This window comes from Carya illinoinensis, chromosome 14 (assembly GCF_018687715.1).
Source record: "Carya illinoinensis cultivar Pawnee chromosome 14, C.illinoinensisPawnee_v1, whole genome shotgun sequence".
In the NCBI taxonomy this organism is placed as follows: Eukaryota; Viridiplantae; Streptophyta; class Magnoliopsida; order Fagales; family Juglandaceae; genus Carya; species Carya illinoinensis.
Window position 1 is genome coordinate 8,733,691 of NC_056765.1, and position 288,358 is coordinate 9,022,048.

General features: G+C 34.8%; 15 protein-coding genes, 3 long non-coding RNA genes, 5 other non-coding genes and 1 pseudogene across 38 annotated transcripts; 10 read left to right on the forward strand and 14 right to left on the reverse strand.

The window, feature by feature from the left end:
* Positions 1 to 30,810: 30,810 nt before the first annotated feature.
* TRNAE-UUC lies at positions 30,811 to 30,882 on the forward strand. The gene has a single exon. It is a non-coding gene; the product is annotated as a tRNA-Glu (tRNA).
* Positions 30,883 to 30,980: 98 nt separating this feature from the next.
* Positions 30,981 to 34,005, forward strand: LOC122293313 (SAGA-associated factor 11-like). 2 transcript variants are annotated; one of them, XM_043101856.1, is made up of 4 exons: positions 30,981 to 31,136; positions 32,304 to 32,381; positions 33,076 to 33,387; positions 33,526 to 34,005. In XM_043101856.1, the coding sequence occupies exons 2-4, from the start codon at positions 32,340 to 32,342 to the stop codon at positions 33,706 to 33,708; spliced, it is 537 nt and encodes a 178-aa protein (XP_042957790.1). In that variant the 5' UTR covers positions 30,981 to 31,136; positions 32,304 to 32,339; the 3' UTR covers positions 33,709 to 34,005. The 2 variants fall into 2 exon arrangements, with proteins under 2 accessions (XP_042957790.1, XP_042957791.1); XM_043101857.1 differs by having other exon boundaries at positions 31,000 to 31,136; positions 32,300 to 32,381.
* Positions 34,006 to 35,092: 1,087 nt separating this feature from the next.
* On the reverse strand, positions 35,093 to 37,270 carry LOC122293340 (BAG family molecular chaperone regulator 4-like). 2 transcript variants are annotated; one of them, XM_043101890.1, is made up of 4 exons: positions 36,930 to 37,270; positions 36,218 to 36,474; positions 35,991 to 36,050; positions 35,093 to 35,486 (listed from the first exon to the last, which is right to left on the reverse strand). In XM_043101890.1, exons 1-4 carry the CDS (start codon positions 37,120 to 37,122, stop codon positions 35,289 to 35,291), a joined length of 708 nt encoding a protein of 235 aa, XP_042957824.1. In that variant the 5' UTR covers positions 37,123 to 37,270; the 3' UTR covers positions 35,093 to 35,288. The 2 variants fall into 2 exon arrangements, with proteins under 2 accessions (XP_042957824.1, XP_042957823.1); XM_043101889.1 differs by having other exon boundaries at positions 35,991 to 36,137; positions 36,930 to 37,266.
* Positions 37,271 to 43,220: 5,950 nt separating this feature from the next.
* Positions 43,221 to 45,238, forward strand: LOC122293926 (probable N-acetyltransferase HLS1). Its single transcript, XM_043102388.1, has 2 exons — positions 43,221 to 43,560; positions 43,765 to 45,238. Exons 1-2 carry the CDS (start codon positions 43,381 to 43,383, stop codon positions 44,740 to 44,742), a joined length of 1,158 nt encoding a protein of 385 aa, XP_042958322.1. The 5' UTR covers positions 43,221 to 43,380; the 3' UTR covers positions 44,743 to 45,238.
* A 1,093-nt stretch (positions 45,239 to 46,331) lies between these two features.
* Positions 46,332 to 46,405, forward strand: TRNAI-UAU. Its single transcript has one exon. It is a non-coding gene; the product is annotated as a tRNA-Ile (tRNA).
* Positions 46,406 to 50,601: 4,196 nt separating this feature from the next.
* On the reverse strand, positions 50,602 to 52,415 carry LOC122294260 (RING-H2 finger protein ATL63-like). Its single transcript, XM_043102850.1, has one exon. It carries the CDS (start codon positions 51,552 to 51,554, stop codon positions 50,736 to 50,738), a length of 819 nt encoding a protein of 272 aa, XP_042958784.1. The 5' UTR covers positions 51,555 to 52,415; the 3' UTR covers positions 50,602 to 50,735.
* Positions 52,416 to 52,566: 151 nt separating this feature from the next.
* Positions 52,567 to 66,545, reverse strand: LOC122294259 (6-phosphofructo-2-kinase/fructose-2,6-bisphosphatase-like). Its single transcript, XM_043102849.1, has 23 exons — positions 66,160 to 66,545; positions 65,967 to 66,030; positions 65,304 to 65,599; positions 64,506 to 64,724; positions 63,977 to 64,180; positions 63,771 to 63,866; positions 63,422 to 63,520; positions 63,284 to 63,313; positions 58,607 to 58,660; positions 58,271 to 58,327; positions 58,107 to 58,184; positions 57,913 to 58,004; positions 57,785 to 57,842; positions 57,610 to 57,684; positions 57,084 to 57,131; positions 56,214 to 56,311; positions 55,209 to 55,284; positions 53,946 to 54,008; positions 53,647 to 53,738; positions 53,401 to 53,469; positions 53,243 to 53,306; positions 53,091 to 53,156; positions 52,567 to 52,800 (listed from the first exon to the last, which is right to left on the reverse strand). Exons 1-23 carry the CDS (start codon positions 66,352 to 66,354, stop codon positions 52,723 to 52,725), a joined length of 2,271 nt encoding a protein of 756 aa, XP_042958783.1. The 5' UTR covers positions 66,355 to 66,545; the 3' UTR covers positions 52,567 to 52,722.
* Positions 66,546 to 89,227: 22,682 nt separating this feature from the next.
* Positions 89,228 to 89,844, forward strand: LOC122295174. The gene is made up of 2 exons (XR_006237875.1): positions 89,228 to 89,428; positions 89,521 to 89,844. It is a non-coding gene; the product is annotated as an uncharacterized LOC122295174 (long non-coding RNA).
* Positions 89,845 to 90,653: 809 nt separating this feature from the next.
* On the reverse strand, positions 90,654 to 92,997 carry LOC122295173 (protein CHUP1, chloroplastic-like). Of its 2 annotated transcripts, none has more exons than XM_043104260.1 (5): positions 92,188 to 92,997; positions 91,777 to 92,093; positions 91,579 to 91,690; positions 90,949 to 91,080; positions 90,654 to 90,873 (listed from the first exon to the last, which is right to left on the reverse strand). In XM_043104260.1, the coding sequence occupies exons 1-5, from the start codon at positions 92,809 to 92,811 to the stop codon at positions 90,832 to 90,834; spliced, it is 1,227 nt and encodes a 408-aa protein (XP_042960194.1). In that variant the 5' UTR covers positions 92,812 to 92,997; the 3' UTR covers positions 90,654 to 90,831. The 2 variants fall into 2 exon arrangements, with proteins under 2 accessions (XP_042960194.1, XP_042960193.1); XM_043104259.1 differs by having other exon boundaries at positions 90,654 to 90,880; positions 92,188 to 92,989.
* Positions 92,998 to 96,680: 3,683 nt separating this feature from the next.
* LOC122294481 (pyruvate decarboxylase 1-like) lies at positions 96,681 to 106,284 on the reverse strand. Of its 8 annotated transcripts, none has more exons than XM_043103249.1 (8): positions 106,151 to 106,284; positions 105,829 to 105,891; positions 100,298 to 100,910; positions 99,927 to 100,090; positions 99,117 to 99,770; positions 98,903 to 99,020; positions 97,194 to 97,382; positions 96,681 to 97,087 (listed from the first exon to the last, which is right to left on the reverse strand). In XM_043103249.1, the coding sequence occupies exons 3-8, from the start codon at positions 100,832 to 100,834 to the stop codon at positions 96,920 to 96,922; spliced, it is 1,830 nt and encodes a 609-aa protein (XP_042959183.1). In that variant the 5' UTR covers positions 100,835 to 100,910; positions 105,829 to 105,891; positions 106,151 to 106,284; the 3' UTR covers positions 96,681 to 96,919. The 8 variants fall into 8 exon arrangements, with proteins under 8 accessions (XP_042959183.1, XP_042959184.1, XP_042959185.1 ...); XM_043103250.1 differs by having other exon boundaries at positions 100,298 to 100,913; positions 106,151 to 106,240; XM_043103251.1 differs by having other exon boundaries at positions 100,298 to 100,862; positions 106,151 to 106,239.
* On the forward strand, positions 104,357 to 106,410 carry LOC122294483. Its single transcript, XR_006237653.1, has 2 exons — positions 104,357 to 105,956; positions 106,087 to 106,410. It is a non-coding gene; the product is annotated as an uncharacterized LOC122294483 (long non-coding RNA).
* A 1,598-nt stretch (positions 106,411 to 108,008) lies between these two features.
* On the reverse strand, positions 108,009 to 110,790 carry LOC122294871 (ran-binding protein 1 homolog a-like). Its single transcript, XM_043103856.1, has 4 exons — positions 110,543 to 110,790; positions 110,265 to 110,416; positions 110,043 to 110,168; positions 108,009 to 108,659 (listed from the first exon to the last, which is right to left on the reverse strand). Exons 1-4 carry the CDS (start codon positions 110,695 to 110,697, stop codon positions 108,430 to 108,432), a joined length of 663 nt encoding a protein of 220 aa, XP_042959790.1. The 5' UTR covers positions 110,698 to 110,790; the 3' UTR covers positions 108,009 to 108,429.
* Positions 110,791 to 112,128: 1,338 nt separating this feature from the next.
* Positions 112,129 to 124,492, reverse strand: LOC122294050 (clathrin heavy chain 2-like). Of its 2 annotated transcripts, XM_043102512.1 has the most exons (30): positions 124,266 to 124,489; positions 123,942 to 124,146; positions 122,796 to 122,884; positions 122,593 to 122,671; positions 122,340 to 122,467; positions 121,845 to 121,943; positions 121,631 to 121,739; positions 121,345 to 121,424; positions 121,039 to 121,266; positions 120,892 to 120,957; positions 120,561 to 120,677; positions 120,216 to 120,413; positions 119,795 to 119,911; positions 119,575 to 119,634; positions 119,082 to 119,168; positions 118,778 to 118,861; positions 118,538 to 118,672; positions 118,388 to 118,450; positions 118,211 to 118,315; positions 118,017 to 118,129; positions 117,630 to 117,882; positions 117,355 to 117,491; positions 116,998 to 117,276; positions 115,901 to 116,903; positions 115,036 to 115,521; positions 114,717 to 114,887; positions 114,450 to 114,635; positions 113,885 to 114,007; positions 113,674 to 113,784; positions 112,129 to 112,671 (listed from the first exon to the last, which is right to left on the reverse strand). In XM_043102512.1, the coding sequence occupies exons 1-30, from the start codon at positions 124,320 to 124,322 to the stop codon at positions 112,522 to 112,524; spliced, it is 5,118 nt and encodes a 1,705-aa protein (XP_042958446.1). In that variant the 5' UTR covers positions 124,323 to 124,489; the 3' UTR covers positions 112,129 to 112,521. The 2 variants fall into 2 exon arrangements, with proteins under 2 accessions (XP_042958446.1, XP_042958447.1); XM_043102513.1 differs by lacking the exons at positions 112,129 to 112,671; positions 113,674 to 113,784; positions 113,885 to 114,007 and adding an exon at positions 114,014 to 114,158 and having other exon boundaries at positions 124,266 to 124,492.
* Positions 124,493 to 135,388: 10,896 nt separating this feature from the next.
* LOC122295275 lies at positions 135,389 to 135,532 on the reverse strand. Its single transcript, XR_006237934.1, has one exon. It is a non-coding gene; the product is annotated as a small nucleolar RNA snoR136 (small nucleolar RNA).
* Positions 135,533 to 135,634: 102 nt separating this feature from the next.
* Positions 135,635 to 135,720, reverse strand: LOC122295318. The gene has a single exon (XR_006237973.1). It is a non-coding gene; the product is annotated as a small nucleolar RNA SNORD25 (small nucleolar RNA).
* Positions 135,721 to 147,499: 11,779 nt separating this feature from the next.
* On the reverse strand, positions 147,500 to 176,370 carry LOC122293537 (annotated as a pseudogene).
* Positions 176,371 to 180,134: 3,764 nt separating this feature from the next.
* LOC122293284 (asparagine synthetase [glutamine-hydrolyzing] 1-like) lies at positions 180,135 to 184,435 on the forward strand. The gene is made up of 13 exons (XM_043101806.1): positions 180,135 to 180,312; positions 181,118 to 181,256; positions 181,446 to 181,541; positions 181,772 to 181,913; positions 182,018 to 182,208; positions 182,461 to 182,622; positions 182,712 to 182,792; positions 182,891 to 183,112; positions 183,212 to 183,346; positions 183,454 to 183,534; positions 183,612 to 183,698; positions 183,812 to 183,919; positions 184,027 to 184,435. Exons 1-13 carry the CDS (start codon positions 180,233 to 180,235, stop codon positions 184,264 to 184,266), a joined length of 1,764 nt encoding a protein of 587 aa, XP_042957740.1. The 5' UTR covers positions 180,135 to 180,232; the 3' UTR covers positions 184,267 to 184,435.
* Positions 184,436 to 184,753: 318 nt separating this feature from the next.
* On the reverse strand, positions 184,754 to 184,825 carry TRNAH-GUG. The gene has a single exon. It is a non-coding gene; the product is annotated as a tRNA-His (tRNA).
* Positions 184,826 to 185,454: 629 nt separating this feature from the next.
* Positions 185,455 to 188,558, reverse strand: LOC122295062 (protein PMR5-like). The gene is made up of 5 exons (XM_043104085.1): positions 187,873 to 188,558; positions 187,603 to 187,774; positions 187,046 to 187,224; positions 186,764 to 186,922; positions 185,455 to 185,954 (listed from the first exon to the last, which is right to left on the reverse strand). The coding sequence occupies exons 1-5, from the start codon at positions 188,205 to 188,207 to the stop codon at positions 185,594 to 185,596; spliced, it is 1,206 nt and encodes a 401-aa protein (XP_042960019.1). The 5' UTR covers positions 188,208 to 188,558; the 3' UTR covers positions 185,455 to 185,593.
* Positions 188,559 to 198,380: 9,822 nt separating this feature from the next.
* Positions 198,381 to 202,589, forward strand: LOC122294916 (xanthoxin dehydrogenase-like). 3 transcript variants are annotated; one of them, XM_043103905.1, is made up of 3 exons: positions 198,428 to 198,540; positions 198,834 to 198,938; positions 201,578 to 202,589. In XM_043103905.1, exons 1-3 carry the CDS (start codon positions 198,509 to 198,511, stop codon positions 202,374 to 202,376), a joined length of 936 nt encoding a protein of 311 aa, XP_042959839.1. In that variant the 5' UTR covers positions 198,428 to 198,508; the 3' UTR covers positions 202,377 to 202,589. The 3 variants fall into 3 exon arrangements, with proteins under 3 accessions (XP_042959840.1, XP_042959839.1, XP_042959841.1); XM_043103907.1 differs by having other exon boundaries at positions 198,442 to 198,540; positions 198,827 to 198,938; XM_043103906.1 differs by lacking the exon at positions 198,834 to 198,938 and having other exon boundaries at positions 198,381 to 198,540.
* On the reverse strand, positions 202,584 to 210,750 carry LOC122294914. Its single transcript, XM_043103904.1, has 11 exons — positions 210,361 to 210,750; positions 207,814 to 209,910; positions 207,555 to 207,684; positions 207,358 to 207,446; positions 206,224 to 206,453; positions 205,737 to 205,823; positions 205,566 to 205,665; positions 204,663 to 204,867; positions 204,460 to 204,586; positions 203,143 to 203,180; positions 202,584 to 203,005 (listed from the first exon to the last, which is right to left on the reverse strand). The coding sequence occupies exons 1-10, from the start codon at positions 210,454 to 210,456 to the stop codon at positions 203,165 to 203,167; spliced, it is 3,177 nt and encodes a 1,058-aa protein (XP_042959838.1). The 5' UTR covers positions 210,457 to 210,750; the 3' UTR covers positions 202,584 to 203,005; positions 203,143 to 203,164.
* Positions 210,751 to 210,956: 206 nt separating this feature from the next.
* LOC122295212 lies at positions 210,957 to 213,592 on the forward strand. Its single transcript, XR_006237885.1, has 2 exons — positions 210,957 to 211,736; positions 213,024 to 213,592. It is a non-coding gene; the product is annotated as an uncharacterized LOC122295212 (long non-coding RNA).
* A 42,881-nt stretch (positions 213,593 to 256,473) lies between these two features.
* On the reverse strand, positions 256,474 to 259,398 carry LOC122293408 (gibberellin 2-beta-dioxygenase 6-like). The gene is made up of 3 exons (XM_043101975.1): positions 258,859 to 259,398; positions 257,218 to 257,539; positions 256,474 to 256,927 (listed from the first exon to the last, which is right to left on the reverse strand). The coding sequence occupies exons 1-3, from the start codon at positions 259,338 to 259,340 to the stop codon at positions 256,697 to 256,699; spliced, it is 1,035 nt and encodes a 344-aa protein (XP_042957909.1). The 5' UTR covers positions 259,341 to 259,398; the 3' UTR covers positions 256,474 to 256,696.
* An 8,332-nt stretch (positions 259,399 to 267,730) lies between these two features.
* On the forward strand, positions 267,731 to 270,825 carry LOC122295167 (PHD finger-like domain-containing protein 5A). Of its 3 annotated transcripts, none has more exons than XM_043104245.1 (2): positions 267,731 to 267,911; positions 270,229 to 270,825. In XM_043104245.1, the coding sequence occupies exon 2, from the start codon at positions 270,246 to 270,248 to the stop codon at positions 270,576 to 270,578; it is 333 nt and encodes a 110-aa protein (XP_042960179.1). In that variant the 5' UTR covers positions 267,731 to 267,911; positions 270,229 to 270,245; the 3' UTR covers positions 270,579 to 270,825. The 3 variants fall into 3 exon arrangements, with proteins under 3 accessions (XP_042960179.1, XP_042960180.1, XP_042960178.1); XM_043104246.1 differs by having other exon boundaries at positions 270,241 to 270,825; XM_043104244.1 differs by having other exon boundaries at positions 267,732 to 267,911; positions 270,203 to 270,825.
* Positions 270,826 to 288,358: the final 17,533 nt, after the last annotated feature.

The window sequence follows — 288,358 nt, forward strand, 5'->3', positions numbered from 1 at the left end:
AGTTTTATCAAATTAAATTAAAAGTTTGGGAGAACATTGCCAAAATTGCATATTTTTCCCTAGGGGATGTTTGGAAACAATTTTCATCTCATCTCATATTATCTAATAATCACATCTCATCTCATTTCTTTCCCAAACATTATTCAAATACAAACATTTTAAAACTAATCATTACAAATTTTTCAAACTAATTATTACAACTTTCTCATATTTTTAAACAAAAACTAATTCAACTTTTTCAAATCGTAAAACAAGAATAATATTAAGAAATTATATAATATTTTAACTTTATCATATTTTTTTATATAACTTTTTCTCTTTTTCCTTTCTCAAAACCCAATAAATACTTAACTCAAACTATTTCATTACTATTTACAAACAATTTTAATACTATTCACAAGAAATTAAAATCTCAATTTGGATTAAGAGAGGCTCTCAACCTATCTCATCTCATCTCATTATTAGAACTTTCACAAATTTTTACACAAAATATAATAAACAATTCAACTTTTTCAATTCTTAAAAAAATAATATTATTAAAAACTAATATTCTAACAATATTTTATTTAATTTTCATCTCAATTCACTATTTAAACCTAACCTTAGATTTTCTAAAAAAATTAAGAATATGTACTATACGTTCTCCTAAAATGAGATTATCCCTAGAATATTATATAGAAGAACGTGTATATATAATAATTCAAGAGACAACAAAAAACTAATTATGAACCAACTATAAAAAATATAAATAAAAATTGTGACTTTTTAGACACAATGATTTAATATGATATTAAATATATAAATAAAAATTTTGAATTTTGAGTATTATATAATTAAAGAATTAAATATATTATTTTTTATTAATTTAAATTTTTGAAACACAATGATTTAGGTGCCGTTTGGATAGTGAATTGAGAGGAGATAAGTTGAGATATTGAAAGTCGAAAGTTAAATAAAATATTTTTATAATATTATTTTTTAATATTATTATTATTTTGAGATTTGAAAATGTTCAATTATTTATTATATTTTGACATTTCATGTGAAAATTTAAAAAATTGTAATGATGAGATAAAACACTTTTATTATCCAAACAGAGCCTAAATATGATATTGAAAATAATAATTTTACATTCAAAATTTATTTTTAAAATAATTATTAATTTATTACTAAAAATTAGGGTTGTGAGTTGGGCCTCAAAATTAGCATCCATTTTGGTCAAGCAAGCCTATGACCCTTTGAATTGGGGAGTTTAGGCCCTGTTTGGATTCTGAGTTGAGTTGAATATTAATGAGTTAAAATAGTGAAATAAATTTTGTGAGGTCTGCCTAAAATGAGTTTAAGGTTCAGTTTGGCCAAGCCAAAATTTTCATCTCAAATACAAAATTTTCATCTCATCATTACAGCTTTCTCAAATCCTCATACAAAATGTAATAAACAATTTAACTTTTTCAAATCCAAAAACAATAATAATATTTTAAATTTTCATCTAAAACTCAACATTCTCATCTTACTTCCCAAATCATACCTAAATGTATTTAGATGTTAAGATAAGTTTAGATGTATTTATGAAAAATTAAAAAATGTTGTGGGTTCTGTATGTAAAGATGTGTTGAGTTAAAAAAGATTGTAGGTCCCACATGTAAAGAGATTTTGACTTGAGATGAATTTAATAATTTGAAAGTTGAGTATTTGGATGTTAGACTCGTCCAAGTTTCAAATAGAGCCTTAGTGATCCAGTTTGTATTTATGACAACTATCCATTATTTTTATGCATTTATTGTAGTTGCATCCATATTTAGGGAAGCTACACTATGCCATAATTTATTGTTCTCCGAATGTCTTAGGCTCTATTTGGATATATAGTTGGTCTTATTTTATCGCATCTCATCTCATATTAACATCCAATCATTATTCAAATACAATTACTTTTCAATTTCTCTTTCATACATTTTCATCTAATAATTACAACTTTCTCAAACTTCTATATAAAATACAAAAATAATTTTACTTTTTCAAATTCCAAAATAAAAATTATATTCCAATAATATCTTAACATTATGACATTTTTATTCAAATTTTTCTAACTCAATAAAAATCTTAACTAAAACTACTTCACTACTGTTCACAAATCATCTTACTGCTATTCACAGGTTTCTCATCTTATTTGACTATCCAAGATTCCAAAGTACGAGTCTTGAATATTCCACAGTAAGATTACTATTTTCTACAATTTTGTTTTCAAAATAAAGTTTAGAATTTAAAAGAGAGAAATATAATACTTGCTTATACTACAATTTAAAAAAAAAAAATTATTTATCATCATCAACCTCTCAACATCCCTTGATGTGGTATTAAATGATATGCCTACAAATAAAATATAATAAATAATCTCTAATCATTCAATACCATATCATATAATAATCATAAGAGAACGATAGTAAAAAGGACAATGAGTAGCATTACTCTATTTTTTATGAATTATTCGCTAAAAGCATTTAGGTGGTCTATAGAATCTATCTTCCTAATAATACTAGATGTTTGCACAACTTCTTAAAAGCCTCTCTCTTAGTCAAGCTTCAAGTCAAACTCCAAACCTATTTTGTATGGAAGAAATGGGAGACGAGAGTCTTCCCTCCAACTCCCTTCCTCTCATCATGTCCATTTCCATTTTTAACGGAGATGAGAGAATAGTCTCAGAGCTTCCCACATCCTCCCCCTCCAACGTCCAAAGCTGTGCCTCACGCACATCTTTATGGTAGGTGAATGGGATCCCCATGTGCCACATCGATGACATTTGCCACACTATAAGGATAACTAGCCTCAAATCTTCAAGATCGATCACCCCACTCTTCACCACAATCAATACATAGTACATGACACGTTCTAGTACAATTTTCAAGTCTTTGGAAGTCATAAGAAATCGATCAGAACAATCCACCATCTATTCTACAACTTTCCACAAAACTAGGAGTTGACACACACTTATACTTGCACAAACAAATAGAAAACGATAGGATAAATTTCAAATATATTATTAAATGTACTCACTTATAAGTTTTATATTTTTATTTTCTTTAATAGTTAATAAAGTGATTATTAATGAATTTTTATTTATTTATTTATTTTTAATGGATAAGGATGTTTTAAAAATGTTTAAAGAAAAAAAAAATCATTTACATTGATGTGCATATATATTTGGGGCGCACATGATTTGATGTTGAAGAAACTACCAATTGTGTTCGACAAAATGGCTCAAGGAAATAAAAAAAGACTAGAGCAATTTTGGAATACCTTTTCTTCCATGCAAATATCAATATTACACAAGTATTTATAGAGTATGAAAACTAGTCTTTTATATAGAAAGATTGTTCTAGAGAATTTGAGCATTTGGAATCTTGAATATTCGGTTAGCCTTGAGTAGGTGATGTGTCTTGAGCTCTTAGCTGGAGGTATCAACAGAGTCAGTTATGGAGATATGCTCTTCTGGTTGTGCATGACCACTGTTTGTCTCAATATTTTCCCGTGATGCAAGCGGCGCTAATAGAATAGTGAGGCTTGATCATAAGGTAAAAAACCTTGCTATGGATAGGGGTTTTGTAAGTATGTCAACTAGTTGATCCTTGATAGATACAAAGGCAATCCGAAGTGTCTTGGTCGCCACACAGTTTCGCACAGAATGATAATCCAGTTCAACATGTTTAGTGTGAGATTGCAAAACAGGATTTACCGCTAAATATGTAGTTCCAATATTATCACACCATAGTGTAGGTGGATCAGCCAGAAAAAATCCAATTTCTTTCAACAAAGATTGTAACCAAAGTAACTCACAAGTAGTATTTGCCACTTCTATGTATTCAGTCTCAGTAGAGGACCATGCAACCGTGAGTTGCTTTTTAGAACCCCAAGACACAAGGTGATTATCAAGATAAACACAAAAATCACCAGTGAATTTTCTATCATTTGGGCATCCCATCTAATAGCATCAGAAAAAGCTTTTAAGTGTAAGAGATGAAGAGGCCGAAAAATGTAAACCATAAGTAAGCTAAAGATAGCGTCAAATCCTCTTGATAGCTTGCGAATGAGGAATACGAGGACAATGCATGAATTGACAAACTTTATTCACAGCGAAAGAAATATCTGGTCTAGTAAAGAAAATGTATTGAAGGCTTCCTACAATACTACGGCAAAGTTGATGACCTTAAAGGAGTTACCACTCAAGGCAGTGAGTTTAGCTGATGTGCACATGGGAGTTGAAACTGATTTGGACTGATGCATGTTTGTGCGCAACAACAGATTAGAAATATATTTGTTTTGGAACATAAATAAAATAGTAGCTATGCGAAGAACTTCAATTCCTAAAAAGTAATGCAAAGCACCAAGGTCTATAATTGGAAATGAGGATCTAAGACCATTAATAAAATCAATGATGAAAATTGAGTGATTAGCAGTAACCACAATATCATCCATATATATATGAGGAAATAAACTGAAGCATGAGTAATGGTAAAAAAAAGAACCGAAGCATGAGTAATGGTAAAAACAAATAATGAAGAATCTGACTTGGAAAATTGAAACCCTAGTGTTAGCAGCTTAGTGCTAAGTATAGAAAACTAAGCCCTAGGGGCTTGTTTCAATCCATAAATTGATTTCCTCAATTTACAAACATGAGTAGGAAAATTAGAATCAACAAACCTAATGGATTGTAGCATGTACACATCCCCCTCCAAATCCCCATGTAAGAAGTTATTTTGGATATCGAGCTAATGAAGTGGCCATTGGTTTTGTACTACAATGGAGATGAGAAGTCAAATAGTGGCCGGTTTCACCGCAGGATTGAAAGTCTTTGTATAATCGAGTTCAGCTTGTTGATGAAATCCCTTGGCAGTGAGGCAAGCCTTGCACTGCTCAAGGGACCCATTAGCATGCCTTTTGGTTTTGAGGACCCATTTGGAGCATAAAACATTGAAGTTAGGAGAGGGAAGAACAAGGTCCCAGGTTTTGTTCTGGAGAAGAGGTTGAAATTTGAGATTCATGACTTGACGCCATTCTTGTAATTTTGAGGCTTTTGTATAACAAGTGGGTTCCTCAGGAACACTAGACGAGGCTGAAATAGTGAGAGAAGTTGGGGTCATGGAACCGTGCCATCGGACCTTAAGATGGGGTAGTGTATATGGATTTTTGAATGGGTAATCATGGGATGAGAGGGTGCGGCAAGAGGACAAGATGAAGGTGATGCAGGTAAGGGAACAGAGAGTGTCGGTTCAGTGGGTGAAGAGTTAGGATTAGGACCTGAGAGAGGATTTGAGAGAGAGGAATTAGAGTTGGATGGATTGGACCATGTAACATATGAATGCGATGGGGGATGGGTCTCAGATATATTAGGTATGGACTGAGATAGATTGGGCCAAGTGACAAGTAAGGAGGGAATGTGAGGATGGACACAGGTGTAGTAGGAGGGGGCCGGGATGAGATGGGTCGTGTATTTAGAAAAGGAACAAAGAGGGGTGAGGCCTAGTGGACGAATCTAAGAGGGAGGTGGGTGTGGTAAAGAGAAAATGGGCCTCATTAAAGGTGACATCACGAGAAATATAAGTCTGAGTAGTGAGAATATGGAAATAGCTGTATCCTTTGTGATCATGAGTATAACCCATGAAAACACATAATTTTGAACGAAAATCCATTTTGTGATGATTGAAGGGAAGAAGATTAGGCCAACCTGCGAAACCAAAAGTGCCAAAAAAAACAAAAGAATAACCAGGAGGATGACCAAAAAGTGCTTGGAAGGGGGAAGTATTTTTAAGAATTGGAATAGGCATGCGATTAATGAGAAAAAAAAATAGTTTGAAAAGCCTTCGTCCAATATGTGGAGGGAACTAAAACATTTGAGAGGAGAGAGAGAGAGAGAGAGAGAGAGAGAAATCAGTCTCGACAATATGTTGATGGCGTCTTTCAACAATTCCATTTTTAGCATGTGAATATGGACATGTGATTTGATGAGTAATGCCAAAAGACTTAAGAATGGAGGGTAGGGGGCCGAATTCACCACCCCAATCTGTTTAAATGGAAATGACATTGGAAGAAAAGATGTTGCTAATGTAACGTAAAATGCTAATAAAACAATAGTGACATCAGATTTTGCATGAAGAGGAAAATACCAAATAAATTTGTAAAGTCATCGACAATAGAAAGGCAAAATTTATAACTGGAATAGGACAGTACAGGCGCTATTCCCAGACATCTAAAAACAGTAATTGAAAAGTTTTAGTGGAGTGAGAATGTGAAGATGGATGAGGAAGAGCATGTGATTTGGCTTGGGCATAGGCTAGGCATAGAGGTAATGTAGTATTTCTTGTGAGTGGAAGTTGATATTGATGAATGGTAAAGGAGGTAGTGTGCGGAGAAGGATGTCTAAGACGAGAGTGCCAATTTTGTGACAAGGTCTGTTCACCAATATATGCTGATGGAGAGATGGGCTTAAAATTGGTGAGGAGCTTATAGAGACCATTCCTAACGGGGCCTTGGAGGAGCAGCTGCTGTGTGTGCAGATCCTTCACAAGAAAACAAGAAGAGTGAAATTCAAAATAAATGAAATTATCTAAACAAAATTGGTGAACTGATAAAAAATTGTGAGTAATTAAAAGAACATGTAAAAGCTTATGGAGAAGGAATTTGCCAACAGATGTATGAAGTTGCATTGTGCCAATATTGTAAATAGGTAGAGAGGGCTCATCACCAATGTTGACATGATCTGGGTCTTGATAAGGAGATTAGAAAATTCTATAGTGAAATGATTTGTAACCGCAATATCTGGAAACCATGAAGGACTTATTGGACTAATCAAAACGATGCAGTATGACCAATTTTTTGACAGACCTGACATACGAGTCATGTTTCAAAATAATTAGAAAGAAATTGAGTGATTGAGAAGGACCTCAACTCGTGCCACGTCCACGCAGAGGGGCGTGACAATGGCCACGATAAGGAGAAAAAGGCATTCTCGTTAGAGTAAGATGTGCTTGAACAGGACGCATATAAATAGAAGAGAATTAGTCTGGTGTGCTAACCTAGACTCATGGTTAAGCAAATAGCCATAAACTTGGAAAGAAGAAAGTGGATCGGGTCTAGTGGTGATGGAGATTAAAAGTTACTTATAATCGATGCCTAAACTAGCAAGAATGTAAGTTATGAATTCTGACGATGAAAGTAGTTAATCGGCAGCACTAAGAGAGGAAGTTAGAGAAGTGGCGTGATGAAAATATTGAGAAATTGTCTCAAGACCTTTTTTTAGGGTGGCCAATTTGTACTATGCTTGCACAGTAATTTGGGCCGAAAATATAGAATATGGGGTAGACCAGATTTCTTTGATGTAGGACAATCAAGAACTTGAGAAAGGATAATATTTGTGAGGGAGGACTTTATGGTGGAGATGATAAGCATCCATTTAGTATACTCGGGATTGGGTTGGTCATTAATGATGGAAAGGGGGGTTGGAAGGAAATAAAAGAAGATTAGAGCAATTCTAGGATATCATTTCTCTTCTTCCATGCATATATCAATATTATAAAATTATTTATAAAGTATGAAAATTAGTAACTTTTTACAGAAAAAAATTGTTCTAAAGAATTCAAGTATTTGGAATATTGAATATTTGGTTAGCCTTGAGTAGGCGATCTTGAACTCTTAGCTAGAGCTATCAAGAGAGTCTTCTGTCCTAAGCACAAAAGCCACCTGTAACCTTTCAAGGAAATGGTGCGGAAGTTTTACGCGACGAAGCCTTACGCGATCGGTCTTAAACTCCCGACTGTATCTCATAGGAGTTTTATTATATATAAATATAGTCGTGTACTAATTTATATATTAATATTAATTTATTTATATTTAAAATTTAAATTAATATTATTTTTAATAAAATTTACTTTTTAACTAATTATATTATATTAATAAATAAATTAATACATAATTATATTTATAATTATATTTTTTCATCTCATAATTATATATAATTAAGTAGACTCATCCATCAAGAACGACGAGGGAAAGGAAATGAGTCCTTCAACGATTAGAACTTGTCCAAGACAATAAAGTGCAGCACCGCCCAACAGGTCATGATCACGGCCTACAGTACTCGTGACCCCACAGTTCGCACGTCGAACAATATATCTACATATATATTCGTGCCTTTAGACGAAAAAAGGAAAACAGATGTTTAATTGGGTTAGCAAATTCTAAAAAATCTTAGTCGATCCGAATCCCATAAACCGCGACAAGATCACTATGAACAAGCTACTTAATTTCAGTCCTCTAGAAAATCGTAGATCAAACGTAGTACCGTCGGACTCGATCGTAAGCGTGTCCTATCAGCAAATGATAAACGCATGAACAATTACTTCGGATAAATATAATTACAAATATAATTATATATTAATATATACTAGAGAGAAGTAACGTGTAAAGTACGTTTGTCTAATTTTATGAAATGATTATTTGTAAAAAATAATATATATTTTATAAAAATTATTGATGTCACTTAATAATTTAAGGCATATTAGAGAAAATAAAAAAATTAGTTTAAAATATCATATAATCCAATACATGTTTATAACATCTATAATTTTAACAAAGATGTATACGAAAAATTTAATAAAAGTCTAACATAAACGGTAGTTCAAAATATGTGTCGTTTGATATTTGTATTATTATTCATCAATTTATGTCATCCTATAGACGATCAATAAAGACAACATTGAAATTCTTATTTTGTTGTTGGTTGAGTCGATCAGGGACAACATAAAGTTAAAACATAATCTTTTTATAAAATTTGTGGTATAATATTTTCTATATATAGCATATATATAAATCCTAAAATATATTTTGAAATTGTTGGCCGAATTTACTCTTTCTTGATTAGCTCAAGGATCATAGCCTTTGTCACGTACCCATCATAGCAAGCCTACATGTGGAATATGACTTAGCGGAAATTACGTCCTACTACCATGGGAAAAGAAAAAATACTTTGATTAAACACACTTGTATTATATATTATATGAGATTTTTAAATTTGAAATATTCAATAATCTGAGTTAATGAAACGTATAATACACGTATATTATACTTAGAGATTTACGTCTTATGCACCTAATACACGTGTATATATTAAGGAAAATGAGAAAAATATAATAACTAATCTTTAATTACTTATTATTATATAAATTATTAAATATTATTATTATTATTGTGATTAATAAATCATATAACAACATTGAATGCTATCTCTCTTAATATTTATGTCTTCATTTTATATGTTAAACCGTTAAAACAAACGGTGTTAACTTTAACGGAAAAACAAGAAAAACTGTTAAAATAAGATTTTTCGTTTCATACACACTTTTTATATATAGAAGAGAAGAGATATTAATGTGATATGATTGATTAAAAAATAAATTTTATTAAAAATAATATTAATTTAAAATTTAAATATAAATAAATTATTAATATATAAATTAATACGTAATTATATTTATATATAGAAAAATTAGAAAGTAAAACTATTTGTACAGCTTTAAAGAAAATGGGGATCCGGGACCATAAACGTCAGTCATCATGACCCCTAGCCTTCCCTTCTTTCATAATTCTTGACACTGATGCCTTCGTATTCTAGCTACCTCACCGGACAGTCGACAACATTCTGCACAATAAATTAACTTTGCCATCACGGTCGTGTATCCTATAATATCAGAATTGGAAAGATATTAAAATAATTTATGTAATTAAGGGGTCTTGTGAAAAAAAGATGAGATCCGCTTGAAAAATAAAAATGTTATGTTAAGTAGTTATTTCTACTTATTTTTTTTAACATTTTATTAATATAATTAATTAAGTATTAAAAAAAATTGATGGAATTAATTATATCAGTAAAATATGTAGAAAATATACAAAAATGACTGTAGGTAACATTATTTCTTGAAAAATTTATATTTTTTTAGTGAATTAATCGACTAATTGTTTTAAAGGTTTTGTAGGCCTGAATTACTTGAACATCAAACTCCAGCTTTGTTCATCTGTGTCATAGGGTTGCTTATTATCGTCAACTTCCTCCATTATCGATCCGTTTACTTGCTCTTGATAATAGTTAGCTGCATATTATATATATATATATATATGCATGTTTCTTATTATCGTTAAATGTGACAAACCAACAGGCATGCACCTTAAATATTGTTCATCTGTAGATCAGCGCGCGTTGAAGAGATAAAACGAAGTACTCAAAGCTGCCTTCGATGTAACAGGTCGATCTGAAAACATCTTTAATACAAAAATTAAGCTTAATTTTGGACATAGCAATTAATGTTATATATGTTAAAACACTTATTTTGATTACATGAATTCCATCATGACACGTACGTACGTACGTGAAACTGTAGGATAAAGTTTTTGGAGGTACATGCAGCATGCATCAAGCTGGCTTCGTCTTCAAAAGCTCGGAACCATAATGATTTGATCTCCTCTCGAAATCAATCATATCTCTGTCCCCTCTAAACCAAGTTTTCTTACAGCTAGTTGCATTGCGCAATAATGAGCTCATGTTTTTAGACGTGAAATGTAGAAGCAAGTTAAGCTCTTTAGAGAGAGAGAGAGAGAGAGCTTCTAATTATTTACTGAGGGAACTGCAGTAATCCAAACAATTGCATGATGAAAACACAAGCTGATAATACACGATAACATATACAGAAATAGAGATCGAGGCTCACAACCACAAATCAGCTAGCTAGTGATACAAATTACAAATATATATGTCTACGCTGTAGACCAACTAAAACTAAATACACGCATCAGAGCTAATGATGTTTCATGATCCATCGGTTTTTCTGTTTTAGAACAGAAAAAATAAAAATAAATCTTCAAGCTAACATGGTTAAGATACCTGTTCAATAAATGGAAGAACCTCAGCTTTTTCTATGGAAATTAATTAAGCTCTTTCAAATTTATAACCAAGTAATTGCTGTGGAATTTCCTGCTAACTTCACGCTCGCCCTGCATGTCGACGCTTCTGGGTGTACCTCGATCCGTTTAATTCTCAGCCTTGACTAAGGGACATCGTCGCTCGGTACAGGGCCTGAATGTTCCGATTCATGATGGCTAACTGGCCTGAGATAAGGAAGCATGAAGAAGAATACGATGCAAAGAGCTAAGATAGAAACAAGAACAAGCATCAAGATCTCTCCATGTAACTCGTAATGCTTGTCCTGCAAGAAGGGAAACCGATTTTCCTGCGTTGAATTGCCTGGAGCCATGGCAGGCGAGATAGAGTAGTAGTACTGCTGCTGCCTGGAATCCTCCCATCTTTGTGTCATTGCTTCCTTCTTCATCATGATATCTTTTTGGTTAATATTGGTGCTCATTTCTTGCTTCATATCTAGCCGTTCCAAAGGAATGTGAAGTTTTGACTAACGCAGAACCGCCAAAATCTACGTTTCGGTATTTCCAGCCCATTTTGTCCTAGGGTGGATGTCATGTAGTGGACCTTCAAGCACAAACTTCTTTTCCATTTACTTTTTATTGGGGTCGGTTGTCGAGATTTTTCTATATATACAAGTTCTAATTTTTTTTAAAAAAAAATAAAATCAATCCGATGGCTAAAAAATATGAATATATACAGAATTTTAATTAAATCGAGAAAATTCAATACATGAACTCGTCCCGACGCCATTTGAGAAGCTCAAGATTGTTTTGTTGATTTCGATGATCTGACACAGCTTCCTTATACGTTTTAGATCAACTTGATGTGATTCCTTAATTTGTCATGCCGTGCGTTGCATGAGGGTCCTATTTACGAAACATAATGATTGTACATGAGTACATGAGGGTCCTCAGCTTAACGTTAATTTGATCATGGAGCATAAATACAGCTGGAATCTTAGCGCCTAAGATTAAAATACTGAGCCAGATATAGGGCTAGCTGGCATATATAGTTTCCGCGTGCGGTCTATATATGCCACATTATAAAATACCCAATCATTATGTGGTACGTACCATATATATATATATATGTATATGTATATGTGTGTGTATGTGTGAAACTGAAGCATGCATGAATTATTGTCATCTCATCCCTGCAGTTAGGTACGTAACCAACAAAAAAAGTTAATGCTAAGGCAGATCGATCATGTTTCTCACATGACTTCGTTACGTAGAAATCAATGGCCATGACTGTAAATTCTATATTTGGATTCATACCTTGTACGTACGTACATGCATACCAAAGAATAGCTCCGAGTGCGTTTGGCTCGGAATGCACGGAACATAATGATTTAAATAAAAATAAATAAATAAATCAACAGCTTATTTATTTGAAAAAAGAAAATACAAGATTAAAGAAAGGTAAAAAAATTAAGATAAAAAAAATTTAAACTTCAGTAAAATATGAGCATTAGTCTGCATCCATATTAGATTATCTATTTACTTTCTATATAATAATAAAATATTATTAATTTAATAATTTTTAAAATTTTTAATTTTATTACATTTTATAGTTCTACTAATTAAAATATTAATAATAATTATATTCTAATTAAATTAATAATTAATATTATATATTGAGTGTTTAAAGTATTTTATTAGTTAAATTTACTTAAAGTTGAATTTTATAATGAGAATGCTCTAAAGTATTTATATTCTAAAGAGTAAATTAGTCATTTTAATATTTTTATTTAAAAAATTGAAACAAAAAGAAAGAAAAATGAGTACACTATCAGAACAAGAAAAACATGAAAAAGAGACTTAAATTATTGAGAAATCCTTAGGACCGGTCGGGCTGTTTATACTCAAATAACAGCCCGCCAATCATCTGATGCCACGTATGACTTCCACCGCGTAACTCGTGGACCAGCATCTGATGGAAGCCCCCTGCCCTCATTTGTAACTGAGGCCTAACTCCTCGTTCACCCTGAAGCCCTTCTCCCGAACGTGGAAGTCCCCTGCCCTCGTTCACGTTGAAGCCCTCTGCCCTCCCTCACGTTGAAGCCCTAAGCTTCTCCCGAACGTGGTTGAGTCCCCTGCCCTCCCTCACGTTGAAGTCGAGGAGGTTGAACTTGCGGACGACTCGGTCAGCGAAGGGGACCCAAGACACCAAACTCGGCCATTGGTTCTGGCACACTTGCTTCTTGCCCTTGCCGGAACATGAGTTTTGAAAGCTTGCTTCTTGCCCTGGCCGGAACAGGAGTTTTGAAACACGGCTTTGCCTGTTCCGGTTCTGGTCCGGGCCCTTCGTTCATAGGCTTTTCGGTTGAAATTCCGCTAGGGAAAGGCGTGCAGAATTCCGAGAAAGAATCCTCGACGAAGTGGGACAACCATTCAAGGTTCGCTAAATTGTCTGCCTGTTCAAAAAGACCGTAACTTTGGTCAATAACTACCATGAAAATCTTCACTTTTTTCTTAGAGACAGGGGGGAGGGGGGAGAAAGAAAGTACCGGAACACTGAGTTTGGAGCCGAACTCGTCTTTGGCAGAGATAAAGATGTTGGTGGTGGAATTTTGGCGGTCTTGTCGAGGGGAAACAGAGACAAAGCCTTTATCTTCTTCCTCTTCATCTTCCGAACGTGAGTCCCCTCCCTCACGGTAGCTGAGCTGGTTTCGGACTGAGAATGGTAGTACGATTCGAAATGGTGAATGGTTTCGGACTCAAATGGTTCAGTCTCCGATTTACTTCGGCGTCGATTTCGGACTGCGATGATTGAGTCAGCGTCGGGCTGAGATACTTTAGTCGGCGACGGGCTGCGATTTTGGCCGTCCGTCGGCATCGGGCTGAGGCAAATGGCAGAAGGGAGAAAACCCATGGCTCGCGATCGTGTGAAGGGCAGACGAAAAGCTCAAGCTGAAGCCTTCTGATTCCCTGCTTCACGGTCTACTAACATTTTACAGCTTTCTCCTACGTGGCATCAGATGATTGGCGGGCTGTTATTTGAGTATAAACAGCCCGACCAGTCTGAAGCGTTTTCCTAAATTATTGTGCATCGGGGTGCTATTAAGAGCCTTTTGGTAAAATAGGATCCTTCATTAAATTCTAGAAAGGAAATACACATCAAATGATCAAAGGTCTTAAGGGCCTTTTGGTAAAACAGTACTTAATAGACTTGACGGAAAAATAACAAAAATTAACGAAAAAACAATAAAAATTACTATTCAAAGTTAAATAGCTACTTATTATAATAGAATACATATATATATATAGATATATATATATGTATGTATGTATGTGTGTGTATGAAATTATTACCTATTCCAAAAGTATTTTAAGTTAATAGGAAAAGATATATTTAATTATTTGTATTGTATTTTTAACACTCCCTTACATTGGGTCCAGAGTTTAGACCCTTTTATAATGAGTGGATCAACAATTAGAATATTTAATTAAATAAAGTAGTAAAATATAGAATTATAAATATTTGAATTCAGAATATCTATTTTAATATTATGTAAAATTATCAATTATTTTAAAATTTTAAATTAATAAAAAAATATATATTTAATTATTTATATTATATTCTTAATAATGTATATAATATGTGGATGATAAATATGATCGAACCTCTTGTAATTTTAACACAACCTTGTGCTAGCTACCACAAACGTAAAATACATTTGTTAAAAACGAATGCACATAAATGCCGTGAGGGAGGCTATTTGCAAACATAATAATTAACCCCAATTCCCGATGGGTACGTACTTACCCAATTTAGCTTTTGGATTATGTAGCATTTGTGAGGCATAAGAAAACAGTACAAGAATTTGAACTCAAGCTGGCGTGCATGGCCAAGACTTCCTCGATGGGCGCGACCTTTCTTACTTTATTGAAGCGTGAGTTGAGTTAAATTATTTATTAATAGCAATAGGTTAAATTAATAGATTGAATTATATGTAATGAGTTTAAATATATTTAAATATTAAGATTATAAGTTTAGAGATATTTATAAAAAATTTAAAAAATTATAAATTTCATATATAAATATATATTAAATTAAAAAAAAAAAGTTACAGATTCTATATAAGATTTTAAGTAAAGATCAATTTAATAATTTAAGAATTGAATATTTAGATATTAAATTTAATTAAAAATTAGACTGAAGTGAATTGCTATTAATTAAATTTAACAATCAAACTAAACCTTAATTAATTTTCATGGTTATGTTGATTATGTTGATCAAGGTACGTGGCCCTATTTTGTCCACGAGATTTTGATCAGTGTACAACTAATTCGCTGTTTTTTGTAAAATTACTCGGAATAATTAATGATTGAGCAGTTCATGGCTAGCTTGACTTTTCTTTGTATTGATAAGTAAGCAAACTCTGGGATTCTAATTCCATAAGTGATCAGTTATTAATTATGTGCAGATCTATCTCATGTAGTAATGTACGAAACAGAAATATAATAAAATTAAATTTTTTTATAAAATATAATAAATAATTTAATTTTTTTAATTATAAAATAATAATAATATTAAAAATAATATTATGACATTACTTTATTCATCTTTTAACTTATATTTAAAATTATTTTACCTCATCTCTTTGTCATGTCACATAAAAATTAATGCAGGAGTTCATCATGATCAATTTATGCAATTGCATATATATATATATATATATATATTAAAGTACCATCAATCATTATAAGTAATGTTAGGAACAAATCATAAATAAATGTCTTATATATATATATATGCAAGCTTTATATATATATATATATATAAAATAGATCCTATTAATAGAAAAATATGTACAAATCATTACTCGTTATTATATATAATATGTATGTCTATGCTTCAATGGATAAACACATGATAGCTTACAAGTGACGATCATCGCATGATAGTGATACGTAGATCGGAGAACATGATGATCATTGGATGTCCATGATCATATATATATATATAACATCAATCCATGGTCCATCGATCCTCCATTCACGTGATTTGCAGCTTGCTTATTTAAAAGAAGAAGGTTCACGGGGCAATGCAGTTGCATGCATTAAATGAGAGTAGCAATAATACTAGGTCAGGGTGTTTGGTTGAGCAATATATATAGATCATGATTCATGATTGTTTGGAGACTTTTGGACATGGATGTATCTGCACGGGATATATATATAGCAATTATATTACGATGTGATATATATTGTTTGGATTAACAAGAAATAAGACATGGGAATAATGGGCATTTCAGGTGATGCAGAAGAGACTGGCCGTGGTGTGGCAGAAGATCATGATGAACAAGCTAAGGTGACATGCAGGCGCCAGATGGATATGGCTGGCCGAGGTGGTTCGGTTAATAGGGACAAAATTAAGGTGCTCTCTGTTCAAGTTATGGTAGTAGTACTGCTACTGCATGGATCAGATTACACAGATTATTGTTGATCAATGAATTAAATAAGCAGTGAAACAGATTGCACAATTAAGATTAGATTTGTAAAATTTAAGCTTTAAAATTTATATTTCAAATCAAATTATATCTTATAAATATTTTATAATTAAGTATGATCTACATATTGACTTGACAATAAAATTTTTCCTATATATATAAAGAGTAATACTACATATAGTCGTGGATTGTGTAAACATTGTACAGTCATTTTGAAAGAAAAAATAAGATCTACTATTAAAAAATTAATTTCTTTTCATATGGGTTGAAAGAAACCAAAAGTGTTCTGGAATTAATTACCTGAAACAGAGTATGTGTTCATATATTTATAAGCAGAGTAATTACATTCAGATGAGAACAAATCTAAAATTGGTACAAGAGGAGATTTAAGACTGTTACAAGAGATAAACCTTCATATATAAATTACAAACATTCAAATATAAATTATAAGATAGAGCCATTGGAGATAAACTCGGAAACGCAGCTCACTGGTTTGACGTTGATCTTATTTGAATATTTGAATCATCATTATCCTTAACATTCCCCCGTAAACTGACGGGAAGATCGGAGATGCTCAGTTTGCCATGAAGGAAACAAAATCTATCAGCTGTATGCCCTTGGGTGAAAATATCTATAGGTTGAATACAGGTCGAAAGATGTTCCAAAATGATGTCTCGACTTGCTATTTTTTCACGCACAAAATGATAGTCTACCTCAATATGCTTAGATCATTCATGAAAAATAGGATTGGAAGCAAGGGCAAGAGCACTAATATTATCGCACCAGATCACAGGAGGAGAATCAAGAGAGATTTTCAGTTCACATAATAGCATGTGCAACCAATACACTTTAGCTGTAACTAATGCCAAACATCTATATTCTGCCTCAGTACTAGATTTAAAAACCACCCAGTTGTTTCTTCATGGACCACGAGATAAGGTTGGGACCAACAAAAACACCATAGCCACACGTTGATCGTCTATCATCGGGATCATCGGCCAAATCCGAGTCACAATATGCATTGATGGAGAATGAACCAGGTTTGTAAAAGAGGCCAAAGTCCAGAGTATTATTCAGATAACATAGAACTCTCTTGGCTGTTGTCCAATGTGTTGTAGTTGGTGCTTGCATATGTTGGCAAAGTTGATTCACGGAGTATGCGATATTTGGGTGAGTAAGAGTCACATATTGTAAAGCACCGACTGTATGACAATATTTTGAAGGATCAGACAGGAGGTCTCCATCAAATTTGGACAACTTAGTACTCGAAACACATGGGGCACAATAAGGTCGTATTCCAATGAGTTTGACACGTTCCAATAGATCAATAATATATCTTGTTTGCCAAAAGTACAAACCGGAAGAATTTTGGGTAACTTCAATAACCAGAAAATATGATAATTGCCCAAGATCCTTCATAGCAAAGTCAAGCTAAAGATTAGAGATCAGCTCATCTATAAAGGATCGTTCATTAGCTGTCACAAGAATGTCGTCCACGTAAACTAGCAGGAACACGTGTAGATTCACGGTGATAGGTGAACAAAGAAGGATCAACATGAGAACTTACAAATCCGATAGATAAAAGGGTAGTGGATAATCGATCAAACAAAGCCTGAGGGGCTTGTTTCAACCCTATATAGATTTATGCAACTTACACACAAATTGTGGATTGGTAGTATATTCAAAACCTTTAGGTTGAGCCATATAGACTGCCTCCTCCAAAATTCAATGAAGGAAGGCGTTAGACACATCGAGTTGCCAAATATCCCAATTAAATGAGATAGCAAGTGCGAGTACCATGTGAACCGTGGATGGTTTAATAATTGGGTTGAATGTGTCATGGAAATCAATACCACTACGCTAGAGATAGCCAATCGCAATTAGTCGTGCTTTAAATCTTTCAATACTCCCATCTAGCTAGCGTTTGGATTTAAAAACCCACTTACTTGGAACAACATTTTTGCCAGGTGGACAAGGACATAGGGTCCAAGTTTCATTCTTTAACAATGCTTGGAATTCACTCTTCATTGTGGCATGCCATTCATGTATAGCCGCAGCTTGAGCATAGGAACAGGGCTCAGAAATAATAACACATGCATGCAAAGCTTGAAGAGGGTGACGTGTTGAATAATAGAGATGAAAATCAAGATATGTACAGGGCTTAAGATGACCAGTTTGTGATCTAGTGACAACGTGGTAGGAAGGAACTGAACTGGTAGGAGCAATAGATGGGGACTCAAGGATGTTGTTAGGAGATGAGGGATTGGGAGGAGCGGTGTCTAGTGTAGGGCTGAGCAAAAATCCAAAAATCCGACCCCGAAAAGTTGGAGTCAGAGTTTTTTTCCGGTGGGGAGTTGGAGTCGGAGTCGGAGTTGGAGGCCAGGTGGAATCGACTCCAACTCCACTCTGATCCTCTGCCTCCGACTCCCTATTCCGACTCTGCTCCGCTAATGTACATATTTTATAAAAAAATATATGTGTTTTTCTACATAGTAATCATATAAATATAATAACATGTATTATTAATATATAAATACTAAAATGCTTAATAACATGTAACATTATAATACTAATGTATAATATAACATATAACACTAATATATAAATAATAAATTTATAATAGCATGTAATACTAATGTATAAAAATTAAAATTGATTATATAGATTTTATATAACTATATCTTATATAGTAATATCATTAGTTAAATTCAATAATATACTAGCAATTAGCACTAGTTATTAGTTATAAACTTATAGTAAATAAGTTAATAAATATTACTAATTTACTATATACTATTAGTATATAGTAAATTACTAATATATATAACAGTATACTATTAGTTATATATATATTAAATTAATATCTTTAAGTTATTATCTATTAGTACTAGTGTAACTAGTGTTATTACACATTATTAGTTACTAGTTATTACATCTAGACTATCTAGTTATTAGACTATAGTAAATAAGTTAATAAATATCACTAATTTACTATATATTAATAGACTAATAGTATTAGTATTAGTGTATTACTAATATATAATATATATAATAGTATACTATTAGTTATATATATATATTAAATTAATATCACAATATAATTACATAAGTATTAAATATATTCTCTTGGATATAAAAAACAATAAAAAAATTGTCAAATTTCTAATATATAACTAACTCTCTAAGTTAGTAATAATTAATAAAGTAACAATTAACTAGTGATTTTTTTGGTTAATTAAATAATACACATTAAATTGTTACTTAATTTTATTTTTACTAACTTAAATATATTTTTACTTACTTATTAATTTATTTTTATTGTTTAGAAGTAGAATGTAGAAGTAGAAATTAGTAAACGGCCGTTATTAGAAACTGGGTTGCGTGAAACGGCGTCGTTTCAGTGCATCGTATTAGGTTCCCGTTTCAGTGCATCGTATTAGGTTCCTCCTCCCCCCCCCCCCCCAAAATTCCCTTCCCTCCCCCTTTGCTGAATCACTCTCTCTCTCACCTCTCATCTCAATCTTCACTCTTCAGAACCCTCACCTCTCATCTGAACCCGTAAACCGTGCGCAACAAGGGGGCAAACTGTAACCCATTGTCGTGCCGTCGCCCCTCCAACCTCCGTCGCCCCTCTAAAAGCCCTTTCACAACAAAACCGAGGTGCCTCTCTCTCTCTCTCTCTATATATATATATATAATTTTTATATCTTAACTATTTTTGCATTATTTTTGGTCATTTTCTTGATAGTTGTGGATATTAGGCTTGTTTGTGTGTTGGAATAGCTGAATAATTGTAGATTTTAGGATTGTTGTGTGCTGGTTGTGTTATATGGTGAGATACGAGTCCCTTTGCATTTTAGCTTGTGGTTGGTTTCAAGCCTGCGGTTGTGTGCTGATTTGCTTCTTATGATGCTATATTAATAACCATAAATTAGGTTAAAAGTCTAAACCCAATTAAAAAAATAGTCACTTTAATAATGAATTGGTGATTGGAAATGTCACCAAATAGACAAGAGAAACACATCAAGGATGGGGTATCAAGACTTGGTCAAGTACGAATATGTTGCTATTTTCCAAAACCAATAATGATCAAACAACTTTCCCTTATATGGTACTTTTATTTTATTTATTTATTTTTATATAAACCAGAATTTGAATAATGGATAAATAAATTTGTTATAAGCTATCGATTCTAATGTCTTCTAATCTTGTGATCATTCTAATCTTTGAGAGAAATTGGGGAGAAATTGATGTAATATTCCCATTTTAAAATTTTAAATAATACTTTTCTATGTATGCACATGTAAAAGTTAGAGAGTAAAAGTAAAATTGTTGCTTGACAGAATTTAAATTAATTATGATAATAAAATTTAATAGATGATCAACATAAAAAAGATAGAGATTCATCAAAATTATATTGTAAGTTCAAGCCTATGCTAATGGGTTGAAAATGAAGTTACAATTTCTTATGGTTAAGATTGTGTGATTGGAGATTCATCATCTCCAGAATTAGTAAACGGTGCATTGCAGTGAGCATCTAAAATACGGTACAAAAAAGTAGTTGATATGTTACTTCTAACCAAAAACACAGGAAGCAAGAGTAGACAGTTTTAACACCTTCCATCTATCTAATCATTATCAATGTAATATCTCATTTATGTTAGACACTCAAATTTGAGCTATTTCATCATGAGCCTTCCTAAGCCCCATCTTCACATCTTAACTTGAACTGAAATACAACCATTGATGCCATCCTGTAACAAAAAACATACTGAGAAAATCTTCATCAGTGTCATTCTCATTAGTAATAAAAGTAAATGCTATATTAAAGCATCAAACATGAAAAAATGATCCACACGACCATCTTTTTCATTCTATTTGTTAATTAGTATACATTTTGTGAAAATAAAATGTTATGTATTGGATGCTTTGGAATATCTATAATGAAGTGAGGCTATACTAAATGGATATTTTGTTGTGTTCTACAGTTCTAGTTATTAAATCATGGATATGGAAGGCACAAATACTCCTACATCCACAGATGCATCTTGTCTTGGCATCCTAGCCCCAAAACAACCGATTGATATTCTCAGTCCAGTAGTTGATGAGTCTAGCGGACCAATAGGCTCTTCGGTAGGCACTCCTAGTGCCTTCCATTCTACCCCTCGCCCTCCACCTGGTAGTAGAAATCCTAAGAATAGGTCTGAGGTATGGTCCCACTTCACAAGAGTGCCCGATTGTGATCCCGAAGAGCCTATAGCTACGTGTAATCATTGTCATAGGCAATGCAAATGCCATCCCAAAAGGCAAGACACTTCAACCATAAAAACACACATCCAACTTTGCCCTAAAAACCGTAAGAGTAATTTGGACAAGAGTCAAACATTCTTGATCCCGGAAGTAAGAAGTGAAGGAGGGAAAGGGGAGAAGACATTAGGGATGGCCAAATATAATGAGAAAAAAATCCGAACTGCCCTTGCTAGGATGGTGATAGTGGATGAGCTACCATTTAGATATGTTGAGGGAGAAGGGTTTCGAAAATTTGTTAAAGCCCTTGATCCAAGGTTTCCTATTCCTTCTCGATTTACTGCAATGCGTGACTGTATGAGGATATTCTTGAGAGAGAAAGATAACTTGAAGAAAATGTTTTTGACCACCAAAAAAAGGTATGCCTAACCACCGACACTTGGACTTCTATCCAAAATATTAATTACATGTGTGACCGCTCACTTCATTGATAATAATTGGAAGTTGCATAAGCAGATCATTTCATTTGTTCGGATTAGCGACCACAAGGGGGAAACGATTGGGAGGGAGTTGGAGGAGTGTATGCTTGATTGGGGCATTGACAAAATCCTCACAATTACAGTTGATAATGCTACCTCTAACGACTTCGCTATTGATTGGTTGAGAACAAAAGAAATAGAAAATGCGGATTGTGTTGCAGGTCACGATTTTATTTACATGAGGTGTACGACACACATCTTAAACCTTATTATGAGTGAAGGTTTGAAAGATGTTGATGACTCAATTGTAAGGGTCCGAAATTTGATTAAGTATATGAAGTCTTCTCCCCAAAAACCTGCCACTTTCAAATCTTGTGTTGATAGATCAAAAGTTCAATACTCTAGTTTTTTTACTCTTGACGTGCCTACTAGATGGAATTCGACTTTTCTTATGTTGGACGTAGCTGAAAAGTATCAAAAAGCCTTCAAACTTTTGCTTGATGAAGATCCCTACTTGTAAGTTTATTTATCTGAGGATAGACATGGGAAAAAGGGTCTAGGAGCTCCTGGGCCGGATGATTGGGAGACTATAAGAAACTTTTCAAAATTTCTTCAAATATTTTATGGTGTTACATTGCGCATTTCTGGTACATTATATGTCACATTAAATATTTATATCCAAGAGCGTATTGCCATTTATAAACACTTGAATAATTTTTGTGACAATAGTAATCGACGTTTGAGTTTAATGGCTTTTAGAATGAAGACAAAGTATAATAAATATTTGGGAGATCTTGAAAAAATAAATCAGTTGTTGTTTATTGCTGCTATTTTTGATCCGCGATTCAAATTGGTTATTCAAGCATATTGGTTTAAGAAAACATTGGGTGAGGAGAAGGGTAAGGAATTTGTTGCACTCCTTAAAAGGGATATGGAATATTTGTATGAGGCATATGTAGAGTTTGGTAGTGGTTGCATAACTGGTGCTAACAAAACTCAGAGCGATGAAGCTAGTGCATCAATGGGAGTAGTAGTACTGTTACAGATTATGATCCCTTAGATATTTTTATAGAGTTCCATAAAGAGCATATAGCATCCTTGATGGATTGTAAGTCGGAGTTAAAATGGTATTTGTTGGAGAACATTGAGATTCCTACAGGGAGTTTCGAAATTTTAATTTAGTGGAAAGTTAACTCCACCAAGTATCTGGTTCTTGCTCTAATGGCAAGAGATATCTTGGTCATTCCTATCACCACTGTTGCATCGGAGTTAGCATTTAGCACAAGAAGCCGTGTCCTGGATCTGTTTAGGAGTTCTTTGGCTCCTAAAACTGTAGAAGCTCTTGTGTGCTCGCAAAACTAGTTGAAGTCTACTCCTATATGCTTGAGTCAAAATTATTCGGAAGTCATTGATGATGCAGAGAGCTATAAGCTAGACTCAGGTAATGTATTTAGAGATTTTTTTAAGTTGTTATATAAGTTGATTTTGACATTTTATAATACTAATTTCCTATACTTTAACATCTTAATGTAAAATTAGCCAATTTTATGGCCATCATATTTCGTGAAGAGAATTGACAATCTTATTTATGGTATCTTATTTCAATTTTACTTTCTTTATTTTTATAAATTTATATGGTATCTTACTTCCTTACTAATTTTGTTCTTTTTTTTTCAGGCACAAGTTGAAGAATGACATTTTTTGTAATTTGTATTGTTCTATTATTGCAAGTTGTAATAATTATTGACAGAATTAGAACTTGTTGATGGATGATGAGACATGAGTTGGTTGGATAATTTGGGAGAATAGATGATGGAATTTGGATGAGTTAGATGGTTGGTGTTTTTGCTCTGTATTATTTTGTTTGTCGTTATTGTTGTTGAAATGACAATAGCATGGAGATGCTAAATTTGGTTGTGTTTTTTTAACTTGTAATTTTGAATGAATAATTTTAGGTTGTAATTTTGGTTATGTATTTTTAATTTTAGGTTGTAATTTTGGTTATGTATTTTTAATATAAGTTTTAATTTTGGTTATGTAAAATTTTAATGTGTGTATTTAGTTTTAATTTTGGTTGCACATTTGAATTAAGTTTTATTTTTTATAGTGATGGATATTGAATTTAGTTTTATTTTCTAGTGTTATAATTTTGGTTAGATAAATTAGAAATCTCAAATTATATTTTTTAAAAAAATTGATATAGAAGCCCAAATCCGATTAGAGTTGCAAATTGTAAAATTGAAATGTTAATTGGGTAAAAAAAAAAAGCCCAACTCCAACTTCGCTCCGACTCCAATCTGACAAGTCAGAGTTGGAGTCAAAGCGGAGTGAGGTGCAACTGGAGTTGGAGTCGGAGGTTGGATTCGGCCTCCGACAAAGTCGGAGTCGGAGGAGGCCAAATCCAACTCCGAAAAGTCGGTGCCCAGCCCTAGTCTGGCGGAGTGTCAGTTGAAATAGGAAGGTCATGTTCAGTGGGGATTATGGAAGTAGTATGAGATGGTAAAACTAAAGAGGAAGTGGAAGGTGAAGGTGAAGGTAAAATATGTGAAAGGGGAGAAGGAAGCAAGGGTTGAGAATTACCTGACGAGGGAATGCCCGGTGTGCTACGGTAAGAGAGTTTATTGGGCATGTAAGGTCGAAGACATGGAAAGCTTTGACAACCAAATGAATGAAAATAGCTAAAGTCCAGAGGAAGATGAAATAGATATTCAAAGGGTGAAGAAAAATTAAGGACTTTTGTAGGCAACTGATTGATGATAAATATGGAAGTTAAGAAAGCATCGACCCAAAATTTTTTAGGTAATCCGGATTGTGCAAGGAGAGTAAGTCCCATCTCAACTATATGTCGATGTTTTCTCTCAACAAGGTTGTTTTGTTGAGAGGTATGTGGACAAGATAGCCAATGAAAAATTCCATTATCACTTAGAAATTGTTTAAAAATGTTGGAACAGTATTCACCACCATTGTCACTTTGTAATTGTTTAATGGGATAATTAAATTGTTTTTCCACTAAGATTTTGAATTTAACAAACGTAGCATAGAAATCGGATTTATTAGAAATGGGATATAACCAACAAAAGCAAGTAAAGTCATCAATAAAAATTACATAATAGAGGCAACCACTCAAAGATGGAATGGAAGTAGACCATACATCGGAATTAATTAACTCTAGAGGAGCAGTTGATTCTCTTGAGAAATCAAAGAATGGCAACTGCTTAGACTTACCTAGTTGACATGACACTCAAATGGACTTTTTATTGAATGAATCACTAACAGGCAGAGAATAATTATGAAGGATATTATGCAATGTAGCTAACGAAGGATGTCCCAAATGACAATGCCAAGTGGCGGCAGAAGCCTTGACCCCAACAGTCATGGTGAAAGCATGAAATTTAGATAACGATAGCTGATGAAGGTTGATCTCGTACAATCCTCTATCACTAGGCCCCGCCATGAGCGTGTCCCCTGCCTTGAGGTCCTTCACAGAAAAATTGAAAGTAGTTAGTTCAAATAATACATCATTATCCTTACAAAGTTTATTGATGGAAAGAAGATGAGAAGAAGCTTGAGGGCAATAAGCAACATCATTTAAAGTAAGAGTAGAAGGAGTTTTAATAGTGGCATTGCCAGTGCGTGAGATTATTAAACTTGCCCTATTACCTACGCCCACAGAATCATTGCCTTCATAAGGTTGAGAAGTTGCCAAATTAGCTACATCAAAAGTAACATGAATATTTGCACCACTATTGGCATTCCATTGATGTTGATTAAGGTAGGCGGTATTGGCCTTAGCAACCATAGCAGCCAACTCTATTGAAGGATGCCTCCTTTGAAAGGCATAGTTCATACAGCTGAAGCAATCTAACTCCTGGTGATTTTCTCTTTTTCAAATTTGACAAAGTGATCGAGCCCGAGAATCATTTGACACAGGTGTACATGAGGAAGCTGGCAAGTGACGTAGGGTGAGGTAGGGGCTGCTGAAATGGTGAGGAAGATGAAACTGTGCCAGGAGATTTGGACATACCTGAAGAGCAAGACCAATTATTGTTGTTATTGCGTGCTCCTGGTTTGGAACTAGATTTGTGGGAGTAAAGAGCATAGGAACCCGTCTCGGGTTGAATGGTGTGATTGTGAAATTTTTGCATGAGATCATATTTGAGCAGCTCAACATGAAAATCAAAAAAGGACATCTATTTCTCCTTTGCAAGCAGCATGTATGTTGTGACAAAAGAATGAAAGGATGAGTTGAGTCCATTGAGCACGGATAAATCAAGTCAAAATCCTCAACAGGTTTGCCAATCACTGATAATTCATCCGAGAGGGATTTGACTTCATCTAGAAAGCTTTGGCATGACATGGTGCCTTGCTGAAGAGATTGGAGTTTTCTCTTGATGAGAGAAATTCGAGAGGTGGAAGGTACAGCAAAACGAAAATTGAGAGCCTGCCAAGCAAGCTAAGATGTTTCCAAACCATTAATAGTAGAAACAATCAAAGGAGATAGAGATGAGACAATCCAACCAAGCACGGTTTGATCCTTATACTGCCAAACCACATAGGCAGCGTTAAGAAAACCTTCGAAGCAGAGCTCATCACTGGAATATTGAGGAGGGCAGGGATCGGAATCATCAACAATCCCCATTAAGCCATAGCTCTGAAAAAGTGGGAGTAATTGAGCAATCCAGGCAAGAAAGTTAGTACCATCAAGCTTGATGGAAATAACTTGTGCTGGAAGATAAAAGCCAGTAGAAGCATTAGATGAAGAACCAGAAACAACCATAGGATCGAGAAAAGCATAAGCTATAGAATTTTCTGATACCATGAAAGAAACCAAAACTGTTCTAGAATTACTTACCAAAAACAAAGTATGTGTTCATATATTTATAAGTAGAGTAATTACATTTGGATGAGAACAAATCTAAGATTGGTACAAGAGGAGATTTACGACTGTTACAAGAGATAAACTTTCAGATATAAATTACAAACATTCAAATATAAATTATAAGATAGAGATGTTGGAGATAAACTCAGAAACGCAGCTTACTGGTTTGATGTTGATCTTGTTTGAATATTTAAATCATCGTTATCCTTAACATGAGTTCCATATTTATTTATTTATTTTAAGTGATTGCATAGCACTTGCGTACTCACAACTATAACTATCATTTCTCGTATATAAATATATGTGTGTGTGTAGATATATATATAAGTCTATTTGTAAATTGATGTGTAAAATATAGCATTCATATAACTTATACGGCAAAATTTGATTTCTAAAGTTTAAATTTTAAAATTTCTCTTCCAAGTCAAATTATCCAAATAAGTGTTTTGCTAGATAGGGCTGAGCAGAAATCTGAAAATTCGACTCCGACTCCGCTTTGACTTCGACAAGTCGGAGTCGGAGTCGGAGTTTTTTTCAACTGAAAAGTTGGAGTCGGAGGTGGAGGTGTTCTGCCTCCGCTCCGATCTGACTCCGACTCCGATTCATCCTCCGATTCCGACTCCGACTCCGATTCATCCTCCGATTCCGACTCCAATATTGTGCATATTTTATAAAAATATGTGTTTTCAATGTATTAACATCTAATAAATAATAATTTATAAATATTATAATGAATAATATAAGTTAATATAGTTATTATAAGTTAATTTACATTACTAATTTACTATAAGTTACTATAAGTTAATATAGTTACACTATAAGTTATTATACCTTATATAGTTAATTTACATTACTAATGTACTATAAGTTACTATATAATAATATAGTCACCATTCAAGTTACTATAACTTATATAGTTAATTTACATTACTAATTTAATATAAGTTACTATATAAGTTACTATATAAGTTACTATAGCTTATTTTATATTTTACATTACTAGTTTACTATAAGTTAATATATAATATATAGTTATATTATATATAACTGTTATATTATATATAATTATAGATTATATATATACTATATATATTAAGGGCTTATATAATATATAGTTACTATACTATGTATTTTTTATGCATTAATCATATATATTTATATATTTTATATAACTATACCTTATTTAGTTAATTTACATTACTAATTTACTATAAGTTACTATATAAGTTACTATAGCTTATTTTATATTTTACATTACTAGTTTACTATAAGTTAATATATAATATATAGTTATATTATATATAATTATAGATTATATATATACTATATATATTAAGGGCTTATATAATATATAGTTACTATACTATGTATTTTTTATACATTAATCATATATATTTATATATTTTATATAACTATACCTTATATAGTTAATTTACATTACTAATTTACTCTAAGTTACTATATAAGTTACTATACCTTATTTTAATATCCAATATCTGGGTTTATTTTATATATTATAATATTATATATATAGTATAGTTTATATATATAATATACTATATAACTATATATATATATACTGTATAGTATTAGAGTCATTAGACTATATATATTTATACTTATATAATATATAGTTATATTATATATAATAGTATAGTTAATATATATAGTATTAAAACAAAATTAATATTTGATTTAGGGTTTACCAAAAAAAGGGGGGCTGAAAATACCAAAACAAAGTCCAAATAGCGTCGTTGGACTCTGTTTTGGTCACAAAACAGAGTTCATTATAGTAAAACGGTGCCGTTTACTTCAGTCACTTAGTCACTCTTTCGGGTTTACTTCAGTCTGGTCCCTCAACTTTGATTTAGTTAGGGTTTACTTCAGTCTTCAGTCACTCATTGAGTCATTCAGGCCATTCGGCACTCAACCCCCACGAAATGGCGCCAGCGATCTCAACCGCAGCCTAGCTCCAGCCTCTGACGGTGTCGTTGCTTCTCCGGTATCTCCTCTATCTCTCTCTCTCTCTAACGGAAATCATTCTTGGGTTTGAAATCATTCTCCAGCCCTAAATGTTGTTAGGATCTACTATGAAATACACTAAATGTTGTTAGGATCAATCTCCTTCAGTAGCACTTTAAGATCTAAAATGCTATTACTTGTTTTTTCCCATTCCTCTAGTTGCTAGATCTACCCTTTCAAAAGTTTTGAAAAATCTTCTCTTTTTGGTCAGAGCGTTCCAAATCTCCCTTGTGGATTATATGTTTAATCCATCAGATAAATGGGTTCTTTCCAGCTAAGGTTATAATCCGGAAACCATACACAAAGGAGTAGAATATTTGTCAGAACATAGATTCAAGGTATGTTTATAAGTTTCTATTTATAATCAAGAAACCATAAACAAAGTGGGGTTGTATTTCTCAGAACATAGATTCAAGGTATGTTTAGAAGTTCCTGTAGTTTTAATTCTGTGACATGATTGTTCGATTTGTGTCTTTCAATTCCTGATATTTAATTATAGCACATACCCGTAAATTTGTTTGATCTTGAATTGCTGACAGATTAATGGTGTTTACGTTTTGATTACTGTGTCAAGATCAAACAAATTCTCTGAATACCCGTATCTTCATTTGATTTACAATAGCTGCTATGCTTATGTTAGTTACATTAGGGCCCTTATTGTTATCTGGCCATAAGACACTCGATTATCTCTTTGAGGGCTGATAAATTACATCAAAACTGAGGAACATGCAGCCACCTGTCGTAGATTGTTAGTCAAAAGCTTTTTTACAATCCTGAAAAAAAGTAATAGATATAATGGTTGTCATAACTAAGCAGGTAATATTTGGCACGTAAGAAATAACTAATCAGGAACATATCCTATGTTATAATTAAAAAAAGAAGAAGTTAAAAATACTAATACTTTTTCATCGTGGTTAGGATCCACTTCAATGGCATATATTTTGTGATAATAGTTCTGTTTGTTAATTAGTATACATTTTGTGAAAATAAAATGTTATCTTGTTAATTAGTATACATTTTGTCAAATGTTTATGTTTATCTTGTTTGTTGTGTTTTACAGTTCTAGTTATTAAATCATGGATATAAAAGGCACAAACACTCATACATCCACAGGTACATCTTGTCCTGACATCACAGCTCCAGAACAACCGGTTGTGTTTTTTAAACTTGTAATTTTGAATGAATGATTTTAGGTTGTAATTTTGGTTATGTATTTTTAATTTAAGATTATAATTTTGGTTATATATTTTTAATTTTAGGTTTAAATTTTGGTTATGTATTTTTAATTTTAGGTTGTAATTTTGGTTATGTAATTTTAATGTGTGTATTTAGTTTTAATTTAGTTTTTAATTTTGGTTGCACATTTAAATTTAGTTTTATTTTTTATTGTGATGGATTTTGAATTTAGTTTTATTTTCTAGTGTGATAATTTTGGTTAGATAAATTAGAAATCTCAAATTATATATATTTTTTTAAAATGATATAGAAGTCCAAATCCGATTAGAGTTACAAATTGTAAAATTGAAATGTTAATTGGATTAAGAAAAAAAGTCTAAAAAAAAATCTAACAAAAAAGTCCGACTCCGACTCCACTCCGATAAGTAGGAGTTGAAGCGGAATAAGGTGCAACCGGAATCAGACTTGGAGGTCGGATTCAGCTTCCGACAAAGTTTGTGTACTACTTTGATGAACATTCTAATTTCTATCACACACACACACGACACACATATATATATATATATAGGTAAGCAGTTGCCGTTAGCAAGATTCCGTTGTCGTCCAGCGGTTAGGATATCTGGCTTTCACCCAGGAGACCCGGGTTCGATTCCCGGCAACGGAATTTAGTTTTGACATGTTTTTCTATTATATGTTAAGGCGATATTCTTGGCGTTACGAAAAGCATATTCTAGTCGTCCTTTCTCGCCTTCGTAAATTGACACGTAGTCCTTGTTAAGGCCACTTTCTGGGCCTCAACAATCACGTCGCCCAGCACAAATTTGATCCAAATTCCCCCAACCCGAAGTCGCCCTTCGTGTTCCGCAGTACAGACGGCAAAGTGAGCTAGCTCTCTCTCCGCGCTTCAATTGTTTCTTGGTGAGCTCTCTCTCTCTCTCTCTCTCTCTCTCTGTGACACAAAAGCAACTACTTTTCTGGATCTGTAAAATCATTTTGTAGTGTTTATGCTAGTAAATTTATTCCTACCGCTTTCCCTTTCATTCAAATTTCCCAGTCTTTTGTTTTTTCCTTTTTTCTTTTTTTTTTTTTGGGGGGGGGGGGGGGGGGGGGGGGGGTGAAAATTGATAGATTCTCCTTTTGCTTCAATAATTCCGTGCATTCTAGCAAGCTAGCTTCATGGGATCTTTTATTTTTGCTTGTGACCAATTATTTATTAAATTATCAAATGGATTTACATGGTGATTGTTACAGGAATCCCTTGAATCCTTTGAAGTGGATAAACTTTGCATATATGTGCAATGTCTGGAGAAGATTTTTATTTATATAAGGAGATCTAATATAAAAACTTGTGTATATAATGGGGCTGGACAACCCGCAGGTGGAAGGGGTGTTTGTGTTTTTTTTTGGGGGGGGGGGGTGTGGGGAAGGGGAGGGTGTTTTGGTGGGTTATCAATCATGAAAAACTATTGAAGGATGTTTCATCTTAATCATTCTGGATTGCTCCTTGGTGAGCTCTCTCTCTCTCTCTCTCTCTGTGTGACACAAAAGCAACTACTTTTCTGGATCTGCAAAATCATTTTGCAGTGTTTATTAGTATCAATATTACATGTTAACGCGTATTTGGTTTCATTAAGATTGTTACAATGCAAATGATTTTCCCTTTTTAAGGTGATAATCTTCTAAATTTATTCCTACCGCTTTCCCTTTCATTCAAATGTCCCAGCCTCTTTTTTTTTTTTGGGGGGGGGGGGGGGGGTGCAAGTTGATAGATTTTCCTTTTGCTTCAATAATTCCGTGCATTCTAGCTTCATGGGATCTTTTATTTTTGCTTGTGACCAATTATTTATTAAATTATCAAATGGGTTTATATTAAAACTTGTGCATTTAATCATTCTGGATTGCTCGAATGATTCATCATTTCCTTATAAGACAGTTGCATCTCTGCTTGACAATTGTTATTGCTTTGGTGAATTCCAAATTATCAGCTGAGAGCATTGTCACTCATTTCTGCTTTGCTTTTAATTGGTTTTATCATTATCATTGGCTACTTACATTCATGTCAAAATGATTTTTTTGGTTAGCCAGCGTCACACTGGACTTGCAATTCTGCTCTTAAGCCTCATGTCAGGGTTTAACGAGGATAATAAGGCTTCACATGCTCAGGTATCCCTTCTCATTTATCGAAACACAATTTTGTTTTGTGGCTTATCTGTTGAGCAATGGAAGATAAGATGACAACCTCCAAAATATTAGTTTCGGATCAGATTGATTCTTCTTGCTCACAATAAGATTAAAGACCCTGCGTTTTCTGAGTTAAGACCTATCTTAGGCTGAAAGATGGGCTAAACAAAACGGAAGATATTGCAATACCCCTGTATGCCAAGCATGTTGGAAGAAGGGGTGTGTTTGTGGGCCTGGGGGGTTCAGAGCCTCACTATCTCCTCCGTAGAAAGATAAATTTTCTTTTTTGTTCACGTAGTTCATCAGGTTCTTGTTGCGTTCGAGTCTTTTTGCTTATTTTCCCTTCTTTTGTTACAATCTTTTGGTTTTTCTCAAAGGAATTAAATATATCAGATGAGTCATTCTATAAACTGACATTATCTTTTCTTGGTTTGACTGTACAACAAAATGTATGACCCTAAATATTGCAGATTGGTTTGATTCAATAATCGAAAGTAAAGATAGGTCCGACTCTTGCTTGATTTCTTATTATGATAAAGTTTAGAAACCATGACCAAAAGTAAAGATAGTTCAGGCTCTTGCTTGATTTCTATATTATGATAAAATTTAGAAGCATGTTCATATCTGTAGAAATTTTTCTGCATGTTTGTCATATTTCCTTGCTTTTTGCTTGCAGCTTTCATCTCAGTTTTTTGGGGATCTCCTGGATTCCATTATTGTTGATGTAGCATCTGAGTGTCACCGAATAGCAAGGTTGGGCCTTGATCGTAATTTGGAAGAAGAGGAAGAAGAACTGAGACTGTCAGCACAAGCCCGGGTAAGGGTAGCTGATCCTAGTAATAGTGGTGAATCTAATAGCAAGTACGTGGTTGACATATTTGGACAAACCCATCCTCCTGTAGCAAATGAAATATTTGATTGCATGAATTGTGGTCGATCTATCATGGCTGGAAGATTTGCTCCTCATCTAGAGAAATGCATGGGGAAGGTGATCCTTTGTCCCCTTGATTTGGTTGTTGCAGTTGTCTCAGTTAACTGTAAACACTATTATGAAAAAAACACATGCAAGGCCTTCTTCATGAGTTGCTGTTTTCCTGAATGGTTTCTCTTCTGTAATCCACTACAGGGTAGAAAGGCTCGACTCAAGGTAACAAGAAGTAGCACAGCTGTGCAGAACCGGTATTCACAAGGCAGCCCTGTTTCCACATACTCTCCTTATTCAAATTCCACCAACACAAGCCGGTTATCAAATGGAACATCCGGTGTTGCAGGTGAGGAATATTCAAATGGCACATTTCAAGAGCCATGAAACGGATGACCTTGTCAGGCCAACTTCAGGATAAGGGCAAATGACGTGATTTTTTCTGGGCATGTCTTCATGAAGTATAGTGAGTTCATGATCATTATATGCTTGGTTCTCAACCCTCAATGGTGAATGGTTTGTGTACCAATATTCTTGATCAAGTCCCACTGGGTGATTTTTGCTTGAATGCCAGCAAGAGCAAGAAAGGCAAATGAAAATCTTAATCTGATAAGAAAAATGGTATTAAGATACGAGGGATCCCATGCTACACATTTTATATATTTTAAAATTATTTCTTATTAATTTTTATCTTTATTATATTATTGTTAAACTATTTGAGTTGTTCTACTTATCATTCATATATCACATGCTTTTATAAGAAAAATGTAAAAAATAATTAAAATATATAGTGTAGTGTGTGGAAATGATAAGGAGAATTATTCTTACTGTATTTTTTTTAATTCTTTTAACTTTTAAGTCCCTTTTCCCCTACAGCCATCTCAACCCTGAAAGAAAGCCCCTGAAAAGGTTTTTGCCGTGCACGAAGTTTTCATGGACCCCCCGGAATCTATCTTATTTAAGTTGGCAGCTATAGCTTTTGGAAGAAAGAAGCATAGAGTTGAAATTTGAAAATGCAAAGCACATTAAAACCACTGTCGGATCTTAGAATGGAATCTTGGTGCGGTTTTGGTTTGTCACAAGTGGGTTAATGGACTCTGAAGCTTTGGTAAAACGGCATAAAATTGCAATAAGAGTTTTGTCGTGTATTAATTTATGTACCAATACTAATTCTTTCATATTTAAAATTTAAATTAGCATTATTTTTAATAAAATTTACTTTTTGATCAATCACATTAAATTGATACACATAGTAGTTTGCAATTGTGTTTATAATTAGATTTTTCTTTATAGTAATCCCTGATGACAATACCAGGGTGCTCCGAATATGACACCAGTGTAAATGATTTTTTTTTTGCTTTTTTTTAAAGCATTTTTTAAACATCCTTAATCATTAAGAAAAAATATAAATACAAATTCATTACTATTCACTTCCTTAACAATTAAAAAAATATTAAAAAATTCAAATATACTAGCGGGCTCATTTGAGAGTCATACTAACATTTTCCAATCTCTAATATGACATATTTCACCAACACGAGGAACCGTTGATTTTCATTTTTATATGCATGAATACAATAATAGATATTTAGTAGGAAAAGAAAAGGCAAATATTGCTAACTGACATTAGAAACTCTTGTATCGTGTCTAGTTTTTAGCTCCCTCACAGACTCTAAAGCCGTGTTGTTTCAATATAAATGAGTAGTCAATTACACGAACTACAACAGACTTAGTCGGTGCAAGTGTTAATGCACAAGAGAAGGCAAGCACATAAGAATAGAAAAGCACCTTAATCTTTCATTTTAAACCATGCTTACACACCCAAAGTTGTACAAATATAAATGGCTTCCGGCTTCTATGAAGATGGTCTTCCAGCATTGAATACAAAAACCCATAAAACTTCATCTCAAACTTTTTTTTCAAAAAATTCCCAAACTTTTTCACACTCTCAACATTCAAACATCCATTTAGTCGAACACTACCCAGTCCTGAGTTATTTTGGTAGAGGATTGCAGTGGGGTTGGGGCATGCAGGCTTCCCAATCCCGACTCAAAAGTCTCCCATTTGGTATTCATTGACTCCACATCCTTACTGTTGCTAAAGGGGTTGGAGTTTTGTGCCTTGAGCTTGTCGAGCATGTCTACAAAGCTCTGGACTCGACGAACCTGTGCAACAAATAATCAATGTCAAGTTCGCCATCTTGTCAGACATGTTGTTTGCTATATATATCATCTTCTCTCTTATTTTTTCTCTTAATAAACTTTGATTATCACCCCACAAGAAGCTCAGGAGCTCAGACATAAAATGGCTGTCTGTTCCTCCCAAATCAGAAAACCTCAATCGTTTTACATAAATTTTATTACAGGACAGATACTTTATAGGCAATCTCCTTCTCATCTTCTGCTTTAAGCACAGAACCATAACAAGGTCTGATAAGTGTCATCCACCCAAATCGTGTTTGGCTTGAGCAGAGAAGCCATAAGACTAATTCGAAACAATCCAAATTGAAGTAGGTTTTCATAATATATCTAACTTCCATAACACTAACCAACAACAATAATCCCTTCAATCAGGACACAAGTTCAAAACCGGCATTCTGAATTTCTGACTAACCAAACAACACAAAATATTTAATGTCAAGAGTGTTGATAAGAATATTAATGGCATACCTCAATCCGTCTCTGCACTTTTGCTTCTCCATCAGCCTCAATAGAATCCAATTTAAGCAACTGCATCATGAGCAACTCCGTCAATACAACAAATTCCTTATCCATGATCTTGCCGCCACTGCGAACGGTTGCCTCCAAAGCAATAATCTAAGAAAAACATTAACAAACACTAAAATAAGTCTTTATGATGATGATGATATAGAAGTATTCAGATAATGGACGCCAACCTTCTCTGAAAGCCTCTCAACCTCTGCTCTCACTTTGGCAACTGCCTCACAGGCCTTTAGTATACATTGATTTCTCTGCATCTCCTTGAGCTTCTTCTCTTTGCTAGCCGGGTCCTCCAACAGTATAACTTTGGACGTATCTTTTACACCTGCCATTTCCAAGCATTCCTTATCCTCCTTTTCTTTCCCTCGAAACAACAATCTTTGCTCCTTAGGCTCCAGACCAGTCTCATGGGAAAGAACCATTTTCAAATCCCCTTTTCAGTGAACATAAACAGAGATTAAGCATCAGATACAGGATTGAATTATGATAAACCCGACAAACCAATTAATGAAGCAAAATTCTGAAGTCCTAATGAATATCAGATAATGGGTTTAAGAGAGAAGGGAAAATAAATGACAAATAAAGCAAACAGAAACAAGATTACTAAATCTCAAGAGGTCAACTTCGAGAAGCAATTGCCTATTGAATTATAGAGGTCAATGCTGAACTCATGGTCTTCATGGGGAAAGATCAAGTTCGAATTCCTTCTAAACTTGCTGAAATGCAGGACCAAAAATTATAAGACTTGCTTTTATGGCAATGACCCAAAGACCAAAAGGTGAAAGTGAAATGCACCAAACTAGGAAAGGGGCGCAAATCCTCACAGAATTGACACAAATAGAGTAAAACAAAAGGAACCCAGAAATTAGTCTGTATGTTGATGATTACCGAAAGTGGATTGGGCAGGGACAGTGATATCATGATGATAAGAACCATGGGAGACTTTGATCTTGATCATAGGCCCAGACGATGCATCCCCAACATCTCTCCTTTGAACAAGCATGCCACCCGGCCTGAGCTCCCAACCAATCTCTCTATTAAAGCCATCATTCACTCTACGCTTTGAAGTTGAGCTTTTCATAGTCACCAAAATTGGTTGAAATTCATGGAATTTAGAGTGGGGGAAAGGGTAAAAGGTGGAGTTGGTAGACACGGGTCAGAGAGCAAGCGGTTTGAGTAAGCAAAGAAAGAAACTTTAAGATAGGGACCTCCTAATAAGAGCTAGCGGTTGGTCGGTTACAGCTTATAATAAAAGTTGGTGCGAGGAGTCGAGGGAATTTCATAGTTCTTCTTGATATTCATTTATTTTTTATTAATTGTTAAATGATTACTTTGAATTTTGATGCTTCTACAAGTTATGAGTTTAATTTTTAAGAGAAATGTTTTAGCAACAAAATAATTATACAAAAATAAATTTACAAATTAACATAACTTAATATAATATATGAAATTATAAAATTATCTTTATTATATAAAATAGATCTAATTATCATATAAAATTATGTTAATTTAAGTTTATTTTTTTGAAATCTTTTTGTGATATAAGACTTCATGATTTTTAAATTGTAAAAAGTTGATTCCTAAACTTCAAAATGCTTGTAATTAGATGCATCTACCAATATTCTAGAATATTATAGATGATTTTCATATAACATATTAATGTCACGTGTCAATCCTTGATTGGCTAACACATGGCATCAATATGTCACATCAACAATCAAAGACTGACACGTGACAATTTCCCATTGATTTTATTTTATTTTTATTTACTTTGTTAAGTGACATTGACTAAAGTGTTAATTGAGATTTTTGGAGACCTCAGTTTGTAAAAATACAAGAAACCTAGGTACTAACTTAGCAAACATTAATTTATAAAAAAAGTTTAAGAAGTAAATATCTTACAAATTAAATTATGTCATATCAGCAATTTAGAGAGTTAGTCCTCTAAACCGGCCGCTTGTGAACACAAGTGCTTTTCTCAAGAATATGAGACTCTCATGCTTAGTTTTTATTCTTAGGCATTGTATAGAAATCATATATGCTTTCCAAATATCTTCATATTTCTCTCCTCAAATGCATCAAACCGTATGGTAATTTTTTAAGAAAAATATCTATACCTAAAATCACAAGAAACATTTTATAATGTTTTATAGAAGAAAAAACATACAGAATCTATGGTTTTTCTTTAGTGTCTGAAAATAAAAACTGTATATAATATTTCCTTTATTTTTTTTTTTTATGTATAACTAAATAAAACTTGTTTAATTCTGAGTTTTGATCTTGTGCAATACATGAAAACTTCTTCACTTTTATACAGATATTTTGTGAATGGTCATAAGTATTGATTGGTATAAAAATGGTTCGATAACAGAACTCTAATAATGATAATGATAAAAATAAATAATAATAATTATAATAATAAACAGAACAGGAGAACGAAATTAATTGTAGGCTTTAATCAAGCAATACATAATACACTAAACAATCTTAGACTGAATATCGTATCTAAGAGGAAAAATATAGAACCAGGATTAAAAGAAAGAGTAATGCTATTCAATATCGTCTATTTTCTCATCATCTTCTGATTATTTATAATATTTCACTTGTAAACCTATCGTATAATGTCACATCATTAGATGATATTGAGAAAAAAAATGATGAATAAGATTTGCCACATACAAGTAAAGTGACGTATTAATCTACTTACTAATACTGATTCCTTGATATTCCAAATTTAAATTAGTATTATTTTTAATAAAATTTCTTGTTGATTAATCATATTAGATTGATACACATATTAATACGTAGTTGTACTTGCAATTAATTTTTATTTTTTTTTTAGTTTTGGTCTTATTTTAATAAAATATTAGACGCCTATATGACTTGAGGAAAAATATTAAAAATATAATATAAATAATTAAATATATCATTTCTTTAAATTTGCAAGACAAAGCCTATAATTTAACGATTATTAATTATTTGTAAAAGCTCATGCATTTATAATAATGTTTACCCCGCGGGATTTCCCAATTTATATATATCACGAGCCATTGATGAGTACAATGCTGCATATAGAGCCGAAATGGTGTAGACCTGAGTTAGTATGGGACCCATATTAGTCAGCAATCGATCATATATGTTTGCACCTGATGAGATTGAGCGACAGCCATTGCAAGCTAGCTTTTTGGTCTTTAGCTGTTGGAAGGAGACTGCCAGGGAATTTCCAAGTTTACATAGAAAAAATAAAATAAAATCATTCTAGCTGGGAACCACAGCCATTGCATCTGTGTTTTTTCCTTCCTTTTTCATGTCAATTTCGTTGTGGTTTGCATATAGGTTTTCATGTCAATTACTTTACTACGTGTATTATTAATTATAATTTGAATCAAAAAATTCTATCTAATGATGTAATATAAGAGGAATTATCTCCCCAACCCTACTAATTAATTATCAATGTTTACAACAATAATTAATAAAATTAGATTCATGTCATGTTTAGATTTAGATTTCTTATATATTCGTTAATTATATCATGTGTCCATTAATATTTCTTCTATATTTTTGCCTACATTTTTACCATAAGTTTTTTGTGTTCTTCGTTCACGTGGATAAGGAGCTTTCACCGGCCAGGTGATCAATTCCGGCAAGAGAGTCAATGGAGAAAAAGGCACCAAGTTTAAATATAATGTTTTTTTACTTAGAGAATGTTACAGATACAAAGATATCACACAAAATTAAATCTAAAAATTAACATTATTTGTTAAATCTATTTTTTTATATAAGAAATCAACTTCATTTCATTCATAAAACTCAAAGTTACATCTGTGACTGATAAATATAAAGAAATACCTAGATTATAAGTCAAACTATTCGTCTGTGAGGAGCTTCCTAGCATACAAATTTTTTTATGACGAGTATTGTCTTAACTTTTATAAACTCTCTACTAACAAAATCTTCTGAGATATGAAACTCTATAAAAATAGAGATCTCCATTCCAGTTTATTTGATATAACAACCATCTCATAATCTCCAAAGTATCTTTATAATAAAAGTATTTTTACAATCTAACGTATCACATTAAATCACATTAATTTTATATGAATTTATTTTTATTGAATCTTTTTGGGACTAAAATAATTTTTTTATTTATGTATTTTAAAATTAAGTATTTAAATATCCTTAATTTATAATTCATCAATATCAATGTCAACATGACCAAATTAATAATTAGATGGTACGTCTTATCTAAATACTAAAAAAAAATTTAATAATCATCAATGAAAAGTAATTAACGTCGACCCTGTCGGGTCGCCACCTAAGAGCTGTCTGGGTCACAACCCTGGTAGATGCTTGGGTCTCTATGATCTATCCCTTTCCTTCTTTTGAAGTTGTTTTTTAAATGATATTTTTATAATTTTTTAATTGTTTAGATTAACATTTAATTTTGACTGAGTATTGAAGGTATTTTAATGGAATGACTGTAACAAATTCACAAACTACGAGGTTGTATTTAGATATTGAGATAATATGAAAATAGTATTATTTTGTAAGTATTATCGAAATGTGTTTAAATATATAAAATAGGTTAAGATGGGTTTCACATTTTTGACAATATGAACACATGCTCGATCGATCGCATCATGAACATTTAATACTATATCTATGTCTATGAGGTGAATTAGTTCTGTAGGGTACTTTTTCTGGTATTGTATCAAGTGAGGTCCCTGCTGCCAAATAAAACACCCGCATATATGCAATAGACGATACGTACAGCTCAAACATATATAGTTCTTAGATAAAAAAGCGAGTCCTAGCAGTAGTACTCATGAAGCATCTCTAAAAGGGCTTGAGAGAAATGGACAAAGTTTATCAATTATTAGGTACTGGTCCCTGGCCTTTATTCCAACATAGTAAACATATCTAAAAGGCTTCGAGTGACATGCATCATGGATATAGAGAGCATTGATTAGCTAGAATCGAGTACATGACACTATGAAGCAACCACACATGCACTATAGCTAGCAATAATGCTCATATATATACAGAATTACAAGAAAAACAAGCATTTGTGATGGATTATTTGGATGAAAATAGGCTTGGTTTAACAAGAAATAGTCATTTTCGTATGAATTAACTAGTTGACAAGAAATAAGTAATTTTTTTTATGCGCAGTACTAAAGAATCATTTTGGAACCTGAACAAAATCAAAATTCCGCAAAATCTGCACAAGTGCTCTCTGAGAGAATGTGGGACACATTATTATAATTAGGGGATAGCTCCAACGTATCCATCCAAAGAAAGAAAATGTAGAGTCGGAGGGACAGCATAATGAAATGCAAAGAAAAACACAGAGAAGACATGAGAGATTGTACACTTTCTTGGAGGAGCACTTGTGGAGGGCAGCAGATTCATCAATAATAATAATAATGAGTGAAGATGGCCCTTCCGTAAAGATTAAAGAAGAAGAAGAAGGGGAAAAAAAAAAAAAAATCCACAGAAACAAAGATGTCAAGTAGCAGAGATCACATCTTTTTGGTGGTAGTGGTAATGGTGGTGGGGGAGAGAAGCCTGCAGGCATGGCTTTTTGCCCACGTGTATACTTTTGCCATGGTTAATATTGGGGCATATATATATTTATCTCATTATTTCTTTCTAGTAATAATGGAAAGCCCAATGATTAAATTGGAAAGATGATCAGGTAGGTAGTTGGGAACTTATAAAGTGGGTGAAATAATATTAGCTCTCTCTCTCTCTCTCTCTCTCTCTCTCTCTCTCTCTCTCTCTCTCTCTCTCTCTCTATATATATATATATACATATACACGAATATGCGATGGCGATTATCGTTTTAGTGCTTATATATATTGATGATCTTTTGATCATTTCGCTTGCCATTCTAATCTTTTTTAGATAAATGATATTTTCAATTCTAGAATGAATAAGTTTCATGCATTTCTTTTAAAACTCACTCTTAAAAGTAAAGTCTATTACTAAAACTGTATATAATATTATTCATATTTTAAGAATACAAATCATGATCAAATCACAACGAAAAAGACTGGAAACAAATAATTATAATAGTAACGGGTGGGATTAATTGGCCGTCATGATTCGATCTAATGGATTTATTTAATACTCATAAGATCAAGAGAGTTATAGATTTAATGTAGTTTTGGACCTTTGGTAGTACTAAGTTTTTATTTTTTTGAAAACTTCTATATCAATTTTATATATATATATATATATATCAAAACTTCTACTATTATGATTGAATGCAACCTTTTTTAATATAAAATAAATATTTTAGTCAATCACATTAATAAAATACGTAAAAAATATGTAAAAGTGATTGTAAGTAACATAAGTTTATATATATACATGGTTGATGCAGTAATTGTTATGATCTCCACGCACTTAATTCAGAAACTTATTATAAAATTTACCTAACCTAATCGGCAGAAAGCAAATGAAGTTGTCGCTAGACAAGTACTACTCTTTAGTGGGGTTTCACTTTCACTACCGAATCTAAGTGTCTAAAAGGGAGATGGACCACCTAATCAAGCCACACACATCATACAAAACAACAAATCATCTTGTATAGTTTTTAAATAATCCAAAAAGTCATTAAATATCAGTGCTAGCAGAAAGGGACATCCTTCCATAAAGCTCGAACTAACAACCCCTAAACCCCATTTATTTTTTTAATCATATCCCCCACTTAAACCCACCCCAAATCATTTATTTTTGTTACATGCATGACCATATATATATAAATTTTATATAATTAAGGTTATTAATTAGCTAGAAGGTGGAAAATTTAATTTAATTTAATTTTTGTTTTTTTTTTTAAAGACATAACATGAATTTTTGTAATTTTGGTCGATGGGACAACACAACATGATCGAGACTAATGGCTAGTTAGATAGGCGTGCGGCAGTAGTACCAATGCGTGAGGCTGAGGTTATCATCCTAGCTAAGGTGGTGGTATGTGGTGGATGGACTTTTTATCATCAAGTGTTTAACAAGTGCAAAAGATAGATAGATCAGACAAAATACGCATACTATTATTGTAATCACCTTTTGTCTAGAATTATTCTCGAGGCCGAGGTTGATGTTGATCATGATCATGATAGACAACATTCCTATTGCCCCCGCTTCCCCTCCATAAATATATATATATATATATATAATATATAATATATATTATGGTCGTCGTCGTCCTCTGAGCTCTCATTCCTATATATCTTAAGCAAGCCACACTCTTTCTGTGTGGCGTGCTTTTTCGACGTATTTTGGTGGGGTGCTAAGTGTGGAATCGAAGTGTATATTGGATTTAGAATTATGGGGTTTGAGATGAGCGTTATAATTCGAAGCTATGACGGGGGGCAATCCGATAGAGCTCAAGTGGAAGATCTCGAGAGAAGATGCGAGGTAGGGCCAGCAGAACGAGTTTTTCTCTTCACAGACACTATGGGCGACCCCATCTGTAGAATTCGAAACAGTCCGATGTACAAGATGCTGGTACAACTCTATTTTTCTCCATTAATAATAATATTATTATTATTATTTCATCTTCTTCTTTCATCTTGTCTGCACCATGATCATTGATTTTCTAGACAGAGAGTTGTTAATGTTCTTAATTCTAGCCTCGATCCTGACATAGACAACGTATTAATTGATAATGTCTAATCGAAGAAAACTTACTGATGATCATGATCATGTTAGGTGGCGGAGTTGGACAAGGAACTGGTTGGTGTTATTCAGGGTTCTGTTAAGGTTGTCACGGTTCATAGGCATGATGATCATATGGATCTAGCCAGGGTTGGCTACATCTTAGGCCTAAGGGTTGCACCCGTTCATCGGCGACGAGGGATTGGCTCCAGCCTGGTGCGCCGGCTGGAGGAGTGGTTCATTGCCAACGACGTTGATTATGCGTACATGGCTACCGAGAAAGGAAACGAGGCCTCGGTTAAGCTCTTCGTGAACAAGTTTGGCTACAGCAAGTTCAGGACTCCGGCTATACTCGTTAACCCGGTTCACAATCACCCATTTCATATTTCATCCAACGTTGAGATACAGAAGATCAAGATAGAAGAAGCTGAATCTCTGTACAGAAAATTCATGGCGGCCATGGAGTTCTTCCCTCATGACATAGACAACGTGCTGAGGAACAGGCTGAGCTTGGGAACATGGGTGGCTTATCCGAGAGGGGAGTCTTTTGGGTCAAATGGGCAAGTTCCAAGTAGTTGGGCCATGCTTAGCGTATGGAACAGTGGAGAGATATTCAAGCTGAGGCTGGGGAAAGCACCTTTATCCTGCTTGATATACACAAAAAGCTCAAGATTGATGGATAAGTTTTTCCCCTGCTTGAAACTGCCTTTCCTGCCAAATTTTTTCCACCCATTTGGATTCTACTTCATGTATGGGGTGCACCGGGAAGGACCGATGTCTGGAAAGCTGGTGAGGAGCTTGTGCCAATTCGTGCACAACATGGCAACCAAGTCGAAGGACTGCAAGGTAATCGTAACAGAAGTTGCAGGTGACGACACTCTGAGACATCACATCCCGCGCTGGAGATTGCTCTCATGCCTGGAAGATTTGTGGTGCATGAAAGCCTTGAAAAATGAAGAGAGAAACACACTCCATGAATTGACAAAAACTCCACCAACAAGAGCTCTTTTTGTAGACCCTAGAGAGGTATGAACCCAAAAAAGTATCCTGATGATCACCTGTCCATATATGCCTGAGGTAGCCAAACCCCACCTCATGGTAATGTATGATATGTCCAATCCATCTCTCCTGGTGGGGGTTTTCCTCTTGTTCCTTTCACATCGGTGACACAAAATCTCACAAGATTTCCTTAAATAGGTGACACCCTTTGTTGTCCTTGTTCACAACTAGATTTTGCTCCTCACGATTCAGACTGATCAATAAGCGCGGTGGTCCAACTTTTGTCCCGTCCTCTCAGGTAAAAGTTTTAGCTGGACCATCCCCTCCCTTGTTGAGTCCCATCACACCATATATCCATCTCCCTAACATGCCACAACATACTGACAACTGAGAATTTCGTCTAAATGAAAGAGAAGATGATCATCATCATCATATGTATGAACAAAAGTGTTTTTCTAAAGGGTATTTAGACCACTCAATGTATTAACTCCTACAAAAGTAACTGATCTCAAGTTGGAAATTTTGGACCTCTTTCCTTGTTACAGCATTGTCGCCAGCCAAATGCGGAACCCCCGCATTATTCAGAGCCCTAGACGTTCATGATCGTGGCCATGATTAGATAAAGTTAGCTGCATGAGTTAGGTGCGCATTCTGTCCCGCCAAAGAAGAAACTAAGCCCCTTTACTGCTAGTACTAAAAAGATGATAAAAAAACGCATAATTGCCAGAAAAAGGACCCGGTGCCCTTTTGTTAACGATGATCATGATTAGCATGATCATGATAAGGAGGAAACTATTGATACTGATGGTGATCAGGCTATTTTTAATTGGCTAGATGAAAGGTGGGGGAGATTGGAAAAGTCCAATCACATCGCCTAGCCAGCTAATTAATTATCATACTGAAATGGGCTTTGATTATTCGAAGAACCTTTTTATCCTTCTGATAGAAAAAATCTCAGTGAGTGGAATATGCGGCGTTCGATCATTGGCAATTAAGTACTGGCACTAATAAAAGGCATGGATAATGATTTTTGTGGGTTTCAAGTTTTCATCTTTATTGTTGAATCCGGGCATTACCTTCAACCTAATACAGTATGTGTATGTGTCATGTCCCCACACACACACACATTCAGATCAGAAAGGAGATTTCCAAATCTTTTGGTCCTTCTGTAAAATCCAGGCTGAAAGATCAAGAATGAATCTTTTATATAAATAAATATATATATATATATATATATAAGGTGGAGAGTACTGCTCAATTGATCCAGAGCCAAAAATATTATTTATTGTTCAGTCATTTTCTAAAGATGGATGATCATGATCAGGACCCTTGAATGATCCGTTTTGCAGAAATTTGCATTTTCCTGGGTTGAGCTTTGTGGTTATGATGAACCATTTTTGTTCAATGATTCCAACGCGCACGAACTATTTTAAACTTTCCGTGGAAATAAAAATCAGAGAGAAGGATGGTTAAGCTTAAGGGCTCGGTTCTTATATTGTATGTACAAGCCAAAAGGCGTAAATGATTTCTATGAATAAAGGTTTGAATAATCGAGGATGATTAGAGTTATACGAGCTGTTGTCGCATGTTCTATATTTGACTCTGACGTCGTATGTCAGGAAGGTCCCGTAGCTCAGTTGGTTAGAGCGTTGGTCTTATGAGCCGAAGGTCGCGGGTTCGAGCCCCGCCGGGACCAAATGCATTGATATAAAGAAGGTTTTCAGTTTTGCTGTTGCAATGGGCTTTTTGCTTAAGTCTAGAAGAGATAAAGGGCCTTCCTTCTCAGTCTTTAGATCAGGCCTCATGATTCCGGGTCATAACGAGCCCAATCCACACAAAACCTGAAGAGTCCTCGTATAACTTTATAATGTTCATGGTAGAGAGAGAGAAAACACACATTATGATGTTCACGTGAGTGATCATTTTGTTACATCTATTATAATTTATAATTTTGGAAACCATTAATATAATTTTTACTATATAGTACTGACATTTTTATTTCATATAATTATAAATGGATATTTTTCTTCTTGTTCTAAGTTCTTTCACCTATAAGCTTGTGCAGAAAATACACCATCCACATCCTAACATTTGACATTATAGGATTTTAGAGTTTTGTTACATACAGTCACTTTTAAATATAATTTTTTATATATTTTACTAATGTAATTGATTAAAATAATTATTTTATATTAAAAAAATAATATAATTAATTATATTAATAAAAAATATAAAAAAAATATGTAAAAAATGATTGTATATATATTTTTTATAAAAAATAAATCTCACCTTTTAAGATTCCATTAAAGACTCTTTCTAAGACATGAATCTAGGTCAGGTCATGCTCTTGGAAAGGTTTGATTAGACTGTTGAAACTTATCCAGCTAGATGTCAGGCATTCTTTTATTAGAACTGTTAGATACAGTCGACACATGTAAGTAAGATATAAACGATTGTACGGAATGAATAAATAAAAATTATAAAAATATTTTTTATGTAAATTTTATATTAATTTATTTTTTTTAAAATGACTATACGTCGCTTGCACAATCACAATTCTAAATATCATTTTTCTTATTTTATAGAGCTTTGCTTCTTCAGCTAGTTCATGCATATATCACATCGGAGGCTAATTATATTTGTCGTTTGCAGCCTCCTTAAGAGGGTAATAGCAGTCCGTTTCATAAATTGGGTCTGTGACTTTGATACCATGCATGCAGCTGCTAAACGACACCTTTTGAAAGATTTTCGCACTATCTCCCGTGATTCACAATTTAGAGCACCTCTCACTTTTTTATATGCGCGTTGTAGGAAGGCATGAATACAATGAGAAGGGTTATATCTGCATACAACTTTTATATAGGAAAATTAAATTATTTTTAAAATGTGACAAATTAAATCAAGCATTTCTCCAATAATATTAAAATTGTTAAGATCACTTAGGATGTCCTTGTATGCTTGACGCTAAGAACTAAGAAGGTATTGATAACCCAAGAAAGGATGCTATTGGCCATCAAAGATAATTGACTTACAAAAATATTTTATAAAATTAAATTTACAAGTTGACGTGATTTAATATAAAGAGTCAAATATGCTTTACTATGAAAGAATTATAATATGACAGTATCACATCAAATAATATTAGTTTATAAATTTATTTTTATAAAATCATTTATATACTTTGGTCAACTTCATTTGTTATTATCTACTTTTAAGTAAAAGTGGGTTTTAATTATAATCTCTTTTTTTTTTTTCCTAATAAGCAAGTATATTATATATATTAAACAATTATAAGATACAAGAGTTAAAATGGTGGAAGGTCTCAAAAATCATCTCCAACCAGCTAATACAACATAAGGAAAAAAAAAAAGATATAGAGTCAATGACTAAGCTCTCACCTATTTCTCACACTGGGAAGTTAATTGAAGAGGTTTTGTTGCAATCAAAAAATCGAATTGCAATACTACGACCAAAACTCGCAATAAATTATTTTGTGTAGCAACTTGTTGGTCGGACTTGGTTGAAGGGAACTCTGACTTCCTCTCTCTCTCAATCTTTGGTCAGAAGAAGTAAAAATATAGAAAAATAGCAACCAGTAGATGGTCCAATATGCTAACAAACAAATGTTAGTAACTATGTAGGCATATGGGGATCGTGCTACTATTAGAGAGAGGAAGTTGGTCAGGTCTGCAAAATTCAAGACCATTGATCCCACTACTATCACCCGCAGCGGCAAAAGGCTCAACATGGCACTTGACATGTGACGATCGTAGCTAGCTAAGAAGCAATAGATCAGCCCACCAAGAAAAATAGCCAGAAAAAATCTACCATCAACTCCGAAAAGGACTAGAGAGTAGGAGGGATAGAGGAGCCAAGCTCCACCCCCATTGGACGGAGATGAGAGGATGTTTAAGAGATGTGTGGAGTTTTGGGAGGGGAGAGAGAGAGAGAGAGAGAGAGAGAGAGAGATGTTTCCTACTTCCTAATTCTAATTAAGTTATTTGAGGGTTTATCATAATCTACTTAGTAAAAACACGTCTATTTATATGTTTATGTAGAATATGTTTTATATATGACATACAAAACATAGGTAACTTATCACAACATAATCGAAACCTATTAAGGTATTTTTGCTTTCTCTTTCTTCAACTCCCAACCATCATCTCATCTCAAACTAATTCTCTTTTTTCACTCTCAATTGCTTAAAAGTGCATTTGGTTGTTGAAATCAACTCCACTCTTTTCAAACTAATCAATAATGGAATTTTCTATTTTTTAAATTCTCAAAAAAAAAGTTAAACTTATATCAAACTATTTCATAAATTTAAACACATCTCGATCTATTTACATTTAAATATATATCAATTCTAATCATATGAGATCACCTCAACATCCAAAAATTACGTCTCTCTTAGAAAATTATATATTAAATATTCTTAAAGCTAGCATGGATGATGAGGTATTCTCGACCTATCACGAAATCTTATAACAATAAAATTTACAATCACAGGACACACTATTATAGGTTAGAAGTATCATGTTACTGCAAATCTACCTAATAATTACTCCTCAGTCGCCTCCAATCCATGGTAAATCTGCATGCCATCTTGCACAACTACTCTAGCACCATGCTAAGCCTCCCACCGATAAAGCCTCTTTCTTCCCCCTATCCCTTTCGTCCGATCTCATGTCTCGATCTCTCGATATCCTTTATTTGTCTCCATCTCTCTATTATTAACCCATTTTATTTTATTTTCTGGCTCAAATGACTAAATAATAGAAAATGATAATATAATTATTAAATATTTATTAATAAAATTTATATTCATCATTCTCACAAATCACACACCATATTTTAAATTTTTTTTTTTTAATTTTATTCTTTTTAAATTAATTAAATTTTTCTACTCGATCATTATCTATATAACACATATTTGATAAGAAAATATATATATATATATAGATAACGTGTAACAAAACTCCACATTTAGCGTTAACCTACACATTGTCTGTATTAGGTTCAATAATTTGACAGATTCGTAGCTTCAACCATAAGGTAACTGTAGTCTGTCTCCTTCCTAGTCGTCCTCTTCTTCTTCAATCTAATGTATTTTGTTTTATTATATATGTTGATTGAAAGAGCTGGCAGAAGAGACAATGATCGATCTTAAATGTAGAACATCGTAGTAGATAGCAGTCGGTTTGACCATTCTCTCATTCACATATATAATAGGTGCGAGACTCAAAAACATTGGCCAGAAAGCACGGAAAGCTGAAACACTGCTTTTTGTCCTTCTCTCCAGTGTCCCCCATCTTACTCTCCAGTCAACGACATCACGTCCGACTTTTAATCATAATCACCGGAGATAACGAATTTATAAGAAAACAATTTCATGTAAGCATGTCGTTTCTGATTTGAACGGGTAGATATGTTGTGCAGGCACCTTATCACTCTTCTTCACCAATAATTGAACAAATTACTAGCTTGCTTTTGTCTCAATACTTTAGATATATAGCATGTTTTCAATCATTTTGTATTCCTGATTTTAAAAATCAAATTATTTGGTGAGAGAAATGCTTTAACTAATTCTATAAAATAAATCTGTAAAGTGATGACGTAGTTTGACGTGGTACGTTATATTGTAAAATTATTTTTATTATAAAATAGATTTAATGTATCATATAAAACCATATCAATTTTATAATTTATTTTTATAAATTTTTGATTTTTTTATGGTTATAGCATTTCTCTTCCGGCAAGATGGATTATGAAAGGTGCCAAGTTGGGGGCACAATGATTCTAAATTACCACTTCTAACTATTGACCAGATGATCATGAGTTAGTGATTAGGAACAGAGAGTACAGGGATCTTTGGATCTTACCATTAGTGAGAATTAAAACCGGAAGAACTAATGTTTCATTAACAGGTCCAATGAGAAAAATCTGGCAAAAGGTGATTACTTTCGGAGAAATCTCTAGACAGCAAAGAGCTGGGGTATTGACATTCACAGTGATCTCTCTCTCTCTCAAGCACTCACTTCATTCATATTAGACGATGGGAAAACCTTGCGTTCTGATGATCTGTTCCTGCTCAGCATCCTCTTCAGCGAACAACTCAGGGACGAAGATGATGATGAAGTTACTGATACAGAATCTCCCATCACTGCATTTTGATCACTCTGATTTTCGCAACCCGGAATATCAATCACAAACTCCATTGCAGAATCCCCATCACTGCCCACAGTTCCCAACTCAACCCCTACCCCCTCCGAAGAATCAACAGCTGAATCAGTCCCTGAATTCGCTTCCGAACCAACCGTCACGACCTTAGCCTCGCACACCACCGGAGCTCTGCAAATGGGACAATTCGTATGAGAACTCAACCACATGTCAATGCACTCCACGTGAAAACCGTGGTGGCACTTGGGCAAGTCCCTCCCCATCTCGTTTTCCTCAAACGGGCTCAAGCAAATGACGCATTCCAACCCATTCTTGTGCTCCGCTGAGCTGTATAGAAAGAGAGGGATCGTAGCAATGAGTGACGCGTCGAGACCTTTCGTTGGAGGGCTGGGAACAGAGGTGTCAAGGTTGAAGGTATGGAAATGGTGGAACCGAGAGGGTCGGAGCGCGTGTGAGACGGTCATGGAGCGTCGCCGCCGTTGCTGGGCTTGGGCTAAGAACCATTTCGCATAAATGTGGAGAAGCAAGACGAAGAGGACGACAAGGAGTAGAGATATTACGGCCGCGAGCATGATGTTTCCGTCGTAAGAGAATATGCTCCGGACTATGTGGCTGAGTGTGTTGGTGGCTTGCTCTGGCAACTCAGGAGGGCTGGAGTCGGACATTGTGATCAATAAGCAGCAAGATAGAATGGTGGGTCTCTCTGCAATCTTGCGTCTATGAGCAATCTTGTGTGCGGAGAAGGTGGGGGATATAAGTATAAAGATAACCAATGGAATCTTCTTCTTTCTTTTTCTTTAGCGTGAGAGAACGTTTACGTGAAAATAAAGTCGTTGCTATAGGTTTTATATTTTGGATATTGTGCAGAAACTCTCTCTCTCTCTCTCTCTCTCTCTCTCTCTCTCATGTGTGTGTGTGTGTGTGTGTGTGTGGGGTTACTCTGAAGTCAAAAAAGAAATCCCTTTATTCAAGGAGATAATGAGACTCATATGCATGGGAGAGGAGAGAAAGGGGCAGAAATGAAGGACTCGTGAAGGCGACGGCAGCAGAGGGTGTTGGTGGGTGGGTGGGGTTATTTGATTCATGCGGTGTTTGATATATTTGTTTAGTGGTGTGGGGGTGGAGGTACGGATCCCAATGCCAGATAGGTGGGGTTCCTTTGAGGCCCCCATCTTTTTCAACTCCTTTCTGGGTCTTTGGTTCTTTTATTAGTTTTTGTTGTTTCTTGTGTGGTACATTGGTAGTAAGGTGTGGGGTCCCCCACTCAGACTATATTGGATCAGAGGTCCCATGTGAATCTAACCAGTAACAAGACAATGTCTTCTTTTGACTCTCTGCAAACACAACCATCTGCTTCCTCTTTTTCCCCTTTTTTTTTAGCAAATAGTCATGCCCATGATCTACAACCACGATCATCTGCGACTTCTACAGTATGTCTTTTGCTAGCTTTCTTCCACCTTTTCTTGCTGCATGTTTTGGGCAAGTGATCAAACTTTAGGTGTTAATTCTAGGCTCGTGACCTGGGACCTATCTCAGGGTCAAATGTACCACCCATACATGTGACAGATTTAAGATTCAGTCGAGGCCTCGTAGGTACACAATCTAGAGGCCCAATAACCAAAAACCATATGAGATTTGGAACCATTTTGGGGGTCTGGACTTTGCAGAGAAGAAGACTGCACATTTGAACCATTTTGGATTTGATGATTATTTGAACTCAATGTTGCATTTATATGCTGATGCTTCATCTTGTTGACGAATGAGAATCAAAAGAATGGAAACTTGCCTCAGCATTTTGGGTTTATATAATTACAAAGTTCTTGTGAGCTTCATTTAGTCCATGAGTTTGTATCGTTTCTCTTGGACACCTGTAACTCCCATTTGAATCTCAATTATAGTGTGGAGTGGCACCTGAAATCCAAAATGCAGATACTATTAGGATGTAACTCCACAATGTACACCCACCAACCAAACGAAAACAAAAATCCAAGATTAATATACGCTCAACTGCTCATTTGCAGTATCACAATCCAAATTATGGTTGGCATCTGTAATTCTCAGTATTTACCATCACTCACAACAGATGGTTCTTTGAAATCCTAACACTGTCGTGGAGGAGAGAGCTTTATCCCTCTTGTCCCAACATATTTCCATGACATATGGCGGGAGCAAGCAAGAGTCAACCATAGAAAGAAAATTACCTCAATGTATGGAATTTCTTTCAAAGGCCTGTCAGCAAAATAAGCATATAATGCTCTCAAAACTGCCTGCAACAATAAAGGAATACAGAACTTAGATGGATCATAATTGCGACATCAACTATTACACAGATGCTCCATAGGATACATATAACCTGATCAGATATCACTACAACAGGTGCTCGTTGTCGTTCAAGCTCAACAATTACAGCCTCTAGCCTGCATTAAGGGTGGCCATCAATACTATTGCATTTGTTGCAGAAATATGTATTCAAAGACTAAATTCATGGGTCCTCAGACTTCAAATACAGACCTTTGGATAACATCCAAATAAGACTCCCCACGAGGATACCGATACCTAAGCTTGTCCTTCTTGCGTGCCCTGCAATTTTGTAAGTGACATAATTATCCAGCACACATCTCAAAATAACCACAGGTTATTCACACCAGGAAAAAAATGTTCTGAACAAACTGTTTGCAGAGAGATTAAGAAGTGAGTACATTCTTCATCTTTACCATATAAAAAGAGAAAAAAAGATATAACAGAATTGCAACATACTCATATTCCTCAGGCATGTTCTTGTTTATCTCTTCATAGGTCATTCCATCACAAACCCCAGCATTTATCTCATCCAGTGCACGCCATTGTATCTACCAAATATGTAACAAATTACAGACTCCTATATGTATCCTAGAATAAATTCCAACACCTATCACCCACCAAAATCAGCTAAACATATCTACATAAATGGATTTGCAAATCCGATGACGTTAATAAAAATAAAATCGGGCTCTCTGAGCTCTTTCAAAAAAAGAAAAAGAAAAAAGCCAACGACTTTCACATAGACCAACACAAACCTTAGGAAATCCAACAATGGGACTTGCTGTCAAAATTGTTCGTTGCAACGTGCTTGTCCAAATCTAGACAACAACAAATTCAAAAAGTACCTTAGTTCAAAGAAGTTCACAAACTAATAGTTGGAGTTCAAGGTTGTTCACAAATTAGCAGTTGACATTCAATCAATATATTGGTAAGTAACATATTGAATGAATGGTATTTGTGTCGGGACCTGAACCGTTTATATCCGTTGAGTGACAGCCCTTCCACTCGGCACCGTCGGATCACTAAGGACGACTTTCGTCCCTGCTAGACGGGTGGGTCTTGCAGTCAACTTATAAAAAAACTGAATCTTAAGTTGACTCCATTGATGCATTAATGAATTAATGACCCAGTAAAAGGTAAATTAATCTCCCCCCCCCCCCCCCCCAAAACAAAACAAAAAAAAAAAATGGGGTTGAAAGATCATAGACAAGTAGCAAGATCAATTCTAGAACTGTCTTATTCATTTGAACATACAAGCCCAAAACTATAGGGTCCAATATTGTCACCTATTTAACAACACTGAAGCCAAGACTTACAAGCTGGCCTAAGACCTCAACAGTATATTACTGCTTGCTTAACATCTTGAAACTACTTTCTGGCTTCTGAGGACAACGGATACCAATTTGTTTCTTAAAGCAAGAAAAGAAATTTCAAAATCTTAAACAAAGGAAGTTAGTTTCCCAAACCTATCAGCTGTAGGATTTAATCATTGTAATAGACTACTTTGTTTGCAAAGAAAAGGGGAGGAAAAGATGGTTCGTAACTCTCAAACTGAAAATCAGATGGGTATTGAATGAGATCTCGTGTTGTCTAAGAGGGAGAAGTTATTGCGGTTTATAGTGATTCCAAGGAGATCCTATTGTAACCTTGACTAGTACTTTTGAGTATAAATCTAAATGTGACTTGGGATTTTCCTTGTGTCATTTGAGAACGGCCTAATGAGAATGTCAGGGATTTTAGTGTGGGAGATTGCAACACACAAAGTTGAGTATGGGAATGGTGGTGAATCAGATCCTACAATGTCTGTGAAGGGAAAATTCTTGCTGTTTATAATGATTCCTAGAAATTCAATTGTAATATTGACTTGTTCTTTTATAGTATATATCCATTTGGCTTGCACTTTCCTTGGATCCCCACAAAGGTCCTTTATAAATCAAGAATAGACTTACATATATTGCTTCACAGTAAAAGAAACCAAAAACTTGAACATCACTATCATTCATATTGATGAAGCTTACAGAAGCAGTCCTTTCGGACTTCAGTCGCTTTTCGACAAAGTTTGCAAGTTTTTTAGCATAAACTTCTCCACGATCACTGTACATAGAAGTTGCAGTATAAATGGGTGAGTCAGTCATGATATAAAACCAGTTGTAATTGAAGAACGAAAGTTCAAAAGTATATTAAAATGCATAGAAGAACGAAAGTTCAAAATTATATTAAAATGCATAACTAGGACGACTATAAGTGGACAGGACAAAGAAAAATATCTCTGCATCAAACAAATGAATCCAGCTTTAGATGGACATGGTGTCACGACAGGAAAAAAAAAAAATCCAAAAAACTAATTATATGCTAGAAGAAGATTAGGTACAGAAAAAAGGCTACATAATTTTATATAGAATTTTGGCATGCCATTGTAAAATTCTACCACTTAATATTCACTTCAAACATCGAATAAGGAGCATATATTATGACCTTCCAATTTTTGGCACATTATGAATCTCTTATGATCGAGGGCAACAAGGTTTATTTCAGTCCTTTGTAATTTGTACTTGCAAAAATGGCATTCTAATCAATGAATACACAATCTTCAGCAAACCCAAGTTGGATGGCAGGATTTCAATGCGAAGGCTTCTGTATCCAAGTCTGCAGTGTGTCCCTAGTGGAATGGCTAGCAGTACCTCCAATAAGAGGAAAACACGGGGAGATTCTGAAGTCTTTGTCAACACCAGACTAATTCCTTGTAAACAATTTCCCCAGAAAAATAAATAAAGATAAATTATTTTCAGAACCTGCTGGCAGCGCACTGCTGTAATATGGTCAATTTAAACGAATTTGTTAATTCAGTTACTAAGAGAATACCATGTGCAAACAGATGAAAATTAACCATCAAAACATTTAGGTTATCCAAGATAGAAGACACAGATTACATAGTCAAGTGTTTTATTTCAGAAATACTTCCAATTTCTTCGAATGACAACAAAACCAGTAAACTATTCTTGAATGTTAATAAAAATATATACCTCAATCCAATGTCCCCTCCAATCCTGCCTCTAACATTGTCCTTACTCTCCCCATGCCGAGTAAGAAAAATTGGGCGGGGCGTGAGATGGGTATTAACCTGCAAAAGAATAAGAATATTATATCAATATAGTAAATGCAGAAAAAGAACTTGTATCAAACAATAAAGCTGCACCTAGTTACCTCATTCCCTACCCCCTCCCACCGGAAACCATGTTCCAGTTTGTAGAACTTTAATCATAGTGCATTCTTGTTCTATTTCTTCAGATAATGCATGGAACTTTTCTGAACAAGTTAGGTATATCTTCAAATGATGCAGTTCCTCTATTATTCATCTCATTTTACACTTTTTATTCCTCTAAATTTGCTCTTCTTCAAGCCAAGATGATCATAGAAAAATCATCTTATTCAAGTCAAATGGCCATCGCATGTTACAGATAAAACATGGAATGTATCATATAGAAATATGGTGTCCGGTACATCCTAAAGCTACCTTGGACACCAACAGGCATGCCTATTGTTTACATAGTACAGCCACAGTCACAGATGTTCATTAAGAACACAAAATATGACAGTTTGCACATGAATGAAAATATCACCCATGGCTAATTAAACATTCCTTATCCAAATGCAAAACCCCAGGCTAATCCATGCAAGATTAACATTATGGTCTCAACTTCACATAATTTGTAAATACCACTTTGCATTATATAAAATGGCTAAGATTAGAGCTTGCCATGCAGTTGGCTGAATTGCATCCTAAAGAACAAACAAGATGAAAAAACTATTACAATGATAAAAAAAAAAAAGGCCTAATCAAAGAAGCAAGATATAAAATATGCTAGGACCATATCTTTCATAGAAAAACATACCAAGAAAAAAACAATCCGCCCAGGAAGATAGCCGCTGATATTGTTCACCTGAAGAAATAAAAAGCACCCTCACTAATTTGGAATTCATAGGTCACGCTATATTACATTAGGAACACTACAGGGACGCTTGATCATCTAATGAAGGATTTTCAAAATAAAAATCTAAAAAGACATAAATAACGACATCTTACAAAAACTGTTTTAATGGACAAGTAGCATCCTATCCCAGTCACCGTACATGGCAGGGAGGTGCCAATGCTATGAACTAACTTACAATTTAATTGAAAAGTTCAAATAAAAGGTCAACAGTACCCAACAAACACTATCATACACAGCTATCTTCAAGAATATGAGGAAGTAAATGCATCAAACAATACGCAACTCTACCACATTCAAAATTTCCCAGTAAGCATCAAGCAATTTTCTTTTCAAGAGATTAATGATGTGTACAATTAAAGATAAAATGCATTTAACAGGCACACAACATTCATGAGATTCTTCTAACTAATAAATCCTGCAAACTAACTTGTATTTGTCCACCGTGTCCACTGACGGTGTCGATCATTTTGATGTACGATCCTTCTTCCACTGGCTCATAAACCTGGTAACAGAGTGCATTGCATATTGTATCATGATACTAAGCTGTCTAATAACCAAATCTCACGTAGCCCAATTCATAGAAGTGGGGTTGAGACAATTACTTTTTCATAATTGGATAGTCTATCCTTGAAGTCTCGTAATCCAGCCTCATAATCTGGCCTGCAGGAGGAAAATTTATTAGTTGCACAAATCAAAGTAAGAAGTAACTGGTTTCCAAGAGCAACCATACTCTTCTGCATAATCAGGGCTTTGTTGGATTTTAAGACGTATATTTCTTTCAATAATACGTTCATCATTGCATATTGTTTCCAGAAAAATAATCTGCATCAAAACAGAAGTAATATCTATCAACATTCTATGCTATTTATGCTACTTTTCATGCATGGGACTCCTAAACTTTCACCCATGCAATGATCAAGGTACCTTGCATTTTCCTTCAGCCATTTTCATCAACATATTCCTTCGTTTCTTGGTACTATTTGTGGCATCAAATATTCCTACCTAAAACCAAATTGGGGTTAGTGAAAAAAAAAAATGGATTGCACAGAAGCCACAGCTATATGAAAATAAATAAAGCATAAATTTACCTGGCCACCACCTTCTTGCATCCAATATATCATGTCTTCCATAGCCAAGGCTGCTACCTAGTAGCATGTGATATATTAAAACTATGTACAAGAAGAGGGTTAATATGGCATTAATATTACCAACTGCCAAAAATAAAATAAATTAGAAACAAAGTATTAGAGGCTACCACAGAGAAACTTATAACAAATTAATCATTCTGTCCAAGTAACCAATTCACTCACAGAAATGGCATCAATTTGCTTAATATACTGGCAGGTAATAAGAATAAAGAAAACACGGAAAAAATCGGTACTATGATATACTTAAAGCAAAAAATTACTCTGGTGAATATTCACCTCATTACGTGCTTCCAAGCCTTCTGGATTGTCAGCTCGGAAAAAATCTGCAGACTGAACAAGGATATTCGTCATCCATCAAGAATTATTCCAGAGAGTTAAGAAAACTAATGCAACCTTCTTCAGACAGACACTTCTGCAAGGCATTCCAAAAAGGAAACTTCTGCCTGATGAGAAACTATGAAAACCCTGACATTTGAAAGACAACACCATCCCCATAAAAACCTGGGCTCCCTCTCTCCTAAACTATAAAAGCCATAACATTTCAAAGAGATCAACACTTCCGCCAGCAAAAACTTCCAGACTAGTTTGTTTAAAAGGGCCACAAAATCAGACGCCACCACATTTATATCTCACCGCCAAAACCCAATTTCCTCTTTCTTTAAAATATAGACCCCAATGTTTTTTTTTTTTTTTTGAATAAACAAATTTTATTAATAAAAAACGGATGGAAAAAGCCAGTATTACAAATAGGCAAGATGCCCTAACTAGGTAGGCACAATAGAGACAAGGAACTCTTGAAGGGCCATGCCATTGAAGTCAACAGCAATAGCCCAACCACATAAAGTTCTAAAAAATAAAGCTTTAAGCTCCTCCAACAATCTCGCCTGGTCTTCAAAAGTCATTTCATTGCGCTCCTGCCACAAACACCATATAATGCAAAGAGGGATCATTTTCCATATAGTTTTAATAGGTTGCGACCTCTCAAGCTTGCCCAACAAGCCAAGGCTGCCTCCATGGTTTTTGGCATGACCCAAGCCATATCCAATCGTCCAAAGACTTCATTCCAGAGACTCCTTGCCGTATCACAATGCAAGAGAAGGTGCTCCACCGACTCACCGGCTCCTTTGCACATGCAACACCAGTCCGCGATAATAATCTTCATTTTCCTCAAATTGTCGGTGGTTAGTATCTTACCTAAGGAGGTTGTCCAGACAAAAAATGACACTTTGGGAGGAGCCTTGTGACGCCATATCTTTCTCCAGGGAAACTGAATAATAGGCTCTTGGGTGAGGGCCTTATAAAATGATCACACGGTAAACATACCTTTACATGCAGGGGACCACCATAGAGTATCCTCTTGTTGTCTGTTTGGTTTAATGGAGTAGATAAGGCTGTAAAAGTCTGCGAAACTGCTCATTTCCCAGTCTTGTGCCCTCCTGCTAAAATTGACGTCCCAAAGTAGTTGTCCCTCCGCTATCTCCATGACTTCCGCTACCGAGACATCCTTGGCACTTGCCAACTGGAAGAGCAAAGAGAACAAATCTTTGAAGGCCCTGTCCCCACACCAGACATCGCTCCAGAATTTTATTCTAGAACCCGTACCCAAATGGAATTTAGTGAAGCAACTAAGCGCCCCCCACCCTCTTCTTATGTGTTTACATAAACCAACTCCATATGCCCCTCTCACCTCGTTGGTACACCAATCCCCCCATAAGCCCCCATATTTCTTCTCAATCAACAATTTCCACAAAGATTCCGGTTCCCTAGAAAATCTCCATAACCATTTGCATAGCAAGGCACGATTAAAATCCCTTCATTTTCTGACTCCCAACCCTCCCCCCAAAATAGGACGGCAAACCCGCTCCCACTTAATCAGGTGAAACTTAAACTCATCCCCCAAATCCCCCCACAGGAAATCTCGCTGGAGCTTCTCAACGCGGGCCGCCACACTTGCTGGTATGGGAAAGAGAGATAAAAAATAAGTGGGTAAATTAGAGAGTGTACTCTTAATCAACGTAACTCTTCCACCTTTCGACAAATACATTCTCTTCCACCCTGCCAAACGCCGCTCGAATTTCTCGATCACTGTATCCCAAACCAAAGGGGCCCACGAGGCACTCCCCAACGGGAGTCCCAGGCAGGTCAAAGGGAATGAGGTGATCTTGCAACCCAGCATTCTTGCTAACTATCGAACATTGGGAACTGCCCCAATTGGCACCAATTCAGATTTTTCCAGATTTACCTTCAAGCCGGATACTGCCTCAAAATAGAAAAGTAAGGCCTTCAAAACTCGCATCTAGTCTTGCTCAGCTTCGCATATAATTAAGGTGTCATCTGCAAACAGTAAATGAGAGATAATTATGTTACCCCTATCTGGGATTCTAATAAAAAAACCAGCTAGGTGGCCATTATCAACCAATGCCGAGAGCATTCTGCTTAAAGCCTCCATAACAATAACAAACAACAATGGCGATAACGGGTCCCCTTGTCTTAGTCCACATGTACTCTGAAAAAAGCCCATTGAAGCTCCATTTACTAACACCGAGAACTTTGCCGAAGAAATACACCAACGGATCCACTGCCTCCATCTATCCCTGAAACTGCATCTCCTAAGCATATGAAGTAGGAAATCCCAGTTAACATGATCATAAGCTTTTTCCATGTCAAGTTTACACATGATCCTTGTGTTCCCTACTTTTAATCTACTATCAAGGCGTTCATTAGCAATTAACACCGCGTCTAGTATCTGTCTTCCCTTGACGAAAGCATTTTGGGGTTGTGTAATAATCTTCCCCATCACCTTACTTAATCTGTTCGCAAGGACTTTGGATATGATCTTGTACACCCCATTTACCAAACTAATAGGCCGAAAGTCTTTTATCTCTGTAGCCCCGGTCTTTTTAGGAATCAAAGCAAGGAAGGTGCTGTTGAGGCTTTTTTAAAATTTTCTAGCCCTAAAAAATTCCTGGAACACCTGCATGAGGTCCTCCTTTATCACTTACCAACAGTCCTGAAAAAAGCCCATAGACAATCTGTTTGGTCCAGGCATCTTTTCCTTAGCCATTTTCCGTACTACTCCATGTACCTCTAGTTCATCAGACTCCCTTTCCAACCGCTCCATGTCACCCGATCTGATGGAGTCAAAGGACATCCCATTCAGTGGCGGCCTCCATCCCACCTGCTCCGTTAGTAAGTTCTCATAGAAATCAATAACATGATTGTGAATTACCTACTCGTCTCTGCACTCCACCCCATCAACCTTTAGCATCTCAATATTATTATTTCTTCGATGTGCATTTGCAACTCTATGGAAAAAACTCGTGCTTCGATCCCCTTCCCGCAACCATAATGCCCTGGACTTTTGACACCAAGACATTTCTTCTAGTAATAAAAATCTCTCAATCTCCGCCCCCCAGCTCGGACTTCCAGACCTGTTCTTGCTGGGAAAGTGGTTGTAGCTATTGCCTCCTCTCGATCTCCTGAAGTTCCACCATCTTTATTTTTTTACTTTCCCCAACGTTGCCAAAGGACTCCATATTCCAAGCTTTTAGATCTCATTTAAGAGCTTTCAATTTACCCGCAAAAATGAAGCTAGGAGTACCTTAGAACTGATAAGAAGACCACCATTGTTTGACCTTATCCACGTAGTTGTCCGCTTTCAACCACATATTCTCAAATTTGAACGGCCACTACCCTTTCCGAATACCTCCACAATCAAGCATAATAGGCCAATGATCCGAGCCAATACGAGGCATACGCTTTTACCATACATCCGGAAAATGGCTTTCCCATTCTGGTGAAATTAGGAAACGGTCCAATCGAGACCATGACTGATTGTTGGACCAAGTTGCTGTACCCCCTGCTAATGGCAAATCCACCAAGTTTAATTCAAAAATACACTCCAAGAACTCTTCCATAGCCATCCACAATCTTCTACAACCAGAAACTTCACTTGAGAATCTTACCACATTGAAATCTCCCCCAATGCACAAGGGGATGTCCCACCAACTATGAATCCCAGCCAGTTCTTCCCGCAGCAACCTTCTATCTGTATCTAGATTCGAGCCATAAACACCTGCAAAAGCCCACAAAAATTTATCGGAAACGCATTTAAAGAAGCATGCCACCGTATATCTCCCCACAAAATCCTCCTTTTTTTCCATTACCTGCCTGTCCCACATCACTACCACCCTTCCCGACGCTCCCTTCGAAGCCAAGAAAGCCCAATCAATGTGTGATCCACTCCATAAACTTCGCACCAATCTTCTATCAATCATTTTTAGTTTTGTTTCTTGTAGGCAAACGATGTCTGCCTTCCACTCCCGCAGCAAGTTTCTAATCTGGAGCCTCTTATTAATGTCATTTAGCCCACGGACATTCCACGATATAATCTTTGGCTTCATTGAGAAACAGCCAACCCCTTCCCCTTCGTCTTGCCTCTACTGGCACTACCCTCCATGTTCATCAACCACGTCAATCTTTTAATGTGGGACTACCATATACTTGTGATTAATTTACTGAAGTGAACCAGAAGCGCAATCACAAGCTACCAATGCCTTGTAGGAAATTTCCATGCACACCAATCAGCTTTTTGAAAATTTTTTCTCAAAATAGTTCTTCTGATATCATCTATGTGTAGTGCATCATTGTTGTGAATCGTGCGAAATTAAAGATTGTGAGCCTGCGACCACTTAAATAGTATCACAAAGCAAGCAGTGAAAAATTGTAGCAAGTTCTTTTTTCCCAAAACATAATATAGATATGGGGAGGCTGGCAGAGAAGGAATATACAACTGTGTTTATCATACAGCCAGGAAACCACTCTAACAGATTATAATCAATTGTGTTGTGCAGCCAAAAATATGCATGAAATTAATGGTGCCAGACTTTAGACAACTTAAATGTTTATATTAATAAAGGAAATATCAGTATGAAAAAGTGGTTAGTGATGTACCTGATTCACCCCATGCTTAAGCCGTCGATACTGTTGCAATAAAATAGAATAAACAAATTAGAATGATCTTTACCTTCATATTTTTCACCTTTAGATCTGGAGAGCAAATGGAATAGTCATGGTAAGAATATAAATGACCTTCCCAACATTGAAATGCTTGGTATCATGACCCAACCAGCGAAGATATCTGGTAAGTTTAGCTGCAGTGAAAGTCTTGCCTCGAGCTGGCAAACCAACCTAAAGTCAAAACAACTACTTAGAATTATTCAATCTCAACACCTCTCCTTGTGAAGCAAGGGAAACTGATGATGTTGACAATTATTGTTGCCAACACCAATTTTCAGGCTATCAAGGGTCACATTTTTTATCAGTAAGAATGATGGCTATCAAGGGTCACATTTTGAATTCCAATTGATGAAGTTTACAACTGGGAGAACAGTGATTAATTTTATTAGCATTCCAGACAAACAAAATTGCAAGGAAATACCAGGACAATTGCCAAATGTCTATCCTCCTTTGGTCCAAGCATCTGATCAGCGACAGCTGCAGCTGCAACAGCTCCAGCAGCTGCTGGCATTGAATTCTAACAATTAAAAAGAAAAGAAAGATTATTACATAAAATAACGCCACCAAAGCAATAATTTAACCTGCACAATCTTCACTAATCAGAGAAAATAAAAACCTTTTACAAACCTTTGTTTCTGTGTCCATTCTGGGATCAATAGTGAAATTACTTGCACATTTATCTCGCCTAGGAGATCCAACACCCCTATCTACAAGGAGCCCCCTGTGACCATCCTGCTTTTGAAAAGGTGAAAATGTCCCAACTGACTTTGATTCAACCATTCCAGAACTTGAATAAATGCTGGATGAATCAGGGACTATTACCTCCATCGCCTATGTAAAAACTAACACATTAGCCGCAGGATAATATAGTATTAATGGAAGAGACAGATAAATTTAGGAGGCATGTGCAAGTCTGACAGGTTTATCAACCATAAGTGTCTTCTCTGACATCTTAAGCAATAATATAACATTGCTGCTGAATCAACTAGTAAGTTTAACATAAATACAATAGCTGCACGTAGTGAGTTCCATTTCCATTATGGACAACATAATACCCAAATATCAATTTAGATCATGATGGTGATACGGCTCACTATTATTCCAAAGCAATAATAAATTCAATCTACATATAGCAAGATGGGCTACCAAGAAGAACCTTTTCAGATGCAGGTCGATCAACAGAAACACTGCCATCTTTAAATGAATGCAAAACATTCCCTGAGCCATCCATGTTGTTAAAAAACCCTGCACAAGTTAATGACCTTGGAGTCTCGGTGTTGTTAGCTGCATAAACCAAACCTGAATTGGCAAAAGTTGACGGAGCTGGTATAACATAATGTTCCAGATCAAGCTCCAAACTAGCTGAAGAGCCATTCTGTGGAGCAAACGGAACCCAAAAAAATCTTATTGAGCTATAAAAGAAATTTCAAAATAAATGTCATAGCTAACATTCTCAGCAAAGAATGCCTCATTGGCACTTCAAAACCAATTGGCATAACCCAATATTAAGCCACTTTGAATATAATTAGAGACATCCATAGGTTCACAATTTTTCTTAGGAAGAAAATTAAAATTATCCCAGCTATATAAAGTTAGAGCAAGGCTTTAGCCACAAAAGAATTTCTCAAAAGTAAACCCATAAACTGACATGTCTTTATGTGGAACGTCAGATTAAACAGTTACTTTTATTGTAATGTAAATCTAACGGATAACAAGAAGCCACACCACTTTGTGAGTTTACTTTTGTCAAAATATTTTTGTTGTTGTAGCACTTCTCATAAAGTTAATCTGTTGAAAAAGGAACAAGCTCTCATCTTTATTTATTTATGGCAGTTCAACTGAATTAATGCTTCTTGCACAAGTTTACATCTCTCAAATTTTCTTCCTGTCTGAACCTCTTTAATAAATAAAACAAAGAAGAATTAATGGTAAATGGTTGCAAGTCAAAATGTACCTCAGCTTCCAACTCTGGCACTGAATTAATACTAACATCAGGAATGCCACGAACAGCTGAAGGCCGAAGGTTCTCTTGATAAGCCCTCCAACTAGCCGCAAGCTCAAATGGAGAGACCTTATCGGCATGAATGAATACCCGAAACTCAAAAACCTCGTCAGCATTAAGCCTAAACAAAGCCAGCCTTGCATCCCCTTGCAAGGTTCCCCTGGTGAGCAGTCGATTTGGACCCTCCTCAACTATACAGGGAGCATTATCGTACATAGGCTTCAAAAGGAACTTGAAGGCCAAGGTTTCTATATCCGGAAAATAAAATAAAATAAATCAGATACACCCCTAGATTTTATAGCATGGCTGTTTGCTGCAGTATTTGAAAAGTGAAACAACTAGGTTTCTTTTTTCTTTCATTTTTCAACATTTGAGACCATATGAACCAAACGAAACCAGGGGCGAGGATAATCCAATCGTCTCAATTGAGATATTTCTTTTTCTTTTCTTTTTTTCCCTTTATGTTCTATGAAAAAAAAAATCTTACAAGCACTGTTTGCTCATTTGTTGAGCAAGCATGACTACTTTTATGCTTTGAAAAGCGATAAAATAAGTAGTTCCAAAGTAATCAAAGTGATTAATTCAATAAGGACGTTGTGGCGAAAATACGGTTACCGTGATTAGGAGGAACAACAAAGCTCAATTCCCACGTTGACTCCGACTCGCGTTCCATCGGAAGCTACAAAAGCCAGAGTTGCTACGATCAAACAGAACAGAATTGAAAGGAAGAAGAAGAACCATACAAGATAACCGAGAGAAGAGAGAGAGAGAAAAAAAGTTGTATAGTCATATAGAGGAAATTAAATACCGCTTTAGAAGAATCCCAGGAGCCAACGAGAGGGATGGAGCCGTAGACGTGGGGAGTGAGGTCCCCCTTGCGCTTGTAATTCTCCATCTTCAAGGACACATAAAGCTGACCGCCGGCTTGGTCCAGGTTCTCCTCTGGCTCCTCCTCGCCCCCATGGAACGCGCCGTCAGTACTCTTCGACGCTCCGGTTCCCATTCCGATTCGAATTCCTCCAAAACAAAGTTTCTACCTTGTTGCTTTGGGTTCCTGCCGCCTGCGTTTTAAGCGAAGCAACTGTGAAGTTATATATGTGTGTGTATTGCGCGCGCTCGTGTTCGGGGTATATTCTAATTCTATTTTCTGTTTCTTTTGGTATTGGATAGGGGAAGAGAGATGGCGATGAAAACACTCATAAAGTTATGAAAGGGGAGGAAAAGAGATTTTATAAATAAATAAATAAATAAATCTTTTTTCTTTTATCTTTTTATTTTAGTTTTTCATATAATATTGTGTCTTTTTCTTACTTTATAGAAATATTTTGTTTTTAATATAATTTTTAATAGAAAGAGCGGTGCTACTCTGTCGCATGGTGCCTGACTAGCATTGCTCAACCTAACCACTAGTTTTTTTTTTTAAATATTTTTAAAAATTAAAAAAATATATACAATTACACTTAAAGTCATTTTTTAATCATTAAATTAAAAAAAACAATTGCAAAGCAGTCAAATGAAGCTGTCAATGTGGGAGGACAAAGTAGCTTTTTTTCTAATAAACAACATGAGGTTTGTTTTGGATAGTGAATTGAGATGGAATGAAAGTTGAAAGTTGAATAAAATATTGTTATAATATTATTTTTATTTTAGAATTTGAAAAAGTTAAATTGTTTATTATATTTTATTTAAAAGTTTAAAAAAATAATAATAATGAAATGAGATGAGATAGTTTTATTAAACAAACTAGACCTTAGATTTTCATATCATAGTCTATGATGATATGACATTATTCATCAATTCATGAATTAGTCATTCTAAAAATTAAGAATTGATAAAATAGTTTGTGGGTACTGCCAGATCAACATAACTGAATAAAATTAAGATAAGAGGAGTAACATTATATAGAGTCATGAAATATATAAGAACCATGTAATCATTTTGAAAAATAATAAGATTTATTATTAAAAAATTAATTTTTTTAATAAAATAAATCTTATATTTATTCACTTTTTTTAAAATAATTATATAATATTTACAGTCTCACATTTATCGTACATAACATATTCCAATTCACGAACACAGGCAATGTTTATTGGAGTTCACGACGGTGTTGATGAGGACTCCATCTACTATGGCTATCGATGTCTCTCCCCAATTCCAAAGGTTAATACCATTTATTTATGTAACAAAATTAGAAATATTTATCAATTTATAATAATTATTGATATTCTGTCATAAATTCTAACATAATAGATATTGTCAGCATTTGGGTTTTTGGCTTGTCCTAACCTAACAACACTCCCACTGATTTTTTGTATTTTATTTTTTAAAATACAATATCAAAAATTCATTTTTTATATTTTAATTAATGACTTTTACAATATATTATACATTAGTTTATTTATCCTTTTTATATATCCTTTAAATATTTTTTCTTTATTTTTTACTTTATTGATTTTAAATACTTTTCTAACTTCCGTTAAATCAATAATATTCTCATATATTAATATGAACACAATATCTTTTTGTTGCCAAAATTACATCGATAGCCCAATAATAAATTAAAAAGAAAATAAAAATGGTCATTGTATTTTTGTAAACTTTTTATCCTTTTATTATATTTTGAAATTTTTTTAAAATGACTATTTTAAATAAAATAAAATAAAATGTTCTAATAATTAGGCCTGCAACCCGATGAGGACAAGTCAGATCTACCCCCAGTTTGATCCGACCCGATTAGTAAAACGCGCAAACCCGATCCAAACCGTCCGTACATACGGGCTGTATAGACGGATTGGTTTGTTTTTGTTTTTCATCATTTATGCCAACATCTCTCTCTCTCTCTCTCTCTCTCTCTCTCTCTCTCTCTCTCTCTCTCTCTCTCTCTCTCTCTCTCTCTCTCTCTCCATGGCCTAAACCAGAGCTCGGGCTCAAAGCTCATGCTGATCTAAACCAATGGCGAGCGCCGTAACATTCTTAGCAAGTTCCTTTCCATCTTGATCTTCCTCCTCCACCTTGGTTGCTTCATTTCCAGCACCACCTCCGACCACAGACATTCGAAGAAGCGGAAAGCTTCTCACCTTTTTCTTCCCTCTGCTTCCAAACCCAGCAAAGCTCTATGTGACGCCCCCAAAATCCCCACGCCCGAACACGGGGAAATTGAGACGTCCGGATGGTGACAACCCGGGTCACCATCCCATCGTCGGGTGCCGAGTGTGTGTAAGGCAACAGATGTGTACAGAGAAACACGCAGCGGATAAAGAAAGTCATAACTAAGTACCAGAATTTTTCTTAACGTAATACAAGCTGTTTAAAACATACATAGATAAATATTACAAAACACGAATACAGTTATAAACAAATATAAAGATAGCATCAGCAACCCGGCGGAGCCGCATCCTCGGACTCAGCCTCCTCCTCTTCGTCCTCTAACTCTGCACCAAAAGCTACGGAACCACGAATGGTACCGCAGGTAAGTAAAACCCAAACACTACCAGATAAAAACACATAAAACTCATACAAGATGCATAAAACATGCCCAATGCACAAAGCCCACAAAAACCCAAGTTTTCCACACACGCCAAAAAACTCATTTGGCCCAAAAGCACATCCTTTCTGAAAAACACGCCAAAAGTCACATTTGGCCGCCAAAAGTCCATTTGGCCCAATATCTCGCCGGAAGTCCATCCGGCCCAATATCTCGCCAGAAGTCCATCTGGCCCACGCCAAAAGTCCCATTTGGCCTCATAAACCATTATCCAATTTTAACCGTATGCACCATGACCTCCCCTAGGGGTCATCCGCACACCCTGGCTCCAGTGTCACACCGTAGAGTACCACCACGCATGTGACACCTAACGAGCGATGCCCAGTTCCGCGCCTCCCATGCGTGCGTAGCCAAGCATCCTCTAGCCCTCGCCAGCGAAGGGCCACGGAGTCGGTGAGTAGGGCGATGCCCGGTTCCGCGCCTGGCACGTTCGTAGCCAAGCATCCCCTAGCCTCGCTCCCGTCATCTCTCTCGACAACTCAGGGGACATCACTCAGTTTATTCCGCTCCCGAGTGACCAGAGGAGCTCCACCGAGATAATAACCCATCCCGGCTTGGGCTCGTGATACACACGCACCCGTAAAACCACTCACGCCAATACACAGGCTTTTCACACATGAACAAAAACACACATGCATGCACCATGAAATGCCAAATCAATGCATAATAAAATAACCAACCAACATAATCAATTAAACAGACAACTCCGTCCTCCATCCATCCGACCCCCGAAACTCCTCGGACTCAGTCCGGAATCAACAACCAACAACAGTAAATAATTGAATGAGCAATATATATTAAAATCTGAAAATAGGGTTTGGAAAATACTTACAGCGCTATACGGTAATTTTAGAAAACAAGCGACGTTGCAAGCGGCGGAAAAACAGCAACGTCACAGTGAAAATTCATTGTGGCCGTGGGTCTGAAAAACCCACTTTTGAACGGGGACAAACTAGGACACGAGATTGATGGAGGATGGTCAAGGGATGGTTGTGAAGCTAATGGAAGTGACGGACGGCCGTGGGTGGCGGCGGAATGGCCGGAAATGGCCAAAAAGAGCAGATCGGAAAACAAGCTCGTGGGAGCTGCTCCGATGGTCGTTGGAGGCCGGAAATGGGTGGGTTAGGACGGCAAGGGACCGGTGATGAAGTGGTGAAGAAATGGTGGCCGGAGGTGGAGCGACGGCGGCGGATCGGAGTGAAATCCGTGGAGGCTTGTTGGGCTTTTTCCGGCCAAATGGCCGGCCGGTTGGGGGTGGTTTTCGGTGGGGAGGCGCACCGGAGGGAGGGGAAGAAAATGGGACCGGTGGGGGTCCGGTTGGTGGCCGGACGGCGCTGGGCTGGAGGAGAGAGAGGGACGACGCGGGGGAGAGGGAGGAGAGAGAGGGAGAGCACGGGGGGGGGTTCGGTCGAGCGGGAGAGGAAAGAAAGAAAAAAAGAAAAAGGAAAAAGAAGGAAAAAAGGGAAAGAAGGGAAAAGAAAAAGGAAAAAGAGAAAAAAAGGAAAAGATGTGAAAAGAGATGAGGTCCAATCCTCACTCCGGGAAAACGAAACAAACCGCCAAAAAGATTAAAACCACAAAACAACTTAAAGAAATAAAACACAACCTCAAATAAAATAAATTAAATTAAAACCCAATTTTTAAAACGCAAATAAATTAAAAATAAATAGCTAATATATTAATTAAAATAAAAACAAATATTTCAGCGAAAATACACTAAAAAACGGGTCATCACATCCTCCCCTCCTTAAAAACAATTTCGTCCTCGAAATTGCAAGATCACCACCAACTTAAACCAAGCCACACAAACGTACATAAGCCAACTGTGATAAAAAAAAAAAAAAACAAGATACATACCTTCTTCATTCAAACAAATACGGGTACTGCTCCCTCATGTCCGCTGCTCGCTCCCAAGAGAAGTCTTGAGCTAACGGATCTCCCCAAGCCACTTTAACTAAAGGTATCGTCTTGGACCTCAACTGTTGCTCCTTCCAATCCAAAATCTGCGACGGAACAACTTCGTAAGTGAGATCCGGTTGCAACTGAACACCTGCTGGGTCGACGAAACGTGGCTCTTGCTGCCCAAAGCTCTTCTTCAGGGATGATACGTGGAAGACATCATGAACATCCCCAAAATAATCCGGCAAAGCAACTCTATAGGCAATGGACCCTACTCTCTCCAGAATCTGAAAATGGCCGACATACCTCGGATCTAGCTTCCTCTTCCTACCAAAACGCTTAACACCTCTCATGGGAGAGACTTTAAGGTACACCCAATCACCAACTTCAAATGACAATTCTCTCCTCCTGGTATCAGCGTAGCTTTTCTGGCGACTCTGAGCTGCTGCCATTTTATCTCTGATGATCCGGATTTGGCTTTGCATCTCTTGAATTATTTCGGGTCCAATTACCCTACTCTCCCCAACTTCATCCCAACACAAGGGCGACCTACACTTTCTCCCATAAAGAGCTTCATAGGGAGCCATCTGAATGGTCGTATGGTAGCTGTTATTGTAGGCAAACTCAATGAGCGGCAAGTGGTTTTCCCAACTCCCTTGGAATTCCATGACACACGCTCGTAGCATGTCTTCCAGAGTCTGAATGGTGCGTTCTGACTGGCCGTCTGTCTGCGGGTGATAAGCAGTGCTGAACTTCAACTTAGTACCCAAAGCTGCCTGCAAACTCTTCCAGAACTGCGATGTGAACCTCGGGTCTCGATCCGACACTATAGTCTTTGGTATGCCATGTAGCCGCACTATCTCCTTGACATACAAACGGGTCAACTTACCCAAAGAGTCGGTGTTGTTAACAGGCAGAAAATGAGCACTCTTCGTTAACCGGTCCACGATCACCCAAACAGAATTCTTCCCACTAGGTGTTCTCGGCAAACCCACTACGAAGTCCATCGTGATGTCATCCCATTTCCACTCAGGAATAGGGAGGGGTTGGAGCATGCCTGCAGGTCTCTGATGCTCGGCCTTTACCTGACGACACGTGTGGCATTTCTCCACATATAAGGCAACGTCCTTCTTCATTCCATCCCACCAGTAATTTTTCTTCAAGTCACGATACATCTTTGTACTGCCGGGATGAACTGAATACGGGGCCGCATGAGCTTCCGCCATGATTCGTTCTTTGAAATCTGAGTCCTTCGGGACCACTCTGCGATCTCGAAACCGAAGTACCCCATCACTATCCATGCTATAGTGCAACGGCCCCCGAGATTTTCGGACTCTTTTCCTGATGTTCAGCAGCTTCTGATCCTTTCTTTGGAGAGCTTTCAATTCTTCAAAATCTATTACCCGGATGTCAAGAACTGAAGACAAAATCTCTACTTGCTGCGAACTCTCTATAAGGAGTCTTCTCATCCCATAAAGTAATGAATCCATCTCTGACGGTTCGGCTTCATCCTCCAAATGAGACTTCCGGCTCAAAGCATCAGCAACTATGTTAGCCTTCCCCGGGTGGTACTTGATCTCACACTGATAGTCACTGATTAGCTCCAGCCAACGCCTTTGCCTCATATTCAGATTTTTCTGGGAAAACAAATGCTTCAAGCTGTTATGATCAGTAAATACCTCACAAGCTTCCCCATACAAGAAATGCCGCCAGATCTTGAGTGCAAAAACAATCGCAGCCAATTCTAGATCATGCGTCGGATAATTCTTCTCATGGTCCTTAAGCTGACGAGATGCATAGGCTACAACCCGTCCTTCCTGCATAAGGACACAACCCAAACCGAACTTAGACGCATCACTGAAGACTACGAACGGCTTATGCGGTTCTGGGAGTGCTAACACTGGTGCCGTCGTCAACCTGTTCTTCAATTCTTGGAAGCTTCTCTCACATTTCTCTGACCAAACAAATTCTGTATTCTTTCGAGTCAAAGCTGTGAGAGGTCCGGATAGGCGAGCAAAACCCTCTACAAACCTTCGGTAGTAACCGGCGAGTCCCAAGAAACTCCTGATCCCGCGTACTGTAGTTGGGCGTGGCCATGACAAAATGGCTTCTACCTTACTAGGATCAACTGCCACTCCACCCTGGGAAATTACATGCCCAAGAAATTTAACTTCTTCCAACCAGAACTCACACTTGCTGAGCTTGGCGTATAACTGGTGCTCTCTCAATCTCTCTAGTACCAGGCTAAGATGATACACATGCTCTTCAACATCTCGGGAATAAATCAGTATATCATCGATAAATACTACCACAAAGGAATCCAGGTAAGGTTGAAACACCCTATTCATCAAATCCATGAACGCTGCAGGGGCATTAGCTAACCCAAACGGCATCACCTTAAATTCATAATGCCCATACCTCGACCTGAAAGCAGTTTTAGGCACATCCTGGTCTCTGATTCTCAGCTGGTAGTATCCCGACCTCAGATCAATCTTAGAGAACACGGCTGCTCCTTGAAGTTGGTCAAACAAATCATCTATCCGCGGGAGAGGATATTTATTTTTGATGGTCACCTTGTTCAACTCCCGATAGTCAATGCACATACGAATGGTTCCATCTTTCTTTTTAACAAATAAAACTGGAGCACCCCACGGCGACGTACTAGGCTGAATAAACCCCTTCTCTACTAATTCTTGCAACTGAGTCTTCAACTCTTTCAATTCAGCCGGTGCCATGCGGTAAGGAGCCTTATGCACAGGAGCCGCTCCAGGTTCCAAGTCTATAACAAACTCCATCTCTCGCACGGGGGGTAGTCCGGGCAAGTCATCCACAAACACATCGGGGAACTCTTCCACAACTGGAATGTCTGCCAAGGACTTCTTCTCAGACGGCGTGGACACCATCTGAACCAAGAATGCATCCGCTCCCCATGCAATCTCTCTTCTTGCCTGTATCGCCGATATAATCATCGGCTTTTCTTTTAATCTACTCCCCGCAAATTCCAGACAATCACCATCCGGAAGCTGAAAGCTAATTGTCCGACTTCTGCAATTAATAGTCGCAGAATATCGGTATAGCCAATCCATCCCGAGGATGATATCAAAACCCAACAGCTTGAATACCACCAGATCAGCATCCAAAAACCTTCCCTCAAAATTTAACGGGCATCCCAAAGCAACCTTGGAACACCACACCATCTCGCCATCGGGTAGCGCCACTACCATAGCCTTCGGCAACGGTTCCGTGACCAAGTTACACACCCGAGCAAACGTGGAAGACACAAACGATCGTGAAGCACCGGAATCAAACAAAGTACAAGCATAAAACTCATACAAACGGACTCTTCCTGAACCAAACACACAACCCATGAAATCCAAAAAAAAACAACGAAGAAACCAAATGTACCAAAAATTAAATCCAACTTAAAAGATTAAATTAATCCATACCTGTGATTACTCCAGCATCATGGGTCGCTGGTGCCTCATCGTCCACCTCTCCGGGCGTGACAGCATAAACCCGGGCTTGCACTGCTTGTCTCGGGTTGGTTCTTCCACCGTGTCTACCTCCACGGCTTCCTTGAGCTCTAACGGGGCAATCCCGAGCAATATGCCCCACTTGGCCGCACCGATAACACTGGGGTCCGCTACTCGTCCGACACTCGCCCTCATGAGCTCTATTACAAACTCTACAAACAGGCATACGTCCTCCCATGCGAACACTGGAGGATGCTTCAGATCGGGTTCCAGTCCGCTGAACAAACTTCTGAGGCGAACCCGAGCTGCTTCCTTCACCAGAAAAACTCCGCCTCTTTTGCCCTGAAGGGGAGCCCAAACTCAGATTATTTTCCCTCTCTATAAGGGTGGCCACATCCACTAACTCCTGAAAAGTGGTTATCCGATGGCTGACCACCATGCGGCGTATGTCCTGACGCAGCCCCTCCTGGAAACGATCTGCTCGCATCTCCTCAGTGGCGACAAGATGAGGAGCAAACCGCTCAAGTTCTATGAACCTCCGGGCGTACAGCTCCACTGTCGCGCCCCCTTGGACCAGATTAGAGAACTCTCTTGCCTTTTGCTTCCTTACCGATGCGGGAAAGAAGCGGTCATTGAACTCTTTCTTAAAACGCTGCCAGGTCACCGCAGCGAAAGATCCCAATTCAGATTCCAACAGCACCCTCTTGGTATCCCACCAATCAGAAGCAGTGCCCTGCAAGAGGTAGCTGGCGTAAAGTACTTGTTGTGCCTCAGTGCACCCACACACCTCAAAAGTCTTCTCCAGATCTTTGATCCATTTTCCAGCCTGAACTGGATCCTCATTTCCCGCGAAGTGTGGAGTCCGATGCGCTAGGAAGCGCTCATAGGTGCATCCGGCCTGCACCATGCTGCTGGACCCTCCTGGATACATCCAAGGCCCTCCCCGATATGGCCAAGGACCTCCTGGTTGTGGCCAATACCCTCCTTGTTGCGGACAAGGTTCTCCTGACGGTGGATAAGGTCCTCCTGATGGTGGACAAGGCCCTCCTGATGGTGGCCAAGGACCCCCTTGTGGTGGCCAAGGCCCTGCCTGTTGGGACCTAGCACTCTGTTGCATAAACTCCGTCATCTGCCGAATTGCTTCGGCTATGGAGTCATCTCTGGAGGTATTTTCTTGTGGTTCCTGAGTATTTTTCCTTGGTCTCCCTGGTCTCCCCATATTCCCGTCACAATACTACTCTTGACCCTCATTTAAGAAAACAAATAAAACCATCATAAAACCAACAAAAACAAAAACAGCACTACACAGCAGAAACAAAAGAAACCAGCATGCCAAAACATAACTAAATAAATAAAAACAAACAAACAAGCTCACACAAATAAAACAAATAAGACAACTATACTTAACATAATTTTCAAAACACAACTTTAAAAACATTCTGGTACTACCTACGGGATATGTGGTTTTACCCAGAGCCAAACCGCTCTGATACCACCTGTGACGCCCCCAAAATCCCCACGCCCGAACACGGGGAAATTGAGACGTCCGGATGGTGACAACCCGGGTCACCATCCCATCGTCGGGTGCCGAGTGTGTGTAAGGCAACAGATGTGTACAGAGAAACACGCAGCAGATAAAGAAAGTCATAACTAAGTACCAGAATTTTTCTTAACGTAATACAAGCTGTTTAAAACATACATAGATAAATATTACAAAACACGAATACAGTTATAAACAAATATAAAGATAGCATTAGCAACCCGGCGGAGCCGCATCCTCGGGCTCAGCCTCCTCCTCTTCGTCCTCTAACTCTGCACCAAAAGCTACGGAACCACGAATGGTACCGCAGGTAAGTAAAACCCAAACACTACCAGATAAAAACACATAAAACTCATACAAGATGCATAAAACATGCCCAATGCACAAAGCCCACAAAAACCCAAGTTTTCCACACACGCCAAAAAACCCATTTGGCCCAAAAGCACATCCTTTCTGAAAAACACGCCAAAAGTCACATTTGGCCGCCAAAAGTCCATTTGGCCGAATATCTCGCCGGAAGTCCATCCGGCCCAATATCTCGCCAGAAGTCCATCTGGCCCACGCCAAAAGTCCCATTTGGCCTCATAAACCATTATCCAATTTTAACCGTATGCACCATGACCTCCCCTAGGGGTCATCCGCACACCCTGGCTCCAGTGTCACACCGTAGAGTACCACCACGCATGTGACACCTAACGAGCGATGCCCAGTTCCGCGCCTCCCGCGCGTGCGTAGCCAAGCATCCTCTAGCCCTCGCCAGCGAAGGGCCACGGAGTCGGTGAGTAGGGCGATGCCAGGTTCCGCGCCCGGCGCGTTCGTAGCCAAGCATCCCCTAGCCCCGCTCCCGTCATCTCTCTCGACAACTCAGGGGACATCACTAAGTTTATTCCGCTCCCGAGTGACCAGAGGAGCTCCACCGAGATAATAACCCATCCCGGCTTGGGCTCGTGATACACACGCACCCGTAAAACCACTCACGCCAATACACAGGCTTTTCACACATGAACAAAAACACACATGCATGCACCATGAAATGCCAAATCAATGCATAATAAAATAACCAACCAACATAATCAATTAAACAGACAACTCCGTCCTCCATCCATCCGACCCCCGAAACTCCTCGGACTCAATCCGGAATCAACAACCAACAACAGTAAATAATTGAATGAGCAATATATATTAAAATCTGAAAATAGGGTTTGAAAAATACTTACAGCGCTATACGGCAATTTTAGAAAACAAGCGGCGTTGCAAGCGGCGGAAAAACAGCAACGTCACAGTGAAAATTCACTGTGGCCGTGGGTCTGAAAAACCCACTTTTGAACGGGGACAAACTAGGACACGAGATTGATGGAGGATGGTCAAGGGATGGTTGTGAAGCTAATGGAAGTGACGGACGGCCGTGGGTGGCGGCGGAATGGCCGGAAATGGCCAAAAAGAGCAGATCGGAAAACAAGCTCGTGGGAGCTGCTCCGGTGGTCGTTGGAGGCCGGAAATGGGTGGGTTAGGACGGCAAGGGACCGGTGATGAAGTGGTGAAGAAATGGTGGCCGGAGGTGGAGCGACGGCGGCGGATCGGAGTGAAATCCGTGGAGGCTTGTTGGGCTTTTTCCGGCCAAATGGCCGGCCGGTTGGGGGTGGTTTTCGGTGGGGAGGCGCACCGGAGGGAGGGGAAGAAAATGGGACCGGTGGGGGTCCGGTTGGTGGCCGAACGGCGCTGGGCTGGAGGAGAGAGAGGGACGACGCGGGGGAGAGGGAGGAGAGAGAGGGAGAGCACGGGGGGGGGTTCAGTCGAGCGGGAGAGGAAAGAAAGAAAAAAAGAAAAAAGAAAAAGAAGGAAAAAAGGGAAAGAAGGGAAAAGAAAAAGGAAAAAGAGAAAAAAAGGAAAAGATGTGAAAAGAGATGAGGTCCAATCCTCACTCCGGGAAAACGAAACAAACCGCCAAAAAGATTAAAACCACAAAACAACTTAAAGAAATAAAACACAACCTCAAATAAAATAAATTAAATTAAAACCCAATTTTTAAAACGCAAATAAATTAAAATAAATAGCTAATATATTAATTAAAATAAAAACAAATATTTCAGCGAAAATACACTAAAAAACGGGTCATCACACTCTATCCACCTCTTGGTCCTTCTGCAAACGAATTTCTCCTCCATATCCTACCAAAACAGTTCCACGCAAACCCGTCCGTCCACTCCCATCACCCAGCTGTCCTCCGTCAGATCTCTGCAGATAACCCATTCTTTCCTCTCCAAAACGATATACTCCCCTGCACAGCCTGCAACGAAATCTTCTCGAAACCACAGCTCCTCGAACAACACCATAATCCATCGGAATCTTCCTGACCGATAACATAAAGAGCCCCAAAATCTAATGGCTTCTAAAGATCCAGAACAGCCTAAAGATACTTTCGAGGTTTGAAGAATACAAAGAGTTCGTGAGGTTTGAAGAATATAGAGAGTCCGTGAAGGCTAAAGCTGTGAGGAACGGTGGCGTTAGGAGAAGAGACGAGAGGTGCATAGCTGACGGGAATCAGATGTTGAGGTTCTAGGGCACAAAATCCTCATTCAGTTCGGAGGAAATGCGTTTAATAAAGGGACTTACTGGCTTGAACAGTGAAGACGACGGACGGCGATTCCCGACGACGACGACGGATGTCGATTCCCAATGGAGTGGTACACTGATGGCTAGGGTTTGTGAAATGAAGGGAAGAGATCTGCCTTGGTTCAAAACTCGTAGACGATATCGGTTTCGACCGATATTAAGTTGGTTCAACCCGCTAGTGACGTGGGTCCGAATAACCCAACTTTTGTCGGTTGGGCTCAAGCCGGTCCTGGCATGCCATTCCCAAAGGACACGGGCGGTTCTTACGAAAGAACACAGGCTTTTATAAAATATTTTATAGAGATAATGTTATTTTAACATCTCTACATTATACACTGTTAACGTGATATAATTTAATTTAGAATATAAATTTTAAAATTTAAATTTTATAAATTAAATCTTATCATTTATGTGACATAAATGGTGTATTCCATACATAAAATTGAGAATAGGATAATTATTTTTTAAAGATTTGTTACTCATCAACTCACACATTATATATTACATTTATTTTTATTTTTATTTATTTTTTTATTATTTAAAAATTCTTTTACTCATCATCACTACACTATATGTTTGCTAAGAGATAAAAATAAAAAGATAAAAAAATTATATATAATGTGTGATGTAGAAATGATGTGTAAAAGTTTTCATTAAAAATGATAATAATATAAGTGAGTGTGTTAGTTAGGTATTGACTTCGTCACGAATTAAGATTTTTTTTTTGTCGATATATTTTATTTTATTTAAAAAAAGGTATACACTTTATGTCTTATAATTATTAATTATAGAGTTGATACTATCTCCGAATAATATTTAATATCAGAGTTATATATTATGCTTATCTTTTTTTAAATTAATCTTCTCTTTTATTATTATTTTTTCATTATTTTATAATGTGATTTTAAATAATTAAATATTATTTATTATATTTCACTTGTGATCATATTATTTAATAACACATCAAGGAATGCTGATAAAATAATGATAATAAATAGATTTTTCAAAAAAATTATTTCAAAAAAAATATATTTTTTTTGAGATAGAGACCCTCTGCATTTTTTCAGTTTATAAATCTTGATATATTGATGGGTGACAATTGACAAATGACTGTCAAATAAAAAACAACAGAATAATTGCATTATGAGAAATGCTAAAGCTTCGAGGTTTATTCTTACTGAATTCTTTTTTTTTTTTACTTAGTAATTAAGTAAAGTTTTTAAGTGATGTGTTGAATTTTAAAAAAAAAATTATTTAAGAATATAAAAAAATGATTAAAAAACAAAAAAAGAAAAACTGCATTCAGTAACTTTTTTCGGTAGCTGTAGTGCTACTCTTGCATTATTGGAATCAAGTTATTTGTTTGAGATTTAAGTTTAAAATACAAGAAAGACATATGAACTAGGTTCTATATTGGTTTCAATCGACGTATTAAATTTATCACATAGCATTAATTTCTCGATCTTAGACCTAAAAACCAAAGAAGATCCTGAAGTTCGAACAAAAATTGTAAAAACTTTATATATATATATATATATATATAAGAAAATTCTATGTGCAGTCATTTTTGCGGACTCTTTTGTGCACTCAAGTGATATGATTGGTTGTGTATTAAAAAAAAATTAATCCAGCCAATCATATCAGTGGAGTGCGCAGAGAGTGCGCAAAAATTACTGTATGTAGCATTACTCATATATATATAGCAGCAAAATCTTAAAAAGTTTGAATTTAAAATGAGTAATACTAGATATAGTCATAAAGTATGCAAGTCTCATATACTCTCTTTGAAAGCTATTAAAAAATAAAATTTTTCTATGTAAATTTCATATTTACCTATTTTTTTAAGAAAAATGATAAACTTACAATTATTTTACAATTTATATTTAATAGAGTGATATGATTTTATTTATTTATATTTTTGAAAGGAAACCAATTATATTATTTATAAAAGCAATCAAATACAAAGTTTGTCTATAGAAACCATCCTTAAAACAATATCAAGAACATCTTCAATCCAAACATGCTCATCTTCAAAAGAATATCCTAACTTTGCAAGCTCGTGGACTATACTATTTCCAACTCTAGGAGTAAGAACAACTCTCCCATCAGTTTAGCTCTTCAATAAAGATTTGATGTCTTCAATGACTTGGTCATACTAGTTCCAACTTTACGAATCACAATTGACATCTTTAACAATCACTTGAGCATTTTCATCAAAGATAACATTTCTTATATCAAGCTCCATGTATATTTCTATAGCTCTCCACAAGGTCATGCATTCCACCAATAGGGGTTTTGATTTGATCTTTTTATGAAGACTCACTTCAGCCATAACTTCCCATTCATTTCTGATAACTATTCACATACTAATTTTCTTACCTGCCTCATCAACTGCAGAATCCCAATTAACTTTCACTAAGCCTTCACAAGGCTTTCTCCATAGAGAATAGTTGCTAACTATCCCACTTTGAACTTGTTTTGCCTTACCACTTTGTTGAGCTTGAGAAGATTATGTCTACGTTACATCACTTGCTTGGATGAGTTGCTTAGGGTTGGATAGCTTCCCCTTAAAGATGCATTAATTCTTTTTTAGCCAAAGTCTTCTCACGGTAATCGATATCCACTCCAGATCCTCCTTTTGAAGTTTATGAATGCATTGCCCCCAAACCTACATAAAATCAACATCACAAGTAGTCCAATTTTGTATTGGCTGGCAACATCCACCCACACATCATTTGCTGCATTGCACCTCCAAATCACATGAGTGATAGACTCTTCTCTCGTATGACAAATGGAGCAAAAAAAGTTATCAACAATTTTTTTTTTAGAAAGTTGTCTTGTAGAAAGAATATTATAAGCAACATTCCAAAGAAAATTCTTAATCATACTTGGCACCTCCAACTTTTAGATTTTATTCCAAATACCATTGGCAACTGGCCCATTTAAGGATTTTTCCAGTTGTCTCTTCTTGTACTATAAGTTGTTGATTTTTGCTCATTTTTTTTGGTCCCACATGGATGAAAAGTGAATGAGAGCAAAGGTCTTGGGCCTATATAAGGAGATTAAGCCTTCTTGATTTAAATATATTAGTTGATAGCTTATCTATTAACTTTAACTTTAGTTAAATTCATCTATTAACTTTTTTGTGTAAAAAGGAAAAAGTTAAAAGTTAAAATTTTGCTAGTAGAGAAGTTTTGTGGATGTATTTGGGTGAGGAAAAATATTATGAAAAATTGTGTGATTGTAATAATTTTTTATATGGTGAATTTTTGTCCTGTGGGTCTGGTGGTTTTTTTCCTGTTTAGGAGTTTCCACGTAAAATCTTGTTGTTATTATTTCTCTATTTTTTTTCTTATTTCTGCAAAGGGTAGATCCTAGGGGAGCGAATTTTGGAGGTCTAAATTTCCAATAAGTGGTATTAGAGCCATTAGGTTTTTTTTGTGGGGTGGAACATTGATGTGGTAGTGTGAATATGTACAGTTTAATGAAGTTTTGTCTAAGAGATTGGAAATTCTAAAGTGTCCATTGTGACCCTCCAATCTTTCCTGTGAACTTATTTAGTGAGATACTATTTATTTTTATAGTAAATTCATCAAAGTAATGCCAGGAAGTAGGGTTTCAAATTCTATCAGATTTGCGGTGGAGAAATTTGATGGAAAAATTAATTTTGACTTGTGGCAAGTACAAGTCAAGGATATCTTAATTCAATTACAATTGCACAAGGCATTAAAGGGTAGACCAACCCCTAAAATCAGCAGTGATACTAGTGTAACTTGTGAAAAAAGCAGATCTGGAATAAGCAAGGAATATTGGGGGATATTAGAGCAGCTTTGGCAAGTGGCTCCAAGCAAAGTTTTGAAATCCATTCCGGAGACCATTCCTGTTGAGGCACTGGAACGGAATATTTCGGTACCGGTACGTTTCGGTGTACCATTTCGGGATTAATTATATATTATATATAAATATTTATATGTATATATAAACTAACAATTAATAAAATAAATACATATATGTAAGTGTGTGATATGTATATGTTGTATATATATAGAAGAATTAAAGATTTATAAAATGAATATATATTGAAAAAATTTACAAACTTGAGTTAAGACACAAAAATAAAGGAAAAAAATTAAAGAATAGAAAAATTATTAAAAGTAACAATACTTCTAATGCACGGAAAGGGGTATTTGAATTCTTAAAGTACAATTTTATTCATTATTTTTTAACTTATCTAAAAGTTTTTTTTTTTTTTTTTTTTTTTTTTTTTTTTTTTTTTTTTTTTTTTTTTTTCTGGACCGGAATTGACCGGAACGGCCGGAATTTGACCGGAACGGAACAGATACCTATCCCATTCCGGTCACTGTTCCGGCACGAAAAATTCCGCCCATTCCGGCCGGAACGGAACGAATTTTAAAACTTTGGCTCCAAGTCAGTAAATATAGATACTAGTAATTATGCAAATATTGTGTCTCTTTACATAGAAGATGATTTCTTGTAAAAAAAAATATATGTACATTCTAATGGCATGTTGCTAATTTCTAAAGTTGCCATAATAGAATATGTGTTAATGCTAGCAGGTGTACAAGTTTACACACAGGCATTGGTTTGGCATTGATGCAGGGTGTGTGATGTCAATTTATGTCGATGGCTGATGAATTTTCAAAAAAGCTAAATATAAAAGTTACACCATAATTTTGACTCACTCAAAAATGAGTAACACAAAGGTTATCCCAAGTGCAAGGGGATGTTATGTAATAATTAGGAATAAAATTCCTAGATCGAGATCGTCTCTTTAGAAAAAAATTGTTTAAATCTATACTAGTATAAAATAGTAAAAAGTTTCACAAATAAAAGTGATGATATGTACAATGAATGGAAGAGTGCAATGGAAATAAAAAAGACACTAGTCATATACTAGATTCATACTTTTGGATTTTTTTAATATCGAAATAGAATGTAAAAGACTAACAAATTGAAATTAACAATAAATATTCAATTACATTAAACAATTTTAATTAATATGAAAATTAAATGACAAATTAAAATTATTTAAATCCTAATTAACCTTTAATCAATTTAAAATATAATTGCAATGCATATTTAATGGAAGTTTAAATAAACAAGAAAAATAACTAACATAAAATAAAATAAACAGTAAATAAAATGCCCAAACTTTTAAATCAAAAATATCAAGAATGCACCATAAATTTCAAATTGAAATTAAATGAAAAGTAAGGAATGAAAAGAGCAAACTCAATGGATGGTGATGGAGATGAAAAGCAGTGTATTAGGCTAGACAGAAGTAAACGTTGTTTCCCTCAATTGGAGCTCTTCAACAACACTGCAATGTAGATCCAAAATACATAAAAAAAAAAAAAGGAATAAATTTCCAGCTAGCATGCGGCGTCTTCAAACCCCGAGAGAAAATATATAAGTAGCAGCGTGAAATGAATTGGCTGAAGAGCAAAAATGTTGTCTGGCTGAAAAATGGCCCAAGAGAAATATATGCGTGCAGAGTCTAGAAAAATATAATTGTGCCATCCAAGGTCAAAACTCAAAATTTTCAATATGAGTTGTTGTCTGCGTGAAAATCTTTTCTTTCCTATACAACGTGCCACAACTTTTTTCAAAACGCTAAGCATTCCATTTCTCTTTAGGTTCCGTATGCATAAGTATATTTTAAGAACCCAAAGATTCATAACCATATAAAACTTTGTTTTTATTGCACATCCATCAAACCAATAAGAAAAAAAAAATTTTTTTGAGTCCTAGCGTATAACTTTTAATAACTCCCAACTTTCATGTCTTTTTACCACCGCATATAAAAAGATAAATAAAATAAAATAAGAAGAATAAAATAAAATAAAAATATGTGTTGTGCATATAAAGAAAAATTACTCAATTAAATCATAAGTTCTAAAATTAAGTATAAACCATGCTATTAACCAATTTAAATTACAACTTAGATTTATTCATCTTAACATTTGTTTTATATAAAACCAATAATAATGTAATAAAATAAATAAAATATATTGGTTCTAAATGTATAAGATATATAATATTTCAACTCAATCAAATTTTCAGTAATGTTGTTTTCGACATGGGTCAAAGTAAAATGCTTGGAATTGGTTTATTCCGACTGTGTATGTTTTTATGGTGAAACATGATAGCATAAATTATGAAGATCTTCATTAAGGTAGAGCTTGGCTATAGGACCAGTCAAAATTTCAAGGTGGAAATTGTTGGCTTTTACTCATTTTCTTTGGTCCCTCATGGATAGAAAGTGAATGAGAGCAAAGACCTTAGGCCTATATAAGAAGGTTAAGCCTCATTGATTTAAATATACCAGTTAATAGTTTATCTAATAATTTTTTACTTTAGTTAAATTCCTTTGTTGACTTTTTTGTGTAAAAAAGAAAAATGTATTTTTCACATAGTGAATTTTTCTTCTTTGGGTCTGGTGGTTTTTTTCCTGTTTAAGAGTTTCCACGTAAAATCTTAGTGTTATTATTTCTTTATTTTTCTTGTTATTCCTGGAAATAGTAGATCTTAGGGGGGTGAATTTAGGAGGTCCAAATTTATAACATAAGTTCACATAATAGGCACTTTTAACAAAAAAGTTGCTATTGTTTGTGTAACCCTATATCCTTTTATTAACCCCTCCCATTTTACTAATAGGCATGCTGCATATCTGTTTAGTCTCATTTTCCTCAAAAATTTTATCAATAAGCTCAGTTTGCCAACTCCTTAAGTTTTTATCGATTAATTCTTTAACATTGGATCTTGCCTCCACTGTTTTAATAGGAGATTGAACAATTAAGGAGGTTGGTGACTGCAACCATTTTTATCCCCAAATGTTAATATTTTGCCCATCCCTAACTCTCTAAGGTTTTCCTTCAATAAGTCTAGTGCACAAAACCAAACTTCTCCAGACTTGTTAAGCTCCTTGACCTTGCTTTGCACCTGACTCGGTCTCAAATGTGCTTACAAGTGTAGAAGTATCAAACTGTATTAAAGATAAGTCCAGTATCGTATTCCACAAAGACAAAGGGTAATCAAAACATTTATGAAATTTTTGTTATAAAAAAATGTATTGACTATGAGAGATGAAGATAAAAAAAAAAAAAAAAAGTGAAATGCAATGTAAAAAATATTGAAGATGGGTTAAGAAAAAAAGTATAAATTCAATTTTCGCAAAAAAAAAAAAAGTTAATCAAAGCTGGAATTAGAGTTTTAAATCAAAAAGGCAAATTAACAAACACTTGGGTTGGGTATGAGACCATTTTTGTTTCGATTTTTAGATAATTTTTTCGATTAACATTCCAATCAAGGCATTAATAAACAGAAGATAAAAAATTATGCTCAAGTTTTGCAATATTTTCCTAAATGATTCTTTATTTTACTAGCTAAACATACATTTATAATCAACTGAGAGAAGTCTTAATAATTTTCAAACTTTTGTTGTGCCTTACGTCAACAACAAATTAAGAGCAAGAGCTGCAATATATTTTCAATTCGAATCCGACTAGTAATTAGTGAAATCAATATTTATCAACAAAATATTACATTAAACTAGAACCCAAAACAAATTAAGTCTCATTCCACAATCCAAGTTTTAGAAACTAGCTACACATGATATTTTTAGCAGCAAAAATTAGTCTAAATAAAGCCATCATATTATCTGAGAGTAAAAAAAATCTAAATGGGATAATATCCTATAATGCAAAAATAACTTTCAAAATATAGTCAGGAAATTGAAACATGCAAAACGCTACCCGCACGCCACAGTACAAGAAAATAAGGACCCAAGAAAATAAAACGAGCAGCAGCCCCAGTGCAGAAGAAAGAAAACTGAACAAATAAAAACCAAGGAAAAAAATGAAGACCAGACTAACAAACTGAAATGAAAAAGGAAACGCTACCCAAAATTGAGATTTAGAACCAAAAAAATTACGCCTAGATAAGAAAAGAAAACCAAGCAAAATCGAGTCGAGAGAAAAGAATTGAAACCTAACAAAACACTGTCTCCAAAATGAAAACTAAAACTAAGGATGAAAATGAAGCTGACGCCGCACCAGCCAGAGTAATGATTACTGAAAAATAAAAACCCAGCAAAAATGAAAAATAAATGAAAAGCTGCCGTGTCCCAAAGAAAGAAAACTAAAATTGAAATTAAAGTCTAAAAGAGGAAACGAAAACTCAAAGAACTAAAAATAAACCTATCTAACGAAAAGAAAAAAAGTAAAACCAAAAAAGGAAAACCAAAACTACCAAAGAAGAGCCAGCCGTAAATGAAAACTTGAATGGAAAAAAAAAAAAAAAAACCTAACTGAATGTTCAAATCGAGAAATAACTTCCCAGAAAATGACAAAACTAACAACTAAAAAGAAAAAAAAAAAAAAAAGGTCCTCGTGAAAAGATAACGGAAACTAAGCAAATGAAATTCTCTCCTTCCAAAAATAACATACAACGAGAATGACGGGAAAAAAATATGTGTCTTCCACCTATAATACTGCAAGTAAAATAAGAAAAAAAATTCTAGTAGGGGTTCAAAACTGCCCCTCTCTGTCTGTGTGTGATTTCCTCTGCACCTTGTGTCCCAGCTCCTGCATCTTGTTTTTGCGTGATATGCTATGCAGGTTTGGTGGTGATATGTTGCTTTCATTTCCACAGTGTATTTTGGTTAAGCCTCCTGCACTTTCAGCTCTCAGTTCACGTGTTTGCATCCCAGCACATGAGGCAATCATGCCCTGCCCCTTGTGTGCGCTTGGTAGTGCTCGTTTTTTTTTTTTTTTTGTCTTTGTTTTTTTTTTTTTTTTTTTTCCGTAGCTTCACGCTGTGCCTTCTCATGATTGGCTGGTTCCCACTCATATGTGCTGTAGCCTATTTGCTGTTGCTTTCCGTCCCAGCCAATGTCTCCAGACGTGCTCCTTAAGATCTCAAGCTATTTTCTTTATCTTTCATAAATGCCCTGTATCATAATTTAAATATTTACTGTTTTAAAAGTAATATGGAATTTTTGTGACCAAAATATTGATATCAATCAATTGGGAATCCAGTATTAGAATTTGCTGCATAATTAAGTGCTCAACTCTTTTATGATAAACTAAATCACTCACTTAAGCAACTTAATTATGTAATCCTAACACTTTATCAGCACCTAACACTTTATCAGCACCTAACAGATCAGTCTTCTTAAAATATTTATTCTTGAGTACTTTAGCTGCCAATAAATTAGGAAATTGGAACAGCCTACAACATTTTTTGGCAAACATAGTTTTGTTGAAACTCTCAAAGTTTCTAAAACCTAGTCCACTATCTGATTTTGATTCACCCATCTTTGTCCAGCTTTTCTAGTGTGTTTTCTTCTCCTCATCCTTATTTCCCCATCAAAATCTAGAGATCAAAAAAGAGATTTTCTGACACAAAAATTTGGGTAATCTAAATACACTCATGGTATAGGTAGGTGTGGCTTAGAGGACTGCTTTTATTAAAACTTCTTTTCCTGCATAAGATAAAAATGAAGTCTTCTAGTTATTAATCTTTTGTTATATCTGATCTTTGATGTCTCTGAAAGTATTGATCTTTGCTATTCCCACCATTGTTGGGAGTCCGAGATATTTCTCATACCTCCCACACACAACTCCTCTTACTGCTTGAACAATCTGTATTTTTAGCCTATCCTTTGTATTAGAGTTGAAAAATAGAGAGGATTTCTGTTTGTTAAGGACTTGACCTGATCCTTTCTATTCTAAAGCTTACTTTATTATGTCAAAGTTGCTCTACAAAATAGGATATAATCATTAGTAAACACCAAGTGATTAATCCTTGAACCACCCATTGCCACACACACACCTCTAATATCATTACAACATTATGTTTCATTAATCATAGAACTTAAACTTTCTACATATTGGATGAAAAGGTAGGGAGAGAGACAGGGTTACTTTGTCTCAACGCTTTAGTAGGGTATATTATATCCCTTGGCTTCCCATTCACAAGAACTGAGTATGAAACTAAGCTAACACACTCCATAATTACTTTTATCAACTTCTCCTTAAAGTCAATTTTCTTCATCACAGCCTCTAAGTGGTCCCATTCAATCCTATCATATGCTTTGGACATATCAAGCTTCAAAGCCAAGCTTCCAATGTTGCATTTCTATCTTGTTTTCACACTTTGGAGCACCTCATAAGCTATTATGATGATGTCAATAATTAATCTTCCAATAATAAGAGCACTTTGATTACAAGAAATGATCATCGATAGGAATTTTTAAAGCCTATTTGTTATGATTTTAGAAATGATCTTAAATAATACATTGCACAAACTAATAAGCATAAATGCACTCACATGCAAGGGTTTCTTGAGCATTGGAATTAAAGCAATATGGGTAAAGTTAAAGAGGAGGTCATAACCTTGCCATTTAACACTTTTAGCACTGTATTACAGACATCATCTCCAATTATACTCCAATAGTGTTGAAAGAAGTAAGCTCCATAACTATTTGGACTTGAAGATTTTAGAGGAGCCATTTGTTTGAGAGCTTCTTCAATTTCTATACTTGTAAAAGCTTGTGTCATGATTTTATTGGTTGTTTGAAAATATGTTATAAAATAGTTGTAAAATAATTATAAGTATTTATTATTCATTTTTAAAAAGAGTGTACAAAACTTGCATACAACTGATATCTTTAATAATTATAGGTGTATATTACTCGCTTTTAAAAGTAGCGTACAAAACTTGCATATAACTGTTATTTATCATTATAGGCTGATCCACATTGTGATGGGCCCAGTGACCACGCTCGAGTTTGTATCAGATTCAGGCCACGTTTTTAAATCCGGCCCAGTTAAAATTGTAGGTCTTGCATATAAATAACGCTAAGCCACGGCAATCCCACTTGTAAGGCGGTCTTCGTTTTCCTCGACTGCGCAGAGTTATCTAGGGTTTTGGCAGGCGGAGTTCAGGGTCTCTCTCTCACTGTGTCACCATGAGAGCCAAGGTAACAATCGAACTATGTAGAAATAATTTTAATTGTCAAAATAATTTCCGCTGCGCTAAATTACAACGGTGGCCGTGTATTTTTTTCTTCAGTGGAAGAAGAAGCGTATGAGGAGATTGAAGAGGAAACGCCGAAAGATGAGGCAGAGATCCAAGTAGAAGCAGATCGACGGGGATCATTTCTCACTCGAGCCCTTTACGAGCTTTAGGATCTTACTGTCTGCCTTTTCTGATTTCTTAGCTGTCATTTACGTCTGCTTGAGGAAATTTCTCGTAACGTTTTTGTTTTCTAATTTATATGTCCTGACGTAGTGGTTGACTCATTTGAGCGTTTGATTTTGCATTTATGAGATGGTTATGTGATATTGACGTTGCTAATTTATTATGGTAAAGTTTGGTAGGTATTATTTCTGTGAATGCGATTGGTTTGATGTATTATTATTTTGACTCACTAGTTAGTTATTTGTGATGGCGTAAAAGTTATAATATCTGCAATTTTGTTTTGCCGGATTTGATCCCTAGAGTCTGAGAGAGAGACACGTTTGAGAGGAGAAGAGGGGGAGGGGGGAACCCATTTCGCTCGACTCATAGGTAGTACTACTTGTATGTTAGGTTTAGGATCAATGTGAGGTTTGATGGGCTGGCATAAATTTTCATGTTTAGCGGACAAGCATTCCGGATGGCTCTCTCCTGAAAGCATTTCTGTGCACTCTTTCCGTGCAAATCTAAGCAAGGAAGATAGAATGTCATTTGCAAGGAAAATATGGTTTCCACATTTTATTTATTCATTTATTTTTGGTGGTTAAAGACTTCCTAGGCAGCCAAGGAATGGATCTCTAACATTTTTGAGCCATTAGTAAAAGATTCCATGTAAAATGAATGGTAATATTTTTGCAGATGTAATATGTGTACCAAAACAGAAAATATGGTTTCCACATTTTATTTATTCATTTATTTTTGGTGGTTAAAGACTTCCTAGGCAGCCAAGGAATGGATCTCTAACATTTTTGAGCCATTAGTAAAAGATTCCATGTAAAATGAATGGTAATATTTTTGCAGATGTAATATGTGTACCAAAACAGATAGGAAGGATTCGCTTCATCAGCTTTAAGGTTACCAATGTTTGCCACAGCATTGATCGTGTATTATCGTAGGGTTTGGTAACGAGGTTGGCAATCAACGGAACTTATGTTGGTACTCAAGTCAGTAACCAATGGAACTTACCCTTGTCTAAAATATATACCCATATATGTAATCATTGAAAAACTTACATGAAGAAACTAGCAAGGATATTTCACTTGCCAGTGGATTTGCAGTATACCACTGAACAATTATAATATTCTAACTTGTACGGGGTGTTTAGCAACGCATGCGTTCATTTTTCACTATCCAATCCGGCTTTCTTTAGTTTTTCAAATGCTTGTATGGTCTCTGCATCAAAACCACCTGCAAACTGAAGATTCTGATGGTTAGCGAGATAGATATTGAAGGTTGCCATTCATTTCTTGGAATCTGTTGTACCTGGTGTACTCGATATGCATATCGAACTCCTTGAAGCTTAAGATTCTCTTCACATGAGCATTCATCAGCCTGCAGTTCGTTAGCTATCCTTTTCATGTATTCCGTGGCGAGCTTCAATGAACTTAGTTTCATCTGCAAATAGTAAAAAGAGTTAGGGTTTGCATTTATTATGATTGTCGGTTTTTGTGGAAGTCAAGTTATTTTCCAATATGAACTGATGGCCGATCTGGAAACCCTAGTGTAGATTATTGAAATGAATACAGAGATAGACTCGATAGATTGCTGTCCATTTAAGTAATCCTGGCTTGATTACTTATCCAAAAAAAAAAAAAAAAGTAATCTTAGATTGATCATTTAGCTAAGAAGTTTTGGCTTCTTTTAACACCAAACAATTGTGTCACAGAATTTTCTGATTAATAGAACTTTGCATGATTGATTGTTGGTGAGATGGAATTGACAATTTCCATTGCAGGCGTTCCATTTCTATTTCTGATTAAAAGAAATATGAATGGATTTTTACCACTTCGAAATTTCAATTTTAGTGCTTATAAAATCTTTTTATTATTGGTAAGCCATTGTTATCAGTTGAACCTCTAAGCTTTGGGTAAAGATCGACCATGTGATGCGTACCTGACCAAGTAGACCTGTGTCCAGCATCCACACCCAAGGTATCTGGAGATCCCTATATCTCTTGATTGTGCTTTCCCTCATCCGATCGATATTGTCAATACTTTGCTCCAACCTTTTGATTGAAATAAGATGGTTGAATTAATGTATAATGTGGAACGAAGTATCAAACTTTTAACATAACAGTATATACATGCTCGCCTGTCTTGCAATGTCTGTATTCTTCTTAGAGCCTGGGTCAAAGGCTCTTTTGGGTTGTCCACAAAACGTGAAACTTCAGATTCAAGGCTCTTCAGATCTCGGTAGGTGCAAGCTGCTTCCCTTAGTGCATCTGCTTTTCGTTCTGGCCATTGTGGGAAATGCTTCAGTACAGCTCTTTCATCAACCAATGAAGATAGTTCCCCATCTAGCCATTTCACAAACGCCTCCACATCGGAAATATCTCTATAAGTTGCAAACTCTACCTCTTTAGTGAGAAACTTTATGAATTCCCCACGTCTTTCCACATCTGACTTTATCTGATCAGGAGATTGTATAATATCAGCAGGGGGGAAATTATTTAGGGGGTAGGCCGGTAGCTAAAAGGTAAGAGTAGGGTGCAACCATACTTACAGCTGAAAGATATCTTGAGCGGTTTTCGATTTCTCCAATCATGTTCTTAGTGGAGGCAACTAGCAGAGACCCTGTAGGATTGGTTCTGTTCTCCTTTTGGGGATCTCTCCTGGTTAGTGAACGGTACAACTCGATCACCTCTGGCACACGGCGCACTGCTCTTGACCCAACTAGCGGCTTGGATGGCAGTGGTGGTGGCGGTGGTGCTGGTGCTGATGGAGCTTTATTTCCTTTGACTTCCTTCGGCGAAGAGAGAGTGACTGAATTTGGCCTTGGGGGTGGAATTGGTATCCTTATTGGTTTTTCTGCAGTTGATTCTGGGAAATCTGTTCTGGTACATGATTTTTCTGCTTCTGGACTTTGTTCTGATACATTGACCAAAGTGGATGGTTTGTGCTGAGGTGCATCTGTGTAGCTGCCATCCAGGGAGCTCTGCAGCTTCTTCCATAGAATGGTCTTCCTCTCATTATTGTATGCTCTGAGGGAGCTTATTTGCACTTTTAGACGGCTTGCTTCCTGTTTTAGCTCTTGGTTTTCTTTCTCCAATGAATCAACTCTTTCCAGAGAGGCTTCAAGTTTTTTCTTAAGAAGGTTGATCTCTGAATCATCATCCACTTGTGGCATTCTCTCGAGCTCTGCTTTAACTCAAAAGGATGGCACAGGCACAGGAGTCGCACCCAACTGCTCTCTTTTCCCTTTTATCTCAATGATCTTGCTTTTGAAGCAAGGTCTTCATGTCACCTAAGACTCATGAATGATATTCAAGAAAATGCCCCTGGATATTCTAGTAATGGCACTCTGGGCATTAGTGTACATTAGTCTAGACAAGGATGCTGTCGACATTTGCAAGTTTTGGTCTCTTAATGTCGAGAATTATTGTTTTGTTGGCTGCTGCCCTTTGTTTTTTTCTCCTCTTTCAATTTGTATTTAGGTAAGAGACTACCTCCGCTTGCTAGGTATAATTTCATCGGAAGATATTGTCAAGTACAGCATTAAAATTTTGTGGAATTTACTTCAAAACTCTTTCCTTTTTGTTCCTGCCATTTGTCAATTTACGTTCGTTCAACTATCAATAATAGTCACGGTACAGACCCATAAGCCCAGCAATGGCGTATGTTAATGCGTTGATGGGATCATCCGCCGTAGGTGTATTTTTAATTTTTTGACTGAATTGCATGGTCTCATATAGGAGAAATAGTTATAACATTAATTTCCCAGGCGGGGCTCATTATCTCTATAGAATCCTACTATCTACTTTATCTACTTCAATTAGGCAATTGAAGGAATCTGTATTCATGTCCCACACCAAATGAAACAGACTCACATAATACTATCAACTTCCTCTGTTTGAAATCAGTAGCTCAATGCTGTTTTATTTATGATGTTCCCAAGGCAATCTATGTGAATTGATGCAGTGTTTCTGTGGATTTAGTTGGCTTTTGCTATTCCTTGCTTGTGAAGCAATGGGAATAAAGAAAAGAGTAAAAGAGTTACAGATGCCGACAGTGAAAAGTAAAAGAAAAAGAAAGACGAAGGTCCTGACAATTACAGCCTACCATATTCCAGAATGAGATCTTCATGACAATTGCTTCATGTTTGCTCTCAACCCTCAACCCTCAGCCCCTTCCCCATTTTTATTTATTCTATTTTCACCACTTTCAGAAACTCTGCCCGGGTTTATACTTTGGTATCATTGTTGATTAAGAATGCCTTAAATATATACATGGCTGTTACCTTTTACACTACGAGTTTAATTTATTGTCGGTGGGATTTTAGTGATAAATGTGATGAGGAGGTTAACTGTTTTGAGTGTGATGGGCAAAAATGATTTGATGGCAAAATTGTGCTTTCTGTGGTAGTTGAATCAGAGAGAGAATTCAGCAGAAAAATAATTGGGTAAAGAAGTTTAAACAACATAGAATGAGAGGTTGCTCGATGCCACTCAACTCCTTTCGCTTGAAAATACAAGTTTGAGGCACAATTACTGGGGTCTAGAGGACAGATACAACCTTAAAAGACTATATTCTTTTCGATTTTTGAAAGATGAAAAGCAGAAGTGTCTTAAATGGAGCAGGAGCTGGTGCAGGTTTGGAATTCGGCCTTTACTTTTCGGAGGGCCCTTGGTCTTGTTAGGCTCTAGCCCACTACTTCCCCATTAGCAAGGGAACCTTGTAATCATGTGATAGGCTAACAACTTGATTGCTAAATGGTCAAAATTAGTATTAAGGATGGCAGGTGCAAATATGAATATGGTCCCTTTAGAACTAATAATGTAATGAATGACTCGAAGAAATTCAAGTTACGTTTATACTGGTTTGTATTTAGAAATTAGATGAGATGTTTTTAGATAAATGTTGAATAAAATATTATTAGAATATTATTATTGTTTTAGAATTTGAAAAAATTGAATTGTTTATTATATTTTGTATGTAAATTTGAAAAAATTGTAATAATGAGATGAGATGAGATGAGATGCTTTCCGAATCCAAACAGAAATCTATACTCTGAAAGAACGAGTCTAAATTTTATGTTACGAGTAGAGTAGTTTGAAATCATTATAAAGGCCAAGAACCTCTAATATTAGTAATATTTGAATATTACAAATAATAATAGGAAAATATATAAATAGCCCAGAGGAAAAGGTGGGTGGGGGGTGTCAACGAGGAGAAAGTTCTGTAGTGGGTATTTCAGATATAGTTGTGGTCTATGCCCCAAGACAAAGGGAAACTAATCAGCCACAGTTTAATCAAAGAACAATATTGATCTTGCAGTCGTTGTTATCCTCCTGACACCACGTACAACGCAAGGCTGTGATATTTATTGAGGTGGTTGCCGTCCATTCAAATCCTAATTGCCCATTACATTATTGATTGCATGTTCTTTAACATATCAAGTGGAATTTGTTTTGACTACGTAAAACTCAGAACCTCTAGGGATATCATTATCTATCTTTAAACCTGCATATATATATATATATATATATATGTATGTATATATCTCGCTCCAGATCATCAGGGTCACATTTTGGCATGCCTGACATGTTTGCAGGCCCATATGGCTTCAAAAGGGTAGGTTTCTGGTTAGAAATGCAGGAAAAAAAATCTAGAATGTTAGAATCAAAAGCATACTCATGTAGTTGCATAGACAATCAGAGCAATCCTTGCAAGTCTGGATTAAATTGTGAGAAACATCCATGACAGATGCTTCATTGAATCCTTTGATTAGAATCATTCGAACTGCCCCCACCAAGCATTATTGTACTAGTAAGTAAATTTCTGTGGCAAGACTGTTCAATTGGAAGATAGAAACATTGAGTTCTTGCTGCCCTATCGAGTTAGGAGAGTTCATCACCCCAATCTTGACCTTAAGCCCCCATTCTGGCAGACCAGGAGGAGTAAAATTAAGGTTTACGAGGAGTTGTTATTAGCCGAAATGCAAAACATTTTTTCTTTCACCGGTTGATATGGCACGTTCCGAGTGATATCAAATAAATATGATTGAAAATGATAAAATGTAAGATACATATGGGTATCTCTCTCTCTCTCTCTCTCTCTCTCTCTCTCTCTCTCTCTCTCTCTCTCTATATATATATATATATATTTAGGTTTGGGAACTCTAGGACTTGGAAAAACATATTTAAAAGTTTTAGAAGACAGGTCAAAGTCATGGGATAGACCTAACAGGGGCTGGTGAAAAGTCAGGCTTCATTAGGCTTGAAGAAACTAGTCCAAACATGCCCCTGAGAGCTTAGCTCATGAGCTGCGTAACAGAACCCGAGCTATTCATCACATTACAATCATCAGTTAGAACTTAGTATTCATTGTCACTAGGGGTGCAAGAATAAACCGAAAAATTAAAAAATTGCCCCTAGATTGGGCCGGTTGGTTTAGTCCGATTTTTGATCGATTCAGTTTGAAATCGGTTCCTTTATTTTAAAAACCGGACAAATCTGGTCCGAAATCGATTTTATATTTTCCAACATCGGACCGGACCGGTTCACATATTATATATAATATATAATTATATATGAAATAATATATTATAATTTATAACATAATATTTTAATCTTAAACATAAATATTTATTTGATCATATGTTTTATATATAAAATATCTATATTAAATACATTTTATTTCTTGATAAATTCTCAATATATTTCTTTTGAAAAATACATTAGTAATACTAATATACTTAATATATTAAAATTGAAAAACCGGACCAGAACCGTAACCGGTAAAATCGGAAGTACTGGTTTAGAAGAATAACTGGTGCGTAATCGGTTTTTGAAAATATAAAACCGGTATACCAGTTTGGCCTTAAATTTTATCCAAAACTAGACCGAACTAGACCGGTTACATCCCTAATTGTCACGTCCCATTACAGTCTCTATTGTAACACACTCTCTATCCCATCCAAGCATTATGTGGTTGATTAGTCAACCAGTTTTGATTAAAATGAAGAAGAAAAAAAGGATCAGTTTTCCACACAAAATATAAACAAAGATCCCACATCGATTATATTGGAACATATCAAAGCATATATAGCTTAAACCAGACATTATCTCTAGGGTTCAAGAGCCTTTCAGTAAATGATCTATATATATCCTTAGCTGACCATAAAATGAAAGCTTATTACTAATTAACCTAAAGCAAACTCGTTTGAGACAAAAATAATAAGATTTATGCTCTTATTTGTAATCTCAAACCTTGGATCAGCAGGTTTGTCTAATTTCTCATTGAGGATTTGGTGGGCGACTATTGACTGCACTGATCCTGGGCCCCAATCCCAGCAACTCTTTGCTGGTATCATCTTTGTGCACAATCACTTCTATGAAGAAGAAGCAGTCTTTCTTCCGTGTAGCTGTTTCAATTGCTTCAATAAGCTCCTCTTCGCAATAAACCTGATGATCAATGAATTAATTAAGAATGTCATGGGAATTTGTTAAATTCACAACACATGCAGATCACTGTTGAAATAATCAGTAAACACATATATATACTTCTTACCTTTTTTGTACAGCACTTTCCATTCCCATTATGTATTGCATCCACCAATCCAGTGTAGTTCCAGTTCTTGATCACGTTGTAAGGCCCATCATGGATCTCGACTTCTGAGGTGTATCCACCATTGTTTATTAAGAAGATGATGCTCTTTTGGCCACATTGTATTATTGTTGAGACCTCTTGTCCAGTCATCTGAAGATCATAATTAGAGAATCTTCATTTTCTTCTTAATTTGTTTGAATTACCCAATTTCGCAAAAGGTAATACGAGATTTTAAATCAAAGGATTTTAATTAACCATATTATAGCTTAGAGTCCATCATTCAAATTCCTATTTTGGATTTATATTGGAAACATCATGATAATTAATAGGGGTGAGTATCGGCCGGTCCAGACCGGACATTTTTAGACTGGACCGAACTGGACGGAATTGGATCTAGTCCGGTCCAGTCCAATTTTGGGAGGACCGAAGGAGTTTCGGTCCTGTCCCTGTCCAGGAATTTTCCACCCCGGGCCTGACCGGACCAGACCGAATGAAAAATAAAAATATAATTTATATAAATAATTTTGTAAATTAATTAGATAATTTTTTACTAATACTAATATCTATACTAATACTAATAGTCTAATATGGTATTAAAAAAAATAATACTAATAATCTAATATTATAATATACTATAGTTATACTTATACTAATATAGACTATATAGTTATATTAAATACTATAAGTAATACTAATACTATTATATAGTCTAAGACTCTTAAGTCTAATATAGGTTATATGGCTATAACTAATACTAATATTATTAATAATAATAATGTAGAAAATAGTTATACTAACTGATTAATTCAACATAACTAATATTACTAATATAATATAGCTATATTAAATTACTAATAGTCTAATACAAATACTATTATATAGTTATACTAATCGTAAATTCATAATAACTAAATCATAAGTCTATAAATATATATATTTAGTATCAATGTATTATTATACTATTTAATGTATAGCTATTAACTATAATATATAATACTAGTATATATTAACATATTAACATATTATAAGAGTTATGGTATATATTATAATATATCATATATGTATAAATTTATAATGTATTAGTATAGTTAACTTAATATGTAATATGATAGTATTAAATCACTATAACTGCATAGAGTATTAGTAATATAGTATTTAATATAACTACATACAGTATTAGTAATAAGAGTATTACTATTATTTAATATAGTATGACATAGAGTATTAATAAATGTGTGGTGTTTGAAGAGATATAGTAATACTAGTATATTACATATAGTATTACTATTATTACATTTAATTATTAGTTATAGTATTAGTACTAGTGTATTATTAGTTATAGCAAATAAGTTAATAACTATTACTAATTTACTATATACTAATAGATTAATAGTATTAGCATTTACTAATATATATTAATATATATAATAGTATACTATATATATTAAATATATCACAATATAATTACATAAGTATTAAACAAAATGTCATAGAAATTAAAAAAAAAAAAATCAACCGTGGACCAAATGGACCGACCGGACCGGACTGGACCGTCCCGACCCTTAGAGAGTTCGGTCCGGTCTAGGGTGGGAAAACCCTGAATCGAATAAGTCTAGTCCAGTCCGTAAAACCTCCCCAGATCGGACCGAACTCACCCCTAATTAATTAACCTGGAAGCTCCCATCACCAATGCAAGCAATGACACGTTTATTTGGTACTGATTGAGCATAACCGAGCGTTGCACCAACAGACCACCCGATTGAACCATACTGCATCTGGAGTTCATACCTGCAATGAACACCAAGTACTTTTGTATTCAGATTAATGTTTATAAAACTCGATTAAAACCAAACAAACGTGCTAGAGACTTTGTTGCTTAATTACCCACATCCTTCTGGTAGTTTTAGTTTCTGGCAATTAAACCAGGAATCTCCTGTCTCAGAAATTACAGTAGTGTCGCTTGAGAGCATATTCTGTATATGCTGAAACAGAATATTAACCCTCAATGGCTCCTTAGGCTGGCTTTTAAGAGGAAGACCTTCTGGGATATAGATCCTGTGGTAGTTTTCATAAGCTGTCGTGTTGGGGTTTAGTCTATTAATTGAGAGTGCCTGAAGGAAGTCCTTCATTAGGACACACCCGAAAGTGGGGCCGTTGGCGACAATTACACGATCAGGTTGCACAATGATTGCCTTCTCCTTCTTGAGGAGGAGGGAGTAGCCACAAGAGCTGCAGTCATTGAAGATTGGCCCAGCAAACAGATATGCATCAGCAGATTCTACAATCTCAGCACAGAAGGCAGTGCTTATTGCACCCCAATATGTCCCAATAAAGTGGGGGTGGCTCTCCGGTACCAGCCCTTTTGCTGATGGCATCACGGAAAAGGCATAGCCACAAGCATCGGCCAATTCAACAAAGGCTTCACAAGCCTTTGCCACTCGGAGTTTCGGCCCACCCACCATGACTGGCTTGACTGCCTTGTTCAAGAAGGCGGCTGTCGCCTTGACGGCCGCTTCTAGCCCCATTTTGTTACTCAATCTGTGTAAATAGATCCCAACAAAACCGCAAACATTAGCTGCTATCCATATATCTCTGAACCAAAAACCAAAAAACAGCAACTTGCTATATATCAATATACTAGTTTCTCAAAACCAAAAAAGAATTTGGGAGGTAGCAGATCAAGTTTTTACGTACCTGGGTGACAAAGCAAATGGAGTAGGCTCCCCGCTAAAAGTTGGATGAGGGATGCCAGGCAAGTTGCAGCTGATGCTGATGTAGACAGGCTTGCTTTCTTTCAAAGCAGTAGAGATGGCTCCATCAATCAGTTCGTGTGCGCCTTCCAAGTCAGTCACTACAGCCTATAGCACAAAAATGGCCATATATAGCCATGACCGCATTACCAAAACACAACCGGGTAAACTTTATCATTACTCAGTATTCAGAAAAGAAAAAACTTCTCATTTTCAATTGAAATTTTAGTAAAACAGAATTAAAAGGTTCAATGGCATGGCATGCTAGAACCCTACTTCCGATGCAATGAAAAAAGATAAATTAATATTGCTTACCTGAAAGCAAGTGACAGGCTTGAAGCATTGCAGTTCTTGGCTGAAATCCGGTGACCCAATGGTATGGTGAAGAATTCTGTTTGTCCCAAAATCGTTTGAATTCGGGCCACCAACAATACAAATAACTGGAAGATTCTCACTGTACGCTCCAGCAATAGCATTGAGAACACTAAGGCCGCCCACAGTGAACGTGACAACGCATGCACCGACCCCTCGAGCCCTGGCGTAGCCATCGGCCGCATATCCAGCATTGAGTTCATTGCAGCACCCAACGTTGTTGAGACCAGGCTCGGCAAGGAGGTGGTCGAGAAGGGTGAGGTTAAAGTCACGGGGGACAGAGAACACATTGTCGACGCCGATCTGAACAAGCCGATGAGCAAGGTGGCGGCCGAGGGTCGCCTCGGAGGACGCCATAAAGGGTGGAGGATGTGTGTTTTGAATCGGGGCCGTGCCGTTCAGGCCGGGAGGGCAGGCCACGTCGTTGTCGCAGGGTTTGCATGAATCTAGCATGCCGGCCATGATCATCGTGGTGTCCATGTGAGAAAAAACCACAAAAAATAGAGAACTAAATCGAGGTTTAGGCTTCAGAAAAAAGATGTCTTAACTCTTCAAACTGCTGAATATCAAAAAAATCCAAGGAAGAAGTAATACTGGTGAGTGAGGAAGTAGTACTGAAGGGTGACCATATATATATATATAGCTCATAGCTGGTTAAGCGCGAAAGAAGGCAACCATATCTATGAGGTTTCTTGGGGAAGAATCAGTCTCCAAATAAGAAAAACTTATTGTCAATTCATAGTTCTGCGAGAAGAATTATAATTTGTTAATTTTTTTAGTCGCGAACTCGCGCAATGTGTACGAATTTCTCAATTATCTAGGGGTAGCAATTAGTGTTTTTGAGCAGTGTTCGAATTATGAACACTTGACTATATTCATTAATATGAACCTAATTCATTAAGCCAAACTTGTTAAATCCTAATTAACCAACTTATTTAGATAAATGCTAGGGTCATGTTGTATTATCTCTTTTAACTCATTTAATAATGAATTAAAAATAGGTCAACACAACATGATCTATTTAAACTCATTTATGTATATAGGTTGAACTAACACGCATAATTCATTTGATTTAATTAACATAGTTTTACATAAAAGTTAAAATCTATATTTATTAATAACTACAATATCTTAAAAAAAAAAAAGACTATCTACTAACAAAAAATATTAATATTTTTTAAATTGTAACATATAATAAAACCAATATTATAATCCCAACAATAATAAAATTGTGATTTTAAAATAAAATATAAATGAGTCAAAATGAGTTGATTTCGAATTAAACGAATTGATCCATTATTGACCCGTTTATAAATTGTGTCTTAATGAGTCAATCCGTTTGGACTTAAACTCATTAACATTGAATTCAAACCCGCTATAATTATTTCATGTCATGTTGAGTTCACGAATTGTATCACATATTATCATTCCTAATTATAACTACTGTAACATTTAAGATGACTATGAGCTTGGTCAAATTTGGTAAGAACCCGTAATAATGCATAGAGTCTAAAAATATATTGTAAAAAAAGAAAAATAAAAAGAAAAAGAACGATATTCCCATAATTTTATTTATATGTCCTTGCTTAGTACTGTGCCCGAAGGAATACCTTGATTACATTTTAGAATCTTTGGCCATTGTTAAATACAAAAAATTATCAAGAATTGTAATTACCTCTCCTATATGGATTAAAAAGGAAAATTAAAATCAAACCCAACCCCAACTCAGTAGTAGGACAAAAAAATGGACAGTATTTCCAAGATCAAACTACAAAATAACTATAAACTCAAGTCATTTTTAAACCTTTGAATAATATTGTTTTCCCAGATTTTTTAATGCGGCAGATCATCATGCATGATGCTTTGGCTTCGATTAAGCATATTCTAATTTACGCGCACTTTCTCAATGATAGATCATAACTTAATAGTTATAATACCCTCAGTCTGAAGAAGGTATACCCCATGGCTTTGTGACTTTGTCCCCTTGCCAATTATGAACACGTTGCGCGCCCAATTGAGTTGCAAACTCATGCCCATAAGTGGCATATATCCTCAATACGGATAGTCTCAAAGCCGATCCCTTTGTAGTACTTCTGCCTATTCTTGATGAATCCAACATGTCCCATATTGTTTCTTCCAACCTTTCACCATGACTAGCTAGCTACATTCCCAATTACATCGATCGAACTTGATGAAGTAGTCCGTGATCTTTTTGCTCTCTAGCTAGGTCTAGCTTAATTGTCATGTTATGGACCTAAACAAGCGGATTTGGGTAGTGAATGGTTCATCTATATACATGATATCATACTATACATGTCCGCCCAGATATATATGGGATAACATTTTGCCACAGATCGATGATCAGTCGGGAGTTTTTAGACCTTAAGCTTTAATTAATTGCCTCTTCACCCCTGATCGAGTACTGGAGTCAAAATAAGTCGACCCGGCCGCCATGGTGTCATGAAAGAGTCGGAAGTTATCGTTTGTGTTGGGGATTGATATATATATAACATCCATGCATGAAATCTGCATGCAGGATATGTTTTATCAGTCCGGCCCGTTCAATGCATGCATGCTTCGGCCATCAGGTTTTTGTTTAATTTTGATTAACATGACCCATTTGTTAGTCACCACATGCATTATGATATTAATGGCGAAAGGTCTCGATCCAGGTTTGGTTCGTCATTAAAGCATGCATGCACCATGCATATCCACTTGATCTGATCATGATTGCATCAAACCAGTACTACTCAGGTTTAGAATTAGCTGTACGTCAAACGAATTAAAGGTATAAAGTGAGCATGATTGATTAAATTGGAGTAGTTTGGATAATTAATATCATGATATGACTAAGTGGGTACGTATTTAATATTGGAATTAATGATAAAAACTTCAAAATTTGGTAAGGACTTTGGCTCGTTTAGATAGACGAGGAGATGAGGTGTGTTTGAAATAGAGAGGAGAATGAGTGAGGATTTGAAATATATATATGTTTTGAGTGGGATGTGGACATTACCTTTTGCTGCAAAATTTAGAATCCTCAAAGAGTACTAATTAATCTACGTACGAGCGATGTGAATTTTGAGAGATTGTGGGTTACAAGTACTACTACACATTTATATATATATTAGTAAGAGTAACGTGCATTGCAAATTTGCCTAGTTGACTAATTTTGTTATATTTCAAATTTTTAAGTATAAGTCGACAGAATTTTGTTTATATTTATTTAAAAAAAATATGTTTTAAAAAATATAATTATATTTATTGAGCTTAACTATATTAACATATTAAAAAAATAATAAATACAATAAATTGGAACATATTATTTACTTTGTAATAGATATATGAGTTGATTTAAATTATCAATCAACTATATTTCTATGTGTTATTAGGTTCTAAGAATATAATTAAATATATAATGTTTTAATTCTAAACGTGGACATTATATTAGTAAATTTAAACAAAGCAGCTCAGTAAGAATTTTTGAACTTCAGGAATACTATGAATAATGTTGGATAAATTATTAAAGTATAAATTAAATAGAATTAAATATTAAGAGAACTATTATTTGTTTTATTATCCATAAGCAATAATATTAGTAAGAACATTAACATTTTCATTAATTTCAAATTTTTTAATACTTTTATTTATTTAATAAAAATATATAAAAAAATTAATTCAATAAAATTTATTTATTCAATAAAAATTTATAAAAAAAAGAATGAAAAATTTAACTGAATAAATTATTAAAACAAATGAAATTTTTTATTAATGGGTTTTAGTAACTTTATTCATAATATTATGAATATTACTTTTTTTTATTGATAATATTGTGCTTAATCCTAGCCATCAGTGTGTTATTTGAAGAAAATATCTCTCTACACTCAAATCTCCACCGTCCACCTTCACTTCACAAGATGCCTAAAACTCATGCCTTTTCTCTCTCCGACAGAAAGACTCCGCTTCTCTCTCTCTCTCTCTCTCTACCCCCCCCCCCCCCCCCCCCCCCCCCCGGCCCCCCGCGCGAAACCTTCTATTTCTCAAGATCCTCTCTTTCCCTCACCCCATTTCTCCATCTTCTCTTTCTCTGTCTCTGGCCTTTTCCCTCTCTGTCTCTCTTCCTTATACTTTCACCATCACCTTACCGACGACCGCAAGCCCCGATGAAGAGGACGACCACTGCTGTGTGTGGGTTTTTTATTTCTCTCTTTGTTGGATGTAAATGTGGTTGTTGGATGTGTTCCTCAGAATCGGTTTTTTTTTGGTAAGGTTTGTGAATCGGTTGGATGCAAAATTTTTTTTTTTCTTTCTTGTGACTGCTAGAGTTTTTTGTGAAGAATTCATTTCTTTTCTCTCGGTGGGATCTAAATCTTAAGGGCAGCTTCAGAAATTCATTCCATCTTGTTGTTCTTCGATTCAAAATTCTTACGATTTTGTAAAAATCCACGGAAAGTTGGGATTTTTTATTTCTTCATTTACTTCCGTATCTTTTGGGGTTATATAGAAGATTTGGAAGTAGGGTGTAAATTGATTAGAGGATTCATCTGTTAATCTAGATCTAAGTTGAAGAAGGCCATTCAAATCTCTTCTGTTCTCTCTATGTTGACTCTGTTTGGCATTTTTTTTTTCCTGTCATGCATATTTGTGTCATGTATTTGATCATAATCTGGAAATCAAGACATCTTCAACTGAGAGCAAAAAATAAAAATAGAAAGCATACCGACTTATAGAAGACAATTAATATATTTTGTTTTCTTCTTCTGTTGGTTTTGATTTTCTGTTTTTTGAGTTGCATGTCTACATATATGTTTGGGTATATATGTTTAAACGCCCAGACATCTATTTTTGCCATTTCGTCTGTGTATTGAGGCACTCTGTTTGGGTGTATATTTTTGCCATGCATATGCGCATCTTCTATTTTATTTGATCATAGTGTAGAAATTCAAACGCCGAGAAACCAGAAAACTTCACATAAGTTGTTTGAGGGAAATCATTTCTTCTGTGTTTGGGTTTTTTTTTTTTTTTTTTTTTTACCCGTCATGTATATCCGTATGGTTTTGTTTGATTCTGACGTGGTTTTTCATGCATGCGGACGGTGTAGAGTTCTTGCCGATGGCTTTCTTCTTCACATCTTTATTTTTTGGTTTTGCTTTTTTCATTTTTCAAGTTTTTTGGTTGTCATTTGAGAAGCTGAGGAAGTTTTTTGTTATTGTTTCTCAAACCCTCTGAAAAGCAACTTTCTTATGAACCGATATATTTAACAATCCACACCATTCTTACAGATCTGTGTTTCTGTGTAATCTTATAGTCGGATTTAAGTGTGAAGATGATGATTGGATTTAGGTGTAAGATTTACGTTTTTCTTAAATTTTCATGGACTGTTTATTTTTTACATCTAACCATTGTGTCCAAAGAAAGTATTCAGTAAACAGTAACTTATTAAAACTTGCAAGAAGAAGCAGAGAGATACGTACCTAGCTGATGCCAAAATTCAGTAGCAAAGAAGCCAATTTCCACAGCTTCAAAGATCTACAAGTCTGAAGATTTGAAAACGCACAGCAAACCATAAGCTTGCGGCTTAAGCTAGAGATATTCTCAAATGGTATAGGGGCAATTTCACACATCTATTTTATTATGTTTTAAATTTTTTACCCAAGCTATTGAAGTTCAAAGATTTTTTATGTACACATCTATTTTATCATACTGTACAAATTCACACATCCCCAACCCAGATTTTAAATTAAAAAGAAGAAGAAGAAGAAGAAGAAGAAGAAGAAGAAGAAGCGAAAACCATACCCAAGAAATGCTGAGATCCTGAAGGTCGAAGACTAACTTGAAAACCACCGAAAATTTTGTGTGTAAAAGCGAGGAAGAAAGGAAGACAACAAGAAGTGGCAGTAGAAATTGTGAGAGCAGAAGATAAAACGTTTACACCAAGTGGCAAATTAAATCCTAGTATAAACACGTGCATATTCTTTTGCAATCGTGTCATCAAATCTTATTCTGCAAAGCTGTTGAAATTTAAAAATTTTACACGTCTGCTTCGTTGTTGTACCTGGAATCATGTAATGGTTTTTCAACCTAGCGGCAGAACAACCAGGAAAACCAACAGGGACATAATCGGCAAAAGAAGGGGAAAAAAACAATAGAATGCAATTTAGGAAGAGTTTTGCAAGTGGCGTATTAATATTATTTTTTTATATTTAAAATTTAAATTAATATTGATTTTGATAAAATTTATTTTATGACTAATCATATTATACTGGTACGGTAGGCAGTGTGAAGTTATATTTGTAATTAGATTTTTTCATTTAGAAATCAAAAAAATCGGAATAAAAATGTTTGAAACAAAATAAAATCCTCCCACAAAACGTTGGTCAGCCAAAAAAAAAAAAAAAAAAAAACGAACAGAATGCAATTTACGAATCAAAATAGGGGCAAAATCGGAATAAAAATATGTAAAACATAATATAATCCTCCCCGATTTTCTCCTACATTGGCACTTATAGATATAGTAGATATTTATATGTTTGAATTTTGCTACATACAAGCACAGTTGCGTACTAATCTGTGTACCAATACTAATTTATTCATACTTAAAATTTAAATTAACACTATTTTTAATAAAATCTACTTTTTGACCAATCACATCACATTGGTGCACAAATTAGTACACAATTATGCTTGTAACTATATTTTTCCTATATGTTTTGAGTGGGATTAGGTAAAATATATAATAAAAGGTGGTGTAATTTAAATTCTGGAAGTAATTCTAGAAAATTGAGAGTTTAAAGTTGAATAAAAATATCTTAAAGATAAAATATTGTTATAATATAATTTATAATATTATTTTTGTTTAGAGATCATTTGAAAAATACGTTGAATTATTTTTTATATTTTGTTTGGAAGTTTGAGAAAATTATAATCATGATTAGGTAATATGATTAGAAGAAAAAGTTTAAAATTTGTAATTAGAAAGTGTTTATATTTGTAGTGTGTATATACTTAGATGAGATGGGATAAAATATTAAAAGTATCTTAATATCCAAACTAGGTCTTAATTGTTTGAACTTTGTGCTTAATTCATGTGTTTCCTTCCAACAATATAATTTTGCTTAGAGATATGAGGGCATCGTGAGCCTAAGAAAAATACATGTATTTTCCCAGGTTGGCTTAGGAATTACAAGGACCAATGGATGCCCAACATAGCTGAGTTTTATTGAATGTTCAACTTTTGACTGTCACTAGTCTAAATTTGGTTTTCTTCTATTATTAACTCTAAAAATAAAATAGATACAAAGGAAAGATGACAAATTAAGCACGCATAGGAAAGAATACCAAGTATATACACACATACATACAAAAGATATATACTTCGTTTAAATTGTTTTTATCTGATTCAAATTGTTCGTTTAAATCTTTGACGAATCAGTTTTCTTATTGTAATCCATTCATTCTTTTAAATCTGCAACCAAGCATGTTGAGCTTTCAGTGGCAATCAATGGGTCCACTGCCGAACAAACCTGCAGTTTCTTTTGGGTTACAAGCCTTTTAGATCGTTTGTCCAAATTATAATAGACTTTCCACAATTTCTGGTAGAAATGGGTTGTAGCTTTGGTCACAAGTAAATGAACTAGAACTTTAAGAAAATTGATTGACAACAAGACAATCTTTAGTTCATAAATTGGAAAGATGACAACTTCTCCAGACTCTGCACAACACGAGGTTATACCCCAACAAAACTCTCAATGTTTATAATAGCTCTTCACTACAGCAGTTCCTGAGCTTAATGACCCAGAGCAAAATACAACGTGAATAAAAGTGTAGAAAAACCCTACGATAAACTCGGACAACACCCAAATCGCAAAAACACAACCCTCAAATAAGCAATCAAGAAACAAAGTTCGACCAAATGTTGAAAGGAACTCCAACTGAAAGACGCACAGGACGAACCACATCATGCCATTAAATCACAATTCAATAAATTGCATCGTTTAATACATGGATGGGAAAAAGGTCAGCCAACCAATCTCATCATATTGCGAGGTATTAATGTCATTAAAATCACATCCTCTTCAAGTGGAGGAAGCAGGTTCCTCATCTTTCTTCTCAGTTTTTTCTAAATCACTTTTAGTTTCCTTTTCGGCTGCAACAGGCACCTCTTCCTCAGCTTTGTCCTCCGTTTTCTTTTCTTCAACGCTCAACTTCTCAAGAAGCCCAGCAGCTGCAGATGCATCTTTGTTTTCTTCCGTCTTCTTTTGGGATTCAGCAACTTCTTGAAACTTCTCCATGAAGGATTTGCAATCTAATACAAATAAAACATTAACAGTCTAAGGTGAGAGAAAATTTTCCTCAAAACATCAAGAGAAATTAATAACAAAAATAAAAAGAGGCACAACAGACTATATACTTTATTTTTTCAACGCTATAGGAGATTAACAGTGATCACGGAAATGGAAGGCAGGGAATTTTTTGCACTAAAGTCTACTTTAGCATGAGATTGTTGCAGGAAATTATCATAAATACATGGAGTTGACTGCAGAACATAATAGTCGGCTAAAGAAGTACTCTACCGACAATTCAGAATTGATCATCTGTAAATATGTAATAATACTTTCTTGAATCTAGTACAACTAGGAATCTGCAGGAAACAAACCGTTTTCTCACACATATGGTTGTCAAGTACAAAGAGATGTCATTCTTATGCAAAAAATAAGAATAAGAATAAGAATAAGAATAATAAATAAGTTTGGGAAAATTAAAAGGTAAATAAATAAGTTTAAGGATGATTGACCTTCAGATTTTTATCTTCATTTGGAATTTCAAATCAATTTTCTGTAATTATCCTATCTAGAGCAGGATCGAAAATTCATTCCTGTATCCTTCCTTGCATCACCACAATAAAAAATGAAAAGAAATCTAATGAGTTATATTATTCATTTCAATGAGTGCCAATGTTTCTTATATTGCTGCATCTTCATAGGCTTAACAAGTTCTCCAATAAAGTCGATTTACTTTCATGCTTTACAATCTGAGTCCAGACACACCAATCACAAGCATGAATTTACAGCAGGCAGTTCTTAGCCTTGTTTAGCCAACAAAGTAATATCGAAAACATTGCTCCCCAAACTATTTTTTATCACTTCATCAGCATTACTTAAACCGCAGAATTTTCAGAAAATCAAACCATGCTAAGTGTAAAATACAATCAGAGACATTAGCAATATGTAACTTCCTTTTTATGAATACAAACCAATATGAAACTTAAGCCTTAATTTGAAACCCATCTCGAATATAATCTTAGAAATGAGGCTCCTATTTCAATAACATAACCCTCAAGCAATTTGAGATCATATTGGCTAAATCAAAGGAAAACAGGGTGTGATAGTGACAAATTACAATTCAGACACTTGAGATCATATTTTCATTCCAAGTCATTTCTTGGGGCAATCAATATCTCTAACTTCATAAAATCTTTCGATTAGTTGTGCAACACTAACATAATGAAGTGAAAGGTCACAGTGCTCAAAATCGTTTCCTGACGCCTATATAAATCATACGGCAATACGAAAACCATATGAATTCTTTCAAATTATTAGAACTAACTTATACTGACCAAAATTTTCCACACTCACAAAAGTAAAATATACTGTAGTCTTGTCGCTCAGTTAAGGAGATCAAGACTCACTCTCAATAGAAGCAAATCTAATGCAGAAAAGCTCTTCCTTCAATTCACCATCGGCAAAATCAGTGGCGTGCCAGACACATGACTTCTCGTTTCCGGCGTGTTCCTGCACCGACATTGTCGGAAGAACTGGAAGAAAAAGCACAGAAGCCCGCGTCAGACTGGAAGAGAAAAAATCTAACCCTAGCTCAAAAAATAAAGAAAATAATTACAAAGGTAACAGACCAAGATGGTTGGCGCAGATCTTGAGGGTCTTGGACTGTCTCATAACGAGGCGAACCTTTCCGCTCTCCTTATGCTTGAGGAGTTTGACGGTACCGGCGCCTCTCTCCTTCCACTGGTTACCATCTTTATCGAAACGGTAGAGCTTCGATTTCCTACAGATGATTTTAAGAAAACACATCACCGGAATCAAATCAAGAACCGAATCAAAGTATAGGAAAAAAAAAAAAAAGCCCTAGAGTTGGAAGAACAAGGGAGGATATATAAAATGAAAATCGTACAGATCCAAGATGGGGTCTTCGTTCTCCTCTCCGGTGGAGACTGCGACCTCCTCGAGCTTGACGATCGGGGCTACCTGAGCGCCGGTGTCCTCATCCTCGTTGGCATGAGCTTCCTCGTCCTCTCTGTGCTCGTGCTCGGGTTCGGTGCTCGCCATCTTCTTTCTTTCTTTCTTCTAGAAAATGAGATAGAGAGGGAGAGAGAAGGGGGCTGGGAATTCGGCCGCTGGCAAGGGAATTAGAGAGGTTTTATACCATAATGAGCATACCGACAGCGTATAAAAGCGTCAGGTTTACGCTTTATAAAAAGAGTAATAATTCAGCACACACGCATATTTTAATTCGTAATAATTAAATTTTAAAATTTATCTTGATGTGATTTAAAAAATTTTAAATAAAATTATTTAATTGATTATGATACAAATTTTATTTTTTAATAATTAATTATAATTTTATATTAATGAATGATTTATTTAATAAAAAAAACTAAACCGAATCTAAATTTTATAAATTTCAAACAATTTGTCCAATAATCTTATTAATGAAAATTACTGTTGGAAATTCGGCCAAATTCAAATTTAGAAGAATATTTGGTGAATGATACCTATTTTCTTGTACTTTTCTCATAATTGATAGAAGAAATGATGTTTTTCGTCTCGTATATGTTATCATCTTCAATTGGATTATACACGCACGATACTATACGCTAAATAGTTAGTTGGTCCATCTCTTACAATGTATCATCATTTAATACAAAGCTAGATTACAAAAATAAATTTTAAATTTGAAAGGCGAGATAAACTTTACACTCGTAAATTGTGAGTAATTCTATTCATTATGGAAAAATATAGTTACAAGCACAATTGTGTATTAATCTACACACCAATTTGATATGATTAGTCAAAAAGTAGATTTTATTAAAAATAATATTAATTTAAATTTTAAATATAAATGAATTAGAATTGATACGTAGATTAGTACGCGACTTTGTTTGTATGTAGCAAAACTCATTCATTATTTCAATTTTCATATTCTTCTCATCATCCCATGATATAGTATTAGATTATTAAAAATTATTTATTATATTTTACTTATGAATTTATTGTCTAATGCCACGTCATAAGATGATGAGAGAATGATAAAAAAATAAATGATCAATAAATTTATGTTTTTTTTTTTAACGTGTCAACGGTTTAAAAAAAATAAAAAATTTAAAAAAAATAAAAAGAAAAAAATTTAAAAAGAAGAAAAAGAAGAAGATAGACAAGCTTAAATAATTTACACGAAGGATAACGACAACTCCTTTTATTTTCCAGTCAGATCTTACTTTTTTTTGCCTAACTAGATTCCTTTATTGAGAAAATGAGCGATTAGGGTTGCGTCAGAGTTGTGATTTTAATTGGAAATTTGACTTGGGTTCTGCCCATCATGACATTAGTGGAGACAGGCAATTTTTCTCTGCCACGAGACATCCATTTTCTTTCTTTCCTCTTCTCACATATTCATATTTATTTAAAATTTTGGGAAAATTGATTATTTGAGAAAGAAAATAGATGCCTAGAATTAAAAAATGAACGGGAAATCAATAATGAAATTCAATTAAAAAAATAAGCTTTACTATGAGGAAGTAGTGCCTACAAAATTGTCTAAGCCCTAATTGGGAACCCAAAATGCATGTCTTTAAAACAAAGGTAGCGTTAAGAGAGGAAAGAAACCTATACACAAGGCACTGGGCAGGCTTGGCACACCAAAGGATTGGCTTGGTCACACCGTTACAGAAATGGAGCTTTTGTTTATGCGACCCAAAGAATCTTCAAAAGAACGAAAACCACATAAAAGATGTACTGGCAAGAGCGAGAGATTATCCAACCGGCACGACGGCTTTAAGTTTCTACTGTTCTTTAGAACCGGAAACAGTAAACAGAAAATCCCGAACTGGCTACTACAAGTGGTACTCTCATTTATCTTCAACAACACGGATATCAGTAAGTGGGGCCCATTGGTGGCATACCGAAAGCTGGCATTGGAGGCATCCCCATCCCGCCCATTGGTGGTGGTGGAGCAAAACCTCCACCCATTCCTGGCATTGGTGGTGCCGGCAAAGCAAGAGGCAGCAACTGGGCATACATGTTCTGCAGATAATGAATACAGAAAATCAGTCTTTTCATTGCTATTACCATTATTCGACTCAGGTAAGACTAAAGTACTACATCTAAGCAATGGTAGCATTTATATTATTTGTCAAATAGTAGAATGATTCAGAAGGACAAGTTAAATACCGAGTATTTAACTAATTCCTCATCAATTTCATACAATGACGAGGCCTAAAAAGTGGTCCTTCCATCAGATCAAGGCAGCCAAAGCCGACCAACCACCAGGAGGTGCTTTTACCAAAAGATATCAAACTTATAAAAACCATCAAGGTACATATAAGTCTTTTTTCTGATCAGGATGAACTCTAGGCCAAGATATTGACAGAAAAAAAGGTGCCCAACTAGATCTGAGCACCGACCCCTCAGGTCGGTAGACAGTTTTTATACTGACTTAGGGGTCGGCTATCAAAGCAAACCCCATTTGGTAAGTTGACAGTCAGGATACTGAACAGCCAAGCTGCCGAGAGAAAAACAAAATACACAATAACAACAAAAAAAACCCAAAAAGCAGCGTCTTTTCTTCCCTCTTGTATGAAAAACAGAAAAGGATACAGAACCAATAATACATCACCACCACCACCTTCAGAATTCCTAAATAACCAAAAACATGAAAGAACTCTTTGGTGGCATCCTCCAATTATGCTGGTCTATTTAACTTCCGAGGGTGCAGTGCATGGGACCAAGTTTTACTCTGCAGGGTGGGTCCGAAGGGCCCTGCCTTGGAGAGGTTCCCCAACATTAAAAAAAAAATTATGCTGGTCTGTCACATGGGATATTTCAGGTACACCAAGTTACCAACCGAGTTGAGCCGATAATGTTGGGTTCCCTTAACAACCGACCTAGGAGAGAGGAAAAGCCTTCCAACTGAGTCTGTTTGGGTCGGTCAGTTTGGGCAAACCTGATGAGCACCCCTACCCAACCACAATTTCCAGAGACGAACAGTGCCCCTTAATGATAAAAAAGTATGGTGAATAGCCATACCTGCTGAGCAACCAAGTCCTTCTCCTCCTCTTCTTTAGCCTTCACCTCATTTAAAGTTTCAAGTTTGTACTTGACAAGATCATCTACCTTGCTTGTGTACTCTCGAATAAACTTTAAAAAAATAATTATAAAAATTGGATGTTAGGAAAAGCAAACACTTATCGGAAGAAAAAAAGAAGAAAAAAAATGGTGTCAGACATAAGAAGGTTACCTGCAAGAGGTACGGAAAGGCAAAATCAATCATATTGTTCATCCATGCAAGCTCAAGAGCAACATCTGGCCGAATTAAATCATAGCAAACAAAGAGGCACGATGCAAAACACTCTTTCTTTCCCTGCATATACACATAAGGACGCATATTACAAAAGAACACAGCAGTTTTCAAAGGTGAACCTAAACTTCAAGTAAACGCATCTGGAAAAAGACATAAAACAGAAAGTAGGAGAAGATTCGCCCCCCTCACCAAGAAAAGACACCCCCCAAGCCTGCAAGCCACCCCAAAACAAAGATCTGATGTAACCAAGCGAAAAGAAAGGTAAAATGACAGCAAGAGCAAAGGGAACATCTATTCCAGATATTTTTAAAAAAAAGAGGTTGACTACAGCTCATAATTTTTCAATATTCTAATCCCAACATCAAAATCTAGAAAAAAAAAATCCAGAAGGTGGGAAGGTGAGGAGACCAAGTACGTGTCAATGGTATGTGGGCATGTAATTGACTCCTTGCTTTATTTAGAACCATGTACCATCATAAACCAATAAAGTTTTAGAACAAACCTGCTCAATGAAATATACAAGCAACTCCTCTGAAAGTTCACGGTCACCAGACTGTGAACATGTTTCCATGGCATCCTTGTAAAGATTATCTTTCTTTGACAATGCAATAGACTGCTTCCATCTTCCTGCTTTCTTATAAATATAAGCAGCAACACGCCTCATCTCAAGAAGCTCATGTTTCTCAGTCTGCACATTTTTCTCATTAAAATGGGTTAGTGTTAATTCCACCATCAAAAAGTTCCAGTAATTAAAAGATTTTAACCTCACCTTCTGTGCAAGGCTTATCTGATCAAAATTATCATGCAGATCGATTGATTCACGTAATCTGTCATAGTCCTCCTCCTCCATATAAATCTCATTCAAAGCTTCATTTACAGCAGCAACATTGTTGCTCTGAACTGCAACCATGTATGGCTTCACAAGACGAAGGTGACCAGCCTGACACCCAAAAGGATACCGAACAGAAGAAGATGTTACAGACAACATTTCCCAACAAAAAGTCACCTCCCTGAGGAGGGAGGGAGGGAGGGAGGGAGAGAAGGGGGGTGGGGTGGTTTAGTAATGACATCATAAGCAATATTCATACCTTCCGCATTATATCTACTACGCGGGTGTGGTCCACACGAAGCGCAAGCACATTGAGAAGGTCATTGATAAGATCAGGATGTTCTTGCAAGTAGAAATGCACAGCCCTATAGTAGAGCTCAACACTTGCAACTTTGACTGTCACATCCTTGAATTGCATGTGGTCCCATGCTTCTGGGGAGTGATTCATTATGGTGGTTGCAGCATTGTCAAACTCATCATACTGGATGTACAAATAAGTTAACTCCTTCCAATGCTGCTGTTCATCACAAGCTCGTATGAGCTTTGGAATGTTCAGACGGGTTGAGAACAATTTGATGTGCTCCATAAGCTTTTCGTGACGATATCTTGCATATAGAACTCCCAATTCAGTAAAGATACCCATATGTGCACGTTCCAACCCAAGTCCACTCTCCATGAGAGAAATGAGCTCATTAAAGCATCCCCGGTTCTGGTAATACTCACTTACCTCTTCCAAATCATCCACCTTAAATAACAAAACACATAATTAAGTAGTAAAACAAAAAACGGAACTCTAAAATGAGCAACCCACTAGTTATATTCTACAACAGTGGACCAAAAGTAGAGGTGCCAGCCCAGGAATGTGCACATCTTGGGGATCCATGAGGACCAAAGCTGTATTCAATCACAGAAGAGAGAGAAGGGGGGTTCTGGAATTTGCATCATGTGTTAGGATATAACTATAGTGAAATTCACTACAGATTTCCCTCAATTTTGTAAACGCCTTGTACCTGAGTTGTTCAAAGATTTGAGCCAGTGTGGCCAAACACTTGTACAAAACCATACAATGACTATTACAGGCAAGAAGACACAAACATTATATGTACTCAAAACATGAATGGCACCTGTATGATGATGTTCAGACCACATATCTGAGCCAAGCGGAATTCCTCAGCATCAACACAGGCAAAGCAAACTTCTTTCCAAGTTTTAGAGCTGTTGGCTTTCCGAGCTGCATCCACAGCACTTTGAAACTGTTTTAGCTTCACCAGAGTTACTGCCAGCTTAGCCCAGTTAGAAATAAATGCATATATGATCTTTGCTGCCTCATAGAGGGCTTCATCATATAAGCGGTCTCCAACATTCTGGAGATTGGCAACATTTGGCATGAGAATGAACTCTTCAATGTCACTGAGCCGATCAATCTTAGCATAAGCATAAATGAGTTCACTGTCCACCTTGGGCTCTTTGGTCTTTTGTCTAACCATTAAAAGGTACCTTACCAAGTCAGGGTACACATTTACATCCTCAGCAGCCCTTATGACATCCAAAAATTCAGTGGCATCATCTGCACGGATAAATGACTCAATAGCATCGCTCACTAACCCATCTCTTAGTTGAGCCTTGGCCACTTGGCTCCAAACAGCATCTTCTTCTACCCGGAATGCAAACTCTACAGCTCTTTCAATGCTACGAATATTATCTAAGAGAACATTCACAGCCTGAACATTCAAATTGAACTTTTTAAAGATGGCAAATGCTTCTTCATACAATTGAGCTTCCACAGCCACCTCCCCAACAGCGGGTCCATCGAAATTGTCCAACCTATTAATATAATCCATAACTCTTGTTGGGTCAGCTTTTATGGCAGTGAGGATAAGCAGATTCTGAAGATTAAAGTTGCCACTAAATGCAGAATTTTGGAGCACAATCTTCTCAAGAAGCTCAATTAGTTCATGTGGAAGATCTGCTGTCATAAAAGCCTTTACAGCTGCTGACACTTGCTCAGGACTATTGCTTTCAGGCAAAGCAGTAGACACCACTTGGTCAATTATCTGTCTTCTGTACTCATTTTCAGGATCAAGAACTTTCTCCCAGAGCTCACCATCCATCCTTTCCACCACATATCTAATGAAAAAAACAATAGATAAATGTAACAAGCATGCTGAATAGAAGTTCTAGGCTGTAGGTTATATCTAGAAAGAAGCAACAATGTACAAACCTGGCCTGCAGTTTAAACAAGGAATTTTTATTTGTGACGTTTATAAGTTCATCATCACATTGCCCTCTGCGGTACGCAACAACTGCAAGGGTTGGATCCCTTTTCTCACAATATTTTCCCACAACACGAGAATCATAGTATGGGTTGGTAGTAAGAAAATGCTCTGGGTTATTGTTGCTGTCTATGATGATTTTACCCAGAGCATTGTGAACGTGTACATCTTGGCTTCCCTCACTCACAAGATGCTCTAAGAACTGAGTCAGCAAGCGGAGACGGTTCCTACCAAAAAGGAAAATCAATGGTTAAACAAAATCAAGATCATTATGAAAACAGGGCATGAATGAGGAAACAGCGCACCTCTTCTCGCATTCCTCCACTAGAGGTTCAACAGGAAGAAGAGAACGAACAGAAAGAATTAGACCTTTGATGAAATCTTCAGGGCACTCGTCATCTAACAGCTGCCCTACAACTAGAGGAGCATTGCCTGGATTGACCTATCAAGCAGACCAAGGACTATAATTCCCTCCTTGATATTGACTCAGCTTTATAAGAAATAACAAAAATAGAAGTCACAGAAAATATTCGTACACGTGTGTCTTTGTATGTGTAACTTGAACTTGTCAAATATTTACCTTTTGAACATAACCTTCGATATATCGAAGCATGTTATTTGTGTACAGGTAATGGGTGAGATCCGGAACAAAACCAAAGCGATCACAGACATTGATCAGAGGACGTGCATCTGGAAGCTTGGCTTCCATCAGAAAGTTCTTGGTCTTTTCAGCATCATAAAAGTTTGATTCCCGAGTCACACGTTCTACCTCCTTAATTTGGCCAGTTTTCGCAGCAGCTTCAATGTACTTGAAGTGGATATCAGGATCCTCACTATAGCAAAAGAAATGAAAAGTAAAGAAAAAATTGCCACCCCACATATATAGGCACCTAAGGTCAGTATTTCTCTTTTCTTTCAGCATAAAGAGGTTATTACCTACCTATCAAAAAAATAAAGAGGTTATTACCTGGAGCTCAAATATGACCCTAAGAAAAAATACAATCCTTCATAAGATTTGAATTGATCAAAAAGTTTTATGCATGCCTCAACACCCAACTGCTCAGCATATTCTTTGGCTGTCTGCATAGAAAGTATTCCGGTAAGTCTCATTCTTAGAAACGTCAGTTACAGCAATACTTGCTAAAAGAAACACTAGTTCACCTGCACAATTATCTGAAGATTGCCTCTAAGATTGACCACCAGAAGATCTTTCATGCACTCAAGAGCCCATTCTTTGGAAAGAGTTCCAAAGAACTCAACAAGAGACTGTAAAGCACCAAGTGATTAAAAAATTTCAAATATTCACTTTTGACCAAGTATGAGCACTTGAGACCAAACCTGTGGTTCAATTGCATGTGTGTTCACAATGACACGTTTAATATCAGGCAACTCAGTATAGTGCTGCACAATGAAAAAAGGAAGTCAGAACATGAGAGAATTCATTATCATTGAAGAATTTGGTTATCAAAGTTTAAGAGGGGATTGTACCTGTAGAGCCCGCAAATATAAACCAGCTTTTTCACAAAGCTGCGCAATACGTGGGCGGTCATAATGACTGAACATGCCATTCGCTAATATAGCATCTGCAACGTTTGGAAATGTCACAAGATTAATTTCCAGAACCTGAAAAGAATAGAAGATAAAACTGATATGAGCAAAGACATGAAAGAAATTATAAAATAACACAATAAGCTATTAAGAAATCAATTACAATAAGGAAAACTGAACCTTTGTTTGCAGGTGTCCATGTTCAGGTAGATTGGGCTTCAGCACGTCCAACAAGAAAGCTGTTGCCTCACGGATTAAGTTCCTCTGAACAACAGAATCCTTAGTAATTAAAAGTCTAAGGTTGATAATTCCTAGTTAAAATCAACAACGATAATACAATAATTTTCTCATGGTAGAAAAACTGATCATGCCAAACTGAGGTTTAAATGAAAAATGGGAAAATAGCCTTCTATCTCTCCCTTTATATTCAATATATATTTTTATCTTGGAAAGATAAACATAGAATCATAAACCCTAATTGAACCTGAAGAAACAGATCAGTTATCGTGTTATAGTCAATTGGGCAGCCTCCCTCCATTTGAGACATCATCAATGCAAAATTAACAGCCCCCTGCAATCAAGAAAGTTGCACATCATCTAATATAAAAAAACACAAAAGATCGGCAGCTATGTGCAATGTCCCACAACTACATGTTCAACATTTTTTAAACCAGAATTGCTATTTGCTAGGAGTTGTGAGAAAAACAAACTGTGCTTTGAGTCATAAGGGAATGAGATATATTTCTACGAGAAGCAAAATATACAATTGATTTCAAATTTTTTTGTTTTCCTAATTAGGATGTTATTTTTAAGTTGGATGGAACACTTAACAAAAATATGTTGCACCCAACTTAAAAATAATGTAGGATGGAACACTCGCCAAAAAATGTTGCACCCAACTTAAAAATAATATCCATTAGGTAAACTAAAAAAAAAAAAAAAAGCCTCAGATTTTCTTTGCAAAATAATCCACATACCTGGGGGTCTGATCGCAAAATTGTTTGTAGAAGGAACAAATAATCAGGTGTGTACCCAACCTGCATTAAAAAAGAAAACTATCAGTATGATGACCATCAACATATACTGATTTACAAATTGTACTGCAATGATATGATAAAAGTCATACCATATAGGTATCGGTTTACAAATAATAACCATTCCTAAAATAATATTTGAAGATTCTGATTTCGAAATCACCTGCTTTGAATATATTAAAATCTTGTCAAACTCCCGCCTCTCAGCAAATGCAGCAACAACTTTTGGAGTTGCCCTAGCTTTTATATATATCTTCAGCGCAAGATCGTTATCCACAGTCTGCAAAATGAACCATTTAAAGATATTGAAGCTATCAAAAATATAAAATAGATGACTAAAAAGACCAAACTAAACAGGCAAACTGCAAAAGATCCAAGGAGACAACTTCCATTTATAAGTGAAAATACTAATGTGATTTTCAAAAGTTAATATGTTCCTATAAAAACCATGAATCCTAACCTGCCCTAGCCAATGAGCGAGCATACAAGCTTTGCCAGCTTGAATAATTCTGGAAAACTTGTATACAAGTTGCAACACATAGGGTGTTACAGAAAAGAGTCAGGAAAAAAAGTTTCATACAAACCTTCACAAGATCTCCAAGTTCCTCACTACATTCCAGCTTGTCCTCTGCCAACCAATTCTCCAAAAGATTCTTCTTATTCTGATTTACAACAAGGCGTGACAACTCCAACGACTCAAACGCATTGAGTTTTCCTCTCGTTAACAGGGTTCCAAAGTACTGCAACAATGGTGGTGTTTGCCCTGCTTGCACAGGAACACTCTACAGCAAATGAACACAAGCAAATTAAAATCATGCCATAAAGTCACATGAAAATCTTACAGAAGAAGAAGCATCATGCTCTCAGGAACTTATCAGGAGTGAGACTTTTGCAAAATCTGACCAAACATGCCAAACTGAAATACACACCTGAAATTTAGCAACAGTATCAGGGGTACGGAGTATTCCCTGAGGAGATTCTGCAGCAAGCTCTGCAGCCTCCTTATACTTAGTCTGAGTGAACAACTCCTGAAACCGCTGGATAACCTAAGCATAATGAACCAAACAAAAGTCAAGTAATGCAGAGCTCAGACCTCGTTAGAATCACCAATGAAAGCTCGAAAGCAAAACTGGTATCATAAAATTAAATCACAACCACCGTTAATTTACCAGCTTTTACTCCAAGCAAACTATATATGCCCCATGACAGCTCAACAGCAAACAATTATGATAAATGAAATCAAAATAAATGTTAATTTACCATCTTGTCTGCACCAGGAAGGTTTCCTCTTTTCGCAAGATTAACAGCAAGTTCCAAATTTTTCAACTGCAAATCTCAAAAACAATAGTTCAAAATACAATATTCTTTTGTTCTGGCAGCCAAAAGAGGGAAAGTTTAAAAGCATACCGATTCACTGACAAATTCTACAATGGTTTGTTCATTTACAGTGGCAAGCAACACCTGTCCTCGTCTATTGATGGCATAAAAACCCCCAACAGATGAAGCTTCTGTTGTCAAAAATATAGGATCTGGACTAATTCGATTTCTATACACTGCAGCAGCCGTCTCTAGGTCATACACGAAAAGAAGTCCAAGCTTTGTGATCACGTATATTAAACCATATTTTTGTGATATCTGCCACACAAAGGATAGCAGCTTAACTTCTGACATGCCTACATAGGACTAAGAAATTTAGGAAGAGACACTACTGACCTGCATTGACACAGGAAAGTCATCAGCGAAGTCTGGAGGAAAGAATAGATCTGCTTGTTTCTTGGTAAATGACGGTTTTCCTGAGAACAAAAATCCATAATCAGTACAGGAAGGCATGATCGACAGCACAGGGTGTAACAGAAATAACAAACGTTAGGCTTTTTTAAAATCGAGTGCATGTAGTTTTGTATGGCATGCAAAGCATGCATCTGATAAACCACTCGTAGTAGTGACAAAAAAGTTAGCATGAACTTCTATGTTTAGGTAGATGCTAATGTTCACGGACCTGACTGGGCACCGAGTTCAATAATATGCAGCTTTGATGTAACCTGTCCAGCATTCAAGGTCTTTGAGGCAAAACAAATTAGAATTGAAGGATTTTCATTCCCTGCAACCTGTATATAACATGAAAATGAAGATTTTGCAGTGCCAATCAGCACCATAACACCATAAATGAATATTAATAAGAAAGCCCATATGAAAACAAAGGAGAATCATACTTTAAATGTGGCAAATGATGCAGCATGTGCTTCTAGAGCTTGACTACGTTGCTGATCCACAGAGAAAAGCTGCATACTTCCTTTGACCAGTTGTGGCCTCTATGAACAAAATTTTGAAAATAGGAAATATATCAGTGCTGAGGATATTGCCTGAACTAGTAGTTTTCTCACAGGTACGTGCAAAATAAAACACACACAATGCCACTTGGCATAAAACGATACACTAAAGGGAAAACTGCAATATTAGCAACAAAATTTTTATCTATCATAAGAGAATAAAATGCAACATTATGACCATGTTTGACCATTCAAGCAACAACTTGAGATAAGCACAGTATGTGTGACTCCACATTTTAAAGATATATAATAAAAACAGGTAAATGGCATAACTCTTTTAAGTGAAGAGCACAGAATACAAAGATAAGAACAAGCATATAAACAAGAAAACATTGACAATACATACCATAGACTACAAATAAGGATAGGACAGCTTACCTCAGGTGAGCCAGGAGCAATTCCAATCAAAATCAACCACTTTTCAGTAGGATCACATCGATAGTTGATTATTTGATTGTTTGCCAAATTAGCAGTTCGCTCAAACATCTTCGAGGGCTCAGAATCACCTAAAATATCAAGAATGATATATGAAACAATAGCCACAACGAGAGAGCACAGCACGGAAGGGCAATCATTAAAATAAAGCCAAAAAAGGGTAAACAACGTAATTGAGAAGAGTTAAATGTCTTGCCGTCAATCGACCAATGATATACTGAGGTCTGTGTCACGAGACCTAGCATCTTGGGGGTGATCCATTTCCAAAAGACTATCTATTCATTCAAAGAGGAAAGCACATGACTTAATACTGTTTAGCAAATTAAAAGTCATAGCACAGTGCAGGTTAAAAAGTGATGTCAAACACTTGGAATAGCTTGAACAGAACAGAATCGTCACCTGCTCAGGCATCTGATGCGACTTGACCTTTGCTTTTAGTTCAATGTTGAATATTTGTAAATGATCCTGTGTAGTTCCCGCAACTTGAGCTTCAATCAAATATTGTCATTCATTAGCCTAAAATTGTTATTACAACTTCGTAGAACTGGATCCAGCACTGATTTATGGGACAAGTTTTAAACAGAAAAATATGAACCATACAGAATACACATACTGCTACCCCTTTCCAAACAAAGAACACTAAACCCCAGCAATAACATCAATCCGTACCATAATCTCAAGTTTGCACTTAGCAAAATAAAATCCAATTGTGTCAACAGCTGATTAGCAAAATGATTGTTATTTCAATGCACAATGCACGAGATATCCCTATGAAGATAAATCATATCTTTAATGAAAAAACTCAGGTTAGCTTCCAATTAACAAAAGCAGTGTTTTAATGGTAAAATAAAAAAAATATTAAGATTCATCTACCTCAAGTGCCTCATTACATATAGGCTGTTTGTATAAAATCTATTCATTTCGATGAGCCTTAATTTTTTTTTTTATATGGACGCTCATTTTGATCACAGTATTTTAATACAACTCAGAATGTCAAAAAGTCTAATAAACTTCAGTAGAATAGTAAAACTATATGTTATATTTCTAACTTTACAAGGATAAGCTCCTCTAGATTTTCTAGGATAACTACAGTTGGGGTTCTTAAAGTTCAAACAGTCTTTTCGTAAATTAAAGTCGTTCAGTTTTGTCATCACGACATTATGGTTAAAATTCTATTCTACATTATTAGCAAGTACCATTGGAGGATCCATCATTTTTTCCATTGCATTTAAAGAACAACTTTAGAACCATTTAATTTAAACTAATTAATAATATTTTAATACCCCGCCGAATAATGGCAGATCTGATCAACTAAAAAACACGAATGCAAGAGTCAATTCCGATCTGCAATCTAGAAGTTGACATATAACAAACAAGCAAACTTTACGCAAAGTCTTGCTCTACAATTTCTGCATTATCTCCATATTACAAATTCTACAGCGGGAACGTAATCTTCAGTGCCAGTACACTAAAATGACAATAAAGAAAAGGAAACTGTAACTGAGAAAAAGGAATTCACAATTCAGAGGGAACATATTTCCGCACCTTTAAGAGCGAGAATTCGGGAATTGGGGTTCATCAATGCGGAGTCGGCGGTGATGGGTCGCCTCAAGGGCTGCGTGGGCATGTTCATGTCGACGATCACCACGCTGTTCTGCGGCGCCGTCTCCCTCACGCAGATGTACTTGTCCGACTCCATGGTCACGTGCGTGAACGTAATGAACTGCGGGTTAATCCCAATGCTCGGTAACTGCAACAACCACCACGAAAATAAAAAATAAATCAAAAGTCCAGTCGAATCCCACACTCACAGACACAGTCGGAAGCACAAGAGGATCTAGAGAGAGTTGATGGCACGGGGGGATTTACCGTTAAGGTCTCTTTCATGATGATGGGGGCATTGCCGGCCGGCATGGGGGCAGCCATGGCGGCGTAGATCGGTGAGAATGACCTGAGAGAGAGAGAGAGAGAGAGAGAGAGAGAGAGAGAGAGATGCAGATCTAGGAAGGAGGAGAAGGAGAGGGAGGGTCGTGCGGTGGAAATGGCTTTTGTGCGTGATTTCTTGAAGAGAATTTGGGAAATGAAGCTGTGAAGAGGTTGTACATTTGTTATTCAAATATTGTTCAACCGTCAGTGTCAGGGGCCGATACTCTTCCTCTACATGTTACACCATAATTAAACACAATTAAGTTAAACCAAACTAACACAACACAACATGATATTTTTATTTTCTTTTTAGATATGTTATTAAATTATTAAAAATAAGATTTTATTTTAATGAAATGGTTTATAAAAATTAATGAAATAAATTTTAAAAATAAATAATAGCAATAGAATGTCGATTATGAACGGTCAATATTGACATATTGTGACATGTGGCACTCCACGTTAGCACAAAAAGAACAATATTGATATTTTAAATTTTAATTATGTTTTAAGGATAATGATACCTTACCTCTTTTTTACTATTCATTTATTTTTATTTTATTTTTACTATTTGAATCGGGATTAAAAATCTAAAAACATAATTTAAAAGAAAACTCAACTCAATTAACCAACTAATTAAAATATCAATTTTTTATAAAATTGAATTTATTTTTAATTAATTTACATGATTATATTAATTAATTGAATTTATTTTTTTAAAATTATGTAAGAATGTCATGTTTTAAAATTTTTAATCTAAATTCAAAGAGCAAAAAAAAAAAAAAAATTAACTAAATAATAAAACGATAATAAATGAAGTGCAAAGATATCGTTAGACATTATCTATGCTTTAAACTACGTGACATCAACTTATGGGTGATGAAATGCCCACAATAATTTTACAAATAATTATTATAATTGCGCTACTTAAAAAAAAAAAAAAAAGTTATTAATTTTACAAAATTACTCTCGATTTCAAATAGGGTTGTACAGTAACCATAAAATAGTTATATCTTTATCATTTATCCTTCCCCTCTAAAGATCTCCAAAGTTTGTTTTGCCTTCCGCTGGAGGGCAATGTTAGGGCGGATGGAGGAGTTTCGACTCTACTCTTCACCCTTATTTTTCAATAAGTAGATATCAGAATAGAGAAAAAGATACAATCGGACTCACTCAAAATACATCCCCTTCCCCTTAAATCCCCGCGTATTAGGATTTTTTGTTTCTCTCGTCTCTCCCTTTTTCTTTATCCCCCCTCTTTCCCTCTCTCTCAAACCAAAAAAAAAAATAATAATTCCGACCTCTCTCTCTCTCTCTCTCAACCTCCAACATTAGCCTACACTCTCTCTCCCCTCCTCAAGCCGCCTCAATCTCTTTCCCATTGAGGAGACGAAACACTCAAGCTCGAGACTTTCTCTCGGTCGATCTCTGCCAATAGGTTCATTTCTTTGTAAGTAAACTGAATATTTTATTGAATCTAGTGTATTTTAGGGTGCAACATCCCCTTTCTTAAGGTTAGAAATGTCACGTACATATATAACCGAAGTCAAATAAGAGACTTGCATAATTTAATAAAACTATTGTTCATCCCAATAGAAAACTTAATTTAAACCATAGTCTAAAATATAATTATATCCAAGTTTTCAAACCAACTAAATGAATAATAAATCCTAAATATAGTTTAAGGTTTATTAGTTCACTCATTCTAACTTTGCGTGCCTACTCATAATTCTCATTCTTTTTACTTGGGTGGTAAAATAAATGAAATAAAATTAAAATGAGTCAAAGACTCAATAAGAACTCATCACCATGTAAACATTATAAATAAAAGGCTTTCATAAAATTTTCATGCTAAAAGAATAAAATTCATGTCATATCATGTTAATGCACATGCTATGCATGATTGTCTTAATTTATTTAAATTAATTGTCTAATGTAATTGGCTCACACACTTAACTCTATGTGTAAGGTTGTGCATCGTCTTTACATCCCACAATAGCAAGGGGTGCCATTGAGTAGTATTCTAGCATTTTACGGTGGACCATGCTTAAATTTGTAGCTTATACATCCACTTTAAAATTGAACTGAAATGACATCTGATTAACTGATTTGATCTTATCTTATACTTAAATTTAAGATAACTTACATAGGTTTAATTGCGTTCAAAATTATTAAGAAATAAAATTTGAATCCTCATAAAATACTGTTGTAATATGATTTAGAAAAGGATTAATACTAAATGACATAATTTAATGCCTACGAATTTTCAGAAAAATAAGATTTCTGGGCTACTTGTTTAAAACAATGTTTCTGGGCCGACTTTAAATAAATTAACCCAACTTAAAAATAGTTCTGTGTTTTAATAACTAAATCGGCCCAACATCAGAGTGCAGCCCATCTAAAAACAAAACACTACTAATGAAACTTTTATGTGAAACTTAACAACGTGTTTAAGGGTAGAATTGAAATTACACAACAATGAGACTTCTAGGGGCTTTCTATGGAAGGTTCAATTGTATTGTTTGAAGGGAAATTTCGTGATAACCAAAACATGCAGGGGCTTTATTGTACCAACTGAAAATAAAATGAAGTTTGATGCACAATGCACAAAAGAATAAACTTCAGAAAAAAAACACTTCAATGGAGAAGAAAATATCATGCGACAGTGAGGAAATCAAGCTCACCGTGAGAGGAGGCAGATGTGATAGTTCCGGGGAAGATCAACGACAATATAGCTAAAATTGGTCTCTGAGTATAGTGGATTACAGAGAGAAAAAAGACAGTCTCGATAGTGCTTATCAAGAATCAAAAGAACACGCGCGCGCGCACACACAGAGAGAGCAAGTCGTTGAGGCTTACTACCAGAGAAAAGGAATGCTGAGCACGGACAGATCTAAGTGGCCAAATAGACTATAATGGTAGCAGAGTAAGCAAATGATTTTCTGTGACACGGTGTAGGAGATTTAAGGGGTGAGAAATTGTTTTGCTAACAGAATTAGAAAAGAGAGAAAAAGCTATGGAGATCACTAAAAAATATAAGTGTAGTATAACTTACCAAGAGAAAATTTGCTTGGTTATGTAGGATGGAAACAGAGAATCCCTACAGAACCAGAGAATCAAGGAGATGGATATTTCCTACTCTGTTCAAAACACTGATAATATGAAATATAAATTGAAAGATTCAGCTCTTACATTGTAACCATTTCAAAATCAAAGAGATCGTGTGAGGAATTGAAATGGAAGTAGCAGATGAAAATCTAAAGGTTCTTAAGGAAATATTAATCATTAAAATTAGTAATAATAAAGGTACTAATAAAATAAAATTAAAAACAATTTAAAATCCTTAATTTAAAATTGTGACACTTACTTTTAATTTTGTTGTTTTGCAAACCAGGTCATGCAACAGTGGAACTAGGAAAACTATGTAAATAATGCATGGATTTTTATTTATTTATTTGTAAATTTAGACCATATAGGTTTGTGTGTTATTAAATGTAATATTTTGGATGAGATGTTTCACTTCAGATAAATTGGTAATTGATATTCAAGACCTTGATTATGAAGTGCTAGTTAGTTTCATCTAGTCCTTGTATTATTGAAAAGATAGCACCAGTGTTTGGCATGTTCAGATGAAATATCGTTGTATCACTGCTCGTTGTAGGTATCATTGGTGAATATTGAAACTTTCTTCAATTTTAAATTCGGTTGTTAACGGATTATTTTCTTTTTATTTGCAACAATATGGATAGTAGTGGTGTAAATAACATATCTAGTTCATAGTTTATGAGGATAAAAGGTGAAGTGATCTTGGGATGAAAAACACTATGTTATTGTAGCATTCCTTCCAAACTTAGGACATTGGGTAATGCAAACAGTTTTGGTTGGTGGTTTCTCAATTATTCATATTATAAGATTAAAAAATAGTATGAATGTTTTGAATGGGTTGATCTTGAGATGAAACAAATGGAGGTTGTAAGAGAACCTCAGAACTAGCACTACAAAAAAATGAAAGAATAAACTTTGAATGTGTGAGGATTCAAGACGCAAAATTTCAAGCAATGAAGAAGAAGTACAAAGGAGCATTGATTGAGTCCTGGGTTGTATTTATTGAGTTATTGGTTAGTCTAAAATTTTATCAAGTCAATGATGATGTAACTCGTCTAATGCTACATTAAGATGTATTGGTTTATCATGACAAGTTGTATTTACTTTTTTAATCAATCTATGATATGAATGTGTTTATGTAACTTCTAAATCAGTCTATGATATGAATGTATTTCTTCTAGACATTAGCTGTAATTCTATATTTTTTTAGATTAAGATAGTTTTTCTATTTCTGGACAGCCCAACATGTACCACCAACTAGGTAAGGTTATAAAATGAGATTAAACAGCTAACAAAAATATAGGTAAATTTGCTACCAAATTCATAAGAAATCATCTTTGAATGTATTGCTTCTGGACATCAACTTTGAGAAAAAAATTCATAAGCATTGTTGATATTCAATATACAAATCCAAAATCAGCAGTGACTACACTAGTCCACAAATGTTTTTTTACAATGAACAACATATTGAATAAGACTCATTGACATCAACCCATAATTAATGATTCTGAGACGTGAAAATTCCATGAAGCACAGCCTTGAGACATGCCAAATGTAGTTGTGTTCCTTCCTGGCATATTCTTGCAAAAAAACAAAAAAAAAGGTTATGATTTAAAAAGGACGAAGTGAATAAAAAAGTCTTAATAAAATACACTCGAATTGGGTGTAGCTCAGGCATGTCAAATGTAGTTGAGAAAGTGGCCGGGTATAGAGATATGTCAAATATAATTGCTTGTATCTCCCATATTCCTACAAAAAAAAAAAGCATCCCCTTCAAATAAAGTTGAAATCTACATTTAAAAAGCCTAGATTAATTAGAATCATAATTAGGAAGTTCTAAGTACCTACGTGATGAACAATTGTTTCAACCATGCCCCTCTTTCTTATAAATATTGCATCACCACTTCTTCATTAATACATTTTCTTTTGGGTTTTGTTGTCATAGCGATTTAGGCCTTCATTTAGATGAAATCTGTAGAGGATCTTGCAATGAAAAGTTTAAGAATACTTGGCCATTCACAGTAGGTCCCTCCATATTTCTGTCATCAGCAGTCATCAAGAGAAGCTTTTGCTAGATATTCTTTGTGCCCTTATAAACATGCTGATATTTTTGGATAGACTATGAGCCCATATCGACAACTTCATCAAACTACATCATCAAACAATATTTCATGACTAATGTAGTTGTGGTCGTCTCCATCGGCACCTCATCGCCACATATCTCATATACCCTGTGACTCTTTGTATTGAACGCAGTGTTTTTAAAATCGTACCGTACCGGCCGATACGGCCGGTATATTCCGTACCGGCCATCGGACCGGTACAGAAATTCTGTAATTTCGTACCGGTTCAAATACCGGCCGTACCGACCGAGATTTCGGCCTGTACCGGCCTATGTACCGGCCGGTATTTCGGTTTCGTTTTTTTTTTTTTTTCATTTTTTCAAACTACAAATTTATTTTTTTACCCCCAATTTAGACTAAACTATTTATAATTTATATAGATATATGTATTTATGTATAATTTATTTATATATAAATTATTCTTTTGAAATATAATTAATATATATATATTTATATATATAATTTATTTATATATCGACTATCCCGAAACGGTACACGAAACGGTACCGGTACCGAAATATTTCGTTCCAGTGCCTTGACCGGTACGGCATCCGGTACGGTATTCAAAACATTGATTGAACGCCCAACTCTCTAAAACATATGATTAAAGTATGTTGTTCATTATAATCGGATTAGTAGTTTTTATCTTTGCATCTTTCTCTTTCTTATTGAGATAATAACGTCCAATTCTTTATCATATTGGTGGATGAAGTCACTAACCATCATACTTGAACAAACATAGTCTTTAAAAAACTTTTTCACATTCTCACTTTGTTGAGTTGTAGACATTCCAGTGCAAAATAACCACTCAAGTAGGCTGGCACTCACCTTTTCTGCTTGTTATGAATATTCTACAACCAACTATTTTCTTCCAATTAATACTTTACTATCATTTCAATCCATTCCAACTCAAATTCCTCAATTGTAAGTATTTCATGAATACAATGTTAAAGCAATGGCTAGACATATGCTAAATGTTTAAACACTTTTTGTAAGAGATGCCATAAGCATAATTTATGAGTTGTATTGGGCGATTCCTCATCAATAGTCTTAGCCATTACTTCTTGAGAGAGCACGACCAAGCATCGGTTCAAGCCACGTTTTCAATAACCATGTATAAGACTCGGCTATCTTATTAATGAGTAAGGCACATTCAAACTTAACAGATTGATGACAATGGTTAACTCCAGTAAACTAAACAAAAGTTATCTTGTAGTAATTTGTAAGGTACATCACATCAAAAATACAATGTCCCCAAATATTGGTATGTGGCCTATGATCTAGCATTTGCCCAAAAACAATCTCACATCAACCCATCTTCATCGACTTGGATCGAATACACAAAGCCTAGATTATTATGTTCGCTTTCCAAAAAATTGTACAAGTTTTGTGTGTCTCCCTCTCCAAGATGTTGTCCCCTTCAATTGTCCAAATAATTCTAAATGTCTTTACCAATACAACCAATATTGTAGTCATCACCAAACTCCTTACTCAAAATGGATATTATTTTCAGTGTTGCCATCCCTAATTTATTTATGACACAACCCATTTCTCTCAATCATTCCTTATTGTCATCATTGCCTTACACCCAATCTTTGTTTTTGCAGCCTCGGATCTTGCTCTTTCTTTCAATTTATAATTATGGTGACAAAACCCCTCTCTCTAACAAACATATTCTACCCCAACCGATGATCTATCTTCCTTTGCCAATCAAGTGTGGTTTGTTCAAAGGTTACATCCATTTTTCTAGAGTAGGCTTTATAGAAAGTAAGTAAATCTTCTAAATCGTCAAATTGTAGCCCCACATACAAGTCCCCATGTGAAGATGACACGACATTCGATTCCTTGGGCAAGTCACTATCTTCTTCAGCCTCAACATTCAAATTTTCAATCATCATAACTTTGTCAAAACTATAGTTATCAAAACCTAAAATTCCAACGTCATCCATAGAAATACTCATCATTCAAGCTTTTAGGTTTCATTTGGGTAACAAGGTAATCTCAGATATTCTGTGAATAATAGTGTAAAAGTAATGATAAAATATTGAATAGTAATAGAAAGTAATAAAATAATAAATAATAGTCAAGTGTTATGAGAACACTCCACTATTCAAATGGAGCCTTAATCAACTTGGTATCATGTAACAACAGTCTTTTAGAAAATTAACATACGAAAAAGTTATATTCTTTAGAAAATTACATGTTTAGTGAAGTTTCTACTACATGTGTACATGTGCAATGACCATAGTAGTAAGGTTTTAAAAACTTTAATTGTGCCAGAATTACTAAGTCATCTATTAAAAAGTAAAACACTTAATTTGTTAACAATCTTTAGAAAATTACAGTATTTTCCACTGCTACATGACCATGACCCAATTTGCACAACAAAGACATAAAAACTCATAAATGTTAAATAATAATCTCACAAAATTAAAAGTAAGTGCCATAGAAAATTTATGTCAACAAAAATAGCCAACAACCTTTAGTAACTGCAAACCTATACTCATTTTACAACCAAATTCTCCCTAACTCACATATAGACAAAAAGAACACAAATACACAACATCAACCCCTATATACATAAAATACACTAGCCCCTAAATACATAAAATACACTAGATTTATAACCACATTCACAACTTCAGCTCTTAAAATACACCAGATTCAACAAATATTAAGTTTACTTATAGAGAAGTCAACCTGCTAATGGATATTAGTTGAGAGAGGTCTTTGGGCTTGAAAGTTTTGGATTTGCTTAAGGAGAGAGAGACTGAGGCTACTTGAGGAGGGAGAGAGAGTGCAAACCAATGTTGGAGGTTCAGCTTGAGAGAGAGAGAGAGAGAGACAGAGAGAGAGAGAGAGAGAGAGAGAGAGGGAAAGAGTCCTAGTACATTGGGGGAGGGGGGTGAGGTTGGTTGCCTCTTTTTCTCTAAAGAGCTCCAACGTGGCAACTGCTTATTGGAGGGTGTAAAGAGAGTCTTTACACCATAACCAGTTCCTAGCATCTCTCTTTCCAACAACCCATCCCTTTTTACTGTTGTGGGTGCCTAGGAACTAGACCCGATGTAGAGAGCATATTTACATCTTCCAATAGAACTGTGATATGTAGCTGTGTAGGGAAGTGAAAAATAGAGCTTCATGTAGGGACTCAATTCCCGTGCTCTCTCTCTCTCTCTCTCTCTCTCTCTCTCTCTCTCTCTCTCTCTCTCTCCCCTCAAATTGAAGCTCTCACATTTGAAATACCTCTTAGTCACGCTCACTATCTCTCATGTGGTGAATCTCATGTTGTGAGAAAGACAATGGTAGCAATGTTGCCATCCATTTCTTATATTAGAATGAGAAAAGAAAAAAATCGATATAGAATGAGAATATAAGAGAATCAATAATAATAAAAAAGAACGGAATTCTATAAAATACCTCAGAGGCAATCATCTAGGAGAAAGTGAATTTCATTATGAAAAAAAAAATGCTACAACTATGATGCCAAACTAATTATAAGATAGAAACAGCAAGAGAAGGCACTCCCAACTACCCAATACTAGGGAGAAGAGATAGGCGAAGAGAAAGAGAAATGAGAGAAGAGAGAAAGGGAGAGCGATTGGTGGAAAGGGAGGGTGTGATCTCCTCAACTCACACTCACGGAAATGAAGTAAGTTGCTAAAGTGTCAGGTTCCTATTGAAGGGTGTAAAACACAAACACATATTACTCTAATTTGAAGTTGTTCTCCCTCCTCCCTCCATCATTTTTCCAAAGAAACGGCCATGTGTGATTTGCTTGCACTGATACCATCAAGTGTGGATTTCATAAGCAAGCTCTAAAAAAACAAACAAACGTTGCCACCCTACACTCAAAACATCTTTCATTGTAAAGAAGATCATAAGACAAAGAGAATGGTGGTCTATTGCTTTTGTACATAAGGAAGGAAATCTAGTGATCTATAAATTAGCAAAATTAGCAATATAGAATGAAGAACAGATATGTTGAATCGAGGATGGTCCTTCGATTATACATAGATTGATTGTACATGATAAAGAATGTAACAAATTTAGTGATGAATGAAAAGTTTTTATCTCTTAAAACAAAAACATCCTTCTAGCACCTATCCAACGGCTAGCCACCCACTGCCATTTCCAAGCATTCTACCTTCAAATCCTTTGGGCATCAAATGAATCTCTTGGGCATCAAATTTTGAGACTTTTTGTTATTCTATTTTAGATACAATGGCTCACTCTTGTAAAAAAAAAATAATAGAACTCATCATTAAAAAAAATTAATTTTTAAGTGAATCTTATTTTTACTCACTTTTTTTTAAAATATACAATATTTACACTCTCTACGACTATAAATATTATTTCTCTAGTTCCAAAAAGAAAAAAAGAAATTTCAGGAATCACAATTCCAATTAGGGCTTGTTTGAATTTTTAAATATTGAAATGAGATGAAAAATGCATGAATAATAATAAAATAATTTAAATTAAAATATTTTCTAGAATTGTGAAAAATAATATACAAAATTAAATGAAAACATTATAAAATTAAAATATTGTTAAATATAATTTTTTATATAAATTTTATTTCAAAATTTAAGAAATTAAATTATTTTATGTTTTATTTTAAAATTTTAAAAAATTATAATGATCAGATAAAACAGTTAAAGATTTACAATTAAAAAGTATTTGTGTTTGAATGTATGAATGTTGGGATGAAATGTGATTAACCTGTGCTTGAAAGATAAAATCATCTCAACCCATCTCAAATCAATAATTGATAAAACCTACTACCTTTTCAATTTCCTATTTTATACATTTAAACACATATTTTAACTTATTTACATTTAAACATATTTGATTGAATCTACAAAATATTACTATTTACAGATTAATTCAAATCATTTGAAGTCAGATCAACCTTACTTAACATCCAAATCAGCCCTTAGAGCAGTCTCATTGAATATTCTATATCTAAAATAACTTGTACTTTTTAACTATTTGATACAAAATAAACTTACAATAGATTAGCTATTAGCAAAGTTTGTAGCTTTTAGCTACAGTATTCTAGAGGAAAATACCAAATTTGATCTATACTATATAAAGAGTAAATTTTATTTTATTATTTTTTATAACGCTTTCTTTTCTCTCCATTTACATTGATAAACTTTCATCAGTTTCTTTAAATTAAATAGTAAAATATAATAAAATAAAATATAATAATAACAGATAATTAAAATATGATAAAATAAAATAAATTAATAATTAAACAAATTAAATATTTTTTAAATTATTAATTATTCATTACTATATAATCAATAAATAGATAATCTAATGTAGAGATTTGATATGAAATAGCCAAGTTAAATTTATCTTATATTATTTTATTGTTATATAATAAAGAAAAGCTATTCCAATGTGGAGACTTATGTAAATGAAATATTCAAAATCTAAATTCATCTTACATTCATTAAAATTATCCTTTACATAGGCATAATTCATTAACAGTGCTCTTACTCTTCTTTTTCTTTTATTTTCTTTTTAGTTCATATTGACAAATCATCCGTGACGATCTATGATCATAGAGCAATGCAGTGATGCAAATCAAAACAAGTAAATCACATTACCATTAATATATGTTTCAAATATTCATTCTCGTTCTATTTCAAGGGATATCTGTTCCAAAAATTGGTGCTTGATTTCTTAGGAAGATAATTCTAAGCTACTAAAAATTTTCCAATCTATTTGGAACATAAATGAACAGTTTCGATAATTTAAACCATATTCAAACCGTTTGATTACAATTCAAATCATTTCAATGGATGACGATGATTTTGAAGAGGTAAAGATGAATATAGTTCACCAACGTCCTATTGCAGCATGAATGGAGCACTGGATAGCAAGGAGAACATAATTCTGTGCTTCAGTTTCACTTGGCCAAAACACAAATAGAAAAAGTTTTCTAGTGTAAGCCAAAATCAAGAAAATTGCATGAGAATTGAAGCCCACAAGTAAGAAATTGAAATGAAAAATCAGATTACGAAGAAGAAGAAGAAAAAGAAAGACAAAATATACCATGGAGTACTGAATCTGTTATGGAACTCAGTTCCTTAGATGTTCTTTAAAGAGTTGCGATCATCACTAGAAATCATTACATGTTTGTATGGCTCATCATCGTTGAAACATACCACAGTTACCCATAAAAAAGATAAAATGAAAACTCATTTTACATTAAAAAAAAAAAAATCTAGTTGCTCCATTGTTCTCCCAAAGAAGCAAAGAACTAAGGGAGAGATTCTCAAAAAACGCAGGAACACAATCAATATTGCTTCAAGGGAACGAGTCATGAGGGAATTTGATCTAATCCGCACTATCTAGATGATGAAGCGTTTCCAAAAAGACAAAAAAGAGGAAAGGAATTCAAAAGAGAGCTAGGTAAAAAAATTCTTTTTGGAAATAGATTCGAGAAGCAGAGTGCTAGAGGCATGGCATTGAAAAAGAGATCTTACAGAACCAAAAGAAATTAAGAAACCCAAATTGCCCATCGACCAGAGGAGAGAGATAGTAGGCGAACTGATTTGCAGGCATCCATTAGGGCGGTTGCTTTTATAGAGGGAGGGCGAGGATGGATCGAGTGGTTGATATGCATGCTCTGAGTGAGCGGCTGATATTGCAAGTACTCTTGTATTTCCCTAGTTAGGCCTAATACTAACTGAATTGATGAAAGCCCACCACTGTACCAACTAACGGGCTTACCAATAGTTGAGAAAAATGGGCTACCTATATTTTTCCATGCATTTGGGGGCCCATCAAAGATGCCCATGACTAATATGCCCCTTACTTTTCTCTGGGTGAAAATAGACCATAGTGCTACACATTCAAAGCAAGATGATCCATGGATTGTTGCAAATAACAAAGTCTTTAGTGACAATAGGTGTGGTTTGGATAGTGAGATGAGATGTGATGATTTTAGATAAAAGTTAAAAGCTGAATAAAATATTTGTTAGAATATTATTTTTTAATATTATTATTATTTTGGAATTCTAAAAAGTTGAATTATTTATTATATTTTATGTAAAAATTTGTGAAAATTATAATGATTAGATGAGATTAGTTGAAAGAATTTTGAGGAAAACTCTAAAGGCAGGCATTTTCTCGCACCCTTTGTACACAAAAATGACTAGCATGCCACTATAATAAAGGAAACATTGTGTTTTATGCGTTTCTTTCTCCATAGCAAATTAAGAGAATAAAATAAACTAAGTGAGGATATCACATTTCATCCTCCTTCTCCACTCTGAATTGTAGCCACATCCAAAGCCCATGCCTTTACTTCTCTTCTCCACTCTGAACTGTAGAAGACCTTGTAAAAATAGGGGTTTCTTTGAATTTCTCTTCGTTGAGAAAATGAAGTATGGGAAACACTAATTTTCTGATCAACTTTGAATTTCTCTTTTAAGTGAAGACATGGTTGTGCAGCTAAAGAACTCGAATAAAACCGCCACAAAAGTTTAGAGCTTCATAGATAGATAGTAGGTGACCATGAAAACCCCCACATTACGTAGCGAAGAAATCCAACAACCAAAACATAAAGATTGATAGCCCACATCAGAAGGTTCTACAAAATTTATTAAGAATAGAGCTCTCTCTCTCTCTCTCTCCCTCTCTCTCTCTCTCAATCTTTCATTCGCAACTGATGCATTTGTTGAGTATTTATATAGATAGAAAGAAAGGACTAGGGATTTAGAAAAAGAATGAGAGAGAGAGAGAGAGAGGTGTGAAATGAAGAATCAAAAGGTCTTGGACAAATTGTTCTCTCTCTTTGATTTTTTTTTTTTTTACTAACGATGAAATTGATACAACAAGCAATTACAATGCTCCCAAAGTTAGGAAGATTTAAAGCAACAATTTCCCTTACACTTGAGAAAATTGGAATCTGCTCCCATTTTGAGCCATTGACCTTTTTGACATGCATCCTCAAAATATTCTTCAAGCCTTTCAAAGTTGGATCACTCAACAAGGTGTGAAGAACCAACCTTGAGTGCCACTGTAAGTAGAGCATATTTAGGGGTGTAAAAAAAATCGATAAACCTGTAAATCGGATTGGACCGGACCAAACCGGTGGAATCGGTCTGGTCCCAAGTTTGGTTCGGTTCGATACTATTTTATTTTTCTTAAAACCGGTCAAAATCAGTCTGGTTTCAATTTTTTTTTTCTAAAACCAGACCAAACCGATTTATATATATTTTAAATTTTTATATTGTATATAATATTTATATATAATATATAACTATATATAAAATAGCTTTATATTATATGATAAATTACTAATTAATATAATATGAAATTTTAAAATCTCATATCATTTTGTTTATTGTATTAATAGTTATACAAATATTATATAGCGCATATTAATAGTTATACTAATACTATATTACTATATATTATAATATAATATAATATAATATAATATTATATTATATATTATAATGTGCTACAATATATTATTACTATAGTATTATATACTATAATATACTATATTATATATATATATATTTATATGATACCAAAAAGGACGCATAAGGAAAGCATAATAAAGTAGAGTAGAAGGGAAGGATGACTGGATAACTAGAGGACCATATAATTAGAAATGAAGTGTTGTCCTAAGCAAGTGGATATTCAGGCAAAGTACGTGTCTTCATCGCAAGGAAATCCTTCAGGCTTAGGATATTTGGAGCAGTCTGAGGATAGTCTCTGGCTATAGAGGAAATAATGTCTTCTATATGGGAAAATTTATCCCACCATTTGACAAAATAATGTCTAAGTAAAATATTATCATTCTTCTCATAACTCCATTTTAAGATCCAAGGGATCTTGTACCTCTTACATAAATGGAGTAAGGAGGAAAATTTGGCATTATAGCAGTCCATATTTGGGAGGGCCGCAGAGGGAAAATATTTGATAGCGATTTAAAATCTTTCAGGAAAGATTTCAGAAATAGAACCAAGTTGATTCCACCAATGTTGAAACCAAAGCGGGAAAGTATGCTTGACTTTTTTGTCCAAATTGAAAAACCAAGAGTGTGATTGGTCTGAAGTTTGAAACATTGTGAATTTAAAGCAAGCGTCAATATAGTCAAGGTAACAGTAAACTATATCTGATTGTGGTAATTTTTTATAAGTATAGAGATGGGTTCCTCATTCTTCTTCAGTAATTACTTTTAGAATATAAGCACTATGTAAAATAATTTTGGTTTTATTAGTTTTGTCGAAAATAGGTTTAATGGTAAGATATTCTATTTGAAATAAAATCTCAAAATAAAATTGGAGATTTTTCCCTGAACTCTCATGAATCTAATGGAAATTGGGGAGAAAATAAATAGAAGCAATTTTGAATGGATTTGTATACATAAACCGGTGTGGTTCAATGTAAAATAGATTTTAAAAATATGCCTTTTTGATATAATATGTTTTTGACGCAGGAAAATATTGGGTTGGCTTAACCGTAAAAATAGGTTTAGCATACGAGTCATAAGAAATTGAAATAGCAGAGGAAAATGAAATAGGTAGGATGGTAGGAATACTACCAAGTGCAGTAAACCTATTAGTAATATCTAATGGGGAAGCACGTTCATGCTTTAGAAGTAATTCATGTGCAATTGGGGGAGGAGACTCTGGTTTTTTTCTTTGTCATTTTTCTTGCTCGTGGTTTCTACAAGAATTCACGATAAAAAAATCAGGAATGGAATTATCAGATCCCTTTATATATTCAATATTAAAATAAAAAACACTTAAAATAGCTTACCAACACGCAAAAATATGCTTGGATGCAATATTTTCAACATCTTTTTCTAAAACATACTTAGCAATTTTGCAAGCAATGCGTAATAAATTTTTTTTGTTTAAATCACTCTGAAATTTAAAAATGTATAGTACTATAGATAATATTTCTTTTTTAATAATACTATAATTAAGTTGTGCACTATTCCAGACTCCAAAATGGAATCGAACAATATGTTCAGATAAGTTTGGTGAAACTATTTGTTTAAGAATGTCACCATAACTAATATCAGAGACATCTGTTTCAACTATTTTGAAAGAATCAGAAGTAGAGATTCCGAGACACGGAAAAATTTTGACATGTGTCTTAATTTGTTTAACAAGATTAGTATGAATATTTGTCCAAGGAGGAAGATTAGAATGAAGTCTTTCAAAAAGTGGACGACATTGTTTTCACATATCATTGTAAAATTCAGTAACATAGTTGAGGGAACCAAGAAATCTTTGCAATTGGGTTTTGTCAAGAATTAAAATTTGTCAATAAATTTGATGGCTCTATTGATGGGTCGAATTTTGCTTTTAGAAATATCATAACTAAGGAACTTAATAATGGTTTGGAATAGTTTAATCTTTTTGACTGAAACAACAAGACCATTTTGTCTAATGATATTTAGAAATGAGGACAAATGTTTCTAGTGCTCATCAATAGATTTTGAAAATATAAGAACATCATTAATATGGTGAAATGGGTGTATGAATTGAAGATATCATTCATAATATTTTGGAATTTGCTAGGGGCGTTTTTTAGGTTAAAAGGTATCACGTTCCATTCATAGTGACCAAATGGAATAGTAAAGGCAGTCTTATATCTATTTGACTCACTAATCTGGATTTGGCAAAATTCAGACTTTAGGTCAAACTTGAAAAATACCATCTATGATTGTTAAAATATGACTGACAAAGTCATATTAGACATTCCTTTTATTTCCTATTTATATCCATTCTTTTCTAAAAATGATGGTATTATGACTGATCTTTTTGTCCAGAAAGTCAAGTTTAAATTTGCTTCAAAATTTGAAATTGATACTGACAAAAATGTGAAATCTTTACTTTCCACAAAAACCAAGCATTTGAATTACCTTCAGTATAAAATCAGATTCAAAACAATTTTTGAACAGTTGTCCAGTAAATTACTTTAATAAAAAAATTGATGATTTTAATAATAGATTGATTGTTGATATTTGTTCTGATCTTCCAAATGCCTTTCGGCATAGGAAGAAATACGTTGTTTCTTTAATTTATATTAAATATTTTTCTGAAAGAAATATTCTAACTAAAGTTCGTCCTATTCAAATGAATAGTGAGACTTTAAAATTTTGTAAAAATGAAATTAATGATTTACTTTCAAAAAATATTATCAGGCATAGTAAGTCTCCATGGTCTTGTGTTGTTTTTTATCTTAAGAAAAATGCATAAATTGATAGAGGAATATCCCATTTAGTTATTAATTACAAATCCTTGAACAGAGTCTTAGAGTGGATTAGGTTCCCTATTCCCAACAAAAATGACTTAATTCATAGGTTGTATGATGTAGTGGTATTTTTCAAGTTTGACCTAAAGTCTGAGTTTTGACAGATCCATATTAGTGCGTCAGACAGATATAAGATTACCTTTACTATCCCGTTAGGTCATTATGAGTGGAACGTGATGCCTTTTGGCCTAAAATATGCCCCTAGTGAATTCTAAAATATTATAAATGACATCTTCAATTCATACACCCATTACACCATTGTTTACATTGATGATGTTCTTATATTTTCAAAATCTATTGATGAGTACTGGAAACATTTGTCCTCGTTTCTAGAACTCATTAGACAAAATTGTCTTATTGTTTTGTCCAAAACGAACTGAACATGTTACACCCCTAAGCATATTAGCTTGTTTGCAATTGGACCTTGTGCAAAGTAAGGTTTTTCATTACGTAAACGGTGGAAGCCATAAGAAACTTTGGCATCCATTTTGACGTGTTACTAATTATAAAGCACTCCCTCATAGCAAGTGACTTTCTCAAGCAACTCCCCCTCAACTCCAAGCCCTCACCAAGCACACACTCTTTTGTAATCTTCAGTGAGTAGGGTGGATCAACGACTTCGTCAATTGGCATTAACAGCAGAACATGCCAACTATCCAAAAGTCGTACAAGATTTGTAATAGCCTTGTGGAATGTGGAGAGATCTTTTGACGGTGTGATTTTCATATAAAAGAAATGAACCACCCTAACCGAGACTCCTAGATAGGTCATTCCCAGGATCAAGTGAAATGATTTCTATAGGAGAAAATGGCTCCCTACCCTGTTTAATATGTTTTTCGAGACTTCCAAGCACCCAACCAATTGTATCATCACCTCCAACAACTATAACTCTCATCTTTTCACAAATCTCTTTGTTGAGGACAAACTTGCCTCTGCAACGTTTGTCAACTCACCAACCTCACAACAAAAGGAACTAAGCAGCTCTCGATAACAACCTCTGAATACATGCACTGGGTGCATGCATAGTGCTCCTTTATTTCTGTATACAATAGAATATAGCACAAGAATATTAAATTTATTTGTAGCTCAATACTGCTCATGTTTGATAAGATAATATTTGTTTTAAAATCCCTTTTGCGCTTGTTAAAATATGACTGACAAAGTCATATTAGGCATTCCTTTTATTTCCTCTTTATATCTATTTCTTTCTGAAAATGATGGTATTACCACTGATCCTTTTAGTCAAAAAGTCAAGTTTAAATTTGCTTTAAAATTTAAAATTGATACTGACAAAAGTTTGAAATATTTTCTTTATACAAAAACTAAGCATTGAATTTCCTTCCATAGGTATTCAGATTCAAAATGTTTTTTGAACAATTGTCCAGTAAATTATTTCAATAAAAAATTGATGATTTTAACAATAGATTGATTGTTGATATTTGTTCTAATCTTCCAAATGCCTTTTGGCATAGGAAGAAATATGTTGTTTCTTTATTTTATATTAAAGATTTTTCTGAAAGAAATATTTCAACTAAAGTTCGACCTATTCAAATGAATAGTGAGACTTTAAAGTTTTGAAAAAACAAAATTAATGATTTACTTTCCAAAAATATTATTAGGCATAGTAAGTCTCCATGGTCTTGTGCTGCTTTTTATGTTAAGAAAATGCAAAAATTGATAGAGAAATACCCCTTCTTTTTATTAATTACAAACTCTTGAACAAAGTCATAGAGTGAATTAGGTACCTTATTCCCAACAAAAATGACTTGATTCATAGGTTGTATGATGCAGTGGTATTTTTCAAGTTTGACCCAAAGTCCAGGTTTTGACAGATCCAGATTAGTGAGTCAGACAGATATAAGACTGCTTTTACTACCCCATTAGGTCATTATGAGTGGAACGTGATACCTTTTGGGCTAAAAAATGCCTTTAGTGAATTTCAAAATATTATGAATGACATCTTCAATTCATATACCCATTTCACCATTGTTTACATTGATGATGTTCTTATATTTTCAAAATCTATTGATGAGTACTGGAAACATTTGTCATTGTTTCTGGATATCATTAGACAAAATTGTCTTGTTGTTTTGTCCAAAACGGGACTGAACCAAGCCTGTTACACCCCTAAGCATGTTAGCTTGTTTGCAATTGGACCTTGTGCAAGGTAAGGTTTTTCATTACGTAAATGGTGGAAGCCATAAGAAACTTTGGCATCATTTCGATGCATTACTAATTATAAAGCACTTCCTCATAGAAAGTGACTTTCTCAAGCAACTCCCCCTCAACTTCCAAGCCCTCATCAAGCACACACTCTTTTGTAATCTTCAATAAGTGGGGTGGATCAACGACTTCGCTAACTGGCATTGACAGCAGAATATGCCAACTATCCAAACGGCATACAAGACTTGCGACGACCTTGTAGAATGTGGAGAGATCTTTTGACGACTTGATTTTCCTTTAAAAGAAATGAACCACACCAACCGAAACTCTAAGACAGGTCATTCCTAGTATCAAGTGGAATGATTTCTATAGAAGGAAATGGCTCCCTACCTTGTTCAATATGTTCTCTGAGACTTCCCAGCATCCAACCAACTGTACCATCACCTCCAGCAACCATAACTCTCATCTTTTTACGAATCTCTTTGTTGAGGACAAACTTGCCTCTGCAACGTTTGTCAGCTCACCAACCTCACAACAGAAGGAATTGAGTAGTTGTTGATAACAACATCTAAAATACATGCACTTGTTGCATGCGTAGTGCTCCTTTATTTCTGTACACAATAGAATGTAGCTCTAGAATATTAAATTTATTTGTAGCTTAATACTGCTCATGTTTGCTAAAATAATGTTTGTTTTAAAATTCCTTCTGTGCTTGTCAAAATATGACTAACAAAGTCATATTAGACATTTCTTTTATTTCCACTTTATATCTTTCTTTTTTTTTTTTTTGAAAATGATGGTATTACCACTGATCCGTTTGGCCAAAAAGTCAAGTTTAAATTTGCTTCAAAATTTAAAATTGATAGTGACAAAAGTTTAAAATCTTTACTTTCTACAAAATCTAAGCGTTTGAATTTCATTTAATAGGAAATCAGATTCAAAAAGATTTCTGAACAATTGTCCAGTAAATTACTTCAATAAAAAATTGATGATTTTAACAATAGATTGATTGTTGATTTTTTTTTTTTTTTTATCTTCCAAATGCCTTTTGGTATAAGAAGAAACATGTTTCTTTACCTTACATTAAGGATTTTTTTGAAAGAAAGATTCCAACTAAAGTTCGACCTATTCAAATGAATAGTGAGATTTTAAAATTTTATAAAAATGAAATTAATGATTTACTTTTCAAAAATATTATAGGCATAGTAAGTCTCCATGGTCTTGTACTGTTTTTTATGTTCAAAAAAATGTAGAAATTGAGAGAAGAATATCCCGTCTAGTTATTAATTACAAACCCTTGAACAAAATCTTAGAGTGGATTAGATACCCTATTCCCAACAAAAATAACTTGATTCATAGGTTGTATAATGCAATGGTATTTTTCAAGTTTGACCTAAAGTCCAAGTTTTGGCAGATCCAAATTAGCGAGTTAGACATATATAAGATTACCTTTACTAACCCATTTGGTCACTATGAGTAGAATGTGATGTCTTTTGGCATAAAAAACACCCCTATTGAATTCTAAAATATTATGAATGACATCTTTAATTCATACACCCATTTGACAATTGTTTACATTGATGATATTCTTATATTTTTAAAATCTATTGATGATTACTGAAACATTTGTCCTCGTTTCTAGATATCACTAGACAAAATGATCTTGTTGTTTCAGCCAAAAAGATTAAACTATTCCAAATCAAAATTAGGTTCCTTGGTTATGATATTTCTGAAAGCAAAATTCGACCCATCAATAGAGAGATTGAATTTGCTGACAAATTTTCTGATGTTATTCTTGACAAAACCCAATTGCATAGATTTCTTGATTCCCTTAACTATGTTGCTAAATTCTACAAGGATATGCAAAAGCAATGACGTTCAGTTTTTGAAAGACTTCATTCCAAACCTCCTCCTTAGATAAATATTTATACTAATCTTGTTAAACAAATTAAGACACATGTCAAAATTCTTCCGTATCTCAGAATCCATACTTCTGATTCTTTCAAAATAATTGAAACAGATGCCTCTAACATTGGTTATAGTGGTATTCTGAAACAAATAATTTCACCAGACTGGTCTGAACAAATTATTCAATTCCATTCTAAAGTCTGGAATAGTGTACAACTAAATTATATTATTATTAAAAAAGAAATATTATCTATAGTACTGTGCATTTCTAAATTTTAGAGTAATTTATTAAACAAAATTTTTTTTTATTACGCATTGATTGCAAAAGTGCAAAGTATATTTTAGAAAAAGATGTTGAAAACTTTGCATCCAAGCATATTTTTGCACATTGACAAGCTATTTTAAGTGTTTTTAATTTCAATATTAAATATATAAAGGGATCTAATAATTTCATTCTTGATTTTCTTACCCGTGAATTCCTATAGAAACCACGAGCAATAAAAATGACAGAGGAAAAAAACCAGAGTCTCCTCCCCCAATTCCACATAAATTACTTCTAAAAAATGAACATGCTTCCCTATTAGATATTGCTAATAGGCTTACTGCACTTGGTAGTATTCCTACCATCCGACCTATTTCATTTTCCTCCACTATTTCAACTTCTTATGACCCCGTATGCTAAACCTATTTCTACGATTAAGCCAACCCAATATTTTCCTGCTTCAAAAACAGATTATATCAAAAAGGCATATTTCCGAAATCTGTTTTACATTGAACCACATCGGTCCATATATACAAATCCATTTAAAATTGCTTTTACTTACTTTTCCCCCAATTTCCATTTGATTCCTGAGAGTTTAGGGAAAAATCTTCAATTTTACTCTGAGATTTTGTTTCAAGTAAAATCTCTTACCATTAAACCTGTTTTCAACAAAACTGATAAAACTAAGATTATTTTCTACAATGCTTATATTCTGAAAGTAATTACTAAAGAAGAATGGGGAACCCATCCCTATACGTTTAAAAAATTGCCACAATCAGATATTGTTTACTGTTACTTTGACTATATTGACACTTGATTTAAATTTAAAATGTTTCAAACCCCAGACCAATCACCCTCTTGGTTTTTAAATTTTGACAAGAAGGCCAACCATACTTTCCATAATTGGTTTCAACATTGGTGGAACCAATTTGGTCCTATTTATAAAATCTTTCCTGAAAGATTTCAAATAGTGGTCAAATATTTCTCCTCTGCGGCCCTCCCAAAGATGGATCGCCATAATGTCAAATTTCCCTCCTTACTCTATTTATGCAATAGGTACAAGATCTCATGGATTTTAAAATGGAGTTATAAAAAGAATGGTGATATTTTACTCAGATACTATTTTGCCAAATGGTTGGACAAATTTCCCCACACAGAAGATATTATTTCCCTTATAGGCAGAGACAATCCTCAGACTGCTCCAAATATCCTAAGCCTAAAGGATTTCTTTGCAGTGAAGACACCTAATTTCTCAGAATATCCACTTGCTCATGACACTACTTCAAATATTTCAGAGAAATCATCTTCTAAGTCTAAAAAGAAGACCATTCTTGATGGACTAAAGAAGAAATATTTATTTAAAATATTGAAGGCCTCCCTTGAAGTCGACGAAGATGAAGCCAAAGAAGATTCTGAGTCTGACTCAGATGCATCCTCCAAGGCTCCAGTTGCTGATAATGACTCATACAATAACTTCTTTGGCCATGATTCTGAAGGCATGCCAAAGCTTTCAGATGATTAATTTACCAAAGCAAACTGTCAAATATTTCACAAAGTTCCACAAGACTACTGGTCTCCTGACCTTACTTTCAGACACTTCCATTATGTTACTTTCAGAACAAGTAGACGAAATGGACTTCATATTTTTAGTTGAAAAGTCTGTCATCTGCAAGCACTGAAAGACATTTTGTCTCAATGAATAGTGAAAGTCGGTCAATTTTACTATTTACTATTCACTATTTGACTATTTTAATATTTTATAAAGGCACTCCCTTGTTCTATAAAAGGGGTACCTCACTTCAGTTCAAGGCAGAACATTTCAAAGTGGAAACCAGACTTCCTAAGAGCCATCCCTACTCTCTCCTAAAGTCTTCTCCACTCTTCTTCTCGTCTTTCATTACTTTACCTTGTAATTACTATTGTGAGTAAGATTTTTCAATAACAAAGAATTTGTTTCAATACTTGCATTATCTACTTACATTATCTACTTTTCATTTGCATTATTTACTTGCATTATCTACTTTTATCTTTACTAATTCTAGTTACCTAGTCCTCCAGTCACCTGGTCCTATTTACTTTGATCTTATTGCTTTCAACACTTCATTTCCAGTTATCTGGTCATCCTTCTCTTCTACTCTACTTCATTATGAATATATATAATATAGTATATTAAAACGCGTAAAACTGGACCGAAAATCCATAAAACTGAAGTACCAGTTTAGGAGGGTAGCAGATGTGTAATCAGTTTTGAAAATATAAAACTGGTACATACCGATTCAATTCTAAATTTTGTCTAAAATGAGACCGAACCGGACCCGTTACACCCTTAAACATATTAGCTTGTTTGCAATTGGACCTTGTGCAGGGTAAGGTTTTTCATTACGTAAATGGTGGAAGCCATAAGAAACTTTGGCATCCATTTCGAAACGTTACTAATTATAAAGCACTCCCTCATAGTAAGTGACTTTCTCAAGCAACTCCCTCTCAACTCCAAGCCCTCATCAAGCACACACTCTTCTGTAATCTTTAGCGTGTGAGGTGGATCAACAACTTTTCCAATTGGCATTGAAAGCAGAACATGCTAACTATCCCAACGACATACAAGACTTGCAATAGCCTTGTGGAATGTGAGAGATCTTTTGATGGCTTGATTTTCATATAAAAGGAAATGAACCACCTCAACCGAAACTCCTAGACAGGTCATTCCCAGTATCAAGTGGAATGATTTCTATAGGAGGAAATGGCTCCCTACCCTGTTTAATATATTCTCTGAGACTTCACAGCACCCAACCAACTAAACCATTGCCTCTAGCAACCATAACTCTCATCTTTTCACGAATCTCTTTGTCAAGGAAAAACTTGCCTTTGCAACATTTGTCAACTCACCAACCAGTGCATGTATTTCAGAGGTTGTTATCGAGAATGTAGCTTTTAGAATATTCAATTTATTTGTAGTTCATGTTTATAAAAGGCCATCGTGCAATATCATTCATTATCAATGAAATACAGTTTCTTCATCACTGTAACATGGTATCAAAAGCCTAAAAGGACTAATCGTCCATGGCTTTAGTCCCCAATTCTTCTTCTTCCTTTCCCACCCCTCCTCACCCAAACTTTTCTCACACCATTTCTGTCAAGCTAACCCTTGATAACTATCTGTTATAGAAGGTCCAACTAGTACCTTACCTTTGTGGCCAATGTCTTTACAAGTACGTTGATGGCACCTACCTCCTACCCAAACTCAAACTTGTCGATCACACCCCAAATCCTACCTAAGATCTCTGGCTCCAACAGGATCGACTAGTCATGTCAGCTCTCATTTCTTCCCTCTTCGACTCCCTCATCGCCTAAATGGTTGGTTACGATTTTGCTCAAGCCGTCTAACTTTCACTGGAGTCCTTTTATGCCTCAGTTTCTCAAGCCCATTTAATCCAAACTCAACTATAACTAGCCTCTCTCAAGAAAGGTTCTAACCCCATTTCTTCATATTTCCACAAAGCTGAAGCTCTTGGTGATACCATGGTGGCAGCTGACTGCTCCTTCCTCCTGTTGAGTTTGTTCCCTACCTTCTTGCTGGTCTTGGACCAGATTATGATGCCCTAGTTTCTTCCATTGTTACTCGGCTCGAACCCATCTCCCTTGATGAACTACTTGGTGTATGAAACTCGTTTGCTTCATCACTCAGATATGTCCACCTTTCCCACTGAAGCATCTGCCAATTTCACAGCAAAATTTTCCCCTACTACTTCACGAGGTTGAGGGCCTCGCGGTGGTTGAAATCCATCTCATGGTTGCAATGGTCGGTGTTCTCAATCAAACTGTGGTCATACCAACAATGTAGGTAACAATGGTCAACAATCTTTCTCACCTATTGATCAACGTTTGGTTTGTCAGGTTTGCAATCGCCAGGGTTACATTGCACTCACATGCCTTTACCGTTTCAACCAAGCCTACACTGCAGCCCCATCCTTTTCTGTTAATTTTTCATCAAGCTATCCCTCAAATATCACCTGGTATCCCTATATTGCTACCACAAATCATATAACCAGTGATCTGGGCAATCTCAATTTGCATGTTGCTGAGTAGCATAGAGATGAACAATTTCACGTTGGTGATGGTTCAATCGTACCTATCTCACATTCTGGTTTTATTTGTTTCTCTTCTTCTTCTTCTCAGTTTTTACTTAATAATATTTTGTGTGTCCCTTCCTTCTAAAAGAATCTAATATCAGTCTATCAATTCTGTCTTGACAACGATGTTTTCTTCAAGTTCTTTACTAACTCTTTCTATGTGAAGGACTGCAAATCAAGGAAGCTTGTACTTCACGGAACAACAAATAATGGTCTATAATCCATCTCCCATTCGGCTCCATCGCCATCAGCTCAAACTAGTCTCCTCTCAATTCCTTTATGGCACTCAAGACCTAACCATCCTTCCATCAAACTTGTCAGCTCTATCCTTTAGCAACATAATTTACCTTACCAGTATACTGTTATCCCATTTTGTAATGCTTGTGTTTAGGCAAAACACCATTGATTTCTTACTTATAAACACTTACATAAATCCAATGCTCATTTTTAGGGGTGTAACGGGTCCAATTTGGTCTGGTTTTGAAAAAAATTTAGGACAGAACTGGTATGCACTGGTTTTGTATTTTTCAAAATCGATTACACATCGATTACATCCTAAACTAGTACTCCGGTTAGATCTAGTTTTACCTGTTTTAATGTACTATATTATATATTTTATAACATCTATAATATAGTATATTATAGTATATAATACTATAGTGATAATATATTGTAGTATATTATAATATATAATATAATTGTATTATAGACTATAATGATATACTATAATATATAGTGATATAGTATTAGTATAATTATTAATATGCACTATATAATATTAGTATAACTATTAATACAATAAACAAAATGATATAAGATTTTAAAATTTAATACTATATTAGTTAGTAATTTATCATATAATACAAAACTAATTTATATATAGTTATATATTATATATAAATATTATATACAATATAAAAAATTAAAATATATATATAAACTGGTCCGGTTCGGTCGGGTCCAGTTTTAAAAAAAGAAAAATCGAAACTGGACCGATTTTGACCAGTTTTAAGAAAAATAAAACCGATACTGAACCGAAATAAACTCGGGACCGGACCAATCCCACCTGTTTGATCAAGTCGGGTCTGGTTTACCGATTTATCGATTTTTTTTACACCTCTACTCATTTTCGACTTATATTTTCTTATTTATGGGAACCTTTTCCTCATTCATCTACTAATCATTGTAAGTTTTATATTACATTTGTGGATGACTTCACACAGTACACTTGGTTGTTTCCATTAAAATCCAAATCTGAAGCCTTTGCTGTTTTTGTCAAATTTAAAAACAATGTTGAACTTCAGTGTAAGACAACAATAAAACAATTTCAATCTGATTGGGGGGAGAATTTCAGTCATTTTCTCAAAACTTAGACTCATGTGGCATCACTCATAGAATTACAAGCCCTCATACCCACACACAAAACAACATCATTGAGCGCAAGCATTGTCACATTGTGGACATTGATCTGGCTCTACTTGCTCACTCCTCGATTCCTCTCCATTTTTGGCCCAATGCCTTTCTCCATACATTATATTTAATCAACATGTTACTCCCACCCACTTTAAATAATTATGCTCCCTACCTGTTATTGCACAAAAAATCATCCCAATTACTCTACCCTACGCATTTTTGGATCTGAATGCTTGCCCTTAGCCACTACATATAACCATCACAAATTCTCGTTTCTCTCTATGTCCTGTGTGTTTTTAGGCTTAAGTCCAACCCACAAAGGTTTCATCTGACATCATAGTTCCATGGGCTGCACCTTCATTTCCAAAGATGTCAAGTTTAACAAGTCTAGCTTCCCTTACTCATCTCTTCCTAAGCCCATAACTCCCGATAAGCCCACTCACGTACCCTTCCTCATTTTCTTTCAAATTCACTAACGATAACTTCTCCCTCTTCATCTTTTATCCTTGGTCATCCTCCCTCATCACCATCTTCATCTCCTTTGCATAGCATGTCTTCAAATCAACCTCAGTAGCATGCACATTTGATGATCATCCGATCACAAACCAACTCCCTCCGTCAACGACAATTTCATGATGGTACCATAAAATGGCCTTTACCACGTGCATTTGTCACAAACCTAAGCCCTATTCCTGAAACACCAACCACTTATACCACTGCAAACCAGTACCCAGAGTGGTGTGAGGCAATGACTAGTGAATTTCATGCACTCCTAGCTAATCAAACCTAGTCCTTAGTACTAGCTTCACAAGCTCTAAATATTGCCACTTGTAAATGGGTATTTTAGACTAAGAGACTTGCCTATGGTTCAATTGAATGCCGCAAAGCATGTCTAGTTGCTAAGGGCTTCCTTCAACAGTCCAAAATTAACTTTGAAGAGACCTAGTCATGTGGTTAAGGTCACTGCAGTTTGCACTATCCTTGCTCTTGCTGTCTCTCAAAATTGGGCAATTTGGCAATTTGATGTGCAGAATGCTTTTCTGCATGGGCCATTGCATGAAACTGTTGTCATGGCTTGACCACCTGGGTTCTCACATCCCCAATATCCCTCTCACGTTTATAGGTCGAACAAGGCCATTTACTGCCTTCGGTAGTCACCATGTGCATGGTATTCTCACCTGAGCTCGCGCCTTCGTGATCTTGGGTTTGTCATCTCTACTGCAGACTCTTCCTTCTTTATATATAAATCTGTTAAGGCTACAATGTTTGTTTTGTTCTATGTTAATGACCTTTTGGTCACAGGTTCCTCCATGTCGTGCATCACTTAACTTATTTCTGCCTTACATAATGATTTTCCAATTATTGATCTTGGTAGTCTGCATTATTTCTTGGGTGTTGAGGCCACTTAATTCCAAGGGTTTATTATTTACCCAACACAAGTACATCACCGATCTTCTTCAAAGAACCAATATGCAATTGGCCAAGCTTGTCAAGACTCCCTTGTCTACTTCCGAAAAACTCAGTACCTTCATTGGACAACTTTTTGGTGACCCCGCCTTGTATTGTAGCACAGTTGGCTCTTTGCAATATTTGTCACTCACATGGCCAAACTTTGCCTTTGCCAACTATTCATGCACAACCCTTGGATTCCCCATGGGAAAGCAGTGAAGAGAATACTCAGATATCTCAAGCATACGCCAATTGTTGGCTGGCAATTATCCTCTTCATCCACCTCCAAAATCACTGCATTTTCGGACGCCGATTGGCAGGGTGTCCAAACGATCACAGGTTGACTAATGGCTACTGTATTTTTCTTGGGTGCAACCTCATATTATGGTCTTCCAAGAAACAACTAACAATTGCTCGTTCATCAAATGAGGTAGAGTTTAAAGCCGTTGCAAACACCACAGTTGAAGTCATCTGGTTGTAGCATCTTTGCTGTGACCTTGGGATTAATTTGACTTTGTGCTCCCCTTCTCTATTGTGACAATATGGGAGCAACTTACCTCTCATCCAAAACTGTATTCCATGCCCGAACTAAACATGTTGGAAAAGACTTTCATTTCATACGTGATCGTGTACTAAATAAATCCCTAAGTGTTGCCTTCATATCAGGAAAAGACCAGCTTGCGGATTTGCTTACAAAACCTCTTTCAGCACCTCGATTCACTTCACTTTGTTCAAGTCTTCATCTTCAAGCTTTGCCGCTCGACTTGAGGGGGGATATTAAGAACAAACTTGCCTTCGCAAAGTCTATCAGCTCACCAACCTCACATCAGAAGGAATTGAGCAGCTCTTGATAACAACCTTTAAAATACATGCATTGCAAGCATGCGTGCTCATTTTTTTTTTTTTTTTTTTTTCTGTATACAACAGAATGTAGCTCTAGAATATTCAATTTGTTTGTAGCTCATGTCTATAAAAGGTCATCGTGTAATATCATCCATTATCAATAAAATACAGTTTCTTCTTCACTATAACACTCTTTGGCACAAGAATCACCAAGATCAGCCAACATCTCTAGGCATTTTAACCCATATTGTACAAACTCAAGAAGCTTCACATTAGCCGGGACAAAAACCTATTCTTTGGAAATCAACTGCTGAAGCCTCTCCTTGAGCACGGGGCCAGCCATGGTGCCCACACTACAAGAAAAATGACATTTTGCGACCAATTTAAAGCAACGAAAAGACTATTAGCAACTAATTTATAGCAACGAAAGACTATTAGCAACTAATTTTGGTTGCTAATAGTCTTTTCGTTGCTATAAATTAGTCGCAAAAGGTCATTTTTCTTGTAGTGCCAGTGCTGTGGGGGTTGATGAAGACGACTATCGGCTCTTCGGGAGGCTAGACTTTCTCCTTGCCTCGATTGTGGAAATGGTTCTCACTAGTGGTAGGGGTCGTTGAATCAGATGGAGTCGAGCACAATGAATCGGAGGTACTATGGCCCATGCCTTTGAATATTAGAATTGGTAGAGGCTAAGGCTGAAATATAAGACAAATTGTTCTCTTCTACTTGGGTTTCATTTTTTTGTTAACTTCCGCTACGTCACTTGGGTGTGCAAGTGGTGCACAAAATAGATTGCACATAGAAGAACCGTAATTTTGGTATCCAAACTAAACCTAATCTCAAGTTTGGAAGAATTGGGTCGGTTGCGATTCTGGGTTGAGAACGATTCCTAGGGTCTGTCTCTAGCACTGTACTTTGTTTTATTAAGTGTTATCCTTTAGTCGTCGTACTTCACGTGGATCTCTCGTAACCACGTCTTTAGTTGCTCTCTATCCTTTCCTCGCCGACTATGCACTCGAGGTTTCTCGTTAGTCGCCTGCAGCTCTCTCTACCTACATCTGTTAGTAAACCCAATAAAAAGCATCAATATTATTTGGCCAAATAAGCATAAGGATTGACTGATAGAATATTACTGTACTTACTAAAAAATATATTTATAAAAAAAAATATAATTACAAACATAACTACATGTTAATATATATTAATTTAATGTGATTAATTAAAAAATTAATTTTATTAAAAATAATATTAATTTAAATCTTAAATATGAAAGAATCAGTGTTAATATATAAATTAATATAAAATTTTATTTATACGTAATAAAATTTTATTTATAATATTTTATTAAGTATGATAATATAATTTATTCTTTATCATATTTAATATATTATGTAAATCAATTAGTATCACTAATTTATTGTATTGCTATTATTTCTTTAACCTTGTTGATGTATAAATAGAGATCTACGTTATGTATTTAAGAAAAACTGAAAATAGCGTGGAAATTAAAGTAGCCCTGAAACTCTTTCTTCTTCATTCAGCTCCCACTTTCTTTTCTATTATATTTTATGTTCTACTTGGATAACGTTCTCAATCTGTACTTTTCTTTTCATCAGTTGGATAAGATTTAGAAAAAGCAGATTAAACGGGTGTAGTAGGTGCATTTTTTCCCGGTCAATAACCAGGGCCGGGTTGCTGCATGCAGACGCAACTTCATCGTGTCGCTGCACGCCATTGCGCGCATGAGCAACATGCAGTACTGTTATTAAAGAACAAGGTCCAGCTAGCGGCCTTGTGCTCCAATTAGTCTCGTTGCAGAGCCATTCTATTGGAGCTTTAGAAAATTGACAGTACTCTAGAAGCCAGACCGACAAACGTTGCTAGCTAACTCATCCACCAACTTCTTTATTTCTATTTCACCTTCAAAGAATTATAAAAGAAGGTTTTCATCGAAAGCAAGATGTATGGTAAATGTGATCTGGTCAACCCCAACATCACATCATTCTCCACGCCATCCATATATATATATATATTTATCCTACAATAATGGAATCTTTACTATACCTAGCTAGCTAACCATCTTTGTCCCGATCAAACATTGGGATAAGATAGATGACTGTACATGCTACTTTGAAAGTGCCATTTTCGAGTCTCAAAATAACACAACACATGAGCTTAGACATGGCTTGGATGATAAGAATTTCTCATCTCATGATCCCATTTTACCTCGAAATCTAAATATTTTGAATATAAATATTTTTTAATTTTTAATTTTTAATCTTTTTATCTAATAATTCTTTAGTCATTATAATTTTTTTAAAGTTTTAAACAAAACATAAATAATAATTCAACATTTTCAAATCTCAAAATAAAAATAATATTAAAAAATAATATATCAAAAATATTTTAATTTAATAGTATTTTTATTCATTTTTTTTTCTGATTTCGCAAAACTTAATAAAATATCTCAACTCAAATCATTTTACTATTGTTCATAAAAAATTTTACTATTATTCAAATATTATTTCATCTTATTTCACTATCTACACAAGGCCTTCATGTGTTTTTAAATCAATGATTTGTTTGGTTATAAATGTGTCAATAAAGATGCTTACAAATAACTTTGTTCGCCACTTTAACGACGACTGAGAAATATGTGATATCATGTTAGATGGTCGAGTCGGTGACAAAGAGACATAAACACATATATATGCAAGTGACATATCATGCCAATCAATTACATTTAGGAGACATTATTTGATGGCAAAGTGATGCGAGGACAAACTTTGATCTGGCACCAATTAAAAGCGAGAAACGTGTAGGGAACTTCATCTTAGTAGTTAGTTCTCTTGCTAATACCATATATATATGGTAACGTGATTTGCTATAGAGTACTTTGTGCCATGCAATCTTTTAACAATTAATTTGCTTGCTTCCTGCTATTATAGCAAATTAGAAATGAGGTTTGCCTGTTTTGTGGGAACTCTCATCACATGTCAAAGTGCCGCTCACAATTTTTTTATTTTATTAAGTTATATATTGGGTTTAGCAACATTCATATGTAGACGTTTGAAGCCGGCCATGTGTTTTTTTTTTTTTGAGATGTCAAGTCATGTGAAATGTTTATATATTAAACGTACGGACGTGCCATATACAGTAAAAAGTATTGCTCATAAAGTATTTTATAATGAAATGAGCATAACAAACATGCTGAAAATCGAGAAACATAATCTACCCATGATTTTGTCATATTCATTTCGTTGAAATTCTGAAATATGCCAAAATTTCAATGTTTAGATTTGAAAATAGCTTCAATAAATTTGTAAATAATATTAGATACAGTTTTATGGTATGTAAATCTCACTCTCTTAAAAAAAATTAAATTTATCATTAAAAAATAATTATTTTTATGTAGATTCTACATTTATCTATTTTTTTTAGAAGTACACAATACTTATACATTTTAAAATTGTAAATATTATTTTTTAAAGCTAATATATATATATATATATATATTTATAGATTATAGAAACAAATCTTTGGTTCATATATTGAAACGCGTCATATTTAAAGATTTTAGCAAACCAAATTTGTAATTAATTTGAAGGAGTGGATATTATATGTAGGACTTTATTGCTCATATATGGTCCTCATTCTCATTCACTACAACTTCATTCCATACCCTTAACTCTTATTCAATAAGCTCACTAACTCTTACGTCTGCTCCTAGTGATGTGATTGGAGACTACACATTGTATATGTAGTTTACATAATTAATATCTAGAAATATGATAATAATGAAATAAATTCTTTAATTTAGCAATCTCAATTCAGCAGCTCACTTTATTTAGTTTTTTTTTTCGCATTTACCAGCGGTAGTTTGTGTCCCTTGTATTTATATTTCTATTTTGATGTTTCCAAGCTCTTCTACATTCTCATCTTTTTCATTTTCTTCCATTTTTTATTCCACGCTATATGTTTTAAGTAGTAACTTTCATTCTCATGGTTTTGAGTAATGGTTTGTTATTATAGGATGTCATGACTTCATTAGATCCTTTCATGAATTTGGCTACATCAAAGATCAAGTACTCCTCATTTTGCTAACCATCAGTTACTCATCCAAAGAACTTGATGTGGATGGTATAGTGCGGTTTAACCTTTGTCCTTTGTTCTGTTTGTAACTTAGATTTGTATTCTATTGATTTACGTATGTTCCTAGAACTTCTCTAAACACATTTTAGAATTAGAGGGAGAAGACATAGAATCTCATGAAAATATGATAAACTAGTCCAATTTCCAATAGCCTCAAGACACTCTGTTAGTCACTAAAAAGAACTTCTTTAAACACATTCTGTTACTGAGTTTTCCTTTATTTATTTTTTAAGTAAGAAAATTTTATTAATAAGTGCAATGGTGCAACCCCTATACAGAAGTAGTATACATGAGAGACACCTAGCTAGAGTACTCATTACTATGGGGTCACTATCTACTCTTATCAAGGACTATTTTAATGATATACAGCATGCGCTAACTTATACCTACACTTTCCTTGGTTTTCTTTCCTTGTATGAAAATTATTCTACTAGCAAACAAGGCTATGAGAAGTAAAATGTATGCCATTTATCTTGTACTACAATTTATCTATGTGAGAAAACTTTGAAATCCATTTGTAGTTGTTACTTTTTGGATATTTTCACAAAAATTAGAATTTATAATTGTTACCTTCAGATCTTCACAGTTTTACAATGAAGATTGTTTATATATGTGCAAAACCTGAACATATATGTACAATGAAGATCTTCACAGTCTTACTTAGGCACTAAAGTTCGGTTTGGTAGTAAAATAAAAATTTTGAGTTTTAAGACATAATATAATAATATTATTATTTTGAGATTTGAAAAAGTTAAGAAAAAGTTAAATTATTTATTATATTTTAGATAGAGATTTGGGAAAGTTGTAATCATGAGATGAAAATTTTAAATTTGAGATGAAAAATTTGATTAGCCAAACCGAACCTTAGCATATCTAGGCATGCATTAGCATCATATACATTTATAATATTAAGCTCTCAAATAATGGCAAAGACCTATTGAAGATACTCATGACTGGAAAAAGTTTTTCCTATTGAAGATACTCATGACTGGAAAAAGTTTTGTTAAGTATTGGTTTTGTTCTTTGTTACTTGTAAGTAGGGAATTATAGTAAGGTGTTGTAGGTGTTTTTTTATTGGTCTTAAAGGGATTAATACTTTATTCAGATTTTAATGTAGAGATCTCACATTAAAAAAAAAAAGGAAAACTGACATAGAAACGTGTAATGTGACATGAGAGTTAGAAGTTTTCCATATTGTCGGATAGTGATGATAGAAGCACTAACGACATTCAGCATGTCAATATGTGTTTCAATAGTTTATTACTATAGACATTCGATGTCACATCATTTTAATCAAATCCATATTTTGTTCGCTAGTTTATCTTGCAAAATCTTAGATTCCACTGTCTTGACTTTGATTGTCAACTTGGCTCGCCCTGCTTCAGATCCTAATGGTAAGACCTTCCTCTCCATTTAGGGTTGCCAAATATTACTTACTCTTACTTTAAATTGCAGAAAAAGCATTGGCAGATTTGCATCTATTTATGTTCAATACCGAATAATATATTGGCCCCATCTTGAACACCTATTATTTTGAATAGCCTTGCTCCTTTGGTGTTATGATAAGGAAAAATGTAAAGGTAATTCTTATTCAGTTCAATAGGTACATTTCAATAGTCTATTACAATAGTGGATGGTTACAAGTGTTGTTGATTACATTTCAATATTCAAGTTTGCTTACATGCTTACGTTGTTGACAATATGTTGATTTAAACATGATATTACAACCCATTAATTTATATGACTATATATTTAATTTTCTCTCAATTGTCAACACAGCGAATGCACTGTTTCTTTATAACTGCTCTGATGGTGTGTATTGATACATTTTATGTATAATTGCCAGATTGGTGTGTCCATATGAAATATCAAATATCCAACAACTATAAGGGCTGATGCATTCTTGTGAGGAGCTATTTTGTCCACCCCTCATGCCCAGGTGCATATTGTTATATCTGACTAGATATAATTTATAAAGATAGAGGAACAACACATTTGACATATTTGAATGAATGTTAACTACATTTCCAGATCTGTTTGACTTTAGTAGTTAAGTTATAGGTTTTGGGTTACATTTGGTCCACCCTAGTGTATAGCCCATTTCTAATTAGTTTTAATTTTTTTTTTTTGGTATACTGGGTCTTGCTGGTTGCTTGGATTGTGTCTCTCAATATGGAAAAAAAGAACTACATCTCTATGACACTTGCTCTATAAACCACGTAAAATTACTACTGAATACAGTTTCAATAGTAATTTTTTTTTTTTGTAATTTCGTATTTCCGGCGACTAAAACTTGTCGCAAATAGTCATAAACTTGTTGCAATTAATATATTGCAGCGATTTCTATGTGTTGCAAAAAATTTAACTACAACGAAAAGAACAGATCGTTGCAATAGATCAGCATCATTTCCAGCGATTTCTATAACTTTTACGACGATATAAATTGTTGCAATTGACATTTCTCAACGATTTTTCCCTTAAATGGATTATCCCTTTTGTAACAGTTTTTATCATTTGCAGTGATTTTTTTGATGTTTGCAACATTACAAATACGCTGGAAAAAACATTTTGCAACAATTTTTCTACATTCATTGCAAATAAGAAGAATTAATTGCAAGGGTTTTTATAAATTTTGCATCGGTTTAAATTGCTACAATTGATCTTTCCCAACGATTTATCTTTAAATAGAAAAGACCATTTGCAACAATTTTTAGAATATTTGCAGTGGGAAAAAATTGCTGGAAATAATAGTGTTGAACTCAAGGTTTCAAGTTTCATGTGATTATAAATCTACACATGGATTTTGATGATAACAAATGAATTCAAAGAATAAAGAAGTCTCAAGCTCAAGTTGTCTACACAATGGAGTCAAGCACATCAAGGAAACAAGCATGAGCAAGAAGGGAACAAGTTCACATTAAAATTATAGAGTAATGTTGTAAATCTCTTCAAAATTTGAAATTAGGATTAATGCTCAAAATTAATATTTTATCATAAAGCATTAAAATACATTTTCCACATGTGCATGAATATTTTTGAAAATTAAATTTGAAAATTTTGAAAGATGATTGATTGTCATCTTTTGCATGTGCGTGCCTTGATTAAAGGGTTGAACTTTGAAAATATTAAAGATGATTGATTGTCATCTTTCACATGTGCATGTTTTATTTGAATATTTTCAAAAGTGATTGATGCTTTTTTAGACTTATACAAAAAGTAAAAGATTAGGTTTGAATTTTTTGAAAATGAAAGTGTGCTCATTTTGTCATATGCCAAAAGTAAAAGATTAGGTTTGATTTTTTTTGAAAAAGTGAATAATGTTGTCTTTGACAATTGAAAAAGAAGAACCTTTTATTTGAATTCTTTGAAAAAGTGAATGATGTTGTCTTTGACAATTGAAAAAGAAGAACCTTTTATTTGAATTTTTTGAAAAAGTGAATGATGTTGTCTTTGACATGTGAATCTTTTTAAATTTGAATATGAAGTCTCATATGCCTATAAATAGATCAATTGAGAGCTTCACATTCACAACATCAAGAGCATACAACATTCATTCAAAGCTTTCATTCTCTCTTCTCTAAGCATTGAGCCTTAATCCTTGTTCATTTTGAGAGATATAGTTTGCGCTGTATTGTTCTTATTTCACTCATTGAGGAGTGTTTTCTGATAATCTACCCACTATCAGCTCTTGTATCAGAAAAAGAGTGTGTATAACCCTTGTGTGTGTAGAAAGTATTCTACACGGGGAATAGTTGAATCACCACGTGTAAGGTGATTGCAAGTGTAGAGGGTGTTCTACACGGATCCTTTGTAGCGGTATTGTTCAAAGGTGTAATAGGTTTCTATCTCCACCTGAAGGAGGTTGAATAGTGAATTTGGGAATCCTCAAGGGGTTGCTTGAGGCGAGGACGTAGGCAGTGGGGCCGAACCTCGTTAACATACTGAGTTTTCTTCTCTCTTACCCTTACTCTTTATATTTATTGTTATTTCATATTTTGTTTATATTTTATATTATATATTTGATTTATAATTGTTATTTTTTTTATATAACTCAATTCACCCCCCTCTTGTGTTAGTCATCTGGGCAACAATTGGTATCAGAGCTAAGAGCTCTATTATAAGATTAACTATCTTTTGAGTTAAGATCTTATGGCTAACATTGCAGCTTCATTTGGTGAAGGTCAATTTAGCAGTCGGCCTCCACTCTTTTGTGGAGATAATTACTCATTCTGGAAAGTTAGAATGAGAATATTTCTTCAAGCTCAAGGTAGAGAAATCTGGAAATGTATTGTAAATGGACCTTATATTCCAACAAAAGTGGTTGATGGAGTAAAGGTCAAAAAGGAAGAAGAAGAGTTTGATCGTGAAGACGATAGACTTTATACTTTAAATTTAACTGCTATGAATTTATTATATAATGCTCTTAATGGAAATGAGTTTAATAGAATAATGAATTGCGCTACGGCAAAGGAAATTTGAGATAACTTGAAAGTAACTTATGAAAGAACTTCGCAAGTAAAGGAATCAAAAATTTATATTCTTACTCATGAATATGAAATGTTTAAGATGAATGATGATGAATCTATTTCTAGTATGCACACTCGTTTTACTAACATCATAAACAACTTGACAGCTCTTGGCAAAGTTTATTCCAAGGTGGAGATAGTAAGAAAAATTCTCAACTCTTTACCAAAACGTTGGGAATCAAAAGTTACAGCGATTCTTGAAGCTAGAGACCTCAAGAAGCTCGAAGTCAATGAACTCATTGGGTCACTTATCACCCATGAGTACACATTGAAAAGAGGAGAAGAAGAAGGAAAGCCAAAGAAGAGCTTAGCACTTAAAGCTGTTCCTCATGAAAGTGAAAGTGATGAAGATGAGGAAAATGACGATAAAGATGAAGAAGTTGCGATGATAACAAAAAGAATTCAGAAGTTCTTGAAGAAAAATAGAACTCCTCCGAGGAAATCTTTCAAAAAGTTTTCCAAGAAAGATTCAGGTAAAAACGACACTTTAATTTGTTATAAATGTAATAAACCTGGTCATATCAAGCCAGATTGTCCTCTGCTAAAGAAAGCTCGAAACAAGGGTAAGAAAGCAATGAAAGCTACATGGGATGATGATTCAAGTAGTTCAGATAGTGAAGCAAGTAATGAAGAATCAGCAAATCTTTGTCTTATGGTTAAAGATGACATTGAGGTAACAAATCTTGATAATATTGAAAATCCTTCATATGAAGAATTGCAAAATGTTTTAGAAGAGATTTATGAGGAATTTGAAAAATTGGGTATCAAGTATACTGTTTTGAAAAATAAAAATTCTTCTTTAACAAACGAAATTGAAATTTTAAGAAAAGAAAGTATCATTTTGAAAGATGAAAATCTTGAATTGAATAAGAAGAAAACCGATTTAGAAAATATTGTTGAAAATTTTACGAATGGAAAAAGAAATTTTGAAAAACTTCTTGGTAGTCAAAGATGTGTTTTTGACAAGGCAGGTTTGGGATATATGCCAAAACAAAAATACAAACCTTATAAAAATTTCTTTGATAATCATTCTACCTCAAAGACTAATATTCAAAATTCTTTTCATAAAAATAATTTTGTCAAAAAAGGATATTATTATAATCATTCAAGTTTTTCATATATGTCACATGCTATTTGTAATTTTTGTAATAGAAATGGTCATAATTATCATACTTGTCCTATTAGAAGAAATCATACAATGACTATTAGGGCCATATGGGTACCTAAAAATCTTGTTTCTTCTAATACTAATAAATAAAGGACCCAAAGAACTTGGGTACCAAGAAAAATCATTTTAATTGTTTTTATAGGTATGCATGAAGTCATCCACAAGCAAAAATAAGTGGTTTTTAGATAGTGGATGTTCAAGACACATGACGGGAGACAAGACTAAGTTCTTTGATCTTAGATCTAAAGAAGAAGGACACGTGACATTTGGAGACAACTCGAAAGGGAAGATCGTGGGAATAGGTAAAATTGGTAATGAATCTTCTCTCATAATTGAAGATGTTCTACTTGTTAAAGGTTTAAAACATAATCTTTTGAGCATAAGTCAATTATGTGATAAAGGATTTACAGTTACTTTTAAAATGGATAAATGCATTATTTTGAATGATCATGATTGTAATATTTGTTTTATTGCTTTTAGAAACAATAATGTTTATACAATTGATTTTGAAGAAATTACCTCACAAGATGCTATTTGCCTATCAACTCAAAATGAAACTAGTTGGTTATGGCATAGAGGATTAGGTCATGCCAACATGGAACTTATTTCCAAACTTTCAAAAAATGATCTTGTGAGAGGTTTACCAAAAACATATTTTCTTAAAGATAAAATTTGTGATGCATGTCAATTTGGTAAACAAACAAAAACTTCTTTTAAAATTAAGAAACATATTTCCACTACTAGACCATTACAATTGATACACATGGATCTTTTTGGACCAAATAGAGTTGCAAGTCTAGGAGGAAAATATTATGCATTTGTTATTGTTGATGATTTCTCTAGATATACTTGGGTCATCTTTCTTGCTCATAAAGATGAGGCACATAATGCCTTTACCAAGTTATGCAAGAGAATTCAAAATGAAAAGGGCTATACTATTTCAAGTATCCGAAGTGATAGGGGAAAAGAGTTTGTTAATAAAAATATTGAAACATTTTGTGATGAAAACGGTTTTGTACATAATTTTTCTGCTCCTCGAACTCCTCAACAAAATGGGGTAGTAGAGAGGAAAAATAGATCTCTTCAAGAAATGGCAAGAACAATGCTCAATGAGAATAACTTGCCTAGTTATTTTTGGGCCGAAATGGTAAGTACTGCATGTTATGTTATAAATAGAGTTATGTTAAGGTCTAAGTTAGATAAAACCCCATGTGAGCTTTGGAATGAGAAAAAGCCCAACATTGGTTACTTTCATGTATTTGGATGCAAATGTTTTATTTTGAATAACAGAGATAATTTAGGCAAGTTTGATGCAAAATCTGATGAAGGTATCTTTCTCGGGTATTCTACTAATAGTAAAGCTTATAGAGTATTCAATAAAAAGACTTTGACTGTACAAGAATCTATACATGTAGTATTTGATGAATCTAATTCTCCACTCTCCAAGAAATCTATTGATAAAGAAACAGAAGGTATAAATAACACAGAAAGTCTCAATCTCAACAAAGAGAAAGCAATAGAGGAAGTTCAACATAGAGCCATCAGGAAAGATCATCAAAATTTAATACAAGATGCAACCAAACAGTGGAAATTTGTGAAAGATCATCCAGTGGAACAAATTTTGGGAGAACCTTCACAAGGTGAAGAATTTGAGATGAGCATGATGGGTGAACTTACATTCTTTCTCGGATTGCAAATTAAGCAAGCAAAAAGTGGGACATTCATCAATCAATCAAAATATATTAAGGAATTACTGAAGAAGTTTGGGATGGAAAATGCTAAGGAAATTAGAAAACCAATGAGCCCATCAACTAAACTTGATGAAGATGAATCCGGTAAGCCAGTTGACTCGAAGATATATCGAGGTATGATTGGTAGCTTATTATATTTAACAGCCAGTAGACCAGATATTATTTTTAGTGTGTGCTTATGTGCACGTTTTCAATCATCTCCAAAAGAATCACATTTAATTGCAGTTAAGCGCATTCTTAGATATCTTAGTGGTACAATTAACCTAGGGTTATTGTAACAGCCCGCTAGAAATTCAATTGTGAAATTTCTATTAACTTTAAGAACCTCGTGAAAACCCCATAAGTTTTCACGAATCCATTAATCATATAGGTTTTTGTCTAACTACATAGTTAGTGTTATTATTTACTATAGTATCAGAAGTGTGTTTTTGATTATTGGAGATAGTGAGAAGTGACAAAATGTATTATGGTTTGTGCCATTAGACTCGGAGGGTTATTTAAAGTCTTATGGCGCAATAACATTTTTCATATTTTCGGTCAAAACGTCTGTTTAAAACTGTAGATATTATTGGATAAAAAGAAATATCTTGAGGTAATTTTCATGAATATTATTGGGTAAAAATATCTTGAGTTGATTTTTGTAGATATTATTAGGTAAGAGAGTCCTACACTCCACTCTCACTCCGGTAAGAGAGTCCTACACTTAACTCTCACTTCGGGTAAGAGAGTCCTACACTTAACTCTCACTCCAGCCTCATCTCTTCCATATCTTATCCACAAATATCTCCAGCCATCCCTCCCCACGAAATTATCTTCATTTATGCTTTTCATTGAAAGAATACCAAACACTCTCTCTCGGACAGCTTTTAGGAGTTCTTTTGCACACCCATTTCGAAGCTTTTGTAAGTGTTTTATCATAAAATCTCCTTCATATAAGTTGTTTCTTTTTGAGTCTAGTTTACATGGATATCTTATTTTACCCATTTGAAGATCATTTGGTCAGTCAAATATTGTGTAAACTATAGAAAGGTCATTCTGGGAGATAAACTGGAGAATATGTTATAGTTTGGAGTTTTTGACCAAGCTAATGGATAGATATTGATCCGAAATTTTTATGGAGTATTGTTAACATGTATATGTGACTATTGGTTGAGGATTTTTGCATGATTAAAGGTTTTGATGAAAGATGTTCTTAGATTTAGAAACTTAGAAACTGGAAGAGGAAAAACAGTTTCTGTTTTGAGAAAGTTTAACTCTTTGGTGGTCTAAACCTATTCTAATGACTTTGATAATTTTATTGGAGGATCCTAAACATCTTATATACATGTTATATTATTATTTTGAAGATATTTGATGTTAGTTTCAAAGATATGAAATTTTATGCAAAGAGATATTCAGATAAGCCAAAGTGTGGATATTCTTGGCTAAATTTATGTTTTGGTTAATTTCTAACCATGTGATCTTGAATTAGAAGCTTGTATATGTTTTAGGACATCTTTTTAAACCATGTAATGGTTTGGTTTGAAGATCATATATTTATAAGTCATAGATCAAGAGATTTATCAAAACTAGTTGAGGAAAAAGTTCCTGTTTTTGGACTAAGTGTAAAACCAAAAACTCCAAATGTTATTTTGTGATTTTGGTGACTTTAGTTTGATGATTTAAAGCATGGTTGATGTTAGGATGATATTATGAATATGTTAGAAGTAAGATTTGATTTTTGAAATTCTTGGAGATGTTTTGATTTAAGGTCAAAACTTGTGATTCAAATGCTTGGATCTTTTTACAAAAAAGTTTGGTGTTGATTATTAGATTTTTCTAAATGGATGTTTTAAGTATGGTTTTGAACTTAGGATTGGAAGATGTTTGTTGTAAAATTTTGGTTTAAGCATGAGTTTTGAAGTTGGAAGGAATTGCAACAAAAATAAAGGGAAATGGCCTATGGATGTTTCGACCATAGTGTGTTCTTCATGGTTGTGTTTTGTTTTAAATTTTTATGAGTTGATATTTAAGTTTAGGACAAAATTTACATGAGGAATGTAAATTTTGGAAACTTTTGAAATTAGTATGCAAAATCCTTAAGTTATGGGTAAAACGGTCAATTTCCCACATGTAGAGAGTAAAATGAAAATTTTACTCTTTAAGTTAGTATTTTCCATATTTCAAATTATTAGTGATTTAGTTCTAATTTTTAGAATCACTAATTACAGTTCCTCGTGATCGCACTTGAAGTTTTATAAGAAACGCGGAGATCGAGGTAAGTTAGCTTTTAACTTACTAGCAGTCTACTGTGTATGTGTGCTAAGTAAAAGAATTACAGTGTATGTATGTATGTTATCATATATGTCATACCATGCCAAGTTATCATGTAATTGTCTATTATACAGAATTTATTCTGTCATCAATTTTTATCTGTTACACAATATATTCTGTCATGTATTACTATACATTACAAATATGTCATGTTAAATATGTTGTCTGTTATATGTTATGCCATGTTACGAAATGTTACTATCTCAAGTTGGTTATGTATTTAACTACAATTGTGATGCGTAAAATACATGGGGCTACAACAACTGTGGAGTATGTATTTTTCATGTTAAGTCAAGTTTATGTAGAATACATGGGGCCACAACAACTGTGGAGTATGTATTTAACTGCATAGTGATGTATAGAATACATGGGGCCACAACAACTGTGGAGTATGTATTTACACATAGAATACATGGGGCCACAACAACTGTGGAGTATGTATTTTTAATGTTAAGTCAATTTTGTGTAGAATACATGGGGCCACAACAACTGTGGAGTATGTATTTACACGTAGAATACATGGGGCCACAACAACTGTGGAGTATGTATTTTTCATGTTAATTCAAGTTTCAGAGCAAGTTCATGCTAAGTCAAGTTTCAGATCAAGTTCATGTCAAGTCAAGTTCAATTCATGATTCAATTTAAGCTATGTCAATTATGCTATGTTGTACGCTAAGTTATGCTTTAATTACTTATGAATTTGATTATGCATTTATGCTTTTACTGTCATACATGCATCATTAGTCTGTATGGAAGTTTTTTGTTAACTTGCTGAGATTTGTAATCAAATCTCACTGTGGTAGTCCCAACTACCATTCCCCCCGAATGGTAGATCTTGTTACAGGACCTGAAGGAGGATCAGGAGCTGACCAACTAGACACAGTCGACTGAACGACGGTGCGTCGTTAATGTTAATATAGTAGTTAAATTACTACTTGTACGATGGAGTTGCATCTCCAGTACTTTTGGATCATAACTATTTTGGAATAGTGCTGTGATCTTAGTTATTCAATGGATCTTTATGTATGAAGTATGTTTTAAGTATTGAGATATTTTCAGTTTGGTGCATAGTATTGCTAAAAAAAAAATTATCCGCTGCGAATATTGCATAATGTTAGATGCATGTTAGGATTATTGCATCTTATATGTCATGAACGGGGGCAGGTAACCTTGTGTTACATGTCTCGACGCTTCAAATGTCCGTCCGATCCCAAACGGAATTTGGGAGCGTCACAGTTATGGTACCCTAAGCACACATCTTTCGATCTAATCAGCTACACAGATGCAGATTATGCTGGCTGTAAAATAGATCGAAAAAGCACTAGTGGAGCATGCCATTTCTTAGGTCATGCATTAGTTTCCTGGTTTAGTAAAAAACAAAATTCTGTTGCACTATCTACTGCTGAGGCAGAATATGTTGCTGCGGGTAGTTGTTGTGCTCAAGTTCTCTACATGAAGCAACAACTTGAAGATTTTAAACTCAAGTATAATCACATTCCAATCAAATGTGATAATACAAGTGCTATAAATCTTTCAAAGAACCCAATACAACATTTTAGAACTAAGCATATTGAAATAAGGTATCATTTTCTTCGAGATCATGTGCAAAAAGGCGATATAATATTAGAGTTCACAAATACACACGATCAGTTAGCAGATATTTTCACAAAACCTTTACCAGAAGATAGATTATGTATGATCAGAAGAGAAATAGGTATGATGCATGTTATGAATATCTCTTAAAAGATAGACCAGAGTTAATAAAAATAGAGATAGATTTTTTAAATACTTTTACATAAACTTGAGATTCTTAGCCTCATGTTTGAGACGCTCATTCTCTTTATACAATATCATGTCATTCTTATTCATGGGAACCGGCAAGCGGAATGAAGAATCTAATAAAGATTTTAACTGTTTATTCTTCTGCCGAATGATTCCTTCCCTTGTATGAGACTCTTGAACAATTCGTTGAAGTACAACAATTTGTTCTTTGAGCCTTTCAACTTCATGATTTTTGGCTTGTAGCCGCTGAGAAAAAGTAACAATAGAGGAAGAGTAGCGAGTCCCAAGACTCACCAAGTCATAAATAGCATCAGAATCTGACTTATTAATCAGATTATTATTTTCTTGCTGCAACATGGCACCAATGGCAGCTGCAGAAAGGACAGGAGGTTGAGATGCAGAATGCCTCATGGATGGATCTAGAGAAATGTTAGAAGAATGAGCCATTGAGAAAAAAATAGAAGGCTTAAAACGAGAATGCTGAAGGAATGCAGATGAGTTATAGAGATGAGATGAAAACTTGATGCGGATTGGATGAACTTCAGGACTGATTTTATAGAGATAGCATAAAGAATAAGACAAACTATTTTCTCTTCAAATCTTATTTAGTCAAAAGAAATACAAGATATGCTGGACACACATTGTCAAAAGTTTTCTTACTAATCCAGCGAGATTAACAGTAGATTGTCCCTATTTTTCTAGTAAACGGTGAACCTCTGATGTTATCTGTCGATGTTGACCTTGTATCTGAACCCTTTCTCGTTCCAGCTCCTCTATTCGTGGTTGCAGATTATGAGCATACCAATCTGTAAATTTTTTCAACTCTTGGTTTTCTTGCTTTAGCCTTTTATTCTCACTATCCTTATTAGCAAGCTTTTGTCGTAACTCAGATATTTGCATGTTAAGATGATCAATCTCACTCACTCTCGCCATTAACCTTCGAGACAAGATCGTAACAGAGGCAGCATATTGACTACTGAGTATTCTTGATTCTGCAATAATCTCAGAATCAGCCTTACTAGAAAAACGGTTCACTGCTCCTATCATGGTATTGACGGCCTCAGGAGAGAAGATTGATGATTGATGCGTCAAGGGTTCCTGATTCAAGTCTGGAACATTAGTGGAAGAGAATTGCTCAGCCATTCTATTGTTGTGGAAAAACAGAACTCATGTCAAGAAGTGATTATTTTTTTGGCATCCGATAGATGAAAATGATCATTTTTTTATAGAAACTCGGAGCCTTCAATCCCGTTTGTCAACAACATCAGGCGATTGTTTAAATCTTCAGCCGTATTAAATTCATAGAGTTAGGCCTCGAGGCTTTGCAGCACTTGTCGGGTCACGGACGGCTCCATTTTTCAACTATCTACAGTGACTATTAAACGCATCGTTTTCTTTAGTCCATTTATTTGCTGCCGATCCTTTTTAATGATTCCAAAAGGGGGAGAAGTTTTAGACTAGAACATTAACATTGTTTAAATTGCTAAACTTGTTATATATGCTTGGAATTATATTTATACTTTTACTTGAAAAACTAACGCATATTTTCAGGGGGAGCTTAAGTATTAATACAGGTTTCAAGTTCTATCAAATATTTGTCATCATCAAAAAGGGGGAGATTGTTGAACTCAAGGTTTCAAGTTTCATGTGATTATAAATCTACACATGGATTTTGATGATAACAAATGAATTCAAAGAATAAAGAAGTCTCAAGCTCAAGTTGTCTACACAATGGAGTCAAGCACATCAAGGAAACAAGCATGAGCAAGAAGGGAACAAGTTCACATTAAAATTATAGAGTAATGTTATAAATCTCTTCAAAATTCGAAATTAGGATTAATGCTCAAAATTAATATTTTATCATAAAGCATTAAAATACATTTTCCACATGTGCATGAATATTTTTGAAAATTAAATTTGAAAATTTTGAAAGATGATTGATTGTCATCTTTTGCATGTGCGTGTCTTGATTAAAGGGTTGAACTTTGAAAATATTAAAGATGATTGATTGTCATCTTTCATATGTGCATGTTTTATTTGAATATTTTCAAAAGTGATTGATGCTTTTTTAGACTTATACAAAAAGTAAAAGATTAGGTTTGAATTTTTTGAAAATGAAAGTGTGCTCATTTTGTCATATGCCAAAAGTAAAAGATTAGGTTTGATTTTTTTGAAAAAGTGAATTATGTTGTCTTTGACAATTGAAAAAGAAGAACCTTTTATTTGAATTCTTTGAAAAAGTGAATGATGTTGTCTTTGACAATTGAAAAAGAAGAACCTTTTATTTGAATTTTTTGAAAAAGTGAATGATGTTGTCTTTGACATGTGAATCTTTTTAAATTTGAATATGAAGTCTCATATGCCTATAAATAGATCAATTGAGAGCTTCACATTCACAACATCAAGAGCATACAACATTCATTCAAAGCTTTCATTCTCTCTTCTCTAAGCATTGAGCCTTAATCCTTGTTCATTTTGAGAGATATAGTTTGCGCTGTATTGTTCTTATTTCACTCATTGAGGAGTGTTTTCTGATAACCTACCCACTATCAGCTCTTGTATCAGAAAAAGGGTGTATATAACCCTTGTGTGTGTAGAAAGTATTCTACACGGGGAATAGTTGAATCACCGCGTGTAAGGTGATTGCAAGTGTAGAGGGTGTTCTACACGGATCCTTTGTAGCGGTATTGTTCAAAGGTGTAACAGGTTTCTATCTCCACCTGAAGGAGGTTGAATAGTGAATTTGGGAATCCTCAAGGGGTAGCTTGAAGCGAGGACGTAGGCAGTGGGGCCGAACCTCGTTAACATACTGAGTTTGCTTCTCTCTTACCCTTACTCTTTATATTTATTGTTATTTCATATTTTATTTATATTTTATATTATATATTTGATTTATAATTGTTATTTTTTTTATATAACTCAATTCACCCCCCTCTTATGTTAGTCATCTAGGCAACAAATAGTTTTTATCAGTAATTTTTTTTCTATTGCTGCAATAATTAAAAGTGGCAGGTTAATAACGGTGAACATGTAGCGAGTTTGAAATCTCTGAAAATGACTAAATACAACGATTATAATGGATTTTTACGATGATTTTAAGTACTATAATTAAAAGGCTTAATTTTTTGTAGTGAGCTAAGTATGTTATGATACTTCTATTCGTGTAAGAGTAGAACTCGACCGTGGATAGTGCCCTTCCGGCATGAGTATTTTATCTGGACTTGCATATGTGAATCTCAATTTTGGAAGGGTCGAGAACGATTCCTAGGGTCTGTCTCTAGCATTGTACTTTGTTTTATTAAGTGTTATCCTTTAGTCGTCGTACTTCACGTGGATCTCTCGTAACCACGTCTTTCGACGTTGCTCGCTATCCTTTCCTAGCTGACTATGCACTCGAGGTTTCTCATTAGTCGCCTGCAGCTCTCTCTACCTACACCTCTAAGTGAACCCAATAAAAGCATCAATATTAATTGGCCAAATAAGCATAAGAATGGACTGTTAGAATATTACTGTACTTACTAAAAGTAGGGGTGGGCAGCGGGGCCCCGTTACCCGCTGCCCCGCCCCTTTCGGCCCGCCCCCGCATAGGGCGGGGCGGGTCATCCGCACCGTCAGGGGCGGGGCGGGGCCCCCCGGCCCGGAAAGGCTAACGCCATGCGAGGCGGGGGACGGGGACGGACCCCCCCGGTCCGTTTTTCCCCCGCCCCGCATCATATATAATATATATAATATATATTATATATTATTAATATATAATAATCCTCACCGAGGTTTGGGGGAATCATCCTCACCGAGGCGGCTCCGTCTTCATCCTCGTCTTCTTCTTCGTCATTCACACTCTCCTCCGAGCTCTCCTCGCCACCATCTTCTCTGTTGTTGCCGTGCAATAATCTATCACCTCTCCTCCTTTTGCTACGGCTCAGCCGATCCCTATCACGGTTGCGGTCTCGATCCCGATCGCGATCTTTCTTTCTGCTCCCTCCTCGATCTCTTAGCCTGGCCGTCTCTTGCAGCTCCACCGGCCCATCTTCTTCTGCAACAAGTGCACCACAAGATAAGAAGAGTCGTGAAAAAATCAAAGGAAACAAAGTTGTTTCCTTCGACTCGAAGAAGTGGGTACAGGTGAGAAGCGGGAGGCCAGACGGATTGCCCCCCCACCCCGTACCCCGTCATGCGGGATGGGGTATCCCGCCCCCGCACACCGGGGACGGGGGACGGAGGGGATTTTCCCCATCCGCCCCGTGCGGGGGCGGGAGGGGGCCTACCCCGCACCGTATGGTGCGGGTAGCACCCCTAACTAAAAGATATATTTATAATATTCTATTAGATATGATAATATGATTTATTTTCTATCATATGATAATATTGTATAAATCAATCAGTATTAATTAGTATCACTAATTTATTATATTGCTATTATTTCTTTAACCACTTTCACGTATAAATAGAGACGTATGTTATGTATCTAAGAAAAACTGAGAATAGCGTGGAAATTAAAGTAGCCCTGAAACTCCTCCTTCTTCATTCAGCTCTCACTTTCTTTTTTATTATATTTTATTTTCTACTTGGATGACGTTCTCAATCTGTACTTTTCTTTTCAGTTGGATAAGATTTAGAAAAAAGCAGATTAAACGTGGTGTAGTAGGTGCATTTTTTCCCGGTCAATAACCGGGGCCGGGTTGCTGCATGCAGACGCAACTTCATCGTGTCGCCGCACGCCAATGCGCGCATGACCAATATGCAGTACTATTATTGAAGAACAAGGTCCAGCTAGCGGCCTTGTGCTCCAATTAGTCTCATTGCAGAGCCATTCTATTGGAGCTTTAGAAAATTGACAGTACTCTAGAAGCCAGACAGACAAATTAACGTTGCTAGCTGGCTACGGTCTCATCCCGGCCATCAACTTCTTTATTTCTATTTCACCTTCAAAGAATTATAAAAGAAGGTTTTCATCGAAAGCAAGATGAATGGTAAATGTGGCGTGTGGTCACCCCCAACATCACATTCTCCACGCCATCCATATATATATATATATATATATATTTATATTTATCATACAAGAATGGAATCTTTACTATACCTAGCTAACCATCTTTGTCCCGATCAAACATTGGGATAAGATAGATGACTGTAAATGCTACTTTGAAAGTGCCATTTTCGAGTCTCAAAATAACACAACAAATGAGCTTAGACATGGTTTGGAGGATAAGAATCTCTATCTCATGATCTCATTTTATCTCAATATTCAAACATTCTAAACATAAATTTTTTTAATTTTTTCATCTAATAATTCTTTAATCATTATAATTTTTTTAAATTTTTAAACAAAACATAAATAATGATTCAACCTTTTCAAATCTTAACACAAAAATAATATTAAAAAATAATATATTAAAAATATTTTAATTTAATAATATTTTTATTTATCTTTTTTTTTTCATTTCTCAAAATTTTATAAAACATCTCAACTGAAATTATTTTACTACTGTTTATGAATAACTTTATTACTATTCACGTATCATTTCATCTCATCTTATTATCTATACAAAACTTTCATGTGCTTTTAAATCAATGATTTGTTTAGTTATATATATGTCAGTAAAGATGCTTACAAATAAATTTGTTCGCCATTTTAACGACTGAGAATTATGTGAATATCATATTATAACGAGTCGGTGACAAAACATGAATGCATATGCATGCAAGTAACATATCATGCATGCCAATTAATTACATTTAGGAGACATTATTTGATGGCAAAGTGATGCGAGGACAAACTTAAAATTATGGCACCAATTAAAAGCAAGAAACGTGTAGGGAATTACTTCATCGATCTTAGTTCTCTTGCTAATACTATATTATATATATATATAGTGACGTGATTTGCTATTGAGTACTTTGTGCCATGCAATCTTTTAACAATTAATTTGCGTGCTTGCTGCTATTGTGGTAATGGGGTTTGCCTATTTTGTGGAACTCTCATCACATGTCAAAGTCATTGGGTTTAGCAAAAAGCTTGGCTACAATATTCATATACAGACGTTTGAAGCCGGCCATTTTTTTTTTTTTAATAGATGTCCGTGAAATGTTTATATATTAAACGTACGTCATGACGTGCCTTATACAGTAAAAAATATTACACATAAATATTTTATAATGACATGAGAATAACAAACGTGCTGAAAATTAAGCAACATAATCTACCCCTGATTTTGTCATATTCACATCGTTGAAATTCTGAAATATGCCTAAATCTCAATTAAATGAACATGCCAGATAGCTTGTTGATTATTGAAAATAGTTTCTACAAATTTGTGAATAATATAAAATACAGTTTTAAGATCCGTAAGTCTCACGTATTTATTTTAAAAAAATTAAATTTACCATTAAAAAATAATTTTTTCACATATATTTTTAAAGAAAATACACTATATTTATACATTTTAAAATTATAAATATTATTTTTCAAAGCTAAATATATAGATTATAGAAACAAATCTTTGGTCCATACACCGTCGGCATCAAGAGCACCTTGTCTCTGCCCAGAGGGGGGTTGGAGCTTCGGCTTCACCCTTTCTCCTACTGTCCGGGGTCAGCCGGTATAGTATATAATTTTTTTTTCTCTTTTTTTTTTTCATTTTTTTCCGTTCATAACACAAAGAAGTGCTGATCTCTTGCCTACCAGACACCTACGACTGCCATGCATCACGCCAGCAATTTCTACAACTGTCAATATGTTGGATGGTGAAAGAAATCTTTCCAAAAGAGTGGCGCGTGAATCTCACACGCGGCCTATACCGTGCGTGAACTTCATGCGCCTTCGTGCTAGCAAGCCTTAGCCAACATCACGTGTGGCTTCACTGAGGTCAACGGCCTCATTCCACCCAGGCCAGACGACCGGCTACCTTCCTAGTGTGGCGCGTGATCTACACGCACCACCACAGACAGTACTAGTGATGGTTCTTTTTCGTTGTATTGGCACGCCTTTCAATTTATATGTTCTTATATTCCCGCTTTTCATAACCGATGATCAAGATGAAATAGGCGTGAAAGTTTTTTACAGCTAGTCCAGATAAGCAAGCTGTAGCACACACTTTTATGCTATGACTAAAAGTCATAGTTTAATAGTCTATTTATTAGACTATTCAAAACTATTTCAAGTGATATTCTCCTTGATGAGAAATGTGTGTGAGTTAATTTTAGCTCTAAATACTTTTTTTTATTTTCACTGGTATTATATTTTATTTATTTTAAGATATTTGTTGAAGACTTTCACTCCACTGAAACTTATATAATGTATCTTTTAATTTTTATCAATAAAACAACTTACTTAGGAAAAAGAAAAAAAAAAAAAGTAATAATCTTTGATCCATATATTGAAACGCATCATATTTAAAGATTTTAGGAAACCAAATTTATAATTAATTTGAAGGAGTGGATATTATATGTTGGACTTATCTTGTAGATGCTGCCCACACTCATGTTGACAAAAGATAAGAAAAATCTCGATACTTGGCACGCAGTACCTGATCTAGGGTATCCGCAGAAGTTAAGTGTCCGTGCATGCTCGATTTCCCAGATTCTTTTACTCTTGATAACCATGTGCTTCTTTGCTGTATCCTTAGCCAAATTATTCACCATCCGCCAATCGAACCGTGCCATCTCTCCGGCCCTTTGCTGTGTCTAGATCATGTACGGACAGGATAAGCTCTGATCTCTCCAAGCCCTTTGCTAGCTAGTTGTTGTTGATGGTGATGGTCTAATTATCTGAATTTCTTTGAGTAAATCACATTATTTTCTTCAGCCTTTTGGTTTTTAATCTCATATATCTTCCCTACCTCAAGTGATTTTGTGGGAATCTTTTATCTGATTCACCTCCAGAAATCTTATCTTTATCTTTTTGCATCTATCTTACCGTTATTTGCCATCTTGTTAAAAATGCACTTCCGGAGATGAGATATGGAATATCATAAAACACTTGATATAATTTGTCTAAGACGATTTGGTTTGATTATACAATTTAAATAAGATAAAATAAAATATTTTGTTAAAAGTTGAATGAAATATTATTATAATATAATTTTTTAATATTAATTTTATTTTAAAATTTAAAAAAATTAAATTATTTATTATATTTTATATTAAAATTAAAAAAAATTATAATAATTATACAAAATGAGAAGAAATAGTTTGATTTGAGAGTGATAACACGCACTATCATGATCATCATAATCTGCCATGTTTGATGTGTTATCTAATTAAGGTTATTAAACATGATCGATTTTAATAATACATTAAATTAAAAATACATTAATTTTATATTTACTCAACAAATTAAACACGTAAGTTAAAAGTTTAATATTTTAATTACCCAACAAAGCACTATGGTAGGACCTCATACAGTGAATGCACCATCTCTCTATAATATCAAAACCTTGGAATGATCTCATCATCATGTCCAATCACAAGATATTAACAAATCATATATTATCAATAATGCTCTTCTTTCATCTTAAATATTATTATTCTCAGTAGATGACACGACACATTTAAATAATTGCAAATTAAATGATTAATACAAAAAATCACTAGAGATGTAACACATCACCAAGCATGATTAAATATAGAGAAATAATAACTATAATTTTTTAATATACAAGTTTTACGTATTTATTTAAAAAAAAAATACATATTAGATTTATATAAAAATAAATTATTTTTTAAAAAGAATATACCAGACTTTATATACTCAAAAACTGTATTTAATATTTATCTTACTAATAAATTAGTGCGTGTAAATTTCCATGATCGAGACAGAGAGTGAAAACTCCAAGCATGGTTTCCATTATGCCAAAAGTCGAAGCATCGAGCATAGAAGTCTAAAACCGAAGCCGCTCGTGTAAAAGAAAGCTTTGGCTTTTGGATACCTTGCGGCTGTCGTATAGCTTTTTTTGGATTTTTTTTAACAGATTACGTAATGAGATTTAGGTGATATTTGATTATATAGATGAGATGAAATGATATGAAATGAAATATTTTAAATAGGAATAAATTAAATATTATTATAATATAATTTTTTAATGTTAATTTTATATTAAAATTTAAAAAAATTAAATTATTTATTATATTTTGTATGATGATTTAAAAAAATTATAATGATAAGTTGAGATGAAATAAAATGAGGATTTTGATTTTGTATAATCAATCTGGAGATTTCGGACCTTATGATGTAGAGATATTGAGTAGTATAACTAATCTATTTATAATATTTATATTTTTGAGAATTTAATTGAGTACTTAAAAACTAAGAACACGAAGTTATAAAATCTGTGTTAATTGCAGCCTAGCTATTAATTAACGAAAACGTCCATATATATATAGAAGGGGGCTCTAATTAATTGCCTGAAACTCACGTAGAGAGACGTTAGAAAAAATGCAAAATCTTGTTTTTTGATTTTATCCTTTTTGATTTATTGTTTTTTCCATTATTTCTGTCGCAAATTGATCCCGTCGATATCATCGCCATGCACAAGGATCGTATGCATGCATGCGGCAATAATAGATCAATAATCTACACGTAACAGATACCTACGTACGTACGTGCATGATGATCTCGACTAGTGAAATTACTACCTATTTAAAAAATCTAAATTATTAAAACATATATATTTAATTATTTATATTATATTCTTAATACAGATAATAATATATAAAACTTAATTCTCTTTTAAGGTTGGCCGACCAGGTTAAAAAAATATATATATGTAGTGAGTCATGCTCACATCGTGACCCACTTTTTGGTATATATGGATTATTGATGATTAATAATTTGCCAAACCTTTTGTTTTATTGATCAAAGATTTTCTTAAATGAATTATTTATTTTTTCTTTGATTTTAATAATTCAACAATAGGGGGAAAATGTGGGATCTTGAATGGCTGGTTTGATTACATAAAATTAAATTATTTTATCTCACTTGATCTAATAAATTTTTACAAAAAATATAATAAATAATTTAAATTTTTTAAATTTTACAATAAACATAATATTAAAAAATTATATTATAATAATATTTTATTTAACTTTTAATAAAATATCTCATTTTATCTCTTTTAACCTGTATAACCAAATTAGCAAATCTTTCTTTCGTAAGAAACTAAATTATACTTCTTCAAAAAAAAAAAAAAATATTGTTGTGGACGGCCATGCAAATGTTAATCCATTATATATAATTAAGATGAGAATTGTTATAATTACAAAAAATTATATAAAGTTAAATTTATAAATTGATATAAATTTTTATATATAATATATTAAATTTATTTTATAATAAAATTAACTTTATAATTTAACATATTATATCATATAATATCAATTTATGAATTTATTTTTATGATTAAAGCATATAAATTGAAGTTATTCAAAAGGATAAGAGAGTATTGGCAGGTGTAATGGAGTTTCTTTGAAATATGCCAAAATATTTATAATAAAAGCGAGACGTCGTGTATATCTTATCTAAAACATAATTAAGAGTTTGTCGTACAGGATATGTTTTTCCAATGTTGTCAATTTGTCTTGAAAATAAAACCCTTCTCGGGTTTAGTTAGTATCGAATTGTTCCTTTTTTTTTCAAAGAAGTATCGAATTGTTAAAAGCATTGTTGTTTCAATCGGACAAATGCTTAATTATCAGAAACACATTTGGTATTTATATATATTTTTAATTTTTATTATTTTATCAACTCTTTATGCGTTGTGAAGATATTATATATCAGAAGATGACAATTAAAGAATAATAATAAATGCTATTTTTTTGTGTATATATTTACAGATACTCAATAATTGATTTGAAAACAAACCAAATGATTGTATTTATAAAAACATGTACGCAATGTTTTTATACAATTATATGTTAAATGCGATACATTTTTATAAAATAATTTATAAAAATAAAATGCTTTATATAACATCTTCAATTTAATTTATAATTATATAAAAATTATAAAAAATAATTGTAAATATACTATTACTCATGAGTCAAAAGACGCCACGTCAGAACCTGACTAAATATGAGGTCCCATCATCCTAGTAACTGACACGTATATAGTTGAAAATACAGTGTGGAAAGCCATTATATTAATAATTATAATAATATGACTTTTACAGTCTGTTTTTATTTTCAAAGAGAAAAATTGAGAAGAGAGAGAGTGATGACTCAGCAACCCAAGACTTTCAAACGGATAAACGCCACCGTGAAAGAGAAGCTTTGGAAGTTAAGAAAATTGAAAACAACAGCGAAGTGCGAACCACTGGATGACGCATTACCGACTGGAGGGAACTGATGATTGAAACGGTGTCGTTTTAGTTCCATTTTCACCAACTGGAGCTCCTTTTTAACTATAAATAGAAGTGGCAGCTTGAGAAGCGGAGAACTTGCTCCTTTCGTACCATAACACGTACGTGTTTTCTCTTCCTCCTTGCTTCCAGTTCCAGGTTCTCTTTGCCTTCAGGTTCTTTGACTCAAAATGTGTGGAATACTTGCTGTTCTTGGCTGCTCCGATGACTCTCTGGCCAAAAGAGTTCGCGTCCTCGAGCTTTCCCGCAGGCAATTTATATTCCTTAACCCTTCTCTCTCTTCTCTCTCTCTCTCTCTATCTAGTATGTTTCCTTATCCCATTAAAACGTAAGTAAGCTCAACAGAAAAAGCAGTGGGTTTTTTCCAGCAACGTCTTTTTCAGGTTCAACAATCCGGAGAAAAATGTGAACTTTGTTTGTAGGCGGAAGTGATTAATTGGTGTTTTCTTTCTTTGACGCAACTCATGTTTGAGATCAATTCATTGATCTTTCTCCGACGTTTATTTCATAGTTTGGAGAAAAAGCCATCATTATCTAATCTCTACATGCAATGATTTTACTTTGTGGGGAGTAATATTTTCCCATCAATGTCTGATTCTGACCATTTTGACGTTTGGTCCCACGTTTACGTTAACCTCAAAGAGAGTTAACTCGTTCCTCATCAGGGGAAGGAAGTACTTTATCAGCAAAGTTCATACTCCATTAATATTAACTATTGCTATACGGGAAGGGCGCCCATGTGAAAAAAAATGGCTAAAATTACGAGGACAAATGAGATTAAAATATTGGGAGAATAAGCATCTTATCATGGTACGCATGTGGGTTGTAGGTCTATGACATAATGCTACGGTTAATGGTGGTTTTCGATCAAAATTAAAAATAGAAAATTAGCCTAATCAAATTTTAATTATTGAGTGAAAGTTCGAACTTATGACTTTTGCTCTAATATTGTATAAAACCAGCTCGTTCTAAAAATTTATGTCGAGAAAAAAAGATAAATTTAATTATTTATATGATTTAAATTGGTAATTTCGTATCCATTTTGCCTTTTACAGATTGAAGCACCGTGGTCCAGATTGGAGCGGGCTGCACCAGCATGGGGATTGCTTTTTGTCCCACCAACGTTTGGCAATTGTTGATCCCGCTTCTGGTGATCAACCTCTGTTCAATGAGGATAAGTCAATTGTTGTCACGGTATGCGGTTCATTCATTCAGTTTCAGGAGCTTTTACTTTTACTTTTGTTTGCATAAGTAGTAGTGTACAGGACAAGTAGATAACTTTGGTCTTAGTCCAAGAATGTTCTCTCTCCCCCCCCCCCCCCCCCCCAAAACTTCTTGTTATATTTGCAAAATTGATGGAGAAGTTTGCGATGAAAAACACAGGTGAATGGAGAGATTTACAATCATGAAGATCTGAGGAAGCATCTGTCGAATCACAAGTTTCGAACTGGCAGTGATTGTGAAGTTATTACCCACCTGGTGGGTCACCTTAGCATTTCTTTGTCACCAATTGAAATAAAACTAGATTGATATAACCTGGAAGTTTTAGCTTATTTTATGAATGATTTTTTTCGGAAGAGGATGGCACTAATATATATACATATATATTTTACAAATGATAGATTCAAGTGGAACCATATAACATATAATAAAGAACAATTTGTTCTTGATTAATCAATGACTGACAGTATTGCTTAATCTCTGTGTAGTACGAAGAGTATGGGGAGAATTTTGTGGACATGTTGGACGGCGTGTTTACTTTCGTTTTATTGGATACCCGAGACAACAGTTTCATGGTTGCCCGTGATGCTATAGGGGTCAATTCCCTCTATATTGGTTGGGGTCTTGATGGTAATGTTATAGAGATAATCCTGTTGTTTTTTAGTGCAGTCATGGCTATATATTTTCTGAACTTGGTGTTGGTAACTTGAAAAGCTTATTCTGTTTGTACTCAGGCTCCATTTGGATATCATCAGAGCTTAAAGGTTTAAATGATGAATGTGAACATTTTGAGAGCTTTCCTCCTGGTCACTTGTACTCGAGCAAACAAGCTGGACTTAGGCAATGGTACAATCCTCCTTGGTTCTCTGAGGTTGTTCCATCAACCCCATATGATCCACTTGCGCTGAGACATGCTTTTGAAAGAGTGAGTTACTAAAACTCTTCACACCAACTAATGTGACACATTTTAAATGATTGTAGGACAAGTCGAAAAATAAAAAGACAATGCTAAAACTTAAGGCGAAGAATAATCTCTCTCTTTTCATTATTCAATGTAATCCTGTAAGCCTCATGACACAGTTCAAGACTTGGATTACAAAGCTTGAACTCAAAGAGACACTTTTAGATTACAAACCTCGAACTCATAGAGACATTTGCCATTTTTGCTCATGTGCAGGCTGTAATCAAACGGCTGATGACCGATGTGCCTTTTGGTGTTCTGCTGTCTGGGGGCCTTGACTCATCTTTGGTTGCCTCCATCACTGCCCGCCATTTGGCCAGGACCAAAGCTGCAAGGCAATGGGGAGCACAACTCCACTCATTTTGTGTGGGCTTAGAGGTGAGTTCTAAATTATCAGGAGAAAGCAATTAGACTGCAGCTGTCGGTGATGCTTCTTTTAGACTAAAACTAGTGTTTCTGATATGCAGGGTTCTCCAGATCTGAAGGCTGCAAAAGAAGTTGCAGATTATTTGGGCACAGTTCATCATGAATTTCACTTTACTGTTCAGGTGTTAAGACAAACTTAGTATTTTAAGCTCAAGAACTTGGCCTTGTTTTCATTATTATCCAAAAAAAAGTTACACTTTTCATCTTTGTCCTGTGACAGGATGGGATTGATGCCATTGAAGAGGTTATCTACCATGTTGAAACCTATGATGTTACAACAATAAGAGCAAGTACCCCCATGTTTCTCATGGCACGTAAAATTAAATCGCTAGGGGTGAAGATGGTGATTTCTGGTGAAGGTTCTGATGAGATTTTTGGGGGGTATTTGTACTTCCATAAAGCACCCAACAAGGAAGAGTTACACCGAGAAACATGCCGAAAGGTACCATAATCTTTCACTTCCTTAAAGCAAATAGATTTCTGACACATGGGCTGAGACTGTGATAGATTATATGTAACATTCTGTTCTTGTAATATGCAGATCAAGGCCCTCCACCAGTATGATTGCCTTAGAGCCAATAAATCATCATTTGCATGGGGTTTGGAAGCTCGAGTCCCCTTTCTAGACAAGGAATTCATTAATATTGCCATGGATATTGATCCTCAGTACAAGATGGTATGGAGTTCAGAAATTGGATTTTCTTGGTCTTTTCGGTTGTCACCCAAAGCCATTAAATTACCAAATCAAAAGGGTGAAATCTCACCATGTTTTTCATTCCTCAGATAAAACGAGAAGAAGGACGCATTGAGAAATGGGTTCTGAGAAAGGCCTTTGATGATGAGGAGCATCCTTATCTGCCTAAGGTATTGCATAAGTAAGTTTTAAGCGTGCTTATCAGTAATAAATGCATGGCTAACCTGTCTTGTTTGATGCCCTGCAGCACATTTTGTACAGGCAGAAAGAACAATTCAGTGACGGAGTTGGCTATAGCTGGATTGATGGTCTCAAAGCCCATACTGCTCAGCATGTAATAATACTAAATTATTTACTTTCTGTTTTAATTTCAATTGGAAGCTAAATGATGTTATATGACTGCCAAGACTGATGATGATTGGTGTTCAACTCTTACTCTCATCTCAGGTGACTGAAAAGATGATGGTTAATGCTGCACGCATTTTCCCACACAACACACCCACCACAAAAGAAGCCTACCACTACAGGACCATTTTTGAGAGGTTCTTCCCACAGGTGATCAAATCAAGTCTAATTTAACCAGCAGACATTAATCATCAATGACACTAAGATGTAAGAAATAACTTGGTTTGCTTACTTCCCACTACTATTTGGTTTTGCAGAACTCGGCCAGGCTTAGTGTCCCTGGCGGAGCAAGTGTAGCCTGCAGCACGGCTAAAGCTATTGAGTGGGATGCTTCATGGTCCAACAATCTTGATCCTTCAGGCAGGGCTGCTTTAGGAGTCCATCTTTCTGCTTATGACAGGCAGGTCTCCTCTGTTAGCCCTGGCATACCAGCGATTATCAATAATGTACCTCTGAATATGGAAGTTAACCATCCGGGAGTTGCGATCCGAAGCTAGTAGGGGCTATGGAGGAATACATAATGTTAAGAAAGAACAATTATGGTGTTCTAAAGATGATGTATCATCGATATATATATTGTACTTTTCCTTATAAATAGTTTTCAAGACTGCTATCAATGTATTTGAGTTATTTTTAAGCAGAAAAATGGAAAACCTTCCTTCTTTATTTCCACTTTCTAAGGTAGATGGTAATTTATGTTTGAGCTTTTCAGGGAGAAGGATCTCCACCTTCAAAGACTATTTGAAGTCTGATATGATGGGCAATGCTGATAACCATTTGGCAGAAACGGTTTACAGAAGGATTCTTATGTATATGCTTAGTTAATTGAAGCGTTTTTCTTTGCAATAAACAAATGGAGCATCTTTCTGAGAGAACAGCAAAACCCAGTTATACTTGTCCTTCATTACATTACTCGCTAGTAAAAATTGATCTTATTGCCCAAAGGCTTAAGATCCAAGAAAAAACCAAAAGGAAAAGCAAAACTGTGGCTGCTGGGATTCGAGCCCAGGTCTCCACGGCCACAACGTGGAATTCTTACCACTAAACTACAGCCACTATTTTGCCTATCTTTGCTATTATCTTATCAGATAAATCCACATATTCCGAGAAAAAAGATGTCCGAGCACGTTGATCATTCATTTTGGAAAAATTAGATGAATCTGAAATTTAAAAATTATTATTTTTAAAGCGAGTATGCAAAATTTATGCATTCTAAAATTGTATTTAGGATTACTGAAAAAAAAAAAAAAAACTGTTCTATAATCAGGAGCAAAGATTCTATTGGTTTAGATGATAAGTTGAGTTGAATTTAGATGAGTTGAAAGTTAAATAAAATATTATTAGAATATTATTTTTTAATATTATTATTATTTCAAAAATTGAAAAAGTTGGATTATTTATTATATTTTGTATTAAAAGTTAGAAAAATTGTAATGATTAAATGAGATAAGTTTGATTGAATTTAGTCCGGTAACCGAACACTGCCTAAATGAGGTTGGGTCTTGGCAAAAAGTTGATCCGACCCATCTAAGCATAATTTATGGAACATCGATCAAATTTTTTGATAAAACAGAGGAGTTTATAAAGTAGTGCCGGTGATTTTTAAAAATTTTAGTTTCTGTCGTAATTTATTTTTATTTTATCGTGAGATGCATTCCCTTGGCACGAGATTGTGAAGCCAATACTGGCATGCACCTTCGACTCATCGATCATAATCTTTCATAAATGAAGTCATCCATATTGTATAGCCTTAAATGCAAATTGAAGCTAAGAAAGGGGAGATTATGCCTCTCTAAATGCCATAGACTAGCAGCAAACACATACTTAGAAGAACAAAGCAGTATATAACAATTGGTTCCATGTATCAGGCAATCCAGGAAGGCACCAATGGCTACAATCTGCAGACCGGGCCGGGTTGGCTCGTTGCTGGGGGTTCAAATCGCCGCTATAGATGGAAGGGTGACCGTCTTTCCTCAGCTCCGACAGCATGGTTATGTCCAGCAAGTATGCAGGGTTTTGCATGTCCCTAAGCACACTATCCACCACCCTCATTTGTTCAGGGTATGTACCCCCGTAAGATGTTCCACTAATTGGTTCCGTTTCTCCATAACAATTCTTTGCTGTTGTTGTCGTTGCTGCTGCTGCTGCTGCTGTTGTTGCAGCACCCAAATTCCATTCACTTGTGCTGTCAAAGTCATTCACCCACAGTAGATGTCTAATTAGCCGAGGAACTACAATGGGGAACCCAACAACTTGTACTACTAGAATTTATGAAGCAAAAAGAAGTAGAACTAATTCAATATAGATAACGACTATCTTCACTTTCGTGTATCGACCCCTTAAACCTAATGTCAGTAGTTTTAGCCGAGATTTCTACTACTTACAAGTAGGGCTGTGCATCCGGATGACGGATCTGGATATTCGTATCCATACTTAGATTTTTAAAACCGGACGAATACCTGCCCAAATTCATCAGGATTTCTGAGTTTTGGATCGGACAGAAAAGAAATCCGGTCCGAATGTGCACTCCTACTTACAAGTCAACCTGTAAACAAATAACTTGACAACTACTAGATTAGAGGCCTGCTACTAATCTAGTGATTTAGATATCCCCATTACCCAATAGAACTAGCCATTATAGAAGTTTAGAAGTTGAAGTTCCTTCCCCAAGGATCGCATGGCTTCCAACACTAACGTTGTTTTTATCGTTTTTCTTAGTTCCCCGAGAAGACAGAACCTTCACAAGAAGCTTGAATTAGACGATATGATTCTAAATTTGTAAACCGGTAGTACTCAATTTGAACTGCCCTAAAGTCAGGTTGGACTCAGCGGTCAGCACATCCCAACCGCAACCTTATAAACAGCTCATACTGGAGCAAATTTTTGGTGCTCGGAGCTGTAGCTGAGCAATCCAACACACATTAATGAAGCCTAGAATTCCACTCCACACATTATGAGAGAGAGAGAGAGAGAGAGAGAGAGAGAGAGAGTTACTCGTAGTGTGTGGGAGAGATGGACTGAAAGAAGATTTGGGTTCTGGTGCTGTCAATGTTGGTGTCTACCCAATTGGCCCATGTTTTAAGTGCCTCGTCCAAAGCAACCAAGCGATCCATGTCTTGGTAATATTTTCCTCCTGATTCCATGTAATCCCACCTGCAAAGTATCACCTCATAACCTTCAATTAAACTAATTAAACCCTTGAATATATATGTCATGAGATATAGATACAATTGCAGAAATTTGTTTTAAGTTCAAACAAGGGTAAGAATTGCCAACCCTTGGAGGGATCCTGTGTGGCTCCACCAGTGACCGGTGTTGAACGACAGCACATCAACGCCCCGCCACAAGTTGCCGTTGCCGGAGATTTTCTCCAGCTTTAAAACTCTCTTTCCATGTTCTATCTCTATGTCAACCAGATATGGAGCTCGGTAAAATGATATGGACAAACTGTAGTCCTGCAATAATGTTGTAGCAAAACCAGATTATGGCAGATTCATAGACTACAATTTTGGGCCAAAAAAGTGCCGGAGGGACGGGGGCGCAAGAGGAAAGGCCTAGTATGTTGCAGTTGGCATCAAGTAGCCGAAGACAGTACTGACAGCTTTTTTGGGTCCCCCAAGAAATTTTACCACTGGGTTTTCGTCCTATACGAAAACCAAAGCGTCTCTCTCTAGCTTTAATTCAAGGATTCATGACGAAAATGACTCGTGGGCCATGGCCACCAGAAAATCAGAGGTTATTTTTTCTTCTTTGCTTTATCTCTTGAAAAGTAAATGACGATGAAGTTGAAAAATTATTGAAACAAAAAAGAGAGGATCAATACTGAGACTGACCAAGAACTTGAAGGTTGAGAGAGGGTCGCCTCTGAAGATTTGTGTTGGGGTTGTGGGAGCTGCAGCTGAAACCATGCAAATCAAAGACTCCCATTGATTCCGTCCAAGTGAGTCACCCACAAACATCACTGTCTTCCCCCTCATTTTCAGCAAAAATTCATACCCATTGAATCTACCATGAATATGCTACAACAACAGTCATAAAGAATGGACAACAATGGATACACCAATCATCCCTTCGTTACTTGAAAAAGTCAAATAGTTTTTTACCTTGGAAGCTCACAGTTGAGGGGCTGCCATCGATATTTGAGGTAATCGGAGTCCGGCCGACCGTACATTTGGCAGTTGAACTCGGGGTCTATGATTGGACAGTTAGAAGATTGGTATATTGGGTATGTGTCATCGCGAACCCAGGTGCCGGCAAACAATGCACAATTGCTTTGGTTGGCTTGGATCATGGGTCGTGTGTGGTGGTTGTGGTTATGGTGGTTTCTGAGGCTGAATAGGAGAGCTGAGAAAGCTACATGGGGTTGAACCAAAAGTAGACATAGAATGGTTAAACATGACACAAAAAGACAGCAATAATATTGACAGGAAAGAGCCATTGTGGAGGCTGTTTGGCAGGGATGGGAAAGCAAACCAAAAAGAGAGAGGGAGAGAGGTACCACTTGCTATAAAAAGGCCAGGAGAGAGGGAAAGCTCTATTCGTTTTAATAAAAATGAAATATCTTGCCCATGCACCAATGACTTAAACTCCACTGCTTTACCTTCCTAGTTGGATGTTTGAACAGATCAGAGAGACTCTGGTTCTTCCCAATCGGGGGAATGGGTTAATTTGTCTTGGAAGTGTTTCCAATTGATCAATGCATTATGGGGAACTTTTACTCATTTGTTCACTCATTCACTCTGGGCTTTGCTGTTGTAATTGTTTATATCAAATCGTAAGTTTTGGGGGTTCCCAACATACATTATTAATCTATATATACTACAAATAACAGAGGAGAATCTGGAGCACAGAACTTTTTAACCGCAGAAGTCATGGAAGCCTTAAACAATGCACACCTTTTTTGAGGCTCTTATGTCTTCTGCAATCATGCCATTAGGGAGTCCCACTTTACGGTTTGCATTCATATCAACATTAGCACAACTGACCAACTTAAAATAATGAGTAATCGTTGTATCCCTTAATGCATAGATAGGGAGAGGTTTAAATAAGATACCCCAGTTGAGTCTGGTTTTACTTTAACTTGCATCAATGTCGAAAGTTATGCTATATGTAGTCATGGAGTGCACAAGTGCCGTATAATCATTTTAAAAAAATATAAAATTTACTATTAAAATATTAATTTTTTTTAATGGGAATTCATTATTAATTTATTTGTTTTAAAGAGACTACACGTTTATATAATTATTACTATAAATATTATTTCTCACGTCGAATACTAGAGTCTAGAGGGTAGATATTTTCTTGGAAAAGTGAAACAGTGTTGAGCAGAAAGGTCAAGAAACTAGACCACGGGGGAAGCCAGTTGGAGATGGGGCCAAGGATGTTGACCCTTGTTAAAGCCATGGTTGGCTGAGGTCATGACAATTTTCTAATCTATCTTCCTTGTACAGTTAAGAAAGATTGATGCATTTTGTAGATTTCACAACATTTAAGACTGTCCGGATAGTTAAATCTCAAGATTATGCATACTCGGGTCCTTCAAATTGTATCTATATCTCTTGGAATTGTAGAAATTGTTAATAGTAAAAGAATTATTAAGGAATTGTGATCCATTGTTTAGGGCCTAAAAGTTTGATTCCCGACACTCATCAAGCACGAAAAGGAGGCAAAAGAAGGAATACTTGCATCAGCAGGTTCTTTTCTTCCCCCCTTTCTATCGGTACAGGTAATTGCTCAAAGCAAATGTTCTTTGCTTTCCTTCACCCACATACATAGAACATCATTCTCTATCCCTCTTCTTTTGAATAAACCCTGGTGGAAGTATTGCATCATCATCGTCATCAACCTCCAATGATACAAATTTGGGGTGCTCCATTTGCAGTCTCTAGATGAATCCGGGTAAATTCATGCCAGGATTGTTAAGAAATACCCAATGCTTAGATTTAAGGAAAATGCTAATATTTAAATATGTTAAAAATATTAAAAAAAAATGAAAAGGAATTTGTGCTAGCGGACCGCTGGGCGGCACATAGAACTTCCATTAGCCTTAGGATTCAAACCCCATACAGAAGTCAAAAGATACTGCTATGATTGAGTGCGCCTAAACTTGATGGGTTGGAATTCTAAGATAGCCTCTCCACGAGACAATGATGGTGGGTACACTAAAGAAAACACTACGTGGCTTTTAAAGCTTTATCATGATTTGATTGAGGGTTTTTCAATTGATAATTTTTCTGTAGAAAATAATTTTTTTTTTCTTATTCTCAATTCAGTGTATATAATATGTTTAAAAAAATTTTACATAACATAATTTGATTTAAAAATTAAATTTTAAAATTTAAATTTTAACATTTAAACGACATGTATAATATATTCTACACATCAATTTAAAAATAAACTAACTCTTATTTTACAACGGATATGAAAGAGGTTCATGTGCATGTGTAATTTTTAGTCACCATAAGTTTTTACAAAATTGGAATATTTTAATTATATTATATTTTAACATTTCTTTTCACGTGTCGGTTAGATCCACCTTAAAGTTAACATATGAGAAATTTAATTAAATTAGAAATGAAGATTTCTAATATATGAGATAATACTTTAATTCCTTTAGATTTTTCTTGAATTAAAAAATTAAAAAATAATTATAAATTAGTCGTAAATCTCTCATAAATAAAGAGAATAAGGGCATGTTTCAAGTTACATTAAGAGTTTTAAAAAGTGTTTAAATATTTTTAAAAATTTTTTAATAAAAAAATTAAGTCATTTGGGTGCTATATATTAAAGTATTTTTAATCTCAAATAAGCTAAAAAATATGAAGAATTTTGATATTTTTTCTCAAACGTATTTTTCTAGATAATGCAAAATATAATTCAAATTTTAAAAGGATTATCAATGGACGAAAATTAATATCTGTACAATTTTAAGATAATTACAACTTTTAAACTTTTAATAATATAATCATAATCTTTAAAAATTTAAATAATCTTCATTTCTACCTCAAAAAATAATTTTTTTTAATTTTTTCTAAATAAATGTAACATATTTGAAAGTGCTTTAAACATATGGTTATTAAACAGTAAATAACTTTTTAATAATTAAACTTATTACTTAAATCATAAACTATATTTCTCACCGTAATCCCAAACATGTACTAAGGTTTCTTTAGGTAGGATATCTTTAAATAGTAGTTAAATAATTGTGAATAATAATAAAATAATTTGTTAATATAGTGAAATGATTTGATTTAAGATATTTTTTTAAATTTTAGAAAATGAGAGGAAAAAATTAAAGAAAAATATTTAGAAGTTAAAAGAAATGTTTGAATATAATTTTTATTTTAAAATTTAAAAAAAGTGAATTATTTTTTATATTTTATTTTAAAGTTTTTAAAAATTATAATAATTAATTATTAAATAAAAAAATTGAAGACATATAATTAAAAAATATTTTATATTTAAGAATATTTGATGAAAAATATCTTAGATTATGTAAAAGTATATATAAATATCTTAAAATATCTAAAGATATTTAGATATTAAATACCTTAAAATATCTACAAACAAGACCTAATACCTCTTCAGTACTCTTGACTCTTGACACTTGTCTCTTGATTAATGTTATGTTTAGGTAATGATTTGATATAAAATGAATTGTAAATAATATTAAAAAAATAATAATAAAATATTAAATAATAATAAATAATAATAATAATAAATATGATAAGTAAGTAAAAAATAATTATAATATATTAAATAAGAGTAAAATAATTTTATTATCCAAACATAACTTTAGACGTTACATGTTTCCAGAGGTCGAAGCATCGGATTTTACACATCAACATTAGCTATCTCATGCATATTAGTGGACCGTAATTCATCAAATGATCCCACGTGGTCAAGAAATTAGAAAAACATTTGCCATTGGAAGTGGGACCTTCGCTATTGCAATCAATTTTATTTTTATTTTTTATTTTTGAGCGCATTCTAAATATAGAGGAGTTTTGGACGTAAAACAAACAGTAAATTATATATGGATGCTTTGACTATCTACCTTGAATGGTTTATGAGAGATTAGAAGAATATGTTTACAAGCTAGAATTTGTTAGAATATTTGATATTCAAAAGATTATACATATTATCTCTTATAAATATGAGCTTGAGATAATGGTATCCGAACACTTGAGATGGAGTTCAACTTAGAGTTGTTTATTTTTTTAATATGAACTGTCCTTATCCTTATCATGCCCATGTAAGTTCAATGGAGGAGATTTCACGTTGAGCTTGTCCAGTAGATGTGAGAAATGAACAAAACTAGTGGTTTAGTGAGCACATAAGCAATTTGATCCTTATTTGATAGGAGTTGAACATCTAGAGATTTGTTATGAACCTTCTCGTAGACAAAATGATAATCAATTTCCACGTGCTTTTTACAAGCATGAAATACTTAATAAGTTGCCAAATAGGTCGCTCCTATATTATCACACCATAAGATTGGATAAAAAGGAATAAATATGTGAAGCTCACGAAGCAAAGACAGTAACCATAAGGTCTTAGTAGTAGTATGAGCAACAACATGATATTCTACCTCGATGCTTGATCGAGACACAGTGGACTGCTTTTTGGAGCTCCAGAAAATAAAGTTTTGACCATAGTAGATGTAGTAGCTAGAGGTAGACTTACGATCTTCAGGTGAGCCAACCTAGTCTGCATTGGAATAAAACTGAGAGCTATGTAGAGGAGCCAGGCTTGATGAGTAAACCAAAATCAATAGAAAACTTAAGATACCTTAGTATCAGTTTAATAGCAGTCCAATGCATATCCGTTGGCTTGTGCATAAATTGGCACACCTTGTTCATTGCAAAAGAGATATTTGGGCGAGTGAGAGAGAGATACTAAAGAGCTCCCAAAACGCTGCGGAATAGAGTCTCATTAGGACAAGGGTTGCCATAAAAAAGAGATAACTGCTGAGAGAAAGACATGGGAGAGGATATAGGCTTAGCCTTTATCATGTTGGTGCACTTCAAGAGATTAAGAATGTACTGCCTCTGGGATAGGAGAAGACCCCTTGAAATTGATATAGCCCTCCGCGCCTAAAAAATAATGTAGTGGCCCCAACTCTTTTACTACAAAGTCACAGTTCAGTTGAGCAAGAAGATGAGAGATGGCACCTGCATTTGAACTTGTGATTAAGATGTCATTAACATACAATAGTACATACAGTGTAAGAGAGTTTGAGATATAAACAAATTAAAAGGTGTTTAACTGAGAATTAGTAAACCCAAGATTCACCAATTTGTCACTAGGGTGGGAGAACCAAGCCCAATGGGTTTGTTTTAAGCCTTATAATGCATTGTTGAGCTTGCAAATGTGAGTGGAAAATTGAGGATGGACATATCCCACATATTGCTGCATGTATACAATTTCAGAGATAAAGCCATGGATAAATGCATTCTGTATGTCAATCCGATGAACAGGCCAGTTGTGAGACACAAAATGATTGAGGACAAGCCGAATAGTTGTAGGCTTAATGACTGAACTGAAAGTATCATCATAGTCTAATTCTTGTTGTTGATGATAGCCTTTAGCAACTAGGCAGGCCTTCTGTTGTTCATGAGTGCCATCAGAGTTGGTTTTCGTTTTGTACACTCATTTGTTGCCAACCAAGTTCATGCTAGCTTCATATGGTACTAGGGACTGCATACCTTGCTTCATGAGGGGAAAATTCTGCATCCATAGCCTCATGCCATTTTGGAAACTTATGAGCTTTGGAGTAGTAGGTGGGATCAATAGGAGTGATAGATATGGCGAGGAGGGCAGTGGGCAGAGGATACCTAGTAGTGCCATCTGAATATTGCTTGGGTTTCACAATATTATTATGTGAGCGGGTGACCATCGAATGAAAACGAGATGGAGGAGGTTTAGGAGGCAAGGCAGCTGTGGATGGAGCAGGAACAATAGAGGATGTAGGCGTCGACGATGGAGTAGGTGAAACCAGGAGGGAAGACAAAGTTGACTAAGCAGGGGAAGACAATGGGCGTAACGATGATGTTTCAAGAATGGACGCATGCGACATCATAGTATTAAGTGATGGACAAGCAAAATCGGTAGGAGCAAGTCTATCATTTGGAGGAGCTAAAAAAGGCAGGACAAAATGTGTGGATGACGACACTATGGAAGTTAATTCGTCATGGGCTTGAATATGACATATAGAGAAACATAAACTTTGCCAGAGTCAAGGTCAAGGCATTTGTAACCTTTGTGGAGGTTACTGATGCCAATGAAGAGACATTTTTTTGATCTAAAATCTAGCTTATGTTCGTTAAAAGGTCAGAGATAGGAATAACAAGCACAATAGAAAATCTTAATGATAGTGAACTCGAGTGCTTTGTGAAAGATTTTTTTCAAAATGAGAGATGCCGAGAGGAGCGGTTGTAAGTTTGTTAATGAGATAGGTTGCCATTAAAAAAACATCATTTCAAAAACAATGAGGAGTGGAACTTTGAGATAATAAGGCTAAGCCCATTTCAACAACATGGCGATGTATTCTTTCAACAGAGCCAAATACATCGCCATGTTGTTGAGAGGTGCGAGGACAAGAGACACGATGTTAAATTTCCACTTTATGAAAATACTGATTAAGCGTTTAAAATTCACCACCCCAGTCTATTTGGACACACTTGATTTGACGATTAAATTGACGTTCAACCATTTTTGAACTTGGATAATAATAGTTAGAACATCAGATTTATTTGCAAGAGAATAGAGTCAAATAAATTTGCTGAAATGATCGATAAAAGAAACATAATATTTATTGCCCTTAGTAGATAAAATAGGGATGAACCCTATACATCAGAAAAAAAAAAAGTAAATCTAAAGGATGATCGGAAATGGATTGAGAGATTGGAAAAGGAAAGCGGTGGCTCTTCCCTTGCTGACATGTTGGACAAACGCCTGGTATTTTATTTGAGGAGATTGGGAGGGAGAATTTGGACACAAGATGCTTCACTATTTGATAGGTGGAATGTCCCAAACGACGGTGTCATACTTCCAAAGGAACACGCTGACATAAAAAGGATTGAGAAGAGGATGAAGCCGACATGGTGGAGGGGAAGGGATAGAGTCCATCCTTGGGCGTGCCTTGCAAAAGAACCTTCCTTGTGACCTTGTCCTTCACAAAAAAAATGAGAAGAGTGAAATTCAACAAATACATTATTGTCTTTGGTAAATTGGCTCATAGAAATAAGATTCTTCTTAATTTATGAGACATGTAAAACATTGTGAAGATGAAAAGAAGATTGTGAGGACTAAAGCTCAAATGAACCAATATGAGATATAGCCAACTTGCCCCATCTTCTACTTGAATTTGATCCAAACTGTTATGGGCCTCGGCATGGAGGTTCAAATTCTGAATATCATTGGTGAGATGGTTGGTGGAGCCGGTGTTGGGATACCAATTATTATCAATTAGAGTTTGTTGTGCTATTTGGAAGGTAGACATGTTGTTAGGCATACTTTGATAAGCCTGATTAAAACGGTGGAAACACTTGACAGCTATATGACCAACTTTGCCACAAATCTAGCACATTAGGCGACTACTACCAGAAGAAGTACCATTACAACCACCTTGGCCCCTACCATGACCACGTGAAATTGAGTAAAAGAGAGCACGATTCTAGTGTTGTATCTTACTAGGAGGATTGCAATGTTGATCAGTGTGGGTTGCAACATTTGCAGACTCGATGGTGGCTTCAAGAGCTTGAGTGTGTTGCTGTAGTCTCAACTCAAAGTTGAGAAGATGACCAAATATATCTTCAAGCTCCATGGAATCATCCATTGTTTGAACGGACGTAACAATGGGATCATTAGAAGAATCTAGGCCACCAAGGAGATACAAAATGAGCTCAGTATTAGGGAGGAGATGTCCGATGGCTGCAAGAGTCAAGGACTTCATAGTCTGGAAGTAGTCGAAAATAGACATGCCGCCCTTCTTGATAGTAGAGAGTTGACATCGAGTCGTTGGAGGCGAGCTTGAGAGTGAGAGGAATACATCTTTTCAAGAGGAGACTAGACTTCTTGAGAAGTAGTAACACCAACCACCTTGGCAAGGTTGCTTTTCGATAAAGAAGACATGAGAATACTCAAGACAATCTAGTCTTGATCAAACTAGTGAGTAAACTCAGGATTGATAATCAAGTGAGGAGCTGTAGAAGATAAAGTTGCCTCTGGGTTTGAAACATATTGGGTGGGTTGAAGAAGACTCCCATCGACGTAGCCAAATAAACGTTGGCCTTTGAGATAGGGAGTGATTTGAGCCTTCCATAGCAGGTAATTCTCACTAGTCAACTTGATAGTAACCAAGCTCTGAATGCTATGAGGGGTGATGGGTGTGTTTGTGAGAGGGGTTAAGGAGGAAGCCATTGACATTAGTCACGTTGGCTCTTGATACCATAAAACGAAGAGTGAATTATGGGGCTTTGACTCTCTACCTTGAATGGCTTATGAGAGATTACATTTATAGAAGAATCTGTTTACAAGATAGAATATGTTACAATATTTGATATTCAAAAGATGATAAATATTATCTCCTATAAATATGGGCTTGAGATGACAGTATCTGAACACTTGAAATGGAGTTCAACTTGGAGTTGTTTTCTTTTGAATATGAATTGTCCTTTATCCTTATCATGAATGTCCATTGAGAGAACTTAAAACAATCTACTAATGAGCAAAGGAAAAGTGAATGAGTAAAGTTAAATATAGTTGTAAATTTTTTTCCATTTCTTTTAAAAAGGTGGGATCTAATATTATTATTATTTTTTTAATGATGATCCTGTATTTATTTAAATTTTTTTAAAGCAAGTGCATATGACTTGCACACCATAAAAAGAAAATATCATTTCTTAAATTTAATAATAATAAAAAGAAAAATAAACCTCCTGATTTCATTCAACAACCATAAAAAATGAGAATTTTTTTTTTTTTTTGACAATGACCTGCATTTTAAAAGCAATAGCAAGCGAAATTGGCTCGCTGAAGTCATAGATAATTTGTTTTTAAATAAAAGGATTTTATATGTATTATAAAATTAAGTGAAATAGTTTTAAAGTATGCAAATTTTGTGCATTCTATTTAAAAAAGTAAGAAAAATATAAGACATACATTAAAAAAAATCTATTTTTTCATGTTTGGCCTATTCTTTTAATAAAAATACGCGAGACTTAGGTCCGGTTTGGATGCACGGTACAGATGAGATGTTTTTCATCTCATATGTACCATATAGTAGTTTTTATTATTCAAATATATTATATTTTATCTCTAAATTTAAAAAATATCTACTTAAATAAATAGTAATAAACAGTTAAAGCTGTACGTGAATAATATATGAATAGTGAAAATTTGACATTAACATTATGTGAACAGTGGCAGCTACCCTATTAAACAGTGAGATCCGCACATTTTTAAATATTAAAAATTAAAAACTATCCCATCTCATCTTACTATCCAAATACGCAACTTGTTTTTTTACAAATTATTTTCTTCTCATCTCATCTAAAATTTTTTGTCATTATTCAAAATATCTCATCTCATCTTATATGAATTGTATATTTAAATGAGGCCTTATAAACCCTAAAACTATATGTAACGTAATTCTAAAATTAAATAAGAAAAATTATATTAGGTATTCATTTTGGCTGCTATATATATCTGATAACTGTTAATAAAAGATTTTTTTTTTCACTTTTGTAAATTTTAGATTTTTATTAAATAAAAAAATAATATTAGATCAGATTTTAAAATGTGTAAATTTAGTATATTTTCCAAGGTTTTAAAAACCGTTCCGTTCCGGCCGGAATGGCTGGAATTTTTCGTGCCGGAACAGTGACCGGAACCGGATAGGTGTCTATTTCGTTTCGAGTCAAATTCCGGCAGTTCCAGTCAAATTCCGGCCGTTCCGGTCAATTCCAGCCGGAATTCCGGTATTCCGGCCGGAATAGTAATTCCGGTCCCAAAAAAAAAAAAAAAAAAAAAAAAAACTCTCTTGTTAATAAGTTGAAAAATAATGAATAAAATTGTACTTTTAGAATTCAAATACCTCTTTCCGTGCACTAGAAGTATTGTTACTTTTAATAATCTGTATATTCTTTAATTTTTTTCCTTTATTTTTGTGTCTTAACTCAAGTTTATGATTTTTTTCAATATATATTCATTTTATAAATCTTTAATTCTTCTATATATATACACATATACATATCACACACTTACATATATATGTATTTATTTTATTAATTGTTAGTTTATATATACATATAAATATTTATATATAATATATAATTAATCCCAAAACGGTACACCGAAACGTACCGGTACCGAAATATTCCGTTCCAGTGCCTCGACCGGAATGGTCTCCAGAACGGATTTCAAAACTTTGATATTTTCTTAAAAAATGTGAAATCTATTACTAAAAGTGATTTTTATGTAAATTTTAATTTTATTTTATTTTTTTTTTTGAAAAAAATGCGAAGAACTTTCACAGACCAGTAGTTGTACAATTTGGAAGAAATAACATTAATTTGGAAGAAATGTAGTCTTAGGCGTAGGTTAGGAAGAATTATTGACCGAGGAAACAAGAGAAATATATTTTCCGAAGAAAAGAAAGAAAGAGAAAGATGGAATCATGGAAGAACAACTCAGCAGACAGAGGGAGAGAGAGTTGAGTCTTGTCCACAGTCAGCTATGGCACGCGAGCCTTCACTTCTAAGCCAAAGGTAACCCACAACAACAAAGCAGCCTTTCTTAATTCTCTTCGACTTCATTCTTTAGACCAAGAAGAAACATGCCACTTTCTGGTTCTTTCTTTTCTTTCTTCCTTGTTTTGTTGTGACTGAATCATTTTTCTTTTACTACACAAACAGATTTATGGTATTATGTCTAGTTGTCTTTAGACATGGGTTTCTATTAGATCCACTGCTGGAAAATCATTCATGTAGGTTCTCCACTTTTTTATTAGTAATCTTAGCACCTTGGTTTTGATTTCATCCTGGGTTTACGAAGTTTTCAGAGTGAAAAATAAAATAGTGCTAGGATGCTGGGTAACAGCCGGATGGACATATCTCTGTCTCTGTCTCTCTCGCTCTCTCTCTATGAGATTTTCCAAATGCTTGAGGTAGGCTATCTTACATATCGAGATGCGTAATTTCGTGCATTTAGGGTACATTTGAGTAACGATACGACATAGTCAGAGTTCAAATCTCCGACGCCGACTTGGGTAGGCTCCAATCCGACTTTGACTTGTCGGAGCGTAATCGATTTTTTTTTTTTTAATAACGTTTTTTTAGTTTAATATTTAGTCCATTTTTAAAAAAGAATTATTTTTGAACTTTCAAATTTTAATTTTTCCAAAAATTAAAAACTAAAATTAAACATTCATAATTTACTTCTATACTAATTATCTAACTTATTTTTCCACTAGACTAGACTCATTTAGATTAAGAGATAAGATGAAATGGCTTTAGATAAAATTTGAGAGTTAAATAAAATATTGTTATAATATTATTTTTTAATATTATTATTATTTTGATATTTAAAAAAATTGAATTATTTATTATATTTTGTATAAAAATTTGAAAAATTTATAATGATGAGATGAAATGAGATGAAACACACTCTGAATCTAAACGAGATATACTATTGTGTCTAATTACATTTTATCGTACTATAGTATTACATATTATTTCAGTATTTAGTTACATGTTATTATATTATAGCATTATGTGTTATTAACTTTTTATATTAGATTTGTTTCTATACTAATTTCTAACTTATTTCTATATTAGACTTATATTATTGTGTCTAATTACATATTATTATACTATACTAGTATCTAACTTATTTATAACTTACTTCTACACTGACTTATTTTAGTGTCTAATTACATGTTATTATACCTTTAGTAAATAACACACGTCTAATTAATAACACATAATTGGACTTATTATGTGTTATTAATTTATTATACTACACTTATTAGTTATTTTCATACTAGTGTCTAATTTATTTCTATATAAGACTTATATTATAGTGTCTAATTATATGTTATTATACTAATATTACCTATAAAAATAAAATATGTTATTATACTAATGTCTAATTTATTTTTTATTTCTAACTTAATCATATACTAGACTTTCTAGTTTCTAATTACATGTTATTATATTTTAGTAAATTAATATTTTGTGTTATTAACTTATTAGTGTCTAACTTATTTCTATACTTGATTATGTATGGTAGGAATACTATGATGTTTACATATACTAAACTATTATTAATTTATTTACATTATAGCCTAAGTATATTATTTTTAAATAATTGGCTCATATTAGTATATTATTGAATTTAACTATATAAGTTCTAGTTATATAACTATATAAATATATAAATACTAATATTTTTATAACATCTGTACAATATCGAAGTTGGATTAAAAGTCAAAGTCGGATCGGATCAAAGTCAAAGTCGGTCCAGCGACACCTTCGACTCTGACTCTAACTGAAAAATTAAAAAAAAAAAAAATCAACTCCGACTCCATTTTTTCGGGGTCGGAGTGGAGTTGGATTTGAAGTCGGATTTTCAGGTTTTTGGATTTTTTCTCAGCCCTAGGTAATGAGATGAGATGAGAAATTCTCAAAACTTCTCACAATTTCTTTTCTAAATATCACTTAAAACACAAAACATTTTTCAATTTCAAATTTTAATTTTTACATATTTCAATACAGAACACAAAAATCACTACAACGTTTTAAAACTTCAAAACAAAAATAATATTTAAACAACTTTTTAACTTCATGATATTTTTATTGTTAATTTCCCAAAACCCAATAAAATATCTTAACTTGCTTTTGTTTGGATGTTAAGATGAGATGAGAAATCTCTCAACATCCAAACACTATGCAAAACAAACACTTTTCAATTTCAATTCCTTAACTTTTTCATTTAATCATTATAACTTTTCCAAACTTTCAAACAAAATACAAAAAACAATTCAATTTTTTTTAAATCTCAAAATAATTTTTTTTTATAAGTAATCTCAAAACAAATTGAATTTTGAATTTTTTCTGTTTGGCCACTGAGATTTCTCATATGAGAATTTTGAGTTTTAAGATTAAATATTAAAATATTATATTTTAATATTATTATTATTTTGGAATTTGAAAAAGTAGGAAAAAAGTTAAATTGTTTATTATATTTTGTATAAGGATTTGAGAAAGTTGTAATGATAAGATGAGAATTTTGTGTTTGAGATGAAAATTCTTTGTGGCCAAACAGTAATTTTTTTGAGTTACTGCCAAGCATTTCTTGCTTTCTCAAGTGGTGACTAATTTTCAGATAGAGACGTTGTCACGAATTTGTAGTATTTCAGTACTCCTAACTATATACAATTGTCTGTATTGACTGTTTGGCTTTCCAAGAGACGAGTTTTTCTTACCAGATCTTAAGCTGTAATCTTCATTTGGATTCCACAATTTCCATGGCAAGACAGTAATAATCTCCAGAATTAGCCACACAGGAGTGTCTGATAGTAAATATGAATGATCTATCATCTCAGGAATTCTTCGGGAAAGCCACAACATTTCTAGAAATCAAGTGGATTAAGTGGTTTCTCTAAAATTGCTTCATTTTTATTTGTTTTGTTATCTTTTGCACTTTACCATGTGTAAGAGAATTCTGAGGAATTCATAACGCAATAAGATTTGTTAATAAGATAATTACTCGAATCCCCCCTTCTCTACCCCTCCTCCCTTTCAGATTATTGGGGAAAGTGGCATTGGTCACTGGTGGAGCCATTGGTATTGGAGAGAGCATTGTGCAGCTATTCCACAAACATGGTGCAAAGGTTTGCATAGCTGACGTGCAGGACAACCTTGGCCAGCATGTCTGTGATGCCCTGGGTGGTGAGCCAAACACGTGTTATGTCCATTGCGATGTCACCAAAGAAGATAGTGTTTGCGATGCAGTGGACTTCACTGTCAGCAAATTTGGCACACTTGATATCATGGTCAACAATGCTGGTTTATTAGGCTCACAATGTCCTGATATCCGCAATGCAGACATGTCAGAATTCGAGAAGATATTTGATGTAAATGTGAAGGGAGTCTTCCTTGGAATGAAACATGCAGCTCGGATAATGATCCCACTAAAGAAGGGCTCAATAATCTCTCTCTGCAGTGTTTCAAGTGCCATAGGGGCTATAGGTCCACATGCCTACACAGGGTCTAAGCATGCTGTTTTGGGGCTCACCAAGAATGTTGCAGCTGAGTTGGGACAATATGGGATTCGTGTCAACTGTGTTTCGCCTCATGGGGTTCCAACAGGGTTGGCTTTAAGCTACCTGCCGGAGGAGGAGAGAACTGAGGATGCCATTGCCGGTTTTCGTGCTTTTCTCAGGATGAATGCTAACTTGCAGGGGGTGGAATTGACTACTGATGATGTGGCTAATGCCGTGCTCTTCTTAGCAAGTGAGGAAGCGAGGTATGTCAGTGGGGCTAATCTAATGGTTGATGGGGGTTTCACTTGCACAAATCACTCACTTCGGGTCTTTAGATGATCAGATATGTACTCATATACTATTCAAATGGTGAGTGCTAGTTTCTATCAAGTTTAAACAAAATAATGCCCCTGCCCCTTACAAGGAATTGATGATTTGATGTGATGAGAGGCTACCCTGAACATTTGGCATTTGGCTTATTATCTATCTTTGTGTGACAAAAGAAGAAAGAGGGAAAAAATAAATAAAGACAAGCTTTTCGAAGAGTTTTAATTTTCAAGAGTTATACTAGATAGATTTTCATGTATTTTGTGCAAGCAATGAAGCAAAATTTGAGTTCCTTGACAAAGTCTAAACAACTACCTCAACAATCTTCCAGCCTCACCCCAACACAGCTAGAATAATCTTCACTTCACTGTGCTCCGATCAAATTTAGGTCAATGACTAGCTTTCTAGGCACAAAAAAAAGAAAAAAAAAAGAAAAAAAAAAAAGAAAAAAGAAGAAGAAGAAGAAGAAGAAGAAGAAGAAGAAGAAGAAGAACTCATCTTGTAGTATTACCCTCTGCTTCTAGCATCTGAAACCAAAAGTACTCTTTTTTTTCTTTTCCCGTCTGTCTTACCAAAATTAGCACCTTCAAGCAAGCACGCACACTCGAACTGGTTTCGCCAAGACATTTTTGATCCACAACCTATGGTCAAGAAGCCAGTCAAACAATCCAATTTTTGTGGAAAAAATATAAATTCCAGAAAAGCAAAGGAAAACAGAAAAGGAAGGAATGATGGATGAAAAGATTTGTTCACAGGGTAAGATATCATGACAACCAACCATATCAACTGGCTTGTTGATATCATATCTGTTGGTGCCTGCAGTAATCACAAAAAATTAGCATGGTCAGCAACACAACCAGCACCACCACATATATAAATACAAAAGAGAATTCAACAACAATTCCTATATTTCATGTGAGAAATGCATGAAGAAAGAAACGATCAATCATATAGGAGCGAAGTTTCTGATTTCCAGAGGACAGAAATTACTGGAAATCAGAAACTACCCTGAAGGAATGAAACTATCCCCACCAACTAGATAAAAGAGAGTAGAACGAAACGAAGAGTAAAAGGAAGGAAGACAGAAAAACACATGCTCAACAACGACCTAGCTAGCATGTTGGTATGGGGTACGCACTAGGCAATATGGGTTGATGATAGTGGAAAAGAGAATCCGTTTGTTGCCCAAACAGAGGGAATGGCATTCTAAGACCTGAGAAAAGATGATTCTGCTTTCGAGTAAAGAGGAATTCAACTCTAGTGTCAATCACTGTCAATCAGACCAGCGTGTCATGCAAAGGGTGGAGCGGGTTTAGACTCAGATATGGATCTATCCATGATAACAGTAGGATGGTACCAGCTTGGCTCAAAAGGCAAAGGGTAATAAAGGGGTTCGGGGTTGAGATGGGTTTCTCCTACTCTTGGCCAAACATCCCTCAAACAGCCAACGAGCTGTATGTAAAGGGTAGGCAACCAAACATCAGGATGGACAATTAGTCCATGCCACCATGGTTAAAAAGGTTCTAAAATAATCAGTCCCAACCCCAAAACCGCCCAGTCTGTAAGATAACAGAATGTTTGATCTATGAGATACATCACGCACAAAACTTTAATAAACTACTTGCCTAAATTGTCAAATCAAACTCAACTTTTAAGTAACCCCATGAAGCCAGATGGTATATTAATTCTCACTATCTGACTTTTTACCAAATAGGACTTCCATTCAGATTTCAGAGCTGCGAGAACCAAGAGAAGGGGCTCTCACACATTCTTAGCCCTTCTTCTTCTTCTTCTTTTTAATGCAACCCGTTCTCGCAGTAAATATATATATCAGCAACCCGTTCTAAAGTTATAATAATATGGAGCAGTAAAAGCTTCATCTGTAAATCATAGTTAAAATTGTGAAACTGGTTGCAGCATCATATAATAGGTAACCAATTGGAATAATATTTTTATATTAGAGCAACTTCCAGAACAAATGTCTTTAATTAATTTTCTTAATCCAATTTGAGATGCTAGGACCGAGTGTGATTGTCCTTGAAGATAGGATCCTACAATTATTTCATTAAAAGGGGAAGTGAGAACTTAGACATACACCACCAATCCCTGGTCCACAACTCTGCTTTCATTAACTTTTTCTGATTGATATACTTCAGAGATGGCACCAGACTGATCCAAATCACTGTTATCCCTGTTTCCACAGACAAGATCATGCTGCGTTCCTGCAAAATGAAGTATTTACAGTAATCTAATAAATTGCTTCCCTTAGAATATAATATACATGAAGGTTAAAGATACCTCTAGATGGTCTTGAATCGGTCAGAAGGGTTCTTAAGAGTTTCTGGCACATAATGGTATCTGGGAAATCCAAGAAAGTAGAATCCAAAAATTGAAATCTCTCAACATCTGTCATCTTTGTAAACCCAAAAGAAGTCGTCCATGTGTTCAGCACACTAGGAATTGCAGGCAAAAGAAGCCTCTCAACTTCTAATTCCATGAGCCTCTGAAGAAGGAAATAAAAAAAAAAAAAAAAATCAAAATTACTAATTATTCTGGCCTTATTTAATTGACAGAGGAAGACAAAAAATATATATATATATATATATAGAGAGAGAGAGAGAGAGAGAGAGAGAGAGAGAGAGAGAGAGAGAGAGAGAGAGAGAGAGAGAGAGAGAGAGAGTTATCATGGTCCTTCCATCTAATCGCTTACATTCTACTTGAAAAAATTATCCAACCATCAAATGTTCAATTCATAAAAATCATAAACTGAGAAAAAACAGGTCAGAAAACAAAGATCTAAATTGTGATGAATGTACCACATGAAGGAAATCAGTAATCAACAAAGACAAACCACTAAAAGTGGACTAATACAAATGCTCAAACGATTTAAACCTTAAACTTAAAAAATAGTCAGAAAAAACAAGACTAATTATTTCCGTAAAAGTGATATGGGGCCTGATGAAAGAGAATTTTGCTTTGAATTTCAAATTGAGGAAATAAATATTTTTCAAAATAGTTCATAATGATTGGAATGAAAGAAAAAAAGATCACATGCTGAGTGCAATATGTGAGAGAGATGCAAGTCACAATATACGGAAGGGTGATAATAGTTGCAACATAATATTGATTGTAAACCCCTCAATCCTCCAGCTCCCTATCCCACCAAAAGAAAAAAAAAATACTGAGAAAAACGTAAGTTGCCTTTTCCAGTTCATTCATCAATATGCGACACATTCCACGTCGACGATATCGGAACCTTGTACCGACAAGAGGCATTTCTGCCACCTTCTCTCCATAGATCCTATAAAAGAAAAACAACCATTCAGTATACCACACTTTGACCAAGCAAAAACTAAGGGATTTTAGACTCACCGTACAGTAGCCACAGCAATCATCTCATCGTTTCTCTCCAAAAGAACTGTGTAGAACCCTCGAAAGTTCAAACGATTAAGCTCTGACCTGCAATGTTTCACATCACAAAAATCAAGCTTCTGTACTGAAAATAAATGACGGGAAGGGAGCAGCATATTGGCAGTTTCATAGAGGCAAAGCTGCCACAAAGATCCAAGTTTTAAGATTTTAGTGCCTTTTGCATTGAGCATAATTAAAGTCCAGATTCAGTAATAATTCTCTCACAAATTTGCATACATTATTTAAACAAAGGTAACATTAAATGATAGTGATGCTAGATGTGGCCATAAATTAAGTAGATAAATGTGTTACATGAAATAAAATAATTATTTGATTAGTGTGGTTGATGCATTACCAATACCCCGATGAAGCACCAGTGGTAATGGTTCTACCAGTTCCAACATAAAGGAATACCATGAACACAACAAAAGCAGAAGAAAGTTCTTACTCTCTACTGAAAATAACATCTTCAACAAGATCTCTGCGAGTGCGAGGTTCCTTCATAGGTATGAAACACTCATGCATCACACCAAGAGCAACATTCAGCTTGCTGTAATTCTCTGACAAGGCCTCTAAATCATGACTATCAGGTGTCATAGGCTTTAACAACATCCAAGTCAGATTGTCCTCACCCACTGGAATTGGTTTGCCTAAAATATTTTGGAGGCCCAAAAATATCTGCAAAAACAATACAATCCTAAAACCCGTGTATTATGTGATTTAACATGATAAAGCATTTGTTAAAATACTTTTCCTCATGAATAACACACTATCCACACCAGCTACTGAGAATAAAATGAGCATGAAATTCAAATCATGCATGATTTGCATCCCATTCCAAATAAAAGATAAGGGCCACTTATGCACACTCAATTGCTCTTTTAATATTTTTATGAACTGAGAATATCTCTGTAATGAACATTTCTACACATTCAGATCATAAACTTATTTTTTGAAAAAAAAAAAAAATAGAAATTGCAAAGATGGACAAGAAACTGCAAAGGAACCAAGATCTCTAATCTTCCATTGCTTCATAAACTCTGGCACACATATTCGAGGAACAACGAAAACTTAAAAAAACCAACTTGGATATATTCTTTAGTTCTACCTTTTACATTTGGTTTTGAACTGACTCTTCAAGCCTATCAATATAGAGTTCTAGCCGTATAATTACTTTGCAATCAGGCTTGGAATGATCCAATTCTTTAGTTTTAATTTCCTCAAGTACTACCTCCTCTGATTTGAGGCTTAAACTTCAGATTTGACATGAAAACAGAAGCCATAAGAGAAAAGATACAGACGAATAATTTCATGTTAATTTTGGCATGCAATGCCAGATTGCAATTTGAAGAAAGTTATCCTGTGAAAGCTCGTTAATTTTGGCATGCAATGCCAGGTTGCAATTTGTAGAAAGTTATCCTGTGAAAGCTTTATGAGTTTACATGAACCAATAAAAGCAATGCTATTATATTATATTTTTATATATGAATTAAAAGATGAACTGCAAAACAAAACAAGACCAATTCAAAATCAACACTTGCCAACACAAAATATTAGTATTAGAAAAAAATGGGTTTAAAACCTGCTCACACTTTTTGCAGCAAAACCATTTTTCTTCAGGACAAATTTCCATCCCATCAGCCCCTCTATTTCGTAAGCAGTAAATGTGATCTAGATCAAATTGATAAACAGGGTATTAGAAGAATGTCAGGATATGCATTTGAAAACAACCCTTAAATTATAGGCAATTGAGCTACAGATAGATTAAAGTTATCCTACATTTATGCTCACACTGATAGCATGTGAGAACAATATCATCAACTTGATGTTCACTGTTGCCTCCGAATTTCTTTTGTCCACAAATTCCACAACAACATGATGGGCAGAACCAATCACCATCTGGAACATCCTATATGCAGTCCAATACAAGAAAGACCTCAATCATGTAATTTCTAACAAATGCCATTGGGATAAAGAAGTAAAAGGAATCAGACAACAAGGTGATATTGAGTGAAGAATTCAGGAGAAAAAGATCTACCTTCAAATTGATGCAACTCTTATGGAATGCAGACGGACATTTATCACATAATATCAATTCACCTCCATAGTGACAAACAGTACAAATGCTGTCATTCTCGCCTTGATGAGAACTTCTCTTCATTCTAACATGTGGTTTTCTTGTGAAGGTTTTAAACTTCTTAGCACGTATCAATTGCATTTGGCAATCTAGCAGAGTCCTTCCATCTTCCAGAAAAATACTAGCAGCTGGTCTGTGGTTTTTGCTACCAGCATGAACTTCGAAGTTATAAAGAGTAAATACCTTCTCACAACAACTGCACTTAATCCCATCACGAGTTATCTGCCCTTCAGCCAATGAACGGTGGTTCTTTCTACTATAATAGCATACTTTTTCTCTTGGCAACACCACATTGTTGTCTATCAACCAAGATAGTACAGTTCGAGGATTGTGATGTGAGGATCTGGGAGAAACCACCTCCTGTACTCTTTTCCTTGATAGCAGCATACGAGTTGGACGAATACTTCCTAGATCATTTCTCAAATTTGGCAATGTTCTAGAAACCTTTCTTCTTTTTAATTTTTTGGAGCTCTTAACTTGTCCATGCATATCATTATCCACAACAGCTTGATGAAAAAATTTTGGTTTCTCTCCAAGTTTATCAGACTGCTTAGACACCACAGTTTGAGGACAAAAATAAGAATCCTGCTTTGCTTGAGGTTGTTCTAGGAGCAAAAATGAAGGTGTATCATCTTGAGATATATGAAAACTTCTCTGACTTTCTGAGAATGAAGAGATTGTCTCTGTGGAGGATCCCCTCATTTCTTGACAGATCTGGAGAAGTGAATAGTAACATCTCCCAATAGGTGAGGTATAGCGTAGTCTATTCTCACCCTTATATCTAACAGAGTCAATCTTCCAGCCCAAGTATGAAAGATGCTTCCGCACATCTGTGGCTAAAGAATTGCCCGGCTTTTTATGTTTCATTCTCAAAAGTGCATACTCGGCAACAGCATGCGGGCAGAATGCAGCTTCAGGAAGCACGTTGGGCCCAACAGGTAGCCAATTTCTTTTGCGTGTAAAACATTTGGGCTTCCCATTGACCTTAATGGAATTAGTACTATAGAGTTCTTCACCAATGGTCCCTAAGTTGGTGCTGGAAATTTTACCTGGTCTAGAAGGTAATGTGGACAAACTCTCAGCTATCAAAGACACTGCTTTATTGTGGCAGGGTACATCTGAGTCAGCCAAAAGATTCATATCTACCTCATCAGCATCTAAAGCAGAGAATGATTCATCCATAGGAGGCTTCTCTTGATCAATAAATGGATCACTGCACAAATCCTCAACAAGGACGATGGCATGAGAATAATCCAAATTTGATTCAGGGCTTGTATCAGTGTCAACATGAGTTCTAGCTGATTTCAATCCTCCACTGGTTTCTTGTAACAAGCTTACGGAATGATCAAAAACCTGAAACACATCGTTTAGGGTAATACTTAAGTTATCGTCAATGACCTCCAACATTAACTCTTTCCACAAGTCTTCCCTGTTACAGGTCCACTCTTCAATCTCATCAAAACCTTTTTTTCCCCGCAAGTCATACCAAATTTGCTTTATTGAAACACCAAGGTATCCTTCTTGCTCATATTCCTCGATCAACTTGAGAAAAGACCAGGTCCCACGAGGCTGCCAATTATCTGTAGCCTCACTCCAGTCCTGAGTAATTCTCAACATGTTAATTCCTGTCTTTAATTCATCACCCAAATCAGGAAAGAAAATCCTTCTCTCATCCGAACCGTTATCATGATCAAAAATCACACCTTCCCACCAAGCCTCCTTGTAATACACATCCACACACAAACCATAGGAAAAGACCCATTTATTAAACTCCACATGAGGTGGCGTCGGCCTTATACACCCACGATAGTTGCAGCTGTTCGCATCAGTAGCACCAATGCCATCCAATGAACGTGAAACATGCACGACATCCTCAAGATTATCAGACTTATCGTTGCATAGGAGATGGTCGTACTTTACACGACGACCTTGGTTATAACATGCAATGACACTCCCAGGGTGCCATGAGCCTTGAAACCCATCTTCCTCACTCCGTACCTGCAAAAGTTTACAGCTTTTTTTAACATAATACTTGGAATCCTCAACTAACCTATAGCTATAGAAATTTTTGACAAAGGGTGTGGCTCAACAGAACTAAATACAACACACACCCCACCCCCCCCAAAACAAAACAAAACAAAACAAAACAAAAAAAGGAAAAAAAAAGATCCACGCTTTCTTCCTCAAAACAGAGCCTCGACTGAAGGCTTTCATGAATGCCATGCAAGCCACAAATTGGCCACATATGGACAAGAATATTATGAGAAAAATCAAATAATCAAACTATGACTAAAATGAATCGATGTAGAATCAAATAATCAATATACCGAATGAACAACAAACTCAATTGGGTGTTTACAAAAATTATACTATGGCAGAAAATCACAACCCATGAATTGCTAACGAAGACAAGGAAGGACGCCTCAAACAAAGGCAACATTGTATCACCTCCACTCTTTCACCCACAGTGAGCTTTGTTTCTGTGGCTGATCTCTTTCGCTTTCTCTTTCTTCCGAATTTTGGAGCGTCCGCCGGTATTGCCATTGAGGTGTAAACCAAGTTTACAGAACTTTCAAGGAGAGAGTGAGAAAATCAGAAACTTCAATTATGTTTTGGTGGCAGCGCTTTGATTACACTAGAATACCTTGCTCACCAAGAAACACAAGCACTGAATCTCCTATTTTCACATGGACTTTGTGGGGGTGTGTGTTTCTGTTAGCCTTGACAAAACTTTTCTTATGGAGTTGCATGGCTCAATTTGAAGCGTTAAAGATTAAAGACCACCGATATCAAAGAAAGGGCGTAACATCTAATAAACTCAAAATAAAACATTCCTAAAACAACTCCGCAAATACAGACCAGACTTGATCGAAATTGATTTGGTTATATAAATGTGATATCAGAATGCGAAAGAAAAGGTCAAATGCATGAAAACAAAATAATTATGAATTTGGGGACTCAGAAATTTGTGGACCGCATTTCAATAATCTATAAATTGAGGACATGTCCAGGACTAGAAAAAACAAGTGATTTGGATCGTTCTAAATAATTTATTGGGAAAAAATAAAAAGATAACATACCACCAGGAGATAAACTAGGATGTGCAGGCAGATGCAAATGATTGGCCTAAAGTTTGATCCATAAAAATATTGTTTTGGCCTTTAGAAGATCTCCTGTTTCTGTTGTGATGATTAGCCGACTAAAGTCTCATCTTTTGCTCGTTTTTGGATTTCTTTTCGACTGTAGCAAATTGGAAACAAGAGTCACTAATTTTAGAAAAACTCTAAATGCAACTGTCTTATATCCCCGTTGCGCCCTTGGTGCCTATGTGGCATAAAAATAAAACGACGCCGTTCAATTTTCCCTCATCCCCTCGCACAATTTTCCCTTCCCTTCTCTTCCCCCGCATCTCTGTCTTCTCTCATCTCTCTCCTCTCATCCCTCCCATCTCACATGAACCCTAACTTTCCTTTCCTCTTCTCCCGCATCACTGCCTTCTCCATTCAATTTTCTCATCCCCTCGCATACAATTTTCCCTTCCCTTCCCCTGCATTTCTATCTTCTCTCATCCCTCTCATCTCACATGAACCCTAACTTTCCTCTTCCCCCGCATCCCTGCCTTCTTTTTCTCCTCTCATTCTTTCTATAACCCACACGAACCCTAATCCAGAGAACTCAGGAAACCCACACGAGCCCAGAGAACCCTCGAACCGTTCTGTCTTCTCCCCGTTGTCCTCCCTCTCCCCCAAACTTCCATCCCTGTCGTCTTCAACCCGGAGGCCTCGACGGGACATGAACCCACTTCTCTCTGTTCAAAAACCCAGGTTTTTTATTTGTTACTTATAGTTTTATGAATAAAATTTGTGATTGTGATTTTTGAAGTGTTGATTAGTTGATTTGGAGATTTTGTTTGATTTTGATTTGGTTTATTCATATATTTTGCAATTAGAATTTTTTGTTTATTTTATTCATCTTTGTACCTTACAATCTAATTTTGGGCTTAACTCATTTTTCTAGATTTCTTCTGCTTTTATTAGATGTGGATATTAAGTTATTTCATTTGAATCATGCCCCATTTGTAAAGTTTTGTTCTGCAAAAGAATATAAAGATTCCACCTCACAACCGTTAGAAACACATCTCAATATCTCCATATAGTTTAATCTTAACCCAGATGTAACCATAGATAATCTTTTTAAAGTTTGTGTTAAAACGTAGGAATGTGCTTTGATAAATTAAATAGCCTTAAGCCCTTACTATTTGGAAAAGGCTACCAAACGCATGCCATGCTTTTGAAAGGTTGAAACACCTGCAGAATATATAAATAGTGAAGTTGTAAATAGCAGATAGGAATTGCAGACTAAACAGCTAATTTTATTGGAATAGATGTTGAAAAATTATGGAGCATGCCCACAGGAGATTCCATTGCTGATAGTTGTAGCTCATCATCCTAAACAATAATGTAACATAAGCTATAGGCCTATTCCAAAAGCTAAGAGAAGTAAAGAAGTGTTGTTTATTTTGGTATTGAAAAATAAGCCATATATAACTGCAATATGAATCTAGTTCCATTCAATTAGATTATTGGTTATCTTTTGTGTTGGAATGTGTTCAAAATATCATTCATTCTCTGCTACCACTTCAGAAATAAATCTATGGGGTGCAATGTTGAATATCATGATATAACTGAGTGTGTCTTCTCTAAGACCAATTAATTTTAAGTAGATTCAGAGCTCAAGGTCTGACAAAATTGTATCAATGAAGACATTTGTCAAAACTTGCTGCTATTCATTAATTATTCCATCATTATTCAACTGTTAGTCAATTGTTTTATGGGGGTTTATCTTAGAATGTCATCATCATCTTCGTCAATATCTTCATCATCTTTTCCCAAACGTACTTTGGGAAAAGAAATGTGCTTCTGCGAGCTTGAAGCCACATTGAAATTGTCAACTACTACAAAAAATCCTACCCGACCATTCTTAGGGTGTTCAAAGTATAATACCCATGTAATTACATTATTTGTTGCCTAAAACATTTTTTTATATATATAATGATTAATATGATGTATAGTTCATATATATCTAATATATGCATGAAATGAAATGAGCAGGGCTTACCATACTATAAGTTTTTCAAGTGGTTGGATGCTAATGAAGTGATTGAGATACAAGTTCAATAAAGAATTAATGAATTGTTAAAGAAAGAAGAAAGAGAAAGATGTCGAGAAGATACTTAAGCTGCTCGAAAAGAGAGAGATTGAGCTCTGTAAGATAGTGGATCGCCTCAAGAGGGTGCAGATGGTGCTGTCCAATAAAAGCGACATGGTTATGCAAAAGGAATTCGTGCTTAACGCACAAGAAGCTAAAAGAAGGTGTTTAGGCACACTACTTTGGATTTATTATTGTTTCATTTGTACATGCATTTTACATAGTGTTATATAAGTAATTTGATATTGTTGTTAGTAGTTATGTGTTTAGGTATTGGACTTGTGCATTTGTATTAGCCGTTGAACAGTTTGGAGTTATTTTGGTGGTTATGCAAAGTTATTTTGTGGAATATGATCCAAGTTATGTAAATATGGCAACTCTTGTTAGAGTTTAGAGTTAAATGTATTAATTTGTTATTCCCATGTATGATCCAAGTTATGTAAATGCATTAATTTGTTATTCTTCAATTTTATACTGGATGTTTACCTATATAGAGTTTAGAAATGTATGCTAGACTAGAAACAAGAGCCAAAATTGGTTGGATTGTTGCTGTGTCTAGAGGACAAACTGGGTGATACAGTTTTAAAATCCATCCTAATTTCTCTAAATAGCAGTTTGATCTAAGTGAAATTACTGGCCGTGAATTTGGAATATATTTTTTCCTAGGATGTATTTTGAGCAATTAGGAATTTAGGATTGCATATAACCTGCACCAATATAACTTAGTTCCAACAACTTGTGTCATTTGGTCCAGGTTATGGAAACTTTTGTTCATTAGTACTCCATGTACCCATCAAAATCAGCCAACATCTCACAACCTGCACCAATATAACTTAGTTCCAACAGCACATCTCACAACCTGCATCAAGACCACAACAAAGTACAGCAAATCCAAGAACACCTGTGCCAACATAAATTCAAGAGCACAACAAAGTGCAATCCAAGAGCACCTGGTCTACAAACCCAAGAGCACAACAAAGTGCCTCAAATACACTATAGATACACAAAAAATCCACAAATCTAAGAGCACAACAAATTGCCTCAAATACATTAAAAATACACAAAAAAATCCATGAATCCAAGAGCACAACAAAGTGCCTCAAATACACAAAAAAAATCCACAAATCCAAGTGCACAACAAAGTGCCTCAAATACACAAAAAATCCACAAATCCATAACTCTAAAAAGTGCCTCAAATATATTCAATACACACAAATTTCTTGGAATACATTCAATACATAAATAAATATATTCACAATCTCATCCATCAAATAAGAAACAATTCATTGCGTGATCCATCCAACCCAATTGTGATCTGTAAATAATAAGCGCCAATATTAATCAACTAATAAATCTTCTTCGTTATAAACTCGGGGAAAAAGTTATGAACCACTTAAGGTTTCTTGACTCTGCATCACTATTTCTTGAGACTGGGTTTCAGTAATGTCTATAGCCACGCTTTCTTTTTCTGGAATAGCCTGCTGGAAATCAAATGTAAATATACAGCCAAATATTGAAAATTAGTACTAAATATAAACTTCTTATTTTACCTGCATATGTCCAACATTGGAGAGATCCATCTCAGAAGGGCCAAATAAATTCCTGCATACTTCCACGACAGGTGTATCTCCTTTATCCACGACCTGGGTCTCTCCTCCATCGCGCTAATAATTATTTAACAAAAAAATATACATTAAGTCATCTTCGTTAATAAAATATAAATAAAAAGCGGATATTAAAATATTTGCACCTCTTTATGCTTCCCCTTTGTTGGTGTTTTTTTTGTCTTTGCTTTAACTTTTTGCATGTCTATATCCATTCTGGATGTTCTCCTTAGAGATGGAGGTCTGTTTTTGCCTTGCACAACACGTGGACTTCATACCACCCCATAAGCACCGACTGTAGTGTCCTTCGCCGTAGTATCAACATTGGAACCAATTTGAGTCATCGATGTGGGTTCCTGATTGGCACGATACAACTCAACCATTGAATATAACTTGATTCTCGCATCCTCAGTATGCTCTCTCAAACCCGCTGCATAAGTAATCATCTGATAACATATATTTAAAAGACTTGAATATCTATTAGAATCTGCTCCTTGTTTCCCTACATCATAGCTACTGTGGATTAATGTGTATTTCCTTTTAATATCATTCCTCCATCGATCTAAAATATATATTTTTGGCAAAAATTTAATATCGTTACACCTGAATACGATCAAAATGTGGCGACACATTATCTCCCTCATCTCAAATAATCCACAAGAGCACTTTGCAACTGCGTTTTTCTCACTAAAGTTCACAAAATGTGTAACCAACTTAGTGAACTCTTCCAAAGAAACTTCATCCTCTATCATATATGTATTTACCGCACCATCAGTTTTATGTAACTTTGGATTCAAGTTAATGATGCCATTTACTTGCTACTGAACTTCCTTGAGCATTCATGTACAACTCTTGGAACCTCTTTTCAATCAGAGATCTAGATATGCAGGGGATTGTGACATTAAATGATTGGAAGTTCGCGAGATTTTCATTCTCAATCTTTTTTTTTTTCAATATGTTATCAAACTGGTCTACAAACTCCTTTAAGTTTGTCCTAGAATGAACATAACCGTCAAAAAATGTATTCATGCTCTCATTTCGTTGCGTTGTATTCATTCCAGCCCAAAAACACTCCTTTAAAAATGCCGGAACCTAATGTTTATGCTCAACTTATAGGCTTTGTAACCACGCATTCTCATGCAACTTGTAAGTGGTAAGCAATTGATCCCAACATTTTTCAAACTTATCAACACTTTGGGAGTCATATATACATTTCATCAATGTATTTTTCATCCCAGTTTTGTAGGAACCATATGATCCAAGCTTATCGGGGACTTTCTTCAATATATGCCAAAGATAAAATCTATGCCAGGTTTTTGGGAAAATAATTGCAATTGCATTTTTCATCGCTCTATCATGATCAGTGATAATAGCTTTCAGAGCGATACCATCCATGCATTGCAACCATGTCTCGAATAATCACACAAAGGTCTGGGTATTCTCATTGGAAATCAAGCTTGCTCCCAACAAAATTGACTGCCAATGACGGTTTACACCTACAAATGGTGCAAAGGGAATCCCATATTGATTCATTAGATATGTGGTGTCGAATGTAACCACATCACCAAAATATTGGTAGGTTGCTTTACTATGGGAATCTGCCCAGAAGACATTTTTTAACCTCCCGTCATCATCTATATCCATAATATAAAAGAACCAAGGATTTTTGTACTGCATCCATAAAAAGTACTCTCGAAGTGCTTCAGCACCACTTGCACCAAGTCGTAGATGTCTTGCCTTGTTAATATAATTATGATAATCCTTTTCTAAAAATGGAAGGTTCTCGAATCCACCCACTCCAACAACAAGAGATCCATAACTCTTAGTCTCTTGGATCCCAGCCAAATCGTTTGTATCTAGGACCCTTTTTACGGCATCACTAGCATATCTATTACAACGGAAGAAGCGAGATTTCTTTGGATTGAGGCTGTGGTTATGAATATTATATACTTTCGTCAACCGAAGCACTTCATCTTGCCTTAAGTTATTAATCTTTGCCTTACATTTCATCTTTCCTATCGGACGTGGGTTGACAACATTCAACGTCCTATTCCCGGCCTTCCCACCTCTAGCACAAGCGAGGGTGACATATCTAACAAAATCATCTACTCCTCTCTTAGTCCGTTTTGTCATCACCCCAAATCTACATTTCTTGCCATATTGTTTATAATAACTCATTAAATTTTCAATGGAATCAAATTCCATACCCGATTTTGGCTCCTTAATCGTATCATCATCATCCACTTGGATATTCAGAGATGTCCCCACACTGCCATCATCAGTTTTCGTAGGATTTGGTCTAAGTTCAGAAGTGTTTGCTTCAACTCTAGGGGATCCACATGTCATTTCAGTTTCCCCACCATTAAGTCTATTATCCTCTGAATCAACTACTCTATTTGTAGTGGAGCTTGAATTGTTGATAGGATTTGGAGGTTTCATGCCATGTTGAAATGGATAATTAGCATTCTGTAAAAAATACAAAGAGTTTGCAATTAAACTCCTGGCAAAAACGTAGTGTTCTTTTCTTTTTTTTTTTTTTTTTTTTTTTTTTTTTTTTTTTTTTTTTTTTTTTTTTTTATAGGTGCAAAGAAGCCAACTTATTAAAAATAAATCAATACATGTTATCAACACTTGTATGTTGATTGGATATTGGTTGCCAATCAAATATGGAAGAAAAGTCGGTGACCACGCAGACACTGGTCCATAGTAACCAAGAATGTAATTTGGGATGTTTAGACTAGTTGGTTGTTCTTTCTCGTTGCACATGATGAGAAGGAGATAAATGCATTGTCAATATATATTTTAAATATCTCCATTAAAGAGAGAATAATTAGTGGTAAAATAAGAGTTTCTAAACTCTATGTGACTAAGAAAGGCGAAGCCATAAAAATTTGTCTTTAATGGATTCTACAATCTTATGCACAAATTAAATACTAATCTAAAGCGTAACGTGATTTCTTATAATTAAAATTATTTATATGATCATAAATTTTTACTGATATGAGATTGTGTAATTATCATAATTTGTTTGGATTATAAAACTGCCTATACTATCATAATTTGTTTTGATTATAAAACTACCTATATTATTATCATTATTATATATATAAATAATCCATATCGCCTAGCATGCCCAACTAAATATTGTTTTTTTTTTTTTACTTTTTTTGGAAGGTAGTAAACATAAGACATAAGTAAACATAGTAGATGGGCCAAAGTGGAAAATGATAGGTTTCCTTGTGATATATATATATATATATATATTTGAAGGTAGTAAACATAGTAGATCAATACAATCAGATGGTCCCAAAGGTTATGATAGGCCAAAGTGGAAACCGACAGGAAACTTAAGTTTGGGGTCATATTTTGACATCCAAGGCAGTAGTACTTCACCCAGAGGAAGAGATGACGTGCAAGCAATTTCTACCAATTAAGTTAGTCCGATTATAAGGGAAAAAACCAATTTCAAATGTAGATATAACATTCTCAAAAGCAAAACTTGTCTTACCCAGAAGTGGTCGATGGAGATGTGGACTAGAAAAAATGCCGATGAACCAGAACTCCAGCCGATGAAGACCCAGAAAAAATGCCGATGAAGACCTAGAAAAAAATGCCGATGAAGACTTAGAAAAAATGCCGATGAAGACCCTAAACTCAGAAGATCTCCAGAGGATGGATGAAGGCACCAACCTTTCTATCCGCTGCGGTTTCCCTCCTCTTTGCTTCCAAACGAAATTTTTCTTCAAAATGAATTATCTTCACCCACGTTTTGTTTCATTTTTTTTTTATAATATCCACGTCAACAGCGAGGACTCAACGAGGATAAGGGACGGTTATCCCTAGCAATATTGCTATTTTTAATATCAAAACCTAGTTCTTAATTGTCAACTAGTGAAGATTTCCATGAACAACAGACCATTGTTACTATATTTGACCTTTCAATCATTATTGGATCATTGGCTATGGCTATTCTATATCCAATGTGGATGACCCCTTACATCTGCTACTTCGAAGATACGATATATGTCAATCCACATTAATCTTAAATAAAATTAAAAAAAAATCAAATATTTTTGAAATATGGATAACGTGATATTTTTATGGGCAATGCTAACCATACTCACAAAAATTCGTACAAAAAATTTATATATACACTGTTTTTTTTTTAATCAACAAACATCACTTTCATTTCATTAAACTCAAACAGCCAATAGAGACTTCTCATACTCAATACAATTCAACAATTGGTTAGGACCCTTTTCTAACCAAACCACTTCCTCAACATAATTTAAAGCTAATTTAGCCAAAATATGAGTAGTTTGGTTTCCTTTTCTGGAGATGAATTGAATTTCCCACATCTCTTCATCTCAGAAAAAACATTTAAGGTCTTCAATAATCTGTCCATATCATGAGTAGTTAAGCTCTTTGCACTTAATATCATTGACCACCACTTGAGCATCACCTTTGAAGACAGCTTTCTCCGCAAACCCATCTCAGCAACTAACTCAGTAGCCCTCTCCAACACTAAAATCTCAGCGTGCACGAGACCACATTGCTTCCCTTGTCCCTCCCCTCAGTAGACACAATCGAGCTTGAACCTTGAGCTTGCTGAAAACAATCTAGATCAACCCTTACACTCCACCATATAGAGAAATGCAGGAGTTTTGAAAGTTGGTTCACACTAGGGGTGAGTTCGGTCCGGTCCGGGGAGGTTTTATGGACCGAACCGGACCTATTCGGTCCAGGGTTTTCCCACCCTGGACCGGACCGAACTCCATCAGGACCGGTCCGATCCGGTCCTATTCAGTCCGGTCCGGTCCGGTCCAAGGTTGACTTTTTTTTTTTTTTTTTTTATCTATTGACATTTTTTTTAATATTTATGTAATTATATTGTAATATATTTAATATATATACATATAGTATATATATATTAGTAATATGCTAATACTATTAGTCTATTAGTAATAATACTATAACTAATAAATATATGTAATAATAACTATACTATAACTAATAACTATATGTAATAATAGTAATAGTGATAACTATATATTTATGTAATATGCTAATATTTAATGACATTTTTTTCATATTTATGTAATTATATTGTAATATATTTAATATATATACATATAGTATACTATTATATATATATTAGTAATATGCTAATACTATTAGTCTATTAGTAATAATACTATAACTAATAAATATATGTAATAATAACTATACTATAACTAATAACTATATGTAATAATAGTAATAGTGATAACTATATATGTAACTATATGTAATACTAATAACTAATACTATTAGTCTATTAGTACTAATAACTATACTAGTATTAATAACTATACTAGTATTAATAACTATACTAGTACTAATACTATAACTAATAACTATATGTAATGATAGTAATACTATATGTAATACTATATTAAATAATAGTAATACTTTTATTACTAATACTCTATGTAGTTATAGTGATTTAATACTAACATATTATATATTAAGCTAACTATACTAATACTATTATAAATTTACAAATATATGATATATTATAATTTATTCTATAACTTTTATAATATGTTAATACATTAATATATATACTAGTATTATATATATATATATATATATATTTTTGATCGGTTATACTAGTACTATATATTATAGTTAATAGTTATACATTAAAGAATATAGTAACACATTAATACTAAATATATATAGTTATAGACTTATAATGATTTAGTTATTATGAATTTATGATTAGTATAACTATATAATTGTATTAATATTAGACTATTAATAATTCAATTTGGCTATATTATATTAGTAATATTAGTTATGTTGAATCAATTAGTTAGTATAACTATACATAGTATTAATTATAGTGATTAGTATAACTATATAAATTCTATAATAGTATATTAGTATTAATAGTAAACTATTAGTATAGGTCACTATAGCTATTGTTGAAGTATTAGTTATAGTGATTTAGTATAACTATATTAGTATAACTATAGTCTATATTAGACTATTAATATTTTTTTATACCATATATAATTATATAATTAATTATATACAACTATTATATAAATAATATTTTTTTTATTTCTAGTCGGTTCGGTCCGGGGTGAAAAACTCCCAGACCGGGACCGGACCGAATCTTTTCGGTCCCTTAAAAATGGGACCCGATCGGATCGGACCGGACCGAATTGGGTCTGGTCCGGTCTGGTCCAAACAGTGCCGGTCCGGTCGGTTTTGTCGGTCCGGACCGGCCGATGCTCACCCCTAGTTCACACATTTTCGTTAGATGATGAAAATATACACACACACACACACACACAGAGATATATACACAAATTTTGAAACTAGGAAACAGTTCCTAAACTTAAGCTAATGTATAGCAATCCTGGTGCTGTATGACTTGTACAAATCAAACTAATAAAAATGCATTAAATGAGTAAATCAGTTACAATTCCTAAAGCAGATTTTATGCATGATTTGTAGCTGCCTCTATATGCCCCCTTAAGATGGAGGTGCTATCTGCAACACCAATCTTGAATTTTAATGTCTGAAATCTTTGTCGAGGTAGTGCTTTGGTGAGGAGGTCAACTAGTTGATCTAGAGTATGAATGTGATGCACACGAATTTTTCCTTTCTTGATGAGATCTCGAACAAATAGAAGATCGATTTCCATGTGTTTAATTCTTGTATGTTGGACTAGGTTTAGACTAAACTGATTGGCTCCAATATTGTCACAAAACAGTTGAGGCTCTTGTTGATGTTTGAGTCCAAGTTCCTAAATTAGTGAGCCAAATTGTTTATGATGTGGTAGTGACAAGTGCTCGGAACTTGGTTTCTATTGATAAACTTGAGACTGCTATTTTTTTTTTTTGCTGACCATGAAATTGGATTAGGACCAAGGAATGTGATGAAAGCAGTGGTGGAAACTCAATTGTTTGTGTTTGATGCCCAATCTGCATAACTATATGTCTTCATTGCAAAGTTTTCATTTTTCTGTAAAAGAAGACTATAAAACATTGTTTGTTTGAGATACTCGTGGAGCCTTTTTGCTGCTACCCAATGATTATCTGTTGGATTTTTCATGAACTGAGCTAATCTATTAACAAAAAATGCAATGTCTGGGCATGTGAGTCCTAAATATTGAAGGGAACTAATCAGTTTTCTATACTCTCCATCAACATGCTCTGAGACATCTGTATTTGTGAGCTTGGCTGAAGTTGACATTGGAGTTAGTACTTCTTTTTCCATGGATGTTCTTGATAAAAGTTCCCGAACATATTTGTGTTAAGACACAAACAACCCTTTGGGTGTGGAAATGACTTCTATTCCCAAGAAAAAGTGCAAGTTGCCCATGTCTTTTACGGAGAATGCATTGTCCAGTTTCTAGATGATCTCATTTGCAAGTTTTTTGTTGTTGTCTGTTACAATTATATTATCAACATTGCATTTTAAAAATGAACAAGGAATTGTTAGTGGCCAAGTGTATGAATCAAAGTTGAGTAGTGCATCCATTAGAGCTTTGTACCACTGTCGTGGTGCTTGCTTCAACCTATAGATACTTTTTTTTTTAACTTGCATACATGGTGAGATTTATATGAATCTTCAAATCTTGGAGGTCGAGGCATGAAAACTATTTCTTTAAGAGTACTATGCAAGAATGCATTGTTGATGTTCAATTGACGTAATGACCATCCATGCATGATAACAATGGTTAGAATGAGCCTAATTGTTGTTGGTTTCACCACTAGGCTGAATGTTTGAGAGTAGTCAACTCCTAGTTTTTAATGAAAACCTCTGGCAACAAGTCGAGCTTTGTATCAATTTATTGTGCCATCAGGATTTCTCTTTATGTGAAACACAAATTTACATCCAACCAAATTTTGTCTTAAGTAGGGGGAACTAATTCCCATGTCCCATGATGAAGAAGTGCTATGACTTCATTTGACATTACTTTGCGCCAGTTTAGATCCTTGAGAGCTTGACTAACACGTGTGGGCTCTGATGATTCATGTATTGGATGCTTAGAGGTGTGGTAAATTTGCTTTGGCCGGAAGATATTGTTCATGGATCTTGTGATGATGGTGTGTGTGGATTGTGGTAAAGAAGGAGGTGAGTTTGCATGAGTTACCAGGCTCAAATGATATGTTAATCGCCAAAACTAGATAATTGCAGGGGCAAAACGAAGAAGAAAAGCAGAAAATAATTGATTCTAGGGAATGCAATTGCTGGAACTGACGAGGTTTACTTCTCTCTCCTCTCTCTCTCTCTCTCTCTCTCCCCAATCTCTCTATCTGTCTCTTTCAAGTTCCTCTCATTTCTCTCTTTTTTTTTTTTCGTCTTTCAAAGAACTCTCTCTCAAGTCCCACTGTCTTATGGCAGTAAACGAGAGAGCTCAAAACCTTCATTTTTTTGAACATTACAGCAACACACTACTACTTTTTGTTACCTTTGAATTCAAATGCAAGGCTGCTTTTTAAAGAATATGATAAAACAACCACAGACCACTATATGGCAAGAGGCTTGCTAATGCAGCTTCATCCCCATTGTTGCTTGCTGTTGCAGCATTCTCTCGGTAGTTCACAATTTGGAAGCATATTGCTATGGAATGGAATGTGTGATAAGTGGGCTATACTTCATGGGCCTCGTAATAATGCAATAGGTCCATTCTCCTAACTACTTATTTTTTGAGTAAAAATTGTCTCTTTTCTTCTTCTTCTTCTTTTATTTTATTTTTTATTTTAATTCAAACAATTTAAGGCCCAAATATGTAATGCACCCTTTATGCCCTTCTCTCTCTCACTCTCGTGCACAACGAACAGTGGAAAAACATATTTGTAGTACTTAGTTTTAGAGAGAGTCTACCTTCTCTCTAGAAAACACCAAAACCCAACCCAACTAGGGGTGGAGTTTCGGCTCCTCCCTCCCTTCTCCTTCACTCATCCTTCCTTACTTCCTCTTCTCTTTAATTTTCTCATTTTCTTTTTTCAATTTTTAGGCTAAAGTAGGGTGAAAGGTCGATTTGTTGCTCTCCAACGCCCAGCGACCACCACGTGCCAAACCGGCGAAGAACCCAAGGCACCGATCTTTTATATAGGTGAAGAATTTAGCCGAACAACGTAGTGTGTGAGCGACACACGCCGTCTAAAGTTAGCGCGTGAATCCCACACTCCTCTATAAGGAAAGTGGAGTTGCCCCCACACACGACTTCTTTGGGTCTAGGGCCACCGGTAAATAAGTTGTTTGATTATAATAGTATATTCGAGGGGGCCTTGTTCCTTCCATCACCAGTAACAACGGAAGCAACATTATTCCATCCCCCCATCTGCATTCATCTACGTATGACATCAAGAGGATATTCAACCATTTGTCCAATAGTTTCAACAGCAGCTCCACACGCCAGCCATGTTGTCACACTCAAATCGTTGTGAATTAAAAAAAAAAAATCCTTTAGAGATTCATAAACGGAAAAGTTCAGACCTAAATATAGAATCTGCAAATATCAAATGGAAAATATAAATTTGTGTACTACACTTCAAGAACACATGTTCCCAAGATCAGTACACAAAAATTGGGTGACAAAATTTTTTATAAGGAGATCTAGTGAGTGAAACTAAAAGTGCCTAAAAAGAATATGAGCAAGTCACATTAAGCATCAGTAGAAAAGGGAACAAGAACATAAGGTGTGATGCCCCCAAATTCCGTTTGGGATCGGACGGACATTTGAAGCGTCGAGACATGCAATACAAAGTTACCTGCCCCCATTCATGACATATAAGATGCAATATTCCTAACATGCATCTAACAATATGTAATATTCGCAGCGGATAAATTTTTTCTTTAGCAATACTATGCACCAAATTGAAAATATCCCAAATGCTTAAAACATACTTCATACATAAAAATCCATTGAACAACTAAGATCACAATACTAGTCTAAAATGGTTATGATCCAAAAAGTACTAGAGATGCAACTCAATCGTACAAGTAGTAATTTATGTTAATTACTATATTAACATTTATGTCGCACCATCGCTTAGTCAACTGTGTCTAGTTGATCAGCCCCGGATTCTCTTTCAGATCCTGTAACAAGATCTACCATTTGGGGGGAATGGTAGTTGGGACTACCAAAGTGAGATTTGATTATAAATCTCAGTAAGTTAACAAAAAACTTCTACACAAGCTAATAATGCATGGATGACAGTAAAAGTATAAATGCATAATCAAATTCATAAGTAATTAAAGCATAACTTGGCATACAACATAGCATAATTGACATAACTTAAATTGAAACATGAACTGAACTTGACTTGACATGAACTTGATCTGAAACTTGACTTAGTATGAACTTACTCTGAAACTTGAATTAACATGAAAAATACATACTCCACAGTTGTTGTAGCCCCATATATTCTACGTGTAAATACATACTCCACAGTTGTTGTGGCCCCATGTATTCTACGTAAACTTGACTTAACATGAAAAATATATACTCCACAGTTGCTGTGGCCCCATGTATTCTACGTGTAAATACATACTCCACAGTTGTTGTGACCCCATGTATTCTACACATCACAATGCAGTTAAATACATACTCCACAGTTATTGTGGCCCCATGTATTCTACACAAACTGAATGTACTCAAGATGAAACGTGACTGGAATACGAAAGGACTGGAGCCCTGACCTAACATAACGTGATTTGAACATAACTTGAAATACATGACCAATTTGAGATAGAAACATTTCGTAACATGGCATAACATATAATAGACAACATATTTAACATGACATACTTGCAACAGTGAATATTACATGACTTGACATACATGTAATAGATGACATACTTAGCATGACGTACTTGTAAGGTACAGTAATACATGACAGAATATATTATGTAATAGATAAAAAATTGATGACAGAATAAATTCTGTATAATAGACAATTACGTGATAACTTGGCATGGCATGACATATATGATAACACACATACATACACTGTAGTTCCTTTACTTAGCACACATACACAGTAGACTGCTAGTAAGTTAAAAGCTAACTTACTTCGATCTCCACGTTTCTTATAAAACTTCAAGTGCGATCACGAGGAACTGTAATTAGTGATTCTAAAAGTTAGAACTAAATCACTAATAATTTGAAATATGGAAAATACTAACTTAAAGAGTTTCATTTTACTCTCTACATGTGGGAAAATGACCGTTTTACCCATAACTTAAGAATTTTGCATACTAACTCCAAAAGTTTTCAAAATTTACATTCCTCATGTAAAATTTGTCCTAAACTTAAATATCAACTCAGAAAAATTTAAAACAAAACACAACTATGAAGAACACACTATGCCCGAAACATCCATAAGTCATTTCCCTTGATTTTTGTTGCAATTCCTTCCAACTTCAAAACTCATGCTTAAACCAAAATTTTGCAACAAACATCTTCCAATCCTGAGTTCAAAGCCATACTTAAAAAATCCATTTATAAAAAGCTAATAATTAACACAAAACTTTTTTGTAAAAAGATTCAAGCACTTGAATCACAAGTTTTGACCTTAAATCAAAACATCTCCAAGAATTTCAAAAATCAAATCTTACTTCTAACATATTTATAATATCATCCTAACATCAACCATGCTTTAAATCATCAAACTAAAGTCACCAAAATCACAAAATAACATTTGGAGTTTTTGGTTTTACACTTAGTCCAAAAACAGAAACTTTTTCATCAACTAGTTTTGATAAATCTCTTGATCTATGACTTATAAATATATGATCTTCAAACCAAACCATCACATGGTTTAAAAAGATGTCCTAAAACATATATAAGTTTCTAATTCAATATCACATGGTTAGAAATTAACCAAAACATAAATTTAGCCAAGAATATCCACACTTTGGCTTATCTGAATATCTCTTTGCATAAAATTTCATATCTTTGAAACTAACATCAAATATCTTCAAAATAATAATATAACATGTATATAAGATGCTTAGGATCCTCCAATAAAATTATTAAAGTCATTAGAATAGGTTTAGACCACCAAAGAGTTAAACTTTCTCAAAACAGAAACTGTTTTTCTTCTTCCAATTTCTAAGTTTCTAAATCTAAGAAAATCTTTCATCAAAACCTTTAATCATGCAAAAATCCTCAACCAATAGTCACATATACATGTTAACAATACTCCATAAAAATTTCAGACCAATATCTATCCATTAGCTTGGTCAAAAACTCCAAACTATAACATATTCTCCAGTTTATCTCCCAGAATGACCTTTCTATAGTTTATATAATATTTGATTAATCAAATAATCTTCAAATGGGGTAAATAATATATCCATGTAAATTAGACTAAAAAAGGAACAACTTATATGAAGGAGACTTTATGATAAAACACTTAAAAAAGTTTCGAAATGGGCGTGTAAAAAAACTCCTAAAAGCTGTCCGAGAAAAAGTATTTGATATTCTTTTAAGGGAACGTGTAAATGAAGATACGTTTGTAGGTGATGGCTGGAGCTACTTATGGACGAGATAAGGAGGATGATAAGGCTGGAGTTGAGAGTTGAGAGTTGAGTGTAGTTTTCTCCTACCCAAAATATCTATAAAAGATTATCTCATAATATTCTATCCAATAATATCTACAAAAAATCAACTTAAGATATTTTTATCTAATAATATCTATAAAAATCAACTCAAAATATTTTTACCCAATAATATTCACGAAAATTACCTCAAGATATTTCTTTTTATCCAATAATATCTACAGTTTTGAACAGACATTTTGTCCGAAAATATGAAAAAATGTTATTGCGCCATAAGACTTTAAATAACCCTCCGAGTCTAATGGCACAAACCATAATACATTTTGACACTTCTAACTATCTCCAATAATCAAAAACACACTTCTGATACCATAGTAAATAATAACACTAACTCTGTAGTTAGACAAAAACCTATACGATTAATGGATTCGTGAAAACTTATGGGGTTTTCACGAAGTTCCTAAAGTTAATAGAAATTTCACAATTGAATTTCTAGCGGGCTGTTACATAAGGTATCTAATAATTTAATTTCTCCGTCCTTAATTCATTAAATTCTTCTTTCCCAACTACCTCTAAACAGCAGAAGAAAATCTAGACCAACATTAAGTTTTGAAATTTATCACCAATAAATGTACAGATATTTGTGTGTGTGTTTGTGTTTATGCATGTAAGTGTTTGTGTGCACAGAGGTTATACAGTATCAAAAATAGGAAACAACTGAAGCGCGGGCCTATTAGAGTGCAAAATTATTACAGGTTATCTAGCCCTCTCTTTCCTCCATCTACATTCCTCTTTTTTTTTTAGTGTTACAATAGAAACATTTCTCAAAATTTTCCATCAATTCTTAATACCATATTAGAACAAGAAGCACTCAAACTCATAGATCAAGAATTCAACTTGGGGCTTACTGCTACATATGGCATGGTGTAAGAAAGATTATACAACTAGTATGTTAATCTGGCAATGATCTACTCCAATAATTCTAATAGGAGCCACAGGCAGATAAGAGTCATGAGCTTAAGCCATGTATTCCTTCTAAAAGAACACATCAAGCATCCTTGCAAACCAAATTATAACTTGATAACTTAATACAAAGGTCCATACTGTTAACAATGTGTTTCACACACCGGGGTACTAAGCTAGATTACCTGCAATGTAAGGTAGATGTGGGCTCAAGGTTGTTGAAACTCCTCCGATGTGTAAGTTAGTTTTTTATTCCTTAGAGAGATTTTCGATGTGTGTTTAAACGTAAGAACATAATTCTAACTTAATGCTTGGCTTTTATACTACCTAATGAGGTGATCCTATCTCATACCCTAAAGGAAGGGTACCACGTTGTCATCTTTAATGTGGCGTGGCCTCCTCATGCTATGTGCTTGTGGCAGGTTGGTGACTGAGGCCACCTTTCTTACGCTTTGTCAGGGATAGGAGTTTGCCCCTTGCATTCTATCATGGATAGGAGGCTTTACCGAGATCCTTGTTCGCGTGCTGTATCTATCCTTGAGAGTGGTGTGGCCTTTCCAATATGTGCGTGTGCAAGGTGGTGTTAGAAAGGTCAGCGTCGCATCATTCCACATCTAATTTCTTCCCTTGCAAGCCCTGGGCCTCTTTACCCTTTTGTTGACTTGTGGGCCGACTACACTTTGGTTGCTAGGGCTCCATGGATAAAAGGGTTCCTAGGATAAGTTAAGCCCAACTCGATAAGGGATGCAAACATCCCTTCCAGTTACCCCATAAATTCCTAACGTACGTGTACAATGGGAATTATTCTTTTTCTTTTTCTTTTCTTTTTTTTAATGATGCATGGCAGTTTGTAATGTCTGACGAATAGGTTGCCTGTTGTGCATGCATATTCCTTTCCCCATGCCTGGGGTTGGGTCTGATGACCTGATCCCACTCTCCCTTGTGTAGCGAAAATTATGGGATCTATCGCCCTGTCTCCTGATCCCACTCTCCTATCTTGGAAGTCTAATCACCGCAGTCGCCTATTTAAACCCAAGTCCCATCCTGCTTTGCGTTCCTTCTTTCTCAGTTCTCTCATTCTTATTGCAACCTTCGAGTGCTCCCAGCCTTCTTGCTTTTGTTCTTCTCTGTTCCCTTCCTTTTCGACCACCTTTGAACTCCTTACTTCCCTTCATCCTTTAATGGCCCCCCATTTCTCATTTTGCTTCTCGGGGCTCACGTTCATCCTATCCAGAGGAATCTTCTATGATCCCTGGGGGGTTTGAATCCCTCTAAGATCTGTGAAGATTCTCAATTATTTTAAGGGTATCACTGGATCTTGATTGTTACCTCTGCTGAGTTAAGGTCATTAAAATCTTCCTTTGGAGTGCCTGACTCTACCAACTTAGAGACTATGGCAACTCGTCAAGGGGCTGTCAAATCAGAGGGCTTTGTCATAAACGTGGCATAGTACTCTTCGATGTTTTCCAATAGACTAAAGCTTTCTTTTTTCCACCCTATCCGATAAGTTCTGGACTTCCTCCGTCTGGCTCCTTGGCAAGTCCACCCTAACATGTGGAGGATCTTGATATCTTGCTACATCATTTAGCGTATACTCTTGGGATCATGGGCAATATTACCCAGTCCTGACTGCCAAAGTGTTCCTATCCATGCATAGGGTGCGACAGCTCAACGACACCTGTCCAATTTACGTTCTTGCCTGTGATATAGGGTTGCCTACTCGAAAACTCGCTTTTCTCGCAATAGAGAACATCCACCATGGGTTTCCCATCAGTACTATTTTGGGAGTGGTATTGGAGGACAAGGAGATCTGCTTGGATTTGACTGGGTAGGAGCAAGCTCAATTGGAGGCAATCTACACTTGGGTGGGGACACATCAAGAGGAAGTCCATTTCGACGCCCTACTAACTAGAATCAACATAGATCGAAATCTAGTGTCTCCAGATCGGTCCTGTTTCAGTTGGCAATGCCTCTCGAGGGGGTCATATGCTTCTCAAGGCTAGGAAAGGCCACCTAGTCCTTTACTAGAATGGAAGGGGAAGAAGCCTCTCATTGAGGTCGTGGAGGCCTAGGAGTCGTTTGGATCTAGTAGTAGCAGTAGCATCTTCAAATACCCAAGAATGCCTCCCCTGGGCTGATCTACCTAGGCCCCATCTAGGTTTAAGGTCGTGGAGCCAACTCGAGATTAGCAACTTTCCTCGAGTAGTGCAGGGGCTTCCTAGCCGAACTGTGACGCCCCCAAATTCCGTTTGGGATCGGACGGACATTTGAAGCGTCGAGACATGCAACACAAGGTTACCTGCCCCCGTTCATGACATATAAGATGCAATAATCCTAACATGTATCTAACATTATGCAATATTCGCAGCGGATAATTTTTTTCTTTAGCAATACTATGCACCAAACTGAAAATATCCCAATACTGAAAACATACTTCATACATAAAGATCCATTGAATAACTAAGATCACAGCACTATTCCAAAATAGTTATGATCCAATAGTACTGGAGATGCAACTCCATCGTACAAGTAGTAATTTAACTACTATATTAACATTAACGACGCACCGTCGTTCAGTAGACTGTGTCTAGTTGGTCAGCTCCTGATCCTCCTTCAGGTCCTGTAACAAGATCTACCATTCGGGGGGAATGGTAGTTGGGACTACCACAGTGAGATTTGATTACAAATCTCAGCAAGTTAACAAAAAACTTCCATACAGACTAATGATGCATGTATGACAGTAAAAGCATAAATGCATAATCAAATTCATAAGTAATTAAAGCATAACTTAGCGTACAACATAGCATAATTGACATAGCTTAAATTGAATCATGAACTGAACTTGACTTGACATGAACTTGATCTGAAACTTGACTTAGCATGAACTTGCTCTGAAACTTGAATTAACATGAAAAATACATACTCCACAGTTGTTGTGGCCCCATGTATTCTACGTGTAAATACATACTCCACAGTTGTTGTGGCCTCATGTATTCTTCACAAACTTGACTTAACATTAAAAATACATACTCCACAGTTGTTGTGGCCCCATGTATTCTACACAAACTTGACTTAACATGAAAAATACATACTCCACAGTTGTTGTGGCCCCATGTATTTTACGCATCACATTTGTAGTTAAATACATACTCCACAGTTGTTGTGGCCCCATGTATTCTACACAAACTTGACTTAACATTTAAAAATACATACTCCACAGTTGTTGTGACCCCATGTATTTTACACAAACTTGACTTAACATGAAAAATACATACACCACAGTTGTTGTGGCCCCATGTATTTTACGCATCACAATTATAGTTAAATACATACTCCACAGTTGTTGTGGCCCCATGTATTCTACACATCATAATGTACTCAAGATGAAATGTGACTGGAATACGAAAGGACTGAAACCCTGACGTAACATAACGTGACTTGAACATAACTTGAAATACATGACTATCTTGAGATAGAAACATTTCGTAACATGGCATAACATATAATAGACAACATATTTAACATGACATATTTGCAACAGTGAATATTACATGACTTGACATACATGTAATAGATAGCATACTTAGCATGACGTACTTGTAATGTACAGTAATACATAACAGAATATATTATGTAACAGATAAAAATTGATGACAGAATAAATTCTGTATAATAGACAATTACGTGATAACTTGAGATGGCATGACATATATGATAACACACATACATACACTGTAGTTCTTTTACTTAGCACACATACACAGTAGACTGCTAGTAAGTTAAAAGCTAACTTACCTTGATCTCCGCGTTTCTTATAAAACCTCAAGCGCGATCACGAGCAACTGTAATTAGTGATTCTAAAAATTAGCACTAAATCACTAATAAATTGAAATATGGAAAATACTAACTTAAATAGTAAAATTTCCATTTTACTCTTTACATGTGGGAAAATGACCGTTTAACCCATAACTTAAGGATTTTGCATAATAACTCCAAAAGTTTCCAAAATTTACATTCCTCATGTAAATTTTGTCCTAAACTTAAATATCAACTCAGAAAAATTAAAAACTAATCACAACTATTAAAACTCCATAGAGTCGAAATTCCCATGTGCTATTTCTATTGATTTTTGTTTTCAACTTGTTTTGATCAACCTTTTGATCTATGACTTATAAATATGTGATCTTCAAACCAAACCATCACATGGTTTAAAAATATGTCCTAAAACATATATAAGCTTCTAATTCAAGATCACATGGTTAAAAATTAATCCAAACATAAATTTAGCCAAGAACATCCACACTTTGGCTTATTTGAATATCTCTTTGCATAAAATTTCATATCTTTGAAACTAACATCAAATATCTTTAAAAATAATAATATAACATGTATATAAGATGCTTAGGATCCTCCAATAAAATTATCAAAGTCATTGGAATAGATTTAGACCACCAAAGAGTTAAACTTTCTCAAAACAGAAACTGTTTTTCCTCTTTCAGTTTCTAAGTTTCTAAATCTAAGAAAATCTTTCATCAAAACCTTTAATCATGCAAAAATCCTCAACCAATAGTCATATATACATGTTAACAATACTCCATAAAAATTTCGGACCAATATCTATCCATTAGCTTGGTCAAAAACTCCAAATTATAATATATTCTCCAGTTTATCTCCCAGAATGACCTTTTTATAGTTTACATAATATTTGACTAACCAAATGATCTTCAAATGGGGCAAATAAGATATCCATGTAAACTAGACTCAAAAAGGAACAACTTATATGAAGGAGACTTTATGATAAAACACTTACAAAAGCTTCAAAATGGGCGTGCAAAAGAACTCCTAAAAGCTGTCCGAGAGAAAGTGTTTGATATTCTTTTAAAGGAATGTGTAAATGAAGATAAGTTTGTGGGTGATGGCTGGAGATGCTTATGGATGAGATATGGGAGATGATAAGGCTGGAGTTGAGAGTTGAGTGTGGTTTTTTCCTACCCAAAATATCTATAAAAGATTATCTCAAAATATTCTATCCAATAATATCTATAAAAATTTAGCTCAATATATTTTCCAAATGTGGAGTAGACTTGGAAGAGTAAGGTGGCTAAAATCTTTCCATGTGTATTTTAAATCTCTATTCTTAAGATATTTTTCATATGTGTATTTTGCTTAGGTGTCATGATCTCACACCTTGATTTCCTTCACAATTCCATCTAATGGTTTCTCTTTGTGCTAAGTATCTAATACTATTCATTATGTGTGGTTAAGATCTTGCCAAGTGTCCAAATAAAATATCGTTAACCTAATTTGGACATTTCACATTGTGATTTTGAAAACACTGCGCTTAGTACATTTACCAAGGTTACTATTCACTCCAAAAATAAACGTAATAAGCTTAGTACTGAAAAATCCTAAATATTCAATTAAGCCTAGTGGTGTAGGCTATAATGTATTCTGACACTTCTAACTATCTCAAATAATTAAAATCGCATTTCTGGCACCATAGTGAGTGATAACACTAACTATGTTGACAGGCTAAAACCTATATGATTAGTCGATTCGTGTAAACTTACGGAGTTTTCACGAGGTTCTTAAAGTCAAAAGAAATTCCACAATTGAATTTCTAGCGGGCTGTTACACGAACAACTTCTAACTTCATCACAGCCAGTGTTCCAATCTTATACCCTGTCAGACAATGTGAGCCGGTGGGGATCTTGAGCCAAGGAGAGGAAGAATTCGAGATGACTTTCTTCTTGGCTTTCCTTGGACCTTGCTCTAAGGGAATCCTACATCTTTGTTTTGCTTTTTGAGGACACCTTGGAGGATTCCCTCCCTCAGTGCCAATGATCTCAAAGTGATGGCTGACATTGGTGTAGTGATGTGCTCGAGCACTGGTAAGGATGTTTGTTCTTTACCCTCGGATCGATCCACGGAGTCATCTCTAAGGAGTCCTCAGGTTGTCGATCTTGGTGAGGAAAGGTTCTCCATCCCTGACTCTCCCTTTTGTGTATCCCTTACGCCCAAGGTCATTTTGTTGGGGGCCTTAGGGATGACCCCCTTAGTCAATATGAAGGCGTCGGGGGAGCAGCAGGTTGGTAACATTTTCTCAGCCATCCAACCCTATCAAGGGGCTTCCTGAGTTGGACAAGAGCAAATCATCATTGGGAGATACTGATAGGTAGTGGGCAGGCACTAATGGTCACTTTGGCCATGACAGAACATGGGGCTTCATATGGAGGGGATGCCGAGGTGACACCATAATCGAGACTAGTGACCGATGCAGACGCCTTAGAGGAGACTGTAGCTGGTCATGAGTCCAAGGGGGCACCAGAGCAAGAGATCACGGCTAGCCACAAAGTTGAGGGACACCCAAGTCGGAGACCACCATTGGTTACAATGCTAAGGGAACACCCACGCCGGAGATCACAACTAGCCATAGGGCCAAGGGAATGTTCAAACAAGAGATTGTGGCTAGCCATGAGGTTGAGGGTATGCCAAAGCTGGAGACCATCATTGGCCACGAAGCCAAGGGGACGAGCGAATCGGGGTTAGTATAAATGCAAGCCATGTAACACGCTCATCCTTAGTGGGTTGAAGAGTTACTTTTTGTCACTTAAAATCATATCTCAACCATACATTCATAGACTCCACATTTTCAATGATGCATAGGACTCACTGTTTCAAATCAACTACTCCAATATAATTAATCTAAACACTACAAAATCTCAAATAAACATCAACTTTCCAAAATGCCAAGTTGACAGAACAAAACAAAACTACTGGATAAAACTCTCCAATAACCAAAGTACCCTCTTCGTAGTTAATCCACTATGCTCACATAGCCTTATACATGCTTTCGATTCTTGATCCTCAGTTGAAACATTCAAAACATCTGAAAATATTGTGAAGATAAGGGGTGAGTTATCAATAACTCAGTAAGTTAAAAACACATACTAATATGTAATTATGAGCCTTTTCAGAGAGTTTAGAATGCAGAAATAAAACATATCAGTTTTGATATGTAGATCTCAAAAACAAGTTATTAGGATATCAGAGCGACATTTCAAACTATTCATATTAAAAAGGGCTTTGCTACGTACAGTCGGCAAATGCAGTCGGCGTGCAGTCGGCTGTACGGAATGAATAAAAAAAAATTATAAATTTTTTTTTATATTCAGGGGGACCTACATGAATAAAAAAAAGTTATAAAAATAATTTTTTTTTTTCATGTAGGTCCCGTATTAATTCACTTTTTTACAGCCGACTGCACGCCGACTGCATCTGCCGACTGCAAAAAGTATTTCTCTATTAAAAAACCCTTTGGTATAACATGGCCGAACATCATTATCTTATCATATCATATATTATCATATCATATCATATCATTATATAATATCATAGACTATGCTTAACCCCCATTGTAAGGTTGTGCTAAAGTAGGCAGTATCATATCATATCATAGACTATGTTTAACCCCCGATGGCTAAAGTATGCAGTATCAGAATGTGAATCTTTCATTTATTCATTCTTGGAGCTCCGACTGAGCACACAGGAAAGACCACTCAGATTAACCACTTTTTTTCCAAAGTAAGTGCACTCAGAACGGAGATGTTGGTACCAACAATATAATAGAATCATAATTAGATACAGAATTAGAACAAAATCAGAAATTCATGCCAAATGTTGACTTAGACTCTTAAAAAGAAAGAGACTCAGACTTCTAAAAGGAAAAATCTTCACAAGACAAGTTGAACCCAATCACTTTAAGGAAATAGACCTCTATATAATGCAGAGAGTCTCCACAAATTCTCTACACAAGTTCTCTCCATAGAATCTCCTTACACCCAAATTCACCACAACTTCTCTACACTTAGACTAAATTTTTCCATTGAATTATGAGATATGTGAGCTTATGAGAGATTACAAAATCACCCATTATAGTATATTTCACCCCTAAACAACTTGTGGATGTAGGCATTATGCCGAACCACGTAAATTCATGTCTCTCTTATTTACTTTTATTTGCTTATTTATTATTTATTTTATGGATGAATGAAAAAAATAGTATATTGTAGCCTAAATCATCATTATGGGCTGAGGATGATTCTTTTCTCCCTTCCGGTCTATTGTGCAAATTAAGACATTAACACACTACATGCCTTCAAATTTGTGCAAGGAATGTAGATCCTTCTCCGTTACCATCCTAGCAATCATTGCCCTTTGCAATTCTGGATCATTCTTATTGTTGTCAACTCATCATCCAAATTTACATTGATCGAAACATGAGGCGATGCAGATCATGCGATTTCGATCGGCACTTCTTGTAATGTGTGGATCCTACAAAATATCAAAGTATTGTGAGCTATCATCAACAAACTGATCAGTTGGGTCATCATCCAACATTTTATTTAGATGAATAAAATATATATTTCTTGTATAGAAATTTATTTCTACGTACTAAAATTTGGAGAGAAAGTAGTACTAAAATATGGCTTGATTTGAAATTCATGATTATTATTATTATAAGCGGATAGCTATTATAACTCATGCAAAATATTTACATAAGTTAGCCAACCTACGATCATTAGGTGTAACCAAAAGGCTAGAAGAATTTTGTGGATTAATGGTCATCCTCTATATCATTTGCTAGCTGGGGACTTAGATTAGTCATCGACACATGAGCCATCCTCATGTAGGGACTTGGATCACTTGCAATGAACGTCAATTTATGAGTATGTACTAATTACCTAGCTAGCTTTTTGCTACTCGTGAATGATTTTTCTTTCCTAGACACTAGTATAGATCAATACTATATTAATTGTCACTTTCTTTGCTAGGCTCGCGTGCCTTGCTTTTGCATGCAATGATTTCAAAAATTGACAAGATTGAGAGAGATCAAAAAAATTTCATGTAGCTAGCGACATCACCTGTCCTCCTAATTAACAACTTTGTTATTAGGTAGATGCTTGGAACTTGTTGGGTATCATACCCATTTTTACACCAGCGAATGAGGAGCTGCCATGTATAGATGTCAGGAAAATAGAGAATAAACCCACATGCAGCTAATTACTTTTTTTTGTATTTCCTTTTATGTGTGCTCGAGATCTCTTCCCCACTCTCTCTCTCTCTCTCTCTCTCTCTCTCTCTCTCTCTCTCTCTCTCTCTCTGTGTGTGTGTGTAAAATAAAAAGTCCATTCGAAACACTGTCTTCTCCTCCCCTCCCCCCCACTCCTGTCAGCCTCCACCGTCTATTGGGGGCCATATAGTGTCTCTTGCTCTTCAGCTTTAATGACGTGAAAGACCATACTGGATGGGAGGGGTGTGTGTGTGTATCTACAGTCCCTGAGTAAATCGTATGTAAAATTCTTCAATCTTTACATGTTTCACCAACTCCTCTCAAAGAAAACAATGAGATGATTTTCATCAAAATTTGTATTACAACACCACAAATAAAAACCACATTCATTTCGATTTCTAAGCAAAACCTAGATGATAGAAATTGATAATCTCTTCTAGGTGTTTGGTATTTAGCATTTGTGAATCACTGTCTAGTGTGGGTCTTTTGATTCTGAGGATTGAAGGGTTTGATTGGTTTGTGGTCTCGTTTCTCTGCTATGTGTGTTTCTTTTTTGTCGCTTCGTGTTGTTTGTTTTCTTGTTTGATGTTTGAAAGAGTTGAGATTGGAGAAAACATGAAAAATGATGAAGAGCTCGAAATGTTGTTAGACGAGATCCCTTATGTAGCAACATCACGCAATATCCATCGTAATCATCATCTGCATCAACAACGTAACGATATTGATTGTGTCAGCCTTGGTCATGGGCCTTTGGTAAGTTAGAAAACTCAGGGCATGTATGGTATATGTTATGACAACCCTTCATAGAATTAAGCATACATGTGCACCATCTCCTGTTAGTGGGCTCTCTTTGCATTCATATGGCTCTTCCTCAACCTTATGCTCTGGTGGGAATTCTTTCTCTGACAATAGATCACCTACGCTACCTCCATTAGAAGAGCCTAAACCCCACATGCCTTCCCACTTCTTAGATGGATTATGCTTGGATTACAAAATCCACGATTCATTTGTCAAGACGAAGACCAAATTAACACGGATGAATATGGGGACTATATGAATGTTAGGAGAGGATTCTCTAATTATATGGGCCTTTGATCCCCTATTCCATTAAGTTCTACTAGTTTTGATGGTTAGAGGTGCTTGACATTGTCTTTATTTTGGAGAGAGGAGGGGGCTTACAAGCAGTGAGGATGAAGGTAGAGAGAGAGAGAGAGAGAGAGAGAGAGAGAGAGAGAGAGAGAGATTGAAAAGTTTAATATAGTGAATGTGAGTGTAAAAGTTTACTTTGTTTAGTCTCTTACGTGGTAGATCCTTAGTGGTTGGTGTAAAAATGGTGAACTCAACCAACCAACTAGGAGCTTTTCCCTTGTTATTAATACCAAAATCATAACATTTCTCAACCATGGTTTCCATTCCCTTAATTTGAAGAAAAAAAGAACTTAAAAGAAAAAGCGTACCCCATTTCTGGATTTTTCTGATAGATAAAGTAAAGGAGAAGAAAATTTGTGCATTCTAGATGCAAGTGGGGGAAATGCTGGGCTACCTCTAGCCTCCATTGATCATCTTAAGAATTCTACAGACTGGTTATTCTTGGGCTTTATTAGCTGAAGAAATTCAACAAACCCCACTCCCGTTCCCAAAAAAATCAAACAAAAAAGAAAGCACAAGTACACAACAAATTATCCACACTTATATTGTATCAAAAAGAAATTGACAAGATCAAATGGCCTGGGAAAAGTCCTAGCTAAAACTCATACTGCTCTATATATGATGGCAGTAGAGGTAATGTTAGCTATAAAAATTTTGGGCGTGCAATTTCTTAAAGGAAAAAAAAAAAAAAAAAACAAAAATAAGACCATATAAAAGTTTCTTAAGGTAGGTCTCAATTTTTTTGTTTAGATTATATCTAACATTACTCTTTAATAATTAAAGAAGATAACTTTTAGCTAGTTTGCAAGCTAGACAGCTTGAACATTTATCTTAATGCATAACTCAATCCTCATCACGTGGTGTTTTGTTCAATTTAACTTAAAGTCTTTATGTAATATGTTAGGAATTCTATCTCAGATTACAATAAAAGCAATATTACCTCTAGCAGTAAATTTTGGATCTGATGCAGTTGTTCCACTGATGTAATTCCTTAAGTGATGTCATTCTTAGCAATGGGATGTGCTACATGGTAAAATCAAAGCAATATCTACATACTCCACAGCCTAATGGCTCCATCAAAAGAGACATTGAGAGATATTGCAACATTTCTTTTTGATAGCCACTTTGTACCAAATAAAGGAGGGACTGTTTATTTAGTCCCTCAATTCCATTTCACACAGTTGGGCAAGACCCAACCATTAAAGTGAGTTTAAACACAAGGCCTAACATTTGGCTCTTAAGCCAAGCATTACTTGCCTTGCAGCTAAGGGAGCATGTCCTCTTGACACATTTTAGTATATTATATTTCCATTTGAAAAATCATAGTACTAAGTCAATAGGTGACCATCTAATTTCTAGACCTCAAGAAATTCTTACTACATCATTGTATTCAATTAATCTTAATCAATATAGGTATAAACTTCACCTATATAGCATTAAAAGTGCAAAAACAAAATCACTTTGTGCAATAAATGTAGTCTGTTACATTTTAGCAACTAACTAGAGATATATACGTACTTCTCCCTTAATCAATCTTTTTTCTTATTCTTCAATCCACTATAAGAGAGAGGAAAATTTGCGAGAAATTACCCTAGCCTAAAACCTATTTTGCATAAGTGCAACTGTGAGCAAGAGTTTTTTAGGCTTAATTAAGTAGTACTGCATTATTCAAACTTTGCTACATTTATCATGCATGTTTCCAAGGTATTTGATATTGCATTACTCTCGATGGGAGCTCACAATTTCATATATATGCAAGGACCTACTTGCCCTTGTGAAGAAATAAATAAATAAACTTGAGCATGATTACTAGTTTTAATACCCAAAAAAATGTTCACCAATAAACTTTTAAATCAATGTGCCAGTCAAGAATGCCCTCAATACTATTGCACATTCAGATGTTAATGTCCTTACTAGCCAAATATACTGGTGATTTTTAAAGAGTATGTACTTATCTGTGAGTTAATATATGTTTTTCAAATATTGGAGCACTTAATCTTTGCATTACAATAAAACACACAACTTTTATTATTATTCACAAAATTCTTAAAGGCAAAGTAGTGGTTTAGTTAATCCCTTCAACTTTTATTATTAGGTAATCCCTTCAACTTCTATGAAAACCATAGTGCATGTGTCATACGTGCACTTACATTCCACTCAAGGGTTTTTAGAGGTTTTTATAATAACGATAGTCTAAGACTTTTAGCTTTTTCTTAAAGTTGCTATCCTATGCACATATAATTGCATACACGTTTAAAAAATTTGTCTCGTCAATTTGAACTAAAATATGTTGCAAGATCAAAAATTTGCTAAGCTTTCTAGTCATTTCTTATGCCATATTGACTAATTATTAATTTCTAACTTAATTTTCTTTATAAAAAAAACCATTTATTCTTAGATCAAATAAATCAATTTGGGTCAATCATAAGCATGGACATACAAACTCAAGCTACTTAATCTTCTATATTATCACATTTTAAAAAATCTAAAGAAAAATTCTTAAATTAGTCTAACAATTTTAAATGATAATATAAGCTTATACAATTATATGTAATCACAATACATTTACAAAATCATCACATTTGGCCCAACTATATATTATTCACAAAAAATAATAATACAAGCTAGGCAATCTATAATAATAATAATAATAATAATAATAATAAATGATACTTGTTGAACCCAAAGTTTCAAACTTTGTGTAATTATATATCTACACATGAATTTTGATGATAACAAATGAATTCAAAGAATAAAGAAGTCTCAAGTTCAAGTTCTCTACACAATAGAGTCAAGCACATCAAGAAAACAAGCATGAGCAAGAAGGGAACAAGTTCATATTAAAGTTATAAAGTAATATTGTAAATCTCTTCAAAATTCGAAATCAGGATTAATGCTCAAAATTAATATTTTATCATAAAGCATTAAAATACATTTTCCACATGTGCATGAATATTTTGAAAATTAAATTTGAAAATTTTGAAAGATGATTGATTGTCATCTTTCATATGTGCATACCTTGATTAAAGGGTTGAATTTTGAAAATATTAAAGATGATTGATTGTCATCTTTCACATGTGCATGTTTTGTTTGAATATTTTCAAAAGTGATTGATGCTTTTTTTTTTTACTTATGCAAAAGGTAGACAATTTTGTTTGAAATATTTGAAAAGTAAAGTGTGCTCCTTCTGTCATATGCAAAAAGTAAAAGATTAGATTTGAATTTTTTGAAAATGAAAGTGTGCTCCTTTTGTCATATGCAAAAAGTAAAAGATTAGGTTTGATTTGTTTGAAAAGAAAAGTGTGCTCCTTTTGTCATATACCAAAAGTAAAAGATTAGGTTTGATTTTTTTGAAAAAGTGAATGATGTTGTCTTTGACATGTGAATCTTTTTAAATTTGAATATGAAGTCTCATATGCCTATAAATAGATCATTTGAGAATTTCACATTCATAACATCCAGAGCATACAATATTCATTCAAAACTTTCATTCTCTCTTCTCTAAGCATTGAGCCTTAATCCTTATTCATTTTGAGAGATATAGTTTGCATTGTATTGTTCTTATTTTACTCATTGAGGAGTGTTTTCTGATAACCTACCCATTATCAGCTCTTGTATCAGAAAAAGGGTGTGTATAACCCTTGTGCTTGTAGAAAGTGTTCTACACAGGGAATAGTTGAATCGCCGCGTGTAAGGTGATTGCAAGTGTAGAGGGTGTTCTACACGGATCTTTTATAGCGGTGTTGTTCAAAGGTGTAATAGGTTTCTATCTCCACCTGAAGGAGGTTGAATAGTGAATTTGGGGATCCTCAAGGGGTAGCTTGAGGCGAGGACGTAGGCAGTGGGGCCGAACCTCGTTAACATACTGAGTTTGCTTATCTCTTACCCTTACTCTTTATATTTATTACTGTTTCGTATTTTGTTTATATTTTATATTGTATATTTGATTTATAATTGTTATTTTTTTAAAATATAACTCAATTCACCCCCCCTCTTGTATTAGTCGTCTGGGCAACAATTGGTATCAGAGTTAAGAACTCTATTATAAGATTAACTATCTTTTGAGTTAAGATCGTATGACTAACATTGCAGCATCATTTGGTAAAGGTCAATCTAGCAGTCGGCCTCCACTTTTTTGTGGAGATAATTACTCGTTCTGGAAAGTTAGAATGAGAATATTTTTTCAGGCTCAAGGTAGAGAAATCTGAAAATATATTGTAAATGGACCTTATATTCCAATAAAAGTGGTTGATGGAGTAAAAGTAAAAAAGGAAGAAGAAGAGTTTGATCGTGAAGACGATAGACTTTATACTTTAAATTTAACTGTTATGAATTTATTATATAATGCTCTTAATGGAAATGAGTTTAATAGAATAATGAATTGTGCTACAGCAAAAGAAATTTGGGATAATTTAGAAGTAACTTATGAGGGAATTTCGCAAGTTAAGGAATCAAAAATGTATATTCTTACTCATGAATATGAAATATTTAAGATGAATGATGATGAATCTATTTCTAGTATGCACACTTGTTTTACTAACATCATAAACAGCTTAACAGCTCTTGGCAAAGTTTATTCCAAGGTGGAGATAGTAAGAAAAATTCTCAACTCTTTACCAAAACGTTAGGAATCAAAAGTTACAGCGATTCTTGAAGTTAGAGATCTCAAGAAGCTCGAAGTCAATGAACTCATCGGGTCACTTATCACCCATGAGTACACATTGAAAAGAGGAGAAGATGAAGGAAAGCCAAAGAAGAGCTTAGTACTTAAAGTTGTTCCTTATGAAAGTGAAAGTGATGAAGATGAGGAAAATGAAGATAAAGATGAAGAAGTTGCGACGATAACAAGAAGAATTCAGAAGTTCTTGAAGAAAAATAAAACTCCTCCAAGGAAATCTTTCAAAAGGTTTTCCAAGAAAGATTCAGGTAAAAATGACACTTTAATTTGTTATAAATGCAATAACCCTGGTCATATCAAACTAGATTGTCATCTGCTAAAGAAAGATTGAAACAAGGGCAAGAAAGCAATGAAAGCTACATGGGATGATGATTCAAGTAGTTCAAATAGTGAAGCAAGCAATAGAGAATCAGCAAATCTTTGTCTTATGGCTAAAGATGACATTGAGGTAACAAATCTTGATAATATTGAAAATCCTTCATATCAAAAATTGCAAAATATTTTAAAAGAGGTATATGAGGAATTTGAAAAATTGGGTATCAAGTATACTGCTTTAAAAAAGAAAAATTCTTCTTTAACAAACAAAATTGAAATTTTAAGAAAAGAAAATATCATTTTGAAAGATGAAAATTTTGAATTAAATAAGAAGAAAACCGATTTAGAAAATATTGTTGAAAACTTTACCAATGGAAAAAGAAATTTTGATAAACTTCTTGGTAGTCAAAGATGTGTTTTTGACAAATACAAACCTTATAAAAATTTCTTTGATAATCCTTATACATCAAAGACTAATATTCAAAATTCTTTTCATAAAAATAATTTTGTCAAAAAAAGATATTATTATAATCATTCAAGTTTTTCATATATGTCATATGCTATTTGTAATTTTTGTAATAAAAATAGTCATAATTATCATACTTGTCATATTAGAAGAAATCATACAATGACTATTAGGGCCATATGGGTACTTAAAAATCTTGTTTCTTCTAATACTAATAATAAAGGACCCAAAGAACTTGGGTACCAAGAAAAATCATTTTAATTGTTTTTATTGGTATGCATGAAGTCATCCACAAGTAAAAATGAGTAGTTTTTAGATAGTGGATGTTCAAGACACATGACCGGAGACAAGACTAAGTTCTTTGATCTTAGATCTAAATAAGAAAGACACGTGACATTTGGAGACAACTCGAAAGGGAAGATCGTGGGAATAGGTAAAATTGGTATGAATCTTCTATCATAATTGAAGATGTTTTACTTGTTGAAGGTCTAAAACATAATCTTTTGAGTATAAGTCAATTATGTGATAAATGATTTACGGTTACTTTCAAAATGGATAAGTGCATTATTTTGAATGATCATGATTGTAATATTTGTTTTATTGTTTTTAGAAGCAATAATGTTTATACAATCGATTTTGAAGAAATTACCTCACAAGATGCTATTTGCTTTTCAGCTCAAAATGAAATTAGTTGGCTATGACATAGAAGATTAGGTCATGCCAACATAGAATTTATTTCCAAATTTTCAAAAAATGATCTTATGAGAGGTTTACCAAAAACAAATTTTCTTAAAGATAAAATTTGTGATACATGCCAATTTGGTAAACAAACAAAAATTTCTTTTAAAACCAAGAAACATATTTCTACTACTAGACCATTGCAACTGATACACATGGATCTTTTTGGACCAAATAGAGTTGCAAGTTTAGGAGGAAAATATTATGTATTTGTTATTGTTGATGATTTCTCTAGATATATTTGGGTCATCTTTCTTACCCATAAAGATGAGGTACATAATGCCTTTACCAAGTTATGCAAAAGAATTCAAAATAAAAATGGCTATACTATTTGAAGTATCCGAAGTGATAGAGGAAAAGAGTTTGTTAATAAAAATATTGAAATATTTTGTGATGAAAACGGTTTTGTGCATAATTTTTCTGCTCCTCGAACTCCTCAACAAAATAGGGTAGTAGAGAGGAAAAATAGATCTTTTTAAGAGATGGCAAGAAAAATGCTCAATGAGAACAACTTGCCTAGTTATTTTTGGGCCAAAGCGGTAAGTACTGCATGTTATGTTATAAATAGAGTTATGTTAAGGTCTAAATTAGATAAAACCCCCTATGAGCTTTGGAATGAGAAAAAGCCCAACATTGGTTACTTTTATGTATTTGGATGCAAATGTTTTATTTTGAATGACAGAGATAATTTAGGCAAGTTTGATACAAAATCTGATGAATGTATCTTTCTCAGGTATTCTATTAATAGTAAAGCTTATAGAGTATTCAATAAAAAGACTTTGACTGTACAAAAATCTATGCATGTAGTATTTGATGAATCTAATTCTCCACTCTCCAAGAAATCTATTGATGAAGAAACAGGAGGTATAAATAATACGGAAAGTTTTAATCTCAATAAAGAAAAAACAATAAAGGAAGCTCAACATGGAGCCATCAGGAAAGATCATCAAAATTTAATACGAGATCCAACCAAACAGTGAAAATTTGTGAAAGATCATCCAGTAGAACAAATTTTGGGAGAACCTTCACGAGGTGTAAGTACTCAATCATCTCTTAAAAATATTTGCAATCATACTGCTTTTCTATCTCAAATTGAATCCAAAAATATTGATGACGCATTTCTTGATGAATCTTGGATTCTAGTTATGCAATAAGAGTTGAATCAATTTGAAAGAAATGATGTTTGGACACTTGTTCCTAGACCCAAAAATCATACTATTATTGGAACAAAATGGGGTTTTAGAAACAAGAAAGATAAGTACGAAGTCATTACTAGAAATAAGGCTCGACTTGTAGCCCAATGTTTTAATCAAGAAGAAGGAATCGATTGTGATGAGACATATGCACCAGTCGCAAGATTAGAAGCTATTCGAATGCTACTTGCATATGCTTGTTATAAAGATTTCAAACTTTTTCAAAAGGATGTTAAAAGTGCTTTCTTAAATGGTTTTATAAATGAAGAGGTATATGTTGAGCAACCTCCAGGTTTTGAAAATCATATTTCCCCAAATCATGTTTTCAAACTCACAAAAGCACTATATGGACTTAAACAAGCTCCTAGAGCTTGGTACGAGAGACTTAGTGGTTTCTTGATTGAAAAAGGTTTTTCAAGAGGAAAAACCGACACAACTCTTTTCATTAAATATGAAAATAATGATATTTTTTTTATTCAGATTTATGTTGATGATATAATATTCGGTACTACTAATGAAAATATGTGTCAAGTTTTTGTTAAGATTATGCAGGAGGAATTTGAGATGAGCATGATGGGAGAACTTACATTCTTTCTCGGATTACAAATTAAGCAAGCAAAAAGTGAGACATTCATCAATCAATCAAAATATATTAAGGAATTACTGAAGAAGTTTGGGATGGAAAGTACTAAGGAAATTGGAACACCAATGAGCCCATCAACTAAACTTGATAAAGATGAATTCGTTAAGACAGTTGACTCGAAAATATATCGAGATATAATTGGTAGCTTATTATATTTAACAGCGAGTAGACTAGATATTATGTTTAGTGTGTACTTATTTGCACGCTTTCAATCATCTCCAAAAGAATCACATTTAATTGCAGTTAAGCACATTCTTAGATATCTTAGTGGTACAATTAACCTAGGGTTATGGTACCCTAAGCACACATCTTTCGATCTAATCGGCTACATAGATGCAGATTATGCTGGCTGTAAAATAGATCAAAAAAGCACTAATGGAGCATGTCATTTCTTAGGTCATGCATTAGTTTCCTGGTTTAGTAAAAAACAAAATTTTGTTGCACTATCTACTGCTGAGGCAGAATATATTAATGCGGGTAGTTGTTGTGCTCAAGTTCTCTACATGAATCAATAACTTGAAGATTTTAAACTCATGTATAATCACATTCCAATCAAATGTGATAATACAAGTACTATAAATCTTTCAAAGAACCCAATACAACATTCTAAAACTAAGCATATTGAAATAAGATATCATTTTCTTTGAGATCATGTGCAGAAATACGATATAGTACTAGAGTTCACAAACACACACGATCAGTTAGTAGATATTTTCACAAAACCTTTATCAGAAGATAGATTATGTATGATCAGAAGAGAAATAGGTATGATGCATGTTATAAATATCTCTTAAAAGATTGACTAGAGTCAATAAAAATAAAGATAGATTTTTTAAATACTTTTACATAAACTTGAGATTCTTAGCCTCATGTTTGAAACGCTCATTCTCTTCATACAATATCATGTCATTCTTATCCATGGGAACCGGCAAGCGGAATGAAGAATCTAATAAAGATTTCAATTGTTTATTCTTCTGCCGAATAATTCATTCCATTGTGTGAGACTCTTGAACAATTCGTTGAAGTACAATAATTTATTCTTTGAGCTTTTCAATTTCATGATTTTTGGCTTGTAGCCATTGGGAAAAAGCAACAATAGAGGAAGAGTGGCGAGTCCCAAGACTTACCAAGTCATAGATACCATCAGAATCTGACTTATTAGCCAGATTATTATTTTCTTGCTGCAACATGGCACCAATGGTAGCTGTAGAAAGGACAGGAGGTTGAGTTGTAGAATGCCTCATGGATAGATCTAGAGAAATGTTAGAAGAATGAGCTATTGAGAAAAGAATAGAAGGCTTCAAACGAGAATGTTGAAGGAATGCAGATGAGTTATAGAGATGAGAAGAAAACTTGATGCTGATTGGATGAACTTTAAGACTGATTTTATAGAGATAGCATAAAGAACTAGATGAGCTATCATCCAAGTCAAAGAGCAATGTGATTGTTTTCCTGATCGGTGAAAATGACATTTTTTAGAAATTCGAAGCCTTCAATCTCGTTTGTCAACAACATCAGGCGATTTTTTCAAATCTCCAGCCACACTTGTCGGGTCACGGACAGATCAAATTTATTTATTTATTTTTTTTCAACTATCTAAGGTATCTACTAATGCACCGTTTTCTTCAGGTCCATTTACTTGTTGTAGATCCTTTTTAATGATACCAAAAGGGGGAGAAGTGTTAGATTAGAACATTAACATTGTTTGAATTGCTAAACTTATTATATATGGTTGGAATTATATTCATACTTTTCCTTAAAAAACTAATGCACATTCTCAGGGGGAGCTTAAATATCAATACAGGCTTTACGTTTTATCAAGTATTTGTCATCATCAAAAAGGGAGAGATTGTTGAACCCAAGGTTTCAAACTTTGTGTAATTATATATCTACACATGAATTTTGATGATAACAAATGAATTCAAAGAATAAAAAAGTTTCAAACTCAAGTTCTCTACACAATGGAGTCAAGCACATCAAGGAAACAAGTATGAGCAAGAAGGGAACAAATTCACATTAAAGTTATAGAGTAATGTTGTAAATTTCTTCAAAATTCAAAATTAGGATTAATGTTCAAAATTAATATTTTATCATAAAGCATTAAAATACATTTTTCACATGTGCATGAATATTTTGAAAATTAAATTTGAAAATTTTGAAAGATGATTGATTGTCATCTTTCACATATGCATACCTTGATTAAAGGGTTGAACTTTGAAAATATTAAAGATGATTGATTGTCATCTTTTACATGTGTATGTTTTGTTTGAATATTTTCAAAAGTGATTGATGCTTTTTTTTGACTTATGCAAAAGGTACATGATTTTGTTTGAAATATTTGAAAAGTAAAGTGTGCTCCTTTTGTCATATGCAAAAAGTAAAAGATTAAGTTTGAATTTTTTGAAAAGAAAAGTGTGCTCCTTTTGTCATATGTAAAAAGTAAAAGATTAGGTTTGATTTGTTTGAAAAGAAAAATGTGCTCCTTTTGTCATATGCAAAAAGTAAAAGATTAGGTTTGATTTTTTTGAAAAAGTGAATGATGTTGTCTTTGACATGTGAATCTTTTTAAATTTGAATATGAAGTCTCATATGCCTATAAATAGATCATTTGAGAGCTTCACATTCACAACATCCAGAGCATACAACATTCATTCAAAACTTTCATTCTCTCTTCTCTAAACATTGAGCCTTAATCCTTGTTCATTTTGAGAGATATAGTTTGCGCTGTATTGTTCTTATTTCACTTATTGAGGAATGTTTTCTGATAACTTACCCACTATCAGCTCTTATATCACAAAAATGGTGTGTATAACTCTTGTGCGTGTAGAAAGTGTTCTACATAGGGAATAGTTGAATCACCACGTACAAGGTGATTGCAAGTGTAGAGGGTGTTCTACACGAATCTTTTGTAGCAGCATTGTTCAAAGGTGTAATAGGTTTCTATCTCCACCTGAAGGAGGTTGAATAGTTAATTTGGGGATTCTCAAGGGGTAGCTTGAGGCGAGGACGTAGGCAGTGGAGCCGAACCTCGTTAACATACTAAGTTTGCTTCTCTCTTACCCTTACTCTTTATATTTATTATTGTTTCGTATTTTGTTTATATTTTATATTGTATATTTGATTTATAATTGTTATTTTTTTTAAATATAACTCAATTCACCCTCCCTCTCGTGTTAGTCATCTGGGCAACAATACTTAGCCTCATGTTTTTGTTCCCTCAAACTTACGGCTCGAATATTTTAATTTTTTAAGAATTAAGGAAGTGAATATTAGTAAAGTTGTGATTTTTTTTTTCTTAATGATTAGGGATGCTTAAAAAATAAAATGTCTACTAAATTTAACAAAAAATGATCTTATAATATCATGGTATGCATATGTTCAATGACTACATATGAAAAAGTTTCAGGATATAAGTATATACGTGACATAATTATTTTATAGAATAAATTAATAATGTAGAAATTCAGCAACTACAACAATCGAGAGTTGTAGTGTTCAATGGCTAAGGTCTATTGATCTACGTGTCACGTGATCCAAAGTTCAAGCCACCATTCTTCTTAGTTGGGCAGCACCATATTGGGTGCGCATCTGCAAAGCAGGAGTTAGCATGCTAGGCTTATAGCCCAACTCACCTGAAGCCCCTTTTAAGAAGAGTTAGGTTTGTTAAAAAAATGTGGTTTGGGCCAAAACTTAATTTGAAATAAAAGACTCAAATGGTCATCTGGAAGCCCTTTTCTATAATAGAGTTGGGTTTTGTCAAAAACAATGTGCTGCGGTCCAAAAGCTTGATTTGGTCCAAAAGCTTGATTTGAAAAATAGACCCAATACCATGTGAGTCCAGGCCCATTTTCCAGCCCAAACTTGTTTACCAAAAACAAAAACTATTTTTCAACTTCTTCTTCCTCACACCTCTCTGCATGTTCGACCTTCAGCTAAAATAGATGCAGCAATACCAAATGATGTAGTTGTGAGTGCAATTAATTGTTTAGATCTGACTTCAGCGAGAAGTGCTTTAGATAGGAATGTTTTCCTAGTACCACTAGGGTCATCAATAAAAAATACAGCAACTTCATTTGAGAAAACTTTTTGTATGATTTTATTGTATGCATTTAGTTGTTCACAATTAAGAGTCATTAATGCTAAAAGATCCTCTTCTGGAATTGCAACTGCTAATATGATATCTTTAGAATGAGATTGATCTTCATTAAAAGAAACATCATAATCTAAAAGATAGAACATGTTAATATCCTTTCCCATTAATTTAAGTGTAAAAGAAATACTTCGAAAGACCTTTGTTCTTACATTTATTGTTGTTGCATCAGTTATTTGCAAATCAGTTGACATATCTTCTTGAAAACATTCCTAAAGTTTCTTTGGGTTTATAGGATTACAATATGCCAAGATTGTTGCAAATAAACACCTTAAACTATATGGCATTTGATACAAAGACACCTCTTGTAAACAATCTTCAAAGCTGCTATCTTTCTTCAACAAGCCATGCAAAGTAACTGTTTCGCGAAATGTTGGTACAATGATACTATCAACTGTTTTGATATGATCAACTGATAAAGAGCCTCTGATTGATTCAACAATATTCGTAAATAATATCTTTCACTTTCAAATGAGTTTGCTGTAATAATTTGCCCTATCACACTCATTTTCTTTCTTGGAGTTCATATTTTGTTTTGTTGGTTTCAAACAAAAGCCTCGGGAAATTTTTTGTATAACAGATTACGGGCATTTTTATCTACTTGATTTGTTACGAAGCATTCAATATACATTGGCTTCGTTGAGAAATCAGAACTTACAACATTGCTCAAGTCTTTATGTGCACAAAAAGCTACCATGTGTTGATCTTGAAAATGTAGATATAAATTGTAGACTGATGGATACATTTCATTAAGAGTAAAGCTATATATCATCCATATGGCTTTAGATGGAGTAATTTATTTAGCTTATTAGACTTGTTGAATTTCATCAATATCTTTAATACCTTGTTCAGAAATTAAATTAAAAGCAACACGATCGTAGCCCTTATAAATGTATTTGTAAAGATATTTCACCACCTTAATCGTGGAGGAAATCTCAACATCGATATGACAATCAAATTTCAAAATCATATATGGATTATGTAAAACAACCCAACAATTATCCAAAAATTTACCTCTAACTTTAGCAATTATTCCAATATCACATCATCTGTATTGTAGAAAACAATCAATTACAACAGTAGTAGCATCTCTAAAACATTTTGGGTAGTGATTTTTGCAGTTTTCATCTTTTTTCATGCATACATTGGTTGGATTTAATATTCTACAAGAACCATACATCATATGCCTAACAACCATTTTATATAAATGCAGGTTTTCGTCTTTATCATGTATTTCATGTATTTCTGCTGATATGATCTTATCAAAAGATTTAGGAACATACATTTTTCAATCTCTTTATAGTATGATTAGGAAACGAGCATGTAAAAAATCTATTTTTTGGTATTCAATTACATAAACATATGCTGAAACTCTGCCAAAAATTTGCTGTTTGAACAAATCATCTTTCAACTCTTCCATATATTTTTTACGTATATCCCTTGGACTTCCAATAAAATATGAAAGAAAAATAATACGTTTACCAACTTTAGAAGCATTAGTTTTTCCAATTAAAATACTATTAACAATACCTTGATATATTTCCAATCAAATATGTCGATGTTTATTACCAAAGTAATCCAATCTTGATGTCTCAGTCTTAACATAATATCAGCTAAAAATTGTTGTAGCATACGACTAGACAGTAACAAGATACATTTGTTGTTCTTCCTGATTTGTAACTTGTAACAGTAATATTCATAGCATGAAATAATTGGTTCTTTCTTTTTTCTGTTAAGGACTATAGGAAGTTAAAGAGAACATATAAGAAAGACATAATATCTAATAGAACCCAAAACACAAAGTAGTAGCACTAAAATAAACGTTGTTCTTCTCTTGTAAGTAGGTAATCCGCCGAGATCAATTTTTTAGGATCAATTGTAGTTCCTCTTTCAACATGTGACAATATTATCCTTTTTTTTTTTTTTTTTTTTTTGTTTTTGTGTATGCCTTGATGCCAACCAGTATCATCGAACGGAAATAATAATGGATATTTTAATGGATCATGATAGCCACAATAATACTAAACTATACGACGTTGACCTACATGGTTGAAGACCACAATGTCTCGACCCCTTAAACTCTCAGAATTTTCATTTTCAATCCAAAGAACTGCTACCTGTGAAATCGATGGAGTATTATAGACACATTGATCTAAACCAACATCTAATCTGATATGAATCTTGTGGTTCTCCAAATTAGGTAGATTACCAAGAGTTTGGAAGAAAGTAGAGTATGGATTAACATGAAATATATCCATAAGTCTTGCAATAATTGAAGGATTCAATATTCTAGAATCATAAAGACGATTCTCTAATTCATGTTCAGAATCAAAGAAATAGAGTTGTAAATAAGAAGGATGTCTGTTCAAAAGAATTAAATTATTAATGTAATGATAGATTTTTCCTTAAGCTCGTAATATGTAAATTCCTTTATTTCTTGTGCATCAATCTCGATCAAATGTAACTTCAAATGATGTTAAAGTAAATTTGTGATTATATATGCGCACATAGGTAAGAAACTCAATAGATTCAGTTGAGTTAGAAGAAAATAGTCGATAAAGTGATAATGAACATCATTAGCAATCAATGAAATTGTTCCATCAGTATAACAGAAACCATTCATCTCATGATAAAAAATTTTGGCTTGACAATATTTACAGAACGACCCTGATGATAACAACTTGCTTCAAGAAATATAGTTTGTAATATTTGTTTAAAGCTAGCGGATCGTTGATGTTGTTTTCCTATGGCATAAAAGAAGCATACAATGAAATATTAAAGGACCGATTAAATAAAGAGGAATAATAGAGACAGGAAAGATCGAGAAGATGTTTGACTTATTTTAAAATTTGTTCATTACCCTGGGAAGATGTTGATGCCCTTGTTTCAAAATTAGGATGGTTTGGAGCAAGATAGATAACCTCTTGTGGAAGAAATTCTGAACTTGTATTTCTTGTTTCAAGTGACAAATATTCTGTTAGATTATTGAAGTTTAAAGAATCAGTTTGCAACACTACATATGCACTGATTTAGGGACTCACTACAAGAATACTAATGTTGGAAGAACATCCGGTTTCTTGGTAGAAAGTATTTCGTTGGTCCTATCATTAGCATAAGAAATGTGCTATCTTTTTTTATGCAATACTTCAGGGAATTCATTATCATCCATTGATTGAACATCTATTTCCAATAGATTTCTTTGAATAGGATTCGCTATAAAGCAACAAAAAGTAGCTCATTCTCTTCAATATCATATTTTGCAAGTGCTCTCTGTTGAGCATACATTTCTCTTCTTTTCTTTCTTGTGGTTGCACAGTATAGGAAATTTTTTTTCCTGATTCTTTCTCAACACCTTTAAATTTATTTGGAGTAGCAAATTCAAATAGGATAATATAATAAAAATCATTGGTTATATTTAGATGTATTTTTATTCATATATTGATGCGTTTTACTACATTCCATTGCATTATTGAAGAAAATAAATCCTTTAATAATTGAATAGAATCACAAAGAACCAGATTCGAAGGAATTGATGAAGAGCAAGTAAAGGGTAAATTTTTATCTAAAAGCAGATATAAAATGTTACAAATATGTTGATAATGAAGTAATACAAATTCTAAAAATAACAAGTAATTGACATTAGGTGAATGAACAAATGACATGAATAAATCCAAGTTATAGGTATAAAAAATTATATAAAAAATATTTAAATGCAGGTACCATATCTGGAATCTAATCAAATTTAGTAAAAGTTGAAGATGGAATAAAAATATGAAACCTAATTTTTTTTTCCTGACAAAATGGAGACTATAAGAAAGTAGACAATAGCTAACAGTCCAAACTCTAAAATGTAAACCAAAAAAAACAAGATATGTAAGAAAAAAGAAATTTAAGAAATATTTAGATGGACTACTTTCTAAAATAATCTATTTTTCAAATCTAAAAGTATAGAGGTTAAAAACTGAGATCCAACCCGTGTGGAAGACCAGTCAAAAGAAACAAAGCCCAGCCCCTACCTAAACGGCATCGTTTCGGCCATAATTTGTTTTCCTTTTCTTTTCTTACCTCCCATTTCTTCTCTTCCTCGTCCCGCAACACCTATTACAAACCCTCTCCTTTTTTTCCCTTCCATATCTTCTCTCCATCATGCCGCACCACCCCTCACAATCCCTCTCTTTCTTTTTCCCTCCCGTCGAAATCATGAGCGCCTCGCCCTATGTAGTGACGACGCTGACGGCACACTGCGTGGGCATGTGGGTGGGGTGCCTCGGGGTATCAATCGATTTGGCTGTGACCCTTTGATCCCCATGTCGCTACCACGCCAACGCCACTGTGATTGGGGTGCAATTACTGGAAGCTTAGCAGTAGAGGAATACATCGTGAGATTGAGAGTAGAGGGAGAAATTCAGAAAGCAAAAATGTGATTTAGATAAAGTCAATAAGGCGGTCGATTCATCTTCCTGGAATTCAACAAGGCAGTGGAACATAGAGGGACGAAACAGTGATTTAGAAATGCATAGGAGAAAAATCTGGAAGCATATTGTGAGACCAAAAAACACTGTTGCTTTTTGCATTATTTTATAAGCACTTTATAAGCTCATAGGTAATCTACATTACTTTGGCATATAATTCATCATTTTACATAAATTTGCAAACTAGACGAGCCATTGAGAGTACTCTAAAATATTATGTATGTGTCATTTTTCACCTAAAAAAATAATTAATACGTGAAAGATTACATAAAAAAGGACAAACATAAGTGAGATTTTTCATTGAGTGGAAATGGGATTGGGACTGGCCAATATTCTCATCATGTGGCCTGCATGCTCAGCGCGCTCTCTTGCATTTGCACAAGATAAACACCACCATGTGCTACGTACATATCATGAATGCTAAACGACGATTCCTTTTATAGATTCCCACCAACTCATTCATTTGTTTGTGTGCAACAATAAAATAAAATAAATCACCTTTGTACCGAGTCAATGATCAGCAATCATTGTGCATTTCCAAGTGGAAGAGGAGGAGGGCTAGCTGATAAAGGTAATTCCTTTTATGTTAGCGCTTCATGCTCTTTTGAGAGCTTTGAGTGAGTGAGGTTATGAAGTTTTGTAGTTGTTAATAGGATGAGTAACAATCCAATCTTTTGCAAAAAAAAATTAACAAAAGAAACTAGAATTTTATTCGGTTTCGATTCTACACCTATGATAAAAGGAAAATGATAGCAATCCCAATAATGGGTTCCGACATGGGTTCAAATAGTATTTATTTTATTTTATTTTGTAATTAAAGAAGCATTTTTTAATGATGTTATAATTTCTTTTTTAAAATATTTAAGATGATTAGAAAAATACCTAAAAAAAAAAAAACAAGAAAAAAGAAATACACTTGTCGCGAGAATTTTGTGAAAAATTCTCAATGGCTGTAATGCCATCTATGATTAGAAACATGTAAGCCTCTACAATTTGCCACATGTACTGAACAATCTAAACTCCCACCACCATATCCCTTAGGGCTTCCAATATTCCATGTCATGTGTATCGAGAGACTTTGATTTTAGAGTGACCTTTATTTTTTATTTTTTATAATGGTACTCTATATTAGATTTGTAAGCTTAATACAAAAGCTTATTACTAAATGTAACTTGATATAGTATATATTAGATTATTAATCATTAATTTATGTAAAATAGATCTAACGTATCATATTAACTCACATCTATTTATAAACTTGCTTTTATAAGATTATTTTCTAAATCTAGCACTTCTCCTGAAAATATTACTGTGATTAGAACTGATAAGATACCAAATGTAACAGAATCTTTACCCTTTTTTCTATTTTTACCCATCTTGTAATGAGTTGCAGACTCATCAAATAAATGTCAAAGAAGTGAAAGAGTAAAACCTTCATATGCATGTCACCCAAAAACAAAATGAAAGGAAACTATTTTGTTTTGGGTAAACGAAAGGAGACAGAAGGAAAAGGCAGACTGCCGGATTCCTCATACTAACATTGTTTGCAAGTCCATGGGGGCTTAAGAGGTCTGAGTAAGCTTGAAATTTCTAAGCCCAACTTTAAACCCAAGGGTCTTCAATTCTTCTTGCACTCGTGCTCGGAAATCACTGTATGTAAAGGGCTTGTATTTGGAACTCCGAATCACACTGCCTTCATCTGGGAACACGAAGTAGCATATTGAGATCCTCTCTCTGTGTTTGTTTAGCTTGACTCTGTGCTCCACACTCTTGTACTCGTCGTTGCTTATTGCCTATAATCAAATCTCATCATCAACCAAAAAGTCAAAAAAGTCTTGAATCAATGCATTTTGTTTTGTAAATGTTTTAACCAAAAAGAGATCCTACAAAATGACATGATTTCATGTTATCTTAGAAGCGGTGTAATACTTCATCTTAAAGTTTATCATCACAGTTATATCCGTTGATATGTCACATTTTAAGCATCTCCATACCGCGTCAACTAATATTATTGAAGATGACAAAATTCAAGATAAAAAATAATATTTTTCTTTATCCTAAAAGAAGCATGCACTTAAGGGACCTGCATCATATCTCCAAGATTGACGAGTAGAGTGTTGGACATAGGTTTAACTTGGAGCCATTTATTGTCTTTGAGGACTTCCAGTCCACCCACTTCGTATTGGCTCAAAATGGACAACACTGAGCTATCTGTGTGCGCGTCTAGGCCCCATGTAGAGTTGGCCATGGAGTGTAGCGGGTAGCGGTAAATGCGTACATATCCTGTGGATTCCGATAGATTGGACTTGACTTCTACTAAATTCAGATTGAGTTTCATCACCATTGCCTCAAATATGGTGGTAGCAACTCTAGCCAGATGCTTTCCATATTCTTCTAGCAGCAATCTTGTGACGCATACATATAGAATTATTATAAGCTCTTGGTCAAAATATACAAATTTATACATAAAAGAATGGAACTAAATAAATCATGAAAAATTAATATTCTGAAGCTGCCTGCATGTGTATCACATCAACTAAAGTGCTTATATGAATAATTTGATTTGAAAGATAAATTTTAAAATTTGAATATTATAAATCAAATCTTATGATCTAAGTGATATAGATTATATGCTCTATATATCGTCTTGAGAATAGAATAACTTATAAATCATAGATATTGAGCATTAAAAAAAAAAATCATCGATAATGCATTTCGATAGCTAGATTTATTAGGAAGAGAATCTAGTTTGGTTTTCTCTAAAATCCGAATCTCCTATTTAGATTATAGAGTAATATTTGAAGAGTTCAAATTCAAACCATTATTTAGTTCCATTAAATTTAAAAATTGTCATTTCAAATTTATTTATTTAAAGGAAAATGATATCATAAGACGTCCTGTATTAATCCATTTACAACTAAGTATTAAATAATTATTTTTTATATACTTTAAACTGTTGTTAGGACAATAATTTTGAATTAAATTTTTCATATAAACTGTAGATCTAAAGTTTATATGAAAAAATTAATTCAAAATTATAAAGTAGTTGTGTGTATTGAATCATTGGTGTTACTACTAATGATATATATAGTGGTAGAGTGAGTAAGTGTTGTACAGTCATTTTAAAAAAGAGTGAGATCTATTGTTAAAAAATTAATTTTTTTATATGGATTATGTATTTATTTATTTTTTTAATGTAATTGTGTTGCGCGGCGCTTACACACTCATGACTGTAAATATTATTTTTATTAAAAAATAATATTTATATTTATAAGTACGTAACAATAGGTAATGAAGTATCAATATGTTCAAGATTATAAAATTTAAAATTTGAATTTAAAAATAAATATGGTAAAATATTTCCTATACATAAAATGAATAAATAGTAACATCTTAAGATTCTTCCGTACACATCCTGTGACTAAGATAAGTATCAGTTTCACTTCAATAGTTATCGCAATCATTTTCAAAAGTATATGATCGTAATTTTAAAAAAATTTTAAAAATAATTGTAAGGAGTTGTGTGAGCAGTATTTAAATAAGAACAGCACGTAGACTAACTCCAAAATTAAAAGTAATAAAACAGGCATTTGAATCTAGCTATTTGCTTCTCATTGACCATCTAATCTTCCTACTTTATTGTCCATCAATATCTTTCCCATGCAATCACCATTTAAGGTAAAAAAGAATGAAAATTGTTATTGCTCCAACGAGAAAGGTGTACCTGAAAGAAGCAAATACGGGATCTTCAGGTTCCAGCTGCGAGAGTGGCCCAAGAGGAACATTGAACCCTTCAACCCAGCTAATACTTTTCTGGGGGCCTCTCTGTAGGGCTGCACCCGATGGAGTAAGGGCAGGGGTGCCCCAAAAGTACGACAAAGGGCTGCTAAAGAGGCTCTGCTTGAATTCGAATGAAAGAGAAAAAAGCTTGCTGGCATGGTCTTGAAGGTGGCTCAAAAGAGCAGGAGGAATCCCATGGTTGACTAAACGAAAAAGACCCCAATCTCTGCAAGCTTCTCCGAGACTGTCAAGGTTTAAGCATTGGAGATCGATGACAGGTATGGCCGGGTCGGAATCTGGGACGTCGTCGTTGATAGCATCAGTAAAGGCGGTGTCAATGTTCTGAGTCTGGCTCTCCGGCCGCCGGCGAAAGATAGGAGGGTAAGACTCAAAGTTATGCTCTGCAGAATTAGATAATTCAGACATGTTTTTCAGTTTTCACTCCCTGCAAAACTCTTATCAACCCAGAATATTTAAGAATATTGGTACCAAGGAAAGAGACTACATAGTACATACAAAAAAGGTCAAGTTTATTGTAGGAAAGGGACCACGTTGGATGACCCATGATTATGACACGTGCCCTCCCGCTGGTCCCTCCCCACGTCTTCGCTTTAATCGAATACAGCGTTAACGGTTCCCAAAGCTGGTTCCATCTTTAGTAATTTCTGAGATCGAGTGTGAAGAATGTGAAATGGCCCATATATGCATGATTGCTGCGCGCAAGTGGAGAAGATAAGGTGAAATTTAAGAAGGAAAAGGGAATGGAAGATTTTGGGACAGTATTATTGACAAATGATATTTGTAATTTTATAATCTTAGATGTGGTTTAAATAATATTATTTTTTTAAAATTTGAAAAAGTTGAATTATGTAATATATTTTGTGTGTGAATTTGAAAAATTTGTAATGATGAAACGAAATGAGATCAGATGAAATATTTTCACCATCCAAACGGGGCCACTGCAAGTTTGCTGTTTTGTACAATTCCTTTGAAAAAAGTAGGTAACTCTAGAGAGAGGTTTGGATAGTAAGCTGAGCTAAGATGAGAATTGAAAGTTGAATAAAATATTGTTATAATATTACTTTATTTTGAGATTTGAAAAAGTTGAATTGTTTATTATATTTTGTTTAGAATTTTGAAAAACTTGTAATAATTAGATTAGATGAGTTAATGTCAAGATTTACACTATCTTTCTTGCGAGTTTTGAGGTGAAAATTTTCTCCTTCCTTTCCAAAGAAATGTTGAGTTTGCTGCATGCAACGTGATTTGAATTTTGAGATAAGGTGTTTCTAAATTCTTTGTGCAATCCTCTCTAGCAACTGATAGAGGAGGATATAACTGCTATGTGGGATAAGTTCTCTTTAATAGAACAGGAGGACAAGGATGTGGTTGTACGTGACAATGATATCCATGCAACGTTGGAAAGAGGCAAATTTTGTTTTATTGGCAAGCTTGTTACAGATAAGAGAGTGAATCATTAGGTCTTCAAGGCTACTATGTTGAAGATTTAGAAAGTGGATACAACTGTAAATATAGTTGATGTGGGCTTCAACATGTTTCTCTTTGAGTTTGCCAATGAAATTGCATTACAAAAGGTGTGGGATTGACAGCCTTAGTCATTTGATCAATGCCTTCTCTACTTTAAATACTTTGATGGCCTTACTCCTCCTTCTGCAATGTCATTCACATTTTCTTACTTCTGGGTTCAATTACATAATTTGCCATTTGGATGTATGAATACTGAAATTGGCTTTTAATTGAGTAGTTTGATTGGAAGGGTGTTTCATGTGGAGGCTGATGATATGAGCACTGGATGGGGTTGTTACTTACGTGTGCTTGTTGAAATCGATTTTACAAAGCCTTTAATTCGAGGGAAAATGATTAATCTACAAGGGAAGAGGTCCCTCATACAGTTTAAATATGAAAGGATATCAAGGTTATGCTTTCGTTGTGGTTTGCTCTCACATGGGACAAACGGGTATTCCCAAAAACCTTTGGCTGGTTTTGATGGTGATGCCTCGGGACTGCAGTATGGAAGCTGGTTGAGAGCTACTAATTCAGTTTCATTCATGGGGTTAAATAGATTTGTTTCTACAGTTCCACAAGGTTCATGTTCTTCTGTAGATGTTGGGAAGAAGGCAGTTATTGATGATATGCATGAGAATATTAACTGCTTTGGATAGTTACCTGCAGTGTCTGAAAATGCTCATCAGGGATTGGTTGACTAGGTAGCTATGTCCACGTGTCTTGATAAGAATATTATGATACCTTCAAAGACTCTAACTAGTACAACTGTAACCATGTATTCCTCGACCCCCATAGTTGCAAACCCCTTCTTACCTTCATCAAGCGCTGCAATTGTTGATATTGCTAACGAGGGGGACGTGATGTGTTTCAATGCTCCTCCTTTACTTCATATGGACAGCCTGGTTAGTGACAATTCTTGTACAGGTACATCATTGATGAAATGGAAGAAACAGAGAAGAAAATAGGGTAGACTGGATGTTGTGCATTCTTCAACTCTAAAGCATGTTCACAAAAGGAAGTCCCCCCTACAAAGGTTCTAACTTGTCTTCTAATTTCCTGTCAAAGCATATAGGAAAATTAGATTATATAGGCCAGTTGGAACTGTCGAGAGGTGTTCCAACGAAGGGTTGGCAACCCTCGACAATTTGTGATCTTGGTCTTATGATCATGACTCATAAGCCAACTGTTATTTTCTTGATGGAAACTAAGGTGTTGAAATATAAATTGGATTGTTTAAAAGTTAAATTGGGGTTTCAGAACTTATTCTTTGTGGATGGGGTTGGCTTGAGTGGTGGATTGGCTATGTTTTGGAAGGAAAATCTATCTCTTACTATCCAATCATTCTCACATAGGCATATTATAATGCATGGGTGACTTTTGAGGTGAATACTAAATGGATGCTTACTTGTTTTTATGGCCATCCTGTGCTTGATTTATGAGTGTTGGGGTACAATGTTTTAATAGCTTTGAAGGATTTGCACTCTGGATTGCGGCTTTGTATAGGAGACTTCAACGAGCTTTTGTATTCCCATGACAAATGTGGGGGTGTGAAGAGACCACAAAATCAAATGCAGTTGTTTTACCAGGGTCTATAGAATTGTAAGTCGTGTGATTTGGGTTTGGAGAATAGATTCTTTACTTGGTCCAATAATAGAAAGGATGCTAGTTTTACTAGAGAAAAATTAGATAGAGCAGTGACTTCAAAGAAATGGTGTGAAGTCTTTGGAGATGTGAACATTCAAGTGCTGCCTACACTATTCTCAAATCATTGTCCACTCTTGATTTCTATTATGTCACAATAGCAGTAGCAAAATTTTCACTATAGAATTACAAGATATAAAGCCTCATGGTCTTCTTATGATGATTGTGGAGATACGGTTAAAAGGATATGGCAGGGTTCCAATAATTCATAAGGCTCTTTTTCTATAATCAAGCAGAAGTTACAGAAAGATGTCTACCCTGAGAAGATGGAGCAAAGGTAAGAGCCGCTTTCTGATTCCTTTCTATAGGCTAAGTTAGACAGACTAAATTTCCTGCATCAGTCTATGCATGCTGCTTCTATTATGGAAATTTGTCAACTACAGAAGGAAACCAACGAGTTGCTAGAAAGGATCAATGCTAGATGGCAGCAAAGGGAAAAGGTGCATTGGCATCAAAAGGGGGATCGTAATACCAAATATTTCCACTTATGTGCTACACAGAGGAGGAGAAGGAACCATATTCTGAAAATTATTGATGAAAATGGATCTATGTACACTAAATTTAAGGATATTGGGTTGGTTTTCATTGAATATTATCAGTCATTTTTCACTACTTCTAACCCATCTAACATTGATGTTTGTCTTACTCATTTAATAGAGAAGGTTTCTCCTAAGATGAATGATAAGCTAAATCAACCCTTTATTGAATCAAAAGTTGAATGTGCACTTTTTCAAATGGGGCCTCGTAAAGCTCCTGGCCCTGATGGCTATGGTGTATGCTTTTTCCAAGATCATTGGTCAATAATGAAAGAGAAGGTGTGTCAGACAGTTCTGTATTTTCTTAATTCAAGGCACTCGTTAGCTGAGATTAATTTTACTCATATTGTTCTGATACCAAAGAAGCTTAACCCTCAACTTCTTACTAACTATCGCCCTATTAGTCTCTGCAATGTGCTTTATAAGATGGTTGCTAAAGTCTTAGCTAACAGGTTGAAATGTATATTGCCAAGCTTAATCTCTCCAACTCAAAGTGCTTTTGTTCCTGGACGTTTAATCTCTAACAATATATTAATAGCTTATGAAACTCTTCATACAATGAATTGTAAAATGTATGGCAAGAAGGGTTACATGGCACTAAATTGGACATGAGCAAAGTTTATAACCGTGTGGAATGGGTGTTTCTCAAAACAATGCTGACCAAGTTAGGCTTTGGACAAAATTGAATCCATTTGATTATGGATTGTGTTTCTTCTTCTAGTTTTTCAATCTTGGTGAATGACTCTCCTCAACAGGTTTTTAGACCATCAAGAGGGCTTAGACAAGACTGCCCTCTCTCACCATACCTCTTCATTCTTTGTGCTGAAGTTTTAAGTTCACAACTTCATGTTGCTGAACAGCAAGGATTGCTTACTGGTGTACCAATTATCAGGGGTGTGTTGTCCATAAATCATCTATTTTTTGTAAATGATAGTTTGTTGTTTTGTAGAGCTAATATGGTGGAATGAGGTAGGCTAAACCACATTTTATGCTTATATGACCAAGCTTCAGGGCAGGTGCTTAACAGAAACAAAACCTCATTATTTTTTAGTAGAGATACAATGCCCTCCACTAAAGCTTACATTAAGGAGGTTGCTGGTCTCAGTGACTCATCCAATGTGGAGAAGTACTTGGGGCTTCCAAGTTTGTTGGGTATGTCTTGAGTGAGGGCTTTTCAGGATATAGTGAGTAAGGTGCAAACGAAGATTGGGAATTGAAAAAATAGATTTTTATCACAAGCTAGAAAGGAAGTTTTAATCAAAGATGTGCTTCAATCAATTCCATCTTACTATATGAGTGTTTTCCTTCTACCTAAGACACCATGCCAACAATTAAACTCTTTAATTTTAAAGTTCTGATGGAGTGGTATGGAAGATAGAAACAAATTGCATTGGAAGTCTTGGCAAGTATTGTGTACTAGTAAACATAAAGGAGGGTGTGGTTTCAAAGATTTGGTTGGTTTTAATCTGGCCTTGTTAGCTAAACAGGCATGGAGATTGCTCACAACCCCAAATTCTCTCCCTAGTAAATTTTTTAAGGCCAAGTACTACCCTTCATCATCAATGTTGCATGCTAACTTAGGCTTTAGACCATCATTTGTGTGGAGAAATGTATGGCAGGCCATAAGGCTACTTAAGGATATTTTAATTTGGAGGGTTGGCAATGGTAGGCAAATTAAAATCTTGTAGGACAAATGGCTTCCAAGGGAAAGCTAAATGCTTTGGTAAAGGAACTAATAGATAAACAAATTGTTTGGTGAATGTTCAGTTGGTTCAATCAGTTTTCACTGAAGTTGACTCTGCTACAATATGTTAGATATCAGTTAGTGTTTTGGGAAACCCTGATAAGCTGGTTTGAAAAGGAACTCATAATGGCATTTTTACTGTCAAAAGTGTCTATCATTTGTATATGGAGAAACTCTGTAGTTCTCATGGTGAGACCCCTAACAAAGCTGAGTCTGATCCTTGTTGGAAGGAATTATGGGTTTTACCTGTTGCCAATGCTGTTAAGAACTTTCTGTGGAGGGCATGTTTAGATTCTCTCCCTACCAAACTGAATCTTTATAAGAGGAGTGTCACTGATGATGCTTTATGTCCTATATGTCTGAGGGAAGCTTAATCCATTAGTCATATTCTATGGTCTTGTCCTGCCGCTATGGATGTTTGGTTGATGGGGAAACAAGCTTTTGCAAAAAATGACAATCACCAACCTTGATTTTGCTTAAGTTTTTAAACAGATGGTGAATAGGTTGCAAGATAAGGACCTAACTTATTTTGGTTATATGGCTCAGGCTTTATGGCACAGAAGGAATTCCCTAGTTTTTTAAGAGAAGTTTACTCCTCCTTTAGTTTTATTTCGGCATGCTATTACTGATTGTGATGCATACCAGCACTCTATAGAGCCCATTAGTCAACAGAAGCCTTCAGCTCCAAATGCTATAGCCAAATGAGAGTTTCCACCATGTGGATATTTAAAGATCAATTAGGATATTGATGTTCAGAAACATGCAAATAAGATTGGAAATGACATTGTTCTTTGGGACTAGGAAGGGGATGTACTATTGACTTTGATAAAGCCTATTTTTTTTTGTTCTGATGCTGATATGGCTAAAGGAAGGGAACTTTTTGAAGCTATGAAGTTATGCACAACTCTTGGCCTTTCTAATTGTATCTTTTAGGGCAACTCTTCAAATGTTGTCTTGACTGTATGCAACTAGATTGGAGTGGATAGCTACAATCCTATTCCTGCAAACATTTAACAACTATGCATGGTCATGACTGGTGCCTAAGACATGTTAAAAGGGATGCCAACTGAGTGGCACATGAACTAACAAGAGAAGTAATGTTGTTAGATGTTGAAAAGATTGATATTGATCTTGTTATCCCTTGTATTTTTGATCGTGTAATGGCTAAATGCCAACATTATCATTAATATATATCCAATATTTCTACCTTAAAAAAATTAGATATGATGAGATGAAAGGATTTTCCAACCCAAACAAGGCCCGACTCACATGAAAAATTAATTTTTTAATAGACCTAACGTTTTTTAAATAGAGTATGTATGGTTTGCACACTTTATGATTGTATCTAGTATTATTTTTATTTGATAGAAAACTAATCTGATCCAGTTATATTGCTCACGTCGCCCTATTGACATTGCACCACCACTTGGTGCCACGTGGTTTATTAAAATATATCCATATATACATATATATATATATATATATATTCAAAATAAAATGACGTCTGAAAATACAAGATGAAGACTGAAATCCTATGTTCTATCTTCCCCTTTTATGTTTGTGTTTTTAATTTTTATTATTTTTTTTAATAAACCACATGTGGCACCATGCCATGTCAATAGAGTAAAGCGAGCGGTATAACTAGAGCAGCATAGTTGTATTTTTCTATATGATATTTATGATGAAAAAATTATATTCATCATATATTTTCTCATTATTGCATGATGTGATATTAGATAATAGGTTTACAAGTAAAATATAATAATAGTCTTTAATCATCTAATACCATATCATGAGATTGAGATGATGAGATGATGATGATAATTAGAATGATGAGTAGCATTACTCATTTATAATTAGTTGGATGTATTAAGAAAAAAAAAACAATAAACATATTACCTTTAATATGAAATTAAGTAATTTAATTCATTTTTATATGACCATATGAAAGCTAAAACTCATTAACAATCAATTAGAATATTTCATTTGGATTGAAGAATTTGGATGAAGGTTTCAAATCTAAAATTTTGAAAAACTTAAAAACTTGTGTTATCTTTGATGCAAAACAAAATCCATATTTTAATATAAGGTTTAAATAAATCGTGTCATCCAAACACATCATTGACGTTTGAATTTATTGGAAAAGAGAGAGAAGATTTATTGTGAATAATAGACCAGAATATTCTTCTTGTCGGTAATATGGTGTTTATTTAAAAGAAAAGAAAAAAATTTGAAGGAGGTTGGCTAAACAAATCTAACTGTTATGATCTAAAGGGAAAAGGTATAACTAAATTAACAAAAATGTTATATATTTTCCTTTCAATTATCATCTTCTAGCTATCGATATTAAATCATTAAAAATTGATAAATAATTTTTTTAATAGTTTTAAGAATTTAAGAATTGATACAGATTGATTTATCACCAAAATTGAAATTTTTAATTTTTTCGATTTCGGTCTTGTCCGGTTTACCATTTACACCTGTAGTACTATAAAAGTTTATTATTATAACATTTCCAATACCAAAATTAATTGTTAGAATTTAGTATTTATTATTAATAATTACTAATTCATTAATGTCCAATTATATTAGTATAGAATAAATAGTGTCTAACTTATTAGTGAAATTAATAAACGTGAATAATGAGATTAAAATAATATAATTAGTGTCTAACTAGACTAACTTACATAAAATGTTATATTAATTTTATGTTGAATTGGAATAATAATATTAAAATTTCATATTATATTAATTAGCAATTTAACATATAATATAATATAAAAAATTAAAAATATATACCAGTCTAATTTAATTTAAACTGGTTTTTGACAAGTTTCGGTTCTTACGATCGGTACTGCACCTGGCTAGTTACAAATCGGACCGAATCCACCGATTTGGTCCAATTCAACAGATTTTTGAGTTTTTTTCTTTTTTTTTTTATACCTCTATTTCCGTAACATGAATTATTGATAAAGGATTGGTCAAAAAGAAAATAATTAACTTACAGCTCTCTTATAACTCTATATGAAATATGAACGGTAGTTTTATAAAATTAAAATCTATATAAAGTATTGGTTGACTGTGTGATGAGATTATTCTGCACAAAAACTATATATTCAAGCTACAAATCTTTTTGTCGGTCGACATATTTATTTGGAAAGGCATTGATAGACTTACCCAGGGTTTAAGACTTCATCCTAACCAACGTTCAATCATTCATTTTCCCAGCAAAACATTTTTTCCCCGTATTAATAATCAAGAATGGATGATATAAAAAGGCGTTGGACTATTTGGGTCTCATTTCATTGCAGAAAGAATCCAAGGTACACTTTTTCTTGAAAAAAGCCCGGCCCATACGCTGGATTGTTCTGGCACATTCCACATTTCTACTTTCCAGTTTCCTCGCTCCGCTGCCGCTTCTATATTACTACCGAAGGAGCTGGGCAGCGTCATTCTCCCTCGCCGCAAGTCAGAGACTCGTCGTCGCAGGTCCGTTGCGTATAATGAATATGATTCTTTTGTTCTCTTTCTCAGTATGATGTCTCGTTTTCTTAGTACTCTGGAGACATTGAGGTTTTGAGATCACAATCCTAGAAATTGCGCATTGATGTTTGAATCAGAGAAACTGGCTGAATATCATTAAAAGATATACGGAGGTCATAAAACTCAGTACTATCTGTAGGTATATGCTGACAAGTGTATGTTGTGCGTATCCTGCAGACACATACGTACGTTTTGTTGCGTTTTTAAGTACGTTTTGTGTTTGTGCATGCCTGTTAAATATCATTGTTAGAGTTTGAGGCAGTACCGTTTCAATATTTTCACTTTAGTTGGAGGAGATTAGATATTATTATTGCGTCGGGGTGGTCAATTTTTCTCTAAGGTATATGATAGGCAACAAGTGTTTGATGAAGTGTCGCATTGAAGGTTTGAGGTAAGATATGGTTGTGTTTAGGTTATTCTAAAACAAAATGTGGGGAACTAGACTGAGTGTATTGAGTGGTGTTGAGCTCAATAGGGGAAGAAGCTGGTAAAGAATGTTAGTGGTTGAGCGGAGCTTTTAGGACGTTGTGGCATGATGCCTTAGAACTTAGGTTTATAAGATTCTTTACAATCTGATTTCAAAAATTAAGGGAGTTATACAAGCTGTCGAAAGTTATTTGATGATTTGCTACTTCCGATTGTGGCTCATATACTGTTAAGGTTGTATAATTGTTTTATTTCTGACACCCATTGTCCATGTATTGGACATGGTTACCGAAAAGAAAAAAATATAAACTGGATTTTCATTTGATCAAATTTTAGATACAACCATCAAGTTCTTTTTTTGATAAGTAATAAGATATAAATAAGACAACATTCAAGTTCATCAACTGCTTTGAACTTGAGGACCTATGAAGATCTTATTTTTCAATTTTCGTAGTGGTCCAATATAAGAAGGAAAGATAGTTTTTTTCCTCCATATCTCATATAGGTTTTGTGTCATAGGAATTCTTTCTTGGACCATGCCAATCAATGTATGTAGTAAATCTTTGTTTATGAGTAATTAATATTCTATTAATTTCACAGAGGGGCCCAGCCCGAGAACACAGTAAGTTACAAGAGATAGCACCCATCTTGAGGGAAATAAGGAAAATATTCATCCATAAAATCTACAAGGTTAGGAAAGTGAAGATTGTGATGTGCTGCCATCCAAACATAGAGGCATTTAAATGGAGTTTTTCCAGCTCTGACACCATCATCTCCTATCATCATAGCACTGGACATTGCATTGCTCCTAGAGACGCCACATTAAATATAATGGAATCGCTCTCCAAATTTTTTAACCAAAAACAGTACTTTTCTGCCATTTTAGGCAAGCCATAAATTCTACCATCCTTTGAGGCATAAGCTACTCTATCCCAAGACAACTGAATGTCGAATACCACAAAGCTCTAAGCACATCACAGTGAAGCAAGAGATGGTCAATTGATTCACTTGCATTTGTAGGTAAAAATAGTGGCACTGATCTGAGCCGGCCATACTCATTTTCTCTTTCCCTTTTCCTTTTGGAAAGCATTGAGTTTACTGCTGAACAGTACCTTTTTCCATTTTGAGGCAAGCCATAAATTCTACCATCCTTTGAGGCATAAGCCTCTCTATCCCAAGATAACTGAATGTCGAATACCACAAAGCTCTAAGCACATCACAGTGAAGCAAGAGATGGTCAATTGATTCACTTGCATTTGTAGGTAAAAATAGTGGCACTGATCTGAGCCTGCCATATTCATTTTCTCTTTCCCTTTTCCCTTTGGAAAGCATTGAGTTTACTGCTGAACGGCAGTAGAATTCTGAAGGAACACACTCATTGACCAAAAAAAAAAAAAGTAAATCCATAAGGAAATTGCTTGGAGAAGAGCCTGGGTTTTGTTTACCTATTCCATTTTTAGCCTCGTGAGAATTTCAGTTGGACTTTTTGACCTCTAGTTGTTCCCTACTTATTTTCTATTGCTAACTGTGGCTTGATTGGATAATTAGGGGGAAAGTTAGAAGATTTACATTGAGCTATGTCATCAGATGATTGTCAGCTGTCTTTCCAAGCAGCTGATGTTGCTCGATATGTGTCCAATGTTACATGTTAATATGCATGGATTTGTTTTCTGGAGGACATACTGTGTCTTTTCTATTTAGAACTGAGATGTTGATAAAAACATCAATATTTGCAATGTTTTTCTTTTTGTTTGTATTTGAGATTTTCTTTCTTTCTGATTATATAATTCTACTTAAAAAACTCAATGCAGTGATTTTTGTCTGCTCTTTGCTTAAGAGCTTGTCGCAGAAAGCATGGCCAAGCATCATCCAGATTTGATTATGTGCCGAAAGCAGCCGGGAATTGCTATTGGACGCCTTTGTGAGAAATGTGATGGGAAGTGTGTAATCTGTGACTCCTACGTGCGCCCTTGCACACTAGTTCGAGTTTGTGATGAATGCAACTATGGTTCCTTTCAGGGTCGCTGTGTTATTTGTGGAGGAGTGGGAATTTCTGATGCCTACTATTGCAAGGAGTGTACGCAGCAAGAGAAAGATAGGGATGGATGTCCAAAAATTGTTAATTTAGGGAGTGCAAAAACGGACCTGTTTTATGAACGCAAGAAATATGGTTTTAAGAAAAGATGATGAGTAGAGGAAAGACATATATCCGTCGCTTTTAAACTGCCTTGCTTTCTGTTGCTCTGCTTGAGATGATGACCCTGGATGCGTGTTGATCCTCCAGATGACGAGCATAGCATAAACATATATGCTGCTTTTTTAGACTATTTTTATGTACTTAAATATCGATGAAGATGACAGAATTTGAAATGTTGGAGCTCTGTTATGGTCTTGTGTGTATGCTCATAGACATTACCAAGTTTTCATTCGCTAATACCTGAAGTTCTCATTCCCTCATCTTTTAACTACCTGTTACCTACAATATATCTTTGTTACCTTTACAAATTATTTTGGATAATAATTAGATAATAATTAAATAAAAGTTTAAAATAAAAAAATATATAATATTTTTAAATTTAAAGATGTTTGGTTTGATTTACAAAAAAATGCTAAGAGAGTTAAACCAAACCGTGTTATACATGTCACACAGTGCACGTTTATCAACTCCTAGAAAAATAAAGGCCAGTGATTTGTACCACAATCTTCGGTCAAGGGGACCTAGTTTAAGCGGCTTTACATATGATTTATCGGTAAGCCAAGTTTACACTTCGGCGTCCATATTATCCAAAGAGGATAAAATCATCTCAAGTAAAATTATAAGTTGATGTGATTTTATATAATACATTATATATCTATTTTATTATAAAAATAGTTTTACAATTAAATATATCATGTCAAACTATATAGGTTTGTAAATTTGTTTTTTTGAAATTTCTTTGTGGTTAAAATATTTTTCTTATAAAAAAAGAACTCCACAATCATAGCATGGTAAACCTGTTGTGCAAATAACAATACCACACCCATACACACAATATTGAGATAGGCTGTGAAACAATAATGTAGAAACACAAAAATCTAGCACACATACTTGACACAATATTTTAATGTGGTTTGGTAACATGCCTACATCTACAGGCTGCAGGGCATTTTATTTTAGAGGAAATTATAATTATATAGTGAGTTACAAGAACTTCTCTCTACTCACATATATCAACTCTCTTTAGGGTTTCTTTCTCTCTCTAGAGCACTCAACGCACCATTTCTCTCTCTAGGCGTCAGAAACCCTAGTCTGGCAAAACTGGGCTATTCGCTTGAGTGGAGTGTCAAGCATGCCTTGAGTGAAGAACCTATCCAACATTGGCTCAAGCAACCAATCGAGCAAACTCTAGGGTAGAGCTTCGCTCGAGCATACTGTTGCACGCACCTCCAGCGAATTCTCTACTCTAGCCTACTGTTACGTGCCTTGAGCGCCTTGTCGAGCGAGAGTCGAGTGAACTCTCAGCTTAACGACTTCTTAGCTCAAAACAACTAGGATCCATAACCCAACAAACTCCCATTTCGAGATTGATTCTCCACATGCCAAGCACTATCTTCAGCACAAGCCCCATCACCTCTGTATCTCATAGCTCTCGTCTTCAAGCCAAAGACGCACTAAAGTCGAGCCAGACTTCAGTCTCTCATGTACATCACCCTTAGTTAGCACATCTACAGGACAACTCACAACTCTCACTGCACTAGGAATATCCGATGTCAAACTGACCCTGGCAAACATCAAGGAACCTATTGTTGACATCCCCTTCTCTGTTCTAGGCGATTGATCCCACCTCCTGCTGATAACCTATTGTATTCTGTTGACGTATCCATCTCTTGTGTAGTCTCCGCTTCCTCCTTGGAAGTCTAGTCAGCTTCTTCTCAACTGACTCCCACTTGCTCGATCTCTCGTTTTGCAAGATTTTACCTTTGTATTGTGGATCACTACCTTTTGTCAACAGGATATTGTTTAAGGTAGGTGTCCAGTGTGAAGGTTTGATCGTCCTAGCAACTCTGCAAGTATCAACTGTAGGTGTAGATGTCCCTAGAACACCAGACACTCTATTCCCGTCTCTCACAATACCAATCCACCAACTAGGGCTAAGTAAACATTCGAAAATCTGACTCCTAATTAGGCTCTGCTCCGAAAAAATAGAGTCGGAGTCAGACTTATTTTTAATTTTTCAATCAAAGTTGGAGTTGGAGTTAGAGGTGTCGCTGGATCGGCTCAAACTTCAATTTGATCCGACTACGTCTTTATGTTCTAACTTCGACTCCAATATTGTACATATGTTATAAAAATATATATTTATTTTTATATTTAACATATATACTAGTATAGTTATATAGTTATATAATTAAAAACTATATAGTTAAATTTAATAATATACTAGTACGAGCTAATTATTATAAAATAATATACTTATACTATGATATAAATAAACTAATAATAATTTAATATATGTAAACATCATAATACTACATATATAATCAAGTATAGAAATAAGTTAGACACTAGTATTTAAATAACTATAGTATAATAAGTTAATAACACATATACAAATTTATTAAAGTATAACAATATGTAATTAGACACTAGAAAGTTTAGTATATAATTAAGTTAGAAATAAGTTAGACATTAGTATAATAATATGTAATACTAATGTATAATAACATGTAGTTAGACACTATAGTAAAAAACTTGTATAGAAATAAATTAGACCCTAGTATAAAAATAACTAATAAATATAGTATAATAATTTAATAAGTTAATAACATGTAATACTAATTCATTAAAATATAATAACATGTAATTAGACACTAAAATTAATATGTAATACTATATTATGATAACATGTGATTAGAAAATTTAGTATAAGTCTAGTATAAAAATAATTTATATATTATTATAGAAGTAAATTAGCAGTGAATGATTTAGATAAGTTAGATATTAGTCCATCATTAAAAGCCTACAAAAATCTCTTTTTTAAAATTGACTAAATATGAAACTAAAAATAAAGCCCAACGTTGAAAGTCCAAATCCAATTCCGTGGAGTCAGATCGGAGTCTATACAAGTTAGAGTTGAAATCAAAGTTTGGATTTGAACTCCGAAAAAGTTGGAGTCGGATTTAGGGAAATCCAACTTTGACTAGGTCGGTGCTCACCCCTATCATCAGTCGTGTACATATCTTCCTAAGATACTAGCAACATAGTTTTGTATAATCTTTCGATGTGAGGTGCCATGAAATGAAGCCTCTGAATCCATCCCCCAATCATCCACCAGATTGAGTACTGCAAGAAATATAGCATCTTGTATTTTTTCAACTACTGCGTTCAATGCATCATTCTCAATACTTTCTTGATTCCAACAGTCTCTCTTGATGTGTCTCGGCTAGCCACAAGTCCAACAAGTAAATTGCTACCCATATCTCGACTTACTCTTGCCTTTTTTCCTGGACTTGACAAGTCCCTAGCATCGATCGTCAACACTCAACAAGAATCATGTCACATACGTCATTGTAATTCAATTTCATCTCGTTGACTGAATTATTTACTGCCATCCTTATGGTCTCCCAACTATTTGGCAACAATGCCAACATAATATTTGCTCTAATCTAATCATCAAACTCAATCTACACATAAGACAATTGATTTGAGATCGTATTAAAGTCATTCAAGTGTTTGGCAATAGACATACTTTATGACATTCTCAGATTAAATAATTTCTTCATCATATACAGTTTGTTATTGGCCCTCAGCTTTTCATACATACTAGACAAAGCCGCTATAAGACTTGCCATGGTTCTCTCCTTAATAACATTGTGTGCCATTGATCTAGACAGAGTGAGCCGAATAACCCCTGGAACATTTCAATCTAACAAATTTCACTCAGCATCGTTCATGATTTTCAACTTCTTTCCTAACAAAGGAAGGTCGAGCCTCTTCCCCTCAATCTGTATCCTTCAATAACCAAAATGATCTATGCCATCGAACTTCTCAATTCCAACCTTTATGTCTTCTCCAAACCTCGTTTAGCCCCCTAAGAACCTGGTTTTGATACCAGTTGTTGTGAAAAACACTCACACACATGATATCGAGACAGACAGTGAAACAATAATGCAAAAACACAAGAATCAAGCAAACACACACAATACACAATATTTTAACATAGTTTGGTAACATGCCTATGTCCACAGAGCTACAAGAGATTTTATTCCAGAGGATATTACAATCACATATTAAGTTACAAGAGCTTCCCTCCACTCATAAATCTCAACTGTCTCTCTTTAGGGCTTCTTTCTCTCTCTAGAGCACTCAACATGCCATTCCTCACGTTTTCACATTCCATCTAATGTATATTGAACATAAATATTACATATTTATTGGAAACAGCTGGGCACTATATATAAATTATATATGGAACATGCTAATCAGTCACCTAGCTCTTACCACTGGGCATCAACGCTAGTTCATTCCTTTCTTTTTTAAACAATTTTTCAGCATCTTTAAATATTTTTTAAAAAATACAGTAGAAGTAACTTTTTAAAACATTTAATAGAAAGAAAAATTAAAATACACTAGCTATTAAACCCTATCACTACTCAATAATAAAACCAATAATAAAAATTAAAAATTAAAAATTAAAATACACAAAGTCTCACTTTTTTACATCGGAGTCCACTTTTTTATAAAAGACTTGTGCGAAACATGTATATGTAGAATTTATCCCTAATACTACTAATAATAAAACCAATAACAAAATCAATACCATACAATTACAAATCAGCATCTAGAATATCAATTGGGTAAAACATGTCTCAAGGCAATTTGGGAAGGTCGACCGCAGCTTTCATCAATAAGAAAGAGCCAGTTGAGAAAGCGAAAAGAACAAGGTCAACTGCAGCAAGTGCCAGTTGCGAAAGTGAAGAGAACAATGTAACGACCCGATCCAATGTTCTTAGGGATAAATTGTGGATATATTCATTTGGGCCTAAATTAGATTAATGGGCCAATAATCATAGAAGCCCAATTGAGGTTTATTGGATGAGATACGTTTCTGTTGGACGTGAAAGTGTACAACTCCAAACACAGTTACCATTCTACATTCCTTTTCATAATACAATTCCAAACCGACTGCTTTCTATAAACTCCAACTGTACACATGTCAAACTGCCACTAGAATTCACTCAATAGAGCTCTCCCAATAGGATTACAATTCCATGATTACCTTCAGGTTAAAAGTCTTAAACCTACCATTATAAAGTCCCTCAAGTGTGCGTGAAAATCACTGTGAACCTTGAAGTAGCTGCACCTTCATTCCTAACCTTATAGCCACGAACAGAGCACTACGCATGTCGGAAACCACCCACCATCCCATCTTTCCGCACGGTTCACGACCTCCACTCAATGGTTGCCACCTTCTCCTCCCATCAAACCAACTCATGCCCCAAGCTGCAAGTCCTCCACTGAGAGAGCCTCGATTTTAGCCACCTCCACACACACACAACCGACGCTCACCATAGCTCAACCTCGAGGACATCGTACCACTACCAAGCAGTTGCACCAAGAACCACCAAACAACAAAGCAACTGCCACCCTCTTCCATTAACCCAACACCAAACAAAAACCAGTGATACACAAGAAACTTAGCATCCTCTATTTTAGCCCCACAAAACAAAGCACCTAAACCGACCACTGCACCTCGACTGCTGACAACGGAAGCTCCACGACCGTGTCGAGACTACACCATAAGCCTCTTTCTCCATGTTACTTCTCTACCTTTGTTTTTTGCTCTTCCTCCCAATGTCAAACAATTTTACGATAGACTCTCTCTGTAAGGGTTCTGTTTGTGGGAAAGTGTAAGTGCAATGAGAGACGACAGTAATAGCTTAAAAATGTGAGAGATAAAGAAGATGAATGACAAAAGTAATGAGAAATTCAATTGCTACTGGGTACTGTGAGGGTCCCTCAACCTCCACAAAATGACAACAATCTTTTAGAATTTTCAAAATGGTTCTTACAAACACCTCTGAGCGTACATATGGACGCAGCCATGATTCTCAAACCTAATGGTTGTGGGACGTGTGGAAAGTAAAATAACAGAAAGCAAAACAAAATAATTGAAAGCAGTTGTAAACGACAGGAAAAAAATGCAAAACACCAAGTTAATTCTATTACATAAACGACAGATAACTTCAGGCTTTTAGATGTTTTCTTCCCGAAATGGTGTCTTCCCCTTTCTTGCTTCAAACGGTGCGTTTTAGTGTCTTTAAGCTCTATGTTTCACCATCTTTCCTTCCCTTTCCCACAGATGCAAGCCTTCTCGACAGAGCTCCTTCCTGATCTTCCTTCCTCTCTAGTGAGCTCCGTACAATCCCTTACAATTAAAGTACCTTGCCCACAAGGTGGGGGGGGGGGGGGGGTAAAGATCACGTATCTTCCATAGTGACTCCCAAGTGTTGTTTTTGGATGCCACTCCTATCCACTTGATTAGGACTTTCGTGATGGCCTAATTGCCCTATTTCTTGACCCTTCTGTCGACAATGGTCTCTAGTTCTGGTAAGATTTCGCCTTCGACATTTACTGGTGGTAGCCATGGTAGGGGTTGATGAGATCACCCAATTTCAATTTCAAACATGAAACGTAAAAACCGGGGTGGATCCTGGAATTGGCAGGTAGATCAAGCTTGTAAGCAACATTTTCGATCCGTTGAAGGATTTTGAAGGGCCCATAAAACCATGGTGACAATTTGAGATTTTGTTGAGCTACAACAGATTTTTGACGATAGGGCTGCAGTCTGAGGTAAACCCAATCCCCTTCTGCAAATTGTCTTTCTGTTCTCTCTTGTCTACATAAAACTTCATTCTTGCTTGTGAGGCTTTGAGATTTTGCTTGAGCAGTGATTTTAATTGCTCCCTAGATCTTAGCAAACTATCCACTGAATTGTTGGATGAGGTGCCTGGAATGTAGGTGAGGAGCTTAGGTGGGTTGTATCCATAGAGGGCCTCAAAGGTTCAGTTTTTGTGGACTTGTGATAGAATGTGTTATACCAGAATTCTTCCATAGACAGCCATTGGGCCCAAGAATTAGGCTTAGTCCCTGCGTAGCATCTGAGATACCCCTCTAGAGTCTTGTTAAGAGCCTCTGTTTGCCCATCTGTTTCTGGGTGATAAGCTGAGTTGTAGTACAATGTTGATCCTTGAAGTTCAAATAGGGATTTCCAAAATGAGCTGAGGAAAATGGGGTCTCGGTCTGAAACTATGGTCCTTGGAAGGCCATGAAGTTTGAAAACTTCTTAAAAGAATTTTTAAGCCGCCATTGCAGTTGTATAGGGGTGAGACATGGCTATGAAATGGCCATACTTGGTCATTCTGTCTATTACTATCAGAATGACAGTAGCCCCTTGTGACTTAGGTAAGCCCTCCACAAAGTCAAGTGAGATAGCCTCCCAGGCTTGTTCTGGAATAAGAAGTGGTCGTAGAAGGCCTGGGTATAGCACGGTTTCTGTTTTGTTGACTTGACATATGTCACATTCTTTCATTGACTTTTTGATATCCTTTTTCATACCCTTCCACCAAAAATCCCTTTTGGCCCTTTGGCAGGTTTTAAGGAAACCCGAATGTCCAACTTGAGGGTCTTCATGTATAAATTTCAAAACCTTGGCCTTGAAGGTAGACTGAGCATCAATCACAATTCTCCATTTCTTTAAGAGTAAGCCTTGGTGTAAGGAAAACCCCTTAGATACTTATTGATTAGAACTAAACTTAGATAACAGCTCCTGTAACTCAAGGGACTAATTATACGTGACCTTCAACTCCTCAATCCAAATAGGGGTAGGAAAGGTAATGACTGCCAGTGAGCCTTCAATGTTGTTAGATTCATGTTGTCGAGACAAGGCATCGGCTACCTTGTTTTCCTTTCCATTTTTATATTCCATGATGAAGTCATAACCTATAAGTTTAGTAATCCACTTTTGCTGGGCAACCGTGCCCACCTTTTGCTCCAATAAAATTTTAAAGCCTGCTGATCAGTTTTGATTTTGAAGGCCTAGCCCAACAAGTAGGGTCTTCATTTCTGAACAGCTACGACAAGAGCCAACAGCTCCTTCTCATAAGTTGATAAATCTAATGCCCTTCCCTTCAAAGCCCTACTTAAGAAGGCTGTAGGTTGCCCTTGCTGCATGACGACAGCACCTATACCTCTTTCGCTTGCATCACACTCTATAGTGAAGGTTTTAGAAAATTCAAGCAGCTCTAATACAGGGGGTGAAATCACGGCAGTTTTGAGCTCAACAAAAGCCTTGGCAGCCTTGTCATTCCAAGAAAATAAATCCTTTTTTAAGAGCTCAGTGAGGGCTGCTGCAATTAAACCATACCCCTTGATGAATTTACGATAGTAACCTGTTAGACCCAGGAAACCCCTTAAGGGTTTTATGTTCTTTGGCACTAGTCACTCCAACATTGCTGCTACCTTTTTAGGATCAGCCTTAACCCCTTTACCAGTCACTATGTGCCCCAAGTATTCAACCTCTGACACCCCAAATATACATTTAGATCTCTTAGCATATAAGCAGTGGCTAGCAAGAGTACTTAGCACCTACTTAAGGTGCCCAATGTGTTCCTCCATACATCTGTTGTACCCCAGTATGTCGTCAAAGAAAACCAACACAAACTTTCTCAAAGATTTTCTAAAGACCGTGTTCATTAACCCTTGGAATGTTGATGGTGCATTTGTGAGCCCAAAAGGCATAACCAAAAATTCATAGTAGCCTTCATGAGTACGAAGGGCTATCTTATGAACATCTTTAGGAACCACTCATATTTGATGCCTGACCTTAAGTCTAGCTTGGAAAACACTAGGGAACCATGCAGCTCATCCAGTAATTCATCAATTACTAGAATTGGAGATCTGTCTCGTACAGTTTCTTGGTTGAGTGCCTTGTAATCCACACACAATCTCCAACTACCATCATGTTTCCTTACTAACAGAACTAGAGATGAAAAAGGGGCTACAACTAGGTCTAATTACCCCATTTGTAAGAAGTTTAGTCACTATTTTCTCTATTTCAGCCTTTTGGTAATGGGGGTATCTGTAGGGTCTAGTGGAGATGGGGTTAGTGCCTTCCTTTAGCACTATTTTGTGGTCATGGGACCTGGTAGGTGGAAGTCCTAGAGGTTCTTGGAATACTCTATCAAACTGTTCCATCAACTCAGTAATTGCTGGGCAGCGAGACTCCTTAGGCCCTTCACTCTGCATAACTATTAATTGTAATAGAAGCCCCTTTCCTTTGTGAAAGGCACTCACTAAGCCCTTATCACCTTCATTAGTGAACGTAGAAGCCCTAAGCTGAAGCCCTTTTAAGTGTACCCCCATCCCTTCCCATAGAAACTTCATACTAAGACTGGAAAAATCCCATGTAATAGGACCCAATCCCCTCAACCATTGTATTCCCAATACAATATCACAACCCGCTAGAGGTAAAACATAATAGGAGGGGCTAAGACTTGTGTTCTGAATAGCAGTTAAGACCTGGGTACAGCTTCCCTGACTTTTCAATATTTCACCACTAGCCACCTTGACCTTGAGCTGACTAGACTCATCTATAGGTATGCTATTTTTTGACGCAATGGAAATGGGTGCTTCCTGAATCCACCAAAAGCACCACCGTAGTAGTGCCTATTTTACCCTTTAATCTCATAGTATTGGGACATGGGGTACCCATGAGGGCACTTAGTGAAATTTCAGGGTTGTTGTCAAGGGTCTAGTTAGGCCCATTGTCTCGTAATTCCTGGGAGTCATAAAAAATTTCCTCTCCCTTTTCTTCAGGTTTATCATCAAAAGCATGAATCAAATAAACTTTAGGAGAGTTACAAACATGTGAGGGGTTTCACTTCTCGTCACAATTGTAGAATAACCCCTTTTTTCTTTTCTCATTTATTTGAATGGAAAATACCTTCTTTGTTGGCATTGTTGATTTGATGTATCTGTTGTTGTTGTCCCCCAAATATCCTCCTTGACTCCCATTAAAGGTTGATGTGCTGCCTTTGTCCCCCCATGTTTTTGTTGCTGGTTTTCTAGAACTAATCAAGTTTTCTTCCTGGATTCTTATGAGGCCAAATACTGCATTCAAATTTATAGGATTTAGTAGGCAAAGAGGGAGCTAGATGTCATCCTTGAGGCCATTGAGAAAACAACTCAACTTGTAAGCCTCGAGTAACCCCCTCAATCGGTTGGACAAGGCTTCAAACTGCCCCTTGTAGATTGCAAAGAGATGGTTTGCTTCAACCTTGTGATGGCCTCCATGGGGTCATCATAAGCTGTGGGACCGAATCTCATTTGGAGGGCCTGAGTGAACGTCAACCAACATGTAAACTGTGCTATCGTTGCTACATCATTGTACCAGATGAGGGCTTTCTCACTCATGTGGTAGGAGGCCATGAGGAGACGTTGTGTAGGAGGTGTTTGATGGAAGTCAAAGTAATGGGAGGCCTTGAAAATCCACCCTACCGAATCCTCTCCATGGAAGTGTGGAAACTCCAATTTAATGCCTCTTTGTATGGGTCTGCGATTGTCACCCTGCTTAAGTTCAGCCACAGGCTGTGGCTCACGATAAGCCAGTTGATTTTGTATTTGAGTTTGAGTAACCATCATGGTTCTCAGCATATCATGCATTTGTCCCATTTGTTCCCTGAGTTCCTGAATGCTTTGATCATGGTGGGCTAGCATTTCTTGATTTTGCTTGGTGGATCTGGTATTATTAGCCATTAGAATCATAGGCTCTCAATACCAATTGTAAGGGTTCTGTTTGTGGGAAAGTGTAAGTGGAATGAGAGATGACAGTAATAGTTAAAAAATGTGAGAGATAAAGAAGATGAATGATAAAAGCAATGAGAATTTCAATTACTACTAGGGTACTTCGAGGGTCCCTCAACCTATTCAAAATGACAACAATCTTTCAGAGTTTTCAAAATGGTTATTACAAACGCCTCTGGGAATACATATGGATGCAGCCATGATTCTCTGACCTAATGGTTGTGGGACGCATGAAAATTAAAATAACAGAAAGCAAAACATCCTAATTGAAAACAATTGTAAACAACAAGACAAAAATGCAAAACGACAAGCTAATTCTATTACATAAACGACAGATGACTTCAACCTTTTAGATGTTTTTTTTCTCGAAATGGTGTGTTCCCCTTTCTTGCTTCAAACGGTGCATTTTAGTGTCTTTAAGCTCTACGTTTCACCTTCTTTCCTTCCCTTTCCCACAGACACAAGCCTTCTCAACAGAGCTCCTTCCTGATCTTCCTTCCTCTCCAGTGAGCTCTCTCTCTCTCTCTCTAGTGCCAAGCTCTCAAGTCTTGAGTTGTCGACTCACCCAACTTAGCCCTAGCCCACCGTAAGCCACAAACAACCCTCACGGTTGAGCTGAAAGCCACGCCACACGTCCCTTCCCTCTCTTTTCCCTCTTCATTCTCTCAGCAATATCCATCTTCCTCTCACATTATTTTCTTCTCCTCGCGCAAGCCAATTTAGTATATGTTAGGTTGAACAGATACAGAGGGCTTCAGGGGATTAAATACGAGATGCCATATGAATTTGCGAGCACTTAGACCCATGAAATGTTGGAATATTTTTAGATTAATAAACGGATATAGGAATATCAGAATACGGTTTAATGTCAATATTATGGATTTAATGTGTGTATATTTTGGGGGTCAACACGTGCTTACATAGATAAAATTATAAGATCGATATATGGAATGATGGGATTTTAGGATTTAATCGTGTAAGATTATTTGGAGGAAATTTATAAACATTAAAGTACTTGAAGAGTGACAAAATTTTAGGATCTGAGAGTTCTAGATTTTTTCTAGTTTTAATAACAAAGCACGTGATTAATTAGGAATTTACGAAAATTACTAACATGTTTATAGTTAATTAGCCGCATCTTGGAAATAGTGGATTAACTCTACAAAGTAAGTAGCATGATCATACTCTTACATGTATCTATGGTAAACAACATGTTTTTTATAAAAATATTATGCATGTATGCCCTCCATTGAAAGTCCCTTTTTACATAGTCATCATGATAAAATTACGAAAATTCATGAATTTACGTGAAGAATTATGCATTAAATTATTTATGAAAATTTATGATTTTATGAAAGAAGTTATTCGTTAAAAGATTTATAAAACATCATGATTATGGGTGAGAGTTATGCATTAAAATATTTTGTAAAAAGCCATGCATGATTTTATGTGAAGATTTAGGCATGAAAAATTATGATTTTATGTAAGGAAACATGTATGATGGAATTTTATGAAAGAATGTGATTGCATTTGAAATCTATGATTTGACAAGTATGCAACTATAATTATCATAAAGTATGAATGATAAGATATGTAACGACCTATGTTATGATATGAAGATAGTATCATATGTTATGGGCATATTGTATTTCCAGGTTGTACATTCTGGTGGTGCACCTAGTGTGTCTACCTTATGTATGGATTCCATAACCCGCAGCCATGGGCATAATCGGAATCTACTTAGATTTTCTAACCGTAATTCACGGAGGTCAACAATGGGTACTGACCGACCCATGACAAGTGAAAGATAAGTTTATGTTTATGTCATTTGCATATGTATTTATGAGTATGTATATTTTTCAAGAAACCTTATGTTTATTATGTTTACTGTATGATGTGTTGCTTAGTCAGTATTCGACTCATTTTTGTATATTTTGCATATCTACGCAAGATAAATCACATCTACATACAATCACTTTTGCGTACTCTTTGCGCATTTCACTAATATGATTGACCAAATCAATTATTTTATATTAAAAAAAATGATGCAGCCAATTACATTAGTGGAGTAAGTAAAGAGTACGTAAAAATGATTATACATAGAATTTTTATTAAAAAAAATACGTTCGTAAACTCTTTTTTAGGATTTAATTAATAAATATTAAATTTATTTATTTATGAAATCTTCCGGTTCATTAAGGAGAAAAAGCTTTTACGATAAAGTTGGGTAGCACACCAGCAATGGCGGAGCCAGAAATTTATTCTATGGGGCCAAATAAAATTATAACAATATATGTAAAATATATTTTTTTCTACTTTTATATAATTTTTTTTACAATATATAATAATCTGATAAGAATATTTACAATAAAAAAATATGTTTAATACAACTTATATATTAAAAAAATATTTGATATGTCAAAAACAATATATTATTAAAATAATATAAAAAAATTTATACAAATATATTAAACAAAAAAATACAGAGTGTCTAAAATTGTAACTTACGTTCTTTTAAACAAACAAAATCATCAAGTATTGAATCTAAATCAAAATTCTTAACTATTTTTCTTTTAATATAGACAATGAAAAATGTTAGAAATACTACTAGACTACTAGTTATAGTTAGATTTTTTTTTTATTTATAATAAAAATTATGTATTTTCTTTTATATGAGATATGTTTTATTTATTTCATTTTTATATTAGATTAAATTTTATGGAGAGGTCAAAATAATTTTTAGAGAATGGGTCAATACATGATAAATTAATATTATTTTTATTAAATCAAAAACATTAACACATAATATTTTTTTTTTTCAAATTTGTAGGGGGGCCATGGCCCCCTCCTGCCCCAACGTGGCTCCGCCACTGCACACCAGTTTTCTACAAATTCTAAAAATGACCATTAGATTATCTAAATGCAATTTTATAATTTGCATAATATTATATGATTTTATATTTGATTATTCCACTCTAAATATTTTTTTATATTGAATTACTCATCTATTAACTAAAATAATTATAAAATGAGGCATGTTACACAACAGCCTCACACCCAACGTATCAATATTTTTAAAGTGTAAAATAAAAGAGGATAAAAGAGTAAAATTATATTTTTCAATGTCGTGAAAAAATATAGGCTGCTGTCTAGAATTTCTCTTATAAAATATCAAATATATGGAAGAGAGAGAGTGTTTATGAAAAGAAAGAAATAATACTGAGAAAGAGAGTGTTTTTGAAAAAAAAAATAATTTTTTAATATTTTGGTCGAGCTAAAATGAATATTAAATATAACCGAAAGAGTTAGTTTACTATAACAGTCATATTAGTTTAGCTTTGAATAATTCAATCTAAGTCATTTTCATCTTTTATTAACCAAGTTATCTATTTTATTTGTATTTGCATAATCCATTACGAATGCTATTAAAGAGCGGGACGTGACAAACAAAGAAGCGAAGAGAAGAAGGTCAATTGAGCCAGTTGAGAAAGCAAAGAGAACAAGGAAGCGAAGAGAACAGGGTCAACTGCAGCTTTCGATTGGGCTTCACAAACATATACAAACACCCAGAAATTAACCGAGTGTAATACCCATTAACTTAATTTGGTTAAATCCTCAATCACTCCCTATCGACCAGAGCAATCTCCCACCAAATGGATCGCCGAGAAGATCAGGACCAAACCACCACTCCCAGACTGAGGTGGCGCTGGAAGCAGAATCTCCGTTCACTTGTTCGAGTCGGAACTCTTATTAGGGCCCATTATTCACCCACGGATAACAAAAAATGTACCCTTTCACCGTCTTCACACCTCAAGTAGATGTGATTTATCTTGCGTATGTATATTTTGCGTATGCTACGGATGGATTTCATGCATTATCTGTTGTTGGAAGTTTAAACAAATCCAACCCAAGACTTTTGGGTATTCGTTTTTTCGGAGCGTCTTCTAGTTTTTTAAAGTTGTCTTTTTATTTATGAGAAATACTCTAACTATAAATGAATTATATAAAAATAATCTCATAAACTGATGTGATTTAATATGATTTATCAAATTATAAATAGATCTAACAGATGAGATAAAGTCACGTTAGTTTATAAGATTTTTTTTGTAATGCATCTTTTTATTTTTCTAAGAATAATTTTATTATCACGGAGTAATATCAATCTTAGCTGCCGGTATATATAGGTTGATGTATTGTAATAAAGAGAGTGAAAAAAAAGTAAGAGAGTGAGGAAAGTTGAGATAAATTTATGCCTTCGTTTATCCTGTTCTATCCCTCTTATAAACTCATACTTTCTCTCCATTCTCAGTCCATTCCACCTCCACGACAAGAATTAGCACCTCCTCTTCCATGCCTGCCTTAACCCTGCCATCATCTTCCGAACTTCATTGGGATTACGACGTATACATGAGTTATTATGGTGTGGACACCCGCGCGCAAGAACTTCATTGATCACCTCCTCTCTGCCTTGGTACGGCCCGGAATTCCCATCTGTTGGGATGGGATGGAGTTTGTAAGGAGGAAGGAAATCTCTAGTAAACTACATAATGCTATTAAAGGATCTCCACTGTGGTTTTGTTCAAAAGCTATGCTTCTTCCAGTAGGTGCCTTGATGAGCTTGTGAAGATCCTGCACTGTAAGAAAACCAAAGACTGCATTGTTCTTCCAATATTTTATCACGTAGATCCCTCGGATATCAGAAAGCAGACTGGAACTTTTGCTGAAGCATTTGCTAGGCATGAAGAGCGGTTTGGGAGGGACATGGAACTGGTGCAGCGGTGGAGGGAAGCTCTTTTGGAAGTTGCGAATATTCCGGTATAGGATACCAGCGATGAAAATGGATATTATATATGCTTTCGTCTCTTGTACTTCTTCATACGTTTTTCAGTTTTAATTTTTTCCTTTCTTTCCGAGTTGTGCTCAAAATTATGAATTGACAGAATATCATTTCGAGTTGGGCTCAAAATGATCATTGTTGACAAATTTAACACAACTTAATTACTTTCCACGAAGTAGAAATTTTTCTCTATGCTTATATTGTTTCTCTACATTGCTTTTGATAAAATGAGCAGGATTGATGAGTCAATGCTCGTTGAGGAAGTCGTTTCTAAAGTTCTTGATGTGATGAAAGCCGTTCGCTCGAATGTTGAAGAGATAAAAACTTTACTAAATCTTGGAACAAGTGATGTTCATTGTGGGCATCCATGGAATGGGTGGATTAGGCAAAAGGGGCATAGCAATAACTGTTTATAACCAAGTACGTGATGAATTTGAAGGGAGCAGTTGTTTATCAAACATTAGAGAAATTTCAAATTAAAAGAGCCTAATGGTTTGGTTTATTTACAAGAACAACTTCTTTCTGATATCCTAGTAGCGAAGAATTTGAAGATTGACAATGTTGTTAAAGGAATCATTTTGATTAAGAAAAACTCAAAAGGATTCTTCTTGTTCTTGATGATGTGTATCACTTGATACAACTAGAGGTATTAGCTGGATGTTCCAAATGGTTTGATCCCGGAAGTGCAGTCATTGCAACGACGAGAGATGGAAGTTTGCTAAACCAAATGCATGTAAATGCAAAATATAAAGTTCAAGCGCGGACTCATTTGGAGTCTCTTCCACTTGTTGGTAGGACGGCTTCCAATATTCTCCCTCCAATAGAAGATTACCATGAGCCCATGCCTAGTGCAAGACTAGCTGAAGCTGCAAAATACCATTCTGGCTGGGATTTCAAGAGTGCAGCAACTGGGTATTATGCCGACTTTTCATGCACTTTATGATTATTATTTTTTTGTCCTTGCTTTTCTTTTTAAATCTTAGGTGAAAATTACCGATCTAATTGGGTTAAAAACATAAGTTTTTGAGCTGAATTAGTTGATGTTTTATAATCCATGTCCACTCTACCAGTACATAAATTTTAGAGACAGATCTCAGTTCTTGAATTATAAAATCTTGTTATCTCAGTCTCAAATGACTAGATAATAACATCCTTTCCACGCCAATTCCAAAGATTCGCAAGCTTTTTCTTTTTTCTTTTTTTTTAATTTCCTTGCACTTATTTTATTGTTCTATTTTCCTTTTGACAATGCTCAGACAAGAATCAAACTTCACAACTGATCAAAGCCTTCCAAGACTCTCCAAATCTAATCCGAATCGTTGGGATGACGATGTCTTCTTGAGTTTTAGAGGTAAAGACATCCGTAAGACCTTCCTCGGTCCCCTCTAATCTGCCTTGGAGCTAGCCGGAATTCGTGTCTTCCTACTCTTAGTTTCATAGACTACTAGCTTCCTGTGAAAAGCTCAGAAGAGGTGAGAACATCTCTGCTGGATTACTCAAAGCTATTGGCCGGATCAAAAATTTCCGTTGTAGTTTTCTCCAAACACGATGCTTATTCGGAGTGGTGCCTTGACGAGCTTGTGGAGATCCTGCATTGTACAAAAACCAACGGCCACTCTCTCATTCCAATATTTCATAATGTGAAACCAACGCACGTACGAGACCAGACTGAAGAATTTGGCCAAGCTTTTGTTTTGCATGAAAACAATGCTCTAGTGGATGCGGAGGGGGTACGTAGGCGGAAAGAAACTCTTAGTACTGAAGCAGCAGACTGTTCGGGCTGGGATCTTGAAAGTGATGCAAATGGTTATTATGCTAAGTCTTATGCTTTTTTTTTTTTTTAATCCTAATTTATTATTTTCTTTAAATATTAGACGAAAGTAGACCCAAAAAGAAAAAAAACAAACAAACAAATTTGAACCAAAAACAGATTGAAAGGAAAAAAAAAAAAACTATTTCTTGCTGAAATAGATGATTGTTCTTTGTTCCATGATCCCTCTAGCTATGAGTATACAAAGGTTAGGGTTAATTACTGAAATGTCTAGGTAGTTTGCCCGTTAGACGGATTAATACCTAAACTTCTTACTCTCTTAGCTTTGTTTGAAACATGGACTCATCTCAACTCATTTGAGTTGAGTTCAAATTTAAGCCTAACCCAACATCTAAACACATAACTCTTAAATTACTAAATATCACTTAACTCAATACCTCTTTATACGTGAGACTCATAATTTTTTTTAACTCAACATATCTTTACACGTGTGACTCACAAATTTTTTCAACTTT

Excerpts from the sequence above, each read along its gene's own strand:
- LOC122293313 (XM_043101856.1), top strand. The coding sequence starts at position 32,340 with ATGTCAGGGTTTAACGAGGATAATAAGGCTTCACATGCTCAG. Across the intron at positions 32,382-33,075 it reads ATAAGGCTTCACATGCTCAG|CTTTCATCTCAGTTTTTTGG; the intron begins GTATCCCTTCTC and ends TTTTGCTTGCAG. Across the intron at positions 33,388-33,525 it reads TAGAGAAATGCATGGGGAAG|GGTAGAAAGGCTCGACTCAA; the intron begins GTGATCCTTTGT and ends AATCCACTACAG.
- LOC122293340 (XM_043101889.1), bottom strand. The coding sequence starts at position 37,122 with ATGAAAAGCTCAACTTCAAAGCGTAGAGTGAATGATGGCTTTAATAGA. Across the intron at positions 36,475-36,929 it reads CCCTGCCCAATCCACTTTCG|GGGATTTGAAAATGGTTCTT; the intron begins GTAATCATCAAC and ends TTCACTGAAAAG. Across the intron at positions 35,487-35,990 it reads AAGTGCAGAGACGGATTGAG|GTTCGTCGAGTCCAGAGCTT; the intron begins GTATGCCATTAA and ends TTTGTTGCACAG.
- LOC122293926 (XM_043102388.1), top strand. The coding sequence starts at position 43,381 with ATGGGGTTTGAGATGAGCGTTATAATTCGAAGCTATGACGGGGGGCAA. Across the intron at positions 43,561-43,764 it reads GTCCGATGTACAAGATGCTG|GTGGCGGAGTTGGACAAGGA; the intron begins GTACAACTCTAT and ends TGATCATGTTAG.
- LOC122294260 (XM_043102850.1), bottom strand. The coding sequence starts at position 51,554 with ATGTCCGACTCCAGCCCTCCTGAGTTGCCAGAGCAAGCCACCAACACA.
- LOC122294259 (XM_043102849.1), bottom strand. The coding sequence starts at position 66,354 with ATGGGAACCGGAGCGTCGAAGAGTACTGACGGCGCGTTCCATGGGGGC. Across the intron at positions 64,725-65,303 it reads TGCCAGAGTTGGAAGCTGAG|AATGGCTCTTCAGCTAGTTT; the intron begins GTACATTTTGAC and ends TTTGCTCCACAG. Across the intron at positions 53,307-53,400 it reads TATTTGGATGTTATCCAAAG|GCTAGAGGCTGTAATTGTTG; the intron begins GTCTGTATTTGA and ends CCCTTAATGCAG.
- LOC122295173 (XM_043104259.1), bottom strand. The coding sequence starts at position 92,811 with ATGCCACAAGTGGATGATGATTCAGAGATCAACCTTCTTAAGAAAAAA. Across the intron at positions 91,691-91,776 it reads ATACAGACATTGCAAGACAG|GTTGGAGCAAAGTATTGACA; the intron begins GCGAGCATGTAT and ends TTCAATCAAAAG. Across the intron at positions 90,881-90,948 it reads ATGCATATCGAGTACACCAG|TTTGCAGGTGGTTTTGATGC; the intron begins GTACAACAGATT and ends CAGAATCTTCAG.
- LOC122294481 (XM_043103249.1), bottom strand. The coding sequence starts at position 100,834 with ATGGACACCACGATGATCATGGCCGGCATGCTAGATTCATGCAAACCC. Across the intron at positions 97,383-98,902 it reads TTGGTGATGGGAGCTTCCAG|ATGACTGGACAAGAGGTCTC; the intron begins GTTAATTAATTA and ends TATGATCTTCAG. Across the intron at positions 97,088-97,193 it reads GAAAGTGCTGTACAAAAAAG|GTTTATTGCGAAGAGGAGCT; the intron begins GTAAGAAGTATA and ends ATTGATCATCAG.
- LOC122294871 (XM_043103856.1), bottom strand. The coding sequence starts at position 110,697 with ATGGCGAGCACCGAACCCGAGCACGAGCACAGAGAGGACGAGGAAGCT. Across the intron at positions 110,417-110,542 it reads GAAGACCCCATCTTGGATCT|GAAATCGAAGCTCTACCGTT; the intron begins GTACGATTTTCA and ends AATCATCTGTAG. Across the intron at positions 110,169-110,264 it reads GATCTGCGCCAACCATCTTG|TTCTTCCGACAATGTCGGTG; the intron begins GTCTGTTACCTT and ends TTTTTCTTCCAG.
- LOC122294050 (XM_043102512.1), bottom strand. The coding sequence starts at position 124,322 with ATGGCTGCCCCCATGCCGGCCGGCAATGCCCCCATCATCATGAAAGAG. Across the intron at positions 119,169-119,574 it reads TTTTGCGATCAGACCCCCAG|GGGGCTGTTAATTTTGCATT; the intron begins GTATGTGGATTA and ends TCTTGATTGCAG. Across the intron at positions 118,130-118,210 it reads ATCTTCAGATAATTGTGCAG|ACAGCCAAAGAATATGCTGA; the intron begins GTGAACTAGTGT and ends CTTTCTATGCAG.
- LOC122293284 (XM_043101806.1), top strand. The coding sequence starts at position 180,233 with ATGTGTGGAATACTTGCTGTTCTTGGCTGCTCCGATGACTCTCTGGCC. Across the intron at positions 182,209-182,460 it reads TGAGACATGCTTTTGAAAGA|GCTGTAATCAAACGGCTGAT; the intron begins GTGAGTTACTAA and ends GCTCATGTGCAG. Across the intron at positions 183,920-184,026 it reads TTGAGAGGTTCTTCCCACAG|AACTCGGCCAGGCTTAGTGT; the intron begins GTGATCAAATCA and ends TTGGTTTTGCAG.
- LOC122295062 (XM_043104085.1), bottom strand. The coding sequence starts at position 188,207 with ATGGCTCTTTCCTGTCAATATTATTGCTGTCTTTTTGTGTCATGTTTA. Across the intron at positions 187,775-187,872 it reads CTCAACTGTGAGCTTCCAAG|ATTCAATGGGTATGAATTTT; the intron begins GTAAAAAACTAT and ends TATTCATGGTAG. Across the intron at positions 186,923-187,045 it reads CACACAGGATCCCTCCAAGG|GTGGGATTACATGGAATCAG; the intron begins GTTGGCAATTCT and ends GATACTTTGCAG.
- LOC122294916 (XM_043103905.1), top strand. The coding sequence starts at position 198,509 with ATGGCACGCGAGCCTTCACTTCTAAGCCAAAG. Across the intron at positions 198,541-198,833 it reads CCTTCACTTCTAAGCCAAAG|AGTGAAAAATAAAATAGTGC; the intron begins GTAACCCACAAC and ends CGAAGTTTTCAG. Across the intron at positions 198,939-201,577 it reads AGATTTTCCAAATGCTTGAG|ATTATTGGGGAAAGTGGCAT; the intron begins GTAGGCTATCTT and ends CCTCCCTTTCAG.
- LOC122294914 (XM_043103904.1), bottom strand. The coding sequence starts at position 210,456 with ATGGCAATACCGGCGGACGCTCCAAAATTCGGAAGAAAGAGAAAGCGA. Across the intron at positions 205,666-205,736 it reads ATTGCTGTGGCTACTGTACG|GATCTATGGAGAGAAGGTGG; the intron begins GTGAGTCTAAAA and ends TTTCTTTTATAG. Across the intron at positions 204,868-205,565 it reads TGATGAATGAACTGGAAAAG|AGGCTCATGGAATTAGAAGT; the intron begins GCAACTTACGTT and ends TTCCTTCTTCAG.
- LOC122293408 (XM_043101975.1), bottom strand. The coding sequence starts at position 259,340 with ATGTCTGAATTATCTAATTCTGCAGAGCATAACTTTGAGTCTTACCCT. Across the intron at positions 257,540-258,858 it reads CCCGTATTTGCTTCTTTCAG|ATTGCTGCTAGAAGAATATG; the intron begins GTACACCTTTCT and ends ATGCGTCACAAG. Across the intron at positions 256,928-257,217 it reads ATCTTGGAGATATGATGCAG|GCAATAAGCAACGACGAGTA; the intron begins GTCCCTTAAGTG and ends ATTTGATTATAG.
- LOC122295167 (XM_043104245.1), top strand. The coding sequence starts at position 270,246 with ATGGCCAAGCATCATCCAGATTTGATTATGTGCCGAAAGCAGCCGGGA.